Here is a 288,358-nt window from a genome sequence, read left to right on the forward strand (position 1 = left end):
GATGAGATCACTGATGACATCATCCAGTGACTGTGTGTTTCTGTAAAGTTTAAATATGTTTTACATATTGAAGAATGAGTAGATGTATAAGTGTCTGGACGAAGGATTTAGTAGGTGCATGACTGAATGTATGAGTGAGTGATTAAATGTGTCTCACTGAGTGCATGGGTTAGTGACTAAACTGTCTTAATTTGTGCATCATTATGTCTGTTGTTCTGTAAACTGCTGCATGTGTTGATCAGTAGCTATATGATTAACTATATGGGTTATTGATTGATTGTCCAAGTATTTGTATAGGAGACTGAGTGTGTGTGTGGCTGGCTGGGAGGTGTGTGACTCTGTGCAGATCAATGTGTACTTGTATCAATGATTGTATAAGAAAGAAAGTATGTGTTAGTATATGTTTGAAAATGTAAGGTGCTCTATGTTTAACTGTATAGACAAGAAAATGGAAGTGTGATTGATTCTTTACAGGACTGACTAGGTGTGTGAGTAACTCCATGGATGAGTGGCAGAGTGTAAGTGTCTGTATAGGTGTATGAGTGCATATGATAGTGTTGTAAAGATGAGTGATTGTATGTATGAATGATTGTATGGGTGAATGAGTGAATGTGTGTGTAGACGTAGGAATCAGTGAGTACGTATGTAGTAACTAGTATTGGTGTGTCAATGGTTTAAAAAATTATACTCTGTATTTAACACTGGGTGAAACAGAGGTTATATTAAAACGTGAGGAGATGCATTGTATTGTCACATGAATGATATCATCAGTGATGTGGTCATTGATGTCAAATGAGATGTCATCAGTGATGTCATCAGTGATGTCACTGACCATGTCATGAATGATGTAATATGTGACATGATCAGCAGTGGATTGCGGGTGCGCGATATATAGTTAGTGCAACTAACTATATATGGAATTTCAATGGTTTTGTGTGAGTAAAATAAGGTTTTTTAAATGCTAATTCCTAACTATATATGGTGTATAACCTATGGTTTTTTCAGTGAATATATATATATATATATATATATATATATATATATATATGTATATTCCTTAGTTCCTTATCTCTCAATCTACTGATTGGCCTTAAAAAAATCGTTTTCTGAAAATGTGCAAAATCACGACCTATGAGTCCATGGGATAGTCAATGCTCAAGAACAACATACAACTGTCTTGAGTGCTCAGCAGAATAGGCAGTTCAGGCAGAAGATAACTCTTTAAGTTGGGGTAGGAATAGTGCAGTTGTCAAGGAAACCTATATATATATTTTTTTTATTTATTTATTTATTTATTATATATAGTTTGGTCTGCCCATGTCAACCACTGGCTTTTTAGACCATTCCATTTTAGCCATTGGCTTGAGGCTTTGTCAATCGAACCTTGCCTTAGCCCAGTGAGTTATTTCTCTCACCGACACCTCTGACTATTCTGTATTCTGCGAATTAATGTGCCTCCCTCATGCTTTCATTATAAAGAACTCTTCTACGAGGGAGCTATCAACATAGATGTTGGAATCTTACATTTGCAAAACCTAATCTGTCAATGAAGTATCTGCATATGTTAGCATGTTAAACTTGCAACTACGGACTTTCAATATACTGGTTTACTGGAACAAACCTACCATGTACGAGACTGGACTACACCCCCACAGCTCTCACAACAATATCGCCACTATTACCCCTTTGTTCACTTCACATCACTCACCATAGACTTAAGACATCACTTCCTACTGGGCACGGCCATCTCAGCTCGCGACTAGTTTAGAATTATCGCAACGTGCCATGACTAGACTGCGCAACCACATACTGGTGTGCTGAGGCTGCACATTATGCTTTACTGAACTATCACAACATACATAATGAAATCCTGGACCATGTTCAACTGAAGGGAGGGCAACGATTGTTACAATTACTCTCCCTGGGAGACCTCTCACATATGTTTATATGTGCTTCTCCTGTAGCGACTGGTGTGGGGTGGCTGGTGTAATGGTACAGTCCGAGTCGCCAAAGTACAAGCAACCACTTATTAGCCCCGACTTCCAATAGACATATTAGCCCTGTCTTCTGAGGAAACTGTAGTTTAGGCAAAGTGTTTTTGCATTTACAGGTCTCTTTATGAACCAGGTCTCTATGTGATACGAACATGACCATTTGAAAAGAGCACAGATGTAATCGAAAGAATAAATGTATCTAGTAAGGGGGGGGTAAACCGGTAATCCCCTCATCATCCATCCATCCATCCACCCCCTCATAATCCATCCATCTATCCTTCCCCTCATCATCCATCCATCCTTCCCCTCACTTCCATCCATCCTCCCCCTCATCATCCATCCATCCTTCCCCTCATCATCCATCCATCCTTTCACCCACCCATCCACCCATCCTTCCCCTCCATCCATCCATCCATCCTTCCCCTCATCCATCCATCCTTCCCCTCATCCATCTTTCCCCTCATCCATCATCCAGCTACCCTTCCACCCATACATCCAGCTATTTACATTTTCTCTCATCCATCCTTCCCCTCACTCATCAATCCATCCATCCCCTCTCATTATCCATGTATTCACTCTTTCATTCATCCATTTACCTTTCACTAATTCATCCAGACATCCACCCATCCCTTCACTTACTTACTCGCCCACCTTTCCATATTAATTTTGAGCTGAGCCCTTTTGAGAAGAGGCCCATCAAGAACTACACCCTCGCTGCAGGAGCCATTCCGGGACTGGGACAGACGCCACCCAGGGCAGAGACATGAGCCACCACAGGAGGGGGGGTGGCAGGAGCCACCACAGGGGGGGGGGGGCAGGAGCCATCGCAGGCGGGGGGAGGGGGGACAGGAGCCATCACAGGAGGGGGGAACAGGATCCAAAAGGGTGGGCACAGGGGTGGGTATGCAGTATTCTAGTATCATCTTGGGCTCCTCGCCCCCTCCTGCACAAGACAACGAAGACAGGCTCTCTGTCCAAAATGCCATCTCCCACTGTGATGTACAGTACTTACAGGAGATACTCTAAGAGAACTGATTGAACTGATTGTCCTCCATACTTTGTTAATCAGTGTAGGTGCGATTGTGCTTTTTCTTTATTTTATTACATTATAGACTGCATGTTTGAAGAACCAATGTTTGCTTACAATTTAGTGACAGTAATTAAGCTCTGTGAAGAGAACCACGTGCTGCCTCCTTGTAATCTGGCGGAGTTTAGGATGTTTGGGGCCCTGGGCTGAGGGGAATGTGTGAGGCCCCCTCTAAATTGCAGAGACGTGAGTCATTCAGGGCTGTTTGCATCTGAATGGATGCCCCTGCTCCTGAACCTGCAGCCCCTCCTTCCAGTCACCTTCGAGCACCTCTTAACAGCTCATCAAGGGCTGGAGGTGTGAGGGGTGCCATCCCGCTGTGCCTTTCCAATGCTTCGGGGTACTTGAGCTTTGATGCAGCATCGGAGTCAAGAAGGGAGGTGGGGGCAAGCTGTGCTGGCTTTAGGGTGGGGCGACAAGGGCCCGGCTAAAATGACGGACAAATGGCGTCCGTTAAAGAATCCTTCACAGACAACGGACAGACGGCCAAAATTACGGACTGTCCGTGAAATTTACGGACGGTTGGTCACCCTATCCTAGCTGCAACTGGTACAGAAGTTATTATGTATCATCATATCTTGCCCTAAGCCCCTCCTCTAGCCCCTAGCCCCGCCCACTTGCCACACCTCTAGCTCATATTAATGAGTACCTGCACTTATTTTTTCCCATTTAGAGCACTGCATAGCAGGCCCATCGGATAATAACGAATTAAACGCAGCTTTAGTGTTTCAAATAAAGCAAATTCGGTGCGTTAAAAAAAAGACTATCGGTCACTTAGCACAAAATTTATGGCTGTCATATTTTTTTCATTCATTCCAGCAAAGGCTATTTTACTCATTTTAAGCATCTTTGTTTACTTTTTTGGCTTAGATATATAGCTCTCGCCTTGTTCTGCCAATGAAAGATGGCCGCCCAATTATCTGCATTGACTTCATTGCCGTTCCAAGGCGGCTGACTAGTTTGGCTGTTTAAGTTGACGGTCTTGTCCTTCTTTCATTTCGATGATTGGTGAGGCTGCCAGACTAGCCTTGTTCTCACTTCCTGTTCGTTCCTTCCAGTCTATCAGCATACTTTACGGCGGCCGGCCGTAAGACGAAAACGATACTATCACAGCAGTTGCTAGTGGAGTGTCCAGGGCAGAGCCCAAGGATTGTTTACCATTTCGTTCTCCGGGTCTGGTGCTTTCGTTGAGCAAAGGTGGGGGTCTCTGACTATAATTGATGCCTCTTATAAGGCTGGATGATGTCTGTATGCTTTGAGGAGGAAGAGTCGCCGAGAAATATGTGGTGTATAGGAAGAAGGGAGGGATAATGGGAATGGGCAAGGCTGTTGATGAGGTATGTGAAGAAGGAGGGATAAATGAGACAACAAAAGGAAATATGGGCAGAGAAAAGAAGGTAATGTGAAGAATTAATAGCGATTAGTGTAATGTTTTCTCTGGGCATGTCACTTTGTGGAGGGGCAGTCCTGTACAAACAGGTTTCGCTTTTAAACTACACTCAGTAGTCTATATAGAGTCTTGTAATTTCACGTCCTTGTATTGTAACTGCATTTATAATGCGATTGTTATCCTCCGACGAAGCATTCAAGTTCCTTACAGCGAGTATCATGCTTCTCCGTACGCCAAGATTAGTGGACTGATTACGTCTTTATTGGTATTAATTGTGTGCTGTAAAGGAAAGCAATCCCCTTACTTACTCCACGATTATTTATGATCAGTTAACTGCCATTAGGTGTACTCAATAGTGAGTCGATACAAATAATTTGGTGCGATGTGTTTTTCCTCTTCTATCATTACGCTATCCTTCTGACTGACTAACCTATCCACCACTCAAATTACTTTAATATTTTACTATACTAATTCAAAACTAATCCCGAAAAAGCTCTTGGACTCCTCGTCAGTGGTAGTAAGCGCTATATAAATGCGATTACAGTACATTACGTTACAAGAGATTAGGTCATTGTTGGGTTGCAGTGATATGGTTTAATAATTTGAGAGGTTGTGGTCAATTGCAGAAATACAATAATAGATCACAAGACAGACTGGCATGTAGCTTAGCATGGGCCTCACGCGGAAATGTTAAGGTCTGCAGAGAATGAGATGTAAAGGGTAAAAAGAAAGGAGAAGGAACAATAGCCTAAAGTCCAGGCCAATTTTTCATTCAGGATATTAAGAATAGAACATTAATTGGAGTAAGCTTTTTGCGATAGCATGCAGTTTAAGGATCTAAAATTGTAGAAAGAAACATTGTTTGGATTTGAGATAGCATGTTTTACTGTATCGTCAGTAAAGCGCCCCCCCAATGTGGGGCACCAATTTAAGCGGATAGTAGAGATTGAATCGGACTGCTCCCTATACAGTTGTGTCCCCTGCCTTGAGTGCCCACCTCTGAGTATTTGGTATACTGATTTTCGCTTTTGACCCAGCCCTCGGCTAATCTAGTGTGTGGGTGTGTGTGAAGACCTAAGCCTGCCTTTGACACGAGTGCATCCTGGACATGAATGTGTTGCCCAAAGCATCCTCCCATTAGGTGAACCATGGCCTACAGGCCATGCGTTTATCATGCATCAAGGTGTTTTGTAAATCAGTAGCTGCAATGAGTTTTAAAAAAAATCTGTGTTACTGGAGTGGAAACCTACTTGCCCACTCATGTAAAGTTCTGCGTCAATGCCCTAGCCCGATCCATGTGTGAACATCCTAATTGAATGTTGTATTTGTTCTTTTATGGGGCCTGTGTGGTACATGGCATGCATGTGAATGAGCTAGAGTGATGGAGGCCCTTGGGTTCAATTTTGGAAGTCCCTGACTTGTTCATGCACGCAAAATGGAAGTGAGATTGTTTTTCCAGACAGTAGAAGTGTATTGCTGACATTGGAGGGAGGAGGCTTAGGCACTGAAGTGGGGAAAGAGTTTCAAGAGCTGCTGATTTGGTTTCCTGAACATAACCATTTAGTAGATAGTGGGGGTAAAGAGTGTAACTGCTGCTTCTGTTTTTCAGAGTGTGAAGGGCCCTTTATTTAAAGCCACCCTTTTGTCTCTCTTCCTAATCTCTAAGTGTGGCTGTTAATGGCCAGGTTTAGAAAGCTCACTCCTCTTCATGCCTCTTGTGTGAGTACTTTAGTCTGGAAACAATCCTGTGAGGTTAGGAGCCTATTAAAGCTATATTTACACCTTTATTTAAAACATGTCTTTGAAGCTTTTGTTAGCCACCATAAAAAAAGTTGTTTTTCATATACCGGTAACTTAATCTTCAATTTCATGTGGATTTTTTTTTTTTAATGTTGGTGCCTTCTTGCAAAACCCCATGTTTACTGCTGTAACTTGAGTACGTGACAAAACAAAGTATGACGCCAATGACCTTGTTGGAACTGCTATCAGGTCTATGGTATGAATTCCATACACACATCCCCCCCCCCAAAAAATGGAATGGTGTCAACTGCATATAACTGGCAACATACTGGAAAATGGAACTGGGCCAGAGGTGTGATACATGGGTACTTTGTAGCAATGGATCGGAAAGAGGGGATCCACAGCAGCAGCAGAGTAAGAGGACTAAAGACGAAGATGGGTTGACGAAGCAGAGCAATAACAGCAGACATGAGCAGAACATCAGAGTGACATGAATGAGAGAAATTAGACCTGGGCAGGAGATAGATACCCTGTTTAACCGCATGCGCGCTAGTGGTTTTCCCCGCTGCGTTTTTGAAAAAGCTGCGTTACATGACGAGCTGAGCTCGTCATGAGCGTGCGAGTGGCGCAACTCATGATGAGCTCAGCTCGTCGTGAGCGCGGAAGGGGTTAAGTATCATATTGCAGTATTTATAAAGTACTTGAGAAGTATTTTCATGTCCTGCTTGATCACTGAGGTGCAGAGATCATGTCACAGGTGTGATATAGGGAAGGGTGATGGGGAGGTAGGTTCTAGAGGAAATGGGGGCTGGAAAGTTCTAGGAAATAGGGTATAAGAAGAGGAAAAAGTGATAAGTAGATGTCAAGGATGTTGGAAAGAGGGGGAATAAGGTGAATTTGCTAGGAAAGCACTTTGTTCTGCTGCTCTTACTGCTGATAAGGTGGATGTGTGTGGTCAGGAGCGAGAGACTACGTGATGACACTTGTGAATGTAAAGAACAGTCATTTAACACAAATACTACTTTGGCTGGTTCAGTGGTAGTGTGTGGTAGGTATAAAGACAGAATGAAGCAGTGAACCAAAGCACCAAAAACTGCACCTCCCTCCTTCTCCTAATTTTTTTTAACATATATTATTGCGTGCCCAACCACTGCACCTCCTGCTCCAAAGGTGCAACCCAAAGGTCAGGACAATCCAAGAATCACACATGGAGTGCACTGCAATATCAAAAGTCCAATATATTTATATCCGTCAAATCAATTATGAGTTCCACAAATCTTTATTTTTCTTTTAAGGTAACACAGAGCGCGCTTCATTTACAACGTGAACTTCGTCAGGGGTGTAAGAATATTAAATAAACATATGACACATATATAATACAATATGTAAAAGAACACTTTTTAATATATGAACATTAAACTAATGTTTAGGCCAAATTTTAAGTAGACAGAAACTAAAGGGAAGATTAGTAAAGAAAGAAAAAAGTAAGCACAAAACCACATGCAGTTGACAAAAACATAACAAATATTTGAAATGGATTAAAAACCTATAAAAACTATTTGAAACATTTGATCGAACAGAACTTGCCACAGTGACTTGGCCTACGCCATTTTCTCACATTAACTTGTGTTCAAAACATATACGTGATATGGTGAAGGGAGAGGATGTAGCCTTAAGGCTAAAGCAGTTGACCGTGTAGCTGGGGAACCAGGCTCGAGTCTCGGCAATTACACTCCACAGCCTGTGATTCTGGGCAAATCACTTAGGGCCAGATGTAGCAAGCGAAATAGCGATCGCAAACTCTGAAATTCGCAGAATATCAGTGTTTGCGATCGCAATTTGGCTGTGTGCTATTTAGGTAGGCAAATACCTACTTGCCAAATAAGGAATCACAAAATTTGCGATTCCTCATTTTGCGGTAGCATTTAAAGAATCACAATTTGCGATTCCCTAAGCTTTGCAAATTGCGATAATTCCTTAAGGAATCGCAAATTACTACCAACTTCAAGTTGGTGGTAAGTTGCGATTTCCTTTAACCCGTTTACCGCGGCGGCAATTTCGCCACGGTGCAGGTGTTCTAGTCCCTGGGTGGGGTCGCGTCGGCCAACGGATAGAGTCCTGATGAAAGCCGGCGTGACCCTACACTGGGGCATAGACTTACGGCCGAAACATGTTGACCACCTGGCAGTAACGGAGGGGGTGTTATAAGCACATAGTATCTCCCAATCACCTTCATCCTTCACGTTTTTAACCCTGGCCAGAAAGTCCAGGAATAAAGTCTTAGGCACAGCGACACTTCCGAGCTAGTTTTAACCCACTTTACACTGCACTTTCACTACCGTCGTTCCAAGCCACTGAAAATATTTGTTTCTCTTTGTGTTGTACCCCGTGCGTGGCTATGTCGGGGTGTTTTGTAAGCAGCCCAAGGATGAAGCATGTCACACAAGTAGGGCAGTATTAGCACACACAGCATATGCTATCACGCAACATAAACATGTTTTATTACTCCCTACTCCTCCTGGTGTACGAAATATGTATGCATTCCACTGAAGAGATAGCTGACCCAAACAGATGTATAGTGCAGTTTGTTCTCTATGCGGGAAAGAATGAGAACAAACGTTTTATGATAGACCAGGCTAATGAAACTATTTAATACAGTATTGTCAACAAGACCAAATGTTGTGGTTCTAAATCTAAATCTAAAATTTTAAGAATCGCCCAACTGCAGTCAAAGAATATTTTGAGTGTAATACAGTTCATACTTGATAGGTACCCTACTGTGACTGGTTGGATGAGCAGGAAGATGGGAGCAGAAGAAGCAAGGGGGCAGTGGCAACCGTGTCTGTGGGGGAATATATGAATCCAGGCGTGTGGAAGATTAGAAGCCTATGTACAGCATGAGAGCAAAGAGAAGAAGTTACAAACATTGTCACAAAAAAATAGCAAAGATTATTGTTTGTAAAGTAATACATTTCCCTTTCTACAAAAATGTTGATACTTTTTTTGGTTTGTAAGTGAGATATATTGTGTGTATGCTTTACATTTACAATTAGTGCTTGAGGCAATATGTTCTTTTATTTTGGAAGCTCACTGGTAAGTGCAATAGAAGATCCAGTCTGCCCGCTACCTCTGATTGTCTGGGTATGTTTTGCTAATTATCATCAGTATAGTTTATTTCAGATTTCATAGAGTCCATTCTAATGCACAAAACCACAGCTGACATTAAATACAGTATATTAAAACCTTTTGAATTCTGTAAATTACATATTCAGTTCCCTGTCCTGCACTTATGCTAATACAATTTAATTCACGGATACAATGCAATGTATGTACAGTAGTCAAATGGCTAATAAATGCAGGGAGTGAACCAATATAAAGCCGACCAATTTCAACTATGTTATTAAAGTCTTGGCACAAGTGGCAACAGAAAAAGAACAGCAAGAGCAAATGGTAGAAACAGAATTTGACTGCATCAATGCGTCTGACTTAAGTACAGTCAGGAGTTTATTGCTGTTCAATATATGGGTAACTATTACAAATATGTAATTGTTTTTAAGGTGCTATCCTTCTGCAAGCACCAGACACGGTTATATGAGGAATCCTTTTCCTCATCAGCGCGCCATGTGGGGAGCGCCCAAACTAAATCTTTAAATGAAGAGCACATACCAAAATCGTACATTATGCCCAGTTATGGCTTGCAGCTCCAGATGATATACTCAAGTAATAAATAGGCTTTCTCAAAGTTGTTCCTTTAGATCCTGCTAGTCTTATTTTATGTAATCTTTTTTTTTTTGTTTACTTACAATCTGTGTCTTGCAAATCATTCCATTTAGTATGGCCACTCGTTGTGTTAGGGTGGTGGAGAGGGGTCTAGCAGGCGAGACCGTTTGGAGCTGTAGTGAAATAATGATGTTTATTTCAAAGGAAGCAATTGAGACCATAACCGAAATACCCCAACTATTGTGTGCTTTTAACACTGCAATACACACAAAATGTGAGCAAAACATTCCATCATTTTACTTCGCCTGCACTGATTGGACTTTAGCAGCTTGCTTTGTTGTTTCTTTTCCTTCTCCACTCACTTTTTGGTGCATTACAAGTAGGGGCTGCAACAGGGGACCAAAGAAGACTCCAATGCCCAGAAGGTACTTGTCATACCTGGCCAACACCTTCTGCCTCCAAGTCCAGGTAGGAGCAGGGCTTGGATCTTTAAAAGCGTAGCTGCATGCACAGGTGTGCTAACCCTGTCTGACCTCAAAGACCGTTGCCAGATAGCTCTTCTGCTTCCTCCCTGTCGTCTATAACGGCATGTTGGGGGTAAAACAATGGCTGTTAGTGCTCACAGATTGGTATGCTGTCATTGAACCAAACTCCTTCCCTAGTAATGCATGAGGCAACCCATATGCAAAATGCTTCTAGCCCTAGAAGCCTCTGGCACCACAAGGTATTTACAGTCTGGTTGGTGAAGCAGTAGTCCACTATTTCGCTGATGTTCTTTACCCTTTCTGGAGCAGGGAAGGATTTCACTAGCTGGAATTTACAACTGAAGGTAACGAGAAGGATTCTTGGTAGTTTCCTAAAAAAACTAAGATTGTTTATGGTGATGGGTGTCTGGGCTAATCCAGATTCCACTCTCTACCTTGGGTGAGAGAATCTTCCAAGTACGTGTAGCAGTGGACTTTATGTCACAGAAAGGTTGCCTCTGAGTCAAACATCTTAGTAAATACATGTGGTTTGTCATTGAGATCAAATAGTATTGTCCTATAGGGGTAGTTCTGATTTCCCATTGTAAAAGAGGTACTTCTGCCTCCATCTGTGGCAGCTGCATGGTTACAGATGCCCTGTAGGCCCAGAGAACATAGCCAGTCATTGTTTTGACCAGCTGCTACACCTTGAGCTAAAGTCAGCTTCTAAGAGACTAAGACTGAGGTTTAGATCGTTGAGATCTACCATTGGGTGGAGCCTTCCTCCCTTTTCCTTGCATGGCAATACTGGAAATAATATTTCAGTCCCACTCTATTCCATTTGTAGTATTGCCTTAGTAGCTCCTAGAAGGAGAAGTCTCGTAATCTACTATAAAAGGTCTTGGGATACTGATTGGAACAGAGATGACCTGGATGGGTTGACAGTGTAAGCTGGGAAGAATAGCTGTTGATGATGCACCCCCACTAAAGCAGAATTGATCTCCTGATATGATACATAGAAGAGAAAGTAGAGCATAAGAGCTGACTTGTTTCTTTCTCCTCATGCACATCTCTGACTGATTGGTTCCTCAGGATCAAGAGGCTTCAGTGAGGTTTTTGAGTTGAATAATCCCCTAGCCTTGAAATACCGGAAATACTTTGCCAGCTGAATGAGGGGAGATAGCTTTGTTCGTGAAATGCTTTTGGGTTATGACCATGCCTATCCTGTATTGCCGGATGTCTTTATCCATCCGGGGATCAAACACATTCCTTTCATTATGAAGAGGCTGATGAGGTTTACCTGAGTCTCAGCCTTAAGTTCTGAGAACTTGAGAAATAATTGTCATCACACAGGCAGCCTGGAGTACATGGTTCTTTTGAGTACAAGTGAGGTCCTAGGACACTCAGTTTTTGCTCTGCATCACCAAGGTTAAGCAATAACATGTACCTTTTTTCTGGCTGGTCACAGAGTGAGAGACGCTCAGAATGTAGTTTTTTTTGTTGTCATATGCCTCCAATACTTGGTCTCATTGTTCAAGAGCAAAGACGTTGTCTCATCCTTCAGGGAAGCAGGCATCACCACGGCCGACTTATCAGCGTGGATCCCAGAGACAAACACTGGACTGTGGTTAGGAGCTCAGTACGTATCGTCTAAGCTTCTTCAAATTTCAAGCTGAGGCAAAATCTTCCATAACATCTCTCTAATGCGGCTTGATCACTGGTGGCTTTAAGGCCTAGTCAAGCTACAGTTTGGGCCTCAGTACTCTGGATCATCGCAATCCTTTAAGCATTATATTGCCTGGTTGGGAGTCTGTTATCTTGGTTGAAAGTACTGGCCTCTGGGTTACTGTTCCGCAGTTGGCATATCTCTTCCTGAAATCAGCTCCTTACGTAGGCGTGGGTGATGAATCCATGGGTCTTCACCTATCCCTGGAGGCTAAGCTAGAGCTGTCGGCATTGGTACTGCCAGCTGACCTAGAACTGGCCGTCCTGAGTGGGATGGGATACTGGTGCCTATGGCTTGTCTCCATCTTCGGAAGTTGTAATGTGGTTAGTAGGATATGCCACAGGGTTGACAACAGCTGCAATGCCACTAGAGGGATTGAAGCATACCGTTTGGTCCTTAATTTAAAATGTATGCATCCAATAATTAGCCTTTGAGTGAGTTCAGCATAAGGGAACAACTGCACTCTGATAAAAGGGGAGCTGGCAGAATTTTGATAACTCCTGGATGATGGATCAGTAAGTCAGATGTGTATTCCATGGTGTTCACTGCCCTGGTGGTAGAAGGAAGCAGGTAGGAGTGATAGTCGTCGTTTAGTCCAAGGAAATTGAGTCCTATTGAGACAATTGATTATATTGCAAGAGTCCCATACGACTACTGCAGCTTGTCCCAATGAGACTATTGCTAGCCAGCTCCTGCCTCTCGAAGATCTAGACCAGCATGGAGAGTGGCAGATCATGCAATCCTTGGTGTGGGGTGCCTCTGGTGTAGGGACAGCCTCCCAATTAGACCTCTACTGTTGAATGTTCATAGAGACCAGTTTGGGGGTGGTAAGAGGCCTGCCTGGTTAGACTGGCATTGCAACGGATCTACCACAAATGAAGCTGAGCTCGACACACTGGTGCACCTCCACTGTCACTGGAGTGAGCTGATAGTGGGTCTGTTGCTCTGCTTCCTGGGAGTCTTCCTACAGATATCAAGCACTGCACCAAGAAGAGTGGATTAGTCCCCTGTGATGCATTGGTTGTTTGGGACATCTGCTCTCAGACAACGAGCTGATTTTGATTCGAGACAGTCCATGGAAAAGGAGAGGTTTTAAAGTGCCCTCTTCCCCGGGGCACTTCAAGCTCTTTCCCTGAACTGTGACACCTAGATCTTGCTGAAACAAGTTGTCTGGTACAGTGGTAAAAACGGTCTAACAGCTAGGTATTTTCACCTTCCTTGAGGCCACTCTTATAACTTGTGTAGGCCTCCATAGCCATACATTGAGTTCCATGTGTGAGGGTCCCTACTGGGATGCTTCTATTTCACTGGCAGAAGAGCACTCTTGTATTCGCCCTGTAACTCTTATTTCTTATACCTAGTTCTAATAATATTACACACAGCTTAGACCTTTCCCTAAGCAGGAGCATCAGTGGTTATTTGGGCCAGCTGCAGTAGAATGTCAGTGACTCAATGTACATGACTTAAATCCAAAGCATTGATATATCTGGCACCCGAGCAGAAGGAAATAGATGGAGGGAAAATGAAGTACGCTTAAAAACAAGGTGTTGGGGATCGGTCCCTGTGTTTGGAATTAACTGAGAGAGATAAAAGTTCTAATCCATGCCATCAGATGGGAGAAAAGGCAAGTGATGAGTGTGCATACATGTATGGCGCAAGCATGCATGGTACATGTGCTCAAAGCCCTAAGTTGACTGTTGTCGAGGCACTTCTGGGTGCAACTTCTGGTGGCAGGGTTCCCAACTAGTTACGAAAGGGAAAACAGGGACGTAAGAGTAAGATACCTTTTTTAACTGAATTCGAAAGACAACAAAGTTTAGCTTACATCTGATGTAGGTGGACCCTGATAAAGATATTGTAATTTCATTTCTATAGTGCTTACTACCCCTGATGAGGTGTCGAAGGGCCTTTTTGCCAAGTAGCACGCTGCTCCAAAACCCAAAGATGATTAGTGGTGAATCAGTATAATGAGATATAAAATTGAGCAGTGGACATGTGAGTTCATATGGATTGTGTTGACCATTTATTTTTTATTTCTGCTCCATTTTTGTTCTTTTTCCTTTTTTTTTTTTTTTTTAAGACCTGAAGGCTGGTCGCGATGAGGCAGCAGGCAGCTGTGGCTGGCAAAGTCTTTATCCAGAGGGATTACACGAATGGTACACTATGCCAGTTCCAGACGAAATTCCCTCCTGAGCTGGAGAACAGGGTAAGCAATAGCATCTTTTCAGATCTATTATTGCAATGAGTTCAGAGTAATGTTTGAAACTGAATGTTTTAATTCACTCAAGTGCTGATCTCTTCCAAAGATGTCCATTAATCTCAGATGCATTTCACTTCTTGCACTTCAGCAGTCTGACACAGTTCATATGCTTTGAAATTCCAAGCTAAGAAAGTTCACTAAGATATCAGCTCACATGATTAAGCTAGGGTCCAACCACACTTTCATCATTCTGAGGTTAATAATTTGAATACCAGTGAGTTGGGTAAAAGGAAATGTTATTTTTATCACTGGAAAGCACAAAACTGGTGTAAGATGCCCTTTGGTTATCTAATATATTTTTGCGTTCTTGGTCAAGCTGAAGAGATGACTAGTACAATACAACTTCAGTGATATGAATAATAAAAGATGAGAAACACAGCTCAACTTACCCTTCTGCCCCTTTAAAAAAAATTGTGTTACCTTTGTGTTTGAGTGTTGCAAAAAAAATGCATGATATATCTAGTCTTACCTAGCTGGTTGCTCTTTCCAGGGAAAGCACGTTAACTATACCTATAGGTTCTCCAAACATCTAATTAAAGGACACTTCTGAATACTGTGAATGGCCTTTGGTGTTTGTTAGACCAATCTTCAAACCTTGCAGATCGTCCCTGTCGATTATTTAGTGTTCTAAAAATGGGTGGAAAACAGCCAACAAGAAGCGTTTGTGTTTTTATCATTTTCTTCATCCTATCTTTGACGTAGTTAAGAATTATGAAAACATTTGTGATTGAGAAACATTCCTAATTGTTAAGATCATTTCACCCATCCCGCCTCGCAAAAGTTAGAAGAGTGAAAGACTCTTTCTGTAAAGAATTCCAGACACGCAAGCTTCATTACAACTGTTTTGGAATCTTCATTGAGGTTTGAGTGTATGTGTTTCATGGGTGTGGAGTTTAATAAAATATCTACTTGTCAATGGGGCAGGTTGCTTCATAAATCTACTTGTCCTGTAACAAAATCAACTTATCCCTTTGGTGCCATGTAGTGCAGCGACAAATGATGGCATCAATCTCATTATAAAAGAGCTCTGATATAGCCTCTCTGATTATGCCAGGGCTCAAACCCTAGTAGTGTTTGAATACTTGCAATCCCCTTATGTTGCCATGTTTCCATAGATCTACATACTGGGGCTGAAGGTAGTGGTAAGCAATAGTTCTAGAGCTAGAATGCCATTGTGAGTCTGTGCAAACCTACTAACTTGCATGTTGTAAGGGTTTTCAACAACTCTTCTCTAATCTTTTCTCATACTGAGAAATGTTGGAAATTTACTCCAGACCATGGCCGACGTAAACCTTCTTCTAAAGTTGGGGAAAAAATGGTTGGATGGAAAGTGAACTTGCAAACACTCAGATCTACACATGCATATTTGCTCGTGCTAAAATGCAGTTCACAAATAATTTCTACGAGTTCTATTTCTTATCCTACTTCTGTAAATTCTTAGAAATTCACAAAAGCTGTATAGCTTCACTTAATGCAAGGACATTTACCATGGGTGCACTTTTGAGACTTTCTGTAATAATTAGGCCCCTAATTTGGTCTGGCATTGGCCATGACCTTTTGCATTTATTAAAATTCTGCCTCTCTCTCTGTATCGGCTGGCTTCACCGTGAGTGACAGCATTCTGATCTTTCACAAGGAGCATATCGGCACACAAAGAAGTTTTGTTAGTGCCAGTAACTACTATGGCAGTGTGTGCTTTTTGAGACTAACACAATTTTTGCTTTTGCCTATGTTTGTTATAATGGTGAGGGCTCAGCAGCTCCACACCAATAAGATTTTACAATAACCATGCCAAAACAACTCACACATTGACAAAACTAAAAAGCTGACCACCAATTTCAGACCTATTGGCTTTGTCAATGCTTGTCTATTTTTGTTTCACATAATCTTATTGAAACTGGTTACACTGATTTTCTATTCTGAATATTTTTGAGAAATACAGCACGCATCAACACATGTTACTAAATGATGCTGCAAAGAAATGGTACCTGAAATTTTACAGTATTTTAGCGAAATGTTTTTTTCCTGCTTTCAATTCTTTATGAACAATTTATTTTGAAAGCAAAGAATATTCAATCTTTCTTTCGAGCTTCTGGGAGCATTATACATAGCCTCATATTGCTAAACTTTGAAAACGTATGTACACATTTTTATACTGGAGCCACTGTAAGTAGTGCAGTCAGAGCTTACAACATTTACTTAGAGCACTCATCCTAATAATAAAGGCTTTCAATGAATGAACCATAAATACAAGTGTGAACAGTATTAACATATGGACACAAATATTACCTTAACTGCAGACAGTGCCCGTCCCTGATCCTTAATGTGGTACTGCAAACTGGCAGCCAAAGGGTTTGTGCTGCAGGGAGTTGGGTCTACTTGTCCCAAGACAAAATATACATGAAAACGTGTTGCCCTTGTCCCCAAACAATATGTCCTTGGCTTTCGGCTATATGAATTCCACATTACTGCGTTTGCTCCTTTAGCTCTTGCTTGGTTGATGCTGTTGACAACAAATACTTATTTTTTGTACTGCCGCACTGTTTATCAATATGTGATACAGTGTTCCTCTTTGTACCTTTTGTATATACTGCAAAAGTAATCATTAAACCTGAGGCACTGGGATACCCCTGTGGCCTTGCTTTCACACGTTCAAAACTTTCCAAATAAATAAAATCTGCCATGGCTCTAAATCGGACAGAAGAGAGGTATATGGCAGTTATTTGATCTGAAGACTGTAGTCTCTATACCGGGGTCTGGGTGTATTGTTTGCTGAGAAAAAGGGGTAGGAAACAACATTGTTGACTAGTTTGCTGATCGTCTCTCCTGGTGGTAGTCTCCTATTATCAAACCTTATACCTGCACCTGGGTGTGCTCTGTGCTGAGACAGTTGTAGGGAAAATACACATCCTACACTACACTAATGGCCTACTCTCCTTGTAATCTGATAATGTCAAGTTCGGAACTCTTTCTTCTGACCTTAATTTGTAGAGATGTTTTCCAGTTCTGGGTCTTGTAGGTTCTGGTCTGTCCGATGTAGGAGCGGCCCTTTCCAGTACCCATGGTGCTGCTGACAATGTAACGTCAGGGCTGATAGTGCCTTCCCGAAGGAGTCCTTGTGAGGAAAAACCCTGAAGGAAAAAAACTTCGGTAGAGGTGGAGACTCCAGTATTCATGGCAACAGGACAAGGCAAGGAGAATACTTAGCAAGGAGACCTCAGACTAGGGAAATAAAGAGGAGTCCTGCAGAAGAAGGAAACCCACAGGAAAAAAGGAATACCAACAGGAGCGAAAAATTTTGCAACGCAAGGAAAATGAGAGATTCAGCTTCTTATATACCCAAGGTCAGGAAGTGACACGACAGGCAATGATAACCACCATCCTGAATTGAGAAGATTAGATTAGAGTATTTATAGAGCGCATGGCTGCCTTGGCAAAAAGGCGTTCCAGTGCTGGAGCAGAGCAAAGCGGAGAACTTAGGCAGGGAATTAGATCTGAGAGAAAAGCCAGGTTTTCACATGCTGTCTACAGGTCTTATGGTCCGGCGCGGCGCGGATGAAGAGAGGGAGGGATTTCCAGAGTGTGGGAGCCAGTCATCTAAAAGAGCGGCTGCCAGATCTATCTTTACCTATACGAGGAGTGCGTGCAAGGCACTGGTTTGCTGAGCGCAATGCGCGTGCTGGAGTGTACAGGGTGCACAGCTCATTGAGAATGTCTGGGGCTATTCCTGTCAGTATCTTGTGCGTGGTACCGAGCGTCTTGAAGCTGACCCATTGCTCAATGGGCAGCCAATGGAGACGATAGAGGAGGTTAGAGGCATGGCTGAATTTCGGCAGGGCAAAGATGGCCCGCTGCAATCTCCTAATCACAGATTTATTCGATCCGAGAAGAAGTACATTGCAGTACTCCAGGCGAGCCAGGATAGAAGCTTGAACAATCAACTGGCGTGTCTGGGCTTCAAAAAGTCCCAAAATCGGTCTCCGGCCACAGAGTATCCCAAAGCATGTCCCGGCCACTGTTTTAGCATGTATTTCAAAGTTCAATTCTTTATCCAATATAAAGCCCAAGTTTTTTACCATGGGTTTGGGGTCAGGAGGGTTACCCAGTGCCGAAGGCCACCATTCATTTGTCCAGAGATGGGAATCTTTGCCCACCTGGAGGATTTCTGATTTGGTGGAATTCAGCTGCAAACAGTTGTTTGTCATCCATTCCGCTATGGCGGAGATATCCTCTTTACATTTTTGTTTGTCTTGAGTGGGATTATTGGATAGGGTGATCACCAGTTGGGTGTCATCAGCGTATGACACCAGAGACATTCCTCTTGCCTTGGCCGTCCTGGCCAGGGGGCTCATATAAATGTTAAAGAGCGTAGGGATCGGAGCAGAGCCCTGAAGAACCCCACAGCAAAGCGGGTGGACCTGAGAGGCAAAAGGGGGAGCAGTCACTTGGAAAGTCCGCTCAGACAGGAAGGAAGAGAACCAGGCTAGAGCAGTATTTCCAATTCCTATCTCCTCCAGCCGGTGGAGCAAGATTTCATGTGAGACTGTGTCAAATGCCGCGCTTAGATCCAGCAGCACCAAAATTGACGTGCTGCCGGCATCTAGCGTGGATTTGAGATGTTCAACCACCGCTAACAGGGCCGACTCGGAACTGTACCGAAGACGGAAACCATTCTGTGAACTGTCAAGAATGTTATTGATTTCTAAGAATTGCTTAAGCGTGTTATTCACGTGGGCTTCCACAATTTTAGACAGAAACGGAAGCAGTGAGATTGGGCGGTAGTTTTCTGATTTGGAGCAGTCAAGAGTAGGTTTTATAAGCAAGGGTACTACTTTTGCATGCTTCCATGGCATAGGCACGATCGCAGTGGAGAGAGATAGATTAAGCAATTCTAAACATGCGGGCATGAGATCGGATTGGATTTTCCTGAAAACATCTGGTTTTAGGGGATCGGCAGGGGATCCAGATTTTATTTTGGCTACTGATTTCTCTAGTTCCTTAAAGGTCATGGAAGGGAGTGATGCAAGAAGGGTGGATTTGGGACCGAGGTACATGTCCCTACTCCAGGCATTGGGAGAAATGTTGTGCCCCAGTTTTAAATAGATGTCTTCGACCTTCTTCACGAAGACGAGGTGAAAGGATAAGGAAAACCACCATCGTGGAATGGTGCAAGAAAAACCTTCCCCAAAACATTCTAGAAACCAGACGGAAGAATTATGGGAAGAAGATACAAGGAAAAAGTGGCCCCAAGACAAGAGAAATTGCAGCAGGCAAACTCACTGTAATGTCCCTCCATGCATCAGGTAAGCAGAGTGGGAGCTCAGGCAGTGTTGTGGGAAACTGTGCTTCCAAGAATGGAGCCACTTTTCTTTAAGCATTATTTGGCCCCCGAAACGGACCACCACTTAAGCTCACGGCTTGCCGCAAAAGAGGAGAGCGGTGCCATGTGACGCACCTTGGCGCCCAGGAAGGAAACAGCGGGCTGCGGCACTGAGTCGCGAAGCGCCCGAGATACAAAAGCAGGTGTCGTGGATCAAGTTGCGGCCCGCTGCGGTGAAGCATGAAGTGTCGCAGGCCATGACTTGGTCCGTGGCGTAACAGATAAGCCTGTACTACCGACATTTTTAGGTTCCTCTGTTGTGAGGCATACTGTTATTTTACAGTAGGTTTACAGCCCGCCCATTTCTTACCTTTGGCTAGCTTCATTGTCACTCTCATTACTTGCTTCTTATTCGTTAGCTGTGCGGGCTTTCCTTTTCCTTCTTGTTTGACCCAGACCTGGAGCATGTACGCATTCCTATGTCTTTCCACTGTACACCTTTTCAGGTACTGCTTTTTAGGTTTTGCCTCGCCAAAAAGATGCGCTCTGCGCATCTTTTTCGCGCAGGCGAAAACCTGATGAGAATTGTAGTGTGCTTTGGGTCGGCCCTCCTCATTCATTGGCTGGCTCCGTAAATGGAGCCTTGCCATTGGACGAGGGGCCTGTCCGTCAATGCCGGACCAGACACGGGGGCGTTCCCGACATTCTTTGGCTTTTGCCGACGTCACGCGACGCCGGGAACGCCCCCGATTCTGTTCCGGCATTGCCGGCACCTCCCTTGCTCTACTGTCATCACCACAACACTGCGCCCATTTTATCCCAAGCTAAACACTCGGAGAGGCGCAGTGACCGGGTCTTTGAAGGCCGCTCTCCCAATGAAAACAAGTTTTCTCTCCGTGTCAGCACGAGCAGGAAGACGAGCAGCGCGCCTCCCAGCTGGCCTCTCGCATCAGCATCCAGAGCTGCCCTGCGCGGTGTGTAGCTTCAGTGGAGCTTCAGAGTGCAGAGTGGAGCTTCAGAGTGGAGCTTCAGAGTGGAGCTTCAGAGTGGAGCTTCAGAGTGGAGCTTCAGAGTGGAGCTTCAGAGTGGAGCTTCAGAGTGGAGCTTCAGAGTGGAGCTTCAGAGTGGAGCTTCAGAGTGGAGCTTCAGAGTGGAGCTTCAGAGTGGAGCTTCAGAGTGCAGAGTGGAGCTTCAGAGTGGAGCTTCAGAGTGCAGAGTGGAGCTTCAGAGTGGAGCTTCAGAGTGGAGCTTCAGAGTGGAGCTTCAGAGTGGAGCTTCAGAGTGGAGCTTCAGAGTGGAGCTTCAGAGTGGAGCTTCAGAGTGCAGATTCAGAGTGGAGCTTCAGAGTGCAGAGTGGAGCTTCAGAGTGCAGAGTGGAGCTTCAGAGTGCAGATTCAGAGTGGAGCTTCAGAGTGCAGAGTGGAGCTTCAGAGTGCAGAGTGGAGCTTCAGAGTGCAGCTTCAGAGTGGAGCTTCAGAGTGCAGATTCAGAGTGGAGCTTCAGAGTGCAGCTTCAGAGTGGAGCTTCAGAGTGGAGCTTCAGAGTGGAGCTTCAGAGTGGAGCTTCAGAGTGGAGCTTCAGAGTGGAGCTTCAGAGTGGAGCTTCAGAGTGGAGCTTCAGAGTGGAGCTTCAGAGTGGAGCTTCAGAGTGGAGCTTCAGAGTGGAGCTTCAGAGTGCAGATTCAGAGTGCAGATTCAGAGTGGAGCTTCAGAGTGCAGATTCAGAGTGGAGCTTCAGAGTGGAGCTTCAGAGTGCAGATTCAGAGTGGAGCTTCAGAGTGGAGCTTCAGAGTGCAGATTCAGAGTGGAGCTTCAGAGTGCAGATTCAGAGTGGAGCTGCAGATTCAGAGTGGAGCTGCAGATTCGGAGTGGAGCTGCAGAGTGCAGATTCAGAGTGCAGAGTGGAGCTTCAGAGTGCAGAGTGGAGCTTCAGAGTGGAGCTTCAGAGTGCAGAGTGGAGCTTCAGAGTGGAGCTTCAGAGTGCAGAGTGGAGCTTCAGAGTGCAGAGTGGAGCTTCAGAGTGCAGATTCAGAGTGGAGCTTCAGAGTGCAGAGTGGAGCTTCAGAGTGGAGCTTCAGAGTGCAGAGTGGAGCTTCAGAGTGCAGAGTGGAGCTTCAGAGTGGAGCTTCAGAGTGCAGAGTGGAGCTTCAGAGTGGAGCTTCAGAGTGCAGAGTGGAGCTTCAGAGTGCAGAGTGGAAGTGCAGAGTGGAGCTTCAGAGTGCAGAGTGGAGCTTCAGAGTGGAGCTTCAGAGTGCAGAGTGGAGCTTCAGAGTGGAGCTTCAGAGTGGAGCTTCAGAGTGGAGCTTCAGAGTGGAGCTTCAGAGTGGAGCTTCAGAGTGGAGCTTCAGAGTGGAGCTTCAGAGTGGAGCTTCAGAGTGGAGCTTCAGAGTGCAGATTCAGAGTGGAGCTTCAGAGTGCAGAGTGGAGCTTCAGAGTGCAGAGTGGAGCTTCAGAGTGCAGAGTGGAGCTTCAGAGTGCAGAGTGGAGCTTCAGAGTGCAGATTCAGAGTGGAGCTTCAGAGTGCAGAGTGGAGCTTCAGAGTGCAGAGTGGAGCTTCAGAGTGGAGCTTCAGAGTGCAGCTTCAGAGTGCAGCTTCAGAGTGGAGCTTCAGAGTGGAGCTTCAGAGTGGAGCTTCAGAGTGGAGCTTCAGAGTGGAGCTTCAGAGTGGAGCTTCAGAGTGGAGCTTCAGAGTGGAGCTTCAGAGTGGAGCTTCAGAGTGGAGCTTCAGAGTGGAGCTTCAGAGTGGAGCTTCAGAGTGCAGATTCAGAGTGCAGATTCAGAGTGGAGCTGCAGAGTGCAGATTCAGAGTGCAGAGTGGAGCTTCAGAGTGCAGATTCAGAGTGGAGCATCAGAGTGCAGATTCAGAGTGGAGCTTCAGAGTGCAGAGTGGAGCTTCAGAGTGCAGATTCAGAGTGGAGCTTCAGAGTGCAGAGTGGAGCTTCAGAGTGCAGATTCAGAGTGGAGCTTCAGAGTGCAGAGTGGAGCTTCAGAGTGCAGATTCAGAGTGGAGCTTCAGAGTGGAGATTCAGAGTGCAGAGTGGAGCTTCAGAGTGCAGAGTGGAGCTTCAGAGTGGAGCTTCAGAGTGGAGCTTCAGAGTGGAGCTTCAGAGTGGAGCTTCAGAGTGGAGCTTCAGAGTGGAGCATCAGAGTGGAGCATCAGAGTGGAGCATCAGAGTGGAGCATCAGAGTGGAGCATCAGAGTGGAGCATCAGAGTGGAGCATCAGAGTGGAGCATCAGAGTGGAGCATCAGAGTGGAGCATCAGAGTGGAGCATCAGAGTGGAGCATCAGAGTGGAGCTTCAGAGTGGAGCATCAGAGTGGAGCTTCAGAGTGGAGCTTCAGAGTGGAGCTTCAGAGTGGAGCTTCAGAGTGGAGCATCAGAGTGGAGCATCAGAGTGGAGCTTCAGAGTGGAGCTTCAGAGTGCAGAGTGGAGCTTCAGAGTGCAGAGTGGAGCTTCAGAGTGCAGATTCAGAGTGGAGCTTCAGAGTGCAGAGTGGAGCTTCAGAGTGCAGAGTGGAGCTTCAGAGTGCAGATTCAGAGTGGAGCTTCAGAGTGCAGAGTGGAGCTTCAGAGTGCAGAGTGGAGCTTCAGAGTGCAGATTCAGAGTGCAGAGTGGAGCTTCAGAGTGGAGCTTCAGAGTGGAGCTTCAGAGTGGAGCTTCAGAGTGGAGCTTCAGAGTGGAGCTTCAGAGTGGAGCATCAGAGTGGAGCATCAGAGTGGAGCATCAGAGTGGAGCATCAGAGTGGAGCATCAGAGTGGAGCATCAGAGTGGAGCATCAGAGTGGAGCTTCAGAGTGGAGCATCAGAGTGGAGCATCAGAGTGGAGCATCAGAGTGGAGCTTCAGAGTGGAGCTTCAGAGTGGAGCTTCAGAGTGGAGCTTCAGAGTGGAGCTTCAGAGTGGAGCTTCAGAGTGGAGCTTCAGAGTGGAGCTGCAGAGTGCAGAGTGGAGCTGCAGAGTGCAGAGTGGAGCTTCAGAGTGCAGATTCAGAGTGGAGCTTCAGAGTGCAGAGTGGAGCTTCAGAGTGCAGAGTGGAGCTTCAGAGTGGAGCTTCAGAGTGCAGAGTGGAGCTTCAGAGTGGAGCTTCAGAGTGCAGAGTGGAGCTTCAGAGTGCAGAGTGGAGCTTCAGAGTGGAGCTTCAGAGTGGAGCTTCAGAGTGGAGCTTCAGAGTGGAGCTTCAGAGTGGAGCTTCAGAGTGGAGCTTCAGAGTGGAGCTTCAGAGTGGAGCTTCAGAGTGGAGCTTCAGAGTGGAGCTTCAGAGTGCAGAGTGGAGCTTCAGAGTGCAGAGTGGAGCTTCAGAGTGGAGCTTCAGAGTGCAGAGTGGAGCTTCAGAGTGGAGCTTCAGAGTGCAGAGTGGAGCTTCAGAGTGGAGCTTCAGAGTGGAGCTTCAGAGTGGAGCTTCAGAGTGGAGCTTCAGAGTGGAGCTTCAGAGTGGAGCTTCAGAGTGGAGCTTCAGAGTGCAGAGTGGAGCTTCAGAGTGCAGCTTCAGAGTGCAGAGTGGAGCTTCAGAGTGCAGCTTCAGAGTGCAGAGTGGAGCTTCAGAGTGCAGCTTCAGAGTGCAGAGTGGAGCTTCAGAGTGCAGCTTCAGAGTGCAGAGTGGAGCTTCAGAGTGCAGCTTCAGAGTGCAGAGTGGAGCTTCAGAGTGCAGAGTGGAGCTTCAGAGTGCAGAGTGGAGCTTCAGAGTGCAGAGTGGAGCTTCAGAGTGCAGAGTGGAGCTTCAGAGTGCAGAGTGGAGCTTCAGAGTGCAGAGTGGAGCTTCAGAGTGCAGAGTGGAGCTTCAGAGTGCAGAGTGGAGCTTCAGAGTGGAGCTTCAGAGTGTCAAGAGCAATGCCAATAGCTCTAACTTTAACAAAGGCAAAACCATTGCATTGTAAATGCTTGTTTCATTTTATTTAAGAATACAGAGTGCCTGTGTTTTCCCATTGTCTCTCTTGTGCTTCTGTCCCTTCCTTTGCTGTGTTTCATACTCTTTTCTTTCGCCTGTGTACTTTTTCTCCACTCCCCCGCATGACCTTCTCTCCCATGTCTTCCTTCTAGCCCCATGTTTCTGTCTTCTCCTTGTTTGATTCCCACCACAGATGCCCCCTGTTGTTTCCGCCCCTTGTCCCCTGTGTTGCTTCCTCCTCTTGTCCCCTGTGTTGCTTCCTCCTCACATTCGTGCACTTGCGTTGCTTCCACCCCATGTTGCTTTTCCCACCGGGTTTGAAAACCTTCATCCCCATCATGCCCCTGTCCCTTGTATCCTGTGTTACTTCCCCCCACCTGGGCCCCTATATTGCTTCCCCCTCCTGCACCCCATGCTGCTTCCGTCTTGCTCTCTCTGAGTTGCTCACCCCACATGCTTTAAAAACAAACAAACACCTTTGCATATTGTTTTCTTTTTGGTTACCAATCCAACACGGCTGTGTCACTTTGTAGGTGCAGGCCGCGTGGTTACAAAATAGGGAAGCCAGCCGCACTAAAAGCCTTTTTATTTTGTATTTTAGTTTATACTTTAGCCATGCAACACAGCATCAGAAATGCTATACCGCTTGGCTAAAAAAACATTGGCAAAGTCAATAGGTCCCACAGAAGAGATCTATTTGCTTTGCCAATGCTTGTTGTTTCAGTACCGGTTAGTGATCTGACTTTAACGTCAGGGCATAGATACCTGCACTTCATAGGTGTGAGTTAGAAGGGGGCATAGATGGAGGCAGTGGTAGCCTTACAAGGATATTTCTTTCTGTACACCCTTTAATAAAAAACAACTACAGCTTGCAAGTTGCAACCTCTGAAATGGAAGAAAGGTGACTTCATTTACGATCCTCTCTCCTGGTCTGATTCACTAACACTAGTTACCACACTCCATTTCCTTCACTTACATGTCTGGTGATAATCCTCTCCTGATCCATTGGGTGATCAGATAATCTGTTCGTATTTGTCCAAGACATGTATGTAATCGAAGTAGGAAAACCAACATTCATGCAGACAGTAACCTGACATTGGGAGAGTGTACCTTTCCTGGCTATGTTAAAACATTCAATGAATGTATAGAGACCTTTTGACAACTCTCTGTAATTTATATGGATAAAGGTTCCCCAAAAAATCAGTAAAACAGAAAGAAGTGGCCTGGTCAAAAATTACTGTAAGTGTGCCATGTTGAGTCTGGAACCATGAGTCCATTAATAACACTGAAGTGATAGCACAGGGCTAGAAAAAATTCCCATCAGCCCACCCATCTGGTGGAGTATCGTCATGTGGGAGATGTATCATAAATCCAAATCTTGATCAACGCACCTGGTAATGATGCAAAGATGGATTTCGTAGATATAGTCTTAGACCACAGTGCTTCACTGGTGATGCTAATGGAGTGCAGTGCAAGTGAAAAGTGAAGGTGAAAATAAAATTGACTCAAAGGACCAAAAATAAATTTATTGGGTATGGTACTGAGGTCAAGCTTAAAAAACAACGCCCAATAGTTTTAAATAATAACTATATCAAGGCGTGGTGTAATGAGGTCGACATGTTTCAGCTAGATGGACAACTGGTCCTAGCTTTCTTCAGGACCTGGTGAATTTATGCGACTGCAACCTACAGTAGGTAAATTACAATAATGGTGAGTTTGTAAACTTATAATGGATAAATCCTACCAGTTACTCTGAGCCCAGATGTATACTGGTGGTAATCCAGTGATACGGTTTTTCCTAAAACAAAAGAGAAAGTGTACAACTCAGTGAATGTGTATAATGGTTTCACGGATACAACAGACAAAAAACAGGCACTCAAACAATACGGAAGAGAAAGTCTCCCCGTTACTCAGTAGTCATAGATTTCTACTGGATTGATGTGTATAAATCACAATGTTTATTTAGTTTTGCCTGTATCTTTGACTACCCTGCATAGTTTATGCCATATGTTCATTTGAGGTTGAATCTCCTTTCTTACAACTAGTTTTTGTTAGTAGAGTACTGGAAATATGTGACTATATGCATTGAAGCACCTCTGATATTTTTTTCTCTGAGGTACTAATTTTATTTCCACTCTAACAGAGCGGGGCCTCCTTATTCCCGAGTGGGTGCCGGGTGAGGTGAGGCATTTTCCCACAGAACGCTGGGTGAGTTTAGCGATTTTGACTGATTGTGATTTATACACATCAATCCAGTAGAAATCTATGACTACTGAGTAACGGGGAGACTTTCTCTTCCGTATTGTTTGAGTGCCTGTTTTTTGTCTGTTGTATCCGTGAAACCATTATACACATTCACTGAGTTGTACACTTTCTCTTTTGTTTTAGGAAAAACCGTATCACTGGATTACCACCAGTATACATCTGGGCTCAGAGTAACTGGTAGGATTTATCCATTATAAGTTTACAAACTCACCATTATTGTAATTTACCTACTGTAGGTTGCAGTCGCATAAATTCACCAGGTCCTGAAGAAAGCTAGGACCAGTTGTCCATCTAGCTGAAACATGTCGACCTCATTACACCACGCCTTGATATAGTTAATATTTAAAACTATTGGGCGTTGTTTTTTAAGCTTGACCTCAGTACCATACCCAATAAATTTATTTTTGGTTCTTTGAGTCAATTTTATTTTCACCTTCACTTTTCACTTGCACTGCACTCCATTAGCATCACCAGTGAAGCACTGTGGTCTAAGACTATATCTACGAAATCCATCTTTGCATCATTACCAGGTGCGTTGATCAAGATTTGGATTTATGATACATCTCCCACATGACGATACTCCACCAGATGGGTGGGCTGATGGGAATTTTTTCTAGCCCTGTGCTATCACTTCAGTGTTATTAATGGACTCATGGTTCCAGACTCAACATGGCACACTTACAGTAATTTTTGACCAGGCCACTTCTTTCTGTTTTACTAGTTGTTGTAGGGGCCTAAGTTGCCTTGGTCGTTAATTGATGCCCTTCTGACCCTCCCCCATCTCATTTTTTCAATCCCCAAAAAATCAGCCAATAACCACTAGAGAGGGCACGAAATGGGTAATGAATGACCATCAACACTCATTCATATTTAAATTGTGATGACATACCTTCTACAAATATATAAAACTTTATTATTATTAATCCATAAATTGACACCCACACTTCCATACTTCATATCGACAATCATACTTTTCACACCCAAAGTGACAGCACAAATTGTAATTATTCATTGGTTGATGTACAATGGATAAAATTTCTATCAAAATCTGGAACTGCTAAATCCTATATACAGAAATCCAATCGCAATGTGGCTTGTAAATGATCTTCAAACCACAGTGTGTCTTAATAAGGATACTCATCAATCACCTACCGTGTTTCGGCACAGAAGCACCTTCTTCAGGAGAGCAACAAATCAATCTGTGAGCAGTACCTGTAATTACAATGTAAAAAATTATATGTGCCCTAACAGTCAAATCACAAATATCATAAGTGGAAATATCTCATGATCCATCTCCAAGAAGTGCCAAGTACCTTAACTATGCGTTTATGATACCTTAGTGCTTAAAGCAAACTGAAATAAAACTCAGAAAATCCCTCGGGGATGCAAAAAGTAGTGCTCCAAATTCAAAACATGATACCCACAGTGTAGAACCAAATGTGTAAAGTTATATATCGCTCGATATTGCTGCTGCCTTCGAAAACGATATACATATCTTACAGGGTTTGGTGGAACAACATTAGAGTCCTTAAAAGCCAATGGGATAGATGGCCTAAAATGGGATGAAAAATCAATTGTCAGTAAAGCCCCTGCAATGATGGAAACAAGCAAAAAGGCAAATGTGTATTAATACTTAAGTGCATGTTTACTTGCGTAAGTCTAGTATGAAATCACCTGGGCAAATTGCCAAAATATTAACTTAAACAGATTGCAAGGCTGTACATAACATATGAATCAGGATGATTTCACGCAAATGGAACTATGAAGCCTGACAATAAACGTTCTAACCAGGCGGTTCCAGAAGTTGCTGTTAAATAAGGGAGTATGATCACTATATAACTCCTACACAATGCCCCTATGGGAGACTACTGTTCAGGCAAAAACTACTGTTCAGGCAAAAACTATCATAATTACCCAGAAATCGGAACTGATATGAATTGGAAAAATCCTGTATCATATTGAAACGGATTGAGACGCTAGGTATACCTGTCAACAAAAACATAAATCTCAGGGAGTGAACATGAAAATCGCCCACACGTCACATGGAATAAGTTGCAATAGAATATAGACTCACCCAAGCAACAATAATTTTAACTGAGCGCCTGCCTGTCTTTCGAATTCAAGGGTCAGTGAAAATTCCCCGAGCATTGGAGTGATAAAACAGCCAAATAAAACTATGTATAACTTACCCTGTGCCAATGTAAACTTAGTATGCCAGTTGATGGGAGAGGTGTGGCACAGTGGCCAGAGCAGCTGCCTTCAGAGCGCGCGGCTCACAGTTCTATCGCTCTGCTCAATACCATGTGACTCAATGCAATAGCTCACTTAATCTCCCTGACGGCCCCCAGTGCCTTGAAACCTTAAGGAGTGATATGTCAGCGCTTTGCAAATATGGATTATTATGTATTATTATTATTAATATAGTTAATAAAACCACTACTCACCTGTCAAAAAGACCATTCATCGATATGTTCAGGATAGGGGTCGACTAATAAACACACAGGCAAGCATAGCCTCCGGCACGTCATATAGCACAAAAGTAAGTGCCAAGTGCCCCGGCGTTTCCACTTTAATCTGTGTGTGTACCGTGATGAATTTAAATAATAAGCCAGGTGAAGCTGAAAACCTTCAGCGGCCATGTTGGTATGTAGACAAACACCTGAAAGATACTTAAAATAGAATGCTGAAAATATATGACAAAGTGTAGCCACAGGAATAACGAAAAACGTAGAGGAATCCATCTTACTTTGAAAATAAGAATGTAAATAACAAACTATAGAAAACATTCAACAGCCCTCAAAGTCTAGGTTAACTTTTTGATATCCTAGTCATTTTAATATCCACTTAATGTATTAGTGAGTAGATCTGCAAAAGAAAACTTAGAGAAGAAGTTGTCATGGGATGTTTGAAATGGGGGGCGTGGCTTGGATGCCGAGGGGACTGGCAGCGTGAGCCCGGAGCTCCGCGCCTGATCCCCCGATATTATCCTGAAAACGGCACGAATTCCGACGTGCACAGGGCTATCCTGGCAGCACGGGGCATCGGAACAGCAGCGGAACCCCAGGAACTAAACGCAACGCCACTCCGGCGATAAAACACCCTGTTCGCACAGACAAAGAAACACCGGGGTGATCTGGCCCAAAATGGCGGACGGCACTCAGAGCCGGCGCAGCTAGGAACCGATGGTGCACGGCGGCCTCCTCGGACGAATAGGGTAGTGAGGCGGCGCCACTCGGGTCTGCCCGAGCATCGTCCGCAACGGAGGCCGTGACTTTGGATTCTGGAGGCGGACTCGGCCGCTGGCCGACTATAAAGAAGGCTGGTAAGATGGCGGCCGCCCTGCGGACCGACGGCTGAGTGGACCGCAGTGAGCAGAGGCAGAGCGGAAGAACCGGGCACATGGCATATCGCGGAAACCCTACCCTGAACCCAACTGCGGAATAGAAGGTACACCCGCCCAACGGGAGGAGGGTTTTCCGACGACCGGAGGTTGGAGCACGGCGGGGCTGGCAAGGCTACGGACTGAGGGGAAGCTGCCGGCAATAGTCGGGAGAGAGACAACTCCTACGGGTGCACTGGGATTGAGGGCGCACGAGCCCTGGGCCACACTGGGTCTGCCTGAGCTTCGGGGGATCTTGGAGTCGAGTGCGCTGACCGGCCTGAAGAAGTGGGGAGCCCCGCGTAGGGGCTTGAGCCGGAGCTGACTGGGGGCCTTGCCGCCGACAGCACTGATGGTATCCGTGCTGCCTGAGGGGGGGTTGGCTGGCAGAGCGCTCCCTACGAGGACCCACCCTGAGCAAACGAACCCGGAGGCAGCGTCGACTACTGGGGGACCTTGGGGCTGCACCAGGATGGCCTAGTGTTGATTGCCACTGAGATCCAGATCGCGATAGCGCCTGAGCGCCCAGGAGGCAACGGGTTTAAGAACGGATCGGCGGCGAGAGATGGAGCGCGGTGGTAGCCTGAAGCCACGTGTGAAGTGAGCGGAGCAGAGAGTACGAGTTGTTGGGGGAACCTCCGGTCCCTAGTGGAGTGCCTACCTGGGGAAAGGTTGGAGAACTGACTGTTGCGCCGGGGCTGGCCGGTCCCAGTAGTGGAAAGTTGCGTGTGCCTGGCACGAGAGATACCCCTCAGAGCTAGAGGCTGATACGATAATGCGCTGAGCAGCTGCTGGGGCATTGGTACTAACCGGCACCTAGGAACTAACGCCTGAAGTACGGAGGAGACGGCTCGGGATCCCCGCCTAACAAATCTGTTGGCCCAGGACGCGTGCCTGCTGAGACTACACTGTCTGGAGGGGGAGGGAAGAGAACCCCCCCCCCCATTGGATTTGAGAAGAGGGTGCTGTTGGCTGGCGAAAAGGACAAGATGTGGAAACCCAAGGGGAGAGTGGAGGGAGCTATCGGCTCTGAGGTGCCGAATTGCTCGGCGCAGAGCCCTGCGGACTTACAGCAACTGCAAGATCGTATCCTGGAGGCCATTACAGCCACGAAAGATGCTCTGCAGCAGGATATAGCTCAGGTGGCGACGGGGTTGGGGCTTCTACGAGCGGAGCATGACAAACTGAAAGACAGGATCAAAAGCACGTAAGACACACTGCAAGAGATGGTACCGGAACATAAGTCCATGAAAGGGAGGTTGGTGGATGCGCTCGATCGTATACAAGCACTGGAAAGGCGAGCAGAGGACGCTGAAAATCGCAGCAGGCGCAATAATGTACGCTTGGTGGGTCTGCTGGAGAAAAAGGAAGACGATAACATGGTGGGATACCTTGACAACTGGTTGCGAACAGAAGTGGCGCCGGAGGGCCTCTCACCTTTCTTCACGTTAGAACGAGCGCACCGTGTCCCAGCTAGGCCTCCAAGGCCGGGCCAGCCACCATGTCCAGTGGTGATAAAACTGTTGCACTATAAAGACAGAGATTGGCTGTTGCAAAGGGCCAGAGACGTGGGCCCGTTCCAAGTGGACAACAGTAACGTAACACTGTTCCCTGATTACACGTTTGAAACTCAGAAACTGAGGGCCTCCTTTTTGTCGCTCAAACGGGAACTGCGAGCAGAGGGCATAAAATACTCGCTACTGCTCCCAGCCAAGCTCAGAGTAGTGGTGGATAGCAAAACGCTCTTCTTTCCTACATCAGCGGACGCCTGGGCGTGGTGGGACACTTACAAGGCCGGGACTGATGGGGCGAAAATCAGAGCTGAAGAGGAGCAGAGTCGAAATCCGGTGCGGAAATCGCAGAGGCTCCGGAGGCACCGGCAGAGACCTAAGAAACCCACGGAAGAGGAGAGAAGGGCAGCGCTGCAAGCAATGGTGGAGGTATCGGGGACTATGCGAACCCGTTCACGCAGGGGCTCGGAATCAGAGGACCCGGCTACGGGCTCGGAAACGGACCTATCGGAACTTGGTGGCGCCAAGGGCCCAGTAGTAACGCCGCAGACATCGGAGAACATAATCGAAGCTTGAAGGAGAAGATGAACATTGCTAACTGTATATGAAGCCTGGGGGGGGGGCTGTGCCTACCGATGCTGAAGCATACGACAAAGCAGATGGGATGTTCGTGAGTGTTTCTGGGGGATTGCGGGGCGGGGGGGATGGGACTGTGGTAACCACCTTCGGATCCGAGTTACGCCCTATTGGCCCATAAGGTCACCGTAGTGTAGACTGCAGAGTAGGGGGATAGTTGAGGGGGGTTATTTTGCCCTTTCTAAAGTTTGGATGGGAGCTGCTTTTGCGAAGTTGGGTCCTGTTCTGGGGGGGAGGAAGCCTAGAGTAGTTGGGGGAGCTCGAGGCGGGGGACATGGAGGGGAGGGATTGTTGCTTTGGGGTTGGGTTGGGAGGGTGTCACCACGTGCGCCTGGATGCGAACTTCTGCTACCTCATGTCGGTTAGTATGGGACTATGGCTAATTCTGGAACAGTGAAATGTGTAACCTGGAATGTGAGGGGGCTACATACTATGGCACGGAGGCATAAAGTTTATGCTTATTTAGTTCGTAGAGGGGTTCAGATTGCGCTATTGCAGGAAACGCATCTGACAAAGCAGGAAGGTGTTGCGCTGCAGCGGAGGTGGAGAGGGCAACTGAACAACACCACATACTCTGCATTTGCAAGGGGCTCGTTGATCTAGATACAGGCGGGGACTCCTTTTCAAGTGGTTAGGCATACAATAGACCCAGAGGGAAGGTTTGTGGCCTTAGAGGGGAAACTTGAGGGCCGAGATATAGTGCTTTGTAGCGTGTATGCACCAAATGTTGACCAATCGTCTTTCTTAACGAGGCTTTCTGGCGCGCTGGCGAGCTACTTAGCGGGCCCCGTCGTGGTGGGCGGAGACTTTAAATCAGTGGCAGGCGTTACACTGGGTAGGTCCCATCCACCTCTGGGAACTTTCCTGGTGCAACGACTGGCAAAGTGTAGGCTTGAGTGGCAAGAGCGACGGGAGTTGGAGGATGCTTGGCGAGCGCAACACCCAACAGTGAGGGACTACTCATATTATTCTATCTTGCATGATCTCCATGTCCGCCTTGACGCTTTTCTGTGTTCCCCCCCACTTGATCTCTGATGTGGCGAGTACTGAGTACTTAACTCGCACGCTGTCCGATCATAACCCATAGCTGCTAACGCTAAATTGGATGACTGAGACCTCGAGAGTCCCAACGTGGCAGCTGAGGCCTGACACACTGGACGACCTACTGTTTAGGGAGGCGTTGGGTGAGAGGATTACACATTATTTTGAGGAAAACGACGGCACCACGGCATCCAGAGCGATGGAGTGGAACGCCTTCAAGGTTGTTGTCAGAGGCCATTGCATAGGGAAATATGCAGGAGTGCGCAAGGCTTTAATAGATGATTTGGATAAGGCAGAGAGGGCGCTGCGAGAGGCCAAGATGGCACGATCTAATCATCCTGAGCTGCAGGATGCTGTCTGTGAGGCCAAGGAAGCAGTGGCAGTCGAAATGGAACGGCTTTGTAGCTTCGACCACAAGACCTATCTGACAAGAGCACACGCGGAGGGGGATAAGGCTGGGAGGTTGCTCGCTTGGTTGGCTAACCCTACTAGACATAGCCACCCGATCTTGACCATAGAGGGGGAAGGAGGCCGTTTATACAACACCCAAACGGGGATACTGGACAGTTTCCAATCGTACTATAGAACGCTATAGGAGTGTGTGCTAGAAGGACAGGAAAGTGAAATTGACACCTTCCTGGAGGGGCTGCAATTACCGCAGCTAGACCAAGAGCAGGCAGAGACCCTGGGCAGGGATATTGAACTCAGGGAGATCGGGAGCGCAGTGAAGTGGATGGCTCGTAATAAAACCCCGGGCTTGAATGGTTTACCCATAGAATTTTACAGTAAATATCTAGAGCAACTAGCTCCGCGACTCCAAACGGTGTATAATGAAGCCAAGGTTAGAGGCCTGTTACCTCAGTCCATGTGTGAAGCTCTGATGATCCCGTTACTAAAGCCAGGGAGGGAGAGCTGCAGACCAGCATCCTATCGGCCGTTGTCCATGCTAACAACGGACTACAAAATCCTGAGTACCATATTGGCGACCAGACTGTTGCGACACATGTCTGGGCTGATTCATAGTGACCAATCCGGATTTATTCCCACGCGAAACACTACTATCAATATACGACGACTAATACGACTGCTGGGAGACCCAATGCCGAGAGCGCGAGCGCCTTTAGTACTATCAATCGATATTGAGAAGGCATTTGATAGCTTAGAGTGGGAATATTTATACAGGGTCATGAAGCGCTTTGGCCTTGGAGATAGTTACATAGTCTGGACGAGAGTGTTGTATGCCTCAGCGATGGCACGGGTGCGAGTGGGCTCTCTCATATTGCACCAATATCGGGTGCGCCGAGGCACTAGGCAGGGGTGCTCGCTCCCCCCCCTGCTGTTTGCGTTAGCAATCGAGCCCTTCGCGGCGGAAGCCAGAACGGGAAATTATTACAAGGGCCTAGTCTACAGGGGGAGCCCACAGATTATCTCGCTGTACGCGGACGACCTCCTGTTATTTCTAGAGGATGCATGCGAAGCGTTGGAGGGTGCAGAGAGGCTTCTTGCGCTCTTTGGTAAGCTGTCTGGTCTTAAAGTAAACTGGTCTAAATCCTGTTTATTTCCACTGCGACAGGGGGAGATGCGACCTACCACCCGCCCGTTGCTCAATTGGGAGCCTAATTGCCTGAAATATTTGGGAGTGCATGTGTACCACAAGGCGACGGATATGCTGGAGGGCAATGTGGGCCGCTGTATTCGAGTACTGAAGGGCAGCATGTCCTTTTGGGCCACCCTCCCGCTCTCGGTAACGGGACGCATTTCATTAGTGAAAATGATAGCTTTGCCACGCCTTCTTTACTACTTTCGCACACTGCCAGTGTGGATACCCAGATCTGTCTTTCACCAGCTGAGAACGTTACTGAGATCGTTTCTTTGGGGCACGGGCAGGCGTAGGATAGCTTTAGCCACGCTGCTCCGGCCGAAGGATGAGGGAGGACTGGCGGTCCCGGATTTTGAGCTCTAATACCTGGCGGCTCAGTTGCAGATTTTCACGCAGGAAGTGGCGAGGGTGTATCGGGGGCTGGAGCACGAGAGGGACGGGGGCACGCCCTGCCATGTTTTGGCGTACATCACCTTGCAGCAGAGGCTCGCCCTCAGAGATTTATCTCTAGAGGAACAGACGTTTAGGCTCTGCTGGAACAGATCGCAGCGACGAGCGGGAATGCGGCGCATGTACGCACCTGAGATACCCCTGGGCATGGTGACGGCGCTCCCCCACGGCGGAGATTGGTCACGCCTACTGAGGTGGGAGGACGCTGGGCTCCAAATGCTAGGGGACCTATACGAAGATGGAGCGTTAATCCCATACCAAACCTTGCAAGATCGATTTGACCTCCCGAGGGGGGACTTTCTGATGCACGCTGCTGTGACCAGAGCTATGCAAGCGCACTGGGGGGAGGGGCTCCTGGGGCCCGCTACGTCCATGGCTTGCCAATATACTATGATGGCAGCTGGTACTTATAAAGCAGTGACGTGCCTTTATTCTAGAATGCTGCGTGAAACTTTGCAACCTTTAACAGCACTCAAAGCCAAGTGGGAGTTGGATCTCCAGATGGAGATCCCTGACACCACTTGGGCGCAATTGGTAAGGAGAGCAAGGAAGAGCACGAGAAACGCACGTTTCCAACTGATACATTTTTATATCCTCCACAGAGCCTACCTCCCACCAGGGAAAATCGGGAAGTATTTTGGAACGGAGAACGCGGCATGCCCTAGATGTAATACGGCAGGGGTGGACCTGGGCCATATGTTATGGGACTGCTTGCACCTGCGGGACTATTGGCGGGAGATCGGCGAGACACTAAATGCAGTAACGGACAGGGAATTACAGTATAATAAGGCTGTTGGCGTGTTGCATTGGTTTCCGCACACACCCAAGAATAGGATCACGAGTAACTTTCTAGATCTGGTTCTGATCCTGGCCAAGAGAGAAATAACAAGAAATTGGAAATCGAAGAAGGGTCCTACGCACAGGCGATGGGTTAATGAGTTTCTCAAATGGGCGGTGAGTGAAAGTACACTCATGTATCAGCTAGCTCGCTGCAAGTCCGACGACAAGGCACTGGAAGCGGTAACGGCGTGGGAGACATTGGTGCAGGCCTTGCGAGACAGCACGTTGGAGGAGGAGGAGGAGGGACTCTCCGACTTAGGAGCTGAAGCCCCCACAAGCACACCAGGTGCACTTTCACCATAATTGATCAGGTACTCCTGATAGTACTCATACACACACATTGACAGCGAGTTCAGGCGTAGGTGGGGGCACTTATGGGTGGGAGGGAGAGGGACTTAGGGAGTTAAGAAGTTGGGAGGGAGATGGGGTTTGGGGTGGGGGATTAAAAAAAGTAAAAGCGGACTGAAGAAATCCTTGCATGAAGATTACTAATGTTTAAAGGTTGCTGAGAATGGTGATCCATCGTTTGACGCCGCCCGACCTCCGGGTTGTGGGCTTACAGGCCGTGTACCAAGACCATTTGGATAAGGAAAACGCACTAGCGTTGGCAGTGCAGGATCTTTATAAAAGTATGCTGTATATCTTGGTTCTGCAATAAAAACGGTTTAAAAAAAAAAAATCGGATGTTTGAAATGGGGCCACTACTGAGAGAGACCGTTGTATGCAGACAATAGTGATGGTAGTTGTGCCCAACTGGACCCGCATCCTCATGTTTAAAATACACAGTTACATACGTTAGGCTAAGATACATGTTTGCAGTTGTATCACCCCAGACATGATCCATAGTTTGAGAAGGAAGCAAAATTAATACCTATTTCTCAAGTAGCCGTATGTGAGACATGGAGATCTGGCAGGGTCTCTGTTTCTCATTTACAACTTTGCAAACTGTAAAAAATCAATCATAAATAGCTCAACCTTACCTTTGGGTCTATGACTTCTTTGACATCAGTTTTGCTATTGTAAATTAGGCTTGGCAGTAATTTTAATTCTGCTTGAGTAACCAGATTAATTTTGGTAATTCCGCGTTACTTTTTGATGCAGAGTTCCCAAAAATTACTCTAGGAAGGCCACTTGTGTATTTAGTAGAAATTTGAGGGGACATTAGAAGAGAAGCAATGGATTTAGCTGCTGTTTGTGTTGTTTTGTATTTAGCTCTATTTTCCTAGAACAAAATACATCACTTTATACTTTTTAGAAGAGAGGATGCATTTTGTGTAGCGCTAAATACTAGGAGTATGTTGGGGAAGATCCTACCCCAGGACCACATTTAGCGAGTGTGAGTGGATGGTCGCTCTGCTATTCATGTTTTGTTGCATTTAGCGCTATTTCTTAGCTCAAAATGCATCATTGCGACCATAAAGACATGAGCAGGCATGTTTGCGCTAAACAAATAGGGATAAATTTAGACTTATTCTGCAGAATTTTTGGGTTAATTTGCGTGATTATGCTACACGGGATTACTCAAGTTACGCCCAACCCCACCGTAAATCACTGCTAAGAAAATACAAAAAAAAATGCCTCTACGAGCACCATCTTTCTCCCCGTGTCCTTCATTTCTAGTAAAACATATTTTTACCTAACTTCTCTGAAAACTATTTTTATTTTACCTTTCGCTGGCTCTAGCCAGTTTTCTTGTTTTGGGACAATTATTTCTGCATGCCTATTGCTGAGTAAAACTAGTAGCCTGTGTCACTTTTATAATATTTTCCCATGCTCTTTCTCACTGTTGATAGCTGGCTTGGTCCTTGCCATTGATGTGCTTGGTAGCCAAAATCCATGCAGTTAGAGTCCCAGAATGGTGCAGGATTTCAGAGGGGCCCAGAACTGCTCCATCTTTTTTCTCTACCTAATGTTGAGAAAACATACTAGTTACCCTTCAGCTGGGCATTGCCTTATAAACATCTTCTATCCCGCTTAACTTTGTGCTTCCCCATCTTCAGCCCTAGAACTTGACAGAAAGGACCTTTGAAATAGAAGAAGAGGGGACAAAGGAAAAGATCACCTGTTTCTTTTAGGAGAATGACAGTATCATTGTGGCCCAGCAGATGGTTGAAACTTTTTTTTGTCTATTTCACATGTTTATACCTTACCCAGTATGGCATCAGCGGACAACAACCACTCATTGGTGTCTGTAGTGGCATCGGTGAAAATAGTTAGTGATGCGCATAGGATTGAAAAAAGTGCAGCCAATCCATAACTAAATGGAAGGCTGTGAACATCCACAATAATATACTTTATCCCAGGCAGATGAAATTTAATTCACAAAAGCAGTTTGTTTGATTGGTCTACGTAATAAGAAGAAACTTACTTCCCATTTAGGAGGAAAGTTGCTTAAATATGATATCAAAGCAAAAACGGTTTTAAAATTCAGAATTTTAACCGGGTGTTATCACCGTGGATTCGTTGGAGAGTGGCTAATTATAATGACGTTAAACAGATGTGGGCTTTGAGCTTTTAAAGAAGCCACTAAGTCTGTTAATTCTATACAGTTGCAAAAGGGTCTTCTTGACGAACTCCTGTAATTTGGTCGCATGAACTCTGAGCAGCTGCTGCCTTGGAAGAATTTATCAGATATGGCATGCAATTGAGGAACCATATGGTTCATAAAAGTGAATTGACATATTCTCTGTACTCTGAAATACATGTCGAGATTAGTTATAGACCACACTTACTTTACTCAATTGAATTGCACCCTCCCATTTACAGATTTGTTAAGCTGTTCTGTACAAAAAAGGTTTAAATAAAATAACATAAACCAACTTTTTGTTGTTGCAGTGTCCAAGTGTTAAAATTGTCAAAGTATAATTTTAGGTGGCACCAAACATTCCATTTACTTGTACTATTGATAGTCGCCTGATTCGGTTACAGGTTGACTGCACAGCTACTTTGCAATTTAAAGCTTTACATTCTCAACAGTATCATATATATAGCTCCCTCTGTTTTTGTTAGATGACTTGATGGCAATAATGATCAACATCATCTCATCAAGTAAAAGTTCTAGGATTTGACCTGTTCAAAGAACTGATGGTTGTGCTAATTACTACTACTCTTCTCTTTATTTTTTTATTCGGTTTGTACATTTAAACCATAAAAGTACATGATAAAAACAATGCAGTGTGCAGTGCAATAAATAGAAGTGAATATTCATCATAGATATGAATCAACAGCTAAAAATGCAACAATTAAAAATCTCTAAAGACATGCTAACATTCTAAAACAGACCTAGATTTCCGAGATCGCACTGCGAATTTCAGAAAAAGCCCGACACAGTTAAAGATATCCTCATTATTCAGTTGAAATAGTGCATTATATGCTTCTCTAAAGTCGCTGATATGTAGCTTCTTAATTAAGGGTAGCAGGATACTTTTGGTGTATATAGAGTAAAAATCACAGAAGAATTAAAAGTGTAGCATGGATTGACCAGACTTCCCATTACATGGGTAAGGGCAGGAATCTAGAATAGATTGAAAGCCTAATGGGAAGTTTAACAGACATGTTATTGAACCTTCCCTGACGCAGAACAGCAGGCTGCATTCCCAATCATTTACAGGGCTGGTCAAATATCTTTGGGGTAGAATATTCCATTCCTGGTTTCTACTCTGGTAAACTGTAACTCTGGATTTTTCAGATTCCCTCCTCAATCGCTCTGCCTGCGCAACCTTGAACCAGCATGCCTGCAATTATTTTTTATTTAGTGGTAAAAGGGCCCACTGGATTTTCAAATAACTGGACATAACCTATCTTGTGCAAGCAGGATTCAATATACTTTAACCAGGGGATTTTTCTACCTTAATCGCATGCAAACAGTCATTTATAATATTTGTCATGAGAGCTCCCTCTGTGTTTTCTAGATTGCGTACCAGAAAAGCAATGGGTGGACACTAATATAGTCCTCAACATATGGGATGCCTAATACTCTATGGAAAATAAAGCTGGAGCTAGAGATCGGTGCTCCCAGGATCTTCCTGCAGAATCTGTTCTTCAACTTGCATTTGGTGACAGTTAGCCAGTCCCCAAACGTCAGCCCTGTAGGTAGCAGTCGGAAGGCACTGTGATCTATAGATCTGAATTAAGGGGACGAAAGCACTCTCTTTACTAGGGCGAGGTAAGCTAATTACCAAGCCTATTGCTCTGGAGAGCTTGTTCCCACTATTTGTTATGTGGACTAAGAACTCCTAGCACTGAAGGTCATTCCTAAATAGGAGAAAGTGCTTGTGCTGAGTAGGCTATAATCATCTACTTTCAAGGAAGATGTGTAATATTTTATGGGACCGCAGGACATAGTAAAAGACTTGTTAAAATTTGTTTGGAGATCTAGTGATGCCATGAATTTAATAAAGCCACTCACAAGAAGAGAAAGGGCTTTTGGGGTATGGGCCATTAGCACAGCGTCATCAGTGTACGGTTAAGGGAGAACTCCGAATTCTGGGGAAATCTGGGGACATCATAGGTGGTGGTAGTTAAAAAAAAAAGTGTGAAGGTCATTAATATATAGAATGAATAAAAGGGGGGGATAAACCCAACCTTGTCTCACACCTCTCCTAATGATTATATCTTCTGAGACATCGCCATTGGTTTTGGTTTTTATTCTTGCTTTCATACCTCTATGTAGGTAAGCTAAAAAGTGCACAAGCGCTTCTTCCACACCGAGGGAGATTAAAATGGACCACAGCTTTGAGCGATTAACACTATCAAATGCTGCGGATGGATCCATATAGTCAGGTCTTTTTTCCCTATAGTGTATTTCCCTATAATTAGTTTGAGATTAAGACACTGTTCCATAGTGCCCACTTTAGGTCTGAAGCCATACTGACTAGGGTGAAGTATTGACTTCTCTTTAGCCCATTCATTTTTGCAGGTGTTTCGGACCCTACCCAAAACATTTATAGTGGTGTCAATTAATCGGATAGGTCTGTAACAGCTGGGCTGGAAACTGTCCCCCTTTTTACAAATAGGCGCAATGATGGATTTCAACGATGATGCAGGGATAGGGGCAATGGCAAGACTATTAAAAACATTCAGCTTTGATGGCGCCCAAAAGTTTGGGTTGTGCTTCAAAATGTCGATAGGTACCCCATAGGGGCAAGGTGCCTTACCCCCAACACTCTGCTGCGGTGCCTCCTCTCCCTCTTCCAAGGTCACTTGCAATGCACTAAAATTGGGGTAGCAGTAATGGGAGTGGCCTGGGCATAGATGTTTTAGAAAAATCGGTCTCCCAGTCATGACTGGACATATTACTGTTAATCTTTGGCTTTGTTCAAATGGGTTGCTTCAACTTTTTAGATGTAGCCCAGAAGAGTTTGCTGTTCTTACTGTTTGCAGCTAGGGTGTTGGGTTAGTAGTTCTGCTTTCCTGAGATTTATATTTCGCTTATATTACCTGCAGGCTTCAATCACTGCTTGAGGGACAGCCTTTGTTGTATAGCTTTTTAGGACCCTAGTGTAATTTTCCAGATTCATGGCCTTATATATGTACAAATCACCTTGCCCTTATATAGGCATAGAAATCATAACCATCTTGAGACATAACCCATCCAGTCCAAATACAGGCATGGCTACTTCCACTAGTTCCAAAAAGCCACAACGATTTCTTGGAAAAACTCTGCTTCAACAGTCAGGGACATCCCCTTTCTTGAATATTGATTTGTCCTAGAAATCATGGCGTTTTCAAAGAACTACATTCTTTGGTGACGTTATTATGTCCGACTTTACGTCAAACTAGGCACCTTCAAGATATAAATATGCCTACACTTGCCCTAGCAAACACACGGTGGTTTGGAGCAGTTCGACTATCTACTTGCCCGACGCAGCTTGCTACAGCAAGTGCCGAAGGAAGCCGACCCTCCAGCTGATGCGCTGACAGAGAAGCTGCCTTTCTCTCGCGGAGAATCCAGCTCCAGTGTTTCCAAGCTCCCCTTGCAGGGTGTTGGGAAATCGAGTCCCGAGACAGAGATAACAGACCTCCTTCATTCTAAAAACCAAGGTACGGAGCTGATTAGACCCTGAGAGAAATCTTGGTTAGATTCTTGGCAAAGAAACTAAACCTATGCTACACCTCACTTATTTCTTCCCTCATACAAGACTTAGGTAGGCCTATTTTAGAAGCCCCAGTTGAGTACTTTTAGTCTTTGTTATTTATGTATGTATTTTATGGCTTAGAAACCATACCATGCTTTTACAGTATTATTTTATAATACTCTTCTTAATGTACGCATTATACTTTGCAACTAGTATTACGATTGTAGCAGTTCATTTCTTCTGCATGAGAAAGTGCCCGTCTCTCTATTTCTCTCCGCCTCTGGTGAAACGAAGCATGCACGATTGACTGAGTGAAATACTTATCTATTGTTTCCACGACTCTGAAGATCAGTTTTATTCTTGGGGAAACAAAGTTGTCATGTTTATGCGGTTGTCAGAAACTAATCCCTTCTTGTTCATTCGAGAAAGTTTCTAGTGCCCTCTGAGGTAGCTGGCACTCACAATTAAGTCTAATATATTCGATAGAGACCTAGTCGACTTAAGTCCTACATCAAATCTATAGGATATATTATTCCAATGCGCAGAGCCTATTGGGAATATAGGAACTACACTACACCTTCAGGGTACGTTGTAAATGACCGTTAGCGAGAGAGCAATCCCTATTGAACCATCGTGGACTACTGGGGGGTTCATGGGCTGGCACCATGAGGTCTTTTTTTATTTTTACACATAGGTGACAGCTGCAGGATCAGTAGTATCATCCTAAGTAAACAGGCCTGTACCGGGTAAAGGTTTTCTGTGATAACTTTCTGAAATAGGCGCTCGGGTGCTACAGATGTCCATTTCATCCTTTATCCGTCTGAAGAGGGGTCAAGATAAAATGCCCCAAGCTCCTTGTTAGACTTTGGCTATGGGGCTATAATAATTTTTTTTCCAATAGGATTGTGATTTGTAGAACTAGAGAGGAGCACATTGTCGTAAAGCAGAGAATCTATAAGGTCGGGATATGAATATATAGTCGATAGTAGAGTTCTGGCCTCACCCTTTAAAAGTAAGGGGGGTATCAGTTCCATTATATGCAGTGTCCATGACATTAACTAAATCATGAGCGGCCAGCAAGGAGGCCAGCTCACGTTCCCTTGCATTAAGGTTGTTGACGGCAATGATGCCCTCCATAGTATTAAAGTGAGGGTTTCTTATATGGTTGTCTTGGGAAGGTGCCGGGCAGAGCCTTATATTAAAATCTCCCTTTAAACATAATCCCGCCGGTTGGCCACTATCTACAATAGCATTCTGGAGGGAAGAAATATGCTCAAAAAAGGAAATAAAGTTAGTATTAGGCATGCTTGTGCATTCATTGTTGTAACAATTAGTTAGTTATATTGTCCAGCCTCTTTTATATCTGATGATTAGAAAAATAGAATTATCAACCTTTAAGGCCTTTACGCTGCCTCCTGCCTTGATGTTTGCCCAGGTCGACAAACCTCCTATCGCACGACCGGACCTTGAAGGAGTTGCTGGATTGTGGAAGGAAGCAAAGCCATTAATATGCACTTCATTTACTGGCCAGGTCTCCTGAAACATCAGGATATCGTACTGAGTGATAAAAGAGAGCCACTCAGGGCATGTAGATTTGGAGTGTATTCCTGCATTGTTCCAACTCCATATCTTTAAAATATTGTCTTCAGGGCTTTCATTTGCACAAGGGCCTGTCGTGTTCCGAAGTGTGGATTCTGGGACTAGCACAGTGATGACCAGCTCAAACTAGGGGTAGGTTACAGTCAATCCAAACCATCTAGTGCAGCAAAACTATTTTCCAGTGGAAGACGAGAAAAGGATATGGGGGCTCGTCATCATAGGCTTGTAAAATAAACCAAGTGGAAGGCAACAGATGTTAATAGCAGGAACCTGGCTGACTTTCTGATGTCTTAATAGCTTACAAGCTGTTACTGGTCTGCTTAGGCTAATCATTATACAGTCCCCCTCAATGTTTTTCTCAGGTTACCCTACCCAGCCCACCCTCTGAGCCATTAATAGGTTGTTGATATCAGTAGACCCAAGGCCTTGGTGCACTGAGCCTTTCGCATATAGTATTGCAAAAGGAAGGATCCATTTGGGAGGGGTGGGGGGCTAAGATAGAATTATTACTGGGCGGCGGCTGTAAATCTGATTGCTGATTGCAAAGGAGTGTGTGTAGGTTGTGAAATTACCCATCTGGACAGGTTGGGCCCATGTAAGTAGTTGGTTGCTGCTAGACTCTGTTCTGAGTGGCTGCTTCCTCTTGTTTTCTGCCTGTTTGTTGGTAGCCCTCTTCCTCTTAACTGCTTTTTCTTCATAGTATTTTCCGGTAACAGAGCATCTGGACGTTCTTTTTAGGTCGAGCGACCTATCTCAATGCGCATGCGCATTGAGCGGGAGCGAGATATATAGGGCTTTAAACAGACTTTAACTAACTGGCGATTTGGTGCTGTGCCCGTCCGCTTTTAGGTCAATGCGCAAGCGCATTGACCTAAAATGCGCGCGCACAGCATCAAATCGCCAGCCATCTGTTGCCCAGCTTGGTGCCGCTCCACCCCCTGCGGCATCAAAGGCTTTCACGGCCGGGCGGCCGTGCTTTCAGTTTCAGGAGCCTGCATTGTTTTCACGGCCGGCCTCCGGCCGTGACTCGCATTTCTCCTTCCTTCCAGCGCTGCCTTGTTTTTATCATGTCCCTTTACTTGTAAGGTAATCCTTGATGGCAGACTATCATTGCAGCGTTTCTCTGTCCACGTTATTTCATCCGTGAGTCTCGCATTAAACATTTAAACCTGTTTTCATTAGAGAAAACAGTATTTTATCGAGATACCGTCACTTTTCAACTATATCTTCAGTATGTAATGCTGCGTTATCATATATAAATTCTCAAGATACTGTATGAATGTTACATCCTCTGCCCGCAAGGCCATTCCATTATTTTTCTTGCTTCTTGCACCACTAGATGAAGGCTCCAATGAGAACTTCTGGTCTTCTTTACATAGATGTTTGATCCAAGCATTAAGTTCTTGTTTCACTAATGGATCCACAGGACGTCCTAATCTTTCCTGCAGGCAGTCTCTGCACTCTCCCAAAGTCTGCATCATCTCTTACAATCTGGGGAACTGGGTTCGAGTCTTGGCAACAACGCTGAACATCCTGTGATTCTGGGCAAATCACTTAATTTCCCAGTGCCTAACAATAAATAAATGTGTCCTCGTGTAATGCAACTGGTGCTATGTAAAGCGCTCTGATACCCGATTCGGGTCAAGTTCACGCTAATTAAAACTCCGTAAAATACATATACGTGTTAGCAGGGAGCTTGTGTATGCATTCTCTGCCAATGGCACACAGCAAACCACCAAATACATCAGTGCCTTCTAAGCTTAACCATAACTGACACTCATTTTCACTTCCTCACATACTGACACGGTGAAGCGCAGGCACTTAGCACAGCACGAGAACAACTCTTCTCATTGAGCATTGAGCAATGTACTGAAACAAACTCCCCATTGGATTTCCTATCAAACAACGCAATTCCACAAAGTGACATGCAACAGGTCGCTTTGGCGCCTTTTCTGGGTATAAAGCACTATATGAATGTAAACCCATAACAATACCCGAGATGGTTGCCATTAAGGGCCAATGAACATTGAATTAAAAGATATCAGAGTTTGCACGTGTGGGAGGGTAGCATGTTACTGTGTAGCACAATGCATTCTTTTTTTCTCTATAAATCAAAACACAGCACAATTAGCTGTGTGGCGAGCTGTAATTGGATATTTCATTACATTTGCAAAATAGTTTTGTATTTTTTGGCCTATACGATGTGATACTTCGCTTTATAACGAATATGCATCACACACGATGCATTGGAACACCGGAAGCTAATACCGCCTGGAGACCTCCGGTAGCCCTGCTGTGTGGTATTACCTCCTTTACGATCTCCGTGGGTCAGAATCGGAATAACTTGGTAATTGCTCATATTCAACCCAGTATCACGCTGCAAAACGTAGAATACTGTGTGTTTTTCCCTTACATTTTAAATCTGGAAAAACTGTGGTAAATGTGTGTGGAGAAAAACAAGGCTATTTTATGTGGTTGGGTAAGCTACCAGCCAGCCAACTGAAAGCTTCATGGCACCTTCTTCCAAACAAGCATTGAAAATGCAATAGGTCTCGCCTTTGATTAAGTTGAAGCCATTTGCTTTGCTAATGGTATTGTATAGCAAAGTAATTGGCTTTAATTTAATCAAAGGCGAGACCTATTGCATTTTTAATGCTTGTTTTGACTGGGTGACGCAGGCATTCTACTGGGGCTTATGGTGGTATTAGTGTTAATACGAGATAGAGTAGATGAGATGTTAGGCATTAACAAACCACCCGTAATTGGGGCAACAGTAGTTAGGTTTGTTATGGCTCCCCCTCCCCCCCTCCTCGGGGCACCTTCAGAGGGCAACAGCAGAGGAGATACCCCGTAATCAAGAGACAGTCGTCGATCTGTGAGTTCAATTTGATTTGAGGCAATGCCCACTACTCTCTCCAGCATAGAGTCAAGCGATACCGAAGGGCGTTCTCGAATCCCCCTAACCCCCGCTCGGATCTCTACCTTATCATTGCAAAAATAGAAAGTGGTTCTGACCTGCTTTCAGACAATGTGTTCTTCAGATGACAAACCAAGGAGGGCTCGGCCGGCCTTGTACGGCCACAGACGGCGCAGACAGGCCCTCTCTTGGCCCGGGCGTGTCCCACGCTGCTGGAGCCCTGCCAGATTAAGTGCTATGCCTCCAGGTGCGGGACTAACATGGGCGGCTTCCTGTCGTGGTCTCTTCTGGATCTCGTAGTCTGCCCCCTCCTCTTGCTGTAACGGCTCCGGCGCTGAAGGAGCCCTGCGCATTAAGTGCTGGTCCTCCTGGTGCGGGAGCAACACTGGCGGCTTCCTGCCACTGCCTCTGCTGGGGCTCGTAGTCCGCCCCTTCTCCCCCTTCCGTAAAGCAGAACAGGGTGCATTTTTTAAATACAAATATAAAAAATGTAACTACCATTTTTTAAGACTAGGTCCTTGAGTCCACTGCCTACTCTTAAAACATGTTTTTCTCATCATTGACAAAGGGGACGGGGTCCTTTGGGTTCCCCTTTCTGTTTGCGTATGCTTTACCTCTATCAGTTGCCAGTAAAGCATGTATGTTTTTGACCGGATTTCAGTCGCAAAGCATCAGTACAATACATGCCATTCTAATTTACCCCTTCCAAATACTGCTTTGGTTTGTAGTTACAACCCCAACTTGCGATTCGGTAACACATTACTGAATTGCAATTTGGGGTTTTGCTTATCAAAAGCCCTTTGAGGATGTAAAAAGCCTTTAGTTCTTGTTTCCTTAATCATACCCAATTTCTTCATTCATCTATGAGCTGCACTATCTTGACTAAAGAGTTCCTCCGGAATCAGCTTTACCTCCATGCTTGTTACGCATGTATGTTGGGTACCACATGGTTATCCTCCTTGATGTCGAGGGGTTGTCAGCCACATTTTTCCAGGGTGACTGCATAAAATGAATATGGGAACAAATATGATTCTTATTGTTGACAATTCTTGTGCCCCTTAGTTAGAACACATCCAGCCACACAAAATGACCCATGCTCTTCCAGAGCGTCCTCAGTGTGCACATTAGATTTGGTGCTTCCCAGGATATTTCTCATCACAAGCCCTTGTTAGATCTTGGCTTGATAATTATAGCAATTTCTGGCATTATAGTATCCTGTTTGGACCGGGTAAGTTATCTATGTCTAGGGCTACATCAGTATCAAATTAAGACTCCTGTGCAACCAAGCTGCCTAAATGATCACTAATATCCCACAGTTTTCTCATGCCTCACCTTTGCCATTTAGTCCACATTGCCTAGCTATGAATAATCGGATTACGTTTGAGGTTATTTGGGTGCTCTTTAGTCAGCTTCCAGCTCTCATTGTAAAGCACTTGCTCCCTTTTTAGGTCTCACCTACGCAGTGCGCATGCGCTTCATAGGAAATAGACCTAAAGCATTCGATTCCCTTTTTGAGGCAAACTCGTGCACGCGTTTCGTTACCTTCAATGGCAACGCGTGCACACGGGGCGATTCCCTTGCGGGAGCGAACGGCGATAATAATACCATATGGTGCTGCGTGCGGCAGCGCCATATGGTATTAATTATCGCCGCTGGTTCCCGCAAGGGAATCGGTAGGCCCCCTCCCGCCGCGCGAGGTGCTTGCGCGCTTGTTTTATATATGACACCATTCCACCCACCTTTTTACCAACGGACGGCATCTCACCTCCCCCCTCTCGCCAGCGCATCTTCACACATGTTTCTCGACTTTCACTGCGTGTCGAACATGCCACATTCCTTCCCTGATATTGGCACCGGCACTGTCATATTTCGACCTTGCAGGCTTTTTTTCTTTAACCACACACACGTTCCTGCTGGTAATGCAACAAGTGGTGGCGCTGCCACATCTCTAGCATGCAGGCTATTTACTTTTACTCCACACACGTTCCTGCCGGCTTTTTCCTCTCACCACATCTCACCACCGATGTAGACATGTGCTGACACTGACACAGGTCAGACATGTCGGTGGAGTAATGGATACATCGCCAAATCCGTTAGCAACCGGAGGCCCCTGCAAGTCTTTCCACCATGTCCTTTTACCTGCAGGCTTCCCGCTCTTCCAGCGTATGTATTATAGAGACTCCTACCTTGGCCAGGCTCAGACTTGATCGAGACACACCCAGGTGTACTGGCCTCACAGGTATTTACATATTATCCTGTCCTCTCCTCCTGCACCGTGACCACTGCCCGGTTCCCTTGCCATCTTAACGCTGCCCCCTGATGGCATTTTTCATTTACGCTGCTTACTCCCCCACCCTCCTGTGCCTACTTACAGGGCCCTCACTATCCCGAGGAATCTATCTGCTTCTGTTTCACACGGGATCTGCTTCTATCTTTGCCCAACGGACCACCATACATGGGGTAACCGGTCCTCAACACATCTCACTAGCCCGTGCTCCAGCACACACTTTCAACGCTATTATTTATTTTTTGCCCCTTCTTTCCAGTTCACAGTCAAGGTAACCAGTGTTATTGTTTAAACTGGACAAGTCGGTTTCTACTAGGTCTGCCCCAGTGCTTAATTTGTTAAACAATAAGGGCTGGTGCCCTAAGCTCTGAGAAGCGGCGGCCGGGGCTGTTAAATGTCAGCTCACCAATACTAGGACTGTGTGGTTATAATTCCACCTCATGCCTCCTTATTCCACTAACAGGCCCTGCTTTTGTCTCTACCTCTCTCTACCCCTCTCTCTCTCTCTCTCTCTCTCTCTCTCGCTCCCTCCCTACCTCTCTCTCTGTCCCTACCTCTCTCTCTCTCCCTACCCCTCTCTCTCTCTCTCTCACCCTTTAAAAGTAAGGGGGGTATCAGTTCCATTATATGCAGTGTCCATGACATTAACTAAATCATGAGCGGCCAGCAAGGAGGCCAGCTCACGTTCCCTTGCATTAAGGTTGTTGACGGCAATGATGCCCTCCATAGTATTAAAGTGAGGGTTTCTTATATGGTTGTCTTGGGAAGGTGCCGTGCAGAGCCTTATATTAAAATCTCCCTTTAAACATAATCCCGCCGGTTGGCCACTATCTACAATAGCATTCTGGAGGGAAGAAATATGCTCAAAAAAGGAAATAAAGTTAGTATTAGGCATGCTTGTGCATTCATTGTTGTAACAATTAGTTAGTTATATTGTCCAGCCTCTTTTATATCTGATGATTAGAAAAATAGAATTATCAACCTTTAAGGCCTTTACGCTGCCTCCTGCCTTGATGTTTGCCCAGGTCGACAAACCTCCTATCGCACGACCGGACCTTGAAGGAGTTGCTGGATTGTGGAAGGAAGCAAAGCCATTAATATGCACTTCATTTACTGGCCAGGTCTCCTGAAACATCAGGATATCGTACTGAGTGATAAAAGAGAGCCACTCAGGGCATTTAGATTTGGAGTGTATTCCTGCATTGTTCCAACTCCATATCTTTAAAATATTGTCTTCAGGGCTTTCATTTGCACAAGGGCCTGTCGTGTTCCGAAGTGTGGATTCTGGGACTAGCACAGTGATGACCAGCTCAAACTAGGGGTAGGTTACAGTCAATCCAAACCATCTAGTGCAGCAAAACTATTTTCCAGTGGAAGACGAGAAAAGGATATGGGGGCTCGTCATCATAGGCTTGTAAAATAAACCAAGTGGAAGGCAACAGATGTTAATAGCAGGAACCTGGCTGACTTTCTGATGTCTTAATAGCTTACAAGCTGTTACTGGTCTGCTTAGGCTAATCATTATACAGTCCCCCTCAATGTTTTTCTCAGGTTACCCTACCCAGCCCACCCTCTGAGCCATTAATAGGTCGTTGATATCAGTAGACCCAAGGCCTTGGTGCACTGAGCCTTTCGCATATAGTATTGCAAAAGGAAGGATCCATTTGGGAGGGGTGGGGGGCTAAGATAGAATTATTACTGGGCGGCGGCTGTAAATCTGATTGCTGATTGCAAAGGAGTGTGTGTAGGTTGTGAAATTACCCATCTGGACAGGTTGGGCCCATGTAAGTAGTTGGTTGCTGCTAGACTCTGTTCTGAGTGGCTGCTTCCTCTTGTTTTCTGCCTGTTTGTTGGTAGCCCTCTTCCTCTTAACTGCTTTTTCTTCATAGTATTTTCCGGTAACAGAGCATCTGGACGTTCTTTTTAGGTCGAGCGACCTATCTCAATGCGCATGCGCATTGAGCGGGAGCGAGATATATAGGGCTTTAAACAGACTTTAACTAACTGGCGATTTGGTGCTGTGCCCGTCCGCTTTTAGGTCAATGCGCAAGCGCATTGACCTAAAATGCGCGCGCACAGCATCAAATCGCCAGCCATCTGTTGCCCAGCTTGGTGCCGCTCCACCCCCTGCGGCATCAAAGGCTTTCACGGCCGGGCGGCCGTGCTTTCAGTTTCAGGAGCCTGCATTGTTTTCACGGCCGGCCTCCGGCCGTGACTCGCATTTCTCCTTCCTTCCAGCGCTGCCTTGTTTTTATCATGTCCCTTTACTTGTAAGGTAATCCTTGATGGCAGACTATCATTGCAGCGTTTCTCTGTCCACGTTATTTCATCCGTGAGTCTCGCATTAAACATTTAAACCTGTTTTCATTAGAGAAAACAGTATTTTATCGAGATACCGTCACTTTTCAACTATATCTTCAGTATGTAATGCTGCGTTATCATATATAAATTCTCAAGATACTGTATGAATGTTACATCCTCTGCCCGCAAGGCCATTCCATTATTTTTCTTGCTTCTTGCACCACTAGATGAAGGCTCCAATGAGAACTTCTGGTCTTCTTTACATAGATGTTTGATCCAAGCATTAAGTTCTTGTTTCACTAATGGATCCACAGGACGTCCTAATCTTTCCTGCAGGCAGTCTCTGCACTCTCCCAAAGTCTGCATCATCTCTTACAATCTGGGGAACTGGGTTCGAGTCTTGGCAACAACGCTGAACATCCTGTGATTCTGGGCAAATCACTTAATTTCCCAGTGCCTAACAATAAATAAATGTGTCCTCGTGTAATGCAACTGGTGCTATGTAAAGCGCTCTGATACCCGATTCGGGTCAAGTTCACGCTAATTAAAACTCCGTAAAATACATATACGTGTTAGCAGGGAGCTTGTGTATGCATTCTCTGCCAATGGCACACAGCAAACCACCAAATACATCAGTGCCTTCTAAGCTTAACCATAACTGACACTCATTTTCACTTCCTCACATACTGACACGGTGAAGCGCAGGCACTTAGCACAGCACGAGAACAACTCTTCTCATTGAGCATTGAGCAATGTACTGAAACAAACTCCCCATTGGATTTCCTATCAAATAACGCAATTCCACAAAGTGACATGCAACAGGTCGCTTTGGCGCCTTTTCTGGGTATAAAGCACTATATGAATGTAAACCCATAACAATACCCGAGATGGTTGCCATTAAGGGCCAATGAACATTGAATTAAAAGATATCAGAGTTTGCACGTGTGGGAGGGTAGCATGTTACTGTGTAGCACAATGCATTCTTTTTTTCTCTATAAATCAAAACACAGCACAATTAGCTGTGTGGCGAGCTGTAATTGGATATTTCATTACATTTGCAAAATAGTTTTGTATTTTTTGGCCTATACGATGTGATACTTCGCTTTATAACGAATATGCATCACACACGATGCATTGGAACACCGGAAGCTAATACCGCCTGGAGACCTCCGGTAGCCCTGCTGTGTGGTATTACCTCCTTTACGATCTCCGTGGGTCAGAATCGGAATAACTTGGTAATTGCTCATATTCAACCCAGTATCACGCTGCAAAACGTAGAATACTGTGTGTTTTTCCCTTACATTTTAAATCTGGAAAAACTGTGGTAAATGTGTGTGGAGAAAAACAAGGCTATTTTATGTGGTTGGGTAAGCTACCAGCCAGCCAACTGAAAGCTTCATGGCACCTTCTTCCAAACAAGCATTGAAAATGCAATAGGTCTCGCCTTTGATTAAGTTGAAGCCATTTGCTTTGCTAATGGTATTGTATAGCAAAGTAATTGGCTTTAATTTAATCAAAGGCGAGACCTATTGCATTTTTAATGCTTGTTTTGACTGGGTGACGCAGGCATTCTACTGGGGCTTATGGTGGTATTAGTGTTAATACGAGATAGAGTAGATGAGATGTTAGGCATTAACAAACCACCCGTAATTGGGGCAACAGTAGTTAGGTTGGTTATGGCTCCCCCTCCCCCCCTCCTCGGGGCACCTTCAGAGGGCAACAGCAGAGGAGATACCCCGTAATCAAGAGACAGTCGTCGATCTGTGAGTTCAATTTGATTTGAGGCAATGCCCACTACTCTCTCCAGCATAGAGTCAAGCGATACCGAAGGGCGTTCTCGAATCCCCCTAACCCCCGCTCGGATCTCTACCTTATCATTGCAAAAATAGAAAGTGGTTCTGACCTGCTTTCAGACAATGTGTTCTTCAGATGACAAACCAAGGAGGGCTCGGCCGGCCTTGTACGGCCACAGACGGCGCAGACAGGCCCTCTCTTGGCCCGGGCGTGTCCCACGCTGCTGGAGCCCTGCCAGATTAAGTGCTATGCCTCCAGGTGCGGGACTAACATGGGCGGCTTCCTGTCGTGGTCTCTTCTGGATCTCGTAGTCTGCCCCCTCCTCTTGCTGTAACGGCTCCGGCGCTGAAGGAGCCCTGCGCATTAAGTGCTGGTCCTCCTGGTGCGGGAGCAACACTGGCGGCTTCCTGCCACTGCCTCTGCTGGGGCTCGTAGTCCGCCCCTTCTCCCCCTTCCGTAAAGCAGAACAGGGTGCATTTTTTAAATACAAATATAAAAAATGTAACTACCATTTTTTAAGACTAGGTCCTTGAGTCCACTGCCTACTCTTAAAACATGTTTTTCTCATCATTGACAAAGGGGACGGGGTCCTTTGGGTTCCCCTTTCTGTTTGCGTATGCTTTACCTCTATCAGTTGCCAGTAAAGCATGTATGTTTTTGACCGGATTTCAGTCGCAAAGCATCAGTACAATACATGCCATTCTAATTTACCCCTTCCAAATACTGCTTTGGTTTGTAGTTACAACCCCAACTTGCGATTCGGTAACACATTACTGAATTGCAATTTGGGGTTTTGCTTATCAAAAGCCCTTTGAGGATGTAAAAAGCCGTTAGTTCTTGTTTCCTTAATCATACCCAATTTCTTCATTCATCTATGAGCTGCACTATCTTGACTAAAGAGTTCCTCCGGAATCAGCTTTACCTCCATGCTTGTTACGCATGTATGTTGGGTACCACATGGTTATCCTCCTTGATGTCGAGGGGTTGTCAGCCACATTTTTCCAGGGTGACTGCATAAAATGAATATGGGAACAAATATGATTCTTATTGTTGACAATTCTTGTGCCCCTTAGTTAGAACACATCCAGCCACACAAAATGACCCATGCTCTTCCAGAGCGTCCTCAGTGTGCACATTAGATTTGGTGCTTCCCAGGATATTTCTCATCACAAGCCCTTGTTAGATCTTGGCTTGATAATTATAGCAATTTCTGGCATTATAGTATCCTGTTTGGACCGGGTAAGTTATCTATGTCTAGGGCTACATCAGTATCAAATTAAGACTCCTGTGCAACCAAGCTGCCTAAATGATCACTAATATCCCACAGTTTTCTCATGCCTCACCTTTGCCATTTAGTCCACATTGCCTAGCTATGAATAATCGGATTACGTTTGAGGTTATTTGGGTGCTCTTTAGTCAGCTTCCAGCTCTCATTGTAAAGCACTTGCTCCCTTTTTAGGTCTCACCTACGCAGTGCGCATGCGCTTCATAGGAAATAGACCTAAAGCATTCGATTCCCTTTTTGAGGCAAACTCGTGCACGCGTTTCGTTACCTTCAATGGCAACGCGTGCACACGGGGCGATTCCCTTGCGGGAGCGAACGGCGATAATAATACCATATGGTGCTGCGTGCGGCAGCGCCATATGGTATTAATTATCGCCGCTGGTTCCCGCAAGGGAATCGGTAGGCCCCCTCCCGCCGCGCGAGGTGCTTGCGCGCTTGTTTTATATATGACACCATTCCACCCACCTTTTTACCAACGGACGGCATCTCACCTCCCCCCTCTCGCCAGCGCATCTTCACACATGTTTCTCGACTTTCACTGCGTGTCGAACATGCCACATTCCTTCCCTGATATTGGCACGGGCACTGTCATATTTCGACCTTGCAGGCTTTTTTTCTTTAACCACACACACGTTCCTGCTGGTAATGCAACAAGTGGTGGCGCTGCCACATCTCTAGCATGCAGGCTATTTACTTTTACTCCACACACGTTCCTGCCGGCTTTTTCCTCTCACCACATCTCACCACCGATGTAGACATGTGCTGACACTGACACAGGTCAGACATGTCGGTGGAGTAATGGATACATCGCCAAATCCGTTAGCAACCGGAGGCCCCTGCAAGTCTTTCCACCATGTCCTTTTACCTGCAGGCTTCCCGCTCTTCCAGCGTATGTATTATAGAGACTCCTACCTTGGCCAGGCTCAGACTTGATCGAGACACACCCAGGTGTACTGGCCTCACAGGTATTTACATATTATCCTGTCCTCTCCTCCTGCACCGTGACCACTGCCCGGTTCCCTTGCCATCTTAACGCTGCCCCCTGATGGCATTTTTCATTTACGCTGCTTACTCCCCCACCCTCCTGTGCCTACTTACAGGGCCCTCACTATCCCGAGGAATCTATCTGCTTCTGTTTCACACGGGATCTGCTTCTATCTTTGCCCAACGGACCACCATACATGGGGTAACCGGTCCTCAACACATCTCACTAGCCCGTGCTCCAGCACACACTTTCAACGCTATTATTTATTTTTTGCCCCTTCTTTCCAGTTCACAGTCAAGGTAACCAGTGTTATTGTTTAAACTGGACAAGTCGGTTTCTACTAGGTCTGCCCCAGTGCTTAATTTGTTAAACAATAAGGGCTGGTGCCCTAAGCTCTGAGAAGCGGCGGCCGGGGCTGTTAAATGTCAGCTCACCAATACTAGGACTGTGTGGTTATAATTCCACCTCATGCCTCCTTATTCCACTAACAGGCCCTGCTTTTGTCTCTACCTCTCTCTACCCCTCTCTCTCTCTCTCTCTCTCTCTCTCTCTCTCTCTCGCTCCCTCCCTACCTCTCTCTCTGTCCCTACCTCTCTCTCTCTCCCTACCCCTCTCTCTCTCTCTCTCTCCCTACCTACCTCTCTACTTCTCTCTACACCTCTTTCTCTCTACCTCTCTCTCTACCTCTCTGTCTAACTCTCTGTCTAACTCTCTACCTCTCTCTCTACGTCTCAACATCTCTCTACCTTTCTATCTCTACCTCTCTAACTCTCTCTCTCTCTACCTCTCTCTCTACCTCTCTCTCTACCTCTCTATCACTACCTCTCTCTACCGACTGTGGGACCTTATAAGTGTTTAGCCATGCAACAGTTGATGTTGTTGCACCAAGGATATTCTGCTGCATAACTAAATACTTATAAGGTCCCAAAGGCGAGACCTATTGGCTATGCCAGTGCTTGTTATTTATGTTGGATGCTTAGGTTTTTGTCTACACTCGTGCACAAGCTTCTCAGATTTACAAAAGTGGCATTATGGATGGATAAAGTTTTGCAGTCTTGATCTCTACTTTGGTTGACGTTCTTCCCCTGAATCCAAAGGCAACTTCCTCACTTCATGCAATCATTGAACTCTCATGACTACTCTGCCTCCTTTCTGGTGCTCTTTTGATCCCTAGTGCCAAGTAACGTTCTGGAGTTCGAACGCTCCGCAAATGTTGCATAAAATGTAAAGATTTTAATGTTTTAAAAAAAACTTTTTTTCCCTGGCCTCGGTTTTTAAATTACTTTAGTTGCAGCATTACTGTGTATTCAGCAAAGCTTATATGTTATTCTGCTTAGTGTTCATGAAGGAGAAGAAAAAGGTGGCTACCTGAAATCCTACATCTCCATCATGTGTGCCCTGAAAACGTAGATTATTAATATAATAATTGACCAGAAATTAAGAATCTCTCTCCCACAGTGCTCAGTCTTGGTATTGAGACGTGTTTGATATTTATTGGGGCATTTGTATCCCTACTTTTGAGATAGTTACTTCAAGAATGGGATGGGAAGTGTGTTTTGAGAAGAGAAACAAGATCACTAAAACAGTAATATGAAAATAATATAGTATTACATTTAGGCTCACATTATTTATAAGTACACAAGTAGACAAGTCGTAACTTTGGGAGTACTACTAGATAGTAAACTACAACTGGACTCCCAAGTGAATAAAACAGTGAGCACCTGTCTATCTCTGCTCCGAGCTCTTTGAAAAATTCTCTCTTTTTTACCAGCCTCAGCTAGACCCAAAGTGGTAAGGAGTATCATTATGAGCACACTAGACTATTGCAATGCGCTACCATTGGGAGCTCCTGGTTCCGTGTTAAAAAAGTTGCAAAGGATTAAAGTAATCGCAGCTAAGCTTGCATTAAATAGACAACGCAGAGCCTCTGCCTCGCTTGCTTTAAAGGATCTCCACTGGTTACCTATGGCACAGAGAGTTCAGTTTAAGGCACTCTGTATTGTCTACAGGGCAGCTCATAAAATGGGGTCTAAGCCTTTACAGAGGAAATTCCTCTGGTATTCCCCAGCTAGAAACCTTCGTTCTTCCTCAGCTAATTTGCTATGTAATCCACATTTCAATAAAGCTCGATTAGGAGGTAGATCAGTCTTGTAGCGTCCAGACTCTGGAACTCATTGCCTATTGAGATCAGACAAATTCATACTCTGCTGAGATTTAGGAAGGAACTGAAAACCAGACTCTTACCGAGTACCTAATTCTTTAGTCCCTCTGACCAAACTTCAGTTACGCACAGTGTCCCTAAGTGGTAATCCCAGCGCCAGGATACCCGTTGGGTGGCAGCCGCGCTATAGAAATGTTACTTACAATATCTTGTGTTGGTATGTGACAGGGACATGCTTTACTCTATTTTTCTTTTCTTGATACATAGGTATAGCTAAAACATTTTCTTACTTTCGTTAAGATTGGAGGTCACTCTGCTCTGGAACGGAAAGACAGTTAAGGGCTTAGGACGATTGTGGTGGAAGGATCTGGATTCTGAGGAGGCACAAGGATGTTTTGATACTGCCAGTAAATGAAGAATTGTCAACATTTTTTTAAATCTAAAACACATATTATGCTGGTGTCCAACAAATCTTGAGCTGCAGAGCTCTTTGGCTTTCTTAAAGGAAAATACAGTTTTGTCTGTCCTTACCTGCCTGTCTGCCCTGTTCTGTTCATCATTTTATTTTTCCTTTTTTCATGTCAATTAATGTAAGGTGGGTTTAATAGTGTGTAATTTAATTTCACGTGGGTATCATCTGTTAAAAAGAGGGAATAGAATGTGTAGTTGATCACAATAATGTAATAGAAAGAGAGTGTGTCTCTCATTCGAATTGTTTCGGGATCCTGCCCATCCGAGAACATGTATAGCATATGCAAAGAGCAGACCCAAGATGGTGAAGTGTAATGACAGGTAAGTAACCTTTCCTAAAACACATTCCCAATTGAATATGGTTATTTGAATGTGGGAAAATACCAGAGAAATTGGCTTAATTTTTTCTTTTTCTTTTCCTTATCCTATAAATGAACTTGCTGCTTATTTCCAACCTTACAAGTAAAATATTTACTTAACCTGTCACCAGGAACTTTAGAGAAAACTTATTGGATGTCAGGCTCCTGTCATGAACCTTTGCCATTGCTTCCATTTTGAGAGTATGGAGTGTGAAGACCAAACTATTAAAGCCATCCCATATGCTGGCTGATAAAGGAAATTGTGTTTTGAAGGACATTTATTTTTTCTACAGATCCTGAAAATTAAGAATTTCAAGTGACATTATGAAATATCATTCTTAATCGGACCAGAAATAAGAGAATTCTGAAAAGGCCTTCTACTTTTATATATTATATTTAAAGGGTAGTAATATGCACACTGCATGTTCATATGTTTACTGCTGTAATAATCTGCAAGCTTTTCTTGATAGATAACTCTGTCGTTCGTTTTAAATCAATTTTTAAATGTATTAAAACATTTCAAAAATGTTTTTTAAAAAAAAGGAAGTAAGATGTAAGAAACATGGATTCTGCTGATTGCAGTTGGCATTTGCAGTGCTCCTTTGTCATACTGGCTGACCTTTACAAACATCATTTGCCCCAGCTTGATTTTTCCCATGCACTGGTTCTTGGCCAATGATCCAGAGCATGTTTTTCACCCATTCCAAGGGTTATCTAGACTGCGCAAACTTTTAATGAGTTAGGAACTGTAGCGTCGGCTCTGAACATTTCTGTCCACTTTGATTTCTTTTACAGATTGACAGGCAGCAGTTTGAAGAGACCATTAGAACCCTGAATAACCTCTATGCAGAAGCTGAGAAAATAGGGGGACAATCGTATCTTGAAGGCTGTTTGGCTTGTTTGACAGCCTACACAGTCTTCTTGTGCATGGAAACGCATTATGAGAAAGTGAGTAGCTTTTGTTGTTTACTTGATGTACTCCTCATCAGAATAAAAAAAAGTTTCTAATTCTTTCAACTCAATTTTTAAAACGATTTTCTTTTTACGTGGGGTTTTATTTTCTCTCAACGGAAAGAAAATGTATGATCTGAAAGTCACTGAGTAACATTATTTTTTTCTGATTAGTATTTTGCCCCAATCAAACTTAACTTTCTGTTTCCTGAACTGAAAAGAATCGGCAACATGGCTCTTATGAAATAATTATTATTACAGAATATTTTTGAGTGTAATTACAGTCTCAATGTTGTAAACTTTTAAAGTGCATTTGCGTTACTGTGAGATGGAATACAACTGTAATATGGGCTATGCATTTTCAGCTGATAATGCATACAACTCGTCTTTATCTTACTCATTAGCAGTGGTGAAGGACCTATAGCAGCATTGTTTGTGAAGCTTGGGCTTGAATTGTACAATTAGTAGTTATCACTTTTATGGTAAAGTTGAAATTCTGTGTTACTTGTGGTGATGATTGCTATTTTAAGTGTGATCGTAATTTACTGTACAACACTGAATCCTTAATTTGTTACTTGAATGTGCTACATTTTCCTAAATTTGGGTTGATTAACTATAGTCCTTGTCTTATTAACTTTGCTTCACTTAGGTTAAATAGGATAATTGTTTTTCAGATACATTGTCTTCAATATCTGTCTACAGTAAACTGATTTTTAGGGTAGCCCGCAAACATGCATGTACTTTAGATTTCCGGTTTTCAACCAACATTAATTTGTTTTTTTTTGGATGTTGGTTATTTTTGTCTGACTTTGAATGTAATCGCTACCAGATTTTAAGCTTCACTACTATTTTGTTTAACCAGATATGGAATTACAGGTGACATTAATAATTTTATCACTGTATATTTGATTTGAATATGGATGCTAACACTACTTAATTGAGACAAAGTAGGACACAGCTCCATATTACCCTTTTAGATCATCATTTTAAAAATAGAGTAAAATGTAATATACAAAATGGCACCAAAATGACAAAAAATCCAAAAAGGAGAACCAGAGGTATGATTTTTTAAAGTTTTAAGTAGAATTTGCGCCAAGAAACACCAGTTCCCGGTAGAACAGCACCTAGGTGCAATTTGTGACGATGACCGCTGTGGAGTGCAGGTTGGGTACACTAACCAGGTTCGTCTGGCCAAAGATTTTACCTTCTGGATTTGTCCTTTAAGTCACAATCCACTACAGGCGTACACTTCTAAAGCCCTCCTGGACCTCAAGGAAGGCCCTTCGAGACACACAGGGGTAGCAGGCTGAACGGCCAGTTCTCAGTTCCTGAGTGTGTCCTGACCGTGGGCGCTCGCTGCAGCGGAGTTCAGGTAGGGCAGCCATATGCTGCTGCCCCGGCAGCAGCATTCAGCATGTGCAGACTCTCTCGCTAGCAGTTGGACTCCTGAAGCGACTGGAGGCTTTCTTCTTCTCCTCCTGCGTGAGAAGGCTTCAAATAGGGGGTGGCCAGGGCGATCCTTTTTGGGGTCTCTCTACTGGGTGATGGTGCAGAGGTGCTCCCACGGCGCTATCACTTCTCCTGCCGGGGCAGAACAAGCCACAGTCCTTGGTGCTCCCAGTGTACTGGCAATCCCCATATCTTAAAGTCCACGGGCTCCAGCCTGATCAGCATTGTGATATTTTACCAGCAGCTCTTCCTGGTATACAGAGTTGCCGCCACACTACTGTATAAGGCTACAGCACTTGCCTCACTGCGACCCCTCCTGGCATATGAGGTCACAGGCTCATTACTTTGCACATATTCCATCTGTTCCGCGCAGCACAATACATACCTTAATTCACAGCCAGAATTGTCCTGGCATACAGAGGTTGTCGATTCTATCCTGCACTTGGTCAATGCAACATCTATTTTCTGACATGTAGCACAGGCAGTCCACTCAACAAGACTCCCAACTGGACCTCACTTTCTCTATCACTCTCCTCTTCCACACAGGGCACACTGATCTTGGCAAGAAGCCAGGAACTGGTGCTCCAGTCTCCAGGACATGTGGTCTTGGATTCCCTGGATGATGTCCCCTTACCCAACAGGGAGACCAGCATGCCTTGGCCCTCAGTCCTAGTCACAAGCAGAAGTCTTGCAGAACTTCCCCTCCTCACAACTGTTGGGGAAGGCAATAGTCTTCCACCCCTGTGAGGGCAGCACAATCTGTGAGACAGGTCAATGTCATGACGCGCACGCCTGATCCATGTTTGCTATAACAACAAAAATCAGGATTAGGGATCCAGACATCAGTACTTGTTGGACACTCACATTGGCTACCATACAGAGGACTTTTCTATCCCAGCACCTATTATCTTCCCATATCTAACAATAAAATCCAGTTTTAGGCAGTCCCGCTTCCCTTAACATGCCCTTACAGTGACTATCACCTCAGTTTTATCTCTGTTTAAGAAACAACTACCAGTTTGTTTTATGGACTTTTTGAAATATTTTTACAAGCCATATTCACTGGTAAATATGTAATAAATATTTTAGACAAATGACTTGAAAAAAGTAACTTTTGCCCTGCCTAAAGTCCGTAGCAGCTAAGTCTAGATTTTGCTCTCTCCCTTCTGCTAGGTAAAAATTTGCATTTTGAGGAGTTGATGAGAAGATTATATGGGAGCGTGCTCAAGCGCTCCTTCACAAAGGTTATACAGGAGTCAAGCTCTTTAGTGAACTGTAGAAAGTTGGCACTGTGACGTGCAGTACAATTAGCAAGCGCCACAAAAGATTTCTTCAAGCTCTCGTTTGTAAGAAGCTCCGAAACCGTCAGGGAAGTGCAGTGAACTGCTAACTATCAAATCAAATACATGTGCTAACTACACTTCACAATGAGTACACTTCTCCAGTGACAGTTTGGGGTCAGTTGGCAGAAGTCTTAAACTATACTATATATACTTGATTACAAGAAGTACATGAGTGAAGTAGATAAGAATGACCGGTACTTTAGCCATATAGAACGAGTTGTAAAACTGGAACATAATATAAGAAGTTACCTGGTCATCTGAGTCAGTTGGCAACATACAGTCCGTATGTTGTCTTTCAGCAGACCACCAAAAGAATACCGACATCTGTCATTGGCTTTCAGTTGGCTCTTGTTTTTTTTTTATATGTATTTTTTTTCAGCAGTGAAAAGATAATCAACTGTTTTAATTTAACAAAGAACAACATTTCATTCATCACAATCATTAGCAGATTGAATATAAAAATACAAAACAGTGCTAAAAGTGCAAAGGTAAAGAACATTATAACAATAGTATATAGTCAAAATATGACGCCTTAAAAAGTACAATTACAACAATAAAATGAGTCACCATAACAATCAACCGTACATAATAAAACTACATAGAAAAAGACCGACTTGCTTTCTAAAATCCCTTAGTGCAGTTGCCCTACAAGCAAATCAAAAACTTTCCAAATTGTATAACATTTAGTTAAACTTATTTCTCAAAGCTTATAAATATTGACACAATCTTATCTGAAATATTTTAGTATACCTGTGCACCACAGTGGGTAGATCTTTTAACTTCCAATGCTGTAAAAACAAAAGAATAATCAATAGACGTTCCAATAGAAAAAAAATATTAGACACATTTTGGAAGAATATTCTTGAATACCCAAACATTACCAGTGATACTTAAAGTTGAATATTTACAAACAATACCAGTGAAACTTAAAGTAGAATATGTACCCCAATCATGCTATTGAAACGCTGAAAAATATTGTACCAAAATAGCACAATACTGGACAAGTAAAAAAACATTTGTAACCAATCCCCCAAAGCATTAGTTTAGTACCTACAATATTTTCTGAAACTGCAGGATATATCTTGTGTAGAGCCAGAGTGTCTAATAGGCCAGCTATCATGAAATGAAAGGAATGACCTTCTTTTGAAATTAGCTGCCTGCAAAGTTGATGTCGCATAAATGAAATAATCGGCCATTCCAGTGGTGTTATTCTACAATAGATGAATTCTATCTGAAAAAAAAATTGGAACCATCAAAATGTTTTACTTTTTAGCAGTAAACTCTGTACCAGTTCTCAACCCCCAATAATTCATACTTTCAATTCATAATATGTACCACACCAAAGTGAAGTTCTGGGTAACTGACTGGCGGAGCACACAGATTAACAATTAATATCTGCCTCAAATGGCAGTTTGTGATATATACCATCCATGACACATTGCATGCGTCTCTGTGTAGCTTTTTGAATTCTTCCATGTATTTTGGCAAGAAGGTCTCATATCCAAGATTTTTTTTTCCTAAATTAGATTCAAACCACCATGTCTTTTGTGACTCCTGTAAAGAGGCACACATTGGTCTTGCTTTTGGCTGTGTACCATCTTCATCATCTTTGAAAAGTTGGAGTCTGTTCTGTCCACCGTATTACAAGTGTATTGCTGTCAATGCATTGCACATAATGCTGGACATAATATGTGCCATGTTTTGGTTGAGTACCCTGTCTGCCAAACCCCAAGGCCCTTATAGTCTTTCTAGAAGAGCTCTTTATGGAACTTAAGATGGATGGGCAACCTGCATTATTTATTTATTGTAGAGTTCTTCCTTGTATTTACGCTCAGGCTGTACACATAGCCAGTAGAACTTTGGCAGAGTGTGTACAGCTTGATCCCATATCAATCTCTTTTGCATGGTATGTAGTGCCTGAACAGCGTCACCCTTTACAAAGAATCAAGAACTCCTCAACCTTATATATTTTTACCAGGAGTATAAATGTCTGGAACCTTGACAGACAAATGTTCCATGAAAGGCCGAATTGTGAACAAGCTGTCATGGTCTGGGTGGTCCCGGGGAAATGCACAAGAATTATCATGACTGGTGCAAAGCTGGGTGTTGCCTAATCTGTACAAGGACCAATAGGACTGTATGATTGTTTGTGCACTATTCCCATGTTCAACGTTAGGCCTCAAAATAGTTTCCGGTGAAGTAGAAGTCCGCAGGTGTGCCCCAAAGTCAGATGTTAGAGTGCCTGCTTGCTCCCTCGGGTCATGTTAGATGCACAAACTTGTTTGATACACCACTTTCACAAGGAAGTCCACATCCAGCAAAAGATAGAAGTAGTCAGTAGGCAAATAAATTGGACTATTGACTATACATTCATCATTTACATTGAATGGGAACATTTGTGACTGAAGTAAATTAGGACTCGTCCAAGTGAGCCCTGAGCTTGGCACTGTATCTTCCTGCATTCTGGAGTAGTCTACTCTGCCACTGGCTCTCCTATGTACAACTAGTGCATGCAAAGGAACGTTTCAGCTGCCATGGGCATACACGTCAGAATCACTGAAAGACTAGTTGTCATCGGAAGTAACTTTAACAGAAAAATTACTTCAGGATTTTACTTTTATTCCTCTGCCTGCCCGTGTCCCCGCTCGCACCGCCCCCCTCCCGCCGCCTCCCCCTGCGTCCCCGCCACCTTCCCTTCGCCTTCCTGCCGCTGCGCCCCCTGCGGCACCGCCCCCGTGCCCTTTGGCTGTTTCCCACCCTCCTCCCAGCTCATCCCCCCCTCACCTTTTTACTTATGGAGGCCACAGCGCGGCTGTGAGTGCGACCCTTGACCTTGGTTGAGGCCGGTCACCATCCACACCGCGCAGCTCCACCTGACTGCGCCCGTCCCCGCTGCTGCTGAGAGCATCAGTGCTCCAGTGTTCGAGGCCCCCCTGGGCTGCTACTTGTCGCTCTTGGTATTGTTGTCGCTCCTGGTAATTTTGTACTGTACTGCTGTGTAACTTCTGTATCACATCTATATTATTTCCACTGTGCCTGTTCTTTTGTTTCTTTTATTTCTCTGCCTGCACGTGTCCCCCTCCCGCCTGCGTCCCAGCCCCTTCTCCTCCTTCCCTTCACCTTCCCGCCACTGCGTCCCCGCCCCCGCGCCCATTGGCTGTTTCCCACTCTCCTCCCAGCTGATCCCCCCTCCCACCTCCCTACTTATGCGTAGAGGCAAGCCCCTCTGCACCCGTCCTGGGCCCGGCGCCAGAACCCCTGGACCCCCCCAAATACCACTACACCAGACTCCACTACGTCGCCAGCAGCCTCCACGCACTCAACGCCGGCCAAAATCACACCTGCTTCCAGGCCACCCCGAAACGGACTTACGAACCCTCCTCCTGCGCACCTGCAACTTTACCTGCGACAGAACCACCAAGCCCCCAAGGACCGGACCCAACCACCTCCGCTGTATACTCCTCAACACCCGCTCCGCACGCAAACACGCCGTCGAGCTCTGGGATCTGCTAGACACCTCTGCCCCAGACGTGGCCTTCCTGACCGAGACCTAGTGGAATGACTCCTCGGCGCCCGACATCGCCATAGCCATTGCGGACGGCTACAAGATCACCCGCAGGGATCGCACCAACGGAACCGGAGGAGGAATAGCCATCGTCCACAAGTCCACCCTCAAGGTCGCCACCCACGCAGACGACACCCTCAACACTGCCGAACACCTGCACTTCCAGATCCACACCGACCCCAACACCACCCTCCGAGGAACACTCATCTACAGACCCCCCCCGGACCCTGGGCTCAGTTCAGCGATTCCATCACCGACCTCGCCAGCACCCACGCACTCGCCTCCACGGACTGCATCCTCCTCGGGGACCTGAACTCTTACCTCGAGAACAACAACGACGCCAACTCCGCCACCCTGATCGACAACCTCGCCAACCCCATCTTCTCCACAGGCACCAACGTCGCCTTCGACCACACCACCGAACTCCACTGGACCGACCACCGCTGCATCCATTTCTCCTTCAAGAAACCAACCACGCACCACCACACCCAACAGCTGCCTCGCCGCTGGTGGAGAAAAGTCACCGAAGACCAACTGACCACCACCCTCGCCCAGAATCCACCCACCGACCCCACCAACCCAGACGCCGCAGCACACAACCTCAGACAGTGGATCGACGACTGCGCCAACATCCTCGCTCCGCTCAGGAAACCCTCCAACAACCACGCCAGCAAGAGAGCCACCTGGTTCACCGACGAGGTCCAGACCTCCAAACGCGCATGCCGGAAACTGGAGAAAATATGGCTCCATGAACGCACACCAGACAACCACGCAGCCCACAAGGACGCCACCCGCAAACATCACCACCTCATCAGATTAGCCAAGAGATCCTCCTTCAAAAACTGCTTGGATAACAACGCACACGACAGCAAAGAGCTCTTCAGCATCATAAAGGAACTCTCCAACCCCAGCGGCAACGACATCCCGCCCTCACAAGAACTGTGCGACTCACTAGCCATCTTCTTCCACCGCAAGATCGCTGACATCCACGACAGCTTCAACACCACGACCGCCCCGATTTCGCCAGACTCCACCTCCCCTGCGAACACCACCAGCGCCATCCACCTGACCTCCTGGTCCATTTGTCAACAACGACGAGACACGCAAGGTCATGAACTCCATCCACTCAGGATCCCCGTCAGACCTGTGCCCACACCACGTATTCTTTATAAACAACAACGGTCCATAGGTAAGGTAATTCAAAACAGCAAAAATGAAATATAGACACAATCGTAGCTATATTTGGTTTGTTGACCTACCCAGCCGGGCAGTGGTCAGATATTTACTATTAATCAATTTCACAAAAAAGTTTCAACAGATGTACAATGCAGGGCACAAGCCTGTTTCCCACAAATCACACATTGACATGTACACAGGGGAAAACAAGAAAGAAGGGGGCTTTTTAGGCAAAAAACTTGAGGTTAGCAACACTTCCAATTAAATAGTGGCAAAGTGTAGCATAGCAATAAACCATTACACCTTTACATTTCAAATGCAAATGCTGAACAGTATAAGGTGTAGGAAGGGTGTCGACTGCGTTTCTATTCGCTTTAAAGAATCATGCGAATCATCATCAGGACATTTGTAATGCCTAAAGATAGCCTTAGTAGCCTAGGGGAAGGAGAGAAAAACAAGCATTAACAGAGGCCCTATATTGAGGCGTACTGTAGGAGAAAGGGGGAAGAATTGACAACATAAAATAAAGACAACAAAACGCTTGCTATATCATGTGGCAGATTGATTGCCAGGGTGAAAGGGCAAAAGTATCTAATCCGCAAGTGTGCAAGAATGACATTATAAATAGAAACAACAAAACGCTTTTTATATCATGTGGCAGATGGTTTGTTAGGGTGAAAGGCCACAAATTTCTGATTTGCAAGCGCGAGTAGCGCTATTGGCTCGTGGTGAAACAGGATTCCCTTTGCCACATTTCTAACAACGGTAATTTTACAATAGGAGACACTTTAACCGCATTCATTCCAGGCAGGTGACTTGTAGGCTCAAGGAAGAAGCCGAGTGTTCATGTGGTTGCGGCAGAGAGAGTGCTGCATTCGTTAAGCCGGTGTTGGGCATAAACGGACTACAAGGAGTGGTCGTTCTATACTGCTGTGAGTATCGTTATAATCGGATCGGTGTAATAGTGGTATAGGGTACGCTTACCCATTGCGGCTAGTGCGGCGGTGACTCCCGTTAAAATCAGCGTGGCCGTGGCTGAATCGAATGCCTGGAGAAATGTGGAAACAACAACGTTTAAATTAAGGTTGCCAGGATAGTGAGGGCGGGGGTGGATTAATAACGGTAACGGACTTACCAGAATCGGCAGTACAACTGGATTGTCCAGTGATCCAGTGTTTTCGTCCGGAGGTAATTTATCCTGCAAGGACAGAGTGTGTGCAGTGGGCGTTAGCTAGGGAATAACCAGGTCTAGGCTGGTGCCGGTGTTGTGAACCTATAGCGTACTTACCGATGTGAGGGATCGAAGGGTGGTGCAATGTCTGTCGTGCCTGATCGCAGAGTGGAAGTTCTTGAAGCGAGAGTGCTCCGGTTAAAAGACTTCCGCTATTGGGCGTGACGGTGATTTGCTCGCGTTGGTTGCACTAACAGTGAAGACGGACTAAAGTGCTTATTTGGCGGCCATTTTGAGATGACAAGGAGTGACATAGATTTGCAGTAGTTTATTACAATAGTCACTTGTATTTACATAATGCCCCAATATTATTCGGTCACAAGGCACCATAGTGGTAAATAGGTCCAAGATATATATCATACAAGGTTTATATTAAGGAGTTCCGATCCTCAAGGAGGTTCAAGCCTGTGGTTAGACTGTTCGTTTTTAAGATCCATTTCAGTTCTTCTTTGAACAGGATTTTGGTAATGTCCCCACCCCGTGCGGGTGCCTTAATTGCAGTGATTATTGTCCAATGGATATCATTCTCAGAATGTCCCGTTTGCAGGAAATGTTCCACTAGCGGCGCATTTGCAGTTTTGCATCTTATCCTGCTTCTGTGCTGTGAGATCCGTAGGCAAATTTTTGGGGTAGTCTGGCCCACATAGATCTTCCCACATGGACATAAAATAGCATAGACCACGTTACAGGAATTACAATTAGTGTACGTTTTTAGGTCATTCCTTATGTCATTAAAAACAAATTCTTTACAGTCAACAGAACTCGCACACCACGCAGTTCCCACACCTATCGTGACCTTGTAAAGGCTGTAGTGACCATAGGTTATTAAGTGTCTTATTAGTACTTTTCGTTGTAGGAAGGGCAGCTTGAACTATATGGTCCCTGATATTCTTACTTTTCTTAAATGCAAAGAGTGGCATTTCTAGGTTGAGTGTGCCTGCGTTGAGGATGGGCCAGTTTTTCTTTATGGTTTTCCTGATGGTGTTGGATACAGAAGTAAACGTAGTAACACATGCAAGTCGCTCTGTTGTGCTCTTCGCTTTTGGTTCCAAGAGGGTCTCATGTGGGCAATACCATGCGCGCTTCATGGCATTTCTCACTAGACGCCTAGGGTAACCCCTGAACATGAGTTTCGTACAGAGTGTCTTGGATTCCGAAAAGTAGTCTTTTTTGAGTGTGCAATTTCTTCTTATCCTTAGAAACTGGGAGTAAGGGAGGCTGTCCCTGAGCGCACGTGGGTGGTTGCTGTGATAACTTAACAGAGTGTTGCGCTCTGTGGACTTGCGGAAAAGGCAAGTAATCAGTGTTCCTTCACAGTGTCTGATGCGTAGGTCTAAGAATGGGATGGATTCTTTGTCATGAGTAAGGGTGAAGCTTAGGCCACCGCAGTTGTTGTTTAACCAATGGCGGAAGGCCTCCAATGTTTCAGAATCTACTTTCCATATAAGAAAGATATCCTGTATGTATCTTTTCCATTCAATTATGGAAGACCTGAAGGGATTGGACTGAGCTAGGATGTTGTTTTGTTCAAGGTGGTCTACAAACAATATGGCCAGCGTGGGAGCAAAAATTGCGCCCATAGAGGTGCCACGCACCTGTTGGTAAAATTGCCCATCGAAGACAAAGAAATTCCTTGTTAGACATACCTCCAGGAGGTGCATAATAAGAGGTAGGTACATTGTGGGCTCGAGGTCTGTGGTTCAGTATGGTTTGCATTACCAACAGTGAGTCTTTCTGAGGAATATTGGTATACAGAGACTCTACATCCAAAGTGCATAGAGTCTCTGTAACTGGATCGAAGGGATAATTCTCAAAGAGATTTATAAAAGCCATGCTGTCTCTAATGAAGCAGCTCGTGATTGGCACGAAGTCCTTTAGGAAGTAATTGACGTATTGGCCCAGAGGTTCCAATACGGATCCGCAACCGGAAACAATAGGTCTACCTGGTGGATTGGGAAGTCTTTTGTGGACTTTAGGGAGCGTGTAAATAACAGGAGTACGGGGTGATTTGACATTGAGATAGGTGTGCTCATGCTTACTTAGGAAGCCGGTCTCAAGGCCCTCATCAGTGATTAGTCTGATAAGTGTCTGTAGTTCCTTTGTTGGATTAGTGGGAAGCTTGCAAAAGTGGTCTGTGTTGGAGAGTTGTGAAAGAATTTCTGTTTTGTATGAGGAGCCTTCTTGTAGGACAATCCCGCCCCCTTTGTCCGCCGGTTTGATTACCAGATTTGTATTCTCACGTAGTTGTGAGGTAGCAGCTTTTTCTTGAAGAGAGATATTGTAGGGAATGTAAATGTGAGAGTTAGCCATGCGAGTAACTTCTTTGAGAATCATCTTCTCAAATGTGATTATCTCACTCGAAACCATGTTGGCAGAAGGTAAAAAGGTCGAGGGTGGTCTGAATGGTGTGTTTGGGAACTTAGGGCTGCTGGGGTTTTGTAGAAAAAATGCATGTAGTCTGATAGTTCTAAAGAACCTGAGCAACTCTGTTTAGAGCTCTAGAAAATCTGGATATCTAGTAGGAACAAATGAAAGTCCCTTACTAAGGATGGATATCTCCTGACTAGAGAGAGTGTGCGAGGATAAGTTAAAAATTGGAATGGTCATTTGGTCATTGGTCATAGTTGTAGTGGTTGTGTGGTCTACCATTGATAGAACTTGTGTCGTGTCTGTCTCTCCCCTGGGGGATTGTACCAGCGTGGTTGTTGTTTGACTCTGCCTCTTTTTTGTGGTTCTGGGTTGCCCCTGCCTAAAAAATGAGGGCCTGGGTTCCTTGCCAAGGTACTAGGGCCTTCTCCTGCATCTAAGCTGTCCGATGAGCCAGTGGATGTGTCTGAAAAACCAACCAAATTATTTCGTCTATTGAAGCGGCCCCAGGGTCTAGAGTTCTGTGGGTTAGTGTTGTAATTTCTATTTGTGTAGAAGTCCTTGCTAAGATAGGGGTAGGCACGTTCTTGGCTAAAGGATTGATTTGTTTGTGTTTTTAACATAGGCTCGTATGAGTTGTTTTTAACAGTCAATTGTATTTGTACGAATATTTTTATAACAATAAATAATGAATCATATTACTGTTGTATAAGCGTATTAGATAAGTGAAGGGATCTAGTGGGCCTAAACCGGGTTGACCGAGACAACCACTTTGGGTTGTTTCAAGTAGTAACGGTTCACCAAGGGAAATACTACTTTTACTGTTCAAGTACCCTATTCCCCTGGTAGTAAGGGGGTCTCTCTATTTTTGAACACATTATACTTTCACCCAACACAGCATACGTGTCAGTGATTAGTTATTATGTCATTCACATGTTAAATCTTTATAGCCTGAAATACATCAATATTCTCCCTTTCACATTTTGCTTCGGCCCACTACTGCAGAGGACCATGTGTAAGCTCGCTTCAGCCATTGATCAGTTGTTCTGCTATTCACATTTAATTTCCACCCTTTGCAACATACTTTATGTGGAAATGGGCAAGCCCAACTCAACCACTAATAAGTTATTGTGCCATTCCCATTTTACTTCCATCCGCCACCAACTGTACCTTGAGGGTCATGGGCTCCTCCTTTTTTAGATCGAGCCTAGAGGCAGCACGCATGTGCTGCTCTGCGAGGCATGCTGTAATGTCTCTGGGAAGTTAGAAGACACCCACCACATGCCCACCACTTGTGATTGGCTACTTAGTCTGCCTTTCTAAATGCCATAGTTTTGACTCCTGGATGGATAGAATAAGTTTGTCCCGCCTTGTGGAGTTTTTTTTTCTGCCCTGGCGTTTGCCCCTAGTGCATGGATCCTTTCGATACGGGCCATATGTTTTGGTACCCGCAGTACTTTTTCTTTTGTCTCTGCTTATTTTTTAATTTCCTGTTGTGTATTACTTTGAGTCAGCCCCCCCGTTGTCCGTCTTCCGTTTGCTCCCACCCCCTCCCGTTGTCCCTGTTCAACATGCTCCTGCCCCCTCCCGTGGTCCGCATTCCCTTTGCTCCCACCCCCTCTCATTGTCCGTGTTCAACATGCTCCCCCCTCCCTTTGTCCGCATTCCCTTTGTTCCCGCCCCCTCCCGTTGTCCGTGTTCAACATGCTACTGCCCCCTCCCGTTGACCGCCGCCTTCCCTTTGTTCGCACCCCCCTCCCATTGTCCTTGTTCACCATGCTCCTGCTCCTAGCGCTAACCGCGCCACCTCCCCTCACTGCCCGGGGCTCAGTGTACCCAATTACACCCTTTCATTTTCCTCGAGTCGTACATTTGCACTCATACTGCTAACCGCGTCACATCCCCTCACTACCCGGGACTCAGTGTACCCAATTACACCCTTTAATTTCCCTCGGGCCGTACATTAGCTACTCCGCTGACACTAATTGTTACAGAGGACAAATGCAGGTCAGCGACGCAAGAGCTCACATTTCGGGCATGAAAGGTAGCAGATGTGAAGGACCTTAAGACACCTGTACCAACACGACAACTAACACTTAATATGACAACTAACACTTAACAATGAAAAAAAGTGTGTGAGGGGGGTCACTTGTTGCGCCTCAGGAGACTGGAGGAGAATGAAGACTGCTGGGATGTGGAATTCCCATAGCCCGACACCCAGGACATTGTTTGAGGTCAAGGGCAACAAGTTTTCATGTGTATTTTGTCCTTCAGACAAGTAGGCCCAACCCTCTGCAGCACAAACCCTTTGTCTGCCAGTTTAAGGTACCACATTATGGGTCAGGAAAGGACAATGTCTGCAGTTAAAGTAATATTTGTGTCTGTGTGTTAATGTAAATAATATAAATTCCTGTACATTTGTATTCATGGTACATTAATGCAAAGCCTTTATTATTAGGGTGAGCGCTCTTAAGTAAATGTTTTCAACTGAAACTGCACATCTGACAGTGGTACCAGTATAAAAATGTGTACACAACTTTTCAAAGTTACGCAATATGAGGCTATGTATAATGCTCTCTGATTACATGCAAATATTTGCAGAACCTTGAATGCAAGATTGGTGATTTTTTACTTTCAAAATAAAATGTTCTTAAAAAAAATGCAAGTTAGATAACAAAACGATTTAGCTTACCTACTGTAAAATTTAAGGTACCATTTCATTGCAGCATAATTTAGCAAAATGTGTTTATGTATGCTAGTATTTCCCAAAAATATTTATAATGGAATACTAGTGTAACCGGTTTCAATAAGATTATGGAAAACATAACTATAAACAAGCATTGGCAAAGCCAATATGTCTGAAATTGGTTGCCAGCCTTTTTGTTTTGTCACTGCAGGACTTGTTTTGGAATGGATTTTGCATAACTTTGTAGGTGTGGGAACTGCTGGGCCCTCGCCATTTTAACAAACATTGGCAAAAGCAAAAATAGTTTTTGGTCTCAAAAAGCACACATTGCCACAGTAGTTCCTGGCACCGAACAAAACTACTTGGTGTGCCGATATGCTCCTTGTGAAAGAGCAGAATGCTGTCACTCGCAGTCAAGCCAGCCATAGACGGAAAGAGACAGAATTTTAATAAACACAAAAGGTCTTGGTTAACACCAGACCAAATTAATGTCCTTGCATTAAGTGCAGATATACAGCTTTCGTGAATTCACAATAATTTACAGGAGTAGGCCAAGAAATATTACTCCTAGAATATATTTGTGAACTACATTTTAGCATGAGCAAAAATGCATGTGTAGATTTGTTCATGCGAAAATCTGAGTGTTTGAAAGTACACTTTACCTCCAACCACTTTTTTCCCAATTCTGGAAGAAGTTTTACGTCTGCCATTGTCGGGGGTAAATTTCCTACATTTCTTAGTATGGGAAACGATTAGAGAGGAGTTGGGGAAACCTCTTAAAACATGCAAGCTAGTTGGTTTGTACAAACTCAAAAGAGCATTCCAACCCTGAAACTATTGCTTACCACTACAGGGCTCGAAAAATCCACTCTCAATAGCGAGCCAGATTTAATCAGGACGAGCTATTTTTAGGGTCTACTCCCCCTGTTCTGGTGAACTGCAAACAGGTGTTCTGCTTGCTTACAATGTGAATGAGCAATAAAGATGCCTTTAAATCTATCTAGTCACATTTCTCTGCTTAGGAGACAAAGGTCAGTTTGCCTTTCTACATTTACTTTTCTTTCTGTGATTAAAGTTTGAGGATTTTGTCAAGTGAACTGTATGACCATTGGGATAAGACCAGTTCACGGGTCAAATACATTACAGTTAGGTCGAGTAGTGTATTCAAGTTACTAGACCTGCAAATCCAGTAACGTTTTTATGATTTTTCGAGTCCTGCACTACTTCCAGCCCCAGTATAGATCTACAGAAACATAGCAACATAAGGGAATTGCTAGTGTTCAAACCCTACTATGGTATGAGCCATGGCATAATCAGAGAGACGATATCAGAGCTCCTATACAATGAGATTGCTGCCATAATTTGTCGCTGCATTACATGGCACAAAAGGAATAAGTGGATTTTGTTACAGGACAAGTAGCTTTATGAAGCAACCTGCCCCATGTGTAAGCAGATATTTTATTAAATTCCATACCCCTGGAAGAGCATCATGGCTGAGCTTCAGGCTTTTACCGCGGGAAATAGGCTAATTATAAAGGGCTGCGCTCTTATCATGGCTGAGGCCCTTTACCCAATAAACATTGCAGAATTCTAGGAAGCATTTGCCTGTGCCTCGAGGTGTAAATATGTAAAACGTTAACTATACATTGTACTAATTCACTTACCCAATCCCCATAAATCACATCGTACTGTGCTCTACATTCTGCTACAGACAAAAGTCCTTTGGTGCAATGCTATTGCTGCCATACGTGTTATGTACCTCTGGCTATAGAGCAGACCAAGCTCCAAAGAACAGAGTCACTGAAATTATGCGGCAGGGCCAAATTATACGTCATCCATATGAGTCACAAAATTGCTTCTGCTTTGTTTGCCAGAGGCCAAAAGTATCCTTGCATGCAAACAAGACCTAAAATTCTCACTTACGGCATTTTCTTTCCTGACCTTTCTTACATCAGCTTTGTCGTAGGTATTAGTTTGCCCACCCTCCTCCATTGTCCGCATTACCTTTGTTCCCACGCCCTCACCACTTGCGACGGACTGTGAGTGCTCCCCCCCCCCCCACCCTCCCCGCGGCACACCACTGATTGTGTGGAAATGCTGAAAAGAGTTAGCGAAAAGCACTGCAAAAGCCAAAAGCCAAGACCTGTTGGCTTTGCCAATGCTTGTTATTTTATTTTTTAGAAGTGTGTAAACAAAATAATAGATCGCTGCCGTGCAATCTGCACCACCAGGACAAGGAAATCAATTTATATTATTTTGTCCCCAAGCAGTGTGTCTACCCATGCAAAAGGGTTAGGAGAAGAGTAATATCCATACTATAATCTGTCACACTCAAGTATTCATCCCAACCTTCTCTAATCTTCATTTAATCCAGTTAATTCTTTTTCTCCCAATCTTTGTGTCTTTTCCACACACGGTTGATGGCTCGTGCGTTTTCAATCATTGCCACAAATATCTCTTAATGTTTGAACCTTTTCTTGCACTAAATTTGTTTTGCTTTCAAAAATTCGAATGTCCTGGGCTTTAGGAACTTGACTCTTCCACCAACTATTCTCTCCTGCACACCTCCCATTTTAGAGAGTAATTTTTGAATCTGTATATTATACAAATTATGCCTTCAATCGCATGTTTGGTATAATGTGTAGATTAAGACTCCTGATTGTTGGTGTTGTCATTATTTTGTGTCTGCACTGTCGAATGTACATATATATATATATATATATATATATATATATATATATATATATATATATATATTCACATATATATATTCACGCTCCAAGGTTGTCCACCTTATGAGTAGCACGCGAGCAGCAGCTTTATTTATGTGTAGGTGAGGACGGGGATCCGCTCGTAGACGCCGCTCCGTAATGGATCTGCCTGACGCGTTTCGAAGCTCCATCTGCTTCTCTTCAGGGGCTTTAACGGAAGCGGTGTGCGCACCCGTTACACTTCTCCAATTTCATATAACTCACCCGCCAATGGGAGGCTCCAATGAGACTTCTGGGAAGTGTAGTGCGGAAAGCACACAATCAAGTCCTGTATGGACTCCACGAGTGGGCCCGTCCTCGATCCCATGTACGGCTGCTACTTCACTGCCGTGACCCCCACGTTAACGGGGTGGTGCATACTCTGCGGCTGGACTGCCGCATATAGATTCACGCTCCAAGGTTGTCCACCTTATGAGTAGCACGCGAGCAGCAGCTTTATTTATGTGTAGGTGAGGACGGGGATCCGCTCGTAGACGCCGCTCCGTAATGGATCTGCCCGGCGCGTTTCGAAGCTCCATCTGCTTCTCTTCAGGGGCTTTAACGGAAGCGGTGTGCGCACCCGTTACACTTCTCCAATTTCATATAACTCACCCGCCAATGGGAGGCTCCAATGAGACTTCTGGGAAGTGTAGTGCGGAAAGCACACAATCAAGTCCTGTATGGACTCCACGAGTGGGCCCGTCCTCGATCCCATGTACGGCTGCTACTTCACTGCCGTGACCCCCACGTTAACGGGGTGGTGCATACTCTGCGGCTGGACTGCCGCATATAGATTCACGCTCCAAGGTTGTCCACCTTATGAGTAGCACGCGAGCAGCAGCTTTATTTATGTGTAGGTGAGGACGGGGATCCGCTCGTAGACGCCGCTCCGTAATGGATCTGCCCGACGCGTTTCGAAGCTCCATCTGCTTCTCTTCAGGGGCTTTAGTGTAACGGGTGCGCACACCGCTTCCGTTAAAGCCCCTGAAGAGAAGCAGATGGAGCTTCGAAACGCGTCGGGCAGATCCATTACGGAGCGGCGTCTACGAGCGGATCCCCGTCCTCACCTACACATAAATAAAGCTGCTGCTCGCGTGCTACTCATAAGGTGGACAACCTTGGAGCGTGAATCTATATGCGGCAGTCCAGCCGCAGAGTATGCACCACCCCGTTAACGTGGGGGTCACGGCAGTGAAGTAGCAGCCGTACATGGGATCGAGGACGGGCCCACTCGTGGAGTCCATACAGGACTTGATTGTGTGCTTTCCGCACTACACTTCCCAGAAGTCTCATTGGAGCCTCCCATTGGCGGGTGAGTTATTTGAAATTGGAGAAGTGTAACGGATCCCCGTCCTCACCTACACATAAATAAAGCTGCTGCTCGCGTGCTACTCATAAGGTGGACAACCTTGGAGCGTGAATCTATATGCGGCAGTCCAGCCGCAGAGTATGCACCACCCCGTTAACGTGGGGGTCACGGCAGTGAAGTAGCAGCCGTACATGGGATCGAGGACGGGCCCACTCGTGGAGTCCATACAGGACTTGATTGTGTGCTTTCCGCACTACACTTCCCAGAAGTCTCATTGGAGCCTCCCATTGGCGGGTGAGTTATATGAAATTGGAGAAGTGTAACGGGTGCGCACACCGCTTCCGTTAAAGCCCCTGAAGAGAAGCAGATGGAGCTTCGAAACGCGTCGGGCAGATCCATTACGGAGTGGCGTCTACGAGCGGATCCCCGTCCTCACCTACACATAAATAAAGCTGCTGCTCGCGTGCTACTCATAAGGTGGACAACCTTGGAGCGTGAATCTATATGCGGCTGTCCAGCCGCAGAGTATGCACCACCCCGTTAACATGGGGGTCACGGCAGTGAAGTAGCAGCCGTACATGGGATCGAGGACGGGCCCACTCGTGGAGTCCATACAGGACTTGATTGTGTGCTTTCCGCACTACACTTCCCAGAAGTCTCATTGGAGCCTCCCATTGGCGGGTGAGTTATATGAAATTGGAGAAGTGTAACGGGTGCGCACACCGCTTCCGTTAAAGCCCCTGAAGAGAAGCAGATGGAGCTTCGAAACGCGTCGGGCAGATCCATTACGGAGTGGCGTCTACGAGCGGATCCCCGTCCTCACCTACACATAAATAAAGCTGCTGCTCGCGTGCTACTCATAAGGTGGACAACCTTGGAGCGTGAATCTATATGCGGCAGTCCAGCCGCAGAGTATGCACCACCCCGTTAACGTGGGAGTCACGGCAGTGAAGTAGCAGCCGTACATGGGATTGAGGACGGGACCACTCGTGGAGTCCATACAGGACTTGATTGTGTGCTTTCCGCACTACACTTCCCAGAAGTCTCATTGGAGCCTCCCATTGGCGGGTGAGTTATATGAAATTGGAGAAGTGTAACGGGTGCGCACACCGCTTCCGTTAAAGCCCCTGAAGAGAAGCAGATGGAGCTTCGAAACGCGTCGGGCAGATCCATTACGGAGTGGCGTCTACGAGCGGATCCCCGTCCTCACCTACACATAAATAAAGCTGCTGCTCGCGTGCTACTCATAAGGTGGACAACCTTGGAGCGTGAATCTATATGCGGCAGTCCAGCCGCAGAGTATGCACCACCCCGTTAACGTGGGGGTCACGGCAGTGAAGTAGCAGCCGTACATGGGATCGAGGACGGGCCCACTCGTGGAGTCCATACAGGACTTGATTGTGTGCTTTCCGCACTACACTTCCCAGAAGTCTCATTGGAGCCTCCCATTGGCGGGTGAGTTATATGAAATTGGAGAAGTGTAACGGGTGCGCACACCGCTTCCGTTAAAGCCCCTGAAGAGAAGCAGATGGAGCTTCGAAACGCGTCGGGCAGATCCATTACGAGTGGCGTCTACGAGCGGATCCCCGTCCTCACCTACACATAAATAAAGCTGCTGCTCGCGTGCTACTCATAAGGTGGACAACCTTGGAGCGTGAATATATATATATATATATATCTCTCCATCCATCCATCCATTCCAGTGGCTGTGATCCATTACGTAGATACAGTTAAGACCATGTTTCCATATGAAATTTCTTTTTTGTGTTGCTAATACCATTAGCGCCATTTGACAAACATCTATCAGATTTATCAAGCGGGGGCTGCTAAAAAAAGGGGCGTTCCTAAATGCGTGTTCCCCATAAGTTTTTCCATTGAGACTTTAGACCCAGTTACAGCGCAAAACGCTAAACAGATTTATACCAGATTTGGCAGACGACTAAATCATGGTCCAGAGAGAGTGCTGTTGGTGTAATTCCTTTCAGTATACTTTTTATCACGTTGGATCTTTAGAGTGGACAGATCTCCTGCTGAGATCTGATTGGCTTCCACCACATTAACCAGGAAGTGGTGGCAGCCACCTCAGAACTCAACCCCGAGTCCTGAAAAAAAATTCAAAAAAAAGGCATAGAGTGCAGGGTGGGGATTCCCTGACCCCCTAGGCCTGCTGGTGTGGTCAAGCGGGGGCATAAAACGTTTTTTTGGATTACATTTTCCTGCAAATTTGTGCAGGATCCACATAAAAAAAAAAATATATATATATATATATATATATATAGAAATTATGCCAACTCCAACTTCCATGCAGGCGATGAAGAAAGGCTCGAACTCCACTTCAGGTTTGGCAAGCTGTTTATTTTTCACATAGAGTAGCCATAACGCGTTTCAACTGTCTTAGCAGTCTTGCTCACATAATGCAATGCGTTCTTCCTGTGTTTTTCAATACCACTCATAGTGTCATGTGATACCCTATAAACATAGAGGAAATACTATGCTTTTAACCTTCTATTGTGCAAAATGGTGCTAATATCGTTAAAACTGTATTTGATATTACACTACTTGCACCGGCCGGTACTAAAGTAAAGCTTTTTAAAACATATGTTTTAAAAAAAGCAATATTAAAAACGATATCAATACAAAAATGGAACAGGGAGTATAAGGGACACAGTAAGTATTAAGATTTATGAAACAACACCGTCCCCACATCGTAATCATAGAATGTACTATCTGCATTAATGCACCTCAGTCCTTATTATTCAATCTTATTTTGGTAGCATGACATAAATAGTATGAGGAACAAAATAATAACATCTTATGATACTGGTCACGAAAAAACCTTCTAAGAGGTCATATTTCATATCTGCTTAAATGCTAATGCAGCATATGTCAGAGCAACCTAACTATATGCCTATCGTGACTGTAGTTCCCATGCTACGTATTTAACTATCTATACTTCCTATTATTATTGAGATACAAACTGAGCATCATAAATCAGGGTCATAACATGTTTCATCTGTGTTTCATAGATAACTCAGTTAAAATATATCTTAAATAGAGTGTCCCTACTTTTGTCACCTTAGCCATCATTGTGTGCAAACTGTGCAAACTAAAGTGCAATGTGCTTAAGTATTAAAGTGCAAATGGTGTTTAAGGTTCAGTACTCACATACTGGCCTATAAAATACACATCTAATAAACTCCTTCTAATAAACTTGTTTATGGGATTTTTTATTTTTATTTTTATAAATAATATGTTCTCTAAAAACAATCATAGTGATCATTGGATGGTATATGTATTAAAATACAACTCATGTGACTGAAGCAAGTTACTAGTCAAAACCTAACATAGAATTCATACTGTGTAAAACCCAATAATTACAACGTTTCATCATATACAGTTTTCTCTAAGAAACACATTTTTTACTGGTCATACAAATAGTAATGCATGTCTTCAGAGGTGTCCAGACCATTAGGGACTTTGCTGTCAAATTCCATTATCATATGTGTTTCAAGTTTTCTAAGCATTAGTTCCCTAATGCCTCCACGAGAGAGTGTAGGAATATTAGCCACCACATAATTCTTCAGACAGCTAAGGTTTTTGTTATGAAAAACCTTAAAATGACGTGCTACCGGATAATTGCTGTTGTTATTAACAATAGCACGAAGGTGCTGAAGTATGCGTGCATGGACAGGAACCGTTACCCTTGCTTCTCCTTTTCTTGGCCCCTTGTGTGGGCCAGATCCCGGGGGAGGATTATAAAAGTTTGTTTGGGGCTGATTTTGGTCCCGTGGGGCTGCCACCCCCGTGGCACGGGCGCTACATTGATAGGTGGAGAGGGCCGCGTGGCGTTCCTCCCTGGGCCGATTTCAGACCCAGGAACAACCGGGCCCAGCCATACCTATAAGTTGGACAGGGCACGTGCCCATCTCCCTCCCAAGTCAAAATCCCCTAGGGTCCAGCCATGCTTAAACAAGCATTTACAATGCAATCGGTCTCGTATTTGGGGCCTTCTATATATTTAGCTATGCAGCACATTAGCCTGGGTGCTGAAACATCTACTGTTCTTTAACATGGAGGCAAAGTAAGCACCAAACTGCTCGTGGAAGACCATTTCTATGGACTGGAATCTAAAGAAAGTTAACGTGCTTCTGGTATTTTATTGACCTCTGCTGGTCGTTTTCTATCAAGAAAGTTAAATAGAGGCAGTTGCCTGAAAAATAAAAAAAGTAAAGTCCCTCAGCAGAAAGCAGTTATGGTATTTTACTGACCTCTGCTGGTCGTTTTCTATCAAGACCGTTAAATAGAGGCAGTTGAACAGAAAAAAGTCCCTAAGCGGAAGCAGACAAGTCCTAGGGCTGATCTCCAGATCCCACAATGTACATACACATATAAGTATATAATAAGTACTCAAGTATATGCTAGAGGTCTCAAATGCTCTCCCCAGGCCTATTTCAACGGGGACCCCATCCCCTTGAGCCCGGCAGCAAATTCAAAGGGGAGGGGGCACATGCTAAACCCCTCTCGGAGCCGTTAATGGCCCTGGAGACCCTATCCCCAGGGCTGGCTCTAGCTACGTTCTGACATGCCCACCCCGGGACATAGCATTTTCCCTGCCTGCACTGCAGTGGGCATGGAAATCTATGTTTTTTCTCGCTTTGTGGGAGCAGTTTCAAAGCTCCCACCAAGTGAAAGTAAACACAAAGTCCTCTCTCAGCAGGTGGAAACTTTAAAAATACGGAGTTCAGATCTGTTTCAGGCAGAGAAACCGATCTTAATATTGCTCCCACCCTTAGGGAGCAGCATTGTTAGCTGGTCCCTGCCGGCGGAAGCAATGCCGTCTCCTGCTGGATGTAGGGAGCCTTCATCTCACTTAGTGTCCCTTGTTTAGATGGTAAATTTTCAAGATGGCTATGGACCAGTTTATCTCTCAATGATCTAGCCTTTCTGAATGTTACTAGGGGAACTGGAGGAATATCGGTTCCTATGATCATATCCGGTTTGAGGATATGCCAGTTTCTTCTGAGAATGTTTGTTTAACAAATCTGTATCCTCCGTATAAGTGGGGAACATCCAGAATTTTCCTCCATCTTTGTTCTTGGTATCCACTGTGATGTCCTTCTCAATCACTAGCCTATCTCTAGGGGTACTCTCAATTTTTCTGTGGGTGGTCTCCATAAGGTCAATATTGTAGTTCCTAGCCACAAATCTAGAGATACTTTCCCTCGCTGCTGATTTGAAGTCACAATTTCTCAAACCGTTTTATTTGAGTTGGTTTTGCTGTGGGTGAAAACGCCGATTCACGGAAGAATATGAAAAACACTGTTAGATTTGGGGGTCTCTAGTTGGCACAGGTAGGTGCTTGTGACAAATAGTCAGGACAAAGGGGATATACTCCTAAAATAACCCCTGCTCACCCCCTTGGTAGCTTGGCACAAGCAGACAGGCCTATCTCAGAGGCAGTGTGTAAAGCATTTGTGACCACATACAGTAACCCAGTTACAACACAGCAGATGGACACCACACAAGGTTTTATATAAAAAATAAGTATACTTTATATAGAGTTACCACAAGACCATAAACAACAAAAATACACAATACTGTTACTTTAGGATGGTAGATTTAGCTTAGTTTAATTCAGTTCTTAAGATGCAACACTTTGCGTAAATGTACCTTATGATGGTTTGTGCTTCCACGACCAGCAATGTCGCAGCTATGGAAATCCGGCAAAGTTCTGGTGCAAAGAAATAAAGATGACACTCTCTCCTTGATGCAAAATGCTTCCCGGTGATGCGGCGGCGTCGATCCTCTTCTCTGTTGATGCAAGATACTTTACAAGATGCGAGCCGCGACTGGCCCTGCAACAAGCTTCCCAGCGATGTGGCGGCGGCGTCTGATACGACGTTGATCCTTCTCTCCTGCGACACGCTTCCTGGGGATGCATCGGCGTCAGTGGTGACGTCGATTCTCTTCTTCGGTGATGTGGGGCGCTTCATGTTGTGAAGTAGCAGCGGCGGTTCTGCGACATGCCTCTCGATCCTGAGTCGCGCTTCCAGGTCCTTGCGACACGCAAATCGCCCACAAAGTCCAGCATAGCTGCAGGCACTTCAGGAACACTTATGGGGAGCTGGTGGGTGAAGTCTGTTGTCCCTGAGACTTCAGCAGGAGGCAAGCTCTGTTCCAAGCCCTTGGAGATCCTTCACAAGTTGAAAGTAAAGCACACAGTTCTTTCTCCTTTCTTTGGCAGTCAGGCAACCACTGCAGGCCAATCCCCCAAGCAGCACTTCAGCTTAGGGATAGTCTCCCCTCAGTTTCTTCAGGTTCCTCTCCTCAGCAAAGGTTTCTTCTTGTTGTTCAAAAGTGGTCAAAAGTGATCTAATTTCATGGGATCAGGGTCCCAATATTTATACCCCAAATCCTTTGTTCTCTGAGGGGAGAGGGGCCTTTGCTTAGTCCAAAACAGTTCCTGAGCACTTTGTTTACAGGACTCCTTCCTTCTATTCACTGTGCAGAGCAGATACATCGACGCCCCACAGGAGGTGGAGCCAGCACAGGGGAGGGAAGGCACAGCCCTGGAGCACTCTGTTGACAGGATTCCTTCTCTTCTTTCAGTGTGCAGGGCAGAGACATCAGACACACTACAGGAGGTGGAGCCAGCATTGTAGAGGGAAGGCCCAGCCTTATTCAGGTCCCAGGTGGAACTCCTCCCTCCCATCTAGATGCAGAGCTCTCTGTTCACCACTGGGCTGCCCCAACCTGTCTCCTGGAATCCCCCAGCCCTGTCACTTACAAACTCCAGACAAAGGAATACACAACCTAGCAGAGGCAGGCTTAAAAGGTTAGGTAAGAAAATCTTTCTTTCTAAAAGTGGTATTTTCAAACACAGAATATTAAAACCAACTTTACTAAAATATGTATTTTATTATTCTGAGTTCAGGCATACTAAACTTGAATTTCTACCATGTTCTCTGAGTCAGTTAGGATTATAAAATGTAACCATTCTAACAGCCATTCTGGCCTATGGAGAACAGGTAGCCTTGCAATTGTGAAAAACGAAAATGGCTGTAATTCACTATTAGGACATGCCACACACACCAGGGCATGTCCTAACTTATACTTACAATGCACCCTGCCCTTGGGCCTACCATAGTGGTGACTGATATGAAGAAAAGGGAAGATTTAGGGACTGGCAAGTGGGTGCACTTGCCCAGTCAGCATGACAGTACCAGACTGCACACAGGCTCTGCAATGGCAGACCTTAGACACATTTTACAAGGCTGCTTTTGTGGGTGGCACAACCCGTGCTGCAGGCCCACTAGCAGCATTTGGATTACAAGCCTTGGGCACCCCTGGTGCACTGTACTAGGGTCTGACAGTAAACCAAACAGTCAATCATGGAATCGCCAATAAATACATTCGTTTATAATAGGGAGCACTTGCACTGTGGCACTGGACAGCAGTGGCACAGTGCTCAAAGCATCTAACACCAGCAAAAACACATGAGGCAACAGCAAAAATGGAAGGGAGACACACGCCAATTGTGCCAGGTCTAACAAACACCAATGAATAGTCCGAAAGTACTATTTGAGTATATGGTATTTCAATTTGTGCCCGCCGTCTACAATCATTTTTAAATGCTTACATTTTATTGGGCGCATGAATGAAAGTAATAATGTTTATGCTTTTTTCTGATAAATGGTAACTGTAGTGGTGAATGCCGATACACGGGGGAATAATGACAAAACATGACAACATGTTGCACTTTTGCATTTGAGGAAATAACTGTTTCAATATGGTGCTCAATAATGGTAGTAAGTGTATGGTCCTCTTTCTATGCCGTTGTGTCTAATGTATTAAGATTTAAAAATGGCTGCTCTCAGTGTGATGAGCAAACACTGAAGAAGGAGTCTCCCGAAACGCATTTGTTGCGGCGCCGATATAAAAACATTGGCTAACTTTCCCCGCAAGTGCTTTTCTCTTTCTTGTTACACAGGAAAAAAGTTTGAGCGATAGTATGTAAGTGTGTGTGTGTGTGTGTGTGTGTGTGTATATATATATATATATATATATATATATATATATATATATATATATATATATATACTTCATTGTAAGGTACCTAAAAGAACCTGCAAGGTAATGATTACATACCTGCACAGTCATTTTGGCACAATGTATGCATGTATTCCTATTGCCTGTGTATGCAGTTTACATGCTGAGACTCCTAAAATCGTCTTCGTTGTGAAAAACTCAAATATGTTTTTACCGCCACAGACTGGATATTTTTTATAATTCAATACTCGTGAAGTCTACCAATTTGTGTGTCTGCCACTTCTTCCAGTTATTATTAATTGTACACTGTGGACCTTAAGCTGCAAAAACACGTTTTCAGTTCGAAGGACACTGAGGGCATTTACAGATTCTTAATGGCCATATGTAAAGTGCTATTCAAACTTCCATAATTTCTTCATGACTGCCTCAAAACACGGACCTTACAAAATGTATTTGTCATGACTACTCCTGGATGTTTTGGCACTTTCAAAAAATACATGAATAGGTCTCTTTCACGATTGCGTCTGAAGCCGGTGATAAATTATGCCAACTCTAACTAAGCAATGTCTTATTATTTATTCAGCTATCATTGGGTTCACTTCTGTAATGAGAAAGTGAGTGTGTTCAGACTTTAACCCTCAGGGGTGTTAAATACTGGTCAATAGCAGTTCGGTGTCCAATTTAAATTGCAAAAAAATGAATCGTTCAGTGAATATTTAGTGGTGTTGATCGCAACATGATTGCCAAATTTTGAAGACTAGAAACTATTTTGTTAAACAGTTTGTGGATGGGTGTTCTACTTACTGCTATGAAAATGTGCTGAAAAACGTGTATTTATGGTATTTTTTCTTCACTGACAAAGATTGACACTTCTCCTAGCCAGGAAATGTCTTAATCATAACTTGTGAGTATATTATTGTAGTATTGTTCTTGAAAGACTTCTGTGCACTGAGATGATGTTCCAGCCAGTTTGTGTGTTTCACTTTCGCAGGGCTGATTCTAATATTGCGGATCCCCCTTATTGGTAAAATCTCAAATTGAAATAAAGAAGTTGACCATCCATGGCTTCGTTTTTTGCCCAGTTGAAGTCTGTTGGGGTTCTTTTTCTGTTACTTGGAAGTTGAGGTCCATAGAGATGCATTGTTTTGACCTATTGTCACATGCATGCATGTGACATGCATGGTGTTCCAAAAATATTTTTCAATTAAATGGGGACACCTGTCAGACCCTTTGTGTTCTTCACTTTTCAAGTAAAGCGGATTGGGTTTTGTCATTTACTTATTTACTCCATCTTGAACCATTCATTAAACAGTGGTAGCTGCTACAATGAAGCAAGTGCACTAGAACCCCACCGAAGGAAAAAAGTAAATCTACCGACAAGGCTAAAAGTTGAAGTTCATCTGAGAAACAAGGACTTTCTATGCATGAGAATGTAGGGTGCCTTCAATTTCCCCAAGGTAGTGTACACGTGCATGGATATTTGACACACAAGTCGGTATGATGTATGTCTGCAGTGTGCTATCTTAAGGCACTGTAGACCCACAGCTAAAATGTTTAGCTTTACCAGTATTTAGGGTGAATTAACATCTCATTCTGAGCACTGGAAAAATCTCTACTCAGCCGTCAAGTACAGGCAGGAGGCTCAGGAAAGCAGGCATCAGAATACTATATGTAGCCCAACGCGCTTCATGTACGCAGTAGCTTAGCACACTTCAGTTTATTGCCTACAGGAGATCAGAACATTTGTCAGCCTGACAGAAAAAGCAGTGGGGCAAAAAATTGTACTATTCAGCCCTTAAGATTAGCAAGGTGTTTGAGGGCTGAACAGCCTCTTTCACAGAGATGATCCTTAGTCGCCTAGGTCCAAGAGTGTGGATTGCTTGTGCGAGAGGTTTTCTCATCCTGGGTCCTTGGTCAAGAACATACTGCTGGTAAATTGCGTGGAGAGAGGACTGTTCCTCCTGAAGGTTTCCAGTTCCCTGACTTTGGGCCACACCGTGGAGATGGCAGGATTTATGCATGGAACCTCAACTATTGGGTTTACACCCCAGCCTTTGACAAGGTCTAGGAACTTATGTGGAATGAAAATGAAGTGCTTGTCAAATACTTTCCACTCACCAAGTCTTGGATCAGGCAAGGGGTGCTTGTGTGTAACCTCTCTAAACCTAAGCAGCGTTGGGATTGGGATTTTACCATCCAAAGCTGTAATAATGGTAAAAGGCTTTTGTTATTTTTCAGGTCACCGTGGATGGCACTAATCCAATGCTTAAAGACTTCCCTGTAAAATATGCTTTGCCACTTTTCTAGCTTGCCGTGGATGTCACTGTGCTAATCTTATCTAGTAGGCATAAAAACTCTGCTTAGAAAAGACAATCTGGGTTAATCCCTTTTAAGAGTATCAGTAGTACTATAGAGTGTGATAGATGAAGGAGCTGCTTTCCCACCGAAAACTTGAGAACTACCCCAGGTACTTTGCTTCTTTTCTTTGCATAGTTCATGCAACACTAGGCTTGAAATGGCATTATTTTGAGATGTATGTTCTGTTTAATTTTTTGGAGGGCCTAGCAGCTGTTATCTGCTGAGGGGCGCTCTGCATTCCAAATTGCAGGTTTGTGCATCTCTGCTACTCCCACGTACCCCCATGTTCCACCCCGTTGCTTTTCCCTCATGCTCCTCTGTTGCTCTCCTCCTCATGGTGCATTTTTCAGTTGAAGCCTACCAGATAGCACAGCTGTCTGGGTTGCTAACAGCATCTTGGGAACATTCAGAAAGCTTCTCTGTGAATGCATTCTGCCCATTCTTACCTTTTGACTTTGTGGTTTGCAACTCACATTCGCCTCCTTTCTATTTGCTGGCTTTGTTTGCTTTTAGGATGTACAGCTTGTTTGTCCTTTCCCTTGCCCAAAGCCTATTTACTGTATTCATCCACCAGTACTGATGTTCTGTAAAGAGGCCTTTAAATCGTTTTCTTATCTTGTCACCTTTGCTGTGCTTTAAAAGACACGTCAGATGACAGGCTCGGTCTACCAGGAAGCTTGATGTTTACTTTCTTTCTCTGGCTTCAAAGTGAGAGGATTTATGTGGTAATAATGCTGGCTACTCTGAGTGTGCTGTACGATGTAAAATAAAAATTCTAGCACGGGGCAAAATTTAAATGTCTGTAAATATATTTCAGAATATGGATAGCACAAATGAAGCTCATGTTCGGTAATTCTGAAGTGTGGTGGAAACAAAAAGTTTAATATGACCACACAGATCAACGCAGTAGGTGATGACATTTCCAAACATTATCATTTGAGCACTGTAGACTTTTAGCATTAAAAGTCTGTGCAAATGTAATGGCCATTTCAATTGAAGTGTTGTCTGTAATGGCAGTGCGCTACCACATCATCCATTCCCCACTTTACACCGCTTTACACCACTGCAGTCTACTCTGCACTACTCCATACTACCCCACTTCATGCCACTTCACACTGCATCATTGCACGCTACTGCTCACCACTCCACTCAAAGCCACTTCACTTGACGCCTCTCTAGTCTACACAAATCTACTCTGCCAATGCACCACTGGACTCATCGCCTCTGCACCACTCTATACTATGCCAGTGCACTCCATGCCACTGCACTCTGACACTGCACTCTATGACCTTCTACTTTGCAAGACTGCACACTCCGTCACTGAACTCTATGCCAAGGCACTCTATGCCACTTCACTGAACATACCTCACTCTCTGCCACTCTAATCTTTTCTGCATCACTGCACTCAACACCACTCTACTTTACACCTCTTCATTTTCCCCTGCTCCGCTCTACGCCACTTCACTCTACAGCAATCTACGCCATTGCACTCTACTCCACTCTACTCCACTCTGCGTCACTCTACGCCACTGCAATCTACTCTGCACCATTCTACTCTACACCAATGGACTCTACTCCACTTTACTCTCAACCAATGCCATCTACGCAAATCTACTCTGCAGGATTATATTTTGCCCCACTTCACTCTAGTCCACTCTACTCCACTCAGTGAGTCTCTACTCATTAAACTGCACTTGGACACTCTACTCTGCAGCAGTCTTCAGTGCTACTCCACTCCACGCCGCTTTACTCTATTCTACGACACACAGCCCCAGTGCCCCACTCCATGCCACTCCACTCTGACACTGTTTGCCACTCTACTCTTCGCCATTCAACTACAACACTCTAATCCACTCTGCCATTCTACTCTCCTACACAACTCCACTCTGCCACTCCACAACAGTCTACTCCACTCTTCGCCATTCTACTCTACAACACTCTACTACACTTTACGCAACACCCTCTACGCCACTCCACTCTGTTATGCACCACTCCACAACACTATTCCACTCCACTCTATTCCATTCCCTTCCACTCTAAGATACACTACTCCCTCCATGACACTCCACAACATTCTACACCACTCCACTCTATCCCACTCTATGCCACTCCTCTTTATGACACTCCGCTCTCCTTTTCCCCACTAACTTTTAGCCAAGCTGAAAAGCAGCCATGCTGGTGTACAACATGGCTAAAATGTATTGGCAAGTCCAATAGCTCATGCATGGCCGAGACCTATTGGCTTTGCCAATCCTTGTGTTTTTTTAAAAAGGAGGTCTGACAGTTGCTGTTGGCAGCTAGACTGCTTCACACTCTAGAAGGCGCTGTTGCACTGATAAATTATTTTTTTCCGTTTATTATTCACTGATTCAATGTTAGCTGCCATCTTGGATGGGTAAATAAACAAGCATTTACAATGCAACGGTTTCGCCTTTGGAAAAGTTTGAGCTATCGGCATTGTGAATTACAAACTTTTTATTTATGTGTTGGTTTTGAAAACAGATAAATAAATGGCATTGTCATTTACAATGGCAATAGCTTAATCTCTCGCAAATGCGATTTGTATTGCATTTTCAATGCAATAGGTCACATATTTAAGCAAGTTTATGCTATTGACATTGCAAATAATTCGTTTTATTTATGTTTCAAAAACCAAAACATAAATAAAAGGTCTCACACTGCTGTCTCTCTCACACTGCTGACTCTGCCTTGAACACACCCACTGCTGTCTCTCTCACACACACTGCTGTCTTTCTTACAGACACTGCTGTCTCTCATACACAATGTCTCTCACACTGAAGGTGTGGGTTGTTTCCAGCTCATCCCGGCTCCCCAGGTTTTAAAAAAAAAATCTGATACGATATAAAGGGCTTTAATGCTTTTGGGTCAAGTTCCCGATATAAAAAAAAATCAACAAAAAAAAAAGTTGCATTACCACCTAAACAGAAAACTCGCTACTACTAATATATGAGGAGGACACTACCAATTCTAGTAAACAAAAAAAACACCAACGCTCCAATTTAAACAGAAAATACACCCCCCCCTTGCATGCAAATAGAAAACATACACGCTAATCCAGCACACTTCCACTTATACGTAAACAGAGCACACACTACAGCTTGTATGTAACCAGAACACACACCACTTGATTGTGAACAGAAAAATTTAAATCTTTTTGATGATCTGTGTCTTTTCTTTTATCAAGAGCTCACTAAATTCTCTTGCAATTAAGCTGTTCATTGAATATTCATGTGGAATGTTAACAACGATATGTACTCAAATGTATGTGCATTATAGATACTGAAGTTATAGAGGTGGAGCCACTGTCTCTATATGCATTACTTTTCCGTGGAAGGCATCTAACCATGAGAAATGACTAAATCTCATCAGGGATGAAAACTTCCAGGTTTCCTTCTTGGCAATCTTCTTCTGATTATGTGATATAAAATCACAACCCACTCAAAAGAGAGAACATAATACTTCACTTCTAAAAATAGACAAGCAACACAAAACCAACAGAATTACAAAAAGAACATGTCTAAGTATAGATACACAAGACCTAGCCATGCCTTAACTCTCCTGGATCCGGTGGCTAGCTAGCCAGTCCTACGGGTCAAGCTCATAGCCATGTTGAGTTCCCTGACTCTACCAAAGCAGAAGCCAAAGCCTTGGGTTATCTTCCAGGTTGAGAAAACACTGTCACCATACATCAACATTGTCACAAAAGACACATACAATTACCTAAGGTGGTGAAGAGTCATTCTATCCTTTCTATGTCACAAGGCAGCCCAAACCCTCACCATAGCATTGTCCCGCCTCCAACATTATAATACAAGATGCACAAATTTCCATGCATAATCATTGCACAAACTTGAACAGGCCCAGACCAAGGCTACGCAGTCCTCATGATAAATTGCTCAGACCACATTGTACGCTTTTTGGTGGCTTCCTGAATGAGTACGAACACAGTTGAAGGCAAGCTGAACTGTCCGAAGGTGACACATGGCTGCAGGTCTAGCTGCCCCTCAAAGACACTGAATTCCATCGCAGGACCTCCCTTGAATGGTGGCCTACAATCTGGTCACCATTCTTCCCAGCGAAGTGCAAGGGTTTGGGAGTAGAACCTGAAACACACAAGGCTCTGCTTTCTGGAATCTCCGCTCCATCCATGTCTCATTAAAAGAACACTTGCCAGGCAACCAAATGGGCACCAAATACATCTACTGTCATCTGCCCAGAACCCTGACTCTGCATAAGAGAATATAGCTGGACCTGTAGACTAAGGGATGCCCAGCGTCTTGTACTTTAATTTTCTTCCACCCATGGAAGTTCCGTGAAGTGGTCTGAATGTCACACAACCACCTCAAAATTAAATAAATTAAAAAATAGAACTATGACTACATATTCACTAAATCAGAATTTACGTCTTGTCTGGTTTAATCTAATTAGCAACATCAATACGTCCATTGTTAGCTCATTTGGCAGCCTGGCAGACATGTTCAAGAAGGAGAAACAGACATTTTATTGATAATAATACAGGCTTCCACGCAGCTTCAAGGGATGTGACTCCCGATATGGCAGTCAACATATCATCTGACATAAATACTGTGCCATAAATATGGTTTACAAAAATAGAGTTAATGATAGAAAATCAACACCCGAGCATGAATATTCAAAGCATGCTCATTAAAACGAAGGAGTCGCAAAAGCCTGTCTGCCACTCACCGGGTTCTTTTACATGCTCCCTCGGCTGCTCTAAGGGAGTAGCGCGTCTCCTCTGTTCGCCGGCGGCCGGGGCTCTCCCTCTTGAGAGTCTTGCTGGCCGATGCAGCCGGTTCCTTCCTTGTGTCCGCGGGCACTTCCGGGTCGCGCTTGGGGAAGCCCTCGAGGTTGGGCCAATCCCTGCGCGGCCTCAAGATGACGCGTCGGGAGTCCCTGCAGCCGGGGACCAATCACCAAGCGGCAATCACTTCTCCGGGGCCGCCAATGGCAGCGCGGCCCTGGGGGGATGGAGGCGGGACAGCGCCTCAGAGCAGATCCACGGGCCGGCGGCGGTGAACACTTGGGCATAACTGAGGGGTGGCACCCTCGAAGTGAAAACTAAACGTAGAGGTGAGGTGGGCACTCGCTAGGGCAGCCATAAGCAGGGTGGCACCTGCAAAGCAAAATAAAGGAAAGAAAGGACTTTCAAGCGCTTGGGAGTGGGGGCGTGTTTACAGGGGCGGGAACGGCGCACAGACAACGGGAGGGGGCGGGAAAGGGTAATCAAAAGGCAGAGCACTCACCTGGGAACGCCCAGGGAAAAAATCTCGGGAACGCCCCCGAATCTGGTCCGGCCTTGACGGACAGATCTCTGTTCCAATGGCTAGCCTCCATTTATGGAGCTAGCCAATGGGACAGGGGGGCGTATTCCAGAGTCCTTACTGAAATCAAGAAATTTCTCTGGAGGCGGAGCTAAGAGCTCCGCCCTCCAGCGAAACCTAAAAATGGTGCTTGTGTGGTCTCCAGCAGGGCCTTTTCTCTTCTTTTTCCCACCAAACCAATAGGGCAAGAAAGCGAGACCTATTGACATTGTCAGTGCTTGTTGCTATTGGTGCCAGTATGCTACTGACTTTAACAAAGGAATTGCTATGTTGCCTTTTTAAGGTTAATGTGCCTTTTCCACATGTTTTAAAATAGTATGTTTTGGTGGCCCAAGGCCTACATCAAGAATAGGGGAGTAAAAGGATAAAGCAATACAAGCAAGTCTGGAACTGATCGACAGCTACTCCTTCATTAGCATTTATTGGGAGACATCTCATGTTTCCATTCTTGATGTCATAGTGTTTTTCTCAAATGTGTGAAAATGGATCAAGCATTGGCAAAGCCAATATGTTTGAGTTTTATAAGTTAACACGTAGTATCAGCACTTTAGAGCGAGACGCACAGGAGTGTGCCAGCAATAGGGGGCACAGAGTGCCATATTATTAGAGCACTTTTCAAATATATTCCTCATAGTAGATATGTAGGATGCTTGCCGTCTTCTAATAAACAACTTTCATACGTCACCTTCTATCGAACACTTTAGTGTTGCATTTGAAGGAGGCAATGTTGCTTAGGAAATCCTTCTTGTTGGCTGTCGATCCTATTGTAATCACTTATTATATCCCATAAACTTAGCAAAGTTGAAACCTGGTCCAGGTGAATTTTGCATAATTTCCTGTGCGGAAATTATTTAAAATATCCCAAACATTATGTGAAATTACGCAAACTGTTGGTCTAGCATTTGGCACCATTTTGTAGTGCGAAATGGTGCGAGGAAGTATTTAAAAAAAAAAAGCTCAATCATTTGCGACATGAACAGCAGCTGCTCACCTTCTCTTCATTTTTATTGTTCGCTGACTCCTGGAATAAGATTTTTACCCAAACGAAGTCTCAATTATGCGACGAGGTGTAATCTAAGACATTTTGCATTAGAAACATACCACGAAATACCAGAAATTACGTGAGAATATATCGGCAACATAATTTTTCTTAGGCCTAGTTAACATCATTTTTGTATGGTGAATTGAGAGAAGAATAGTAAAAAAACAAACTCACTTAGTCTTAATCTTTAAAATACGTTTTGGTTTGCACCTATCGGAAACGAATTTAATGTACTACCCTCTAATTTCTCCTTCACAAAAGTAATGTTTACGTTTAAAACGAATCTAGTTCTAAATACCGAAATAACCCACTACCAAGTTCGACTTAATTCAAATAAAGGGCAGTGTTGCTTAGCTGGCATTAATCCATCTGGAAGAAGACTGTCAGCTGAAAGCAGTCCTTCTTTGGAATCAGTCATGCAGTCATTTAGAAATAATGAATTCAGAAGAGGGTTTCACATTATCCAGTTTCCTTTCCACCAGGCCTAAGAGTAGCATTGTAAAGGGCGAACGTTCTGGCTCTGTTTCTTCCTCTCGTTATGTGTCTGTAGTTGATTGGCACTCACCATTTCAATGATACCAGACATAACGCATTCTCTGGTGAAGACCAGCTGACATTCAACTTTACAGAGGGCAAAGGGATTAAACAAGGATCAGTGCTTAAATCGGTAATAAAAATGTAATTGAACTAAAAAAAGAAATAAATTGAGACCATCGTCACTTAATATATTGATACTGATCTATTTAGTATATTAGTGACAGCAGAAACTTTTTAGTTGATGTCTAATTCTGGATAAAACTGAAATGAACAGAGAAAAAATATTTTTTCAGTTCACAAAATGAAGGCACAGACTCTTACATAATAATAATATTTCGATCAACTATTTTGGAGGGAAACCTTTATAAAGGTGTACTAGTCCTGTGCTTGTTAATTTACGTTGGGAGAGGATCTAGCCTTACGGCTAGAGCTGTCGACCTCGAAGCTGGGGAACCGGGTTCTGGTCCGTGATTCTGGGCGCATCACTTAATCTCGCTGTGACCTCGAAGCTGGGGAACCGGGTTCGGGTCCGTGATTCTGGGCGCATCACTTAATCTCGCTGTGCCTAACAAAAATTAATGCGTCCTCATGTAAGGAAACTGGTGCTCGTGGAATACGCTCGGATACCGGATATACCCCCCCCCCCCCCCCCCCCCCAATGTGTTTCTTGACACCCAGCTTCCCTTACTTCGTTTCAATATATTTTAAAATTAAGGTTGGGTCGGCGTCTGCCGCCCAGTTTCAACTAAGTTGTTGGTTATTCTGGGCTAGTATCAGATCACTAGATTGTTGCAGTACCTGGTCGAAAGGCAGGAAAGGACACACAAGCCTATAATGCCTGAATGTACTTAGTTCTAACTCCTGTCCAGGTTACTGGGCAGAAAAATGATTTTCCTTCATCGTGCTGTACTTCAAGGTGCTTTCTTCGTTCCACTCTTGCCCAAGCTGGATTTTGGCTTTCATTATTGGAGGTGAAAATTCCAATGCCAATTATTTCGCCATCTTTTCTATGTGCTTTATTTTTCATTATTTAACAGATATATTTATTCCCAGTACTTTTTTCTTAACCATATCTCTGCGTTCATAATAATAACACTTCTCCCATTTACTCATTATAGGCAAATTAATGACCTCTGAAAGATTTGGTGATCGGCCCTTAAAATTTCCCATACTCATAGATACGTTTCAATTCTAAATTGGTCCTAAGTAATCTATTTTATGGGCTAACACATGGTAGCATCTGAACAAAACACAGGCTTAATATATGTAGAAATACCGTAGTATATGTATGTAGAAATGCACTTGTGCAAGTCTCAACATCCTTATTTCCTGCCGAGCTGCTTCTTGTGACATGGAAAACAACGTGTGAGTTAACTCGGACCAAAAAGTGTAAAACATCCACTTGATAATATCCATAATATGCTCCTATGTTGCGTATAGCTACCTGCTGCCCCCTGAGCTGTCTTTATGGACAAGCAAAGTAAGAGAAGGAGTGAAGGGTCATGTGCCAGCATTAAATGTTCCATCCAATTCCGTAGAAAACGATGTTCTTTTTACCCAGTGTTGCATATTTCACAAGCACCAGAGTGTTTGTCTGTCCGCATGGGTTTTTAGACCTATTGTGTGTGGCTGTCTAGGACAAATACACCAACTCAACTGTTGACTACATACCGCCATATGGCCAGAGACAGGCTACAAGCACTAAATAGCTAAAGCAAGAGAATGCCAACTTCTAAAAGTAACATTTTCAGAATTGCAGTATAAAATCAGACTTCACCATGAATTGGAATTTTAAATTCAATTTTAAATTGTGGTGCCAGAGACACCAAATATGAACTGGTTATCCAGTTATTTCATTATTTGGAACTTACTACTTATACAATCTAATAAAGCAATTCTAATGTTACCCTATCGGAGAGATAGGCCTTGCAGTAGTGAAAAACGAATTCAAGAGTTTTTCTCTACCAGGACATGTTAAACATAAAAGTATATGTCCCTACTTTTTAAATACATTGAACCCTGCCCTCTGTGCTGTCCAGGGCCTTCCCTAAAGGTGACGTACATGTACTAAAAAGAAAGGTTTGGCCCTGGTAAACGGTAAATTTTTCCAGATCGAAAGTTACGTTGAAAACTGCACACGCAGGCTCTGCAATGACTGGCCTTAGACCTGTTTAAAGAGCTACTTAAGTGGGTGGCACAATCAGTGCTTCTGTTTCACTAGTAGCATTTCATTTACAGGCCATGGGCATATTTAGTGCCACTTTACTAGGGACTTATGAGTAAATTAAATATGCCAATTGGGGATAAGACAATATTACATGTTTTAGGAAGAGAGGATGAGCACCTTAGCAGTGGTAAAGTGCAAAGAGTCCTAAGGCCAACAACTACAAATTCAGCACAAAAGAAATAGGAAGAGGTAGGCAAAACGTTTGAGGGTGACCCTGCAGAGGGGACCAAGTCCAACAACAAGTTGCAGTATAAACCCAGAGATACAAGTGCTAGTGGCAACCTTGGATTCCACGAAGGTGCTCACCTCTGTTAAATGGCCTTTTCTGTTTGTGCAGTCAGTCCAAACATATGTTTATTTAGAGCGTAGTCTTTTAAACAGTTTCTGAAGACACAATATGGCAATGAAATCAAACATAAACATTTAATATAACACAAAATATAAAATGCAATAAATCACAGTTCATCCAATGAATAAAATCTATATCTTCTAAAACATCATAGCGGATTAAAAGAAGAACTCCACTCAGGTTAATTAATTTATCTCCGTTTGACTGTAATAATGTATCGACAGACCATACAAATCGCCCCATGGCACATGTCACATGCCAAAAACTCTTATCAGATTGGTACCATCTGCAATTTTATTTTTTTTAAAATTATTTTTGTATTAATCTGATTACAAACAACAACATAAAGTGCAGTACAATACAGGCGGATGACCATCTGCAATTTTTAATTCCCTGTAACAAGTTAGGATCCTCCCCCTTACTCCAAGGGCCCAGGTTAGCTCGTTTTGAAATATCTTCTTTTTTACATAGCATTGAGAGTTTCCACACTATCTATTCGTATCCAAAATGTTATTACCTTTGCATGTGCTAAGTGCATCCACCCCGGCAGGCCTGTTTCTACTCTAACGGCCTGCACCATAGACGAGGATGAGAGAGTGGGAGTAGGCTTTTTAGGCACCTTCCTTCTTCAAGGTCTCAACTCTTTATGCCCCCTTTGCCGACCACCCGACACCATACTAAAACTGTGTCCTTATCGTAGCCTCATTATAACAGAGCTCGAACAAATCATAAACATGCTACTAGTACTTCAGGTCTAGTAATTTGAATAATCTTCTTGACCTAACTGTAATGTACTTGACCCATGAACTGGTCTCAAATTGTGTGATGCTAGGCAAATATTTCGTCTTATGGAGCCGACTTTTTCTTTATTATCACATAAGCGTGCGCCTTCAAATATGAAAGTTCACTATTTCTGCTGTACAAAAAAACTTTTTATTTATTAGACTAAATGTTTGCTCCATGTATAACAAGAGTCAAGCCCATATATAGGCTACACATTATTCCTGGCTTTGGGCCAGATGTGCAACTGATTTTTGCGGTCACAAACGGAAAATCAGATCGTTTGCGACCACAATAAAGGTTGGTGTTTGTACAAACCTATTTTGCGAGTAGGTAACTTTCAAAATAGTGTTTTCGAGTTGCTATTAGGAAGGGGCGTGCCAAGGGCGTCCCTTCATAATAGAGTCAGAATAGGATGTACCATTGTTTTGCGACCGCATTTACGGTCGCAAAACACTCGAAGTTTACAGCCTAATTCAAGTAGGTGGTAAGCCACTCGCAAATAGGAAGGGGCCCCCAGGGGACCCCTTCCCCTTTGTGAATGGGCGCGAACATATTTTTAAGAGCAGGCAGTGGTTGCAGGGACCACTATTTGCTTTTAAAAAAGATTTTTTTTTTTTTTTAACGCATCCTGTTTTCCTTTAACCGCTTAACCACGGTGCGAATTCCTCCGCGGTGCGGCGGTTTTAATCAGTGGGCAGGGCTGTGTCGGCAATCGGACGTGCGCAGCTCTACGGAGGTAGTGCTCGTGACGGCCATTGGCCTACAGGAGCACTTAAGGGGTGAAGGAAAACGGGCTGCATTTGATAAATAAGTTGCTTTATTGAAAAATCACAAACAAAAATTAGGGCTATTGTTCCTAAAGAGAAAGAGGAGATAAGGACAGGTTATGCAGGACTTCGGCATATGCACGGTGGCAATCAGCAGGACTGTTTCATGTTGCCCTCACACATCCCACATCCACTGACTAGAGTTGACCCTAAAGAGGAAACTCACATCAAACTACCAGAGTACTTTATGAACCCATTGGTAGCATTTACCTATAAAGTTTTTTAATCTGACATGGCGGTCCAGTTATTAAAAGTAGTTGGTGGCCTCTCTGACCAGTTTTAACCCACATCATCACACATGAGATACCACACCACCTAGACATCCCTTGCAGTCATAATACGGCATACCAATAAATGATCTCTGCCAAAATGACCTTTCAGGGGACCCGTTGGTCATTGCAGCGCCGGCCAAACGATACAGATAGCATCTTTTCCACTTAAATAGCCACAAAACTTTTCTACTAACATGTAGTTTCACTGATAATAGTGCATAAACAATGTTTGGAAATTGGGTTTCAGCAAACATTTAAAATTTGCACATCACCATGTAAAGTGTTCTAATATGTTTTGAACCTATAAAAATATTTGTTTCACCACAGAATTACAAAAATATCTCTTCATAACTAAGGAAATATATTTAAATCTGTTTGAATAGTTCACTTAGCTATTTCAGTTTTGTATTACAAAAAAGCCTGACATCTTACAGCCTTTCATTTCACATGCTTTGTACAGTTCAATTGTAACACAGTTCACTTTTCAAAATCCTCTAACTTCAGTCACAGAAAGAAAAATAAATGTAGAAAGACAAACTGACTTTTGACCTCTGTCTCTGAAGGCCAGCAAAAGTGAGAAAATAACATTTATGTCATGTGGGGTGCCTCAGGGGTCCTCCCTTAGCCTGACCCTTTTTAATCTTTGTCTCCCTGCTGGCTAAGTTGATATGGTCCTTAGGACTGCAAGCCCTATCTTATGATGATGGCACACAAATTATTGTGTCTATCACCAAGAATATGGAGACCACAGCTCCCAACTTTAAGAAATGTATGCAGGCAGAAGCAACTTGGATGGGTAACAACTATCTCAGACTGAACAGGGACAAGACTGAAGTCATGATTTTTGGCAACCAGCCCGCCATCTGGAACAATTCCTGGTGGCCAGAAACATTAGGGGTATTGTCAACCCCGGCAGACTCCACCAAGCATCTTGAAGTACTAATGGATACCAAGTTATTGTTTGAACTTCAGGTTAAACCATCCACTTGTTTCTTGATTATCATGACCCAGAGGAAGGTGTTTCCTCTTTCTCCCTTGTATACCGCAAGCAGGTAGTTCTGACCTTGATCTCCTCTAGGCTAGACTACTGAATTGCACTCTATTTTGAGATCAATAAATCAGCAACTGCACTTAGTGCAAAATGCGGCTGCGAAACTGATACTTTAAATTCCTAAACACTAATCTGTCTCAGAATGGATCTCCAAATTGCATTGGTTAATTGTTAACAAGCTTGTTACCTTTAAAGCCTTATGCTCACAGGGCGGTGCAAAATATCAGTCCCAAAAGACTGACGAAGATGTTTCAGAGATGCACCCCTACTAGACATCTTTGCTCGGCTAGCTACAACTTTATAGTTGCCCCTAAAGTTAGGAAGACCAGGTGTGGTGGCGGGGCTTTTTCCATGACCGCAATATAACTTTGAAATTCTCTTCCATGCGATATCAGTGGCCTTCAGGAACACAACAATTTTGGAAAGCAGTGAAGACCTGTTTTTTCACGCTTTGATTACTGGCCATTGATTTTCCAAGGGATAGTAGTTCTTTCCTTGGGCTTTCTCTCTGGAGTTCTCTCCTTTTAAGTACCTTGACACCCGTTGGTATTGGTGTTCTGAATAAATCTACATCATTTCATTTAATTTCAGATGGTCATGGTTTTAGAGATATCGAGCCTCATGGAACTATAATGGGATAATTGATCCTCTTGACATTGTTACCCCAATTAAATACATGCAAACATTGGCTAGATTACCACTTGATAATGCTTTATATTTTATTTATTTATGTGTTTATATATTTATTCTTTACACCGGACATGCTTGACAAAGCTACTTTAACTGTTGACAGTGAGGGGGCAGTTGAAAAATCATGGTGCATTTGACCATATTGCAATTGGATTATTGCCTTAGCCTAGAGGGTTTTATGGGGTGGTAATTTTTTTTTGTACAGTCCAGGGTTTGTTCTGGGTATACGCTGTTGTCATTTGATAGCGGTGGTGGTTGGTGATGTCTTGAAGTTATGTAGTTTGGGCTCACACTGAATATCCAACGGCAGTAGAGTGTAATGGGTAAGCATGCACATATAAGAACAACTGGCTTATATTCTTAAAGACCTGGAGATAGCTAAAAAAAAACACTTTACATTCTTCGCCTAATGTATGGTATAATAATTTGTTCTATGTTATATGGGTATTTGATTTTATTGCTGTTACCTGTATTGTACATAGGCAGATATTCCACACTCCGTTGAAACTGTGGTTTTATGGATACCATGAATGTGAATATGGTTAATGCCACACTGAAAGTCAATGACCTGAATTAAGTGTGCTAATAAAGATTGTAATGGGGTTATAATGGCCCACTAGCTCAATTTGTTAATTTTCTTATCTTGATGTTATGTAGGTTCTGAAGAAGATCATCAAATATATACAAGAACAAAATGAAAAGATCTACGCCCCTCAAGGCCTGCTTATAACAGACCCAATTGAAAGAGGGTTAAGAGTTGTATCCTTTTTGTGAAGCCTGATTTGAAAGCTCACAATCTTCTAAAGAAACCTGCACTCAAGTAAGCTTGTCCTTTGTTGATCGAGTATGGGTCCACTGTCTCAATATCATTACAACTGTGAAACATTCACCCCTGAGCACATGGCCAACTGGGGAAGAGTTCTTAGAGTATGGGCATTAATAGTTGATATTTTTCTCAACTCTGAACATATAGGCAACTGTGAAATAGTGTGAGCCAACAATAACTGGTTTACCAACGTCTGCCTTTTCCCTATGTTTCAATTTCGTTCTTTTTAATAAAACATTTTCACTCCCATCTTGTTTTGCAAATGAATAATTAATTGAGTCACTTCAGAGTTAGTCCCTTACACTCATTATTCAACACTTTCTCCAATAATATGTTTTCCACAGCATAATATCAGATCTCCCATCTTGTAGTCAGGACACACATATACGCCTTTAAGGAGTTTACAGTTCAGACAAAGTTCGATGTTGTTTCCTTAATGTTTGATCATAAGCACCCACGGATTCCTTTTTCCTTCTAAGTATACCTTTTCTTATGCATTCCAGCTTGACATGTCTGTTATTGTTTTTTCCAACACCATCCCACTCTTTGTATACCATCTCTTTTGGAACGCCATCTCATATTGATTGTACAGCGATTCAAATTGTTGCTCTTTCTAACAGAACATGGCCGCCTCACCTCTGCCGGTTTCTTTCTTCTCCCTGTGTTTTTTTCCTGATTCTTTTGGGCAATTCATTGCTCCTCACTGCGAAGGGAGAATAGCACTTTAATGTTTTTTTTGTAGTTATGACAACACAGGTTTTGTTTGCCCTCATAGATTATTAGTTGATGCATAATCTGATAAAAGATCCTTCCTTCCTTTTCTGAAATCTTGGGTAGATTAGTGTGGGTAGGTTATTGATGAAGAAGCCCTCCATAAAGGATAATGGTTGGGTCACCTAGTGTAAAAAGCCTACAAAATTATTTCTTAACTGATAAGGCGTGTACTGCCATCCTCCTTTCCATATTTCCACACGATTGTACATGTCTTGTTGTTGTTTCCTTTTTAATTCCACATTGCATGCAGTGTTTTCCCTAACAACTGTGCCATGTAGATTGAAATCACCATTTATGAAGACAGAGGTATGAGCGGTGGAAGATAGATCATCTGCAGTGACCAAGGTAAATATTAACTTTCTTTTCAAACACGCCACTTCACACCGTGCTCCTGTAGGTTGGTGATTTCTTTCTCTGCCGTGGTACGCTGGCCTGTTTATCCAACGACTGCGTGAAATCATAGGGCTTTTTAAATGATTGTATAGCAGGGGAAGATTGAAAAATCGCAGAGGATTTTGCTAAACTCCTCTGAGAATCAGCAGCTGTGGGGTAATGCATAGCAGATGAAACTGTTTTCTTACATTGATTGAGTCCAAGTTTTTAAGTGATATGTATATACAGTACTCTGACTGAACACAGCCCTCCTTTTGATAAGTAAGTGCATGTTAAAAGCGTATGCTGAGGAATGTTGATCAACAGCAGTTGAGACTGCTCCAACTTACACACAGAAACTCATTACACCGGATAAAAGGACAAAAACAACTGCTTGAAACAGTAATACAACAAGCATTTGCAATGTAATAGGTCTCGCATTAGGAAAGTTTGAGCTATTGGTATTGTACCACCACCACACCACCACCACCTCACTCTGGAACACCACCACCTCACTCTGGAACACCACCACCTCACTCTGGAACACCACCACCTCACTCTGGAACACCACCACCTCACTCTGGAACACCACCACCTCACTCTGGAACACCACCACCTCACTCTGGAACACCACCACCTCACTCTGGAACACCACCACCTCACTCTGGAACACCACCACCTCACTCGGGGGCACCACCACCTCACTCGGGGGCACCACCACCTCACTCGGGGGCACCACCACCTCACTCGGGGGCACCACCACATCACTCGGGGGCACCACCACATCACTCGGGGGCACCACCACATCACTCGGGGGCACCACCACATCACTCGGGGGCACCACCATATCACTCAGGGGCACCACCACACAACAACTGCTTGAAACAGTAATACAACAAGCATTTGCAATGTAATAGGTCTCGCATTAGGAAAGTTTGAGCTATTGGTATTGTACCACCACCACACCACCACCACCTCACTCTGGAACACCACCACCTCACTCTGGAACACCACCACCTCACTCTGGAACACCACCACCTCACTCTGGAACACCACCACCTCACTCTGGAACACCACCACCTCACTCTGGAACACCACCACCTCACTCTGGAACACCACCACCTCACTCTGGAACACCACCGCCTCACTCTGGAACACCACCACCTCACTCTGGAACACCACCACCTCACTCTGGAACACCACCACCTCACTCTGGAACACCACCACCTCACTCTGGGAAACCACCACATCACTCTAGGAACACCACCACCTCACTCTTGGAACACCATCACCTCACTCTGGAACACCACCACCTCACTCTGGAACACCACCACCTCACTCTGGAACACCACCACCTCACTCTGGAACACCACCACCTCACTCTGGAACACCACCACCTCACTCAGGGGCACCACCACCTCACTCAGGGGCACCACCACATCACTCAGGGGCACCACCACATCACTCGGGGGCGCCACCACATCACTCAGGGGCACCACCACATCACTCAGGGGCACCACCACATCACTCAGGGGGGGTATACAACGGTAACCACGCATTTTTTACAACGCGGTACCGTTACCACGCTACTTTTACCACGCAAGTCGTTACCACGACTTGCGCTGGGGGGCGCTCCAGGATAGTAAATAGTTTAATTTACTATCCAATTCCTTTCCCTAGAGTCCACGGGGACTGGAGTTGGAATAGTAAATAAAAAAATTTACTATCCAGCGCCCCTCCACGCAAGTCGTTGTAACGACTTGCGTGGTAAAAGTAGCGTTGTAACGGTACGCGTTGTAAAAGTACGCGTGGTACCGTCATATATCCCTCAGGGGCACCACCACATCACTCAGGGGCACCACCACATCACTCGGGGGCACCACCACATCACTCGGGGGCACCACCACATCACTCGGGGGCACCACCACATCACTCAGGGGCACCACCACATCACTCAGGGGCACCACCACATCACTCAGGGGCACCACCACATCACTCAGGGGCACCACCACATCACTCAGGGGCACCACCACATCACTCAGGGGCACCACCACATCACTCAGGGGCACCACCACATCACTCAGGGGCACCACCACATCACTCAGGGGCACCACCACATCACTCAGGGGCACCACCACATCACTCCGGGGCACCACCACATCACTCCGGGGCACCACCACATCACTCCGGGGCACCACCACATCATCACTCAGCACCACAACAGCACTGTCCTTGCTTGCTACCAACAAGCATTGCCATAGCCAATAGGACTCGCATTAGGAAAGTGTAAGCTATTGGCTTTGTGAATAACAATGCTATTAATTTATATGTTTTCAAAGCCAACACATATTTAAAAAATGTGTCATTTACAATACCAATAGCTCCCACTTTACTAATGTGAGACCTATTGCATTGCAAATGCTTGTTTCACTGTTCAGCCCTAACCCTTGTATCCTGAGGGTTCTCCAGAAAATCAGAGTCGGTAGTGCAGTGATACTGCTGGCTATGGAGTGGCCTCTCTAGGTTTACTGCTGGGATCTATACCACCTTCTTCAGAGAGACACTATATGTGCCTTTCCCAGATGAAAGACCTTTCTGTCATTGGAGGGCTAGATAGTGCTGTGCCGCTCCATACTATCGTTCAGGTGGAACCCTTGGTTCCTGAAAGGTTTACATGTAAACATCTGTGGCTTTCAGTAGCAAACATGGAGGTTTTAGTGACTGCCAGGAAATACTGCAAAAATCCAATATTAAAGTAAGTGATAGTGGTTCTGTCACTTGGCATTAGCAAACAACACCAGTGTGCTTACTTACAGAGTAGATAAATAAATCACTTTTCCATGGCAAGTTAGGAGGTGAATGCTTTGGCTTGTGGCTGTAGGGACCTACAGAAACAGTTCAGGGAGTCCAGGCTGTCAGATTAGGCTTCTAAGAAATCTAGATTAGCTTTTTTTGGTATAGAATTCATCCCCCTACTGGGAACATTAATTTGATTCTTGCTAGGCAGATGCACATCCCTTTTGAGCCTTTGGCATCCTGCCACCTAAAATTTAATTTGTGCATAGCTGCTGCCTTATTGGTCTTTCCTTCAATCAGACAAATAAGTGAACTTCAGGTCCTCTACTCATCAGAGGCCTTCGTGTTTACACGCAAAGGTCGTTTTTGGACTTGCTAAATGGTCACAATAGATCATGGATGGGCACCATTTATCAAGAGCCACCGTTATACAATGACTCCCCAATTTACATCAATCACACACAATATGCTAGGAGGGTGCTTATTCCAGGGATGGACAGAATTTTGTAAATAACAGTAACTATCGTACTTGGTATATCAGAATCTAGTTGAGGATGTTTGCAACATGTCAGGTTTTGAGTATTTGCAATTATTATGTCAGGAATAGTCCGATGTTTACGAAGGATGCTGACAACATGTGAAGTGTGCTCTTCTGTTATACCGGGGTAACCGTAAGGTTGGAAGGAATTCCCATTATGTCTACTGCACCTCACTATTGTGCCAAGGATGTACAAAACATCACAAATACCCCGACTACATCAAGGATAGTGCACTCTCAACTATCGACCAAAAAACAAAATGAGCCAACAGTAGGTTCAATTAACTCCTCGTACCACCAGGACTGTTGAGGCAGACAACCCCAGACTGCCCCATGTAGTAGCAGGCCCTTCCTTCTGGTATTCCATGAATTCTTTCCCCATCTGTACTTATATCGTCTCAGTACTAAACGTTTTGAAGACTTTGAAGAAGTTTTGTGTGAAATTATAGCCATTATCCCTTTAAGAAACAGCGGGGATCCTCCTAATAAAAGTAACTGCGCAATGATCTGAAGCGGTTTTGTTAAGAAAGTGACGCAACATTACAGTTCAGCCACAGTTCATTGGATGTTTGCTATAATGGCATTCCATGATGGAATATGCACCCTTACTGTGAACATCATTTGAAGCAAAGATCCGTAAGTCAGACGGTTGTCCCATGATATTATGTGGATCCCAATTCCTCCCATTCCTTATGCTGGCCCGATTTCTATCTGCAGCTCACAATGTTAGATTTCATATGGACGAAATGGTGACTTGCTGATGAAACTCATTGATATCTTATAGCGAATCGGAATGTCATTTGAGAAAATGTGCTATAATAAACTTGATGCCTGTGGTATTCTGGATATCTCTTACCCGCTTTTTTTCTTTTGGGTACATTATGTGCAGCTGCAACTACTTGGTGCAATAGAGTTGTCATGACTCATTCCAGAGCTATTATTCCTAAAAAGCATGTTTCCTTGGTGGTGGAGTTTTTAAGCATTCAACCAGCAAGGCCTAATCTGTCAAACTGTTCAAACAGATGTGTGAAGTTTCAGAAAAATTAAAAAGATTTACATTATGAACTTCTGGATAGCTTCATCTTTTGCAAATATTTCCAGTAAGCATAATTATGATTTAGGAGCTGTCTGCTCCTCAGTCACACACAGAGGTTGGTATGCAAACCATGGAGGGCTGTAATTTCCATGTAGCTATCTGCAAGCTGTACAGAAATAATGCTTGACATTCTCAACACTACATATTGGCGGTATTCTGTGAACATCTCACAGCCCGTGTTTTTCACTGGATCTTTTACTTGACCATTGCCTAGCGGAGAAAACAGACCATTGGTATCCTGTACTTTGTTGTTTACTATTGAGACTTGTACTGTAAGAGGAACCACTGAGTATATAGTTGTAATGATAGCATTGACACTACAAGAGATGAGCTGGAAGTTAAAACCAGCTCCACGTTTTCTGCCATCTTGCTGTTTGTACTTAAATTGGTGTGCATTATGGGACTGCACACATTGCTGTGTCTACAGCAGAATTATTTTCTTCTATGTGAATGGATGCTAAACAAAAATAAAACAGTGTAAATTTATTCCTGTAAAATACCAAACAGTATAAGATCCTATTCCATGTTGGTTTAAGAAATTATGTGTTCCTGCATCTGAGTTGAATGGCGCTGCTGAGAATGTGTAAGTAGAACCCTGTTCCCCAATATTTAGGACACCCTAAAATATACCTCAGGCGGTTCTACTCAAAGTTGATATTTGTAATAAGGCATCCTCCCCAATATCAACTTAGCAGAGTAGCAAAATAAATCTTAGGGAACCACTCAATAATTGAGTTCTAGATCAGACGAAAGTGAAAGTTTTTTTTTTACTAAGTTCCCAAAATCAAGCGAACAGAATAAATGCCATAAAGGTTGAAATGCAGATTTATACATAGAAGTCAAAATCAAAAATAATTGTAAGTCCCAAGTGAGCATCTCTAGTAGTAAGGGAAAGTCAAAAATAATGTGGCTAGTCCCCATAACTAAGGGTTGGTATACACAACTCTCATATAACAAATTAGTAAAACTGCAAACTCATCATGACACAATTGAAAGTAACGAATCTCTCTGCAAATCAGAATAGTGTTCATAAGCACTATCCCACTTTTGAGTAAGCATCCAGTGTTTTCCATGTTATTGCTATATGGAGATCTTCAAACTAAAATGAAACCTTCAGACAACGAGCCTTTAATAAAACAAGACTTAGCAACGGCTATACAGTGGAAGTGCCTTGGGAAAATGGTACAGTTATGAACAATGGAAAGTTAATTCAGAGCACAATGTGAAAATTACATCAACTTGTCTTCATACGGGCAGAGCTGTGTGGAGAGAAGATGCGCAGGAGGAGCTGATAGTATGCGATGAATACAGAAGCGAAAGCTGCTTCAGAACAGCATCCATTTTTCCCAAGATGGAGTTTCATGTAAAAACATGGTACAACTAAATCATGTTAATAGACACACTTCTATACGTTGTATCAAACTTCTTTCAGCGTGTTTATATAAATTCAGCATTGCTTATTGGATCTCACATAAAAAGAATTATTAGCCATTATTACTCTTCTACGAAAATATAAACCCAGAAAAACACTACTACGAGAATACAGGGATCCCATTGATTTTACCAGCTATTGCCTAGCACAGGGAGCTCGTCTGTATTGCAGCAGCTAAAATGTCCTTCCTTTTTTAGGTCGGAGAACTTTTGCTTCTTGCTTGGATGCGAGAGAGTCTGTTTAAAAGGCAACAATGAGCATTAAGAAGGAGCTTCTTTCTAGGGCTTTTATACCTCAATGTGTCTCTGATCGAGACTAGATAAAATATAAAGCTTTACCTAGTTTAACCTAGGTGAAGGCCGCCCATGATTGTGTTGGTGATGCATGTCTCAGGCAAGGTGGCAGGAGCCCCAAGATAACCATCAGTGAAATATTCCTCAGCCTATCCCTAGTTGAGTGTACTTTCTCTGTTTAAACAGTCCATCTGATGTTCTTCCTTTTACAGGTTAATGGAAATGTTGACTGGTTCTGTGCAAGTAACACATGAGTAGGCAGGAGTCCTAAGGACATTCTTCCCTCCTCGCCTTCCCTTTTCATACATAATTAATTCAGGGTGCAGTTGCTTAATTAACAAAGTAACCTCTGCTGGACTGGGATATACTTGATTACTTTTAATATTTACTCTGTTATTGTTGTTTGACTCAAGACTGTGTTGTTGCGTTTTGCTTTGCTTTCGTGGAGCTCTTATACCTAAAGCTGAAAGTACTTCAACACCACACAAAGCCCATTAGTTCAATCAGCCCTAATTCAGAGTACATTTACTATTTATTGGCTCAGTTACAAGGCATCTTGGTTCAGTGTTTGTTGGAAACTTTTATTATAGAGAAGCATAGTATCTTCAGTAATAGTACATGTAATATTCACTACCATGAAGAGTCCACAAGAATTCACGTCTCTGAAGCTGAAGACGCAGAAGAAACACCACCTTTATATTTGTAGATCAATGTGAAAGGATAGTGTGTGTGTTATTAAGACCTTGAGTGTTAACTGCAGATCACCTTACAGTGGCCTCAGAACACTTTGAGAAGGGTATAGTTGGGAGGGGAAAGTAAAAACTACATAATAGTAGATGGAAAATCAATCAGCTAATAGTGCAATGGTGTGTGTTGTTATGGTCTCTCATCTAGTATTGTATGGTATATCTGAAAGAGACTATTAGTTATGTATTCCTTACCTTAGAATTACCTCCAGGCATCAGACTGGATCTGGAGAATTTTTCTTCAGCAGTACCCTTGCGCGTCGGTAGGTGGCGTCGGTCGACTCCGTGTTCGTCGTTGGTGTTTTGATCGCCGGAATGACGTTGCAGTATCTACTTAGATGCCGCCCGGCGCGCTGACATCAGTTCTTTCTTTTTCCGCGCCAGCCAGCTCAGATACGGAGAGAGCGGTACCCTTAGACTTTTTGTGACTAGGGCTTATTTGACTTTTAGTCGACTTCCATTTTCGAGTCGTTTGACTCCTGGTGCAAGAGATGTCACATTGATGGACCAGCTTCAAACCTTGTCACTCCTGTCACAAGTTGATGTCTGTCACGGACCCACATCTCGTGTGCCTCTGGTGTTTGGCGCTCAACCACAACCCAAAGTAGTGCTCGGACTGCTGGGCCATGAACCTGAAGTCTTTGCAGGAGCTTTCCTGAAAGCTTCTCGAGGCCTACAGTCAGCTCCGCGCCGCTCGAGGTCCTGGTCGAGAGGGAGGTCGCGGGACTGGTCGCGGAGTCACCACCATCACTCCTCTTCGAAGCCTTCGTGTAAGTTGAAGCACAAAATGAATGCGAAGAAGCACCGTCGCTCTTCGCCTTCTCCCCATCTGCGGGTTGCGGAAGGTGGTCATCCTGCTCCGCCTGCGGAGCCTGTTGGGTCGGCTCTGAGCCTCCCTTCCCAGGTGCCGGGGCGACCCCTGCCCAACTTCGTAACTTTTACAAAGCCCTCCACTCCAAACTTCTGGGCAGCCCAATTTTGCCGGCACGCCACGGCCCCGCAGTCTCGGCCAGGGGTTCTAGGCCTTTGATGCCAGTGGCTTTGGCACCGCAGGGCCCCCAGGGATTCAAGCCTGGATCCAGATCGGCGCCGGTCGACCTTATGACACCTCCGGCGCCAAATCCATTGGCGACACCTCCGCCCCTTCCGATGACGGTTGTGTCCCCCAGCCGGCATCGACCTCGACATGGACACGTGGCCGGCCGGCGTCGACCTACTCCGATACCAGCGGCAACCATTACTTTTGTTCCTCTGTTCTATTCTGGCGTTCCTAATTGCCCTGAGTGGCAGCCAGAGAAGGGTGAAGAGGACTGGGAGGGGCTTTTGACCCTCAAGCAGACCAGCTGGAAGAGCCGAACTGGAGAGAGGAACTGGGTGAGGCCAGTGGTCTGGATACATACCCAGACCGTGGCATGCTTCCTCCCCCTACCATCGCTACGGAGGAGGGAGCCTCCTACGCTGTGGTGTTGCAAAGGGTGGCTGAGGCCTTGGGCCCTGAGCTGCGACTGAGCTGCTTCAACCAGCAGCAGCCTCTTCGGAGCCCCTGCTGCTGTTCAATGAGGCCCTCACAGACATCCTTCTGGGCACCTGGTCCAAGCCCAGCACAGGGGCTCCTGTGGATAAGATGATTGCCCAATGCCACTGCCCGGCCCTGGGCGACCCCACTTTCCTCTCCCAACACTCTACCTCTGAGAGCTTGGTGGTCCAAGCCTCAGCGTCAAAAGGCGCGTTCCCTACTGCTCCCCCAGATAGGGAATCCAAGAAGCTGGATCATTTTGGGAAGAAGACGTTTCTTCCGCCAGCTTAGGACTCTTTTGCCGTTAAACTCACTCTGTGTGGGACACGGTCGCGCAGGTGCTGCCACAGTTCCTGGAGAATCAAAAGGGGGTGGTGATGGACAGAGTATCTGAATTAAGCAGAACACTCCTACCCAGTCAAAAGATCAGGGCTTGATCCATCACCGTTTTTTAGCTCACTGCACCATCCCAGTTCAGAACCTGGCTACATGCAAATTAGTCTGACCCTGGCCCAGTGCATCATGGGAACAGGGCAGACCAAACTACCAAGCCAATTCCTTACTGGAAAGGAAACAAGCTTCCGGGGACCGGTTTCTGGCATTACAGCCGTCTTCGGCCCGGCTTGCTTGAATCCTGATGGTGCAGTGAGCAAGGGACTCACATCTGAGCATACCCTTCCACACTGGTCACTGGTGGTGGTGGGAGGAGCCCGGCAGAGCCAAGCCCGGCCGGGAAGCAGGCGGAGCAAGGCCCGGCCCTTTGCTGCTGGGGCTGCGGGGTTGCGGCGGAGCGAAGCCCGGCCGTGCAGAAACAGGTAACAATCACCCCCACAGGAACTCGGCCCTGGCGCTGCCTTTATGCGCCTCCTGGCGCTGTTGGTACGTCACTAGTGGTGGTGGGAGGAGCCCGGCGGAGCCAAGCCCGGCCGGGAAGCAGGCGGAGCAAGGCCCGGCCCTTTGCTGCTGGGGTTGCGGCGGAGCGAAGCCCGGCCGTGCAGAAACAGGTAACAATCACCCCCACAGGAACTCGGCCCTGGCGTTGCCTTTATGCGCCTTCTGGCGCTGTTGGTACGTCACTGGTGGTGGTGGGAGGAGCCCGGCGGAGCCAAGCCCGGCCGGGAAGCAGGCGGAGCAAGGCCCGGCCCTTTGCTGCTGGGGCTGCGGGGCTGCGGCGTTGCGGCGGAGCGAAGCCCGGCCGTGCAGAAACAGGTAACAATCACCCAGTCAAAAGATCAGGGCTTGATCCATCACCGTTTTTGAGCTCACTGCACCATCCCAGTTCAGAACCTGGCTACATGCAAATTAGTCTGTCCCTGGCCCAGTGCATCATGGGAACAGGGCAGACCAAACTACCAAGCCAATTCTTTACTGGAAAGGAACCAAGCTTCCGGGGACCGGTTTCTGGCATTACAGCCGTCTTCGGCCCGGCTTGCTTGAATCCTGATGGTGCAGTGAAGAATTGGCTTGGTAGTTTGGTCTGCCCTGTTCCCATGATGCACTGGGCCAGGGACAGACTAATTTGCATGTAGCCAGGTTCTGAACTGGGATGGTGCAGTGAGCTAAAAAACGGTGATGGATCAAGCCCTGATCTTTTGACTAGGTAGGAGTGTTCTGCTTAATTCAGATGCTCTGTCCATCACCACCCCCTTTTCTGAATCGTTTTGGCCACTATAGGAGTGGAAGGGTATGCTCAGACATGAGTCCCTTGCTCACTGCACCATCAGGATTCAAGCAAGCCGGGCCGAAGACGGCTGTAATGCCAGAAACCGGTCCCCGGAAGCTTGTTTCCTTTCCAGTAAAGAATTGGCTTGGTAGTTTGGTCTGCCCTGTTCCCATGATGCACTGGGCCAGGGTCAGACTAATTTGCATGTAGCCAGGTTCTGAACTGGGATGGTGCAGTGAGCTAAAAAACGGTGATGGATCAAGCCCTGATCTTTTGACTGGGTAGGAGTGTTCTGCTTAATTCAGATACTCTGTCCATCACCACCCCCTTTTGAATCGTTTTGGCCACCACAAGTGTGGAAGGGTATGCTCAGATGTGAGTCCCTTGCTCACTGCACCATCAGGATTCAAGCAAGCCGGGCCGAAGACGGCTGTAATGCCAGAAACCGGTCCCCGGAAGCTTGTTTCCTTTCCAGTAAAGAATTGGCTTGGTAGTTTGGTCTGCCCTGTTCCCATGATGCACTGGGCCAGGGTCAGACTAATTTGTATGTAGCCAGGTTCTGAACTGGGATGGTGCAGTGAGCTAAAAAACGGTGATGGATCAAGCCCTGATCTTTTGACTGGGTAGGAGTGTTCTGCTTAATTCAGATTCTCTGTCCATCACCACCCCCTTTTGAATCGTTTTGGCCACCACAAGTGTGGAAGGGTATGCTCAGATGTGAGTCCCTTGCTCACTGCACCATCAGGATTCAAGCAAGCCGGGCCGAAGACGGCTGTAATGCCAGAAACCGGTCCCCGGAAGCTTGTTTCCTTTCCAGTAAAGAATTGGCTTGGTAGTTTGGTCTGCCCTGTTCCCATGATGCACTGGGCCAGGGACAGACTAATTTGCATGTAGCCAGGTTCTGAACTGGGATGGTGCAGTGAGCTAAAAAAAACGGTGATGGATCAAGCCCTGATCTTTTGACTGGGTAGGAGTGTTCTGCTTAATTCAGATGCTCTGTCCATCACCACCCCCTTTTCTGAATCGTTTTGGCCACTATAGGAGTGGAAGGGTATGCTCAGACATGAGTCCCTTGCTCACTGCACCATCAGGATTCAAGCAAGCCGGGCCGAAGACGGCTGTAATGCCAGAAACCGGTCCCCGGAAGCTTGTTTCCTTTCCAGTAAAGAATTGGCTTGATAGTTTGGTCTGCCCTGTTCCCATGATGCACTGGGCCAGGGACAGACTAATTTGCATGTAGCCAGGTTCTGAACTGGAATGGTGCAGTGAGCTAAAAAACGGTGATGGATCAAGCCCTGATCTTTTGACTTGGTAGGAGTGTTCTGCTTAATTCAGATGCTCTGTCCATCACCACCCCCTTTTCTGAATCGTTTTGGCCACTATAGGAGTGGAAGGGTATGCTCAGACATGAGTCCCTTGCTCACTGCACCATCAGGATTCAAGCAAGCCGGGCCGAAGACGGCTGTAATGCCAGAAACCGGTACCCGGAAGCTTGTTTCCTTTCCAGTAAAGAATTGGCTTGGTAGTTTGGTCTGCCCTGTTCCCATGATGCACTGGGCCAGGGACAGACTAATTTGCATGTAGCCAGGTTCTGAACTGGGATGGTGCAGTGAGCTAAAAAACGGTGATGGATCAAGCCCTGATCTTTTGACTGGGTAGGAGTGTTCTGCTTAATTCAGATGCTCTGTCCATCACCACCCCCTTTTCTGAATCGTTTTGGCCACTATAGGAGTGGAAGGGTATGCTCAGACATGAGTCCCTTGCTCACTGCACCATCAGGATTCAAGCAAGCCTGGCCGAAGACAGCTGTAATGCCAGAAACCGGTCCCCGGAAGCTTGTTTCCTTTCCAGTAAAGAAATGGCTTGGTAGTTTGGTCTGCCCTGTTCCCATGATGCACTGGGCCACGGACAGACTAATTTGCATGTAGCCAGGTTCTGAACTGGGATGGTGCAGTGAGCTAAAAAACGGTGATGGATCAAGCCCTGATCTTTTGACTGGGTAGGAGTGTTCTGCTTAATTCAGATGCTCTGTCCATCACCACCCCCTTTTCTGAACAGTTCCTGGAGAGGCCCAGGCCGTGCTCTCTCGTGCAGTTGCTGATGGTAGAGATGCAGCGACGTTCACCATACGTTGTGGGCTGGACAGCGCCGACTCGCTAGACAGGACAATATCAACGTCGGTAGCCCTGGGACGCTACGCCTGGCTCAGATCCACTGACTTTTCGGGTGGTATCCTATCGACTCTTTTGGACATGCCGTTTGATGGGCGTCGATTGCTTGGCAACAAAACGGACAACGAGCTCAAGCGCTTTAAGGATTCTAGGACTACAGCCAGATCCTTAGGCCTCGCTACCACCTCGCCCGAGCAATACGCTTTTCGCCCTTTTTGTGGCTATGAAAGGGGTGCCCCTCCACCAAGAGCCACAGGCTTGCGCGAGCTGTCCAGCCTCTGCGCAGCCGGGGATTTGGGACCCAGCATTGTGGGTCTGGGGCAGTGGGCGCCGCGGGCCAGTCCACCAGTGCCCCCCCCCCCTCCCCCTGTAGCAACCTCCAAACCTTCCTAGTCCGGCTTTTCGGGGCCACCAGTTGCTGGTGGACGGCAGGATTCGCCATCACCTCCCCCACTTGCACAACATCACGTCGGAGAGGTAAGTTTTGCAGATAGTCTAAAGGGCTACTCCCTCCCCATCGAAACTACCCCTCCCTCCATGCCACCAACACTCCATCGCATGTTGTAAGATCACTTGGCCCTTCTCCGTCAGGAAGTTGCGTCTCTCGTGGCCAAAGGAGCCATCGAGCGAGTCCCTGTGCCAGAAGTAGGTTGTGGTTGTTATTCCCTCTACTTCCTGGTACCCAAGAAGGACAAAGGCCTGCGTCCTATCTTGGATCTCAGGGACGTGAACCGCTTCCTCTGGAAGGAGAAGTTCAAAATGTTGACATTGGCTCAGGTCCTGCCTGTCCTTGGACTTGGAGACTGGATGGTAGCGTAGGACTTGCAGGACCCCTATTTTCACATCCCCATCCTGCCTGCCCACCGGCCTTACCTACGATTCACAGTAGGCCATCAGCATTTTCAGTTCACTGTGCTCCCCTTTGGCCTTACCAGCGCCCCTCGGGTGTTCACGAAAGTGATAGCGGTGGTCGCAGCTCATCAGCGCATACCAGGGGTTCCAGTCTTCCCCTATCTCGATGACTGGCAGTAGTAGGTGAGTTAGCCCCAGGCTGTCGTCTCCCATCTCCAGACTACGGCGGATCTCCTGCATTCGCTGGGGTTCACTATCAACATGCCGAAGTCACACCTGATTCCCTCTCAGAAGCTCCTTTTCATCGGGCGGTTCTGGACACAGCACAGCTTCGAGCTTATCCTCCCGAACAGCAAATCCGGGATATTCGGGCTATGATTCCGATCTTTCAGCCTCTATCCCGTGTTTCAGTCAGAATGACCCTAAGGCTGCTGGGTTTCATGGCCTCCTGCATCTTGCTGGTGGATCATGCCAGATGGCATATGTGGGCTCTGCAGTGGGACCTGAAGTTCCAGTGGGCACAGCATCAGGGGAATCTTTCCGACTACGTCCAGATCTCGGAGGGAACCGCGCAACAACTGCAGTTGTGTTTAACAAACTAAGCTTGGGTCAGAGGCAGATCCCTCTCCCTTCCCCAATCAGACCTCACAGTGGTGACAGATGCATCACTCCTGGGATGGGGCGGCCGTCTGGTAGAGGCGGTGATAAGAGGCTTCTGGTCTCCGCAAGAGTCCGGGCTCCATATCAAACTGCTGGAGCTCTGGACGATTCGCCTGGCACTGAAAGCATTCCTTCCCTCTCTCAAGGGGAAGGTGGCGCAGGTGTTCCTGGACAACACCTCCGCCATGTGGTACTGCAACAAATTGGGTGGGGTGGGGTCGTGGACCCTATGTCAAGAGGCTCTTGGTCTCTGGACATGGCTGAAACATCAGAGCATGACCTTGGTGGTTCAACACCTGGCAGGTTCTCTGAATGCCAAGGCAGACAAACTCAGATGCCGGTGCCTGGTAGATTGCAAATGGCATTTTCACTCGAGGTGGTGCAAGGTCTCTTTCAGCGGTGGGGAGAGCTTTGGTTAGATCTGTCCCCACCGAAGAGAACACTCAATGTAACAAATTCTCCTCGTTGGAGTTCCCATGGGTGCACTGGCTCGGCGACGCTTTTCAGTGAACTGTGGCCTCTTGTACCACTTCTGCCCAAAGTGCTGAAGAAGGTCAAGCGCGACCGGGCCCAAGTTATTCTTGTGGCTCCGGACTTGAAACAAAGAGTCTGGTACACAGAGCTCCTGAGCATCGCTATCGATCCTCCACTCAGGCTGCCTTTTCGGGAGGATCTTCTGTCGCAGCAGTAGGAGACGGTTCTTCACCCAAACCTGTCCAGCCTCCACCTCCTTGCATCGAGATTGAGCGGCCACAGTTGACGGCTTTTGACCTTCCACCCAAAGTCTTGCCAGCCAGGCGTCCCTCCACTAATACGGTATATGCCTGTCGATGGAATAAGTTAGTGGCATGGTGCACAGCAAAGGCGATGGATTCCCTTTCTGCCCCTCTTTCAGAGATCCTTTTGTACATACATTCTTTGGCCCAGCAGGGCTCTGTCCTGGACACTCTTAATGGCTATCTTGCGGCCGTCTCTGCTTTCCTTCGGCTACCAGATCAGCCATTTTTTTTCTAGTCCCTTACTGTAAATAGATTCTTTAAGGGCATTACTCACCTCTTTCCTCCATCTCCTTTCATAATGCCCCAGTGGGACTTGAACCTTGTCTTAACTTATCTTAAGTTCGCTCCCTTCGAGCCTCTTCACAACTGTTCTCTCAGGCTCCTCACATTGAAGACTGCCTTCCTAGTTGCCATCACCTCGGCTCGCAGGGTGAGTGAGCTTCAAGCTGTTTCTTCCGAGCCCCTTTTCTTCTAAGCCCCCTTTCTTCTCTGTTCATCGGACAAAGTGGTGCTTCGAACGAGACCCTCGTTCCTTCCAAAAGTGGTGACACCTTTTCACATTGGACAAACCATTACTTTGCCCACCTTTTTCCCTCCTCTGCACCCTTCCAAGTAGGAGAGACTCCACCGTCTGGACCCTAAATGTGCACTGTCCTTCTACCTTGACCGCACAAACGTTTTCCGGGTCGATGATCAATTCTTCATTGACAATGGAGTTGCCAAGAAAGAATGGGCTGTTCAAAAGCGTACCATCTCTAGATGAGTTGTCCTTTGTATTAAATTCTGTTATGCTTTGGCAAAAAAGAAACCTCCAGCAGGACTCCGAGGTCAGTCCACTAGAGCTACGGCAGCCACCACTGCTCTTGCTCTTGGAGTTCCACTCATTTGACATCTGTCAGGCATCCACATGGGCATCCTTGCACACGTTCACCACTGCCTAGACTGTGAAGTCCGGAGGGATGGCTTTTTTGCCCGTTCTGTCCTTCAAGACATTCTGGTGTGAACGTAGTTCGCAGGCTCTCTATTCTAAGGTAAGGAATCTATAACTAACTGTCTCTTTCAGATGAACAAGGAACTTACCTTTGGTAACGATGCATCTATGAGCGACAAAGGTTAGTTATAGATTCCTTACCACCCCACCAATCCTCCCTGCTCTGCGAACTGACTTCTAGGGACAGGATCTCCCTTGCAGGGCCCTAGTTTTAGCGCACCAGTTGTCGGTGTCCTGCAGGGTTCTGCGCTTCCAGCGTGGAAAGTCGTGTCAGAACAGGCATCAGCACACATAGGCGTCGTCTAAGTAGGCCCTGTGACGACAGTCCAGCGAACACAACGTCGACTACGGATGCGGAGTTGACCAACTACACCTACCGACACGCAGGAGTACTGCTTAGAAAAAATTCTCCGGTTCCAGTCTGACGCCTACGGTTGGTAAGTTTGAGGAAGATGTTTATTGACACTTTATGTTATTTCCTTTATGAGGATACTTTTAGGTAGTTGTCTGACGCCATAACAACCAAAGGTATGAAACAAAACAAAAAATGTCACAAATGCCCACAGTCTCTCCAAGTCCTTCTATTCAGGCTCTTGGGCAACGGAACTTCTGTTCGCACTTGACCTCTTCCACTTGAAGCATGGTCCAGGTTTGTCAGTCAGCATAAAAAAAAGAAGAAGCAAAACCAAGAGGTTACCGTTTTCGCCACTGTCCTTTTCTCTCTTTTCTGTGTGCCACCGACACCCAACAAGCAAAGGAAAAACGGGTAGTGAGGGAAGGATGTGAAGGGAGGGGAGAAACTGCCGTGTTGTAAGCTCACACAAAAAAAATACAGTGATAGCACACACACGTGATTCAATTAACCGTCCATCCCCACCAGAAGGATCCCCCTAGCGATACTCGCCTTGAGCCACGGTCTGAGTCCAGGACCCTGGTAAAGGGACCCGGGGTGCCTTCTCTCCTTGTTGAACCGCCAGGCTAGGTCGTGACATAAGCGACTCTCTCCTGGGTCTTCTCTTTCCCTCCGGTGTTCTCCTCTCCGTCTTCTGGGTCAGCTCTCTCTCTCTCTCGATTCCTTGCTCGCCTCCTCTGGGTCAGCTCTCTCTCGATTCCTCACTCGCCTCCTCTGGGTCAGCTCTCGACGACCCCGACTCCATCGCAGCGTCTTTTCTTCTGTCCTCGGGTGATGACGTCAGGCGGCCTTCCGGGGTTTTCCCTGCCGATGCTAGACCGCGTACTTCATTCGGCCTACGCAGCGAGCTGGCACCTTCCGCAATGCAGTCCCGGTGTATCTCCTCCTCCTCGCATACCTTCCCCCTTAAGAATGGGCATTGGGGCCATTCAGATAGAGGGTGTCGTGACGGGTAGTCAGCGATAATCTGTTTCGCTCCTGGCATATGTATGGTCTGGAATGAGAAAGGTTGGAGGGCTAAGAACCAGTGGAGGACACGGGGATTGGTATCTTTGTTGTTCACTAACCAGGTGAGAGGGGCGTGATCAGTGAGAACAAGTAAAGTGCGTCCTAGTAAGCAATACTGTAAGGCTTCTATGGCCCATTTTATGGCCAGGCACTCTTTTTCGATGGTAGAGTAGCTGGATTCTTATGTAAAAAGTGTTATACTGATGAACAGGAGAGGTTTGAGATCATTGTTCGCATCTGGTTGAGATAAGACAGCACCCAAAGCCACCCCTGAAGTGTCAGTCTGTAGGACGAACGTTTTGCGGAAGTCTGGACAGTGTAACACAGGAGCAGTGCTGATGGCATTTTTTTAAGGCACAGAAACTCCTTTCATGATCAGGGGTCCAGTTGGGTATGCAGGAGGGGTATTTCTTTGAGAGGGCTCGCCATGGAGGAGAAATTTGGGAGAAATCTCTGGTAGTACCCGATGAAACCCAGAAAGGAACGGACCTCCCGTTTGGTTTTGGGGACAGGGATCGCCTTGATTGACTCAACTTTATCCATTCAGGGTTTTATAAGGCCCTCTTGTATGGTGTACCCTAGACTATGGATGGTGTTTGTGCCTAGTAGGGATTTATTTGGATTTATAGTGAGACCTGCGGATTGAATGGTGGTGAAAACAGAGTTAAGATGTTGCACATGATCTTCCCAGGTAAGACTAAAGACGACAATGTCGTCAAGATATGCATCCGCGTATTCACTGTGGGGTTTCAGGATTTTCTCCATTAGACGTTGAAAGGTGGCGGGAGCCCCATGCAAACCAAAAGGAAGCACCTTAAAATGGTAGAGACCGGATGGAGTCGAGAAGGTGTTTTTTTCTCTGGCTTGGGGTTTTAGGGGTATCTGCCAATAACCCTTGGTTAAGTCAAGAGTTAATATATATCGGGCCTTCCCTAGCCGTTCGATTAGTTCATATACGTGGGGCAGGGGGTAGGTGTTGAATTTTGTTATGGTGTTAACCTGTCTAAAATCTATACAAAAACATATACTGCCATCAGGTTTTGGCACGATGACCACCGGGGAACACCAGTTGCTTTGGGATGGTTCAATAATGTGTGCCTGTAGCATGGCTATCACTTCATTCTGTACTGCTTCTCTTCGGGCTGCTGGGATTCGGTAGGGTTTTTGTCTTATCACTTTCCTATCAAGTGACACTGTCATGTTGCACTAGTGTGGTCAAACTGGGAATGGAGGAAAAAAGACCTGGGAAGGAAGTTAATAATTCCTGCAGTGTGACTTTTTGTGTGGGGGACAGGATTTCTCCCATGGGTATTGTTTCTGTTATGATTTCTTGAGTGGTCAGGGGTGGAATGTCTATGGGTTTGTTGACACTCACTAGGGGTACGGGTGTTCCTGTTACATCTGTCTTATGGGGTTCCTCCCACTTTTCCAAGAGATTGACATGGTATGTCAGTCTGCCCCCAGCCCGCAGGGGTAATAGGACTCTATATGTAACTGAGGTGATTTTCTTTTCGGTGACTAAATGTCCCTGCCACTGAGTCAGCAACCTATTCTTGGTGGAGGGCAATAAAAGCAATACCTTATCCCCAGGACTGACCTCCCTTAAATTGCTATTTCTATCGTAGGATGTATTTTGTTTTTGTTGTGCTTCCTCCATGTGTGTATGTACCAGTCCCTATTTGCACTAATGCAATCCAGAAAGCCAGGTAGTGTTATGTGTCTAACAACTCAGAACAAACAAATCCTATCAACATATTGAAAACATTTTTAGTGCCCAAGAACAATAAGTGGATAATTGAAAATATTACCTAAAACAAGATTGATAAAAAAACATAATTTATTTAATGCCAAACATTGTTATATAGACAAATTTCATAAAAACAAATAAAATACACAATAAAAATTCCTGAAAGCAGGAAAACAATGTAATACAATGATTTAGAGAAACAAAGTTTGTCGACGCAGCGTTTCGGTTTTTTGTCTTTACATCACCTTCATCAGGACAGAATTTTTTAAACAGTAAAAAACATACAATTAATTACAACATAATGATCAGCAATCTATTACACATTTCTAACTCACTAAATGTTTTAAACAGTACATTTGCATGGGACTTATTGTTTTATAACAGTTCTGAGTATGCATAGTCTTTTGAGCACATAACAGCTGCCTATAGGTACAGTAACATTCTAACATGCGATCTATCACATGTGAATTAAAAACACTAGTTACATACCTCTAAGTCACAAAAAGATGTGACCCAAGCATGGAAAATACACTTAGATCTCCTGGTCTATCTCTTGTATAGCCAGTACCCTTCTTATCATCGAGGGAAACACCTTAAAAATATAATGAAACAAAGGTGTTTATAGGAATACCTATTCCAATGTTCTAGTTCTACCTGTGGATACCCAAGCCTGATAAGAGGCTCGACTTAGACAGCAGTACCCAGAACTTTATTTCACACATCTGCCCCCATCTGCTCGCTAGCCACTCTTTCAAACCTTTTATTGTCTGGTTATTTATTCAGTAACTACCTCTGAGCTTGTGAAAGTAAAGACTGTTAATCTGATTAATTATCAAGGCTGCCAACACTGTCAGGGACGGCATCAAAGTGTGCGGTTTAGGTTTAATGTAATAAAGATGAATGCTCTCCCTAAAATAATATACATCTTAGAAAATGTGGCTCTCCCGTGTAAAACCCCTTTGTATATGTGTTAAAAACATAATGAGTTCAAGTATATGGCTTCCTGAGAAGACACTGTGATCGGCATTGACAGTTTCAAAATCCTATTTTCAAAAACGATTTGGTCCTCCACCAGAAGAAAACTAGTTGGATCTTTCATCTCAGAAAGATTTGTAGTCTGTACTTCTAGAACAGAAAGCTATTTTTCTGTCACAGCGCATCAATCACTGCGAAATTCCCTTAGTCGCCTCAGAATGATTTCCTTTCATTGACAACATACACCAGAGTTTGCTCACCGATTTGTCCCTTCAAAGACCGCTGGAACTCGTCACCAAAGGCACTTTGGAGATCTTAGATTCCTAGTACATTTCACCCATTTCGGCACATTATGATTTAATAGAAGACATTGCGGTTGCTGACCACTTTGTCACGGTCTATTCACACAAGCAATTCCAAATTAGTAAAAATAGATGTTCATTTGTTTCCTCATATGTCCAACCTCTTGGTAGATGCACCCATCTTCCCTTCCATCTTCAGATGTGCATCACTACTGACTTTTACAGCATTGTGCATGACATTTAAATTCCTACTGATCGACTGTACAACTTGAACATGTTGATACTGAGGATCATCTTGTTGGTGCTCTGCCTCACGAGGCAAATCGTTTGGATTTTCTCAGAAGTACCAGTGCAGAATGGCCTGCATTCATATCGGTTTTTTTCTAGTGGAAAGGCATACCTTCAAATTCTAGCACTTCTTAGCAGATTATTTGTACTATGTAATTCAGTGCTCAAGTGACTCAGTTCAGCAGACTTTCATATACCCAGTACAAGTTTTGGTTCGTTTATTCCAACTTTTCGGAGATGGGGCCTGCCCACAAGGGACAACTGCTTCAGCGATGGCCTTCTAGTCCTGAAGAAAGACGAATATAATATTTCCTGCGATAGCCGCCAAAAGCTGCGTTTATTAGAAATGCATATTGTTCTTTGGCCTTGTAATTGGAAATCAATTGAATTATTATTAATTTTTTTTCTTAATAAATGTAACTTTTCTTCATCTCTGATGTTACAGTAAAGCTTTTTTTAAATCACTTATCCATTTCCATATACAATGATACCTACTACTATTGCTGATATCCTTCGGGATCTTGTTCGCGCTATATAAAACTTTATAAATAAATAAATAAATTGTCTGATCTACATGCATGGCTTGAAGCCTTTAGTCCTATAAATGTTTCCGGCAGTATCCATGCTCAGTCTGCAAACCGTGGAATCTTCCACTGCAAGGAATATGGAAAAGGAGAAACTTGGAGGCCTTTATTTATGCTAATTCCCGGGAGACTTTCCTAGGTGTTAGTTGCACAGTGCATTTCAATGCCAAGAGTGGAGTTTTCCATTGGCCAATTGCAGTTTATGAAGTTCCTTATAAAAAAAAGTACATATGCTCAGTTTCGTTTTTTTACACTATTCCTCCTGAATACAACTCGCTATTACGTTTTGAGGTTCAAAGCAGTTCACCACTATTTTTTCGAGTCTTGCTTGCCTTTCCTTGTGATAATGAGGTGAACTGGTTTTTTTAAGTGAAGAAATTGACTGAAGTTGAACCATTTTTGAGTGTTTTTCATTAATTTGGAAGTCAAAAAATATGAATTTGTTTATTTTTCTAAAATTAAAACTGCCCCTTTTTAGAATAATCTCCATTTAGCAGTAGACCCCACTAGCCACTATTTTCATTCTGCAAAAAGCTGAAAATGTATTTCTTTGTTTCATAAGTTCATATTTTCTCTCTGCATCTTAGTACCCATGCACTTTACAAAAAATACTGATCAATCAATTGTATTGGTATTATTTTTGGAATGCATTCTTATAAAAGGTCAGTCCATTCTAACCATTTCTCCTTAAACAGTTGCAATATTAAATGTATTATATGAAAATATGCTAACTACAGTGAAATTTGGGTATCGTGCATTTAAGGAGAAGTTGTCTCGGTGGGAGAGAATTTATTTGAAAATCCCTACTTCCTTTAATCTCATTTTATGGGTTCAATTTGAGTGCTTTGTGAATCCTGCTCCTGAAGGGTCATCACAGGATTATTCTTAATACTTAGTTGTCTGGTTGCTATTACTAGCTGGTGATTGCGACAGATACAAATGATGCAGAATCCCCCACCTTTAGATTAACTTCAGGCGTCAGACTGGCTTTTCAAAGCTTCGACTCAAGACCACAATGCCAGTTTCAGATTCTGCATTCTACCATTAGGTTTAAAAGCATGCACAAGATTAAAAAACAGCAACCAAATTGTTAGAGGGTCGCCGAGAGGAAACCCAGGGGCAATACACTAGATATCAGAGTTATAGAGAAGCTGAAAAGCACAACACCACAACTTTTTATTTTAGGGTAACTGATACAGATTTCTACCACCAGGCGAATCGGACTATATGTAGTGACCCTAGAAATATAAAACAAATTCTGGAAGTTTGCATCTCCGTTGACAGACGTGTGTGGACAGGGTGTGCTATTATTTTGCCCAGCACATTACCATTGTCACAGAAGGGTCTGTGGTATTTTTAAACAAAAAAATGTGAAAAGAAAATCATTGGCCTGGTTGTGCCATGGCGTCTGCGGTAGGGGCAAAGGTTTTCAAAATGACCTCCCAGTGTTTGGATTTTTTTCACAGTTAAGGATAGCTGGGCTGTAGAGTTTACAGAACTGGTACAGGGACGATAGTAGTAGAAAAGGGGGAAGATCATTTCCAACACTTGTTTAAAATCTTCTCTAGAAAACAGTCTCATTTGATAGCCAAACACGTTTTGTCATTAGGCAACATGCAAATCTAAGGTTTTCTGTACTCTCACCAGAAGATGTGTCACATAATCAACATACCTTTTGATGGCGAGCATCACTTGGCTCAAATAAAAGGATGACACACTGGAAAGAATAACAAGCATGGGCAAAGCCAATATTTATTTATTTATTTTATTTAGGAATTTTATAAAGCGCTAGTTACGCTCACCGGCGTGTCCCTGCGCTGAATTGCTTAAAGGTGAGGAAGAGTGAGGAAGTGGAACTAGGGCAGTGCTAGGCGAAACAGGTGGGTTTTAAGGGCTCTGCGGAACTTAGACTCGGAGGGTTCGAGACGTAGTTCAATCGGCAGTGAGTTCCAATTCTTGGCTGCAAGAAAGCGGAACGATCTACCACCCATACGGGCTCTACGGATTTTGGGAACCGTGACCAGGCCAGTGCCGGAGGATCTAAGCGTTCGCTCTGGTCTGTAGGGGGTAATAAGATCGTTCAAAGGGATGGGTGCCCTGCCTCCTAAGATCCGATGGCACACACAGAGGGCTTTATATTTGATCCTTTGACAGACTGGTAGCCAATGGAGAGATTTTAAGGCTGCTTTGGACGAGGTGCGTCTCGGGAGCCTTAGCACCAGCCTGGCCGCTGCATTCTGCAGCACCTGGAGACGATTGATGTTGCTGACCGTACTACCCAGGTACAGCAGATTTGCATAATCTAGTCTCGAGGTCACCAAGGCATGTACGAGGGTCTGTCTGTCTCCAACAGGGAGCATATCAAGGACCCTACGTAGGGTTTTGAGTACTCCAAAACATATACCCACAACCCGGTTGATCTGTGGCGTGAATGATAGCTCAGAATCAAATAAAACTCCTAAATTTTTGGCCTGTTGTGCTGGCCTAGGTGTAGGGCCCAAGCAGTTTGGCCACCATGCTGAGGACCACACAGACGGGCCGCTCCCCACCACGAGCACCTCAGTCTTGGAGCCGTTCAACTTCAGGCAGTTGTTAGATATCCAGGAGGCTAGCTCCTGCATGCAGGCACTGAAGTTGGCGGCTGCGGTGTTGGGCGCCCGTGATAGGGAGATAGCCAGCTGCGTATCGTCAGCATAGGATACGAGTTGGATATTGTATTTCTCTACAATCGTGGCTACAGGAGATGCATACAGGTTAAACAAGGTGGGGCTAAGAGCAGAGCCCTGAGGAACTCCTTGATCGAGATGGAATCGTTTGGAGTAGCATTCACCTTGTCTAACCTGGAAGCCTCTTTCCATCATAAAAGATTGTAGCCATCTAAGTGCCTTCCCTTTGATTCCTCCCTTGTTGAGACACTGTAGCAAGATGGAATGTGCTACAGTGTCAAAGGCGGCACTGAGGTCAAGCAAAATGAGTGCCATAGTTTGACCCTCGTCAACTCCTTGTCTGACAGTCTCGGTGGCCATAAGCAGCGCAGACTCCGTGGAGTGGCGAGGACGGAATCCGAACTGCGTATGGTGGAGAAGATTGGATTCGTCCACAAAGGTCATAATTTGAGAGTTGACCACCTTTTCTGCCACCGTGGCCATATAGGGAAGAAGGGATATGGGTCTCAGGTTGTCCAGCCTGTCCCAGCTAAGGTTGGGTTTTTTTTGGAGCGGTAGTACTATTGCTTGCTTCCATTTTTTTGGTACCGTGCAAGTTTTGAACGAGATGTCAAGAACATCTCTAATGAAAGGTTCTAGAGTTTCGATGCTTTGGCCGAGAAGTTTCGGTGATGCTGGGTCATAAGGAGACCCGGATTTAATTGAGTGACAAATCCGCTGCAGCTCATTAGAGGAGGGAATAGGTCTGGGTTTGGCCACCAGCCTTCTGGCAATTCATATATTGATTTGTCATGGTTTTTGCAACATTTTTTTGTTTGGGAATATCCAGTCAGTCTGGCTTTGGTTTCAAGCTGAGAAAGAAAGAAGGCCGGCGGGCAGGGAAAAAGGAAAGAGAAAAAAGGGACAGTGAAAGAAAGAGGGCAAGAGAGAAAGAATGAAGGAAAGAGGGAATGAAAAAGAAAGCAAGAAGGAAGGAATAAAAAAGGAAAGAGAAAAAGGGAAGAAGGCAAGAATAAAAAAGGGTGGAAAGAAAGAATGAAAAAGAAAGAGGACAGTAAAGAACGAAATATGAATGAAAGAAGAATTAGAAGTAAAAAAGAGAGGAGAGAAAGAAAGACAAAGGTAAAAAGCGGATAACTCAATACAGAATTATTAAAATGGACTCAATCTATTATGCAGAAGTAGTCAGAAAAGCAAAACACCCCAAACGTAATTTACAACAAGCAGGAGATGGGATCTGATAAAGATGGAATGTTTATCAGAAGTGACATGCAATCACATCCGGTTCGAAACACAAAAGCAACACTAAAATAATCATAAATAAACAACAAAAACATTAGCAATGAATGGAACTAGGATATCTACTGCCCCATGCTGTAGTGGGTGGAAGCAAAGTGTGAATGGCCCAACAAAAGATCAATGAATGAAGAGAGGTGGCTGGCTGTACGTATTTTGCGCATATTTTAGTGAAATTGAAAGGTCTTGGCTAACGCCAAAGCTAAAAATAGATCAAGGAGCTCCTATCTGTATATGATCTTTGCATCAGAGGGGGTCTTTTGAAGATCTACTTCCACAAGCCAAAGACCTCAAGGGTTGACCATAACAACATCTACGGAGTTATAAATAACATAAATCCCATTATTGACATCAATCAAGTAAATCTTTGCTACAACACTGTCTTGTTGTGGCAGGGGAAGAGAATGAGGCTAACATCCAAGAGGCTGTCACTACTGCCAAGTGCCAGAGGATTCAGTCCTTTTAACCTTAGTGCACCAATTTGGCAATGATTGAAGTGACTTGCACAACAATGGCATAACATCACCAGAGACCGATGATCCTTAACATAACAGAGCAGGATTATTACATAAAATTTCACCCCCAACAAATCACTAAATAACATTCCCTTCGATAAGTGTGTGAAACAGCAACACAAATGGGTGACCAGATTCAAGCTAGCCTGGCTGAGAAGGGAGTGATACCCCGAAACCGGTCCCAGGATGCATGTTTTCCAGTCCATGGAGGACCTGGCCTGGCAGTTGGAGCTGGACTGTTCCCATGGGAAGCAGGGTCAAGATTGGATTGCATGAAGCTGGGTCAAAACTGGAATTTCGTGTCGAGCTATAAAAACAATGGATTTAGGCTGAGATCTGTGACTGGGGATAAATGTTTGACAACGTTCGGAATTCCCTCCATCATCTTTTGGTTTTGCAAACAGGGCCCCCTACCGTAATTAGTAGAGGAGGTTCAGTTGCTTCTTCAAAAGGGAGGCATAAGGAAAGGAAATCAAGAGGCAGAATGACAGAACCCTCTATACTGGACTTAAAACCACTGAGCATGTATATGTAAAGACTATATAATTAGAAAATACATTACAGGACATTATTCGTATGTTGGAGGGCAGAAATCTCATAAGGACTGTGGACTTCAAAATATGCTAATTTTCACATCCCAATTAATAAGCAGCATTAGAAGCATATCGTGTGGCAACTGATGGGAGGAATGCTTACAAAAAATCTAACCACTGGCAGTCGCTCAGGGCAGCATGAAATGCTTAGTGTTTTCAAGGCTTCCTCCCATCAATTTTTGTGTGAGTGTTGCAATAAAAAATGATGTATGGAATGCTCCCTGGAGCAATTGCCACCAGTTAGACTGTTTGCAAGCATTCCTCCCATCCTTTTTTGTGTGTTTGATACTCATTCTAACTGCAGATTTCTCACTGCGTCCCACCTCCTCATTCTGTGGAGTGGACACCTGACCGTTACAGTCCGCGTCTACGTTAGTACTTTTACTCACTGTTGCTTGCAGTTTGTTTGAGTGCTCTACGTCTGAGGGCGTGGAAAGAGGAAGTTTATTAAATGAACGTCAGCGCACAGGGGTGCCACTTATGAGCGGCTCTGCTCTGTCACTTCCGTGGCAGTAGAGAGTCACAGAGGTGCGCAGCAGCATTGCTGAAAAATTCTATGGGTCCAGTCTAGTGCTGGAGTAAAAGTGAGGAATCTGCAGTTAAAGTATCTACCAGAAGAGCTTATCCACCAGAAAGTGTGTTACCAAAGGTAAGTAACTTGTTCTTTACTACTACAAAATGAAGGGTTGTAATCCAGATACACAGAGCTCAAATCCAGTGTGTATGCCCTTTGGATGGACACTGACTGTACCTGTGTACTGAAGAAGCTGAAACAACACAAAAATAAGGATTCCGATTGCTTGGTACATATCAAAACATTGCTCATATACATATTTTTTCTCCTGTCCTACTCACCATTCCATGCAGGATGGGTCGCTTATTTCTAGTGTCAGACAAGATGACATTTGTCAGGCATTATTATTAAATTAAATCGAATGTCGCTTCAACTGAAGTTTTTAGCAGTATTTTTTAACAAACTTTTTGTCTTCTAAGTACACAAACATAACTTCATTAACAGAGTTTTTACAGTGAATGCTTGGGACAATCAACGAATGTTAAATTTTGGAGGAAAAGCGTACAAACTGCCCAAATCTATTTTTCCAATTTGGGTCGCTCATTTAGGGCACACCAAATCAGAACAGGGTTGTTTAATACGTTGAACGGAATATGTTTTTGAAATAAAATGTACAGAATAAATGTTTTCTCATAACAAATGTTGGTTTCATAGAGGAATTGGTAACATAACGAAACATTTTGTATGGTTAATAAATGTATTCGTGGTCACTGATCAAAGTTGAGTTTTCAAATTTAAATATCAGTAAATGTAGTATCTGCTTACCACTGCTGAGATCACTTACTAATACTAAACACAAAGGACAAGGTTGGCTAGTGGAATATACAAAATGAGGCTTCAGTTAAGTCCATGGATGTTCATGTAGTTGAGCAGTGTTTTTATTACCCACATTCTCTTGTTTCTCTTCGCAGATTGCAAGATGCCTCTGGTACACACCTGCTTACTTTTGTAACAAAATTTAATTTGTTTATTTTTTGCAGAATCAAGACCTATAAGTGGCAGATCCAAAAACAATGAATGGTTGGCAGTTAACCACAAGAAGGTCGCCTACCTATATAGCATCATTCCTTTATGTCTGCTGCGGAAATTCATGGTGCCATGTACTACACAATCCACTTTTCTAAATCTGTACTCCAGCCAGGGGAGTAAATCTACGTTGCCAGCATCCATTTTATTTATTTTTCTTATCAAAGATCGTGAAACCGTAGCTAATCATGTAGTTGGTATAGTACGTTATGTGATCTTTGTGATTTAAAGACTCGTGGTGCATTTCAGAATGTCTAAAATAAGCATAAAATCCAGTCCAGAGGCAAGTACTTTCTGGGCTGCCCAGGCGCATGTTTCTTTCCATTGCCATGGGTGTTTTTCAAATCATACATGCCACAAACAGCAGAAAGTCTAGAATTTGGCATTAAACGCTTTCAGGCGCTTTATTTTTCTAAGAATCAAACAATGCCTTTGAACTATGAGAGTCTTATTTGTGTCTGCCGGGCTTCTGTTGGTCTGTAGTTGAAGCAGAATTTTGACCTGGCAGGACGACTATAAATTATGGCACATTGCATTTTCTTGTGATGTATCTTTTTACCAGAAATGTGTTAATGAAAATTAAGTTTTCCGTTTTTTTGTCTGCACATTATAACTGTATCTATTGAACAATATTTCCAGTCCGCATGCCTTTTTTGAAATCATTTACTGTTTTGAAACTTTTATATTTCGAAATTATAATTTGCAGAATTTCCAGGATGTTACTTTTCCAATTAAGCACTAAAAGCACATCGAAATGGATGCTGAGCTGTTAGATTTTAATACCCCAGTCTATCCTACCCCTGTATGTAAGATATGTGACTGTAATGCGCTGTTCGCTTTTCTTTTTGGTTTTATTATAAATAAATATAATTTATAGGAAACTGAAATATGATTTTAGTGCTGTCTTTTTAAACTTAATTCCTGGATCTGTAGATTTATTGCTTTAAACTTTATTTTGTTACAATTTTCTGGTGGCTCCAAACATAACGCTGTATCATAGCACTCACGTAGCAATTTTTGCTGCGGGGAAAGGTACTTCTTGTTGCAAGCCCAGATTGAGTTATAGGAAATGATAGTTTACAGATGAACCTGAAGCATATTTGGGATTACTGGGTACTTCCGAACAAACCTGCATTTTTGCATATGCTTTATATTGATTTTACCTGTCACTAAATAATGGTTTCACATTTTAACAGAACTAAGAATTGCTTTTGTCTGTAAAGGTGTTGCAGTAGATCATTAAAATATGCAAGGGAACAATAATTGCAGAAACTGAAATAAAACAAATGCGAAGTAAATGTTATTAAAATAACATTTATTTTGGTATCCAAAGGTCCCACTGGTGGAGAGCAATAAAGCAAAACCTCCCGCTACTGCTTCAGCTCTGTTACACCTCTGCTTCAATATAATTGGCATTCCACATTCTAATTCCGCCACAGAATGTCTTGACACATGTACGATAAATTAGCAGGATGTTCTCTACTATACAACATGCCCCCCCTTTAAAAATTGTTTAAAATAAAGCTACCGTGGAAATAAATAAAAAATGAATGAGACTCAATAATAACCTTAAAGTATTAATTGTCTATGCAAACAAAAAAAACCATTAAATACCGATTCAAAACTTCAGTTGCTCGCTACTTTAAAACATAGGGGGTGATTACAATGCCATTGTTGCGGGAAGTGGGACCTCCCGCCTACAAGGCGGCGGTCCCACAAGGCTGAATACAATGCGGCTGCCACCATATCCCCAAATTGTTTTCTCTTAAAGAAACTATGATGTTCAATCATCACATCTGGTTCCTCTGTAAATTGCTATTCAAGACTGCATATTGCCCCATTTAATACGTCCTTTTGAGCAGTCAGTGCCACTGGTGTTGGAACTGCAGATTTTCAGAACTTTCAATGGCAGCATTCCCTTTAGAAACTAAATAAAAGCGCCAAGTTTTTTTCTGCTACGGATGCTTTACCATCTATAGCAACCAAATCGTTTTCAAATGTTTTAAACCATTTTTTCTAAATCAAAGTAGGTTTACTGGGTACTTGCAAAAGTATAGAAGGTTTAAAATTCTTGTGTATGCTTGGCAAAAGTATGTCTTCAAGTGTGCATACCACTGATGAAGCAGCACATCGATGTAAGAACGAAAGAAAAGAGGTGAGAAAAGTGTGTGCATCACTGATAAAACATAAACATGAAAGAAATGAAGAATTTCCTATATGTGTCAAGCTTGTGATAAAACATAAACATGAAAGAAATGAAGAATTTACTATATGTGTCAAGCTTCCCAGTAAACCTTTACCAAAACGGCTGCCACAACGTACTGTTTGTCAATTTTAGTCAGGAATTAGACCTGAAAATGCGGATGTCAAATGTGTTGTATGTAAATTTTTATCAGCGATTAGACCATTGATATCCTTGGAATTCTCATTCTTGCATCTTTTCACTCGTACGGCTGGTCTTCATATGGAACGAAGAGTCTAACACTATCTTAAAGGTAATATTTGAAATTTACAGTACCTTTAAAAGAATGTATACTCCATAACTTCGGATGTTAGACCGTAGCCTCAATAATGCATCGCCGGGTAGGAACACCGCTTGAAGCTCCGCAGTTGACGGACATCTCAGGAATCGCTCGTTGCTAATTGTAGAATCCGAAATAAACAAATGCAAAGTAAATGTTCTTAGAATAACATTTATATTGGTATCCAAATGGCACACTGGTGGAGAGCAATAATGCGCAACCTCCTGCTACCGCTTCAGTGCAATTGAACCTCCACTTCAATACAACACGCCTTCCACATTCTAATTTCGACCCAAAATGTCATGGTGTGTGTGCACATAAATTAACAGTATGTTCTGCACTATGTAACAATGTTAAGAAGTAAATGGCAGAGGAGGCCACCAACAAGTTGTGGCATATTTTCAGGTAAAGAAAACGCATTTCAGACAAGCATGTTGCTTTTGATTTATGTTAAAAAGAGGATTGGCTCACACACCACTTACCCTGTGATAGACTAGTAGTCTATTTTATAGCTTTTTAAGATATATACAAGAAATGAATATGACAAAACAGCAACCTGCCATACCCACAAAATAATATTTCGTCATTACAAGTTACAGTATAGTATGTGCATTTGTAGCAAAGTTTTATTAGATAGGCTAATGTTGTTCTCCTTGTATCACTCCTTATCAAGATAATGCATTTTCCTGTATATACAAGAGTTGGATTTGCGTGTCACTAGTGGCTAAGAGCTTTGTGATAGGGCACGGGCGACTTTCCCACATCTTCCAAATAAGTACTTCCACTTTGTTGTTGGGTGTAAGCTAAGGCTTCAAGGGAAACTGTATGTGACTAGAAAAAATATATTGTAAACTGGATTCCATTCACCAACGTTTTGCCTCAAAATGAAGAACCAATTCTCTTCTGTAATTCGTTCACCAGCTGATTATTTTTTAATTTTGTAAAACGCCAAAGATAGCTAATTCAGTGTGCATATTCCTCATTGTTGAATCTTCCTTATGTGTGAGACTGAATCCTGAAAATTATTTGATAGCAACGATTCTCTGTGGGCGTAAGCTTTTACAGGCGCAGCTCCAGCTTCCAAAAGGGTTATGTCTACCTGATTTGATGTTTGCAGCTCCTTAAAAGACCCACCTAGTGGTTAGTTTGTGTTGGTGGTTGCAGGTAGTGAGCATCAGTACTTATATTTTGAGATCAGGACTTATTTTTGCATCACCAGTCATCGACTACAATTGAGAGAAAAAAATTAAATTGTGATAAAGAGGAGCAAAGAGAAATATAGGAAAACAGTGATGAAGGGAGAATGGAGATGAAGTATTGATGAAAATGAAGCACCAACAATGAGAAACAAAGGCAGGAAGTGTAGGATGGTGGATGGAAGAGGCATAAGGTTGTATCAAGACATAGGCTGATATTTGGCAGACCTACTTTGGGCTTATTCTGCATCTTTTGTTTGATGTTGCTTTTTAACGACCTAAGTACTAGCTCTACATGCACTGGTATCTGACATCCTTTCCTTTATACTTTATGATACAGATGCAAGGATGTTACTTGAGTTTTTCATGGATGTTCTAAGTATTTTCCTTTTTATATCCAAACTCTGCTTGGTGGACGTCAAAAATATCCCGGCTTTAACCTTGCTCAAATTGTAAGAGGCAGATGTCCATGTTGATCTTTATTCAGCATGCGTATGATGTTGGAACGCGACACTGTATCATGTATGAAATGTGCCTTAACACACAAATATGTGGCAGTACTGATGTCAAACAATTTATTGGTCCAGTCGTGAGGAAGCAAGTATCATCAAGTGAACAATGGACATGAAACATCTAACTTTATCCTGACAAAAGGTCTTGTAAGGCAGAGCACAATGCTTTGTCTGGGAACGCTGAAATCATAATTGTGTATATCTGAGTGTGTCTTACAAGATATTTGGGGGAGAGTTCAGGCTTTACTCTTGGATATACCATTCGGTGGAGCGAGGCAAGCAGACTCTGTTTAAAATGTAAGTAGAGTAGGAAAACCGCATGTACATTTGTGGTCTTTAACTGGCCAGACCATTCTATCATCAATATCGGACATTTCAGGTCTACTCCATGCTACAGTTCTCTTGTGCTAAACAGCCACTGGCCCATCCAGTAAGGGGGAAGCTTTAGAGGAAGAAGACAACAGTAAGAACTCTCCTCACTGCTAGGGGTAACGTATGAGGGAGCGAAAGAACATCACTCCGTGCAACCAAAATGGAGATCAGATGAGTGAGTGGGAGAATGTTAGGATGCTGGTAAGGATTGAGGATTATAAAAAAGAATGGAGGAGAACATAATTGCAGAGAGCATCAGTGCTGTGGGCAGGGAGATTTTAATAGTTTTGTGTTTACACTTGCCATCAGACACCGTATGTGCAAGGATGTTGTTCCCCTGACCTGCCACTTTTGTGATATTCCATATTTGACTAATATTATATTGAAAATTACATTCCTGTTGCTGACTACACAAAAATGCTTTCAATGAGGTAAGTAAAGATGGCCTTGATTTTTAATATTCCTTTTGTTTCCGCTCTGATAAGCAAATATTTTACTCCTTGAATACACTAATTTGGCCCAGCACCCATCATTATGTCATAAGCATTATTTCATTTTCAATTGAGTCCAGCAAAACACAAATTCAAATGGTATAACATGAATCCATTGTTACCATTATCCATGACACCAATCCAACAGGTCTGTTTTATGATCCTTTATTCAGGACTTTTCATCTTCACAATTGGTTAAAAACGTAGCCAACGCGTTCCATCCTCTCGGACTTCTTAAGGGCATTCAATATGATTTCTTCTATCTTGACTACACGATGTGTATAGCAATTCCTGACATTATGATGCGTGCTGGGCCAAATTAGTGGATTCATATGTTGAATGGTTTCTTAACTCGGGAGTTTTAGGGGTATTGAACTTACGGTCCTGTGCACCAAAGATTAGCTCACATATCCTAACAATTAGAAAAGTGCTGTCACTGTTGCCTTAATCCCCGAGAATTGAAAGTATTTTAAACATTTTACCACTATCTGATTTTGGCTTTGCCCACACTCCGTCCATTGCACTTCATTTGTACTATTTTACTATCCAAAGGTTATGTAGGTGCTTCATTTATCTACTTTCCTATAATATTTGTCTGAAGAAGAAATAGATATTAGCCCAGCTGTCATAGAAATACTACTTAGTGCACATTGTTGAAATTAATATGTTGGGGGGACCAGAGCTAGCTTTGCGGCCTAAGATTACAGCATTTTTTTGGGCTCTAACACATGCCTCACTTGCCTGGCCTGTCCTGAGCACCATTATGAGCACACAGGCCCCAAGTGAAAATGTTATGGCAGCATCATTCCCTGCATTAGTCGTGTGCCTGAAGAGCCTTTTCTGGCAGCCTCTTCTTGTGACGCCTCAATTAGGGGAGATATGGAGGAGCATGGACGGTACTGAGGCCGAGTGGAAAGAGAGGAAATACTTAACCTGTGGGGAACCAGCAACCACAAAAGAAAGTTGCCACTGACTGGGCACTGTCTTGGTCAGTAGAGTGCTTGGCGGGTAATGCTGTTTCACAACCGCAGACATGCATGGCACCCCGAGGCAGAGGTCGGCTATTATGCCCTCTCCTATGGATTCATTGTCAGTTGACTATAGTTTTGAAGAGGTTCCCTTACATTTTAGTACCATCCAGAGCCAGTGCCCTGTGCCTGGTAACCCTGCAGCCAAATATTCAAACACTCCTCTTTTGGGGCAGTAAAATGGCTGAAAAGAGAGTGAAAGGAACAAGGAGGCATTTCCTAAACCAATGGGGTCCTCATCTTGAAAGGTCCACAAGTGCCAGCACCAAGGATAAGTAGCTATCGCACATGGTGCTGGATATTGTAAAATCTGTTAATGAACTTCATGCTGAATGACAGATAAAGTGAAGGCTTTATAACAATGGCTGGGGACTATTACTGAAAAGATAGTGGGTTTTGTGCAAGCACTAGAAATATTTGAGAAGCACATTGGTGCCCTGGACAGGTGCATTTCCAGAACCCGTCCCTGACACAATTTGGGTATTCAGGAAGTGTGTGGAGGATATTGCCATGGACGCCACAGTGGAATTCCTGGTTAGTACACAATATAGAGCCCAACTGAGAATGATGAAGGGCTCCAGGAGGGGACCGTACAACTGTTTTCTTTTTTTGGGGGGGGGGTTGGATCCTGTTTAAAGGGAGTGAGGGCCAAAATGTCCTGATTCTTAGTAGCTACAGTATCCCTACAAGAAGTCCTAGAAGCAGACTAACCCAATGTGGGACTGTGAAGGGCAACTTGTGATCACTTAAGCTGAGAGACAAGATTCTGAGTGGAGCATTTCATAAGAAACCTTGGCAAAACCAATATGTCTCGCCTATGCAAGCTATTGGCTTGTTAATGTTTTTAGCCATGTTGCACAGCAGCACGGCTAAAAGTTTAAAATAAACTGACGCAGCTAGCAGTCAGGAAGTCAAGCAACAATACAAGATGAGAGGGGGCAAGCAACGGGAAGGACCAGGACAGGAGGGGGGGGGGACAACAACACAGGGATGGGAGTAGGCAAGCAACAACAGTAAGGGGACAGGAGGGTGGCTGAGGGCAACAAAAATATGGAAAGTGACAGGAGGATGGGAGGGTAAATATCCTTTACAACAAATTTTTCTTAATGAATACCTTTACCCCGCATACCATTTAAACGCATGGTCTTTAACAACGCAGTCTTTTACCCCGCATACCATTACAACGAATATACTATTACTACGTTTCATGTACAACGCATATTAGTTGTAATGATATGAGGTAGAGCAGGCTCACGGCAAGCCCTGTGTCCCCAAAATACACGAGAATGGCAATCATGCCTGCAGCAAAGTCCGGAACTGGCTCTGGACCCCCACTCACTGTAATGCAGTAACGGAATGCAGAGGCAGTGTTCACCGGCATGTGATGCAGTAACGGTATGCAGAGGCAGTGTTCGCCGGCATCATTTCCTTTTTAAAAGTACATGCCTTGGTTGGGTGTTGTAGTGTGCGCACTGCAGGGAAGCACTGAGGGTGCAGTGGTGGTTGGCCCTGGGTGTACGGTGTATGATGGCATTGAGTACATCGAGGTGTGTGGCACCAAGTGTGCGGAGGCATGTGCTGATTGGTGGAGGATGTTCCTTCATTTTACCTTTGAAAAAGGACCCATGCAGATGCCGTTTCCTCCTCTTCATCATGTCTCGGGCAGAAGGATCGTATGGAGGACTCTTCAATGCTACTCTGCACCCACACTCACTCATGAAAAATGTCATGTAGGAAATGCATAAAGGTATGCGGAGAAAGTTCTCAGGGGAACTAAGTCCATTTTTTATGTTTATGCCTGAAATTAACGAAAGCACTAACACGTAAAATACATTCATTACAGAGCGTCTCAGTCATGAACGGCTGCAAGAGAGATCTGCTCAAAGGTAAGAAAAGATTAATTTTGATAGTAAGAGAGTAAAAGAATAACGCGAAGATGAAAGTAAATGAAGTGTATTGATTTAGCATCCCGTGCCAGTATGTAACTGACTAATTTATATTTGCACATTTATTTTTCGAGGTACTAGCATGCGTTGTTTAAATGCGCGTGGTAAATGTACTTTTAGTTGTTTGGATTGAAAATGCGTTGTATATGCTTCGTTAGAATAACCTGCGGGGTTAATGTATTTGCGTTGAGAAAAATTTGTGGTGACGGTATGCGGAGTGTTTGTTTGCGGGATAACATTGTATATTCGGATGGGAGAGGGAAGCAACAAAACAGGGGGAGAGGGCAAGCAATATCACAGACAAGAAGAGCAACAACCGAGACGGAAATGAAGGGAGAGTGGGAGGAAGGTAGGTGCACATGAGGGAGTAGCCGGCAAACACATGCACTCCTATAGAGTTCTTCAGCGAAAAGAAATAAGTAGATCCGAACACGCTAGCAGTGGAAGGACAGTAGTACCATGTTACAGGGGAGGGACAAATGTACAAAGAGGAAGTGTAGCTGGTTTGCGCTGACCAAAGAAGAGCAGGAAACAAGAGTGATGATAAAGCCACCCTATGGTAAGAAATGGATGGACTCTAAGCCCACTGTAACCTAGCAAAATGTCTCTCAAACAACAGCATGCGATGTCTCAGGTGGGACCTAAAGCATGTTTTTTTCATTGACTCCGATATTCTTCTGTTCCCGTTATTCTTCTTTTGCCAGATTAAGTCCAGGTACACTAGAAAGCAAGGAAGATGTGTTATGTACAAAAAATCTGAATGATTCTTTGGGATTGCAGTCCCCAATTCACTCTTAAGACTCAAACTTATGGAGGTTTTCAAGCACTCCAAGGTCAAGAAGGAAGTCCCAGCTGGTTCTGTTTTGAATGATTTGATGGGTGAGGGCCTGCTTTATGAAGGGTTCCACTTTCTTTTACATCTGAAGTTCCTACGTCTCTTACTGTGCAGACGATTGCCCTCTTAGCAGCAGGGGGCCATCTGCAGAGGTGGAGACTTTGAGAGATTCTCTGAAAGAGGTGTTTTGACTTCCTCTGTAGGTGACCCCTTTCCCCAGAGGTTTTCATAATTTTTGATTACTGGAAAGTAAGTTATCGAAAATGCATTGTTAGTAGTCATTTGTTTTACTGTGAGTGCTTTGTGAAGGAAGTATGCAACTGTTATTATGCTTTGTTTTCTCCTTCATTTTCAACTCCATACTCTGTATTGCACTTTGTCAATTTTCCTTTTACAAATAAAAAGAGATTCAAACCATTTAAAAAAAAAAAATAAGATAGTTTCATGTTACAGCTGTGAAATGGACTACAATTATAACCCTATATAATCATAAAATAAATGTAATTCAGTTAAAACACATCTGGGCCAGAACTTTTTTTCAAACATCAATATTAAGTCCCTTAAATATATGCACCTCTTTGGTGTCTTTTTGCACCCAAGAAAACTAAATATATATATTTTTTAGCACATACAGGACTCTGAATGGGTGCAAACGCCTCATCAATACATTCTTTCAGACAGAATGAAAAATACTGAAATAGTTAGATTTTATTAACAGATTTATGCAATATATTTTTGCTGTCATCAAATGAGCAAACATTAAATCTGTAAACCTAACTAATGTAATGTCTGGGGTTCTGGGTGGGTTTTCCAATCGAATGTCATTTGCAAAATTAATTACGTAATATTAACATAGATCATGAAATTGTGACAATCACTGCTTATGATGTTCTGTTCATTTAAGGACCGATATCAAAGACAGGGTTATATGGAAAGTTTGAAATTGCTTGATGAGCCTAGGTGAAACAGTGTCTGGTATTTGTTTTATATACTGTCACACTCACTAGAGCACTGCCTCGTATCATGAACTTTGTATATAACAGTACAATGAGGATTATAGAGAATTTGGAGAATACATAATATCAATGAAACCCTTGTCCGACCTTTTCTGTTGGAATTAAAAAACGTTCTCTATACTGATTTAGTCATTAAATTGAATGCAGGGCTCACTGATTCCTGATGTGATTCCCATCTACTATATGATGCCCACAGCACTGGACTCCATATCAACATGCTGAAGCTCTGTGCGATCTTACTTTCATTGAAAACCTTTCTACCCTCCATCACGGGACGGCTTGTGCAGGTGTTCACAGATAACACCACCGCCATGTGGTACTGCAACACACAGGGCGGAGTGGGGTCGTGGACCCTTTGTCCAGAGGCCCTACTTTTCTGGACATGGCTTGAATAGCAGAGTGTATCCTTGATGGTTCAACACCTGGCAGGTTCCCTGAATGCCAGGGCAGACTTACTCAGCCGTCGATGACGAATGGGATCTCCATCTGGAGGTGGAACAAGGTCTCTTTCAGCAATGGGGAGAGCCTTGGTTAGATCTGTCCGCCTCCACCAAGAATCCACAATAGCAGCATTTTTCCACGCAGGAATATCCAAGGCGGCTCTCGCTCGTAGACGCTTTTTGTCAAATGGAGCTCAAAGCTCCTTTAAGCCTTTCCACCCATAACACTCCTGACCAGAGTTCTCAAGAAGATCAGAAGTGACCGGACCAAGTCATTCTTGTGGCTCTGGACTAGGTATGAATAGTCTTGTGTCAAAGCTTTTACCTAGATTTCCACAGGAACAACATGCATGATGAATAAATCCCACCATCCCCCACTCACCAATGAGGCCCAACTACGTCAAAGCCCAAAGGTAAGTAGGGGAAGGGAAGAGAGAGAGAAACAATTTCCCACGAAGACCCCTGGTTGGATATCCGGGGAAAATACCCATATGAGGCGACAAGAAAGAAAATGAATTTTGGGTCTTACCTTCTAAGGGATTGTGCAAAAGATGTAATATAGGTTCCTGAACGTATTCCCCTCTTCCGTCTTTAAAAACTAGCCTAGGTACTATGTGAAGGTGCTTATCTGTTAAAGAAACATTATTATTGACTTAAAATGCCTAACGAATAATTCTTATGACAATGAAAAGAAAAGGACATAAATCACTCACATAATCTAGGAACATCCATTCAAAAACAAAATCAGACTGTTAATGTCGCCTTGGGTTGGCCTTCTGGTTTCTTTCTTCAGGACAACTAACATAAAAGGTGTGATTTTTATTTCTAGGAGCTTCAACCAAAAAGAACAAGGCAGATCCCCAAAGATGGAGGAGCATGGAAAGATAGGTATATTTTCTATATGGCCTCATATCATGGCCAATGTCATACAGATAAATTACTAACTGTATGGTTTCTTTTCTTTTTATGTTTTTAGGTAAACTGGTCCCATGGGCCAATAAGCCTTCCCCGCAATCCAAGCTCCTTTTAAACGGAGAGGGGCGAGACCGAGGACGCTTCCGCAAATGGAGGACAGCAGGAGAATGCTTGTCACGCAGGAGGAGCTGAGGAAAACAAGCCGTGGCTGGAGACGAGGACGGGACGCCGCAATGCCGTGGAAACCTGATATCCCTGGAGAAGAGAGGCCAAGGACGCCGAAGCAGAGCAAGAGAAGCATACGTTGTTGCTTCAACCGGAAGCAGAGGTGAGTAGCCGGAAGTGCAGGAATCTGGCCGAAACACTAAAACACGAAGCATTCTAATGCGGGTCGAGGGAGTTGTATACTCCCTGCTGCAGCTGATTACGGGCTGCGGCAGGCACGACATTTGGTATTCCAAGCTTCTGAACATGAGCATCAATCCTCTAATCAGGCTGCCCCTTTGGGAGGATCTTCTATCACAGCAGCAGGGTAGAGTCCTCCTCCCGAACCTGTCAACTCTTCGCCTTCTTGTGTGGAGATTGAGCAGCAGCAGTTGATAGCTTTTGACCTTCCTCCTGAAGTCAGTAATGGTATTCTGTCAGCCAGGCATCCCTCCACCATAACGGTATGTGCCTACCAATATATATAACAGTTTGTATTATATTGTATAGAAAAGTCTATTGATCCTCTTCTGCCTCTCTTTCTGATATTTTGCTTTTCATTTGGACCATTTTCCAGCAAGGCTCTGCTCTGAACACTCTAAAAGGGTATCTTTATGCCCTGTCTCCCTTCTTTCGGATCTCTGACTAACCCTCCTTATTTAAATCTTCCATTGTAAAATAGATTTCTAAAAGGCCTTGTATATATATTCCCACCTTCCCCTTTCATTATGCCTCAGTGGGACCTTCATTTGGTTCTCACATTAATGATGTGTGCTCCCTTCGAGCCTTTACACAATTGTCCCCTCAGGCTGCTCATCATCAAAACAGCATTTCTTGTAGCAATTAAATCTGCCAGGAGGGTGAGTGAGGTGCAAGATGTTTCATCCAAGCCTCCCTTCCAAACAGTTTTGACTTACAAACTGGTGCTTTGCACTACAGCCTCTTTCCTGCCAAAAGTGGTAACACCATTTCATGTGGGCCAGCCTGTCACTTTGCCCACTTTCTACGGTGCTCCATATCCCTCTAAAGAGGCACGACTCTTCTGTCTGGACCTAAAAAGAATGTTGTCATTTTACCATGACCACATAAGAGAGTTTCAGGTAGATGACCAACTCTTTGTGATGTATGTTGGTGCGAAGAAACTTCAGACTCTGTGGGTGGTTCTCTGCATCATGATCTGCAACTCACTGGTAAAGTAGCAGGCTCCTGAAGGTTTAAGAGCTCCTTCCACCAAAGTTAAAGCTGCAACCACTTTGTTAGCCTGTGGAGTTGCAATCCTGGATGTCAGTCTGGCAGCAACGTGGGCACCCATGCACATGTCTACCAAGCATTACTGTCTGGACAGTTAATTCCACTGGGACAGGCACTTCACCCATTCAGTCTTGCAGGACTGCTTAGCCTAAATTTGCTTGCAGACCCAGCTCAAGGGATGATATTGCTTGAGTATCTATTCAAAGGTGGGGAATCTGCGACTAGCTGTGTCTATCAGATGAAGAAGTTATTCACCTTCTATAACGCCTTATCTGGTAGAGACAATATCTAGCCGCAGATTCCTTATTGACCCTCCTATCCTCACCGCACTGAGGACAGATTTCTAGAGTCAGAGCTGTTACCTTTCAGGCCCCTGATTTGGACACACCAGTTTCACTGCAATTCACAGCTCTGCGCTTCTGGCATGGAAAGTCCTGAACAGTAACTGACATCAGCATGCAGAGGATGCGCCTATATAGGTGATACCGAAATCACTTCAGGTGCAGACATTTCTACGCGAAGACGACCGACGTCACCTGCCGAAGCACCAGGTATACTGCTCACGGAAAATGCTTCTGGATCCAGTCTGACGCCTGATAAAATTGAAAGGTAAGGAATCTGTGGCTAAATATTGTCTCTACCAGATAAGGCACATCCAAAGGTAAGTAACTTGTTCTCCTCAACCTACTCAAGACACAAATTAGGCTTCTTAATGTATTTTAAATAAAAGGTTATTATGAAGTGTAAAACCTAAATTCCTAGCAGATGTAGGTGGTGTAGGGGAAGCCCCAATTCTTCTGGCTACCAATTTATACTCCAGTAAGATTTGTTTCAGAAGAGGATCCCCCATATTTTGTCAGTATTAATTAGCAAAGGGATTCTTACTCCGCCAGAGCACAATATCTGACTACTACATTCATATTTACTAACCAATTTAATTGTACTGTTAGTTTTGTGTTATCTGCATATGAATTGAAATTAATTTCAAATAAGTGATTTAAAGGTTCTACATAGACGTTGATTAAGTTCGAACTCAGTGCTAAACCATATGGGACGCCACAGACAATCTTTTAAAAATCTGAATTGAAGTATGTTTGTGACACTGCATGATATCATTCGGGTAGAAACCGAATGAACTATTTTAGGGTGTGATCCTACTCGGAAGTCCTTGAGTCGCTCTATGAGCACAGAATGGGAGACGGTGTCAAAACCTGGAGACTATTTTAATACTACTGGTGCAGCAGTTCCATTTTTATATAGGGTCCATTTAATGTCATTAGCCACTGTAACTAATACTATTTCAGTGCTGTGTGAGTCCTGAAAGTCTGATTGATCTGGATCCAAGACATTGTTTAATTCAATAAATGCATCCTCTGAGAGTTGATTTTTTTTCCCTCCAGAATTTAGGTGTGAAACGGTAGCAGAGATGTAGGTCAATAGATAATAAGTCTGGGTCAGCATTTTTTAAACCATGCCCATTTTCAGTGACAGGCCGAAAAGAGCAGTCCGATTAGGACTTAGAATAACTGAAAGTAATCAGAAACCATTAACAGGCATGGTTTGAAGGGAGAGCCAGAGGAGATACTTTGAATTTTTCAAAATATTTGCTTAGATTATACTCTTTAATGGGACCCCCATCTAATATCCTATCCCCATAGCCTTTCCTACCTTTTACATGAAGTAGCTACCAACTCTGTTTCCTGTAGTCTGTAATCATCATTCAATTCAACAGCAGGAAGTTGGTGGATGGAATGCTTTAATTAGTGTCAGCCACAGGCAATCACTCTGGCCACATTTCAGTCCAGTTTTTTCGCCCACCATGCCACTGTTAGCAAAGTGCCCACTTACACAAATCATTACCAACCCTGATCGTCATGGACCACAAGCATCCTCAGACCAGTTTCGCCCCACTTGAGACTCATCAGTAGGGTGTAGCCTGAGTTCTGTAGCACGGTAACCATAGGTCGCACGTTTGGTCATACCTATCAGAGTTGGGGCATCAACTGCAAAAGCAACAGCATGCTGAATGGAAAGCTCAAATTAATCTCTGCCACTGGCAATCACTTGGGCCACATTTCAGTCCATCGTATAGTGTTCCCTTCTGGAGGTGACCTTGCCTTGTAGTTCAGTTGGATTGTTCACATGAGGAGCATGGTCACTTCTGATTTTCATAAGCCTAACGTTAGTGTAGATTGGCACAATGGCTAAGAAATGATTGGTTGAAATGCTTCCCGAGCGATTGCCAGTGCTTAGACTATTTATAAGCATATCTCCTATCCCCATTTGTTTCATTGATGTAACGTCATATGTGGTCAGTTTCTATGTCTGAGAAAAAGACCGACCCCCCCTAAGGCAGCTTGGACAAGGTATGCACTACTGAAATAATATACCTTGGATGTTTAACAACCTTTGATCACGTTCATGAAGTATTTCATACAAAACATATTTATTCCTTGTTAATGATTAATCAACAAATGACGCTAATACAAAACAATCATTCCTATCTCACTAAAGGTCAGTGCAATAATTTAAACAAAAATACTTTAGAACAAAAACTTTCTTGAGATATTTGATTGATCTACAATTGTGTATTCTGCCCAATGCATTTCGGGACATGACGTCCCTTCGTCAGGGGCCAATTTGTAAAAGAAAAACACAATTCTTCAGGGATGCCAGGCAAATAATAAACATACTGTTTCTGAACAAAAACACTTATATTACGAAATCAAACATTATACCAGATACTCTAGTCCGGTATTGTGTTTGAAACACAGTTCCCAAGAATTCTAGATTACCCCTAGCTCTGCATTGAATGTGCTCAGTCTCAATACTGTGTGGAGAATTCCTCCGGTGCGTTTTAAGCATGTTAATGGTGAAAAGTGTGCCAACGTGACTCCCAAGCCTGCAACCAATCTCGCAACAAACATACAGGCGAGGTTACCACTATTGTCAATCGATGTAAAAGAAAAACTAAACTAAAGAAAACGAATGGCCCAATCTGCAAAATTCTAAAAGAAATGAACTAAACATCAGTTCAGAGCTATGAAAACGTGTGACAAAGCAATTACATGTCTGAGCTAATGTGCATACCTCCAAATGCTAACACTGGCCACAGCATGCCTATCACACCAGACTTCTGTTACAACAGTCTCCAACCTTTTGCTTGATGCAGCAATCCCGCTGCAAATATAACTGTAATGCAGGCACAATATCAGCATCCACTCGAAGATACATCAGGAAATTCCAATTACAGTTTGTAGCTCTTACCTGTCAGTCAATAAACCAACTTAACAACACGTCCTGTGTGCAGTCATCAGCCTAGCTCCGGTCCTGCTTGTCCAGTCTTTACTGTGCAGAAAGCAGAAGTGACCCTGACTAAATGAGTCAGACGACCAATATATCTGTCTGTGGTGGTCTCTGACCTACCAGACGCACCATATTTGAATAGACCGAAATTCTTAATTAATGCTCCGTGCGCTAGACAGCACGCAAACCATGCATCCTGCTATATCATTACATCCTGCAGGGAGCTTGCTAAATCACCTATCTGATTTCTAAGCCATGAGTGATTTGGCTCCTCAAACTGCGCCAAAGCACGCCGTATCTGTGGTCTCATGATAAAACAAGCGTACTCTGTAAGAAGCAGTTACAAGGTAACCTGCGTGCCCCTAGTGGTTTAACATAAAAGTACAAGATGACCCTTGAAGATTTCCCGGTGACTCATGGGATCTTAAATACATGTGCTTGTTGAAAGAATCCCATGATGTGGCGTGCTTGTAATGATACAGAAAATCATAACACATGCTTCATACCCTATAACCTATGGCTATGTCCTGTAGTATAGCTATGGTGAGTAAAAAAAATGTGTGAGGCTAAATCCTATCCCCTATTGAAGTTGTGATGAGATCATCACAAATGTTATCACAGAAAGCATCCCATGTCCATTTTGTTGTTAAGCTCTCTTGGGTTCATTGTGTCCAGCTTCATTATCCAGTGCACTTCTCTTTGTAACAAGATCTTAGAATTCTTTCGCCCAGTTTTTTTGAGCACTTCGATGATCTGAAACCAAAGTTGGGCTACTGAATGCTTGTGCTCTGTTCAGTGTTCAGCTAAATTGGAATTCATGTTGTTAATGCAAATTTTGCTCTTGTGCTCCGTAATTGCGATTTTGTTCTTCCTCTCTGTCTAGACATACTTCTGTTGCTCTTTGTGTTATAAGATCACAGATATACCTCTCTGTCTTGGCCTAACATGGCTAAAACCGGTCTGGGCTTGCTTGTGTTCCCTTCTCAAGGGCGCCTCTTCTGGCAGTTTCAGCAGGGTCATTACAGATTTGCATAAGGTGGGCCTTTGTCTAGAGTGGCACAGTGTGTGGAAAGCTATGGATTGGAGTGCCTCCTGGGTGACTGCCAGTGCTTAGACTAACTGCAAGCATTCCTCTCATCACCTTTTGTGTGATTGATGTAACGCCCTAAGTGGACAAGTTTATGTCCAGAGGTGGGTCCAACACTCACTGTGCCATATGATCCTAGCTATGCTTTATATATAAGGCCTAACAAGGCTGAAACCAGCGAGGAGTTGCTTGTGTTCCCTTCTGGAGCAGGCCTCATCTGGCAGTTCAAAATGGACTGTACCCATGAGGAGCCAGGTCAGTACTTCTTTGCATAAGGTGGTGGGCCTATGTTTAAAGTGGCATAGTCAGTGAAAAACAATGGGTTCAAATACTACACTTTGCAGTTGCCGTTGGTTAGACTATTTGCAAGTATGCTTCCCATTGTGTTTTGTGTGATTGATGCTACATTTTATTCAGGCACTGATTGGTGATGACGAACAGGGATAAAACAATTTATGACCCAGCAAGCCAAAATATAAAAAAATGGTGAAGTTAAAGAACCTGTATTTTGAATGTGCCTCAAGAGTTTTCTGTACAGCAATAATTAGGATACACTCTCTCATATGCAGGAATCCAGTACTACACTTGTTTGTTCTTTAAATGATTTTAATGTAGAAGAGGGCAAGTGTATTTAAACTGGGGGATTTCATAGACACCGTAAAGTGATCTAATTTTAACTCTCCTTATAGGAAATCAATCGTTTTGAGATAATGGTATTTTTACAATATTTGACTACAATCATTGTCAGAGACTTGCCCAAGTATAACAATGGTTTTACTAGTTAAACTGGTTTCTTCTAAAATATTTTCCACTTTTCCTTAAAATGTGGCTTTATTATAAAATGGAAGTATTTAGGATATCCGTAATTTGAATTCTAAATTGCCAATGAATATGGGTTGAAACAGTGTGGCGTTAAAATGTATCACTTGTGTGGACAATTATCTGTGTCAAATTCAGGCACGTTAATTTGCCTTTTTACTATATCGGTCTCTTGTGAAAGAGAGGGGATTTTTGAAGTGTAGATTTCATGATGAAGGTGCTGCATGTCAGGATTTAATTATTTCAATAAGTGATGTGAAAGAAAGAACAATGATTAGTAGAGAGTGTTTGTTAAGTTGAGTAACAGAATTGCATCTGCCTATTTTTCTCAAATTGAAATATATCATCTTGACTCTGCTAAAAAAAAATTCTGTCCAGCAAAATAAGGCAAATGTATGTATGTGTGTGTGTATATATATATATATATATCTGCAATACCTCGCAGCGCTCCACCATTACAGTGAATTACAAGGCATGGACCAACTTTTGCAGCATACAGTTTATTCACCCAACAAACAGCTAGTCATGACGTGTTTCGGCCGTCCCTGCGGCTTTGGTCACATATATAAATATATATATATAAATTCAAATAGCCCAGCAGCCGCCAAGCACCGCTCTCCTCAAGCCTCAGAGGGAAGGCGGTTCGTGTGTAGGTAGCGAACCTACATATCAAATCAACAACTTGGCTTTCCGTTTCTTTGCCAAATAACACACAAACTCAAATTGCTGAAGAAAAAGCCTTTAATGCAGTTTAAAGGCTACCAGAATACTCTACGCGTTTCGGGAGCTTACCGAGTTGTTGATTTGATATATATATATATATATAAAGCTACTGGCGGTCGCCAGTAGGTCGTTATAGTTATGGACCTAACTACCATAGGATATCCGCAACATTCTATTGGGAATAACTTTGGTGCCGGTTGAGGAATTTGCGTGTAATTTTCCAAAATTTTGGCCAGCTCCACTCCGCTCCTTCCCTGCAAGTTTTGGGGGGATTCGTGAAGTGGGGGCCGAGAAAAAAGGGGGGTCCCAAAACGTGTTTTCTCCATGTTCATTTCCATAGGACGTTCTGACAAGGCTACAGCCCGAACCGCTGAACGGGATTACGCCAAACTTTCCAAAATTGTAGGGACTGGTACGCAGAAGTGCCTTTGCTATATTTGGTGAAACTTGCTCCAGTGGTTTTTTCGAAAATTAACTTAAAAAACATATATATCTATAGGCGTGCTCCGAGCGCTCACCGGTGCGCGTACCGGGGAGCGCACCCGGCGTGCTATGGGAGTGCGCGAGCGGAAAGCTGATTGGCTCTCGGGTGTCTGTCAACATTCTAAACAGTCCGGAGAGTCCGCCATCTTGAGTCTCGGTAGAATCGAGACACAAGAGGTGAAAATAAAAAGGGGCAAATGATTAAAAGGGGACCCCAAGGTTTTCGGAGGGGGGCCTAGAAGGACCCCGAAAGGCAAAAAAAACTTTGGTTTTATTTTAAATTTTCGCGGGGTAAGCACTGGGTGCGTTTCCGTGTACGCTCTCCGGTACGCGCACCCTGAGCGCACCACTGGGAAAAACAGCGTAAAAAATTAGAGTAAAGAAATTATTTAGAGTGCTTAGACGTACGGTAGCTCTGAAAAGAGCTGTTGTGTTATGTGGGTGTTTTTTGTACCTACAAGTAGGTACCGATGCAGAGTCTCAAATTCAAGAGGAAGACTCTATTCCCCTCATCTGTAAAATGTACATCATCTCTCCTATAGATGCCTTGCATGTTGTAACGCAAGTTGTTGTGGTATATGGAACCCATACCATAGTCTCTGAGGAAAGCAGAAACAGTTTTATTTACATGTTTCCTTGCTTTTTCAATCTGTGGACAAAATTGGTTGGACCAGTTCCATTTTTGCCATTGGCATATATTAGAAAATACCAAGGCAGTTTTGGGAAAAAGTGACATCAATTGCCCAAAGATGTCCTTTAAAAGCATTTCCAGACCAACCCCAGTGAAAGTGCCCAAGTCATTGCCACCACAGTGCACAATTATGAGGTCAGGGTGTGGTAGACGCATAAAGGATTTTATCTATGGTATCAATTGGTGACTTCTTAATCCTCTCTGTCCAATCCACACAATGTCCACATTTGGTAAATCAAGGTTGTAAATACCTCCGTTACTTGCACATTTTTCACTCCAGTAGACAAAGCTATGACCCACAAACCAGACTTTTGGCATCTTGAATGTAAATGTGCTTCTATTCAGATGAGTTGTGGAAATGAAATGGCAGTTTGAAAGTAGGAATTATGAAAAAAGGTGGTTGAGATTCAGTGCACTTGAAAAACAAGAAATGATTGGTGCTTTCTTAAAATTCACCACTGAAAATTAGGGTGTATGCTTTTTTTTTTTTAAAGAATTCATTTTAATGGTTGAGAAAAGGTCATTTAAAGAAACATTGCACATGATTAGCTAGTACATTGAGAGGTCAAACACCCTTGCTGGATTCTTTTGCAACATACTATGATGAACTTTTGAACTGTGTGCTGGGTTAGGTGGGAGTTACCATGGTAACAGGCTGAATGAGCACTGGGGATGGGTGAATATTATGTGAGTTTCAAAGTGTTGAAATGTACAACCAATTAAAATGTGCAGTTTGGTTTTGAATTTGTGTGGGAAGAATTTTGATTGGTTATGTACAAGAATATGGGTCTGAAATAAGAGGGAATCTGTGCCATTATTGAAAGGCTCCAGTGACAGAAGCATTATTCAGAGATTCTGCTTAAGAAAATCTGGTGTGTGTGACTGACACTGTTCTACATCTTCCAAAGCATTTTTAAAGGTGAGTAATGATTCTTTTAATAAAGATAGACTGCTGTATGTACTATGGGGAAGATTAAGAAGCATATTGTGCTTCTTAATTCTAGCATTGTGTGTCATGTTTTTTTGTAATTCTGTTTAAAAATTGAATGGTGTATATTGGAAATGGATTTTGGAAATGAGTTAGGTTTCTGCTTTGTTATTGTAGTGGTCATTTAAATGGGCTGTGCTTTGTGTAAAAAAACGATTTACTATGGAAAATGTTTTCTGGTAAAATGTCTGGCTTTTAAATTTTGGTCAAGGTTCACACTGAGTGTCTGTTTGAAATAAGGAATTACATTTACGCATTTTTCAATAATGTCACCTGTGCCATCTAACAGTTTGCCTCTCTTAGCTTAAAGGGTACTCTGTGTCTGTGTCTCATGTCACTTTGCACGTGCATAATCTCTCTTTTTCTGTGTGTCATTTCTCTCTTTGTGTGTGTGCCATGACATGTGTCTCATGTGCCTCAGATCACACTGTGAGTCAAGCTTGATTTTAAATGGATCTGGGTGAATAATATGCTTAGTTGATGTCTTTAAAAATATGGAAGTACATGTTTTTTCAAAGTCAGTTGGGCTTTAGTATATGTTCTAGTAGGGAATCTTAGGCAGCGTGTGTGTTAGGCCTCTTCAGAAATAGACTCTAAGCTGTGCAATCAAGATCCAGGGCGTGCCTTTGAAATGGAAAAGAATGTTATGTCTTGCTTATATATATGTGGACTGTTTTTTGCCAGTAGAGACCGTGAAAAAGTATGACCAGACACACACATATTGCATGCAGAGAGAGACATGGTAGATTACATGTAACATCCTGGTCATGTGCCTAGGATCACACTGTGAGTCAAGCTTGATTTTAAATGGATCTGGGTGAATAATATGCTTAGTTGATGTCTTTAAAAATATGGAATTACATGTTTTTTTAAAGTCAGTTGGGCTTTAGTATATGTTCTAGTAGGGAATCTTAGGCAGCGTGAGTGTTAGGCCTCTTCAGAAATAGGCTCTAAGCTGTGCAATCAAGATCCAGGGTGTGCCTTTGAAATGATAAAGGAATGTTATGTCTTGCTTATATATATGTGGTCTGTTTTTTGCCAGTAAACACAGTGAAATAGTATGAGCAGACACACACATATTGCATGCAGAGACAGACATGGTAGATTACATGTAACATCCTGGTCATGTGCCTAAGATCACACTGTGAGTCACGCTTGATTTTAAATGGATCTGGGTGAATAATATGCTTAGTTGATGTCTTTAAAAATATGGAAGTACATGTTTTTTTTAAAGTCAGTTGGGCTTTAGTATATGTTCTAGTAGGGAATCTTAAGCAATGTGTGTGTTAGGCCTCTTACTTCAGAAATAGGTTCTAAGCTGTGCAATCAAGATGTAGGGTGTGCCTTTGAAATGAAAAAGGAATGTTATGTCTTGCTTGTATATATGTGGTCTGTTTACAGACATCAACTAAGCATATTATTCACCCAGATCCATTTAAAATCAAGCTTGACTCACAGTGTGATCTTAGGCACATGAGACACATGTCATGACACACAGAGAGAGAGAAATGACACACAGAAAAAGAGAGATTATGCACGTGCAAAGTGACATGAGACACAGACACAGAGTACCCTTTAAGCTAAGAGAGGCAAACTGTTAGAAGGCACAGGTGACGTTATTGAAAAATGTGAAAATGTAATTCCTTATTTCAAACAGACACTCAGTGAGAACCTTGACCAAAATTTATAAGCCAGACATTTTACCAGAAAACATTTTCCATAGTAAATCGTTTTTTACACAAAGCACAGCACATGTAATGTAAATCAGGCTTATGTTGTAAACTAGTGTTTATATCGTTTATTTATTGTAATTGCTATATAATAGGTTTGTAGTGGTCTATAATATGTAATTTTTTCTTTACCACAGATTATAATCATCTATAGAAAGAAAAAAGAATATGCCATCAAAGGAAAGACGTCAAAAAAATTACAAAAAAGAATTAAGGTCCAAGAAAAAAGAAATACAAGACTCATCCAAAACAAAATCTTCAGTGACAAAAAAATAATGCTCCTGGTAAGCAAACAAAGAATTTTCTCAGGAAGTTATTGAAATGTCAAACAAAAAATGTTGTTTCAAAGAAGAATAAAACACCTCAAATTAGAAAGAAGAAATTGTGTCCCTCAAAAAATGATAGACCTGTAGAAGGAGATGATATTGTCTATAGCAATAGAAGGAGAAATCAATTTATTGAAATTAGTAGACGAATGTTTTATAACAGAATAGTATACAATATATTAAAAAATTTAAAGAGGTTAAAAAAAAGACCGCTTTTTACAAGAAAAAAAAGCATAGTTAAGATTGTGGATGAAGCATTTAAAGTGAAAAATAAGTTATGGATTAGTAATTAATAGAATTCGTACACTAGATAAGGTAATCAATGTGTTCAAATCAAAATGTAAGTGGAGAAGAGTAATTAATCTGACTAATTTTTGTGATGTTTTTTCTGGAGAATGGACGCATAGTTCAAGTTGTGAGCCATTTTTAATGAAGAAAGTTACTTTCAGGATAATGATTTGGTGCATGCAGTTGACACCAGTGGTCGAGCATATGAGGTGAAGGACGGTTGTCCGGTTGAAAAAGAAAAGATTGTGCCTAGAAATACAGAAGAGGTGTTTGCTGGTGAAGTTTTAGGGAGATGTCCTAAGGCTCCAGTGTATTCTTGAAATTGCAGTAGTATATGTAGTGCGTGACAGGATTCAATTGATTTGTTTCGCAGTTTCTTACGGACATATACTAAGAAAAGTCTAAAACAAAAATTGAAAATTTTGCAAGAGTTGGATCCTTGTAGAGTGAGAGAAAAACAGGTTTGCAAGGGCATTCACTGGCTTGTCTTTCAAGAAAAGTATGTCAGAGTGTTTTTCACCATTTTAGGATGTTAGCAGTGCATCATAATAAAGTGAGGAAATTAGTGAGAAGGCTGTATTATGCAAAAAGTCCAGCACTTAAACTAAAACAGTTAAACAGTGCTCTTTTGCATGGAACTGAATTAGATGTGAAAAACATTTGTGAAGAAATTGAGTTTGTTACTTTGGTGAAAAAGGGGACAGTGCAGAAATTGATACAGTAATAGAAGGTAATATAGAAGAGAATGTACAGATTTCAAGTACAGAAAAATTTGAACATGAAATTACCAAGTTTAAGGTCAATTCAAGTGAAAGGCCTAATTTTACTTGTGTGTGTTGTCGACGAACTCATTATAAGCATCAGACTAGATTAGTTGATTTATATGTAAAAAGCGAAAAGGTAAATAATAATGAGTGGAAGGATTTTGCAACTTATTTGTTGGTAGAAATTTTTTTGATTTGGGTTCTGATCAACGTATTTGTAAATATTGTTATAATAAATTAAATGAAAATAGAATGCCTGCTAGAGCTGTTCATAATAATCTGGAGTTGGTAGACATTCCTTCTGAATTGATGGATTTAAATACCTATGAGTCTATTCTGATTCAATGTGTGCATCCTATCCTGTTCAGGCTATTGTTCGCATGGAGCCTAAAACAGGGAAATTGCCTCCTTCAGATTTACAGAGAGGATTAAAGGGAAGAGTTGTTTATTTGCCTCTAGATTTTAAGAAAAATATTGATACAATTGGTGTAGAAAAAGTAGAGGAGGAACCTCTGGTTATTCTAGTTAATGGTGTTCCAACAAAGAGTAAGAAAATCTGGCAAGAATAAGTGGATGTTAGCAAAGTCAAAAAGGCAACGTTGTATCTGGTAAAAAATAATCAGTACTATAAAAATGTGTATGTGGGAGAAGAGGAAACTAACTGCAGAAGAGGACAGTGATTTCTCCGCTGGGCAAATAGAAAAAGTTGATGTCTCTAGAAGTGAAGAAATATATGAACATTATAGTGTTCATCCATTGCATTCCAAAGAAGTAATGGGGAATGCTATTGACTTGTTTCAAATGAAAGAAGCAAAAGGAAGTCCCATTAGTGTATGGGAAGAAAGTTTGGAAGCTCGCTGTTTTCCACAGTTATTTCCAACAGGTGAAGGTGGACGATATGACGACCGACCTGTTCAAATTCCTGCATCTGAATATCGGACTTCACGATTATATGCAGAAGATCCAAGGTTTCGTCAATGCATTCCATATTTGTTCCATTTACTGTTTGAGAGTGACTTGTCTGGACTTTCTTATGCAGTGAACCATATACTGAAAAGAGGAGCACATCTACAAAATGTTTCGGCAAAGGACTTTATGGATAAAGTGAAACTGTAAGACAGTGTTTTGGAATCTCAGCTAATTAATCTCATGGCATATCAGCGTGGTACTAACGAGTATTGGTACCGTTGTCATGGGGAATTGAAATGTATGCTAAGAAACTTAGGAACTCCTACATGGTTCCTCACTCTTAGCTGTGCTGAGTATGCTTGGGAAGACTTACTTGAATTTCTACGAGAGGCAAATAAAAACATTGAAAATATTGAATACAAGACACCTGCAGAACTGTGCTCTTTTTATCCAGTTAATGTATGGAGGTATTTTAATCATAGGTTTGAAGCTATGATGTCTTTTATTACAAACAAAAAAAATCCTCTGCTTGGAGAGGTGTTGGATTTCTTTTGGAGAAAGGAGTATCAAGCAAGAGGTGCTCCACACATACATATGCTGCTATGGATTAAAGATGCACCAAAATTTGGAACAGATTCAGATGAGAAAGTGATGAGTTTCATTGAGCAGTATTCTACATGTGCTGTTCCGAAAAGTACAGAAGAAAACAATTTAAGACATCAAGTTTTACACTTTCAAACCCATCGTTGTGGAAAATACTGTAGTCGAAAATACAAATCCAAGGACAAGTTCTACACGAAATGTCGTTTTGCATTTCCACATCCAGTAACATCGAAAGGAAGAGTGAACAATTTTATGTCTTCTCTGCGACATACTGTGACAAGAAAATCACCTAAAAATACATACAACCTAAGAAGAAATTAGGAGTCCAAATACATAAATGACTACAACCCAGTCATTTTGTCCATGTGGAATGCTAATATGGATATTCAATATGTGGCTGACAACTCTATTGCTGTGGCTCGATATGTGACGTCTTACATCACAAAATCTGAACCAGACAGTACAGATATTTTGAAGACAAACATGTTGGATACATACTATCCAAATAGAAGCACTCATCTTGAGAACGTTTGTCTCTATGAAGTTCTGCAAACCTATACTTTTAAGAGGAACGTCACAGAAGATATCAATAAAGGTGTATATGCTGTAATTGGATGTGAAGGCTGTCTGGTGAAACAAAGAAAAGGCCATTTAATTAATCATCGAAAATTGAGTTGTGAATCTCCAGACAAAAGGGATTTTTATTACTTAGCTCTTTTGCAACTCTTTAAGCCTTGGCGTACAGAAGAGGAATTACTTGGAGATTTTCTTACTTATGAAGATTCGTTCAATGCAACCAAGGATACCATAGAATGTCCTGTTTTTTCAAATTATCTGCAAATGTTGAACGAGGAAATACAGCAAGAAGCTACAATTACAGCAGAGATTGCTAGAGACAGTTCTCAAGATAGTCAGAGTTCTGCTTCATTGAGTCAGGATCCACTAGGAGGACCAATTATACAAAATGAAGCTGCCACTGCCATGGATGAAGTTGAAAGAGCCATGGAACAAGCTCAGGAGGATGTAGTTAACTTAGAAGATTTGGAAAAAGAACTAAACGTTGAGCAGAGACAAATATATGACGAAGTCACAGAACACATTGAGCATGGTTTATCTCATGAGAAAAAAGAGTGCTCATGTACATCATGTATACCTGTCCGACTGTATGTGAGTGGAGAAGCAGGAACTGGAAAAAGTTTCCTGATTAAAGCAATTGCAACATATCTGCAGAAAAGAACGGAGTCATCGCTGTCTTGTGTTGTTACCGCTCCAACTGGGTTGGCAGCACACAACATTAAAGGGATTACTTTACATCGCTTATTGGTGCTGCCAGTAGAGCATGATAATAAATTACAATACCACAAGCTATCTGGAGAAGCTTGTTGTGAAGTTTCAAGAGTCCTAAAGAAAATGAAACTTCTTATCATTGATGAAGTAAGTATGGTATCAAATGTAATGCTTGCTTTTGTGCATTTAAGAATGCAAGAAATTCTTAAAACAGAGTATGATGTGTTATTTGGAGCCAAACACATCATTGTTTTTGGAGATCTACTGCAACTAACTCCAGTGAAAGGACTGCCAGTGTTTAAAATGCTTACGCATGAAGATACCAGGAAGTGCTTAGGAAGCATTGGAAATGTTAACATATCAAATATGCAGAACAGAACTGCTTCAAAATATGCGACAGGCAAAGGATGAAGATTATAAAATAATCTACAAGATGTAAGAATTGGAAAACTAACTGAGCATGGCAAAGAAGCTTTACATGGACGATTAATTTCACATTTGTTTCCAAATGAAAATATTCTCCCTGAGAACATTTTTATGAAAATTTCTGAAAACAAATCTGTCATATGCTTGATGCCAACTCTGCAAGAATGTTCAATCTTCAACAACAAAATGTTACAGTTGGAAAATCAAGAGATTGTGAAACTGGAAGCTATTGATAAAATAGAACTTGAAGGAGCAACTATTATTTTGTCAGAAAAGTTGAAATCAAAAGTGGATTCTTTAGAGAAGACAATATCTAAAACTGCTGGTTTGGAAAAGACTCTGTATGCATCTTTAAATTGTCGTATAATTTTACGACGTAATTTACATGTGGAAAGAGGTTTAGTAAATGGAGCAATGGGTCATGTTGTTGATTTTGTGAATTACCGAAATAGAGATGGAATTGAATTTCTAAAAATTAAATTTGATGGTATTGAAGAAGTACAACAAATCAGTCGTTGTTCTGCCCGATTTTTGCTTGTGAAAGATTTATATGTCCGCAGAAAACAGTCTCCTGTTTCTTTGGCATATGCAGTGACTATTCATAAATCTCAAGGTTTAAGTGTAGATAGTGCTTTGGTGAATATTGGAAGTTCTGTGTTCAAGGAGGGTATGGCATATGTTGCTTTATCTCGAGTCAGAACTTTATCTGGATTGTACTTGATTGATTTTGATGACACAAAGATTAGTGCAGATCTAAATTGTGTAAAAGAATATAATAGGTTAAGAAGAGAGTATGCTCCAAATTTACCTCAATATCTTCTATTTGAAAAGCGTGTGGTAGGCCGAAAAAGAAGAAATTAGAAAAATTGTAGTGAAGTTGTAGCAAAAAGAAAAAAAGTAGATGAACCAGTAATTGTAAGCAGAAAGGAAAAGGATTCTGTTAAAGATGTTGTTGGATTTCAGTTTGAAAACAGTTCTGGTGTCAACTGCTATGCTAATGTAGTGGTTAATGTTGCTTTATTTCTCCAAACTGTACAAGAACAGATTGCTGAAAATCGAGATCAAAGATTTTGTTGTTTGTTGAATTCTGTGTTTGAGAAATGTAGCAGTGATAGAACAAAAATACAAAGTGTTTCTGAAATTCGAAATGTTTTAGACATATGTTCTGGTCTAAATCAATTTTCACAGAATATTCAGCAAGATTGTCAGGAATTTCTAATGTAAATGCTTGTTGTATTGCAAGATGAAGGTGTAGATGTAGAAAATCTTTTTGGCCTTTCTTATAAATGGCAACATGACTGCGACAATTGCTCCTTTTCAAGTAGTACTACAATAGACACTGAAAGATTTATATATTTGACTTTACCAGACTGCAAATCAGTGTCTTTTAATAATCTAGTTAGAGAAGCAAATCAAAACATGGTCTGTACTCAATGCAAATCTGCAATGCTATCAACATTATTTATACAAAGATATGGACAGTATGTAATTTTAATGTTCCAACGATGTAGACCCGATGGAACTAAATCGACAACTTTAATTAAAATTTTTGTGGCTTCTCAATTATCAATTTCAGGAAGAACCTTTGCAACTGCAGCAATTATTTACCATGATGGTCCTTCAACAACATCAGGACATTACACAGCTTATTTAAAATTTCAAAAAGGCTGGAGTAACTGTAATGATACTCAATTGACTTTCAAACAACGTTTGCCTTCTGACTTATAAAATTCTTACCTAGTGTTCTTACAACCGAAATTTTAGGCAAGGTAATTGGCCTATGAAGATTGGAGCAGTTAATAAAATTTAGTTTGTTGTTCAAAATTACTTTCGAAGTGAGAGTGATGAAGATAATAAACAAGCATTTACAATGCAACGGTTTCGCCTTTGCAAAAGTTAGAGCTATTGGCATTGTAAATGACAACATTTTTATTTATGTGTTGCTTTTGAAAAAAGATAAATAAATGGCATTGTCATTTACATTGCCAATAGCTTAATCTCTCGCAAATGTGAGACCTATTGCATTTGCACACACACACACACATACACAAACATGCACAAGCAGTACACTGTAAAACACGTCATCTACACCCAGTACTGTACGCCTATAGCATGCATATATAAAATTCAAGCAGACTATACTGTTTAAAAACAGCCTACAGACACGTGCTAAACACATAAGCCATGCACACGCAATATACCCTAAACACGCAGCAGGCAGACGCGGAATGCATACAATCTGTGCCTTGCATAGGCGGCGTGCACCCACGTCCTTTTGTAAATCAACAGAATGCACACACAATGAGCACAGCCTACTGTCCACCAAGTGGCATTATTCACAATATTGTGTGCATGGAAGGCATACATACTCACGCAATGCGATGTACACTATAAACTGTGATCTGTATTACATGTCTATGGTGCACATGTTGAGGGGCGCAAACCCGATGGAATGCTCACACATCTTGTAAACACTATATGGTGTGCACAAAATGTAAGCACATTATTCTGCACAATTACCATGCACGCAAGAGACGACGAAAAAACAACTTGTTTACATGGATATACGTGTACTTGAAAAGTATGCACGTACTTTACTTATACACAGCTCACACAAACTATACTGTACACAAAGAGTGCGCATGCGCGCCCGCGTACTGTAAACATATGCGTACACTATTCGGAACACAACTAGAACTGCCTTAATATCTACCCTGGAAAACATCCTTTAAAAGCTAACCCTGCATATGATGTGTTTGAGGAGCAGGGCACGCAAACACACAGCATGGCCACACAACATGCAGCAAACACTCGGTGCGCTTGGACAACCATATATAAAGAAGGCATGCGCGCCCACTGTACAGCGCCTAGACTCAGCAAGCAGACCTAGATAAAAACTAGAGCCTTGTATTTTAACGCGCACACACAACTTGCGCCAACAGACTGATATGCAGGTTTGCCCAGGCAGAATGCTATCACAGCACCCAAGAGGGCGAAGGCAGGGGACTGGCTAGGCATAGCCTGCTGTATAGCGTCTGAAGGTACCCGCAGGAGAAACACTCAGTGCTAACAACTTACAAGAACAGAACAGTGCAAACAGGAAAAGAACAATACGTATATTGAACACTTTCTAGTATTACAAACTATCTAAATCACCGGTCTGTGAGGACACAGGCTCAGAATTCTCCAAAACACGCCTCAATTACCATACTAACTCCACTGGGTATTCTTCATTCTCAGCAAATCGGCCGTGTATTGAATGGGCATGGAGACCTGCACTCCTCATTAGACTAAACATGATTAAACACATAGTGCCTGCACTTCTCATCAGAGTCAAACAGTTTCGTACAGTCAGTACCTGCACTTCTCATTAGACTGCAGGAACTCCCAATCGGAAAGTACCAGAACACACACACTTTCAGAGAGCACATGGTTAGAGTTCTCATTGGTCTATAAACATTATAACATTCTGGACCTGCACTTCTCGTTATTGCAGGCACTTTTAGAGGGCTAGGACGTCTTCTCATCCTGGTGATACCACTTTCAGACAACGAGCACGTGCACATCACACTGCACTTCACTCTACAATCACGACATACCATTGGGTACCTGCACTTCACATCAGACTGCATGCAATTTTTGACAGTCGGCACCAGCACTTCTCGTTCGAGTACAGGCACTCCCTGGTGTCGGTTATCTGTTCATTTCATCAGACAGCGAGTGCATGAAGTACAGTGACTGGCTGACAGTCGCAGGCCCTTCTCACGAGCCCACAGGGGCTGTTAGTGGTGACTACGGGAGCTGTCACTGGTGAGCACACTGCTGTCACTCTCAGAGCCTGAGTGCCTGCAGGGTTCTCCAGCCTGCATGAACTTTGCCTCAGTTGGATTCTGCAGTTCTAGGCGCTGGCAGATAGCACCTATAACAAGCCTACAGGTGCTGTCAGGCTGTATATTAGCACTTTTATACACGAATGCTGGCACTAACAGATAGCGAGTACCTGCACTTCTCAACAAACCACATGCCACAGTTCTCACCAGAAAACAGGCACTGTGAGACAGAGAGACTTGCATTGGTCACCAGACCACCTGCGTTTCAGTTTACATCAATCTAATTCTACAGTTCACTCTGGATTACAGGCAATTTCAGGCACTGTGTACCCGCACTTCTCAAAAAACTATATGTGGTATCAGGCAGTAAGTCCCTTGCACTTCTCACCATACTACAGACCCTGCCAGATTGAGCACCTGTTCTCACCAAAGAACATGCACCATCAGCCAGTGAGTCCCTGCACTATTCACCAGACCACACGCACTGTCAGTAGGCACCAGTACTTCCCCTCAGATTATGTGTAGTGTCAGGTAGTGTCCCTGCACTTCTCACCATGCTACTGATCCTGATTGAGCACCTGCTCTCACCAGAGAAAACGCACCATCAGGTAGTGAGTCCCTGCACTTTTCACCAGACCACACGCACTGTCAGTGTGTACCAGCACTTCTCTTCAGACAAAGTGGCTTCACGTCAGACCACAGGCACTGTTACTAGGCACCAGCACTTACCCTCTGATTATATGTGGTGTCAGGCCCTTCTCACAGTCTTTGCACTTCTCACCAGGCTACAGATAGATAGAACAGCGGTTCTCACCAGAGAACGAGCGCTCTCAAAGTCTGCATTCTCACCGGAGCACTGACACCGCCAGATAGTGAGTGCCTGCACTGTTCACCAGACCACAAGCACTCTCGATGCGTTCTCGCACTTCTCACCGGACTGCAGATGCGATAGACGGGAAGCACCGCTTACAGCGGATATATCGCATCGCTCTGGCAGTGCATCGCTGCTGTTACATCGTGCACGACATCACATCGCATGTCATCAGGACGCATGCAAGTGCATCGCATTTGCATGTACATCGTTAACCATTACATCGGAATACGGGCATTTGTTTATTTAACAGATATGAAAAATACCGGCTTGTTTATTTAAGAAGAGACTTTTCCCATTACATCGGAATCCGGGGATTTGTTTATTTAACAGATATGAAAAATACCGGCTTGTTTATTTAAGAAGAGACTTTTCCCATTACATCGGAATCCGGGGATTTGCGAGCCATTTCCTTACCGGGCATATTTGTTTATTTAAGAGACTTTTGCAAGCGCAATCGCTTTTTGTTTATTGAAACATTAACAGATATGCAAAATTTACATTACAAGCCATTTTTTTAACGGGCATATTTGTTTATTTAAGAGACTTTTGCGAGCGCAATCGCTTTTTGTTTATTGAAACATTAACAGATATGCAAAATTTACATTAAGTGGCTTGTTTATTTAGGACACTTTTGCGAGCACACAATTTACAGCGCAAACAGATATGAAAATGCCGTAATTTAAAACAGTAGGAGCCACATATGATATTGCAATGTGTAACTGCAACACCATGTGGCAATTACAGCGTCAATAAATACAACAACATGTGGTCTGACGGATAGGTTGCCAGACTTTGGTGCTGTCAGACAAGGTTCGAGCCTCCACTCATAGCAAAATGATATACGAGCACAATTGGGTTCAGAAAATGATATACGAGCCGATTTGTGTTTAGAAAAAGGCAATTACGTTGATATACAAGCACAATTGGGTTCAGAAAATGATATACGAGCCAATTTGTGTTCAGAAAAAGGCAATTACGTTTTATTTTAAACATTGAACATACATTGCATTATTAATGCGAGCGGAAGTGTGCGCATATGCGGAATTGTGTTCATAAAATGGAAATTGTCAATTGAAGGTCAATAGCGGGTAACTCATGGTGTCACCCCCTCACAACTTACCGGATGGACCATCTCACCCTCTGCCTGCACCATGTCGCCTCTGCCTGCACCATCTCCCCTCCGCCTGCACCATCCCTCCCTCTGCCTGCACATCTCCCCTCCGCCTGCACCATCTCCCCTTCGCCTGCACCATCTCCCCTTCGCCTGCACCATCCCTCCCTCTGCCTGCACCATCTCCCTTCCGCCTGCACCATCCCTCCCTCTGCCTACATGCAGTTTTTGTAGACCGCTTTGATCATAGACACAGAGTGCATCTTCTCTGCGCATTCACTCACACCCCATACACCCATGCATCAATCCATCCATCCGCCATGCATTCACCCACCCATCCATGCACCCATCCATGCACCCATCCATACACCCATCCATGCATCCATCCATCCACCCACCATGCATCCATCCACCCACTGCATCCCCATCCGCCATCCAGTCACCCACCCATCCATGCATCCATCCATACACCCATCCATGCACCCATCTATCCATGCATCATGCATACATCCATCCATCATGCATCCATCCACCCACTGCATCCCCCTCCGACCACCTTTTCTGTATATATAGATAACTGTAAGCACTAGTATATGCAGTAGACCTTTGTACTCTACCAATCCTATGTGACTCTGGAATGCCCTCCCCCTCTCACTCCGGTCCAACCCAAACCTGCTTTTATTCCGGAAAAACCTGAAGACACTACTGTTTGCTAAATCCTTTGTGCTCTAAATTCCTCCTCCCCGTCATTTCCGCCTCAACTCAGCGCTTGGACGCCCACGGGCAGCAATCGCGCTCAATAAATATATTTTCATTTCATTGCAGTATATCCATTCATATCCCTTCCCTATGTATATCGAAATATAACGATAATCTACAGTCTCTTCTTTGTGTGACTACATCTAGTACATTTGCAATGTTTTCATATTTGTATCTTTTATCTAACGCATGTAATCCTAAGTCCTTAGGTTTTGCAACATGTTCTTATGTAAAGCGCTCTGACACCTTCGGACAAAGTTTGCGCTATATTAGATCGCATTCAATAAAACTTTACAAAATAAATCCACCCATCCATTTGGGCATAGGCTTCCGTTGTAGGGCTCTAGCAGACAAAGCAGGGACCGTTTACAAAGTCGAGGCAGGGTCGGGGTAGTTTAGGGATGTAGGGGATAGTTACTAGGGTGCAGGGCCGGGGACATTTTTAGGCCCCCAGGGAGGGTAGGGAGCAGAGTGAGTAGTTCACGGGGGTAGGGAACAGTTTCTTAGGGTTATGGGCAGGGAGGCTGGGGGACTTTTTGGAGCATGGACTTATTTTAAAGGGCTCAGGGCAGGGGAGGAGGGATAGTTTGCTGACCAGAGGGCATAACGATTGAAACTGAGGGCAAAAGGCCACAAAAAACGAGGGAGACAGAGGACACCAAAAACGAAGGGAACAGAGAGCAGAAGGACACGAAAAAGAGGGGGAAGAGAGGACAGAAGGGCACGAGAAACGAGTCAAAGGCACAAAAAATATAGGGGGTAACGATTTAAACAGAGGGCAGAAGACCACCCAAAACGAGGGAAACAGAGGGTGCAACGATTTAAACTGAGGGCAAAAGGCCACAAAAAACGAGGGAGACAGATGACACCAAAAACGAGGGGAACAGAGAGCAGAAGGACACGAAAAAGAGGGGGGAGAGAGGACAGAAGGGCACGAGAAACGAGTCAAAGGCACAAAAAATAAAGGGAGTAACGATTTAAACAGAGGGCAGAAGACCACCCAAAACGAGGGAAACAGAGGGTGCAACATTTTAAACTGAGGGCAAAAGGCCACAAAAAACGAGGCAGACAGAGGACACCAAAAACGAGGGGAACAGAGAGCAGAAGGACACGAAAAAGAGGGGGAAGAGAGGACAGAAGAGCACGAGAAACGAGTCTAAGGCACAAAAAATAAAGGGGGTAACGATTTAAACAGAGGGCAGAAGACTTACTTATTCCAAAGTATGTCGACAGGGTCACAGGCACAAATGGCTTCAGACGCGGTGGGCAATACTATATATACCCCCACCCCCCCACAAACCCATTGGCCGAATTTTCTTTTTAACTATAGGGTAACACATCGCGTTGTCATGTCGCGCAATGTTAAATCGCCGATGTGACACGCGATCCAATGAAATTGCCGCATTTGCGGCGCAAATGCTTGCGACGAAATAATGGCCGGTGTAACGGCCGATGCGATGTCGTGGCCGCGATGTAAAGTGCCGCAATGTGATTGCGCGCGATGGTTCGTCATACAACCGCGATAGACGCGGAGCTCCTGCACTTGTCACCAAGGACCGTGCATCTTCAGAGTGAGCGCATGTTCAAGATGGCAGACAGTAGCGTAGCTTGGATGTCATGAACTCCGGTGCAAGGAAGAAGGCCTCTTTCACTGCCGTTGGGGTAGTAAAACACAGCAATTAGCAGTATTCAAGGGGGTTCTGGGCCCCGGTGCCACTGCTCCTGCTGCACCAATGTTTGTTACGCCCCTGATTGCAGACATCTTGGTGCCTTCAGGGCAGATTGTTATACAAAAGGTGCATGGGTGGCATTGGTTCAAGGTGGGGAAGACGCAGTTTGAGTGGCGCGCGAACAAAGAGTGAGAAACCATAGGTGAAGGGAACTGACGGAAGGAAAGGGAGCGGGAAAGAGAAAACAGCACATTTTTTCTATGTATTTTTTATGAGCTGTTTCCATTGCCCTGATGACTTCCGGTTGCTATAAACAATGTCTCCCCACAGGACAAAGAGGCGTGAGACCGTTTGCCAGCTGTCAATGGGCGCGGTTTCTCAGACTCTAAAAAAGCAGGATTAAAAAAAACATAAATTACTGATTTTCTGCCCAGGAAGGAAGGCAGGAAACTCGCAAAGTTCGGCGTGCCGCTGCCATGAAAACCAAGGCAACTTACTTTTTCAGGTCTGGTAAAAAGCACTTTGCGGCGAGATAAATTCCCTTCCAGCGAGAGGCACTTCACACCCACTTAGAGCCCAGGTGGGCTACTTGTTCACTGGGGATTAAAAGGGATGTCTCCTTCTCGTTAACAATAGGCGAGCCCGAAGTCCTATCAATACATGTTTTTTACGTGTCAAGTATTTTGTCAAACAGAAATCCAGATGTCGACGGTGCGTTCCGTTCCCTTCGCTCTGTCAAACATTTATTTATTTTTTATAAAGGGCATTTTTTATACAGCGCGGACATTACCCAAAGGAACATTATACAAGCATTTGGAGACACAGACGCGGGAGGGGGAGGTGGGAACGGCACACGGACAGCGGGAGGGGGGGGGCGGGAACGGGACAGAAGCCTGAGCAGGCTGGGAGAGCCCAGAGGACTAAGCAGGCAGAGAGCCCACACGGATGAGCAGGGTGGCTGAAGCAGGCAGCAGAGAGCACGGATGACTGAGCAGGCAGAGGGGCCAGAGGGCTGAGTAGGCAGAGAGCCCACACGGAAGAAAGTAGGGTGGATATAGCAGGCAGCATAGAGGCCAGAAGCCTGAGCAGGCAGAGGGGGTCAGAGGGCTAAACAGACAGAGTATGTGTAAGGATGGATGAAGCAGGCAGCAGAGAGGACAGAAGCATGAGCAGGCAGAGAGGCTAGAGGGCTGAGCAGGTAGATCAGGGTGGATGAAGCAGACAGCGGAGAGCACAGACACCTGAGCAGGCAGAGGGCTGAGCAGGTAGAGTACATGTAAGGGTGAATGGAGCAGGCAGCAGAGAGGACAGAAACCTGAGCAGGCAGAGGGCATGAGCATGGAGCAGCAGTGTGGGCAGGCAGAGAGCAAGGGACCACACTCACTGTTGCATGAATTCATTCTCTGCATCCAGGGGTAGACGGGCGTGGGGCACTTGTCCTCCTCCGGCTCCCCGAAGAGGCTCTTGCCCTGAGCGCAGTCTTGAAGAGCTGCGGGGGCTCGTCCAGGCTGGGCAGCGGGGCTCCTTGTCCCGGTAGAAGCCGGCCGCCCCGTACTCGCAGGCTGTCTGTAGGCTGCGCTGGCCGTCTGGTGGTAGTAGGCAGGGGCCGTGAAGCCCTTCTCCTGCACTCCGGCAGCCCCGTAGGTGGCCGGGAAGTGCCTGTGGGGATCCCCATAGCCCGAGGAGGAGTAGACAGGGATCTGCCCCAGGAATGCCTCTTGCCCTGCAGGAGCAGGCAGAGACACCGAGAAGGCAGAGTTCACGAAGAAAGCGCTCATCTGGAGGACGGAGCGGTACCTTGGAGGCCAGCTAGTTTATTTCCCTCTCCGCCTCCCAGAGTTGTACTTGTTTGCAGCGGAGGCGTGCGCCCGTCGTGAGTACCCACCAGTGTTACCGTGCGAGTACCCGCAGCTCGGGGACGGTCTGTGAGCCTATCCGGAATCCAAGGAATGCGGGGTGGCCCTCGAGAAACAAAGAACTGGCAGAAAACCCTTGTAGGAAACACATTCCCCCCGTGCCCGCTTCAATCGGGAATAGATTTCTCCGGACTTGGTGACTGCAGCCTCGGCACCCTTCGTAAAACAAAGAGGGAAACGACATAAGACAGGATAAACGTACCGCTTGAAGCATTCCATGGACAGAAAACAAAGACAACAGCAACGAGACACACGCAAAGAAGTAAAACAAACAGAAACACGACATGAGACAAACGAGACATGCAAAGCGCAGCCGACTCCGACAATAACAGCTCGAAAAAGACGAAAACATTACGACCGAAAAAAGAAAAACAAGCATCCCATCCATCACTTTTTGTATACCATTGTTTGGGAGTGCCATTGCTTTGTTCAGTGTAGCATGTCCTAGGCTAATAGGCAAACATATAAAGCAACAGAAGAACATTAACATCATTGTACACTTCTATACTTTATGTAGTTGAGCTCTCCTACAAAAACCTTGGTTAAGCCAGTACTATAGAGTCAAGCTAAACGTGCCCTTTTATCACCGGATTGTCCTGTACTGTAAATGCATTTATATACCGTGGAGCTAAAAGTGGACAGGCAGCATGCTACATCCTTAGGGCGCTCTTATTTGAAAGGTTCTTGAAACATAGTTTGGCGTATGTGAGAATCGCTTTTGTCTTGCCGTTACTGACCAGAGTGCGCACTTATCCGGACATCTGTTACTATACCCAAGTTTGTAAAAATGTTTAGAGGAATGAGGCATAGTGCGCTGCATTTTACATTCATATTTGTTCGTGTCTTATTAAATATTTTAATATCATGCATAAGGAGCAGTGGAACGCATTCCTTCTGTTGCTCCAATTTCGTAGTTGCCCATACACATGTACTGGAGCAGACTTGGGTTTCAGCAGCAGCGAAGTAACTCACAAGAACAGACCAATTGGAGACGGGCAGGGCAGCTGGTCTTAAGAGTACATCACAAGGTGGGGCGTGGCTAGCCGCGAGAGTGCTCGCCGAATGAACTGCTAGCTCTGCACTCCATCCACTACTATCAGGTGCCCAACTCGCTCATCCTGACAGCGCTTCCACCGCACAGCACTACAGAGGACAAAAAGCTCATTTTCCAGACTGGCAGTGAGTTAATCTTTCTCCCCTGGGCCATCGGCAACGTCCCAAGACAGCGGTCGCCATCTCAGTGAGATCCACTCTCGCCTCATCCCAGCGTCCTGCCTCACCAACTACCTGGTTTTCCAACACGGACACTCTCTTTAAATCTGCAGCAACTCCCTCCATCAACAACGCCTGTTTCTGAGACCACGACAACGACAGCCTCTTACGTGCTACACGTCACCTTCACACGGTGTAAACGTCTCCCTGCAACATACTCTTACACGGTCACTCAAAGCATAAATACTACACTCACATCCCTCAACAATACTGCTCCATGTAGTGGACTTGTGTTCCGGCCTGTAAGCCGAATATGATGTGCACGACATCCGTGGGCCAGGCGTGGCCCGCAGGGTTAAAAATAAAAAGGGAGGAACCACACGAAGTTCATCTCCCGACCACTAGTGCATGTGTCTGCCTCGTTATTTTCCCACCTTCATTACCAGTTACTGTCATTAGGCCCTGGCGTCCTCTGACCAGTCCAAAGGTGCAGGCTGGAACATGACACTGGCGACGAGGGGAGGCATGATCTATGCTCCTCGAAGCAGCCCTTGGTTCTGCCTAGTGGCCGGTGTTTCCTCTGTCGCCTCGAGTGACGTCGGCTGCCCTGCGGTGACACACACTGAGAAGAAGGGCGCTGCAGGAAGAATGGATGCAAGCAGGAAGTGCAGCTGCCTCACCCGCCTCAGAGCGCACCTCGTCACGACCTCACGGAGACGCCCACCACGCCCTACAGCCTCTCCCACATCGAGGATTAAGGAAGGAAGGCCAGGCATGTGCGCATAGCGGCGCTGTAATGTAGACAGCCTACAAGTGGCAGAGAGTGGCCCGGCTGTGAAGCAAAATCCTGAGGAGGCTGCCTAGGGCAATACCGGCAAACCATTTAAAGAAGGGAGAGAGAAGAACAAAAACAACGGAAGAAACTCGGTAGACGCTGCTCGGAAAGCACAGCGTCCTGTAGGGATTCGGGGGCGTGCTCTCCCCTTCCCATTGGCTGGAAGGTAAAATTCCAGCCAATGGGAAGAGGAGAGGGCGGGACTTAAAAAAAGACCCAGAAACGCCCCCGAATCGCGTCAAGGCGGGCCCTGAACTGAGTGACGCTCCTCTCCTCCAATGGCTGGCCAGCATTTACGAGGCCAGCCAATGGAGAAGAGGGGCGTGTTCAGGCCCCCATACTACACACATAAGATTTCGGCTCCGCCCACTGCTACGCAGTGCGACGGTAGCCGAAACCTAAAAACATGTAGTTGTCATAGAGGTAGTATAAGTGTATCACGTAGTGTGTGATGTGAGTATTGTAGGAAATATTAATGAAAAGTAAGCAAGGAGTTGGAAATAAAACTATTGTTTCATAATGTAAAAGATGTTGGAGCTTTTCTTTCAGAAACTCGGGTAAATGGGAGATTAAGAATACTCTTGAGTAATTTCCAAAGAAAAGGACTTTCCATATACTATTTGGCCTCGTGGAAAAGTACGTGGATCAAAAGTGACTTAAGATAAGTTTTTTCTAAATTTTACATTATTTATTGAAACGTTGTATGGGTTTTTTAAACACAATCATTTTGATTGTGGTTTTTTTTGCCCGCTGTCATATGATGAGTAGTATTGAAGTCACTGTTTTAAGTGAAATTCAATATATTCTGAGAACAGCAAAAATTAAACATATAACATCTTGTACAAATTATTTTGTATTTTGTATTATCAAATATATATTATTCTCCCCTTGTCTTATGCTCTCACCTTTTTCCACCCTCTATCACTCCTCTTAACTCACCCTCACTGGCCTTCTCTCACTCTCCCTCACCTCCCTTTCCTTATTCCACTTCCCTCACTTACCCTCATTCTCCATTTCTTCACTGCCCTTTCCCTCTCTCCCATCCACCACTTTCCAGCTCTCAGTCACTCTACTTCACTCCCCCTCCCCTTCTTTCCTTTCTTTGCTCCCTGAATAATTCCTGGTGTCTAACTAACCTTACTCCACTTCACTCATTCCTTCTTTCACTCCCTCTGTCCTCACACATCCTCACTCCCCTTCCCTCACTCCCTCTCTCTTAGCCTCACTCTCTCGGTCACCTCACTCTCTCACTCTTCTTCCATGATGCTCACTCCCTATAACTCACCCACACTCCCTCACTTACCTTTCTTTGCTCCCTTACTCAGTTATTTTCTCTCACTCTTTCCTTCACTACCTCTATGTCCTCACTCCCTCAGTCCCCTTGTCTTATAATCACTCGCCTTTATCCACCCTCTATCACGCCTCTTTCCTCAACCTCACTGCCCTTCTTTCAGTCTACTTCACCCCCATTCCCTTACTCCACTTCCCTCAGTTATTTTCATTCCTCATGTTTACTGCCCTTTCCCTAACTCCTCTCCCACACTCAACTTCTTTCAGTCTCCCTTCTTTACTTCCCTTCCCCTCTCTTTCTTTCCTTTGCTCCCTCACTCATTCTTCTTCCTTTACTCACCTTACTCAAATTGTCTCACTCCTTAAGCCACTCCCTCAGTCCTCTCACTTCCTCAGTCCCCTTCCCCCAGTCCCTCTCTTTTAGCCTTACTTTCTCCGTCCCTTGAGTCTCTCACTTCTCTTTTGTCTCGCTCACTCCCTATAATTCACCCACACTCTATCACTTACCTTTCTTTGCTCTCTCACTCAGTCTCTTTCTGTCTCTTTCTTTCACTACCTCTATGTCCTCACTCCTTCACTCCCCTTGTCTCATGCTCACTTGCCTTTATCCTCCCTCTATCTTCCCTCTTTCCTCAACCTCACTGCTCTTCACTCACCCTCCCTCACCCTTGTTCCCTTACTCCGGTTCCTTCAGTTATCCTCATTCATCATCCTTAACTCCCCTTCCTCTTTCTCTCCTCAAGCACTCCGCTTTTCCCAGTCCCTTTGCTTCACTTCTCTTCTCCTTCTTTCCTTCCTTTGCTCCCTCAGTCATTCCCCTTCCCTCACTCACCTAACTCCCCTTTATTCACTCTTTTTCTCACTCCCTCTATTCTCTCATATTCTCCCTTGACTTCCCTCACTCCCTCTCTGTTACCTTCATTCCCATTGTCCCCTTACTGTCTTACGACCCTACATTCACCCTCACTCATGTTCCATCCCTCAATGTCATGAATCCACCATCAATCACTCCTGCTTCCCTGTCACTCACTCCCCTTTCTTTACTCTCCTTTCTTTCTTTAGTTTTCCTAATGCACATTCCTTTAGTATCTTACTCACTTTCACTTCATTTCTCTCTCTTTCTCTTGTTCTCTTTGCTTCGCTTCACTTCTCTTCCCCTTCTTTCCTTCCTTTGCTCCCTTTATTTCTCTCTCCTCTTGTTCTCTGTCATTGAATGTATCCATGTCATTATCCTCTTAGTAATTTGATCTCCCTCTATTTCTTTTTCACTCTCTCTGACCTTCACCATTCCTTTGTTTTCCTTTCTGAGTTCTTCTCTCCTACTTTATCTCTTACTACCATTTTATGACTTTTAATCTCCTGCTTTCTCTCTTGTATTGTGAAATATATATTATAAATATTATAACTTACTTTTTTTCTCTTTCACAGATATTAAATTTACTGAACATATGTAAGTAAGTTTACATTACTTATAAGGTAAGTTTGACGTACAAAATTTAGTTTCTCAACACTCTTTTCCTTAACTTCACTACTCTTCTCTCACCCACCCACACCCCTGTTCCCTTACTGCACTTCCCTCACTTATTCTCAATCCCCATGTTTACTCCCCTTTACCTCACTCCCCTCCCACACTCACCTTCTTTCAGACCTTTTCCTTCATTTCTCTTCCTTTCTCTTCCCTTCCTTCGCTCCTTCACTCTTTTCCCTTCCCTTACTCTCCTTACTCCACTTCACTAACTCCTGCTTTTACTCCCTTTGTCTTCTTACTTCTACACTCCCCTTCCCTAATTCTCTCTCTGTTAGCATCATTCTCTCCGTCCTCTTAGTCTCTCACTCCTCTTCTGTCACGCTCACTCCCTAAAACTCAGCCACACTCCCACACTTTCTTTCAGCTCTCCTGTTTTACTTCCCTTCCTGTCTCTTCCCTTCCTTCGCTCCTTCACTCTTTTCCCCTCTGTTGCTCTCCTTACTCCACTTCAAAAACTCCTTCTCTCAATCCCTCTGTCCTCTTACTTACTCACTCCCCTTCCGTCACTCTCTCTCTCTGTTACCCCCATTCTCTCCGTCCTCTTAGTCTCTCACTCCTCTTCTGTTGCGCTCACTCCCTATAACTCAGCCACACTCCCTCACATATCTTTCTTTGCTCCCTCACTCAGTCCTCGTCTCTCACTCTTTCTTTCACTTCCTGTCTCCTCACTTCCTCACTCCCCTTGTCTCACGCTCACTTGCCTTTATCTACTCTCTATCACCCCTCTTTCCTCAACCTCACTGCTCTTCTCTTACCCTTCCTCACCCGTTCCCTTACTCTGTTTTCTTCACTTATCCTCATTCCCCATGTTCACTCCCCTTCCCCTCACTCACCTCCCACACTCACCTTCTTTCAATCCCCCCTACTTCACTTCCCTTCCCTTCCCCTCTCATCCCTTTCTTTGCTCCCTCACTCATTTTCCTTTCCTGTCTCACTGCACTCCACTTCACCCAGTCCTTTTGAATTTGTAAAGAATACAGCTCTTTTTGGAGAATTGGAGGTAGTTCTAAAAAGAACTGTTTTTTTCTTCTTTTTTAGGTTTTGTTTTTTTTTTACTTTTTCTGAACGTTTAAAAAAATAGTTTTTTTTCTGAACAAAAACAAAAATAGGGAATGCCAAACTGCTCAACAGGAGCAAATAAAAGGGGAAAAATTAGGGCTGGGGAGGGCAGCGATGTTCTTCTCTTGTGCGTACAATTAGCATGATACTCTACTCTCCGTAGCAAAGCAGTTCGTCACACTGCTTACATTTAATGGTGATGTCAGAAAATACAGGTTGAATGTTGGGTATCCGCTCCACTGCTCTTCCTCTCCCCGATGATGTTGCTCCTCCAGTGGAAGTTGAGGCGCCATCTCTCGGGGGATTACGTGCCAGATCCCTGACACTCTGCCGGGCATAGTTCTGGGGGTGCCTCCTTTGAACATGCCTGATCATTGTTGAGTTGCCAAAACTATATTTTTTGCTGCGGTCACCACGAGAAAGAACAGTGTGGCAAATCTTACACTCCACCTTAGCAGCATTTACCTTCTTTTCCCCTGGTGGAATTGTAAAAAATTTCCATATGAAGTGCTCCTTCACCTTTGGCTGAGGAGGGTCCTCTTGGAGAAACTCATCAGAGTCCTCACTGCTGCTTGGTGGTCTGGCAGCCATTCTTTCCACTGAATTGAAGAGCAGAAGGGAATAGGTCTTGCTGTCTCCAAAGTGAAAGAGGTAGTGAAGGAAATGGGTGGGGTTTTCATTAGCTGTAAAAAAAACTGTTAACAACCAATGAAAAGTGTTATTTTAAGGTCACATGACTTGACGCACTTACGCTGCGCGCACCGGAGTGCTTCCGGGGTCGCTTACGCGGCACGAACGTAGGCGCTTACGCGGCGCGCCTAAATGATGTTTTGCTAGCTTTTCGGAAATACGTTTAAAGTTAAAATATGGGTATTTAAAATCAAATATACTTTTTTTATTATTATGCCACTAAATGTCTTGCATTATTTTTTACTTTATCTACAAACTTTTTTTTTCCACACGCAGGATTAGCGCTCTCGCTGCGCTTTCGGGTGAGCTTACCGGTGTGCGCACCCTGAGCGCTCCGAGACAAAATGATAAAAAAAATACATGAAAAATATATTGAAAAATTAATTATTGAAAAAAAAATAATAATAATTCATAGTTATAAAAAAAAGTAGCTGCTAAAAAAATTAATAATTCACTTTAAAAATCGGAGGTTACAAACTTGATATAGTTAGGAATTAGCTTTTAAAAAACCTTTGAAATTCACTAAAAAAACATAGGTTTCACAATCGTTATAGTTAGGAATTAGCATTTAAAAAACCTTTAAAATTCACTAAAAAAGACAGGTTTCACAATCGTTATAGTTAGGAATTAGAATTTAAAAAACCTTTGAAATTCACTGAAAAAACCATAGGTTTCACACCAGTTATAGTTAGCTGAACATTTTACTCATACAAAACCATTGAAATTCCCACGTTATAGTTAGTTGGAATCACTATAACTCGCGCGCCCGCAATCCACTGCTGATGATGTCACATATTATATCATTCATGACATGGTCAGTAACATCACTGATGACATCTCAAATGACATCACTGATGACATCACTGATGACATCTCAAATGACATCACTGATGATATCACTGATGACATCATCCATGCGATAATACGATGCACCTCCTCACACTCTAATCTAACCTTTGATACACCTAGTGTTAAATACAAACTATCATTCCTGAAACCATTGACACATCAATACCAGTTACTACATACACACTCACTGATTCCTAGGCACACACATCCACTCATTCACCCATACAATCACTCATACATACAGACACTCATCAATACAATACTATAATATGCACACATACACCTATACAGACACTCACACCCTGCCACTCATCCATGAAGTTACTCACATATCTAGTCAGTCATCCAAAGAATCAATCACACTCCCATTTCCTCATCTATACAGTTATACACACAACACCTCAATTATACAAACATATACTAACACATACTTACTCTCTTATACAATCACTGATATAAGTACACATTGATCCATACAGTCACTCACACATTTATTGGGTCTCATGTATAGTCATTTATATATGCCAACTCTCAGATGCACTGTGTTTTATATATGTACTTACTTGGACATGTAGCACTGAGATATCCATTCACTCACAAACACAGCCATTCACACTGTCAACCGCCCATACAGCGGTTTCCTCATGCACTCTTGAACCCATACACTTAGTGAATCAACTGCTCACACATCTATGCACAGAGTCACACACCTCCTACCACCCATACACACACTCAGCCTCACATACAAATACTTGGGCAACCAATCAATAACCCATATAGCCACTCATATAGCTATTGATCAACACATGCAGCAGCTTACACAACAACAGACATACTGATGCACACATTCAGACAGTTTAGTCACTAACCCATGCATTCAGTAAGACACATTTAATCACTCACTCATACAGTCAGTCACGCACCAACTAAATCCTTCATCCAGACACTTATACACCCACTCATTCTTGAATATGTAAAACATATTTAAACTTTACAGAAACACACAGTCACTGGATGATGTCATCAGTGATGTCATTTGAGATGCCATCAGTGATGTCATCAGTGATGTCACTGGCCATGTCATGAATGATGTAATATGTGACATCATCAGCAGTGGATTGCGGGAGCGCGAGTTATAGTGATTCCAACTAACTATAACGTGGGAATTTCAATGGTTTTGTATGAGTAAAATGTTCAGCTAACTATAACTGGTGTGAAACCTATGGTTTCTTCAGTGAATTTCAAAGGTTTTTTAAATGCTAATTCCTAACTATAACGATTGTGGAACCTATGTTTTTTTTAGTGTGTATATATATATATATATATATATATATTATTCACCAAACTTCCAGCCAGATTCAGGACGCACACGCAGCTGATTCATCCAACGGATTTATTTCAGGGCATACCAACAATTCTTTCCGGATACAATTCGATTGCCGTCGCGTTTCGAGGCAGCAAGCCTCTTCATCTGGGCAGCTGGAAAGGATGATCAAAGAGTTGTTTGCATGCCGTTATTTAGTCTCCGCCTCGTTTCATCACAGAACACGGCATGCTGGGATTGGTAGTCCATTCCCTACAGCAACATCTTCGGTAACAAAAGAGGCTGCGAGGCGGAAACTGTAGTCATGTAGTGGGTATTGTTTTTTGCAAACGTGCAAGCACGACAAGAAGTGCACTTAAAAAATCCTGTTTTGTGAAACCAAGGTTTTTTCGGAAAGACCTCGGGTGATGGTTTATCCAATGCGTCACGCATTGAAGGAACTCTCCTGAAAGTTATGTCAGGGGTAACAGGTAAAATGGGACATAGAATGATGTCGGTCAATATGATTGGCCCTTCCTCGCAGATGATACGCCGTATCTTACGTTCCTGTGCACAGAAAGTTGTAATTAGTCTTACTGAACATTCTGAAGTAATGTCAGAATTCTTCGGTGCAAGTAGGGACTTACGATCAAGCGACCTAGCCTTAATTAACGCCTGATCCAAAGTATGTTCAGAGTAACCCCTATTTAGAAAACGTCATTTGGAGTCATTTAAACAATCATCAAGTGATACGGCGTCAATGCAAATTCTACAGATACAAATAAATTCCCCATAAGGGATACTTTTGATGGTATGTCGGGGATGGGCGCTTCGAGCATGTAAAATCGAATTGTCCGCTGTAGATTTGCGGTGTAATCGAGTCTCAAGTTTAGAATCTTTTATAAGCATCTGCACATCAAGGAATTCTGCTGTATCTGAGGTTATAGAGGCCGTGAATCTAAGATTTAATGTGCTGGTATTTAGATCAGACACAAAAGATGACGCCTCATCTAATGTCCCTATATATTCACTGAAAAAAGAATAAGTTTTAGACATGTTATAGTTAGCCCGCGCTTCGTTTTTTTTTCCATCGTCAAGATCCGCGCATTTTGCCGATTAAAAAAAAAAATATATATATATATATATATATATGTGTGTGTGTGTTTTTTTGGCCCTGGGGGACCTTGTGGGACCGACCCCCTGAGCAGGCCTAGGGTAGAGTTCTAGGGCACAAAGCCATTTCGGGGGTGCGCACGCGCCACCCTGAGATTTCATATTTCATTTTTTCACAACTAATGGGGCACGACATGCCCATATGTTTGTGATTTTTAAAGAAATCTAATTTCCAGTCTCCGAGAGCTGAAATGCTTCAGCTGCAGTGGGAGGCAGAGTCTCCTCTACTATGAAACCGAAAGCGAACAAACAGAATGTCTGTTTGTTCGCGTTCTGTTTCATAGCAGAGGAGAATCTGCCTCCCTCTGTGAGAAGTTGGCCTGATATATGATGCTCACTAGTTCTAGTGATCACCTTGTATCAGTCCAAACAACCCTTATGGTGATTGGTTGTAAGTCAACCTTATAGACCAGCTATCCTAATGGTAGCATGGACAAAGCAGTCTTAGGCTAAACTCTTTTGGCATGTAAAGCCAGCTGTTTTACCACAATATAACTCCTTGAATACCGGATGAAAGCACACCACACAGGTTGTTATGAAAATAAACAGTATATTTATTAATAACAAACACCTCTGAACTCTTTATGAGATCAGAGGGCTAAGCACATGACAATCTCTTAGGAAAAATACGATAAGTTGCACAAAATTACAATGGTGCCCTAGGGGCACGGCAAACCATATACTAAGTAAATGGTATAAGGAAATCGATTGAATGAATGGAGCTGTCCAGAGGCTGTAGGATCGATGGGACCACGCTACCCTAACTTTAGGTAAGTAATAGGAGGCCCACGGGATGCGTGTGCAGAGTGTGAACTCACACCCGAGATGCGTAACAACGTCTATGGACAGTACAGTTTAAGAAAAAGGTGAGTACGGACAATCCTGACTAGGTAGGACTAAAACGACTGTGAATCTGGACACTAGGAGAGTCAAGCTACCCTTGAGCACTGAAATGCTCTTGTTACCTCACCCACGGGCTGAGGGTGCATAGGTGCGAAGTCGTGTCGGGTTTCTGCGTTGAAGTCTATGGAGCCTAGAAGAAAAGATGCTGCAGGCGACCAGGAGGAAGATGTCCGGTGTGATCCAAGGGTGGATCAGTGATGCTGAAGACCTGAAAGCAGAGGGGACAATGTTCAAAGTCACTAGCCAGTGACTGGAGTGGAACCAGGAAGGAACCAGATGTCGTCGTCGCGATCAGGTGAAGGGTGGACGCTTGACTCTGCAGCCACGTGGACCAGGAGGTGTCTTGGACGACCAGGATGGAGGCACGAGCTGTCCCACACAGGCTCTCGCTGTCGGCGGTGTTGGTTCCGGATTCGGCGTCAACAGGCGTTGGCAAAGGCAACCCACGCGGTGAGTGGAAAAGGCGTCTGGTGCGGACTAGGAGAGTCCGGGGTGCTCCTCTTTTGGAAGGGAGCAAGGGCCAGTCTGGAGCAACCAGACCAGCAGTGAAGATTTCAAGGTTCGTCATCTAGGAGGGCACTAGCCAACCGGCAAGTGACCAGACAACGCGTTGAGCAGCAAACAAGCAGAAGGGCCCCACGCAGATCTCGTGGAAGCTGGAGGGCTGATCTTCGGTGCAGGAGCTGCTCGGGGCTGGGGCTTCTCAATCCCCAAAGCACTTGGTCGAGTTTACCTCAGGAGTCGTGCTGGAAGCAAAGTGCAGTTTCTTTCAAGATGGCCGGTCCCACGTGTCTCGTCGCACCCACGGGTCTCAGCTGTGCTGCAGATGTGAGTTGAGGTTGGAGAGGTCTGGGAATCCGGGTCTCGTCGGGCTCTGATGTCTGGATCCTCGAGGGAAGACGACAAAGTGAAGCTGCTGGACGCTTGATGGTGCCTGCAGTTGCAGGGTGGACACTCCTTGCCCACAAGGGAGATTTCTTCAGTCTTCTGTGGAGCAGAACGTCGAAGTCCAGAGTTTCTTCTTGTAGAGTAGTTCAGGATTAATCTAATTTGGAATGGGACCAGCTCCTACCTTTATCCTGCTAATGGGGGCTGTACTGGTGACTAGGTCCCTCCCCTGGGTGGGGACCAGGAAGGGGGGTGGTTACACCCCCTATCCTTTGTCTGGTTTCGCGCCAGAGCTGGGGCAGGGATGCCCCAGCAACTGGTTTGAACCGGTGTATGCACAGGACACCTTGTGTGCCCCAGGCATGTCTCATTCCTTTCAGGCCTATCCTACCCAATACACAAAATCCTGTCTGGGGTGGTGCTAGCACCTCCCAAGGCAGGAAACCCTTTGTCCAAGCCTCCCTCGCTGGAAGGACTCCCAGCAGCAGGAGGTCAGACTTGTGTCTGTGGTGGCAGCATCCATTTTGTGATGCCACGGCTCAAATTAACTTTAACCGGGGTTCACAGTTACATACATGTCGTGTCCCTCTAGAAGGGTGGAATGCTACCCCCGTCGCCGAGGGGGTAGTATTCCAATTCGTATGACACCTTACTCGACATGTTTTGATAATGCTATACCAAAGTTAGCATTTAACCGCGAGGATTATAATGCACTTAAGAGTATATGGTATAGCGTTATCATGGAACAGCTATAAGGACTTGGTTCCGCAAGCTGCAGATAGGCTCAGCTCATGCCAGAGCACCATCTCACATAATTCCAAGCACTCTGCCTTCAGGATTGATAAGGCCTGCCATAGGAGTGACTGATAGGAATATATGTGTCCATTTTAGGGTTAGATATAGGTATACTACATCTACAGCAAAGGGTGATTACACCACCTTGCCCCAGCTGTCGTGCAGCCAGTTGTGTCTGTTTAGATGGCCTGCCAGGGGTGGCATAATACATGCTGCAGCCCTGGTAGGCCCTGGGTACACCTATGCCCTGGGTACCTAAGGTACACTGTACAGGGACTGATAAGGTGGCCCAGTACCAATTGGTAAATGCACCTAAAGTACATGAATGTCAATTTAGAGAGAGAACAGCTAGGCTGTGGGCCTGATTAGCAGGCCCACAGCCAGGGAAAGTCGTAAACCAGTGAAGCAAAAAGCAAAAATCTGGGGTGACCATAGGATTGCAGACCCCACTCTCCTACACCCTCTCAGAATGGTTAGCTTTTCACATAAAGAAGGCAAGGTTTCTCTTTAAATTACACATAGCTGCCAAGGTTTCAGAGTGCTATATGTGACATTACCATAATTTTAGTGTAATTATGAGTCATGTTTCAAGGACTATGAATGAGTGACATTTTCTTGTAAGTAAAATCAAGCAATGAAGATGAGAGAAACAATTAAATAGCCATAAAGTATACCCATTTGAGCATCGAGAAACAGTGTCATTTTAGAGTAACTGTTGTAATGTGACACAGACTGCACGACCAGCAACCACTGACTGCAGGCAGTGGCCTGATTGTGTGTTGCCAATGAATTTAATTTGAACACACACTCGGCCGCGGGTGTCTTAGTGTACTTTATACTGTCTCACTGCTTGCTTCACCTTTTGAAACAGCCATCTATCTCTATGCCTTGTGGTGTCTGGCTGCACTATTTTCTGTAAGGCTCAGAGTGATATACTAGCGGCCATCATTGTCTAATGAAAGTGTTGAAGTTACTGCAAGAGTGAGGTGGCCGGCATCATCCCCTCTCATAGCACAGCAACTGCTCCAGACTCTGAGTGGCTTGATGGCAAGCGGAGCCATGATTGTTGCAGAGAGCTTCCCCCTCCCTGTCAGTCGGCCAGATCACTGGTAAAGGAGAGAGACCTGCAGCTCTGAAGAAGCAAGGAGTTCTGATGAGGGGGGCTCCTTTACCAGGAAATAAACAGACGAGAGCACAGACCAACACCCACTCTCCGGAGGCTTCACTGAGAAGAGAGACACCCGAGGCATCAGAACAGCTGCACATGGGGGCTCATCACCTCAACTATGCGCACATACATTTCTCTCTCCCATGGGCCACAAGGTGATAGAAATACAAATCTCACTCACCTGACTTGGAACACGGACGGTGACGGACAGCAACTCCCCACTGGTCGCAAGCAGCGACTGTGCCTAGTACTGTCATTGACTGTCTCCCCTAGCAATCTTAGACTGCCCTGATGGCACCGGTAGTGTTGGGTCCCGATAGCAGCTGCTGGATACAAGCTCTCCCAAAGGAAAGCAATAATGGTGTGCCCCAGCCAACGTGGAGTCTGGCCCAACGTAGCATGCATGCAAGCTGCACTGCCTGCCATAAATAAATCCATGATTGCCAGCAGTCAACTTTAAACTGCGAGGCGGCCTACCAGCCCCTGCCACAGGAATTAGGAGCCATACCCGCCTAAACACAAATGTCATTCAACTAACTCACACAGACACTCGGTAGCAATTCGGCTCTCACCCGTCCAGGCTCCTCTGATGTCAGTGATATCGCAGCGCTGTCTGGTGTCCTTGTAACTTGTTCAGCTGGGAAGCGCTACAGCTGACCCAGAGAGCCCCCAAGCTTGCCGGAAGCAGCGTGCAGTGTGCAGTGTAACAGCACTCCCAGCTTGAAAGATGAGGAGGTGCTATAATGCGTGACTTTGCATTTTAGTGCAGTGATGCGGATCACCGCACTGAAAAGCTTTAGTATAACGCCTGATGTGTGGTACTTGGCAGGGCTGATTAAATAAGTATGGGCATGCCGTACACTCACGGTTTTCTTTCAAAATTCCAAAAGTGTACATTTAATGTAGCCATTTTTCATGCTTGATTAATACATCGTTCTCATAGAGAACACTTTTCAGACAGACCTTTCTGTATAATAGTCTGAAAACAAATGGCTTAGGGAACAAATGAAGGGCAGTTGGTGTCGCGGTTTTGCAGCTGAAGTTCCCTCACCGGAGAGGATAATCAATTAAGCAACTATTTTATTTTTACTAAGTGAATTGAATCAAGTGGAATGGTGCTGGGAGCCTCAGGAGGCAAATTTTAAAAAATGAGCTATGAAGAACGCTGTTGTCATCAGTGACAAGGTTGACATCTCTTGAGCATGTGTCCCTGGACCAAGATTTTGTTTTTCAGCATCCAATTTTGAGCAAGAGAGAGCAAAGCAAAATGTGGGGAAAGAAAAAGGACAAGAAAGCTGTGAAAACAAAAACAAAGGGATAAAGCGGAGATGAAAAACCACCTGCAAGGATGAGATAGAGGAGGGAAAAACAGGGTGGAGGAAGAAGGAGGCGTGTGTTGGTTCATTCAAGACCTGGCAGTCATGGTAAACAGCTGCAGAAGAAACGTAATAAAAGCTTGGGCCCCTGTGCTTTTTCAAATTTATTGAGCACTGCCCTGTGGCATCCACCATAAACCCTTTTAGCCTCTAACATTCTTTGGTACTCTCTGCCTAGACCCACTCCCTGAAGGCTCTCACATCAGTCGCGGCTGGTGAAGGTAAGCGTGGTGTGAGCAGGGCAGGGGGACAGAATAGGTTTTATTTATTCATTTAGTTTGATCTATTCTGTTGTCTGTCAACTTCCTCACCCCGCCGCTTCCCCACCGTGCTTACCTGCATCGGCCGCTGCTGCATTTACATGCACTGCAATGCTGCCAGTTCACAATGCAGCTGGGCCCAGATCCATTTGATCACCACAAAGTCTGTCAGACAACCTTGCTCTGAAGTAAACTAGGCAACACCATTCAGTTTTTATTAGTTCTTTTTTTTTTAACATAAGCCTGACGTGTCCTAAATCCCCGCTAAGAGCACAAGTCCTAAAAAACAAGTGGGGGTGGACTAATTAGCATAAGAAATGTGCACTGGTGTCACATGACATCACAAGAAAAGATGTCACCACACTGTGAGATCCTTTGTTTTAAAATAAATGTGCTAGGCTTTCCTTCCTTCCTTGCTTGCTATGGCCACCTCCTTTGATAGCTACCCACGTTTTATCAAGACAAATCCTTCAGTTGTATTGGTAACGCTCAACAATTTGAGAAGGTGCAACAAGTCTGGGAGTGATGGGCTCACTTCCATTCAAAATGTTTATGAAGAGGTTGGTAGGTATTCACCTGACTTGAGGGTAATTACTTAGGAGGTGAATGGGCTGCTCCAGATAACACTGTCCCGTTATGACTCAACTGCATAAGTAAAATCCTAGTAAAAACAATTTGCACACATTTTATCTGGACATTTTTTGATTTGAACTATATAATAAGCCTCTCTCATTAAACGAAACCCACTCACAAACCTGCAGTTTACTAAACACTCCTACTGTGTTTAACATTATTTTCCAGATATGGCCTGGAATATGCGAATGGCGGTCGAATATGTAGTGTACCAGATTCCAGAGATTTCTGTCAGATGGTGGGGGGCCGACATTTAAAAAAAATTCAGCTGGGGGGCTAACACTCAAAAAGTTTGAAGACCTCTGGCCTAGGGGGTCAGGGTGTTTCTACCCTGCCCCCTTTTTGCGTTTTTTGCATCTTTTATTAAGGTTTCTTGTGCCTCAGTTCTACCGAGGCACAAGATGGCTGCCAACACTTCCTGATTTGGGGTGTTGACAGTCAATTAGCATGCAGCTCGTGATCGGGATGGTGCGCGGATCCTGCGCGGCCATAGATTTATATGTACATTTAATTGTGATTATCTCAGGAACTACTTAACAGATTTACACCATTTAAGTAAAAGGCACGGGGTTTGAACCAAGGACGACCTCTTTGCCAATTTTGGTGTAATTCCGTTCAGCAGTTCAGGCTGTTGCCTCGATGAATGGTTCCTATGGAAAATTGTATGGGGAAAACACGTTTTGGGACACCCTTTGTTTCTCATCCCCCGCTTCACAAATCACCCCGAGACTTTCAGGATAGGAGCGACTGGAGCGCCCCACCAGTTTTGACAATTTCGCGAAGATTCGTCAACCGTCGCCAAAGTTATTCCAAATAGAATGTTGTGGATTTCCTACGGATAATACGTCCTAACTATAACTACCTACTGGCGACCGACATTAGGTAATATATACTGCACCCCACCAAGTTCCAAGGAACCCAGCCGTCAACAAGTTGATGAAATACAGAGGGAGCAGCAATGCCACAGTGGCCAATCCCAAACCAGAGGTCCTGCAGGGAGCGACAACCGCAGAGGCAAGTGAACCTAAGTCGCCGAGGGATGGCAGGAAGACCCATCATGGTGCACAGTGCAGAAAGAGAGCACAGCACCAGAAGGGCAGTGTGGAATGAGAAAGCCCAAAACCCTACGAAAAGAAGGGCCCAGAGAGAGGACAAAACGGCATACCCGAGTCCCAACAGACCTGGTGAGTACCCTGAACAGAGGAAGATGCACTGTGGAAGTGTGCCAATGAGGACACCTGGAACAGCAGCGGAAGGGGCTGACCACGGACAGAAAGACCCAAGCTCATGAAAGAGCATACTTGAGACTGCACAATTATCCATTTTCAAAGATATTGGAAAGTGCGGACATAAAAGCTCAAAATCAGGACTACAAAAAGCAGATGCGGACGGCACAAGTACCCAGGATAGACCATGTACACAGCCAGAGCCACACAAAGAAAAGGAAAGTCACAAGGAAGTGCAGCGAGAAGAGTCCAGATGCGAGAGATGCTTTACCAGGTACGGAACCTGTGAAAGGGACCTGTGAAGCGAACACACACAGAAGGAAGGATTGCGCCTATGAGAAGTCCATGGCAGACCCACAGACACTGCAGTAAGAACCTAGTGTGTGCGACCTCTGCTTGTGTGTAGATATCAAACAGTAGCATATCAACCAGAAGGATGAATGGCATACAAGAAATAAGAGTGCACCATAGGTAGCCACAGCCATGTACAGCAGAACCAGACTGAAAAAGTCCAGATCCAGAAGTGATACCAGTCACTCAGTATGGAGGAGCCGCAGTGGCACACGAGCCAACAGGAAGGGTGACCAGTGCAGGAATCCCAGTACAAAGCGCATATAGCGGAATATGATTCGAACAGAGATCTACACACAAGAATAAAGAGAACAATGAACATCCTATGGAGAGCACTGCTACAGAGAGCAGCAGCAGCAGCCTGAAGTAGAAGAAATCCAAAGACCTCACTCGAAGGGCCCATAGCCGGGGACGTACCTCAGAAAGCGAGGCATAAAGCAATGTACATGATCAGCGCAAGTGAGGAAGACGCCACCACGCAAGAACAAAGCTCAGTAAGCACTACCCACCACATAGGAGAAGGGGAGAATCAGGCATCGGGAAACGGCAGCTGCCTGTAGGAGTGAATACAGTGTGGAGCAACCACCTGACGCGGATACAACATCGAAGAAGTGCACAGTGGCAATCTGTCGCACCTTAAGGCAGCAACAGTGCACTGACCAAGGCCATTGACTGGTAGGGCAGCGACAGGGCACTGACCAAGGCCATTCACTGGTAAGACATCTGCAGAGCCATGCAGAAGTGAAACAGACAAGGAAGGGAGATTGAAAAGGACCTTTCTGGAGAAACAAACAATGCAGAAACCCAGAGAAAGGGAGCATCTACACTTGCAAAGGAGTGCCACGGACGAACTGCAGACTCCAAAGGATAGGTTGGAGAGCGATGTCAAAGGCAGACTGCATGAATTTGAAAAAAGAACATAGTCAGAACTGCCAGGCAACGCCCTTAGAAAAAGACTTCAGAGGAGCCCACCAAGCCTTGTGTAAGGGAGGCAGCTACATAGCAAATACCCCACATAGGGTAAACCTGAACCCCAGCCAGGAACATCTCTTGAGCCGAGGCTCATAGTCAGAGGATCACAGAACAGAAGCAGCTTCAAGTTTCCGATGAGCCGCAATAAGGAAAACAAAAGCGGCGACAAATCGACTAAACCACTTGGGTATTAGAGCATGAACCCAGGGCTTAGAACTACACTGCACATGGAAGGAACTGACCGTAGAAGGATGTCAAAAACATAATATTATGGCAGATTAGACAGGAGGTGGTTGACTGCTGAGTCCGCATGACTGTCAAAAAGGGATACTCCATCAAACGGCAAATCCCGTAAACTCTCCCGGATATTTTCACGGAAACAACCATCGCACAGCCAATCATGGTGATGCAATGCGACAGACCTGGCCATTGCCCGACTCACAGTGTCGATAGAATTAATAGCCGATCAGGAGACGGGCTAGGTCAGCACAAGGACCCTCTGGAAGAGAGGGAAGAAGACCTTCCACCGAGTCCCAAAGGTCAAACGTAGCCCATCCGAACACACTAGTTCAAGGCACGGATGCCCGAACTAGTGGACGCAAAAATATGATGTCCACAGGTCTCCAACCAATGAGACTCCCTGGTAGGAGGCAGTAACGGGAGAGAAGAGGAAGGCTGCGTGGCGAAAGCCACCTGGGCGACCCGGCCCTGAGCCCTAAGATGAAGGGACAAGCATACCGGATCATCCGGAGCTGGCTGATGTGCAATGGCCCGATCTACAGGGTCACCCGAGCAGGGCTGTGCCCATGTACCAAGAAGGGCATCGAATAATAACCCACCGAAAGGCAGTAAGGGCTCCCCTCTATCTATCCTGGTGGAGGATATGCAACAATGGGTCGGTAGATAAAGAGACTGAGGGAGGCTGTAAGTTTAAAAGAGAAGCAGCCTCGCGAACAGCATTTGCAAATGCAGCACTACCCTCTGTAGCCATTCTAGGTGGCGATAACAGATCATCTGTAGGGGATGGTTGAAGGCTAACTCTTCCAATCGAAAATTAAGACGCTGCAGGTGAAGGAACTGGGGGCCACTGACCAGGGGGCAATGGAGCCAAAGGGCAAGGAGACACCCCTGGGTGTACTGGAGCTTTGTCCTCCTCAAACAGAGGTACAATAGGGTCCAACACCCGCACCGGCGTCGAAGCGGTGTCGTGTCGACAAGAAGCAGAGGCAACTCTGCCCTGTCTACGACCAGCATTGACTCACCCTCTACCGAGACATGTGGAGAGGAAGGATGTCGACAAGGAGTCGAAACCCATGATTTGGCCATTGCTGACATCGACGCAGGAAGCCGCAAAGGGCTATGCAAAGATATGGCAGATGGGCTCAACGTCTGACTGAGATGCCCGTCCGGGCGTGTTCCGATGTCGACGACTCCGGAACTGGAGTCAAGGGACTCGGCCGAGGGCGAACCCGCCGGTGAAGACTCGACCCGAGTCCCTACCTCCATTCTGGGGCCCGAAGGCACACCAGGGAGAGGAGGTGACCAAAAAATGGAGTGCTGAGCACTGAAATAAGCTTCCATTTGGGCCCGAGTCGCCCCATCACCTGGAAAGAGTGGTTATAAGCGGTTCGACTCCGGTGGACCGGCGTCCAGCAAGGACCGTGAGCCCCATTGTCACGATGAAGGGAGGCCGACGACCACCGTGACTTGTGCTTCCGCTTACCTACGTGAGGTGAATGACGGCCACTAGAACGACTTCGTGACCGGACTCGAACAGAAGCCCCAGCCCGAGATGGAGAACGGCGCAGAGGTGCTGAGCGGGACATCCGAGCAGCCAACAGCCTCATCCGGCGCTCCCGCAGGGATTTCGGCTGCATCTGCTGGCATACGTCGCACTCCTCGGAGTCGTGGTGCGCTCCTAAGCACCACATGCAGATCGCGTGCGGGGTCGGTCGCTGACATCTGCTGGGTGCACATATCACACGCCTTAAAGCCCGAAGGCATCACACTGTTCCCAAAATCCTGAAGGCATCCAAAAGACCTGGACAACAGACAAGCCAAACGAACTGCTTACTCCTCGCTCCGGACGCAGAAAAGAAGGAATCTGACAAAAGCGCGCCGGGAGGGACTTCTATGGCTTCGCCAACGTCATGTCCACGGACGATGTCTGGGCGGAGCCATGCTGCGCCGCCCCCCGGAGGGCAGAGGTGCTGTTGCAAAAGATTTCCAGATCCAGTCTGACGCCTTGGGATATTCTAAGTTAAGGAATCTGCGGCTAGATGTCTCTATCGGATATTCTGTTAATCAGAAGATAATGGACTGAGCATTAACCAAGAAAAAACAAAGGTCATGTGCATGAACACACACTGAGCAAAGTCATTCCATCACTGGCACCTGGCAATATATGAGCTGGAAACTGCACAAGAGTATAAATACCTGGGAGTCATTATTGACAGCAAAGGGAATTTTGCAGCCCAACGGGAGGCCATGAAAAAGAGGGGGAATAGCGACAGCCTCCATGGGGCTGTGCGACACAGTCCCATGGAGAAAATGCTAAGTGAATAACACTCCTCCCTCTGCTCTGGCATCACAGAGCCCAGCTCCGCCCAACTCTGAGTGCCGCATAGAAAAATAAAATGATAATAACACCCTGTTATTATCATTTTCTATTTCTTTTATGCACTGCTGAAATAGCAGTGGGGCGACACTCCTCTGCCTTAGCGTAGAATCCACCACTGCTCAGATCTGCTGCATGAAACAAGAACAAGAAGAAGGGTTAATGCTGGAAGTTTAATTTGCACCAACCAGGCCCTGGACTCTGACTGACTGCGCCTGCTGAACAATCTGAAACTACAGCCCTGTGGACCAAACCAGCTTCAGAAAGACTAAAGAATGGACTCCCAGCAATCTACAGGTTAACAGCGCTCACCTGGATCATCACCGCCAAGAATCCCCAGCCTGGAGTGCTTTCAGTGGATTTTTAAGGGTTTTGTCCAAGTGGCTTTTTGAAACTGAAGTCCCTCACTTTCAAGGACTATCTTGCAGCTTCCAGACACTTGGAGTAAGTTTTGGACACTGTGGGACCTTCAAAGTAACTTCAGGAAGAAGTTTGAAGGAGGTGGAGCAGGTTTGTCCCGTTGGAAAGCTTCTGAGTGGACTCCCCGAATTTACTGATAGCTGGTCGAAAGCCAAGCGGGCGAACCCTCACCAAATCCGGCCTGGTGAAGAGCATTGAGGGACGTCAGGAGAAAAAGCTATGTAAATGTTTCTAAGTCTGAAGGTAAAAGACTTGACCAGCTTCAACTGCGAGAGTCAAGCCGCTCACCTTCAACTGCAATCTGACCTGGTTCTTCTTGCTGGAAAGCCCCAGAGGTCTGAATTCCCGAGTCTGACTGGGAGCTCGTCAAAAAGCAAGCTGGGGAACCCTCACTAAATCTGGAGCATGGAGAGTTTTGAGGGGCCCCAGGTAAAAAAAAGCTCCAGAAAAGTTTCTAAGTCAGAAGGTAAAAAGTTTGACCGAGGCCTACCGCGTGGGGTAGCCATACAGGGCTCCATCGCAGTCAGCTGGAAACATTGACATGTCCCTGTCTAGAGCAGCCAGACATCCCAATAAGCGCTATAGGTTTTTATGTGCTACATAGTGCTAAATCTTTAAAAAATCATAGCTCCAGTTCCCTACATTGGATGTTTTTTGTTCTGGTGTCATGTTAAAGAAAATAATTATTACCATTTTTATAAATTGATTGTGGGTTTTAATTGCGTGTTGTGTCAACGTTTCAACCCATGTTGTGCTCCATTCGGTAGTCACTTAGTCTTCATCAGGACAGAGTGGGGGAGGGGTAGTGCCAACCTAGTGCAAACCAGATGGAGTCCTGGCTGTGTGTGCCTCTTAATTGCACCTGGTGGTGAAATCAAGATGGACCCGGGTGTACGATTTACTTTGGTAGTCACGAAGAGATCTGTAAAGCGGCGAAGGACAAGCAGGCATCAGTCCTGCATTGTTTCTGCGAGTGAATCCGATCGGATTCACTCGCAGAGACAACGCAGGACTGATGCCTGTTTGTCCTTCGCCGCTTTACAGATCTCTTCGTGACTACCAAAGTAAATCGTACGCCCGGGTTGAAACGTCGACGACAATATAAGGCTCAGATTGATCAAGGAGCTACAGACCAAAAGGAACATCATTAGCTAACAGGGCCATCGGTTCTATGGCTGGCCACCTGTTCTTTCCCTTTTCCAAAAGTCCTGAGCACTCTGTATATACTGCACAATTATCTATCCCTAAGCACATATGTTACATGATCCCTTTGTATATGTAAATAGTTCACCCATTGTAGACAGCCTTGATCTACTGCAGATGTGAATATACATGAAGGATTTAATTTTGATAAACATGAACAGTAGATATGTACGTGCTGATTTATGGTCTTTATTTTGAACTAGCTTCCGTGCTCCGGCGTGTGTGATATTCATGTCAAAGAAATTTTGTGTGTATTCCGTATGTGACACTTAGTGCGCCGATAAGTAACCTATGAGAACCCGACAGAACCATTTTTAATTTATGATTGTAAACCCAGGTTCTGAGGGACACAGGGTCATCCCATTTTTGTTATTCTAGATATAGTTCACATTGTTTTGCCATTGGTGCCAGTCCAGGTGGGCAGAATCACAAGACCACAAGCACTGTAGCTGCATCGGCAACTACAATGACCAGCATGCACCTCTCACTGCACACTGGGTGAATGTCTCGTATTGGCTCCACTTAATCTCTTCATGAGTCCTGTATTAATCAAACCTGGGGAAGCTTGATGACGACAATCTTGTTGGTGGAATGAACTTCTCCCCTGCGTCCCGCCATACACCCAAACCACATGAATCCATTCTCAAGCTGCCCTGGAACCACGGATTAAGTACTCTTAGCTCCTCCATGAAATCACGAACTGTCTGCAGCGGTGCCTTGCTGTGCCTGGATGCAGTGGGCCAGAGTACTCCCAACACCTTGGATACTTGGTTTGTGCCGAAGCTGCCCTTTGTGACTCTGGCATCTTGAAGGGCGGGTCTCCTCCAACGCACTTGGGGCTTGCGTGTAAAATATGCCAAAATGATTCTTATCGTGCAAAGAACCGGAGGGACACAGCGGGAGTGACAGGTAAGAAATTTATTCCAGCATGGCATGATGCGTTTCGGACGTAAATGCCTTTCTCAAATGCCTGATGCAACAAAAGTCATTTCAGCCAATCCGCTTAGATATAGTTCACATCGTTTGCCATTGGTGGCAATCCAGGTGGGCAGAATCACCAGACCACATGCACTGTAGCTGCATCGGCAACTACAATGACCAGCATGCACCTCTCACTGCACACCGGGTGAATGTCTCGCATTGGCTCCACTTAATCTCTTCATGAGTCTTGGATTAATTAAACGTGGGGAAGCTTGATGGCGACAATCTTGCTGGTGGAATGAACTTCTCCCCTGGGTCCCGCCATACACCCAAACCACATGAATCCATTCTCAACCTGCCCTGGAACCACGGATGAAGTAATCCTAGCTCCTCCATGAAATCCCGTGTGACTGGCATCTTGAAGGGCGGTTCTCCTCCAACGCGTTCGGGGCTTGCGCGTAATAAATGCTAAAAGGATTCTTATTGTGCAAAGAACCGGAGGGGCACAGCGGAAGTGACTGGTAAGACATTTATTCCAGCATTGTGTGTGTGTGTGTGTGTGTGTGTGTGTGTGTGTGTGTGTGTGTGTGTGTGTACACACACACGTGTACGGGCCCACTTGCGGGGTCCATACAGGACTTGATTATGTGCTTTCCGCACCACACTTCCCATAATACACAGTCTCATTTGAGCCTCCCATTGGTGGGTGTGTCATATGGAGAAGTGGGTTAGCGGTTGCGCACACCGCTTCCGTTAAAGCCCCTGAAGAGAAGCATATGGAGCTTCAAAACGCGTCGGGCAGATCCATTCCCCGTCCTCACCTACACATAAATCAAGCTGCTGCTCGTGTGCTACTCAAAGGTGGACAATCTTGGAGCGACCATAGCTATATATATATATATTGTAAAAAGATGTGATTTTAACACTTTTAATATTGTTGCTGTTTCTATACCATTTTTTGTGTTAATGCAATGGAAATTGACTTAGATAATTTTGTACTTAATTGCTAAATCGCTCGCTGACACTACATATTTTGTATATTTTATATGATTCATATAATCTGCATATCATGTAGACAGCAAGGCTTATTGTTTTTACTAAGTTAATGCCATTGTCTGTAAAGGGTTGCACTGTCACTTTTTTGTACCCTTGTTCAAACTTTATTAACGTATGCACTGTCACTTTATGCAAATATGCAAAAAAATAGCGGTGTTAGAAATGGGATAGCATGGTGCAGAGCGGGCGGGCCAAACTCCAGAGGACATGTGCAAAGCATCAATGCAGTACACACAGGCAACACACAAGGCACACCACAAAAAGAGGCCAGACCAGATTAGGTGAAAAGAATAACTTTTGTATTGTGTCAACACAGGATAATAATCACAGTACTTTACACTGCGCCAACTGGCGCTAAGGCAGTATGTACAGGGGGGGGGGATTATTTACAGGGCAGGGCCAATCGGGCCACTGCCAGAACCATTGTGACAGGACGCAGGGTAAAAGAAGAAAAAGGTAAGTTCAACAGTCTCAATCCTGTAATGAAGATAGGCGGGCGTGAAATCGGTCGCTAGGCATAAAATGAAAAACATGACCTCAGCATGAGACATTATCATGAAGCATCAGAGCAGGCCTAACAAGATGCATGAGCGACATGAACAACCCCTGAGGCGGGAAAGCTGTAAGGGGAAAACATTAGATCCGGCATAGAAATGCAGTAGGCATAAACATTAGGCCGACTCCAATAACAGTGGGCATAACATTAGCATGGAAGTATCATCCTAGGATATAATGATCCTGTCCTGAGACCTCTACGTGGGCCTTAGACCGCCTCCTGCGGCAGAGAACACCCCCTGCATAACGTTGGGCATAAACACATGCATTGGGCATGAACTGGGAACATCCTAACATGACCTTAGGCAGACTCCTCATTAGCATAAACCCATGGGATAAACCACATTAGCATGGGGCCCAAACATAGTAGCATTTGGCATACCTTTTAGCGAGTCCAACAGTCGAGGGCATAACCTGTAGGCCTCAAATTGGCATGGGTCACCCCGAGCATGAAGTAGGGGACAGCAACATGAGCCAAAAACAACATTAACAGGACCCTTTATGCAACACTGCATGAGGCATAAATGTAGGACATCATCCCCTGACATCCAGCGTAATCCTCAGCCTCACATCGGCACCAAACCCAGTAGACCTGGAAACATGAATACATCAGGCTGTAAATCAGCAGGGTAGACACCATAGCACTTGGAACATCGCACCTGATCATTGGGCACAATCATGGGCATCAGTCACCTCCTGCATTTGCATGAAGAACACAACAGCATCAACATGTGAGCATAGGGGCCTATTATGCACAACAACCTTCACTGTGAGGGCATCTACCTATTTGCATAAATCCTGGGGCATAAAACACAATTGGCCAGTGTCAGACTACATACCCCAACTCCTTGTGATTCTGCTTACCTGGATTGCCACCAATGGTAAAACGATGTGAACTATATCTAAGGGGATTGGCTGAAATGACTTTAGTTGCATCAGGCATTTGAGACTCCCGCTGTGTCCCTCCGGTTCTTTGCACGATCAGAATCATTTTGGCATATTTTACGCGCAAGCCCCAAGTGCGTTGGAGGAGGCCCGCCCTTCAAGATGCCAGAGTCACAGAGCTTGATGACGACAAAAAAAGCCAGAAAGCAGCACAGGCTGGGCAGCCTCACAACATGGTGCTGCAGTCCCTGGCTCCCACCTCGTCTCTCGGGAGAGGGGCTGCAATACAGCGCTCCAACTACAGCGCCCGCGAGGTGCTAGGGCCCAGAGGCACACAGTCCCACAGAGTACGGCAGCGCCCACGCTCCTCACCTCCTTCTTCGCGGGGGAGTAAGTTACAGCGCTCACCATGCGCTGGAAGGCACAGTCCATGTGGGTATAGCGCTTTCTCCACCCAGCGCTGCAGAGGACAGACTTCTCCTGGCACTTTAGATGTAGCACTCACGAGGCGCAAGGTCCCACCAGCAGCCTCGGAGACCAAAGATAGCACTCCTTCCTTCTTCAGGGGCCAGGTAGCAGAGCAGCAGGCCCTACTGGGCAAGGTCAGCAGTCAGTGGGCACTCATCACGATAGTGCGGTAGATCTTAGTCCTCCTCCTGTCACAGCAGCCTTTACTCCTGCAGTCGGGCTTCCACTAGCCCTGAGGACTGCAGAGGGGTTTCAGTTGGGTACAGGGTCCAGCACACAGGCCTATTTGGCGGTACCCCCTGGCAGCAGGTCCCCTCACGTTCATGTCCCTGCTCTGTCTGAGCACATGGTGGCACAGTCCCCCTACTCATACGCCCCTCACCCCACCTACCAGACAGTGCCAGAAGCTTCTAGAAGCATCTGGGGAAACTGGTTCTAATTGGCTCAGGGGGAGGAGTAGAGCACCCTGGGTGGCAGGCTTTCCCTCCAAAAGCTGGGATGGCTGGGAACTGAACAACTAGACTGCTAACCCACCACAGTCAGGTGGCACCACACACAGCCATGGCATCCATTTTAAACGCAGCATGTTACTAGGGTACATTCTTATGATGAGGGAATTATAGGTGCGCACACCATGGCATTACATTTAACATGACATCTCGCACCACACTTGGCCTATACAACTCTCTACCATGGGGGAGACATCCTCAAATAAGGGGGTCAAAAAGCGAAACATTTTGGGGAAAAGGGCCAACTCCAACAAGCGGCGAAACATGTTTAACAAAGACTGCTTGTGCAGTTGAAATGCGTTACCTGGATCCCCCGTGGCTCGAAAATAAATCCTTTTCAGCTATTCCGAGCGTGCTGGAGTCTGTCTCTTATGTGGGAACAGTCGTCTTTATCATATTGAGTTTGCCTGCCGTTGCCGAATTCCAAAACGCCCCCTCGTTCAAGAGCACCATGAGGAATGGAGGTGACGTGAAACGCTGTACAGGATACACAGCGCAGAGCCCCCTGTTGTCGACGTACTATCACAGAGCACTTGCTGGAGGCCAACTGAGAGCCGCATTCGCAAGACTGTGTCCGGAGTAAGCGGTAAGATGTTGGCCGTGTATAGCAAGTTGACACTGGGGAGAGAGGATAGCAACATTTGTTTGCATAGCGGGACGCTTGATTAATAGGAATTTGTGGGAGAGCCGCGTAGCAAGATTATGGAGTGACTTAAAGAAAAAGTGCAGCTGGTCAATTATTCAGCAACACTATGTTAACTGAAGAGAGCACACAAAAAAAGAAAGGAGGAAGAGCCCATCGATATTAATGACTCCAAGGAATTGTTAAAAGCACTAGAGAAATTAATAAAACGGGAAACCTCTAAGTGGTGGGAAAGCAAGTCCCTGACACGTTATGTAGAAGTGGGACAGGTCCCGACAGGTTTGCGCATTTTAATCGCACCCACGTATGAGCACCCAAATCCAGAAATGCTCAAGGAGTGGGCCCAAAACAATGCGGAGTTGTGGAACCGCATGTTATCAATTCTGAATAAGTATGCGTATTTAGATAGGGAAGCCCTTCTGAAAGAAATTGACACACTGTCTGAACAGTGGATTAAGCTGCCAGATCAGGAAGCCATATAAAAATGCAACAAGAAATGCAAGACCGAATACAGAAATATTAGCAAATGATCAAAGACCGCAAGGCAACGGAGTTCCAAAGGGAAAAATTAGATTATCAAAGGGGCAAAATATTTACGTTCGCCAAACAATTTGTGAACATTAGGCAGCAGAAGATGTCTACTGGTCTTGCGAGTAATACAGCAAAACGTAATGAGGAATCAGAGTCTGAAGTGAGTTCGAAGGCAGACACCCATAACGACAAATTGAGACAAATCAGCAACATTCCCTCTGTAGAGGATGTGTTGCACGTTTTATGATGGGACAGAAACAGCAGCCTAAGGACTTTATGGGGGCAAGGAAGACCTGTTAGAAAGAGGAGTGGGGGAAGAAGAAGAGCCGCAGGTCGAGAAAAACAAGTAGAATTTACGAACAAGAAACCGGGCAACAAGAAGAAATGAACAAAGACAATAATATAAGCATTATTAATTTGTCAGACCTGGTATTAAATACAGATGAGATACATATATTATCAAGTGGCCTCTCTTACCGTACCCCCCCAGGACATGGACTATGTGTAGACCAGAATTGATTGTTTTAAGTTTACACACAAATATAGGCTTGCCAAATATTTTTCAATCAGTAAACCAACTAGGGCAATTGAATATGCAGAGGGCACCACAGCATTACAAGTTTCTGATCTGGGAGTCTTGACCCCTTCGCTGCGGGGGTAATTCCCCCACGGCGCGTGGGGAGGGGGGTCCGTGGCACCACTGTGCTCGTGACGACCCCAGCTCGTCATGACTCACAGTGGAGCTGTGCTCATGATGAGCTGGGCTCGTCACAACCCCGCCCACTGATTAATTCTCCCGCACAGGCTGGGAATTAACCACGAGTGGGCGGGCTGCACTGTGACTCATTACGAGCTGAGCTCGTCATGAGCACCGAAGAGTTAAGGGACCTGCATAGTCTAGAAATGGGTGGTACACAGGAGGTATCTGATGACACATTTTTTTAAGGAACAAGGTCTCCGAGCATATGACAAACCCAACACACCCTTTAAAGCACTGTCAACATTTTCGCCCATGGTACCCAAGGGTTCGATAGATTCCTTCAATGAGTTAGTTGAATTTGAAGGAACTATATACAAAACAACTTAGCAAGAGTTCTATACAAGCAAGGGACATATGGTATGGTAAATTGGTGGAAAAGTTGCAAGCAGGGTCTGATATAGTTGTTAGACAGGCGGACAAGGGCTGAAACATTGTCCTGTGGCCACTTTACATGTATCAAGAAGAAGCAAAATCACAACTTAGGGACAGGCCATGCTATCGGAGGGTAGATGAGGGTATTTTGCAAAAAGTAATTACCAGCTATTCCATGCAGTTAGAGCAGTGGAGATCTGTAGGCCTTATTTCACAAACGGATTATAAATTCCTTAAGACTGATTCTCCTGTGATGTCTGTTCTGTACCTTATACCTAAGGGTCATAAGAGCATGACAAAACCACATGGTCGTCCAATAATATCGGTGATTGGAAGCTTATTTGAAAATACTTCCAGGTTTTTAGATTTCTTTTTACAGGATTTTGTGAAAAATGTGTCCTCTTTTACTAAACATACTATTGATTTTTTAAGAAAGGTGTATGATATCAAGTGGGAGGAGGGCTTTCTTATGATAACTCTAGACGTCTCTTCCCTCTACACCAGTATTTCACATGAAGATGGAATAAGGACAGTGAAATACTTTCTAAGTTCCGGACCCCTAACATTGTACAGGCACACTGAAATGCTGGGCTGGTGTCTAAAAAACCAAATGTTTCTGTTTGAATAAGATCTATATGATCAGATGCAAGGGACGGCAATGGGCACCTGCTTTGCCCCCAGCTCTGCTAATTTGCATATGGTTGGTGGGAGGAGCAGGTGCTTGCCACACAATATGCCTGAGCAATGTCAGATAACGTGGTCCTTTGGACCCATTATATTGATCTTTTTATAATCTGGCGAGGTGATTCACATTCACATGAGACTTTTATTGAGAGCATTGGAAAAAAAGACTTGAATCTGAGTTTCACATCAAATCTCAGCAAGGAGGAAGGTCAGTTTCTGGACCTATCAGTATATATTGAGGAAGGTAAATGTAATACTAAAACCTTCCACAAGGAGACTGCAGGTAACACAATATTGCATGCCCACAGCTTCCATCCTCCAAAATTGGTGAACAGTATTCCTTACGCTGAAAATCTAAGGATGCGGAGGAACTGTAGCCGCCCTGCTCAATTGTATCAAGCTAAACAACAACTTAATGACAGGTTTGAACAAAGGGGATACAGCAAGACAGTATTCAGAGCAGCAAGAGACAATGCTAATATTAAACCCAGGGAGCAGTTGCTATTTGCCAATAACCCTACAGGTAAAGAACCACAAGCACAGAAATAGCAATTTTGTTTCATCACAGGGTATAGCAAACAGCATAAAGAGTTGAGATCTATTATGCAAAAGCATTGGCACGTGCTACGTGGAGATGGTTTCCTGAAACACAAGTTAGGAGGAGGTCCGTTAATTACATACTGGAAGGCAAGATCCCTATGGGAGGCGCTGGTAACAAGCAGTCCTGGAATCCCAACAACGATTTGGATCAGTGAAAGCAAGGGCTTCAGGAAATGCCACAAATGTAAGGCGTGCAAGTATGGAGAGAACACTACTGAAGTACCGTTAACATTTTCAGTTAAAAAGTGGCTCATCACAAAGCCTTTGATGTGTAAATGTCAATTTGTGGTATATGCATTAAGATGTACCTGTTTTAAATTGTACATAGGGAGCACGTGAGAGCAGTTAAAAACAAGGAACTGGCATACCCGATGGCAAGATATTTCCAACAGTCCCATGATAATAATCTAGAAGATCTGAGATACTTTGTATTAGAACAAGTGCCACAAAGACTCAGAGGAGGTAACAGAGAGAGATGCCTGAGGCAGCTCGAATCGAGACACATTGTACGTTTTAACTGTAAGATTCCTAATGGACACAGTACTGAGGTAGAGCTCTATGTACACTTGTGAACAAAATAATAGGATTGATGTGGTAGACTTTTCCAATTGATGACAGACAGAATTAGTAATGTGATTTCTTAGCTCTTTTGTGCACATACATTGAAATAAGATTACAAGTTTTAATACACTCCTTTTTAACAATATGAAATTTTCACACATTATTCACACACACAGCACTTTACACACATAGCACTTTAAATTCCCTATTTATTTAATGTATTTATTTATAAAGTTTAATACTGCGCGAACAAGATCCTGAGGGATAACCGAGCGCTTTACAATATGATGGGAGGAAGGACAAAAGCAGTATCTATAACCATATCCATAAGAAGAAGGGAGAGAAAGAAAATACAGTGCAAAAGACAAGTAGGAGGGTAAAACAATAAACAGGTGTAGGCGGTCAGCAAGGGTGAGACAGTGTACAATAAGGGGGAGCTGTATCATATGAAAGAACAAAGGCAGCAGGAGCAATGTCAACGGGCCAGTGAGTCTAACCCTATGAGGGTGCAAATTTGTTCATTAGGAATCTTTTAGCTTCCACTTTGAACGCCGTCGATGAGGAGATTCTGCGAACTTCGGTGGAAGAGAGCTCCAAATCTTAGCGCAGCTCTGGAGAAGGCTCGGTGACAACGTCTCTTTTTATTAAGGATGAGTGGTTTCAGGAGGAGGGTAGAGGCGCTTCTTGAAGCTCTTACGCCACAGGATAGTTTAAGTTTTTGCGTAGGAGTGTTAAGGTGAAGGGCTTTGTGTGTAAGACCAGCAATCTTTAATTCAATTTGTGCTTCGAAGGGCAACTAATTGAGGGATTTTAGGACTGGGGATATATGATCTTTTCGCTTGGTATCTTTAACCAGTCTAGCAGCCGTGTTAAGTGAAACCCTAAGTGGAGCCACGGCGTATTTGGAAAGGCCACAGAGAGTAACACTGCCGTAGTCTAACCTCGGCAAGCCTAGCGCTTGGACCACTTGCTTGAAATCATTTTGAGGAAGGAAAGGTTTGATATTTCTGAATGATCTCATCAAGTGGTAAGCTCCTTTGCATACATTGCTGATATTAATTTTTATGTTCAAGTGCTTGTCCATGGTGATACCGAGAGACTTGGCTGCATCTACAAAGAGAGAAGTACAGTTGAAAGCAGTGAGGCTACTCAGCCAGAGGTCTAGCTTGGGGATGAGGTTCAGAGGGGAGATAAGCAGGAATTCCGTTTTAGAAGTGTTGAGCAGGAGATGATTCTCCGTTAACCAGTTTTGAGTAAACACTAGGTTAGTATTGAGTGAGATGATGTTTTCCGAGGATGAGATTTTCAGATATAGTTGCGTGTCGTCCGCATACATGTGGAAGAGAATGTCCATGGAATTTAGAGAGTGTGCAAGAGGTTCCAAGAAAAGGTTGAAGAGGATAGGAGATAAAGCGGATCCTTGGGGGACCACCATGAGTACGGGAGAGGGCTGGGAGAGAGTGGTTTGCCTTGACTCTTTGAGTTCTGTGATGAAGGAAGGATGAGAACCATTGTCACACCTGATCAGAAAAACCCATTCTATTTTGCAGGATGAATAGGAGGTTGTCATGATTAACCATGTCAAATGTGGAGGAAAGGTCAAGGAGGATCAGGAGGCAGGATTCATTTTGGTCGAGCATTATTAAAATGTCATAAAAAACGGGAGTGAGAGCCGATTCGGAGCTGTGCCCCTTTCTAAAGCCCGATTGATGCTGGTCTAGGATTTGGTAATTTTCTATGTGAGCACAGAGTTGGGATTGCACACATTTTTCTAGTATTTTCCCTAAAGTGGGGATTTTTGAAATGGGGCGGAAGTTATTGAGATCAGATGTATCAGTTTTAGTTTTTTTTAATATGGGTGTTACCTGAACTGCTTTTAGGCATTCTGGGATCATGCCTTGTGATAGGGAAGCATTTACAATCCTAGTCCATGTAGGGATCAGTGCATTATTGATTTCTTAGAAGATAGAAGGGGGCAGCGGGTCGCTGAAGTGGTGGAAGTGTTGATATTCTGAAGAATCTTGAAAATATCATATTCACTAAATGTGGTAAAGGTGCCCCATGATGCATTGTTTTTGGAGTTCGTGGAGATCGATTTACACCTCACAGCCTCAATGGGTGAGGCAGCAATGGAAGAAGGTAGCAAAGCCTTCTCAGAGGCGAGGAAAAAAGGAGATGATTCTTGATTTCTCCGTGAAGAAGGTGGCAAGATCTTCGGAAGAGGGCGGGTTGCCACCAGAATTAGATGGGTTAGACCCAACGACTGATTGTTGTTTGACCAATTCGAAGAGTTTCTTTGGGCGGTTTGCTGCTTTATCCAGTTGGTGTCTGAAGTAGGTTGCCTTTGCACTCTTGATTTGTTTGTTGTAGCGGCTCCTGGCATCTCAGAGGAGTTTTAGTTGGTCCGAGGAGGGATTGACTCGCCAGGACCGCTCAAATGCCCTGAAGTTGCGGGGTTCTGAGTTTAAGTTTTCGTCATACCAAGGTTTGGATATTTTTGTTGAAGCATTTTTTTGTTGGAGTGGAGCAATATTCTCCATGATGTTGGAGATGGTGGAATAGTAGGCGTCGGTGAGTGATTGAACCTCAACCATGTCAGCTTGGAAGGAGAGGGCAGATTTACAATGGGCAGCTAGTTAGTCAGAGTTTATTGCTCTTGGGTTCCTTTTCCAAATCTTACATTTTAGTGGTTGAGTCTGCATCATCAATACCTCCCTGTTGATATAAAAGAGGATGCAGTGGTGGTCAGACCAGTCACAAGGGTAATGGAATCTATGGAGATAGACTGCTCATTAGAAATAATGAGGTCTAACCTTTCTCCTTTGAAATGAGTTGGTTGGTCACAGTGCTGAGTGAGTTCTTGATCGATTAAGAAAGATTTAATGGAAGATACAGCGGGGTTGTTGGGGTTAGACCAATGAAGGTTGAAATCACCAAGGAAGATTTGAGGCACCGCTGAGTCGACATTGCTAGAGATGATTTCCATTAGCTGCTCCGTGAAAGGGAGATTGTCTCTCGGGGGTGGTAAAAGGTGTGAAGTTTTCAAACCGGTAGGTTCAAACTTGATACAGTGAGACAGAGGTATTCACAGGAGGTGGGCGTCGAGGAATCTGAGTGAGAAACCGAGAGTGTGTTTCTGTGAATACATGCTAGTCTATAAGGAGAGGGTTAGGGCACTGGCCGTACATGTTATGAGTGGAACACACAATTGAATATAAGGTTGATATTGTTCAATGTGGTCTGATAGGAGTGAGATCCCTCCCCTAACTCTGGGGAATAAATATAGTCGCTATTTGAGTAGAATAGTGACGTCATTTGAGCACAATGCACAGATCACTTTATTTGCTTTAGAGACATTGTACAGTAGCAACTGCAATAGTAGTTACTTTTAGAGAACTTTGAGTGGTTGAAATACGGGGTTTGTCAATTACTGAATCAATATTTAGTAAAAGCACTTGCTTGTAAATGCCATGCATGACAATAATAAGGTGTGCAGAGAATTTTGGTATCATTAGCCTAAACTTCATAGGGAATATTTTATTCCAAATTTCCTACGCTCGTAAGTAACTGTCATGGGCCACATGGTCTGATGAAGTTGCACAGTCAATGTCATTTGAACAGGAATGAAGCACTGATACTTGGGTGGCATTGTACTTAAGTATTGAGCATATTATTTGGTGTTTGTGCGTTATGAATGGTCAAGGAAGTTTTGGTCAGATGGTGCAATCATGTTGCCAGTTGGGCACTGGCCTGTGATGTAAAAAGATGTGATTTTAACGCTTTTAATATTGTTGGAGTTTCTACACAATTTCTTGCAGTAATGCAATGGAAATTGACTTAGATCATTTTGTACATAATTGCTAAGTCGCTCGGTGACACACTTTACATATTTTATTTGATTAATATAATTTGCATATCATGTAGACAACAAGGATTATTGTTTTTACTCAGTAAATGGCATTGTCTGTAAAGGGTTGCACTGTCACATTTGTGTACCCTTGTTCAAACTTTATTCAAGTATGCACTGTCACATTAACATTTGAATCTGCTATAAATATGCAACAAATGGCAGCAAAACAGGTTTGACAAAGACTGCTTGTGCAGTTGAAACATGTTACCTGGATCAACGTGGCTCGAAAATAAAACCTTTTCAGCTATCCTAAGCATGCTGGAGTCTAAGTTAACTATAACTCACGCCCCCACAGTGTACTGCATACGACCTCACATGTTACATCACTCATGATATGATCAGTGACATTTTTTATTTATTTTTGCAGAGTTTTATATAGCGCGAACTAGACCCGAACCGAATCAGGTATCAGAGCGCTTTACATATTTTCCAGTTACGTTACATGAGGACACACACTTCATTTTTTAGGCACGGGGAGATTAAGTGATTTGCCCAGAATCACAGGAGGTTTTGGCGTCGTTACCGAGACTCAAACCCAGATCACCAGGTCCGAGGTCGAGCGCCCTAGCCGTTAGGCCAACTCCTCTCCCCTCACTGATGACATCGTCCACAGCTTCTGATGTATCCTCTCACTCCCATATAGAATCTTTTATACACCCACTGCCAATCCCACACAAACATTCACAAACCCATTCACTGAGCCATAGCAGTACTTACACACCCATTTGCTGATTCATAGATACCCACTCACTCACACATACAGCCATTGACATATCTACTCGTACACCCATACAATAGTCACACACTGAGTGAGTCACCCATAGAATTAATCACACACCTAGACACTCACCCATACAGTCCATCACACATCCACTTATTCACCCGAACAGTTACACACACACACACACACACACTTGCTCATACAAATAGTAGCACGTAGTTGCCCACCTATGGTCACTGACAGAAATATCACTCATCCATATAGCCACTCTCACATTCACTCAATCATGCATACAGTCACTCATATACCCAGTCACTCACCTATACTGTCTTTCACATACCCAGTTACTCACCCATACTGACACAAGGACGCAATCACTGACACAGCCATACAGACACTTACCCATAAAGCTTCTCACACATGCATTCACTATCCCATACATTCACTGACTGACTCACCCACCCACTCACTCATCCATCCAGGCAGTGACACACCTGCTAACCCATACTCTCAGACACCCAGACAACCAATCAGTCACCCATATAGCCATTCACGTACCCACCATCACACTCATGCACTCACTTAGACATTGACTGACAGACAGATTCACACATTCACACAACCAGTCACTCACCCATACATTCACTGAGACACCTAATCACTCACTTATACAATCATTCACATACCCACTAAGTCATATATACAGTCACTCATACACCCACTGATTCACAAATACACCTTGGTATATATATTTAACACTAATAAACTTTTTTAAAACACACTCACTGGATTAGTCATTTGAGACATCAGTGATGTCATGAATGATGTCACTGACCATGTCATGAGTGATGTAATATGTAAGGTCATAAGCAGTGCATTGTGGGGGCGTGAGTTAAACCTGTATTGGCCGAACTTCTCTGGTTTTAAATGAGTAAAATCTGACCCTAACTATACCGTCCCTGTAACCTTTGTTTTTTATTGTGAATTTCTAAGTTTAAAAAAAATCTATTTGCTAACTATAACGTCCCTGTAACCTTTTGTTATTTTTAGTGAATTTCTAAGGTTTTTTGACTAGCAGTTACATTTGCAGAGTGATGAAGAAAGGGGGCTGGGCCTCTGACCAGCTCTCAGGAATTCCACTGCGTAGGACTTACAAGAGGTACCAAGAGGGCTTCTTGGCCCCCAAGGTCCTCTGGAGACAAGGGGACTTTATCCCGCAACTAGTAGTGCGACAGAAGGCATCTTTGCAGAGTTGGCTATTGAGGGTCCTTGTTGGGCAACAAGATCTCATGTTACCTCCAGTAAGGCCCACACAGCTGGATTGCGTGGCCTCTGACCATCTCTCAGCAATCCCACCTTGTGTGGCTTACTGGAGGTAACAGGAGGTCTTGTGGGCCACTAAGGACTCTCAGCAGCCAAGTGGACTTCATCTCCCAACCGTCAGCTTGCCAGGAGGCATGTTTGCTGAGAGGTGGAGAAAGGGGGTGGGGCCTCTGGCAAGTTGCCATTTAAAAAAAAAATAGGAAGGGATGTCCCTCTTCCCTGGACCATTTTTTGGCCCCAGGTACCCCATCCCCTGAGGCCTGACACTTAAAAAAAGGAAATTTATTTAAATAAAGGGAGTTGATATGCAAGACCTCTGCGTTCTTGGTCAGGGAAATTGTTCTCCCCTCACAGAGCTCCATCATTGCACCACTGCCCCCAGGACCTCTCAGGTTCCTGGTAGGTGTTCAAGGCCCTCCCCCACCCGTAGGCTTCTGCCTGCACCTCATCCCTGGCAGTCCAGTAGGAGATCTTTGCTCTTCTGCTTGTCCGCTCTGCCAGTCTTCTGTAGATTTTTGCCTTTGTCTGTCTGTTCCTCGTTTGTTCCTTTCTAGTGCTTTTTCATCTTTGTGCCTTTTTTCTTCCCCTCTTTATCTTTGTGCCTCTTTGTCCCTTTGTGCCTTTTTGTCTCTTTTGTGCCTCTTTTCCACTGTTTTGCCTGTTTACCATTTCACTCCTTTCCCCATTGCTTCTGCCCCATGGCCTCTCCCACCTGTGTGTTCCTGCTCCTGCCTCCCAGCTGCTCACCGTCCCCCGAACCCTACTTAATGGGTGTCAATGGCACGCTGAAGTCAAGCCAAAGGCAAGCCCATTTGTGCCCAACCAGTGCCAGGGTCCCTGGTCCTTCGACCTTCCACCGTTATGACTCAGCAACCCTCCACGCACTCAACCCCAGAAGAAACAACAACTGCCAACGCCAAACACCACGCAAGGCCATTTCTCTTGCCGGTGCTGCCGCTGCACTTTCACCCACCTCTGGGCCCCTACAGCCAACCCTCCGGATGTCAACATGCCCAAACCCCTGAGCTGCATCCTCTTCACCGTTGCTCCCTACACAGACACGCAGTAGAAATCTCCTCCACACCCTCTCGCCCGACATCGCCTTCCTCACAGAGACCTGGAGCAATGCCAGCTCTGGACCCAACATCACAACTGCCTTCCGCAGCAGGTACAAGATCCAGACGAAAGACTGCCCCAACCAACCTGGAGGTGGCCTCACCATCGTACACAAAAACTCCCTCTGACTCGCAACTGCCATCTCAAACGTTTCCTCGCCCCCCATGGACCACCTCCACTTCCAGATCTAGATCAACCCTACGCGGAACTCTCTCCTACAGACTCCTGGACCCTGAGCCCCGTTCACTTGCCCCGCCATAGCACTGGAACTACGACGTACAATCAACTGCACCCTCGAAACAGGCACATTCCCTGATGACTGGAAATGGGCAGGAGTCACAATCCTCCTCCAGAAGCCCTCCACAGACCAGATGGACCTCAAGAACTACAGACCCAGCTCTCTCCCCTTCGCTGCCAAAGTCACAGAGAAGATCATCAACATCCAGCTCACAAACTTCATAGAATCCAGCTCAATCCTAGACACTTCGCAATCCGGATTCCTCAGCAACCACAGCACCTCCTAGCCACCGTGGACGACATCCGCATTCTCATCGACCAAGGCCACATGGCAGCGCTCATTCTACTAGACCTCTCAGCAGCATTCAACAGCGTTTCACACCGTACTCTAGCCGCCAGACTCCACAACGCCGGCATACGGTGAACTGCCCTAGACTGGATCTGCTCCTTCCTCGCTAGCCAAACTCAAAGAATCAGACTCCTGCCTTTCCTCTCCAAACCCACAGTGATCAGATGCGGAGTACCCCAAGGATCCTCCCACAGTCCCAAGCTCTTCAGCATCTTCATGGCCCGACTCGCAACCATCGTCAGAAAACAAAGACTCAGCATAGTATCCTACGCCAACGACACTCAGTTCATTCTCTCCCTCACCAAGGAACCTGACATCACCAGACACAGTTTCCAAGAAGGAATGAAGAACGTCACACTCTAGATAAGCAGCAGCTACCTGAAGCTCAGCTAGGAGAAAACGGAAGTCCTTGTCCTCAGATCCACCCCCTCCGTGTGGGATGACACCTGGTGGCCCCCTGTCCTTGGCAACCCTCCTACCCCCACAGACCACACCCTCAAACTCAGCATCATATATGACACCTCCCTCACCATGAATGACAGATCAACCCTGTATGGTCCACATGTTTCAACACCCAATGCATACTCTGCAAAACCTTCAAATAGATCCCTCCAAGTCCAGAAAGACCATCGCCCATGCACCCATAATCAGCAGACTTGAATACGGTAACGCCCTCTATGCCAGAACCAACAAATTTCTACTCCACAAACTCCAGTCCATCCAGAACACCGCAGCCAGACTTGTCCTCAGCATCCCACGACAAGAAGACCACATCATCCAGCACCTATGAGACCTCCACTGACGCCCCTTCGAAAAGAAAGTTACTTTCAAGCTGCTCACACATGCCTATAAAGCCCTCCACAACCCCGGACCCCAATACCTCAGCAAAATAATCTCCTTCTATGCCCCCGAAAGAAACCTATGCTACGCCAACCTTTCCCTGGCCGTAATTCCACGCATCCACAGAGCCAGAATGGGAGGAAGATCCTTCTCCTACATCATGGCCAAGACCTGGAATGAACTCCCCCTCAGCATCAGACGAACCCCCACACTGCAAGCATTCAGGAAGAACCTCAAGACTTGCCTCTTCGGATGAGCCGGAGCTACCCAAAATCTGCCTCCCCAGTGCCTTGAGACCGTCACGGGTGAGTAGTGTACTTCACAAATCCCTGGTTGATTGATTGATTGGTTGATCCCCTCGAGTCAGGCCTTAATATATTTTTTTTAAAGAGGGGGACCTGTGCAGCCTTCCTTCCCAGGCCGATATCAGCCTCAGGGACCCCATCCCTGGGGCCTGGTCACTTAGTTGGGGACTGCAGGGGGAGCCTGGAGGCCCCCGCAGTCTCCGCTGCTTCCCATCTCTTGCAGAAGCCAGCATTACTTTGAGACCCAGGGAGCTGCTAACATGCCCTCAAAGCAATGTGTTTCCCTACCCACTTGACAGTGGGCAGGGAAACAGACATGCTCTGCAAGAGCATTTTCTACTCCCGTTTGCTGAAAGAGGAGTTTGCTATTGCTTCTCCAACCAAGCCATATCAAACTACAATGTCCCGGGGTGGGCACCCTGCGACATTGCTGGAGCTGGCCCTGGGGGGAGGTAGCAGTCCCCAGGGTCATGTATGTCTCCAGGAGGGGGGCCATGTGTCCACCCTTCCCCTCCTTCCTAGATTAGGGGCCTGCGCTTGGGAGGTGGCAGTCCCCGGGCTGAGAACTGTCCAAGAGGAGGGGCCATGTGTTCGACTTTAGCCCCTGGGAGGTGGTGGTCCCCAGTGCCAGGGGGGTTCCTAATGCCCCCCACCTAAATATATAAAGCCCCGGGAGGTGGTGGTCTGGGGCAGGGGCCACAACGAGGCCCCCCATATTCTAATTTGCCCCGGGGAGGTGTTAGTCCCTAGGTCTTTGATAATACCTAGGAGGGATGCCCCATGCACCTCCCTCCAATATTTATCAAATGTCCGAGGACCTAGCCTACCAGGGGGTTATTCTAAAGCAAGGGCGGGAGCCCGCACTTGCTATGTCTGAAATATTGCTGCAAATTTGTGGATCCACCCATGAGTCCATGACAAAATAAAAAAATGTAAATGCTTTTTAACCCTGGAGGGGTCTAGCTGGGGGGTCAGTGTATTCCTACCCTGCCCCCTTTTCCTTATTTTTTTACCTTTTTTCTGTTGGCTGCCAATCAAATTTTAGTAGGATCCACTGCAAAGACTTGCATCCCCAGATATCTATATTTTTTGATGTTAGATATCTCAAAAACTACTGAACAGATTTACACTGAATCACAAAAAGCATGCTTTCTGGACCAACATCTAGCTTTCTGCCAAATTTGGTGGAATTCCTTTCAGCAGTTAGGGCTGTAGTCATGAAATGAAAAATCCCCATAGACTTAACATGGGAAAAATGCTTTAGGGGACCCCCCTTTTTTCTCAGCCCCTTCTTGACGGATCACCCCAAACTTTCAACAGAGCAGCTGAACCAAAAAGGGGACGTTTTGTGAACATTTTGTGATGATTCGTCAAGCGGCTCCAAAGTTATTGGCAAAACAAAAATCTTTTCCTATGGAAACTTTGGTCCTAATTATAACTACTGGCAACTGCCACTAGGTAATGTGATATATATATATATATATATATATATATATATATATATATATAGATATATATATATATAGATATATATATATATAATCATGGCTCGGACTTCATTTACTTTATCATCAAACAAAGTTCAGCACTCCAGGGATACAGGCAAGAGTTTCTTTATTTCGCCATTAGCTGTAGACAAACGCGTTTCGGACACAAGTCCTTCATCAGTTTTTACTCGAAACTCCGCAAGGCGGCTACTTAAATACGTCATTTTGACATGCAAGTCACCATTAGAAGACGGTGTCGAAATCGCGTATGCGCCCATATGAATGTGGCGGCCATCTTTGAAAGCATAATATAATGCAATTTTACTATGCAGTAAATTGTTACTGCAAATAATCTAGCTGTGTATCGGCATATCTACCGCTTCAGCTGGTGTAACGTTACTATAAAGCCGTGGATCGGCATTTCACCAGCTACATTCAATTGTGCATTGCGATTTAAACACCCGTAATTCAAGATTACGTCTGTTGTACATTCATTTTATAGGCATGTCTCAAATAACATAATTAATATTAATCATATTCTCAATACAGCTTATCAATTCATATAAAGTGGAGGGACAAACAATTCAATTCAGTATCTCAGTGTTAAGCAGCACAATGTCCCAAAGAAAATCAAAATTGCAAAGGAGAAAGCAAAAGATCATTAAAATCGATTTAACAGAGGTTTAGGATGATATGTCCATGATTCATTCATTTTCCTAGATGTACCATAAGTTCTTCTCCGCTATTCGTCCCATGTGGATGTTTAGTTTGCATGTCGATAATATAGCAAGATTCCAGTCTACGTAACCTCAACAATCTGTCCCCTCCCCTAGGATTAATCGGAACATGGTCTATACCGAAGTATTGTAATAGATCCCTATTACTTTGGTGTTCCTTGGCAAAATGCCGTGCCACCGGGTAGTTGACATCTTTATTACTAATGGCACGTTGATGTTCAAGAATTCGCATTTTTACATTATTAATTGTGCTGCCAATATATTTAAGTCCACATGGACATATCAAGCAGTACACAACATAGGGGGTTTGGCATGTGATGAACTTGGCTATTCTCCTAGGTGTTTGTAGACCAGGAATGTTATATGTTAAGACCCGTTTGCTATTCTCACAGGCTTTACATTTGGCACAAGGAAAGAATCCTTTCATGTCTTTTAAAGTGTTACTTCTCTTGGGGGGCATAAGATGACTCTGTACCAGCTTGTCTTTTAAAGAACTCAGTTTACGGAAGGTAATTAAAGGACGTGTGGGGACATCTCGCCCTATGGTAGGGTCTAGTTGCAATATGTGCTAATTTTTAGTCAATATCTTTCTCAGATGGTTAGCATCATTCGAGAAAGTTGTTATCATCCTGAATTTGTTGGTAATCTCTAATTGCTCTGTTTTTACTTTTTCATTTAATAGACTCCTTCTTGGTATTTTCCGAACTCTCTCAAAGGTTTTCTCAAGGAGAGTAGAGTCATACCCTCTTGTTTTAAATCTAACCATAGATTCCTTGGCTGCACTAATAAAATCCGAGTCTCTTGAGCAATTACGCCGGAGTCTGAGTAACTCGCCGTAGGGTATACTGCGAATCAGATTCCCAGGATGACTGCTTTTGGCATGTAATATGCTATTGCCCGAAGTGGGCTTCCTGTACAATGATGTTTCAAGTTTCCCCTCATTTACAAAGACCTTCAAATCTAAGTAGTGCACCTCCTTCCTACTTAAATCACTAGTGAATTTCAAATTCAAGTTGTTTCTGTACAAATCCCCAATGAAATCCTCTGCCTGTCTGAAGGAGCCCCTCCATACTAAGAAAAGGTCGTCTATATAACGACGCCACACAACTATATATTCTGCCCATTGGGCGTTGTCACCTCCTAGGGCCACCTGCTCCTCCCACCAGCCCACGAATAAATTTGCGTAGCTGGGGGCGAAGCAGGTGCCCATCGCTTCCCTGAGATCTGTTTAAACAGTTCATTTTGGAATAGGAATATGTTGTGTGTCAGACAAAATTCCAGTAGTTCAATCAACATCACCCCATGTTCAGTAAACTTCATTGCTCTTTTCTCCAAGAAATATCTTACTGCCTCGACTCCCTGATCGTGCCGGATACATGTGTATAGGCTTGTAATGTCGAGGGTTATGAGTATATATGTATTGTCCCATTGGATGTTCTCAACCTGTTCAATGAATTCTTTAGTATCTCTCACATAAGATCTTAATTTTACAACCGATTGTGCAAGAAATGAGTCACTGTAGATTGAAAGATTTTCAGTAAGGCCTCCTTTAGACGAGACAATCGGTCTCCCGGGTGGCGAATGGAGGTCCTTATGCACTTTCGGCAGTTGGTAAAAGGTCGGTGTTACCGGTTCATGATTTCTCAAAAATAAGTATTCATTCGTGTCCAACATTGATCTGTTACGCCATTTATTCAATAAGTCATGATAAGTTTGTATGCTTTGAGCATATTCCTCTTTGTTAGTTCTGACATAGCATTGCACATCCTCCAATTGACAGAGGGACTCTTGACAGTATTGTTCTCTTGAGAGCAGGACAATATTTCCTCCCTTATCCGAAGGTTTCACAATAATTTCATCGTTATTGCTGATGTTAGGTCATGGGTTATTCAAACTCATGGACATCAAGACATATGCTTAATCCAGCAACGGATTGAAGGCACTACGGCTGTCATCTGGATGTGCCCATTGGGGGGGAAAATATCAATCAAGAATATTTGGCTTCGTACAATATTAGATGACACAGCAGGGCCGAACCGGCATGATGAAATATCGTAGGAATCTGCCCAGCCTTCCCATTGGCCAGACTGAGGCCAATCAGAAGGATGTATATTGCTTTAAAACCTATCAGGAAATGTGAAGGTGACATGAACAATCCCAGCATTGAGGAAGGCATAAACGCCGAAACGCGTCCGTAAGGGATGTGTTTATTAAATATCTGCAAAATAACACAGAGTGCTCCATATTTCTTGGAAGATTTGCAGCACAACAACGTGGCCCCACCCTTGTTAATGGAAACAGCACCCACCCTGAGTTCGGCTCCTTGGTGGGAACGTGAAACTGATTTATTTGGGTAGCCTGGACCGCCGCCAACGGATGTAACTGTTGACCAAGCAGGTCATGGGTTATTCAAACTCGGGGACGTCGAGCCATATGCTTAATGCCCATGGATTCATCATGGTTTGTCATCCAGCGACTGTGGCGAGGGGTAGAAAAGGCAAATTCACCTGATATCTGTTCAGAATATTCTAGACCACGAGGACTGTGTAATTCAGCAACAGATTGAAGGCACTGTGGCTGTCATCTGGATGTGCCCATTAGGGGGAATAAAATATCAAATGAGCCTTTTTGGCTTCGTACAATATTAGAGGACACAGCAGGGCCAAACCGGCATGACGAAATAAGGGGGAATTATTTGTTTTCTCTGCAGGACCACATGTCCCAGCATGCACCACAGATGTAAGCGCCCTCAGCCCAGCCCATTTGGGGCCATCAGCGAATCAAAGCATGCCCAAAAATGGATTCAAAGAGAGCCGTCACTGCGCCACATTTGAAAGAAGCCAAGCCTTTGAGGAAGAGGTGTCATGCCTTGCAACGTGTCAGGCTATTGAATTCTTACCGGAAGGTCGAGGCGATCTGATTTGAAACACTGGATGGTGGGCAAGCTGTTGAGTGACTCCTCCGAGCTCACGGGCATTTGTTTGAAAAAATATAGACATGGCGGCCCTGCCGTGGAGGAGTACACCATCTCTAAATCAAGAGACGGTGTGGTTGAAACTGTATCCAAGCCGTTATGCAGCACAGTGAGCCGTAAATGAGGAGTGTGTTGCCCTGACAGTCTGGTTCCTACTAAGGACATTTAAATTGCTTTTGATAAAATGATGGCGCATTGAACCCACTAAAGGGAATTTTTTATGTTTTCTCTACAGGACCACATGTCCCGGCGTGCACCACAGATGTAAGCGCACTCAGTGCACCCATTGGGAGACAACAGTGAATCAAAGCACGCCCAAACATTGAATCAAAGAGAACCGTCATTGCGCCACATGTGAAAGAAGCCACGCCTTTGAGGAAGAGGCGTCATTCCTCGAAACGCGTCAGGCTATTGAATTCTTACCGGAAGGTTGAGGCAATCTGATTGGGAACACTGGATGGTGGGCAAGCTGTCGAGTGCCTCCTCAGAGCGCACAGACATTAGTTTAAAAAAAATATATATATATATATCGTTGCAAATTCTGTTGCTTTCGGCGATTTCCACACAGATTTAATAGCGTGCATAAAATGGTATTCCAGGCATGACGCGTTTCGGTTATCCAGTAACCTTGATCACATAGCGACACTGCAGTTTGTCATGGTTTTAAATACTCATTTTTTCAAACATTTCAATCATGTGATTATAAACAGTGAAAAAATACTTCTGTCAATGCTATGTCTTCATACATCAATAATGTTCAGTTAAAAACATTGGATAGGTTCTTCTTGATAATATTAAGTACAAATTTTCTGCATAAATGCATTCTCTCAAGATTTTGTCCTTGCCGCCGAGAGTGCACCACCCCTGAAGTCGGGGGCCACCGGGGATGACATCCAGTATCTCCGTGATTTGGAATGACTGGCAAAGGATTAGGATTCGCTTCCTGACTGGGGCTCATCTACGAGTTTTAAATATACAGCAGAACATTACCTGTACATTACCGGAACTGCAACTCCCAGCATTAAATGCGCAGTCTTATGCAAAGCATCCCATAGAGGGCGCGCAATAAAGTGATATGTCGAGCAGCAGCGTGGTGGTGTGCATGGTTTCTCTGCACTAGAAGCCTTTGAAAAAGAAATTATTTCGAAACGCGTCAGGCTGAATTATGGAGCTGTGAAAGGTTCAGAAAGGCAACGCTTCCATACCGGTGAGGTGGGCTGTGCTTGGGGCCCATGCCAGCATTCGAGTTACTCTCGCAAAGGGAATCCAGGCAGGAGCTTGATGTATTGGCGGTGTCCTTGCCGCCGAGAGTGCACCACCCCTGAAGTCGGGGGCCACCGGGGATAACATCCAGTATCTCCGTGATTTGGAATGACTGGCAAAGGATTAGGATTCGCTTCCTGACTAGGGCTCGTCTATGAGTTTTAAATTTACAGCAGAACATTACCTGTACATTACCGGAACTGCAACTCCCAGCATTAAATGCGCAGTCTTATGCAAAGCAGCACATAGAGGGCGCGCAATAAAATGAAACGTCGAGCAGCAGCGTAGTGGTGTGCGTGGTTTCTCTGCACTAGAAGCCTTTGAAAAATACATTATTTCGAAACGCGTAAGGCTGAATTGTGGAGCTGTGAAAGGTTCAGAAAGGCAACGCTTCCATACCAGTGAGGTGGGCTGTGCTTGGGGCCCATGCCAGCATTCGAATGACTCTCGCAAAGGGAATCCAGGCAGGAGCTTGATATATATATATATATTTATATATATATATATATATATATATATATATATTACCTACTGGCGGTCGCCAGTAGGTATATATAGTTAGGATTTTTTCTCTATGGGTTTTTTGAAAATTCTATGTCTAATAACTTTGGCGTTTGTGGACGGAATTGGCTGAAATTTTCAGGAAAATGGCACATTTTGTTTCTGAGCAGCCCTTGAAAATTTGGGGGGGGTTCGTCCAGTGGGGGCCGAGAAAAAAGGGGGGTCCCAAAACGTGTTTTTAACATTGAGTTTTCCATAGGGCGGTTGGCCTCACTTTTAGCCCGAACGGCTGAATGGATTTGCACGAAACTTGGCAAAATTGTAGGGACTGGTAGCCCGATGTGCCTTTTGTAGGTCTCAATATATGTGCTCCAGTGGATTTTGAGAAATTAACGTTTAAAAAAAGATATATATCTGTAACAGCGGACCGGGCAGCGCTCTGGTTCGCGGACTTTTCGCGCAACGGAGCTTTGTGAAGCGAAGCTGATTGGTTCTCCGGCGTCTGTCAACATTCCAAACAGTCCGTAGCGGCCGCCATCTTGTCTCTCGGTAGGATCGAGAGACAAGAGGAGGCCGAAGCGAAGGGGCAAATGACCATAAGGGGGCATAGTACATTGTCGCTCACCCCCTAGGTTTGATGTGGAGGTTTTAAAAGGGCCCCGCGGGGCAAAAAAAAATTAAAATAATAATAATCGAACAGCTGAATGGATTTGCACGAAACTTGGCAAAATTGTAGGGACTGGTAGCCCGATGTGCCTTTGCTAGATCTCAATATATGTGCTCCAGTGGATTTTGAGAAATTAACGTTCAAAAAAAGGTATATATCTGTAACAGCGCACCGCTTCGCGTACTTTTCGCGTTACGGAGCTTTGCGAAGCGAAGCTGATTGGCTCTCCGGTGTCTGTAAACATTCCAAACAGTCCGTAGCGGCCGCCATCTTGTCTCTCGGTAGGATCGAACAGCTGAATGGATTTGCACGAAACTTGGCAAAATTGTAGGGACTGGTAGCCCGATGTGCCTTTGCTAGGTCTCAATATATGTGCTTCAGTGCATTTTGAGAAATTAACGTTCAGAAACAAGATATATATCTGTAACAGCGCTCCGCTTCGCGGAGATAAAATTATATGTGTATTACCTAGCTGTTGCTAACACCAGTTAGCGACGGCTAGTAGAAGATAGCGACCATCTTGGGCCCCACTTTGCATGTGAGTGATATTTATCACTAATGACATGCAAAGTGGGCATGCCAAGATGTTAGCGACTGGAAACAGTCGCTAACATCGCTATCTCCTATTATCAACTTTTGGAAATATTCGAGATAAGGGCGAATATCTCTAAAAGCTACCACCTGCCCTGAGCAGTTCTTAGCCATGTTATCCAATGGGAGGTGGATAACATGGCTAAGAGCATTAGCTCGGTAATGCATGAATATCGCTGAGTTTTCAGCGATATTAATGCATTGCGGTCGTTTTTTATCGTATTTCCGATAAACCTTGATAATAGCAAGGTTTATCTGCGATAATTTCTGACGGTAAAAAAATCGTTGCTAAGCATCGTTAGGGATAAATATCGCTTAACTTTGGTAATATGCCCCAACGTCTGTTAACGTTCGATTCGAAGGAAATCAGGAAGTGTTGAAAAACATTGTCTGCGCCATCTTGTCTTTTTTCAAATGCCACACTTTTGTCGTGCACGGCAGCCATTTTAGATGCCTTGACCAGACCCACTCTGTGCACGCTGTCGATCCTTAGCATGGCTCCCCACCCTCGCAAACATCTCCCCCAGGCAGTGGTCACCCCCGCTCTCTGTCTTATGCATGGGTAATAAACCTCCCCCATCTGCGCTGCTGTTCCCTGAGAATCACACCCTGTGCCCGCCCGACACCTCCCTTTCGCCCTATTCACTACCGCACCCTCTGACACTCCTTTTCCTCTGTGTCCGATTGTCCAGGCTGGTCCTAGGGTATCAGCTAGCCCTGCAGATGTAGTTTATGGCCACAGCTGTAAAGAATCACCCCTCTTCAAAGGAGTTATAGTAGATCAAGGCCCACACTCGATGAGATTCGTCACAGCAGAAGCGTTGCTATTATCTGAAAACCATCCTGTATTGTGATTGGGGAGGGGACCGAGCCTGAAGCGGAAGATTCCAGGGATGACTGTTTGTACATCAAAGTTTTTACAATTATGTGTCACATTAAAAATATATAGCACTCCGACAAAGTAGTAAGATTATAAAACTTTAATAATTTATAAATATATACAAGAAAACAAAAATAGTAATAACATATAAACATTTTTAGGGAAAAACAACGAAGTAGCGGTCGGCTGTGCGAATAGTCCCAACGCAGCACAACGTCCAGATTTCCGGCGTGGGGCGTCGCGGGGGGTGGGTCATCAGTAGCAAACTGTTGTGCGAATAGTTCCAAGGCAGCAGAACGCGTTGAAATCTAGATGACACGAAAGTGATGTCTAGTAAGTTGCCACCCAGCAAATAACGGCATGGGGCGTCGCGGGGGGTGGGTCATCAGTAGCAAACTGTTGCGCGAATAGTTCCAAGGCAGCAGAACGATGGCACCAAGGTGATGTCCAGTAAGTTGCCGCACTGGTTTTGGTATCCTACAATGCTGCTCCGAATAACGGCGTGGAGCGCCCCGGGGGAGGCGGCGTGAACGGGCCTCTCCAGGTGGAGTGTCATCTGTTGTAGTGGGGCGCCCCTTTACCGTTTCAGTTGCCATTCCGTCCGTTTTTGGTCCACTGTGTCAAAAGCCGCAATTCAGCTGAGTTGCGCCCACTCTTGCGGTGCAGCGATAGGCGGCTGTCACAGGACTCTCAAAATGGCGGCAGGCTGTTTCCTTTTTGGGCCTGGTCCACTGAAATGGCCCTGGGACACCTTGGAAATCGGACGCTTGTCTGCTAGGTCTTGGACCTCATTCTCGAAAGCGTCCCCTCCGCCTTGAGAATTCATCAAAAGTTTTGGGGGCTCCGACTCCTGCAGGCTTCTGGTGGGGAGCGGCTGCCATGATTGCTCGCGGAATGACCACGACTGAGCTACGAGATGGTGGTGCTTTCATGCTGACGCCAGCTTCAGTCTGAAACATCCAGAAACAAGGTGGGGCTTTCATCGTTTGGGGAAAAAAAAAAGTTTCCATCCTATGAAAAGTGTTGTTTTTAGGTCACATGATCAAGCCTTCCATCATTAGGAAACCAAAAGTAAAATGAACCAATGAAAAGTTTTATAAACAAGTCACATGACCTGTTATGCGGCATAGGGTGTAAAATTAGGAGAAAATACGTTGGCACGTGAGGCGGCGTCAGTAGCGGACCGATGTGCGAATAGGCCGAAGGCAACACAACGCGCCAAGATCTGGATGGCACCGAGGTGGTGTCCAGCAAGTTGCAGCACTGGTGTGGCCATCCTACAATGCTGAAAGTCGGCGTGGGGCGCCCCGTTGGCCTGTGAGTTTGCGTCAGTAGCGGACCGATGTGCGAATAGGCCGAAGGCAGCACAACGCGCCAAGATCCGGATGGCACCGAGGTGGTGTCTAGTAAGTTGTCGCACTGGTGTGGCCATCCAACAATGCTGAAAGTCGGCGTGGGGCGCCCCGTTGGCCTGTGAGTTTGCGTCAGTAGCGGACCGATGTGCGAATAGGCCGAAGGCAGCACAACGCGCCAAGATCCGGATGGCACCGAGGTGGTGTCTAGTAAGTTGCCGCACTGGTGTGGCCATCCTACAATGCTGAAAGTCGGCGTGGGGCGCCCCGTTGGCCTGTGAGTTTGCGTCAGTAGCGGACCGATGTGCGAATAGGTCGAAGGCAGCACAACGCGCCAAGATCCGGATGGCACCGAGGTGGTGTCTAGTAAGTTGTCGCACTTCTGTGGCCATCCTACAATGTTGAAAGTCGGCGTGGGGCGCCCCGTTGGCCTGTGAGATGGCGTCAGTAGCGGACCGATGTGCGAATGGGGCCAAAGGCAGCGCAACAATATTTTCTGATTTGAAGACACCACAAGGCGCTGAGATGCCAAGATCCGGATGGCACCGAGGTGGTGTCTAGCAAGTTGTGGCACTGGTGTGGCCATCGTACAATGGTAAAAGTCGGCGTGGGGCGGCCTGTTGGCCTGTGAGATGGTGTCAGTAGCGGACTGATGTGTGAATGGGGCCAAAGGCAGCGCAACAATATTTTCTACTATATTTTCGGAGTAGAAGACACCACAAGGCGCTGAGATGCCAAGATCCGGATGGCACCGAGGTGATGTGTAAGTTGCGGACGGATGTGCGAATGGGGCCAAAGGCAGCTCAACAATATTTTCTGAAGAGAATACACCACAAGGCGCTGAGATGCCAAGATCCGGATGGCACCGAGGTGATGTCTAAGTTGCGGACCGATGTGCGAATGGGGCCAAAGGTAGCGTAACAAGATTTTCTGTATGGAAGATACCACTAGGCGTTGAGATGCCAAGATTCGGATGGCACCGAGGTGATGTCTAGGAAGTTGTGCCACTGGTGTGGCCATCGTACAATGGTAAAAGTCGGCGTGGGGCGCCCTATTGGCCTGTGAGATGGTGTCAGTAGCGGACTGATGTGCGAATGGGGCCAAAGGCAGCGCAACAATATTTTCTGACTGACACCACAAGGCGCTGAGATGCCAAGATCCGGATGGCATCGAGGTGATGTCTAAGTTGCGGACTGATGTGCGAATGGGGCCAAAGGCAGCGTAACAATATTTTCTGTATGGAAGATACCACTAGGCGTTGAGATGCCAAGATTCGGATGGCACCGAGGTGATGTCTAGCAAGTTGGTGTGGTCATCCTACAATGCTGAAACTCGGCGTGGGTCACCCCATTAGCCTGTGAGATGGCATCAGTAGCGGACCGATGTGCGAATAGGCCGAAGGCAGCACAACGCGCCAAGATCCGGATGTCACCGTGGTGGTTTCATAGTTGAGAGGCACTTCATCTGCAGTGGGGCGCCGAGATCCGGATGGCACCGAGGTGATGTCTAGCAAGTTGCTGTACTTGTGTGGTCATCCTACAATGCTGAAACTCGGCGTGGGTCGCCCCATTAGCCTGTGAGATAGCTGTTCTTTGGATTTGGGCCTGGTCCACTAAAATGGCCCTGGGACACCTAAGAACTCGAACGCTCGATTTTTTTTTCCTTTCCTGTACATGCAAAAAAAGGTAAATGCCCGGTATGTTACACGCTTCATCTGCCACGATGAACTCTCCAGAGGAACCGAAAAAATATATAGTTGTGGTAACTATACCATGCATCGTCATATGGAGAGGTGGCACCAATTAATTATAGTGCTGCATAAAAGAGAGATTTGGAGGAGAACCCCTGACCTGCTAGTACATTCATCAAAGAAGTGGCACTGAGAGCTTCAGAGGCAAGGGAAACGGTCCCAAATATTTAGAAGAACTTTGGAAAGATTAAAATGACATGTTTAGATTGTGGTAAATTAATTTCATGTGGGCAGATGAGTGTTACTCTAATAAATACAGCATATGAACATCATCATAGTCGATGGTTGGTAGAGACATTTTGACTATATCCTGGACCTGCCCGTCCTCGCCCAAAATGGCGCCGGAATAAATGGGACTCGTAACTCCTTGTTGTGTACTGGTTGCAGAACCTTGAAATCACGAGATACGTATGCAGTTTTGAAGCACATGGCGGGCGGGGACGAGAATTGATTGAATATTTCGACATCCCTATTGATATTAAGTTCTGATGTGTTATTGATTACTGTACTGTTGAAAATTCGAATTAACGTCACCCATGGTACTTGCCCGCAAATGTATATCTAGATAATTTTATTGTAACTGGCCCTGTCGTATTTTAATTATAAAATGTACGTCCACCGATTCCGTAACTGTTAGACACCTTAGTTTTTGCAACCTAATGGCCCGCCCGTTACGTTCCTCTACAGTGTAAATGTCTATTCATCATATACGATTACAGTTTGCTCCGTGGCAGGCCCACGTGGTTATAGGCTCGTATTTGTATAATGAAATTTTCACAATAAAGGTTTTTAAAAGAAAACATGGTAGTAGTGTATACATTGGTAAAGTTTTTAATAATAGTCACTGTTTTAGAATCATTAAAAGGCAAGTGAAATAAAGCAGACCAATTACATGAAGGGTAAAAGGTATAATACGAAGGAACGCAGTAAAGATAAATGGTCAAGGGCTGTTGTGTTTTCTATTCCTGCAACATAAAGTGATCGATAAGAATCTCATATTCAGGCGTATCGGCGACTAAGACAGCAGGTCGACCCTCTTTTGCTCAACGGCTCCGTCATGGGACGAAGAAACGCTCTTTTTCTCGAAAAAATAATATATTTTACTTGCAGGACAGTTGTAAAATTTCCGGGAAAGTACATTAGCCTGGAACATTATAACATATATTTAAGAGAAAATAATGTTCGGAAGTAATTAAAAGCGTAATTTTTAGGTGATATGACCAAGGCTTTCATCATTAGAATAAGAAAAGTAAAATGAACCAATGAAAAGTTTTATTAACAAGTCACATGACTTGTTATGCTTACGTTACGCGCTGCGCGCCCCGGATGACTTCCGGATGCGCTAACGCGGCGCGTCATATGACGCATTACGCGACAACGCAGGTCCAGAATATAGTCAAAATGTCTCCACCAACCAGCGGTCGAAACACAACCCCTTTCAGCAGGCTAAATAGTTCTGTTAAATGACAACAGAAAGGACAGGCAACAAGAACCATCAGTCAAAGAGGGGAGGGCTAGTTCTTCTCTACCGGGTTACATTGGGGCGCTACCGGAACTGATCGAATTGGTAGTCTACAGTGTTTCTGGATGTTTCAGACCGAAGCTGGGGTTAGCATGAGAGCAGCACCATTTCGTAGCTCCGTTGTGGCCATTCCGCAACCAATCATGGCAGCCGCTCTTTATCGTTATTTTGGGCGGGGTGGGTGGCGGAGCCGAGCTGTTTTGCAGCCATCATTGTGTGGAGTTCAGTTCATCTCACTAGTTTTGTATTTGTCATGAGGGGTTGTTCCTAATGTTTCTATTTTAGCGAGGTCAAAAAGAGATCCCAATAGTGGCCTACTGATTTTGCTCGATTCCTTTTCTTTTTTTTTACACGATTTTTCGTTATCTGCAAAGACTAAACAGAGTATTGCGACTCTGTGTTTGTTTGTAAATAGAGAATGAACCAAAGAGAACTAATTCTAAAACAGTAAATACTTGGATAACAATCAATCAAATGGAGAGAGAAGCAGGCACGACGGATTACAACGGGGGCAAAGGCCTGCGTTAACTACCTTTCACTATCTGCAAAGAGAGAGTACTCCTAATAGAAATGGGGGGGGGGGGGGCACCATTCAAAGCAGATCAGTGTGCATAAACACGAAAATGTTTTCACTTACCACGTACTTGACATTCGACAGCTTATGATATTTGCTATTAAAAAACCATTGAAATTCACTGAAAAAACCATAGGTTATAGACCATATATAGTTAGGAATTAGCATTTACAAAACCTTGAAAATTCACTGAAAAAACCATAGGTTATACACCATATATAGTTAGGAATTAGCATTTAAAAAACCTTATTTTACTCACACAAAACCATTGAAATTCCATATATAGTTAGTTGCACTAACTATATATCGCGCACCCGCAATCCACTGCTGATCATGTCACATATTACATCATTCATGACATGGTCAGTGACATCACTGATGACATCACTGATGACATCTCAAATGACATCACTGATGAGATCACTGATGACATCTCATTTGACATCAATGACCACATCACTGATGATATCATTCATGTGACAATACAATGCATCTCCTCACGTTTTAATATAACCTCTGTTTCACCCAGTGTTAAATACAGAGTATAATTTTTGAAACCATTGACACACCAATACTAGTTACTACATACGTACTCACTGATTCCTACGTCTACACACACATTCACTCATTCACCCATACAATCATTCATACATACAATCACTCATCTTTACAACACTATCATATGCACTCATACACCTATACAGACACTTACACTCTGCCACTCATCCATGGAGTTACTCACACACCTAGTCAGTCCTGTAAAGAATCAATCACACTTCCATTTTCTTGTCTATACAGTTAAACATAGAGCACCTTACATTTTCAAACATATACTAACACATACTTACTTTCTTATACAATCATTGATACAAGTACACATTGATCTGCACAGAGTCACACACCTCCCAGCCAGCCACACACACACTCAGTCTCCTATACAAATACTTGGACAATCAATCAATAACCCATATAGTTAATCATATAGCTACTGATCAACACATGCAGCAGTTTACAGAACAACAGACATAATGATGCACAAATTAAGACAGTTTACTCACTAACCCATGCACTCAGTGAGACACATTTAATCACTCACTCATACATTCAGTCATGCACCTACTAAATCCTTCGTCCAGACACTTATACATCTACTCATTCTTCAATATGTAAAACATATTTAAACTTTACAGAAACACACAGTCACTGGATGATGTCATCAGTGATCTCATCAGTGATGTCATTTGAGATGTCATCAGTGATGTCATCAGTGATGTCATTTGAGATGTCATCAGTGATGTCATTTGAGATGTCATCAGTGATGTCATCAGTGATGTCACTGACCATGTCATGAATGATGTAATATGTGACATGATCAGCAGTGGATTGCGGGTGCGCGATATATAGTTAGTGCAACTAACTATATATGGAATTTCAATGGTTTTGTGTGAGTAAAATAAGGTTTTTTAAATGCTAATTCCTAACTATATATGGTGTATAACCTATGGTTTTTTCAGTGAATATATATATATATAGATATAGATATATAATATATATATATATATATATATATATATATATAGATATAGATATAGATATAGATATAGATATATATTCACTGAAAAAACCATAGGTTTCACACCAGTTATAATTAGCTGGAAATTTTACTGGCATAAAATCAATGAAATTCCCACGTTATAGTTCGTTGGACTCACTATAACTTGCGCATGCAATGCACTGCTGATGACGTCACATATTACATCACTCATGACATGGTCAGTGACATCACTCATGACATCACTGATGACACCATCCTTGTGACAGAGTGACAGACCTCTTTTCACTGTAATGTAACCCTTGAAACACATATTCAAAAATAGAAACTAACATTTTCAAAAAAATGGAGATACCCATACCAGTTACAACAACCAATTCAATAATTCCACCATCTATATACACATCCACTCATTCACCAACAGTTCTATATAGTCACTCATACATATACTCACTCATCATATGTAGTGATACACCTATACATCCTGTTACACACCGACAGTCATCCAAAAGATACTCTCACACATACTCACACATGCAAATAAACTATTAAACATCCATTTATTTGCATATACAGCTATACACACACTACCACTTTACTTTTAAGGAAACTTACACATACTTACTCTCTTAAACAATCACTTATAGAAACACATACTAATTTAAACAGGAACTCTTACAATCCCTCACTCTCACATATACTCACTTATATACATCAATATTCACATATACTAGATGAAAACATATGTAGTTACTGATAAAGACACTAGTGAGACAGCCATTCACTCACTAACACACACATATACACACTCATCCACCCATACAGTCCTGCACATATGCTGTCTTCAAAACACATACAGAGAGTCAGTCATTCATGCATCTATGTGCTAAGTAATACCCCCACCAAACCATACAAACACTCATACTGATACTAAGAAAAACATCTAATAACCCATATACATACACATGTACCTACTCACCAACCCATGCAGCCACTTATACACAAAGTGAAACACTAATACATATATTTAAATATTTAAACATTACTTACTAATATTTATTTTTCAGAAAGACACACATTCACTGGATGGTGTCATCAGTGATGTCATGAGTGATGTCACTGACCATGTCATGAGTGATGTAATATGTGACGTCATCAGCAGTGCATTGCACGCGCAACTTATAGTGAGTCCAACTAACTATAACGTGGGAATTTCATTGGTTTTATGCCAGTAAAATTTCCAGCTAACTATAACTGGTGTGAAACCTATGGTTTTTTCAGTGAATTTAATAGGTTTTTTTAAATGCTAATTCCTAACTATAACTGGTGTGAAACCTATAGTTTTGTCAGTGAATTTCAATGTTTTTTTAATAGCAAATCTCTATAGGTATGAAAAGTAATATTTTTTATAACGAATCTTATATTGTATAATTATGTAAAAAAAATATTTATTTTTTTAAAAATATTTTTTGCCCGGAGCGCTCCCGGGGCACGTAATGGTGAACGCATGGGTAAGCGCAATGTTACGGCGTGCCCCAGGGCGCGTACCGGGGAGCGTCCCGTTAGCGCCATTCCCGCGAACAAAAACAACATCGTGATGTTTCACGTAGCCGTGTGATGCGCCATATGACGCACTGTGTAAGCGCACCCGGAAGCACGCGAGCACATATGATCGCGCAACGTCCTGACGCGCTTACGCTGCGCGCTCCGGGGCGCGTAGCGTAAGCGCGTCGGGTCATGTGATCTGAAAATAACACTTTTCATTGGTGCAGATCAGTTTTGGTTTCCAAATGATGAAAGCCCGGATCATGTGACTTGAAAATAACACTTTTCATTGGTTCCTAACTTTTTTTTTTTTTACAAAGACTGAAATCCCCACCCATTTCCTTCGCTTCTTGTTTCACTTTTGTGAGTGCAAGACCTGCTTTTGGCACCTGTGTCATATTTACTTCTATTATCATGGCTGCAAGAGCATCCAGCAGCAGTGATGAGACTGAGGATTTAATTGATGAGGAGGTTCCTGAACGAACTGTGAAGGAACATTTCATTTGGAAATTTTTCAAAATTCCAGAGGGGGAGAAGAAGGTAAATGCTCCAAAGGTGGAGTGTAAAATATGCCACACCATCTTATCGAGAGGAAATCCCAGAAAAAAATACAGCTTCGGGAACTGGATGATGATACGCCACGTGTCAAGAAAACATCCCCAGAACTATGCACGTGAGAGTGTCAGGGCTCTGGCACGAGAGGCTCCCAGGGATGGTGGCTCTACTTCTACCGGTGGAGCAACACCTTCTGTGCGTCGCCGTGAGCAGGAGATGATACCAAATATTCAGCCTGCTTTTAATAAGGCTATATTAAAATGCCGAAAATGGGACCATCTTCTTTGCTATGGGGAGCAAAGTGTCACACTCATGGTTCGAGCTCTCGAGAACCACCGCTGCCATCCCCAGGCCTAATTTTTTTTTTTGGGGCTCCTGTTGAGCTGTTTCCAGTTCCCTGTTTTTGTTAAAAAAAAAGAAGAAAACAAAAGTTCTTTTCAGAGCTACCTCCAATTCTCATCAAAGAGCTGTGTTCTTAAAAAAATTCACTCCAATGTATTAAAAAATGCTACATTTGTAAAGAAGTCTGTCATTGTTTTTTCTCCAGGGTACGCTCCCTGGTACGCGCACCGGGCCGCGTACCGGGCATTCCCCTCGTGAAAATCGAATTTTAAAAAAAAATTAATAAATTTATGCCGCGTGCCCTTTTATGACCCCCACATCAAACCTAGGGGGTCAGGGGGGGTCTACCCTGCCCCATTCTGGATATTTCCCCCTTTGTTTATGCCACCTCTTGTGTCTCGATCCTACTGAGACACAAGATGGCGGCCGCTCAGGACTGTTTGGAATGTACACCCGAGAGCCAATCAGCTTTCCGCGCGCGAACTCGCGTAGCGCGCCCGGTGCGCTCCCAGGTGCGCGTACCGGGGCGCGGCTATAGATATATAAAAATGTTTGAACCTATATTACTCAAAATCCTCTGGAGCACATATCTTGAGACATAGCAAAGGCACATCGGGCTACCAGTCTCTACAATTTTGCCAAGTTTGGTGAAAATCCATTCAGCCGTTCGAGCTGAAAGTGAGTTCGACCGCCCTATGGAAATTAACATGGGGAAAACAGGTTTTGGGACCCCCCTTTTATCCCGGCCCCCGCTTGACAAATGGGAAGGAGCGGAGCGCCGCGAGGCAAAGTTGAGGAAAATTTCAGGCAGATTCCTCCACCGGCGCCAAAGTTATTCCCAATAGAATGTTACGATTTCCCTATGGAAATCAATCCTAACTATAACTACCTACTGGCGACCGCCAGTAGGTAATATATATATATATATATATATATATATATATATATATATTTGTATGTATGTATTTTTTTTCATTCTGCTTAAGTCAGACTTTCCATTGAAAGGTAAACTTTTTGTTTTCTTAATAACTTTGGCCCTATTTAATGACACTTTCCTTGCATACTGTTAGAAATGGGTTTCCTGGTTGGCTGAGGTATTCGCCCAGGCCAAGCAGGAACCACCTCTCTAGTCAGTGTAAGCTAAATACAGACTAATTTAACATATGCTCACCCTCTGGTAGCAACAGAGCAAGCAGTATTATCTACAAAGGCAATCTGTAAAGTATTTGCACAACACACACCCAGAGCAACACAATGAATGCACAACAAAAAGACTCCACACATGATTAAACATATAGAATATATTTGTATGAATAAAACAAGACCAAAACAACAAACATCCAATAAGTAGAACCAGAGTTATACGTAAGAATAAACCAAAAAACAGTGCTTAGAAGTAAATAGTTCTACTTTAGGTCATGCAAGACCGGGGTAAACCATGATGGAGCACGGGTCAGATGCAGTTCGAAACAGGTCTCACTGATGTTTTACCTTCTCAAGCTGGGCAAAGTGCCCCATTCAGCTAGCGCTAGCGATGATCCTGCGGGTGCGAAGCGTAAGTACGTCGTTGCAGATGGAGCCCTGCAGGTGGCAGAATGCAGCACACATTGAAAAAGGAAAACCAAGGTGAAATAAAGGTATTTCTTCTCGTTGCACCTCCCATACATATATATTTTAGTTGCTGCCTCAGAGTTACGATTCCTCAAACATCTGGGCCAGTGTCAAAAAGCCTTTTTTTTATGTGTGTGTTTAGAACACCTTTTTTTATATAAAGTCTCAAATTAACACAGCCTCTCGCCTACAACCCTGTGGGCCGGCAGCTCAGTAATTCCCATCAGTGAACACAGCTATTCAGCCAACAACTCAAGGGGCAGGCAGCGGTCAGCAGCCACAGGCAATAGGAGTTCTGTTGCAATAATAAAAGCTCTTGTTGCACGTATCCCACCATTCAAGAATAACAAATGTTATATACCTTGGGCTTCCCCGAGCAGATAAATACCCATATCGCCCCAAGGCCATTACCCTCCGTGTTTCCTGCAGTTGAGTCCCTGCATCAGTTTAGTAAGTCCTAACCCTTCCGCCCCCACCACAGACGCTATCCAACCCGTCCGCCGCAGACCTGTACCAGCTTTAATGTGTCCAGGGGGGTGTCATTTGTTATGTCGCATATGTAGGGTCTTATTCTCAAGGGTCATGTGTGTTCATGTTAGGGGCAGCGGGGGCAATCTCGTCTGGAGTAGCCCCTTTAGTGAGCAGGTATGTAGTATATAGTCTCCAGAAGTTCTTGGGCCTGCTCCTGGGAGGTAGTAGTTCACTAAAGGTCTCAGTCTGGGTGCTGCAATAAAGCATATCGCATGACCACTGCGCCATTATCGGTACAGGGCCCTTCAACCAGTACATTGCCACACGTCGTTTTGCCACCAGTAGGTCCATGTCAACCATCCTGCGGACCGCCTTAGGCAGTCGCTTAGAATACACCAAGAGTGCCAAGGACGGGTCTGGAGAAAGCTCCACTCCCACCACCTTTCCCAGTTCCTGGAAGATCTGCTCCCAGAATCCATACATTTCAGGGCAGTGCCATGCTAGGTGGACAAAGTCTGCAGTTAGCGCTTGGCATCTGTCACAAGCCGAGTCCTCCCACAGCCCATATCTGCATAGTATCTCTGGAGTATAATACGCTCTGTTTAAATAGTTAAAGTGGAGAAGCCTATGTCTGCCATGCGGTGGAATGCGTTGGGTGCTTGTACAACAGTAGGACCACAAAGTGTCGTCTATTTCCATTTGCAAGTCCCGTTGCCAGGCTAGTCTAGCTTTTGTGTATTGATTCGCCCTGTGAGACATTGCCAATTTGTAAACGTTGGAAACCAATTTGGGTGGCTATTTAGCTTTATTAATGTATGTCAGTTCCTGCACCTCTGGAGGTTCCTGCAGATCGCCCCCAGCACCTCCTACAAGGCTCTCCTTATCCTATGAAACTGAAAACTCTGGAGCAGAGTACTGGCAGCGGCTGAGCCCCTCACATCTTCCCATGTCCTCACAACCCTGTCGCAGAACAAGTCTTCCACCATCTGAACGTTCAACGCCTGCAAGGCCACTCCTTATACCGACATGGAGCAAGCCAAAGGGCCCATTCAACAGGCATAACCTGAGAGTACAACAGCGCCCCCGCTTGCAAATTCAATAAAGTGTGCCAAGCGTGACAGGCCTATTTAAGCGAATCTACCCTGTCCTGCAGTCAGAGGGTGCGCATATCGTGGCAGGCAAACGGAGCGGGTCGGCAAAAAGTGGTTCCATGCGGAGAAACAGGATATCTGGTGAGCCGTGCATCCATGCATCCAGTGATAGGACTGAGCAGCCTGCGCCGCTCTGTAATATAGATTCAAATCCAGAGCGCCCAGCCCCCCCCCATATGATACAGGAGTGTGAGTACCTGCCAACGCACCCATGCTTGTTTGCCCGCCCCGGCTAACCTTACCAACAGCGCTTGGACCCATTGGAAAAAAAGAGACAGGGAGGACAATGGGAATATTCGTAAATAACAACAGGAACGAGGGCAAAATCACCATCTTCATGATAGACACTCAGCCTAGTAATGAAAGCGGTAACTTAATCCAGCTCATCCTCCAATTTACTGACCGCCGTACCATAATTTTCCCGAAACAGGATCTCCGAGTCCGTACTGAGCCGTATGCACAGATATCGAATCGCCTCCACAGACCAACATAGTGGATAATCTGGTTCAAACTTCGTCATGGCTGGGCTAAGTGGGACCATTATGGATTTAGATCAGTTGACACATAGTCCCGACAACGCTCCAAAATGCACTACTTCTCTAAGGCAAGTCTGAGCCCTCCTCTCACACCTGCCCAGGCCCCTTAAGGCCTTGCTGGGTGCACCCCAAATCATTCTCCTCCATCTTGTGAGTTGCAGCCTACATGTGGCCCAGAATGCAGTGAGCAGAGTCCAGGAAGTGGTAAGGAGACAGACTAGTGCTGTCTCTTCCCAAGACAAAAAGTTGTTTAAAAAACGATTTTCACTTTCTGTGTTTACTGTCTATGCCTGTGGTTGTTACAGTTAGAAATTGTAGTTTTAGCCGGCCTGTAATTGCATATTTTATCACCTGTGTTGTGTTTTAAATGTGTGGTTTTCCCTGCCCATGATTGCCTTCATTTAGTGTGTTGAATTGTGGGATTTGCAGTCCAACCTCTGTAGTTTGTCCCTCTCATTCCTTGGTGACAAATCTGTTTTCCCTCCAAATTTCTCCTTTGCTCTGTGCTTAGGCCTGTGTGCTCAAACAGTGCACCCCCAGCCTCCATTTTGTGTTCACAAGCCAGTGAGGCCAGCCCCCCTGCCCCCCCCCCAGCAACAGGGAATTTCTACATCAGAGCTGTTTAAACTGTATTTACTGGGGCCTATGCACTTCATTTTTTGGCCGGCAGGGGGAGTAAAGCTTTATTCAAACAGTATTTTTAGATTTCGAGTTAGTGAAGCCTTTACCTGCTAAAGTCCAAAGTTGTGGATTGAGCCTGTCTGTCTCCGAACAGGAGCAAGCAGCTTCCAACTCCCTGGCCAGCAAACCTTGTCTGAGGTTGCTGGGACCTTATATGGTGTGCAAGTGGTTGGCACATGTGTACACTGATTGGTGGTTGTATCTGGTGTTTCTATTGGGTTAGGGTTAATGTCCTCATTGGTTGGGTATTTGAGGGTTCTGATTGGTTTCTCGGTCAGTGAATCAATCATTGCAGGGTTGGGACTAGGGCTAGGGCAAGGATTTCTATTGGAAATAGGGACTAGGGCTTCCTATGTTATTGGTTGTTGGGAGTAGGGTGGGACTAGGCCTAGGGTTAGACCTTTAATTGGAAGTAGTGAATAGGGCATCTGGTGTGATTGGTTGTTGGACCAGTTGTGGGACTAAGAGTAGGGTTAGGCTTTCTATTGGAAGTAGGGACTAGGGCTACCTGTACCATTGGCTGCTTTGACTTGGGTTGGGAATTAGTGGTAGGGCTAAGTCCTTTATTGGACGTAGAGATCAGGGTTTTGAACTGATTGGGTGCTTGGACTAGGGTTAAGATTGGCTGCAAGGCACTGGTCTCCTATTGGTTCTAGATGTTAGGGCTAGTGTTGTGATTGGATAGTGTGAGGGCTAGGGTTCCCATTGGCTGAAGGGGTCACCTGATTACTAGGGCTACAAAAAAGGCCAGGCTTAGGGCGTCTCAGCCCAGGCATCGAGGCTAAGGGTGTAGAGGACAAGGGTAGTTGCCTGTTTGGGCCTGTTCGAGACTGGTCGGGACTAGGGCCAGAAACGCTGCATTTTTTTCTCATTTAACAATACCCAGCCACTTCCTACTGCTAAGACTAAAAAAAAAAAATCCTTCACTCTTTTATCCCTCCACTATCCTTTTTCAATCAAAATTAACAGACTAACATGTTTCACTTCTCAAATTCCATATTCCATATTCAACTATACTAATATACTGCCCAAATAACTAAATAACATATCTACTACTCAAATTACTTCATATTTATACTATACTAATTTTCAACACTAATCCTTTATGGGTTCCGGAGTGGCGTGCTACTCGCCAGAAAAGCGCTTCAACGCCCATCACGGGTAACAAGTGCTATATGAATGCAAATCTTTCTTCCCCGTTTATCCATCCGCTATCCTTCTCACTCCAAGTAACAGACTAATATCCACCACTGAAATTACCTCATATTTCACCATATTAATTCACCACTAATCCTCTATAGGCTCCCTGAATAGCATGCGTCAACAAGCGAGTGATAAATAAATACAAACCTTTGTCCTCCTGTATCCTTCTGCTATCATTCCAAATCCAAATAACTGATTAACCTATCCACCACTTAAATTGTACTTGCATGTTTCACTATACTAATTCAACACTAATCCTCTGTGGGTCTCGGAGTAGCGTGCTACCCGCCGAAAAAGCGCTTTGACGCCTCGTCAGGGGTAGTAAGCGCTATATAAATGCAATTACAATACAATACAATACAAGGATAGAGGAAAGGTTCTTCTCCGGGTCTCGGACATACAACAGTGTATCGTCTGCATAGGTGGAGACCACTATCTTATATCTCGGAAAACTGATACCTTGATGTCCGTGATACTCTCTGAGTGCGCACACCAACTGCCTTGCAGCCAGGGCGTATAAAACAGGGGATAACAGGCAGCCTTGTCTCATTCCCCTTGTAATAGCGATAGGGTCAGTCACCAAATTACCTATTTTTATTTGTGCCCTGGGTGAGGCGTACAGGACATCAATCAACTGTATAAAGACGGGGCCTAGTCCCATCCTAGTGAGAACGTGCTTCAGAAAAGGCCACTCGACTGAATCAAAGGCGTTTTCATGTCAAGAAAGACCGTGACGGCTCTGGTATCCTGCCTAACATGTTGGATGGCGCCAAACACTGTGCATAGATTATAGGTGAGATTCCTATCCGGGACAAACCCTGCTTGCTCTGGAGCCACTAGTGTTGGCGCCAGGGGGTAGAGACGGTTGGCAAGAATCTTTTAAAACATGTTGGTATCCACATTGAGCAAGGAGAGTGGACGGTAAGATCCGCACTCATCGAGCACCTTATCTGGCCTAGGTATGGCGACAATTACCTCCTCCCTCATCGATGATGGCATTGTACCAGACACACACATATCGTCGAAAAGTGCAGCTAGGTGCGGGAGTAATAAATCCAAGAATGTCCTATAAAACCCAACCGTTAGACCATCCACCCCAAGGGCACTATTTGCTCGCATTCCAGACAGTGCAAGCAATATTTCATCTTTCACAATGGGTCTCATAGAACTTGCGGTGCGTGTTCGTAAGGAATGGCAGTTTTATATGTTCTAAGTATTCCATGATTTCTTCCTCCGTTCCAGTAGACTGAGGAGTGTATAGGTCCCCGTAATATCTCTTAAACCTGTCTGCTATATCCGCTTCGTATGTAAGCAGGTCTCCCTCCTCCGACCGAATCTCGGTGATCAGCATTCTGCTGCACCTAGCTTTGATGAGCTGCGCCAGGACCGACCCTGGTCTATCCCCCTCCCCGTAAGTGCGCGCCGTTGCATATTTACCCATGTGTTTCAGTTCGCTATCTGCAGCTTCCTGATATTCCCCTAATCGGTCCGTAATGGCTTGCGTGATTGTCTCTTCAGGGCTTGCTTTCAGAGATCGTTCTTACTCCCCAAGTTCTTTTTCCAGAGTAGAGTGTCTTCTGCGGATCGAGCGAAGAACCCCCGAGTGCTTGGCCATAGCCACACCATGGATATATACTTTAAACGTTTCCCACACTACTTGGAAACTATCCACCGATCCCACATTTATGGGGAAAAAGGTTTCTATAGCCTCAGCCAGTTCAGCTTTAAAAATAGGGTCCAGCACTGAGTAAGGGGGGAAGCGCCAGGTAAATGGCGGAATAGTCTTCCTCGGCATGTCTAGAACCAACAGTAGCGGAGAATGGTCCGTCAGAGTGCACGGGAATGTCAAGCACTCCCGGACGTGTTCTATAAGGGAGGCAGAGAGTAACCAATAATCTATGCGGGTGTGTAGGTCATGATACGTAGAATAATGTGTGTAACCCCCCTTATTTGGGTGCCTCGTGCGCCAGGCATCACAGAGGTCCAGTCTCGTCATAGCAGATTCAAGTGCACGTGCCTCAGCCATGATCCTCCTCACCAGACCCCCTGATCTATCCAAATTTGGATCTCTTACCAAATTGAAGTCCCCACCCCAGAGGTAACGCGCCTCAGTGTGTCTAGCCACCACGTCCGACAGCTCGAAAAAAAACTCCGGACAGTCATAATTGGGGCCGTAAACATTTACTATAATTAAGTCAATTCCCCTACCTTGACATTTTGAAATAACATAGCGATCATTCTTGTCTGATTCCAATTGAACCAAAGTGTAGGGGGATTTAGCGTTGACCCATGTCAGGACCCCTCTGGCATGCGTGGTGAATCCTGAGACGTTAACATGGCTCGCTAGCCCTCTGCTGTGTAGAATAGGGCTAGACAATGGGAGGTGGGTCTCCTGTACTAGGGCCACATCAGTATTATGCCTCTGCAGGTAGTGTATCACCTTACGTAGTTTGCGATGGTCATTGAGCCCCCCGATGTTCCACGTAAGTGCGCGAAGGGAGTCTAACAGCTTGGGCACTGGGGTCTCACTGTGTCTCGCCACCTACCCTAACCCTGAATGTGGTGCAACTTGGACCGTTCAACCTGTGACAAGAGTGCCTACCCTTTAGAGGCCTATGTGAGACTTGAAACAACAAAAACAATAAAACGCTCCCCTGCTCCCTTGTTCCCCCCACCCACAACAGACCACCCCCAACTTGGTCGTGAAACGTTTACAATAGTATCCAAACCAACACCCACCAACCCCCCCAATCAAACAGTACTCCCACCGTGTGTTGCACTCGTGGACAGATGGTGCTCAACATCACAAGGAGAAACAATGTAAACAGAAAACGGCCCGCTCCCTGCACATCGACCCCAATATAGTCCACAGCATCGCTGTCACTATATACCTAAATCGCAACAGCCACCCAGTGCACCAATTTAGCAATTACATCTCTCAGCCAAATGTCCAATAGCTCCAGTGACCCAGCCTGTATACCCCAAAGAATCGATCTCTGATTCCAAGTGGACCTCACCTGTGTCCATCATGCAACGTCTCTCCCGATCTCAAAAAGTTTGGGTGTCAGGTGGCTGCTCCGTAAAAGTACTAAGGCATGTAGTGAACCCAATTAAGTGGTGGCCCAGGTCTGTCTAAAGTGGTCACTCCACCACCATGCCCCTGCTACACATCCCTGGAAACCCAGCATCCCCCTCCCCCCTACTTATGTCCGTGGTCATACTTATCAGTGCATCACGGTTCACAACCATTAGTTCTGTTCATCCAGTTCTCCCCCTGCCGCCTCACCGAGCTGCCACCGTTCCGGACTGCATCGCTGCTCTTTAGTTCAACCATTTAATGCCTTGAGGAGTGCCGTCGGGTCCGTGAAGATAAGTGAACGCCCCTGCGTGTTAACACGGAGCTTTGCAGGGTACAGCATGGCATAATCTATTCCCAGTTCACGTAGTTGCGTCTTCATGGGGATGAACTGCCTGTGAGTCTCCTGTACTTGGATCGTAAAGTCCGGAAAGAGGGAAATCTCTGAACCCTCATAGGACGGTGAATGCTTGTCTCTCGCTAGGCACAGGGCGGTGTCTCTGTCTCGATAATTTAGCAATTTAGTGATGATCGGACACAGAGGCGTCCCAGGGAGCGGTGTGCTCTTTCCACCACGAGCATTGGGGAAAATACCCCTTCTCCCAACAGTATGACGAGCAGCTTCTCGGTGAATTGCTCCATGTTACCAGTTGGAGTGGACTCCGTTGACCAACAATTCTAAGGTTGCACCTACGAGAGCGCGCTTCCAAGTCTTCGGTCTTTTCTTGTAGAACACGCATAACTCTGCCCAGCTGCTTGTGTTCAGTGTCTAGCGCAGTGTTCGCTTCTTCAACCTCCGTGAGTCGGCGCTCAGACATGTCCAGTCGTTCGGCATACTTGTCTAAGAGCTCGGCCATTCTGTCCATTCTTTAGGAGAGAGCATCCATTTTCGTGCCCAGAGAGGTGATACCGCCCTGTAGATTCTTCTCCATGTTCAGAAGCATACTCCGGATGTCAGATCCGTGGTCTGATGGCACCGGGGTCTGCATACGGTACTCATCCTCTGTTGTAGCGTCTTGCGATTTTGACCGCTTCTGTCCAAAAGAGAGTTTGGGTTGTGCCCTATCCACTTTGCCCATAATCAATACTATTTGAGTGCCTTCCACGACACTCCGTCACCACTGTCGTGTTTCTGCAAGCCACTCCGCTGGACTGACTGTGAGAGCCTCCAAGCCACTACGAGTCTGCAGCGCTTCCCAACTGCACACAGGGCCGTGCCCGTTCCTGCAGTCACCTCCGTCCCGCCTACCTATGGCGGTACACAACGCCCAATGGCACGCCAGATCGCTCCCCAGCTGGTTCCAAGCAAAGTCCAATTGGAGCGCTCTATACATGGGGCGACCACCCAGTGGTCATTTCAGTGTGGTAGCACTGGATTATTCCCTCGAGGAATCACGCACAGGCTCAAATCTATATTGCAATTGGGGACTTCTGCCAATCGAGCCGCCAGGCGCAACGTGTGGCAGCGCGCCCTGAGCACTTCGTTCCAAATGGCGGAAGCTCGAGTCCGCAATCTTTCTCTGCGCTTAGGGCCTCAATTTTCCCTGTGTGGTGTCACCTGTCAGGCCCGAATTGCACCTTTCAATGCTCCACGTTATTCACCAACAGGTTGCACGCAGAGTGGGGACTTCCCTTGTAGTGGCAGAGCAACTCTCTGTTGTCCACCTGTACTGCCCCGTTCCGCCAGTCCCTGCCCTGCGGCAGTCACACCAGGGGGCTCAACTCACTCGATTGCCCCAGCCGCGCCACGGACCACAAGTGGCAGGCAGACCCAGGATTGCTTCACTGCAAAGTACAGAGTGCAGCCAAACGCACCTCTCCTGGCCCGCTTCAGGCTCATTAATTCACGCTGCGCTTTGGGAGGGAGGGCGAGGGGTGGGAGAAAAGTAGACCAAAATGTTCTGAGTGTGAAAAAGGCCGCTTTATTAGGAAACAGGTGCACATTACAAATACAAAACCCTGGCAGCGCCTTACAAAACTAACCTCACTAAATAAATAATTAACTACAAACCCTGCCCCCCACCCCCTCCCTTAAAATTATTTGGCCCCTCCCCCACCCAACAATACAGCATTAAAACATTACAATAACATTATAAACAATAACATCATCAATAAAACATTACGTCATTAATCAAGTCATTACGTCATCATATAATCCATTAGTCAACAAACCCCAATCACATATTGAAAGCCAGGCCCTCTATAACCAGAAACCCTGCCTGACCCTTCACTCCTGCCAATACCCCCCAAAACCTGAACGGTCAAACAATGACCAACTTCCCCTGTACCTGTCGATCAATGGATCAACCCAATACTCATCAACAATCTACAATAAACCGCACCGAGACAACCAAAAACCCCCGCCACCCAGAAAGGTAGAGGAGGGGTAGAGAAAAACTACACCACCTCCCTTTCTGCCCCCCAACCAGGAAATTATAAGCAGAAATGAACGAATATCAACGTTGCATAGCTAACGAACGTGCCAAAACTTCACGTAACTCTAACAGATATAGGTCCATCCCCACCCTGGACAGGTGAACACCATCATCTCTGAAAAATTCCACAGTCTCATATTTAATCTCTCTATGGGAAATCCTGCTGAAACCAAGACCACGGCAACAACGAGAAACCTCAGAGTTTACTTTCTTCCTGGCTCTGTCAACAGCCCTGGGGTTGACCGCTCCTCTCCAGATCCTACGCGGAATCAACTCAGTCCAGAAGACATGGCACCCGGCCCAAAACTCCTTTATAAGGCTCAAATCCTTCTTAATAGCTCGCAGCAATACCACACCTTTAGTAGCACAAAGATCGTTCTCCCCCAGATGAATGACCAGAATATCAGGACATAGCCCGCCCACCATATTGTTGTTAAGACATGGGATTAACTCTTTCCATAGCATACCACCTTTACCCTTCCAAACCACATTGAACATGCGAGCGTTAAAACCCAGAAGTTCTCCAAAGTAACTCTGCCCCGCCTGGACTCGGGCCCATTTCACGAAGGAATGCCCAACTATCCAGACTGTCACCACAGGAGAACGAGGCCCAGCAACAGATCCTATAAAAGAAAACAGAGTTAGAGCTCATGGGAAGGAAGATGACGCATGCGCCTCCTCCGCTTGACTCCTCACGTAGCGCTGAAAGCAGTTTGAAGACCAACGCCCCAGCCTCATGATATCCCTTTGAGTCCAACCTCTGTTAAAAGCTTCAGTTGCAGCCCCAATCCGGAATGAATGTGTCCCATATAGCCTCCCATCCAGACCCAAGTGTTCCAAAGCTTTACGCAAAACCATGCGGAATTGGTATGCTGTAACCAGGGTGCCATCAATATGCTGAAAAACGAGTGCATCATCACCACCCCCGCACAAAGAACGCCAGCGCTGCGCTAGCAGTAAAGGGCAAGTAAGCCTTGGGGCACGCACTTGCAACCACACACCCTTCCCCTTCTTAGTCTGATCAGTTTTGGAGCTGGCTAACCATATATGCACCCCTTCATCAGAACAGAAAACATCCCGCCAAAATAGGCCACACTTGCATTTCGAGCCCAACAACTCCGAAACCCTAAAAGCGCCAAAAAACATGAATGCCATTAACATGGAAAATAAGCATGACTCAAAGTCATCTGAACAAACCTCAGACAGAACAGTTATCAACCGAGCCAGAATCTGCCAAGATAAAGGAGCCCTGAGTCTACTGGTGTGCCCTTGCTCTCTGGCCCAACCCTCAAGCATCCTCCTGCCAATCTCCCCTGCTGACGGAGGATAACCCCATAACAACTTGCCCATAAATGCTATCCCTGCTAATTTACCTGCGATGGTCACCTTAGTCAGCCCTTTGTCCATGAGATCTAAAATGAAGTTCACGACATCCTCAGAACGACGCCAAACCTCCTCACGCCTACAAGCGCCAGACTCCAGAAATTCCCTCCAGGCCAGAGAATAAGCAGAACGCGTAGACACAGACAAAGAACCTACCACCAGTTGTAAGACCCGACGTTGCCTACGTGCCACAGATGAATCGGCATCGGGGTCGGTGCTCGGTCTGCCTCCCTCGCCAGTCCACGGAATCTCCCCCACTGTGAACGAGACAGAGCATCCGCAATGTCATTGTCCACCCCAGGAATGTGCACAGCACGAAAGTGAATGTCGTGTTTCAAACAGCCCAGCACAAAAACTCTCATGAGCTTCAAGACCTGTTCATCCCTGGCAGACTGTCGATTAACAATTTCCACCACAGCCATGTTGTCCACACGAAAAAGCACTTTCTTATGTGCCAAGACCTCCCCCCACAGGGTCAAAGCCACCAGCAAAGGAAAAAGCTCCAAAAAGGTAATGCTGCGACCACCATTCAACCACTCATCCGGCCAACGTTCCGCACACCATCTTCCATTCCAATACAGACCAAAACCATCACTGCCAGCTGCATCCGAAAACATTTGCACATCCCACTGAAAGTCAACGTCCCTAAACAAAGGAACACCATTAAAAGAAGAGAGAAAAAATGTCCACATTCTCAAATCCTCCTTGACGCCAGCAGACAACCGGACACGATGGTGAGGCAAATGTTGACCTGCAAGAGCCCTGCCTAATCTGTGACAAAAAGTCCTTCCTGCTCTCACGACCCTACAAGCAAAATTGAGATGGCCTAGTAACACCTGAACATCTTTCACCAACACTTTCCGTTTTGCTAACATGGTTTCCAGCAACTCCAGCTTCTTCACTTTCTTATCCTCAGGCAAGCGAGCCCGCATTGCCACAGAATCAAGTTCAATTCCCAAAAAGGACAAGACTGTGTCAGGACCCATAGTTTTCTCGGGAGCCAAAGGAACTCCCAGATCCTCCATGAGCCCTTGGAAAGTGTCCAGAGCAGACTGGCACTCCGTGGAGCCCGGGGACCCGACAAAGAAAAAGTCATCTAGGTAGTGCGTTACCAGTGAGTGACCAGACTGATGAGTAAAGTACCATTGTAGAAAAGTACTAAAACACTCAAAAAGAGCACATGAAATGGAGCAACCCATCGGCAAAGCCTTGTCCACATACCATTTTCCTAAAAAATGGATACCCAGAAGACACCAGTCATCCGGATGGACAGGCAGCAGCCGGAAAGCAGACTTTATATCACACTTGGCCATCTCAGCAGCTGCGCCCGTGGTCACAACAAGTGACATGGCCACGTCAACTGAGGAATAAGAGACTGAAACAGCATCTGGATCAATAAAATCATTGACAGACGACCCTTCCGGCCATGATAAGTGTTGGATAAGCCTGAATTGTCCCGGATCTTTCTTCGGGACCACTCCAATAGGTGATCATATTAAATTAAGGATCGGCCAATCGTGAAAAGGGCCCGCCATCCTCCCTTCATGCACTTCTTTATTCAACTTGTCTTGTACTACTGTGCCATGCTCAGATGCAGATTTTAAATTAGCAGACCATCTTCTTTGTCTAGGACCTGTGTAACCTAACTTGAAACCAAATTCAAAACCATCCAACAATGTTTGTTTCCCAGCTACATTATCATAGTCATGAAGTGCAAGGCGCAGATTCTCCAACTTAACCGGTGTATGAGCCTTTGGGCCCAACACCCTGAGTACCTCTGGATCCCCTACCCCCTGAAAAATGTTGGGATGTCCCTGAACCACCTGCCCCTGACTGTTTCCCCTGTGGACCTCCTGCTGTCTTGTTATCCCAGCATCTAGAGAATGGGTGCCGCCTACCACAACCAGAGCATTCGTGTTTAAACTTACAGTATTCTCTGCCACAGAACCCTTTATTAAACTCCCAGCATGCGCCAGTTCCGGACTGTGTATTTGAGTTACTCCCCACCCCTCCCCGGGTGGGCTTGTCCTGAAAGGGCCGGTAGATTAAAGGAAGGCCGCTGGCTGTAAAAATAGTCTTCCCACCCGTTGCAGATCCCATAGTATGCTGCCACAGGTCAGTGTCTAGTTCCCCCCACTTGGCCTCTGGATCCCATGCCATCCTGGCCCTGAACTCCTCATCATATTGTGACCAAGCAAACCCCCCCCCCCAGTAAGCTGTGCCTTGCGTATAACATCCATGTACTTGAAAAGTGACACGCTGCGCTCTGGAAACTTTTCACAATATACACTTGCATAAATAAGGAATGCAGCTGTCCAATTTTCAATGGTTAATGGAACTCTAGGACGTTTGGCCAGCTCAAATTCCTCTTCTTTTGACCCTTCCTTTGACCGGACTTCCCGGTGTAGTAGCTTAAGAATTTCGACATACTCTCCCTTCCAAATACGTTCTTTCGTGGCCAGCATCAAATGGGCACCCAAAGGCTTCGTGACGCCCATATAAGGCAACTTTTTAATCTTCAACTCCTTGCTGGCCAATGGCTCCTTTACCACAGTAAGAGCATCAGTGCTAGTACCACTTTCCACTTTACCTGTGACTTCAACAACGTCGTCAGTGCCCACAGCAGTGTCTTTAACATAACGTCCTTTCAACAACCTCCCTTCGCCTAAGACAATCGGTACTTCCCCCCCTGTGCCCACAGACACCATATTAGGTTTGGCCTGTGTAGCTAATTGCTCACCTGGTAATAAAGAGACCATTCTCGTAGGCTCCGCCCGTGGTGCTGGGACCAATGTATGCTGTCCGCGAGGCGCCCTGACTGACGGGCCGTGCTCTCTTCTCACTTGCACTTGACTTCGCACCGCTGGAGCCTGAAAAACACTACCAGAAGCATGAGCGGGTTCCCCCCCTCCACGTCCCGTAATTCTCCTTCCTCGGGACTATCTTCATCATAATCCAGTATCACTGAATCAAAACCAACCGGCAACACATCACTACGGGTCTTACCTAACCCGGTATCAACAATAGTACATCTTAATGCTTGTGAAGCACCTCCAGGGGGGGGAGCAGACTGTACCCGCCTGTAACTCCCCTTGCGTTGACTCTGCGGCTCCATAGCCGCCGGCAAGGTAGGACACCTATACCTGCTACTCGTTGGGGCCAGCGGGGTCACGCCGGACCCTCGGGTGCTGACCGCGGCGGGTTCCCTCGGTGGAACAGAGAGGGCCGCGCTAGGCATTCTCCTCGCTTCACCTTGGCGAAATTGGACTGAACCGCGCCCTGCCAAGTCTGGACCGCCGCACCTATTCCTATCCTGAAAAGAAAAAGTTTGGACTGGTGTGCTAGGGTCCCTGAATACAACATCTGAAACAGACCCTGTCCTCTGCAAATTAGAACCAATAACCATCCCTTGACACCTATCCAAAGAACGCCCTCTAACACAGCCCCTCAAAGGCAGCTCCCTGACCGGAGAATCGCCTATCACCTCCTCATCATCACTCTCATCCAAATTCTCCCCCCCACCGCTGAATAAGAAGCCAAAAGAGGGGCCCGTGCACCCCAAACTTGACCCCCACCCTCCTTCTGTAAACCACGCTGCGCCACACCTGCCGCACCAAAATGTTCCCACCCAGGAGAACCACACATAAAATATGGGCCTCTTGTATCCTCAACCCAACGTGGGACCACATCCCTAGGCCCTTGCACAGGCCCACCCTCACTTGTCTAAAACCTCTTTCATGCCCCAACATCGTACCCTGGAAACACACACCTTCGACACTCCTTACACCAGGTGGGCAAACCCCTCCCATATTGCCCACCACTGCCTTTCCAAGCACCGTCAACCCAGCACCAGGTGCATGTCCAGCCACATCGATACCATAAGGAAAGGCTCCATGGCCCACCTGTGACACCCTCCTGCTTTCATTCTGAAAACTGTCATCCACACCCCGAAAAACAGCAGACTCAAAACCCCTAGCACGTGAAGCCTCTTGCCCCAAAGCAGCACCAGAAAAAGAACCCCCCTCACCCATCTGGGCCCACTCTCCCTCTCCCCTGGAACCTCCTCCCACAGACAAAGCAGCACCCACTGAAGAACCAGGCGTGGAAAACAATAAAGGGCTGCCCACATTACCCTCCACATCTACCATACCAGTATCAGCATCCTGAAAAGAAAATACCCGACCATCATGAGGCTCCAAGCCCCCAGAACCCTCCATCACACCTGAAACCAAGCTGCCAGAAACCCTGCTCTCTACAGCACGCTGTTCAGGCACTAGAAGCTTAGAAGGAGTTAACAACAAACTGGGGCATGTCTCAGGAACAAACTGAGGGTCCGCTACTACCTGCTGAGGCCGAGTCATAATGTGGTCAACTTGCTCCTGTAAATTGAATTGTACAGAGCCCCTGCGCGAACCACGCGCAGAGACTACATCCAGAGGCTGTGACCTGCGCTCGAGCAGCGGGTCTGATGGGGAGCGCTTCTTGCTCCCTCCCCTACCCCCTCTCCCCCGCCGCCCTGCTGTAACAGAACCTGAATGTAACGCTTCCGTAAGCGCCAAACTGCCCGCCCGCCCAGCCGGGATACCAAGCAGCGCGCCTTCTGACTCGCGCGCCTGCCCCTCCGAAGCGCCGCACAATACTGGAGCTCCCCCCGCCCCCCCGCAGCTCTCACTTTGGACGCCGGCGCCGCCAGAGTCCCACTCGCGCTCACACCAAAAGCGCTCGCCACTAAAGGAGCCTCCCCCTCCCCGCCCGCCGGGCTCGCATGCACAGGGGGAGCCGGTTTCCTCGTACGGGACCGGCCCCTGTCGCTTACCTGGCTCGGGCGGCGCTTCTTCGGCGACGAGCACGCCAACACCGCAGCGGAAACGCCTGCGGAGGCCTGGCGCTGAGGGCGCGCCGGCCCTCCACCCACCAGCAAGTCCATGCGACCTGCTTCCGACAGCAGCCTGATGGCCTCTAAAACGCGATAGTCCTCCATAACAGCAAATAAAAGCCACAGGAAAAACTAATGAAAATACCTAAAAGCACCTAAGTAAACCCTTCACACAAAAAACGCTAACTGCCCTCCTAGCCACCAGGTCACCAAACCTAAAATGGTGGCTAGGAGGGGGGAGCAAAGGGATTTATAATTGGGCTGGCCAGTCCTACTAGGCCAGCCCAAATCCAGAACCTTCCAGAAACTGCTAGCAGGGACCCCTCGCAGCCCTCCCAAACTGCCCGGGGGAGGAGACCTCCCTACGGTCAGCTCCCTCCCTCAAGCCCCCCGTCTCTCAAAGGCCAAGCTCCTCTTCGCGGCGGCGCGTGAACCCAGGCAGCAGGGACGTGCGGGAGGTCGCAGTGCCTGCGCTCAATGCTGCGGCGCCCCGTCGAGCATAGCACAGCTCCGGAAACAATGTGGCCGCTACCCCGCTCAGCCTGACGGCTTCCCTCTTCTCCGGTCGCAGCCGCCGGTTCTCCAGATCTCTGCTCCCGTTCGCGCCAAACCAACAGCCGGGATCTCAATGCTTCTGATCGCTGCGGGCCCCCAATGCCACGAACAGACCTCGGGAACCCCGCAGCAAGCACCAGCCGAGACCCGCTGCAGGCGACCCGGCTTCTCAGTCACAATGGCGCACATCACTCACTGGATCGTCTCGCGCACGTGCGCGACTCTAGCCCGGGCATCAAAGGCTTTCGGGTGTGCGGTATCTTCTCACTGTATCTCCGGCACCAGTGGGTCAAAAACGCTCACAGTCGCCGGGCCCCTCGTGATTCCCTGATTTTGGACCACTTCAGTGCATTTGGTTTCACATCGTGATGCTGCTGGATAACTGCCGGATATCTGGATGATGTAGCGGAGCTAAAAGCTCAAGCGGCAATCTCGGTCGTTAGCAAGCTCCGTCCCCCCAGTTTCTAAAAGCCTTGGGTGTTGCTGGGACCACCCCCAGCAACACCCAAGGCATGCCCCTTTAACACAGAAAACTGCTTTCAAGGGAACTATATTTACAAGGCCACATTAAGCAATGTAAATTGGCTTAGTGCTGCCTGGTAAATATGGAGCAGGCTCCTGCACCAACGGAGCATCGCAGACAGTGACACGACGGTGGCACAGCCTCATTGTAAATGAGGCCCAAAATATCTAGGGCCTCATTTACGAGGCACTACCTGCACTATTGCACTACCAGAACATCACTTTTTTTACACTCCGGTGACCCAATGTGCTACTGGCATATTTATAAGGAAATGTAAAGCACCATTGCATGGCTTTTCATGGCTTTATAAATATGTGCCCCTTTCACGCAGAAAACTGCATCAAAGGGGCATTCCATGAGAGTTGCTGGGGGCATTCCCAGCAACATCCATGGCTTTTTGACACTGCCCCAGATTTACGAGAAATCCTATGTCTGAAACAATGCCATAATGCCAGGGGATGCGTAAGGGAGGCCCAACGAGGAGGAATATCTTTATTTCTCCTTGGATTTCGTCTTTCTATGTGGGCTGCATTTCCTTCCTGCACAAAAATAATCATCCACGCAACGCAGGCACCCTTGCACCATGGTGCAAAGATGCCTGCATTGGCGCATGGCAGCCCATTGGGCGCCAGCACAGGGGAAAGGGACAGGAATGTGCTGTATCTAATAGATACGTGCATCCCTGCCCTTTTCTTTTTATGTAGAGCAGCACTGCAGCAAGGCCTGCTGCGCTGCCCTAGGACAAAAAAAACCATAAATGAGGCCTCTAGATTTTACAAAAAAAGTGGGCAGGAAGATGTATTGCTACGATGCGAGGCAAGTAAAATCCTGAAAAGAATGCAGACATAGCACCGAGACAGATACTTTTTAGATTCCTCTGACAGCACCCGCTTAGTTTTAGGAATAGTGTCCAGTGGTTTTTAATAAATATTAGGATTATGCACATAAACATTACCAAGATGGGTCACAGTGATGCTAACGTGTTATGGCACGAGTCCACCAAACTCTGGCATATTTTAAGACCCAGCAGTCCTTTTTAAGTACAATGCAGTTTTTACGCTCTTATAAATACCTTTGAAAATAATGTAAGTTTATAGTTAGATGTTAAAATCAGATAAAAACTAAAGTTTCGAAAGAAATAAAATACAGAAATTCACAAACTATAGTTTACTGACCTACGGAAACTTGCACCAACATCATTCGTTGGCCTCCAGCCTGTCCCTGCAGCCATTCCTGCGCAAACTTCCAACAAACATTCTGGCCCCTTGTCCTTTTTTATTTAACTTTACCATTTCATGAGTGAGGTAAAATGTGAGGCCATACGCCATGGAAGCACAAGTTCTAGTTAGCTCAGTTAAACTATAACGTGAATTTCAGTATCTGCATATTTTTTTCCTGTTTTTTTCTATATGAAAGTTAAGAACGAATTACTGTACCTAACTAAAATGTAGCAAAATCAAAGGGGATGACGGACGTGTCGAATAATGCAAGCACTCGCCCCCAGTCAACTGATCTGGGTTTAATCCATCATCATTCTTCAGCTCACTCCGCCACCCTAGTTCAGACATGGCCATATGCAAATCAGTATGACCCTGTGCCTCATGGGAATAGTCCAGTCCGTCCTGCCAAACCATGTCTTCCCTGGACTGGAAACAAGCATCCTGGGACCGGTTTCTGGCTAATCAGCCGTCATCAGCCAGGCTAGCTTGAATCCAGTGGCAAAGTGAGCAAGGGACCCACGTCTGGGCATACCCTGCCACCTTAAGGTGAACAAAGCAAAACCAAAGGGGATGAGGGACGGAGTGTTGAACAATGCAAGTACTCACCTCCAGTCAACTGATCTGGGTTTAATCCATCATAATTCTTTATCTCACTCCACCAACCCAGTCAGACATGGCCATATGCAAATTAGTCTGACAGTGTGCCTCATGGGAATAGTCCAGCCCGAACTGCCAAGCCATGTCTTCCCTGGACCGGAAACAAGCATCCTGGGACCAGTTTCTGGCTAATAAGCCGTCATCAGCCAGGCTAGCTTGAATCCAGTGGCAAAGTGAGCAAGGGACCCACGTCTGGGCATACCCTGCCAACTTAGCGCAAACAAAGCAAAACCAAAGGGGATGATGGACGGAGTGTTGAACAATGCAAGCACTCACCCCCATTCAACTGATCTGGGTTTAATCCATCATAATTCTTTAGCTCACCCCACCACCCCAGTTCAGACTTGGCCATATGCAAATCAGTCTGACCCTGTGCCTCATGTGCAAAGCCATGTCTTCCCTGGACCGGAACAAGCATCCTGGGACCAGTTTGGGGATTAAGTCCCCTTGAATCCTGAGGGTCCCTGGGGGCCAACTAGCCCACCAGGTACCTCCAGTAAGTGCCACAGAGCTGTGCTGCAGAGAGGTGTAAAAAGGGGTGTGGCCTCAAACCACCTCTCTGCAATGCAGCTCTTCCTTGAGGTACTTGGTGGGCTAGTTGGCCCCCAGGGACCCTCAGGATTGAAGGGGACTTAATCCCCCAATTTACAATGAGCCAGGAGGCCCATTTGCAAACTTGTTATGTCAGGCTCTGCTTCCTCCCTGCACCACTGTGCAAACGCACCCCCTGGCGCATTATAAGTTGGGGGTTAAGTCATCTTGAATCCTGAGGGTCACTGGGGGCCAACTAGCCCACCAGGTACCTCCAGTAAAAAAATAAAAAAATTCAAAAAGAGCTTTATTCGGTATTCAATGTTGAATTCATAAAAGCATACATTTTAAAAGTGCCTAACACAGCAATTCTCTATTAAATAAGAATAGCATTTCATCATAAAAAAAGAATCTTATGTTCCAATTCAAACAAAGTCAATTTAAAATCATGATTATTTCATGGACTTTCTAAACTTGATCACTAATTTTAAAAAACTAGACACAGCATGCGTGACACCATCAAAAGCTGTTCTACATGTGCGATGCCCCCACGACCTCAAGATGGGTTTCAGGTAAGCCCCCCTGGGTACAGAACAAAATTTGCAAAATAAAACACAGTGGATGTTCGATTGAGAAGAAGTGTCATCGCGTGGGCAAATGAGCTTCTCCCTAGACCAATTATTACAGTCTGGAAAGGTTATTAACCGAAAAAAGGTACCAAACTTAAAGCGGGTCAATAACATGTGTGTAAAACAACTTGCTTGACTTAGGAGATACCTTTGAGTTCCTTCGTTGATGGTAATTTGCTGGTAGACCACGACTGAGGGTTTAATTTTTTCCAGTTCCCATCTCTTATTGGCCAGATGATCAAAGGCCATTTTTTTCAGCATCTTTCTGGGAACTACTCCAATACTGGATGGCCTTGAGAAATACTCGGGGTGGCCCATCTCAGTCAGCATGTTTTTTACATAAGCTAACCATTTGATGTTACTGAGACCGTCAAGAGTGAGACAGTCAGAGATTAGATCTCTGTTGAGCGATGTCTCCGGGGTAACCCACACCTTGTGCCATAACAGTAAGGGCGCAGTTTTTATCGCATCCACAATATACGGTAGACCTAGTTCAATATGTGAAATAAATGTGGCAGTTGATTTAGGGGCACCCAGCAAATATCGGAGGTACTGGTTCTCACTCTGTTGGATCGGTTGAGCATTTTCGATTCCCCAGAGTCCAGATCCGTATGTAGCTGTTGAAGTACATTTGGCCTTAGAAATAAGAGTCAGTTCTTTCACTGGTCTGCCCCCTAAGTTAGCTGTGAAATTATTAAGGGCGCCTATTTCCCGAAAGAAGGCTAGGTTTCTGGCCCTCACTGCTGTGTGCCAGTAACCTCTCCTGTCGAAGTTTATTCTGAGGTAGGAGAACTGATCGGTGGTCGCAATCCTCCTCCCTTCGAGGAAAATTGGACAGGGTGCCCTCTTCATCCCAGACCCACAGGCCATCGCGTACGTTTTTGTAATGTTGACCTTTAGGCCCCTATTGCTCATAAAGTCGGTGAATTTCAGGACCGCCCTCTGTAGGCCGATCCTTGTTCGGAACATAATGGCCGCATCATCGGCGTATAAAAATATTGGCGCCAGTGATCCCAGTATAGTCGGATAATCGAACTGTGACTCCCCAAGATGCTTGCCAATAGAATTTATATAAAGTGTGAAGAGAAGGGGGGCTAATATGCACCCCTGTCTCACACCCCTCCTGATGGGGAATCTCCCTGAACACTCTCCCATCCTGCCATAGCGAACTCTGGCACCCGCACCTCTGTATAACTCCCTAATAAATATTAGAATTTGGTCATCCATTCCCATTTCCGAAAGTGTGGACCACAATTTGTTATGGTCCACACAATTGAAAGCGGAACTCAGGTCCTCAAAAGTAACAAATAGATGACCTCTTTTGGCCTGGGTATACTTGGAGATGATTAAAGCTAGGGTTAGACCCTGCTCAACTGTCCCCTTTCCCGATCTAAAACCGTACTGTGAATTTGAAGTAATGTCGCCCTCTTCTGCCCATGTCTGAATCCTATTTAAAATTATACGGCCTGCTACCTTCATTAGCGCATCGAGAAGTGAGTTGGGCCGTAGCAGGTAGGGTCGTTCCTATCTCCTTTTTTGAAGATTGGAACAACAGTGGCTTCTGTCCAGGATGGTATGAACCCATGGTCAATAGTATTATTCAAAACATTAGTTAACAAAGGAGCCCACAAATTGATCTCTGTTTTATAAACGTCAATGGGGACTCCGTCCGGTCCGGGGGCTTTGCCCGAAGAGCTTTCTTTGATTGCATTGAAAACCTCCTCATAAGTAAAGATAATACCAATCGGAAAAACCCCCAAGGGATTGTTTCTATATTCTGGTGTTGCTTTTTCATTTTTGGGACTTTCGAGGTCCACAGGATTTGCCGTGTCATAGAGCAGTTTGAAATGATATGCCCAGGTTTCCCCATTGATGGCCATATCTATCACATCTGTGTCTTTTTTCTGTGAGTAAGAGGCACAAACCGCTTTCCAGAAAGCGCTACTGACCCTACTCTTAGAGGCCGCAATCAGAGCCGACCAGGCCTCTTGCTTTAGTAATTTTTTCCTTGTTTTAATTGCTGAATAATACAGCTTTCTGGCTTTTCGGATCGCCGTTGGTGATCTTGGTGTTTCGTGCAGGGCCTTTTTTAAAGCTTTAAGAGCTTTGGTACAGTTTTTATCAAACCAGCCTGTAGGTCGGTTTGCATCCGGTCGGTATTCTCTGGTCAGTAACCTTTTTAATTCCGCTTGAATTCTTAGAAAGGAACCCAGGATTTTCGATGGCTCCTCTACTTGTGACAAACAGATGTGGATATCTTCACCGGTTAATGTTACTAACTTTTTTAAAAGTCCCTCAGGTTCCACCTTATCCCATTTGATGAAATAGCCATTTCTAGTAGCCAGGTTGATCGCCGGCTGGTATAAAACTCTATCCCTTAAGGTCTGTTGGGACCCATCAATTATTACTTTGAAAGAAATCGGATAGTGATCACTGAAAATAACATCAAGTATTTCCCATGTCGTGACTAATTGTGAATGGGTTGCAGTTAGAAAAGTTAAATCTATCGTTGAGTTGCACCCCCTCCCATGGAAAGTTGGCTGAAACGGAATAGGAGGTAAGCGAAGCTCATTGATGTAAGACAAATTATAATGAAAAATCATGCTATTCAGCGTATTTCCCACACTGGAAGGTATAAAATGGGTAGGATTGTCGTCTTCATGCTCGCCTAGGCCACAAATGCCCGTCGATCTGTTAGGACAGACGGTACAATTAAAATCACCTACCCAGGACACAATCGTCTCCCCTAATAGCTGCTCTTTAAGAGTAGTGATAGTGTATATTAAATTGTTTATTACTTGTTCCAAAGTGTTTGGGGGCACATTATTGTAAAAATTTATTAAAATCATGTTCTTTGCTCTACCCCGACTAATTGTTAAAATCCGATAGAACTCAGTGGTCTGGTACTTTAATACTCTAGTCCCCACCGTAGTGGAGACATAAGTACATAGACCCCCTTTATTTCTCCCCTGGGGGCTTACAATTGCAGGAGTATGGAAAGTCTGAAACCCGGATAAATGGACTTCATCAATTGTCCATGTTTCCTGGAGACACAGGATGTTATAATCAATAACTATCTCTAACCACGGTAGGTGGGATACTTTATTTGTCAGGCCCGCTACATTCCAGGAGAAAATTTTGAGACAGGGTTTAATCACATTCAGGGAAGTATTATTAATAATACCACTATCGGCCCTGTCCCTATATGGGTGGAAAGCTTTCCTGTGGCATTCGCTTTGTGGCCTGCCATCATTAGATGTAGGAATAGCTTCCTCCTGGCCATTGAGTATTCCTGCCACTTGATCCTTATCAGTGATTATGCTCTTTGCGCTGTCTGAAAGTACATTGTTCTGAGTACTACTTAGTTCTACCACCCGACCCCTATCCGTAATTGTGCTCTTTATACTATCTAAAAGTGCTTTATTTAGAGTACTGCTTAGTCCTACCCGGGGTGAGGAAACAGTTTCCTCTTGTTCCCCCACATGGGGAGCCATCTCCGGTCAGTCCAATTCGTCTAGGCCTGCCAACATCTCAAATAGATTCCTTAACGAAATTGACCATTGTGGGTTAAAAGGTAGATATTGTTGACTACCTAGGTGATAAGGATGAAGGGTAGAGGGCCTGTCAGTGCAAAAATGTGCCGAATATGGGGGCGCCCTTCGAATGGTTGATCTGGGGTATTGCGCATATGGGTTGCGTCCAAAATTCCTAGGTCTTTCCCAGATCGATCTAGGTTCGTAAGGGGCCACTGATGTTCGGGGATAAAAATAACTCAGATCGTGGGGAGAAATTCCTCGGCCTCCTCTTTCCGAGTACTAGTCCATTATGTGGACGACTGCTCTACGGTCCCTAAAATTAACAATTAGGAAGTCTCCCTCAATGTCTTTGGGTCTGTAACCCACCCAAGAAAGTCTCCTCACAAGCACAATTTCCCCATTTATATCCGGGGGGAGAGGTCTGTTGTTTTTGAACCAATAGATCGTTTTATTTTTTAATTCTCTATAACCTTCCCTCCTCCCTTCTGCCAACTCTGGAACCCCGGTAAGGATTATAACATATGGGGCTGCCTCAGGAGGTAGATCAATGTGCTGCCCAATTTGGTTTCTATAACTATCGGAGAACGTTCTTTCCTGGCAGTTGTAGTTAAGTTATCCGGCCTGTTAGTAGTTCCTACTGTTCCCCCCTCCCGATTATCCCCGGAGCGCTGCCCTCGTTTATCACCTCTGGTGTGGTCTCATGTGGTGGTAAAGGTGTCTCTTTTATGGTGTTTAAATGGACAGTTTTCTTTCCGCTAGTTGGATGTGGTAGGTTATGGGCCATCAAATTCATTACAGCCTTAGTGTTGGATGTTGATGCTTCCAGTAATGTGTTCATTTGGTCACCCAACCTTCTGACTCTTTCTATCAGAGGTAGTAAAAGAGATTTCACTAGTTGCTCAATACTCTCTAATAGCCCATTGGTTAGAGTTGGGGTGGGGGTGCAGTTTCAACCATGGCCTTTGGAGCTAAGGGACATTGTCCCTTGATAGGGCTTGTGTGAGTTTACTTAGTTTCGCACGTCTCCCCCTGTGGAATTCCCACCTCGCTTCCTTCTAGTTGCAACTACTTGCCCGGGATGCTTGTAGTGCACACAATCTTTCTTGTTTTTTGAGTTGGAATTGGTCACCCTAGAGGGTAAGAGTTATTCTAAAGTAGGGAGCGAGGGATCTAAGTTAACAATATCCGTATTTTCCCCCTTAGAGAGTTGCGATATATCCGAATAGTCCTGTAATATTAAAGGGATCCCGGGATCAATATTAGAATTAACTTGTGTGAAAGGTGGGGAGATTACTGTTTGGAGGGAGCCCAGGGATGAACATTTATTAGTACATATTTCCAAGGACATGCGATGTTCCGCAGCTGCTATCTCAAGATCTAATTTAGTTGCAGCCTTAGTCAAAAAATTATCTATCATTCCCCTGATGGTCCCTCCCGCCAATGAGTTTCTACTTTACTTGGGCGTGTGGTCATATCTATGTAGGATTTTTAACACGGCAAAGTATAATCGGGTCTAAGATATAGGTGCAGTACAGCCTTGAGCACTATATTAATAATAGCAAGTCCCAAGCCTATAATCGGAGTCTCTTACTCTGTGTCCCGTCTGATATGGCCAAGAGATGTGGCCCGGCCGTCCCTGTCTGGCCCCGGATGGCCACAGATGGTCCCGCCCTTGTCCCGGGCTTCTCCCACGCGCTTCCGCGACGCGGGAAATGGCGTGCAAATGTATGCGCCTCCTGGCACGATTAGGCTGCGAGTGGCGTTCGGCCGCGGGTGCTGCTGGAGATGGTAGTCTCCCGGGCTCTCCCCCACACGGCGGCCGCAGTGATGTTTCCGGGCTTGTGGCGGCGGGGGGTCAGAGCAGGCAGCAGAACTGTGGCAGTGGATCCTTGAACGGAGTGCAGGCACAAAGTGTGAGGCCTCTAGGGAAGCAGGTCAGTGCGAGGCACAAGAGTATTCACCAGGTTTGCAAAGTTGTCCCCGCTCCACCGGAAATGGCGTGCAAATTTATGCGCCTCCTGGTGCGATTAGGCTGCTTGCGGCGATCGGCCGCGGGTGCTGCTGGAGATGGTAGTCTCCCGGGCACTCCCCCACAAGGTGACCGCAGTGATGTTTCCGGGCTTGCGACGGCGGGGGGTGAGCATGGGCAGCAGAACTGTGGCAGTGGATCCGTGAACGGAGTGCAGGCACAAAGTACGAGGCCCCCAGGGAAGCAGGTCAGTGCGAGGCACAAGAGTATTCACCAGGTTTGCAAAGTTCTCCACCCTACCTCCAGTAAGCGCCACAGAGCTGCGTTGTAGAGAGATGTTAAAAGGGGCGTGGCCACAGAACACCTCTCAAAAAAATTTGGGTGTTAAAGATACCAAGGTGTATTGGTAAATCAGTGGGTTTAGGAGTGCCTGTAGGGATGATTCATTGGGTGCGTGACTGACTGTATAAGTGAGTGATTAGGTATCTCCGTGAATGTATGGGTGAGTGACTGGCTGTGTGATTGTTTGTATCTGGTAGTTGATGTCTAACTGGCTGTATAGGTGTGGGAGTGGAGCACCAGCTGTTACCGTCTGTGACGCCTAAGAGGATCTATGTGCCATAGTGATTATCGTCCACGACTGTGAAGAACGCTGCCTAGACATTTGATATTGAGTGGTCTGGATACTCGTGACTTAGATGGGGAACGGCAAATAGGCAGATGTTCTGATTTCTCGTTTGACTCTTCTGCTTTGCTGTGATTGACCATTTAATGTTATCTTTGCCCTGAAGAAGTCCTCTTGTAGGACAAAACGCGTCAGCTGTTTCACTGTGAAAACTGATGTATCTGACCAAGTTTTTAAAGCTATAAAAAATTGGAATAAAGGGAACATTTTGAATAATATCTACATTGTATACAGATTATACATGTGTTCTCTCAATTTTGGTGATTTATGTGCTTATGTTTTAAATACTTTTCTATATGTTTCATACTCACTTTGAACAACCTAACATACACTGTTATCTTGTCAATCATTTTTAATGCAATTCACATACCTGAAAATTGTATTTGTTGGTGAAATCGTTTTTGGGGGGATTTTATGAGATAGATATAATACCCTCATGAAATGTGAAAACTAAGCATGGAAATGGCACACCACTCTCATACAAAGCAACCATTAATAGAAACCTATGCACCTGCAGATGGCAGCAAATAGAAACATGCCTTTCATATTTTAGTGCACTTCTGAATGGTTAGTATGTGTTAACCATGTCATGCATGTGGGAGGACATACCACACCACCCATCATGTCAACATGGTGTCATAGTGTACCACATGCATGCACATGCACAATCCTAACAAGCGACAGGACAAAATAGGAGGACAAAACACCAAGGTGCAGTCAAAACAACCTCAGGAACAAAAATCCTTCCAACTGCATGTGTCAGGCACACAAGTAACACACACTACACTTGCAAAACACATCTGAATGTATCACAATGCACAAACAACTCACACACAATGACATGCAAATAGGACATCACACACAGAGCATCTGTCAGCTGAAAGAGCCAACGCAGGCCAAACACTGCACACATCAAACACACAACAGATGCACAAACCAATCCCTCACATTGCAAACACAGCTGGACATCAGAGGATGAACACCAGGAAAGTACAAGGCAACATATTCTCACAGCACTGCATGCACAACAAGCAGTATGTGCACAACAACCAAACCAGTAGCACACATATCTCAGTGCCACACTATGAACCCCCACAACACAAATCACCACAGCACAGAGACAACATCACACTCAGGAAGGGAAAGAGTACCTCAACAAACACACATCCAGATAACAAAACACCCACAGATGCACAACTCAGGGACACCCAGGTGCAAACAACATGACCAGGGGACTGTGCAGTACAAACAGTTGCACTGTACATGAGCAACACTGACTGCAAACAAGTACAAGAAAATCACACATAACTAATTGGGAAACAGTCCTTAGTGGCACGTTGGTCCTGTGCACAAATCAGTACCGCAAAGCATAGTGTAACAAGTTGTTAGATCTGGGGGTCTCTAGTTGGCAGAGGTAGGTACCACTGTCCAAATAGGGACCCTTGCTTCTAGTCAGGGCAATAAGATAACCCTCTGAGATAACCCCTGCTCACCCTCTAGGTAGCTTGGCACGAGCAGTCTAGGCTAACCAGAGGCAATGCGTAAAGTATTTGTACCAACACTCACAGTAACACAGTGAAAGCACCACAAACTGGCTCCACAACAGTTTAGAAAAATAAAGGTATTTTAATCTAAACTACACAAGACCAAAATGACAAAAATCCAACATACACAGTTCAAGAATATGGTTTCAAAAAGAGTTCTTAAGGTTGCGTTAAAATTCTTTAGGTTGCGATAGAATTCTCTACGTTGTGATAGAATTCTCTACTGAGGCGTGAAACGTTCACAGTTGCGTCACGTTTACTCACAGTACCTTTTAGTTGCAACAAAGTTCCAAAAGCAGAAGCTGGTGCGGTGGAAAACAAGTGATGCGTTGCTCCTGAGACCCTGGGGAGGCGATGCAACAGTCCCGCTGCAGCAGCGGGCGTGATGCGACGAATCCGGTCTGTAAGGGGAGGAAGGCCACTTGTATGGATTTCGGTGCGTAGGTTCCGTAGGAAGTCTGTTCTCGCAAAGGCACGATGCGACGATCTGGTAGGGGCTGCGACGATCTCCGGGGCGACGATGCGCGGTCCAGCGGTGATCCTCTCTCTCGCAGCTCCTCGATGCGATGGTTCTGCGATGATGCTCGCAGCGACGTGATGCGGTCCGCAAGCAAGCGGTGCGGCGTTCACACCCAGCGACGACAGGCTCTGCGACGACACTCGCAGCGATGTTCGATTCTCCCGCACCGGTCTGGTGCATCCCGCAAACGAAGGATGCGACGTCTCTGGCAGCGGCGTCAGGCGCTGCGACGATCTCAACCTCCGTAGCGGCGGGAAACTTCTCGCACTGTCGGGGATGCGCCCCGCAAGCGAGCGATGCGACACTTTTCAAGTTCAAAAGTCACTCAAGCTTAGTTTCAAGCTTCCCAGCTCAGGTACAACTTCCAGAGGCCCCACAACTGGATCAAGCACTCTAGGAAGGACAGAACTCTCTCAGCAGAGTTCAGGGAAGCTGGGGGTGAAGTCCTTTTGTTCCTGTGACTTCAAAACAGGGAGCCAGCTCTACTGAGGCCCTTGGAGATTCCTTCAAGACAGGGGACACAGCTCAGCAGCAAAGTCCTTCCCCTCTCCTTGGCAGCAAAGCAACAGGTCAGTCCAGCAGAGTAACAGCAGGACAGTCTTCTTCTTCAGTTTCAGCTTTCTCCTTGGCAGAGGTTCCTTCTTGATTTCCAGGATGGTCTAATTTTCTGTTGTCAGGGGTCCTGTACTTATACCCCTAAAGTCTTTGTTCTCTGGGTGCATGTGGGCCCTGAGCCCGGTCTGAACCAGTTCTGGGTGGTTCCTGAGTACTTTGTTTTGCTGGCTGCATCTTTCCTTTCAGAGTGAGGGGCAGGGTCCTCAGCCGCCCAGCAGGGGGGTGGAGCCAGCATTGTGGAAGGCAGGCACAGCCCTATTCAGCCCAGGTGCTAACTCCTCCCACCACTCCAGTTGCAAATGCAGTCATTCAGCCTAGTGCTGACTCATCCAGCCTCCTGGGGAATCCCCCAGCCCCTGTCACTCTCAAACCAGACAGTCAATACACAAACAGGCCCAGGCACACAGAATGGTCAGAGAAGAGAACAGCAACTTTCTAAAAGTGCTGTTCTCAAACACAGGATTTAAAAACAACCTTTCCTAAAAGATGTGTTATTAAATTCTGAGTTCAGGGATACTAGATACTTATGTCCTATCTTGTTCCTATGGGAAGAAATGCTGTTAACCACTGTAGCCAGCATCCCCCATGTTAACCTATGGAGCAAGATAGCCTTACAGTAGTGAAAAACGAAAATGGCTGCCATTCACTACCAGAGCATGTCACCTGCACTAGTACATGCTCTACCTTTTACATACACTGCACCCTGCCCAGGGGGGTACCTTGGGACTTCCATAGGGGTGACTGATGTGCACAAAATGGGAAGGGTTAGGCCTGGTCAGTGGGGACACTGACCAGGAGGACATGGCAGTTCTAAACTGCACACAGGCACTGCAGTGTCAGGCCTGAGACATCATTTTAGGGCTACTCCTGTGGGTGGCACAATCAGTGCTGCAGGCCCACTAGTAGCATTTGTCATCACCCGCCCTGGCACACCCAGTGCACTTTACTAGGGACTTCATGGTGATACAAATATGCCAAATATGTATATTCAATCAGAATAACAATTTACACAGGGAGCACTTACACTCTGGCACTGTTCAGCACTGGCAGAGTGTCCAAAGCATCTAAACAAGCAAAAGCAAAATCCAGCACTGCATCAAAAATACAGGAGGTAGAGGCAAAAAGATAGGGGAAACCACGCTAAAGATGCCGGGTATAACACGTGTCCCCTCCAGCTGAAAGTGGGGAGAACTGCCCACCCTCTTGGGAGTTCTCTTCACTAAGGCGGAAAAACCTGGACACACCATCAGCATTGGCGTGTTCTGTGCCAGGGCGGTGTTCCACCCTGAAGTCCATTCCCTGTAGGGAGATGGACCACCTCAACAGTTTTGGGTTCTCACCCCTCATTTGCATTAACCATCTGAGGGGCCTGTGGTCGGTCTGTACTATGAACTCACTGGAAAAGTCAGGTGCCTTGAGCACCGGTGCTGTGCACATGGCAGTTTTCAGGGTTTCAAAAGCAGTTTGGCAGGCGTCAGTCCAGTCAACTCTTTTGGGCAACTTCTTGGAAGTGAGTTCTGTCAAGGGGGCGACAATGGTGCCATATCCCTTGACAAACCGTCTGTAATACCCGGTGAGTCCTAAAAAGGCTCTCACCTCTGTCTGGGTCTTGGGGGGCTCCCAAGCCAGAATGGTATCAATCTTTGCCTGTAGGGGCGCCACCTGGCCGCTCCCCACTTGGTGTCCCATATACACCACAGATCCCTGCCCTATCTGGCACTTGCTGGCCTTGATAGTGAGGCCTGCCCTTTGCAGAGCCTTCAACACTTCGCAGAGGTGTTGCAAATGTTCCTCCCACGTGGAGCTGAACACAGCAATGTCATCCAGGTATGCGGCGCTGAATTCCTCTAGCCCGGTCAGTACCTGGTTAACCAGTCTCTGGAATGTGGCAGGGGCATTTTTCAACCCAAAGGGCATGACTCGGAACTGGAAGTGCCCCTCTGGTGTTGAAAATGCTGACCTCTCTTTGGCCCCATCAGTTAAGGCAATCTGCCAGTACCCGGAAGTCAAATCAAATGTACTGAGGTACTGGGCAGCTCCCAACCGATCCACGAGCTCATCAGCTCTGGGGATGGGGTGTGCGTCAGTCTTCGTGACCGCATTAAGCCCGCGGTAGTCCACGCAAAACCGGAGTTCTGGAGGGCCACCGGGCGTAGCAGCTTTCTTGGGTACCAAGACCACTGGGCTAGCCCTGGGGCTGCTGGAGGGCTCAATCACCCCTAGCGCCAACATCTTGGAAACCTCTTTCTTGATGCTGGCCCTGACCTTGTCAGCTACCCTGTAAAATTTTTGTTTCACAGGCAGACTGTCTCCAGTGTCCACGTCATGGACGCACTCAGAGTGGTGGTGATCCCAAACAAGATGGGGAACACACAGTGTTGTATAAATGCCCCTCACACACCAACAGGCCCCTTGGTGTCATGCTTCATCATCGGGGCCTTCGCACCCCTCTACGGGATGCGGCGTGCTACGACTCGCGACTGCGCAGGAGCACTTGTAAGTGAACTATGTGAGGGGGTGTGTGTCTACAAAAGTGTGAGTGAGGTGAGGTGAAAAATAGTTAAAAAATACCTGGCGCGTGGGTAAAACAAAATTTATTAAATCCCCGGCTGGTATTATTAAAAAGTGCGAGGCGTGGTTGGTACAATACTAATTAAGGTATTAGAACCACTGTGAAAAGTGTCAACATGTTTCGGAACTCAGAGGTTCCTTCTTCAGGACAAGGATAGCACTAACCCTCCCCTTACTCACATGTAAATGTAAAAGTGTAAAATAATTACAGCAATGTGTAATGTACCTAGCCGTGTTAAATATATAGGTAGGTGTCGTTGCGCCCAATAGGCGATGAAAAACCTGTAAAGAGAAAGCATACATAAACACATTGGTCTTAAGATGCACAGTTGCTCAGAGAAGAGATTCCCAAAATATAACCTCTCAAAGTACAGCAGGGTCACTCCAAAAAATGATGGAGCCCTGAGAAAAATGTAAAAAGAAAAAATGAAAAATAAACTCACAAGGACATGGCACACTATATACATATAAAGACACAGAATATGAACTTAGTCTCTACTCAGATGGAAATAGAGCACAAGAACAGATAGTTTCACAGCTTACTTTAGGTATTCAAAATAAAGACCTCATGAGCCTGTGCGTGTTATTGGGGGGTCCGTCTTTTCTGTTCAGAAAATGACCTATAGAAACATTAGTATATGGGATTAAATTTGGAGTAGGTATCAAATACACCAAAGTGCCATACTCAAGCTCCTCTTTCTAACCCAAAACTCACGGTTACTGCAATGGCTAGTTGCCTGCCTTCCCTCAACGCGGCTCCGATGAAGTGAGCGTAAATCGCGTCAAGGACCCTCCTTTATATTCTGCCTAAGGCTCATTAGCATCGATTAATTGAATGATGAGACCCGGTAGATGCCCAAGTATGGACTATGTGAACCGAGGGAGTCCGGTGTTGCGCGCTCTGTTCTCGCTATACAATTGCGCATGCGCCTTCCAAACAGTTAGGGTGTCACCCGCGCATGCGCAGACAAATATAGTCACCGCGCATGCGCAAGGGATAAACACCCTCGGAATGGAGACTTCGAGGTGTTTCAAGCATGCGCACTCACCTACAAGTGTGGCAGGGAGGCTTGGCGATGTAGCGCGCACGCGTGCTTCCTTTCCCAAAGTAACAGGGAACGAAACACACTGCATGGTGATTAACACGGCGATGATTCGCCATACATTCTAAAAGGGGTATTGGTATTCTATGTTGGAACAATAGATATACAGAGAGAGGGGTGTGGTTTATTAAACCCTGGTTGAGTTATAAATGGCCCCATTAGCTATCTGGTGTTCATAGTTCAGATGGGAGAAAAGGAGTTTATGGATTATCCCATTGGTGAATGTCTCATTCAATACCCACACATACAGGTTCGTGGAGGACCTTTAGATTACAGTTTATCTCAAGAGATTCCAAGGAATGGAATCATTAAGCCCTGTGACATCAGTGCCAAGACGGAACACCCATCTCTGTTCTTTTTCCAGAAGGCCCACATCAGAGGGTAGTTGTTCTATTATCGTCCACCGTAACTCGTTGACACAGTGTTGATGTTCAATAAAGTGGGCAGACATTTTCGTTGTGAGTTTTTTGCACCTGATATTACTTTTGTGCTCATTGAGTCTTGTTTTCACTTGTCTCGTAGTCATACCCACATACTCTTTCCCGCAGGGACACGTGATCAAGTACACAACATTTTTACTGTTACAATTCGTAAAAACACGTTGGTCCCACTTTGTCCCGTTCGAAAAAGTCAAGGAAAGGCTTTTTATGGTGAGGTGACAATTGTTACAGTTTCCACATGGGTGGTGGCCGTGAATGCCCTGCAGTCTTGGCTGGTCACTTTTTTTGGGCAATGGTCTCGTGTGGACAAGCATGTCCCTTAAGTTCTTACCCCTTCTGTGTGCAAACAGAGGTTTTTCCAAAGACAGACTTCCGCTTGTCAGTGTGCGCCAATGTCTATTGACCAGTTTTGTCACCTGGTTTGTAACTGGACTATATGTTGTGACACATACTGTTCTTTCCCCTTTGTTGTCATTCCTTGGATTCTCCTCCAGGAGGGACTCACGGTTATTATTTCTAGCCCTTTTCATAGCCTTTTGAATCACAGTTTCAGGATACTGTCTCTGTCTTAGTTTTGTACTGAGATCTTTTGCCTGAGACTTGTACTTGTTGATGTCACTGCAGTTCCGACGTAGACGTAGGAACTGTCCGTACGGTAAGTTCTCCCTCAGATGACGCGGATGGAAGCTGTCGAATCTGAGGAGACAGTTCCTAGCCGTCGGTTTGAAGTGGGTCTCTGTTTTAAGGACGCCCGCTTGATGATAGATGTTTAAGTCCAGGAACACCATGCTCTCATTTGACACCTGATGTGTGAATTTGAGGAATGCATTCTGTGTGTTCAACCAGTGGATGAATTCAGAGACTGTGGTTTCATCTCCTTCCCAGATGACCAAAATGTCATCTATATATCTCCGCCAGGTATGAATCCTAGCCCTGTGCGGATTGTCTGGATGTAGAATCTTAGTGGATTCAAGATGGTGGACATACAAACCCGCCAGGCTTGGGGCAAAGGTGCTACCCATACTCGTACCATGTTTCTGCCAGTAGAGGGTGCCCTCATACTCGAAGAAATTTTTTGTAAGTGCTAGTGAGATGCATTCCAACACTACATTCCTGGGAGTGTGGTATTCCCAGTTGGTCGAGTGCAGTACCTCCTCCATAATTTGTAAGGTCTCATCATGTGGGAGGCTGGTATACAGGCTCTCCACGTCCAGACTGAGAAGCATTTGAGAGGCGGTATCAAAAGTTTGGTTTTGTAACAGTTGGAGTACCGCTTTGGTGTCTCTCAGGTACGTGTCAGTGGCCTGTACGATGGGTCTCAAGAAGGCATCGGCAAACTTGGATAGAGGTTCCAAGATTGATGATATGCCAGACACAATGGGCCGTCCAGGAGGCCGTCCAGGAGGATTGTCTAAGTTTTTATGCACCTTAGGAATGGTGTAAAACAAAAATCTCACTATCAAACCCGCTGACAAGGGTGGGGCAGTGGTTATCCAAACCACCCAGGCCTATGACACAGAATGCAGGAGACTGCTCTCTGACAAGAGGAACTACCAGGTCTTAAGTGAAGACCCCACTGAATCACTACGAGTGCAGATAGGGGGTATGGTCGAAGAGGCTCTTGCACATGACTGGATAACCAAAAAAGAGTCTGAATTTTTAATTCAGAACAATCCACGTACTCCTTATTTTTACACCATTCCTAAGGTGCATAAAAACTTAGACAATCCTCCTGGACGGCCCATTGTGTCTGGCATATCATCAATCTTGGAACCTCTATCCAAGTTTGCCGATGCCTTCTTGAGACCCATCGTACAGGCCACTGACACGTACCTGAGAGACACCAAAGCGGTACTCCAACTGTTACAAAACCAAACTTTTGATACCGCCTCTCAAATGCTTCTCAGTCTGGACGTGGAGAGCCTGTATACCAGCCTCCCACATGATGAGACCTTACAAATTATGGAGGAGGTACTGCACTCGACCAACTGGGAATACCACACTCCCAGGAATGTAGTGTTGGAATGCATCTCACTAGCACTTACAAAAAATTTCTTCGAGTATGAGGGCACCCTCTACTGGCAGAAACATGGTACGAGTATGGGTAGCACCTTTGCCCCAAGCCTGGCGGGTTTGTATGTCCACCATCTTGAATCCACTAAGATTCTACATCCAGACAATCCGCACAGGGCTAGGATTCATACCTGGCGGAGATATATAGATGACATTTTGGTCATCTGGGAAGGAGATGAAACCACAGTCTCTGAATTCATCCACTGGTTGAACACACAGAATGCATTCCTCAAATTCACACATCAGGTGTCAAATGAGAGCATGGTGTTCCTGGACTTAAACATCTATCATCAAGCGGGCGTCCTTAAAACAGAGACCCACTTCAAACCGACGGCTAGGAACTGTCTCCTCAGATTCGACAGCTTCCATCCGCGTCATCTGAGGGAGAACTTACCGTACGGACAGTTCCTACGTCTACGTCGGAACTGCAGTGACATCAACAAGTACAAGTCTCAGGCAAAAGATCTCAGTACAAAACTAAGACAGAGACAGTATCCTGAAACTGTGATTCAAAAGGCTATGAAAAGGGCTAGAAATAATAACCGTGAGTCCCTCCTGGAGGAGAATCCAAGGAATGACAACAAAGGGGAAAGAACAGTATGTGTCACAACATATAGTCCAGTTACAAACCAGGTGACAAAACTGGTCAATAGACATTGGCGCACACTGACAAGCGGAAGTCTGTCTTTGGAAAAACCTCTGTTTGCACACAGAAGGGGTAAGAACTTAAGGGACATGCTTGTCCACACGAGACCATTGCCCAAAAAAAGTGACCAGCCAAGACTGCAGGGCATTCACGGCCACCACCCATGTGGAAACTGTAACAATTGTCACCTCACCATAAAAAGCCTTTCCTTGACTTTTTCGAACGGGACAAAGTGGGACCAACGTGTTTTTACGAATTGTAACAGTAAAAATGTTGTGTACTTGATCACGTGTCCCTGCGGGAAAGAGTATGTGGGTATGACTACGAGACAAGTGAAAACAAGACTCAATGAGCACAAAAGTAATATCAGGTGCAAAAAACTCACAACGAAAATGTCTGCCCACTTTATTGAACATCAACACTGTGTCAACGAGTTACGGTGGACGATAATAGAACAACTACCCTCTGATGTGGGCCTTCTGGAAAAAGAACAGAGATGGGTGTTCCGTCTTGGCACTGATGTCACAGGGCTTAATGATTCCATTCCTTGGAATCTCTTGAGATAAACTGTAATCTAAAGGTCCTCCACGAACCTGTATGTGTGGGTATTGAATGAGACATTCACCAATGGGATAATCCATAAACTCCTTTTCTCCCATCTGAACTATGAACACCAGATAGCTAATGGGGCCATTTATAACTCAACCAGGGTTTAATAAACCACACCCCTCTCTCTGTATATCTATTGTTCCAACATAGAATACCAATACCCCTTTTAGAATGTATGGCGAATCATCGCCGTGTTAATCACCATGCAGTGTGTTTCGTTCCCTGTTACTTTGGGAAAGGAAGCACGCGTGCGCGCTACATCGCCAAGCCTCCCTGCCACACTTGTAGGTGAGTGCGCATGCTTGAAACACCTCGAAGTCTCCATTCCGAGGGTGTTTATCCCTTGCGCATGCGCGGTGACTATATTTGTCTGCGCATGCGCGGGTGACACCCTAACTGTTTGGAAGGCGCATGCGCAATTGTATAGCGAGAACAGAGCGCGCAACACCGGACTCCCTCGGTTCACATAGTCCATACTTGGGCATCTACCGGGTCTCATCATTCAATTAATCGATGCTAATGAGCCTTAGGCAGAATATAAAGGAGGGTCCTTGACGCGATTTACGCTCACTTCATCGGAGCCGCGTTGAGGGAAGGCAGGCAACTAGCCATTGCAGTAACCGTGAGTTTTGGGTTAGAAAGAGGAGCTTGAGTATGGCACTTTGGTGTATTTGATACCTACTCCAAATTTAATCCCATATACTAATGTTTCTATAGGTCATTTTCTGAACAGAAAAGACGGACCCCCCAATAACACGCACAGGCTCATGAGGTCTTTATTTTGAATACCTAAAGTAAGCTGTGAAACTATCTGTTCTTGTGCTCTATTTCCATCTGAGTAGAGACTAAGTTCATATTCTGTGTCTTTATATGTATATAGTGTGCCATGTCCTTGTGAGTTTATTTTTCATTTTTTCTTTTTACATTTTTCTCAGGGCTCCATCATTTTTTGGAGTGACCCTGCTGTACTTTGAGAGGTTATATTTTGGGAATCTCTTCTCTGAGCAACTGTGCATCTTAAGACCAATGTGTTTATGTATGCTTTCTCTTTACAGGTTTTTCATCGCCTATTGGGCGCAACGACACCTACCTATATATTTAACACGGCTAGGTACATTACACATTGCTGTAATTATTTTACACTTTTACATTTACATGTGAGTAAGGGGAGGGTTAGTGCTATCCTTGTCCTGAAGAAGGAACCTCTGAGTTCCGAAACATGTTGACACTTTTCACAGTGGTTCTAATACCTTAATTAGTATTGTACCAACCACGCCTCGCACTTTTTAATAATACCAGCCGGGGATTTAATAAATTTTGTTTTACCCACGCGCCAGGTATTTTTTAACTATTTTTCACCTCACCTCACTCACACTTTTGTAGACACACACCCCCTCACATAGTTCACTTACAAGTGCTCCTGCGCAGTCGCGAGTCGTAGCACGCCGCATCCCGTAGAGGGGTGCGAAGGCCCCGATGATGAAGCATGACACCAAGGGGCCTGTTGGTGTGTGAGGGGCATTTATACAACACTGTGTGTTCCCCATCTTGTTTGGGATCACCACCACTCTGAGTGGATTCTACTTTGTTTATGTATACAACCAGGGAGGCTGAATCCACTGACTCTCTCTCTCCCCCCTCTTGTTAAATTCACGTCATGGACGCACCAGTTGGTGACACCTGGGGTCAGGGAGAACAGGGAGGAGAACTGGCCCAACACTTGGCGACAGTCACTCTGCTGCTCTGGGGTCAGGGTGGGCAAGAGGACCACACCATCCACTGACCCAACTTGCTCCTTAACTGCCAGGAGGTCAGGGAGAGGATCACTATCCTCTTCCATTCCTGCATCTGTAGCCATGAGCATAGTCACCTCAGACCTCTCAAAGTGTGGTTTGAGGCGGTTCACATGCAGGACTCTCAGGGGCTGCCTGGGAGTCCTCAGGTTAACCAGGTAGGTTACTTCACTCTTCCTTTCCACCACCTCATATGGCCCAGTCCACTTGTCTTGGAGCGCACAAGGCTCCACTGGCGCCATCACCCACACTTTCTGGACAGGTTGAAATTCGACCAGAGTGGTATTCTGGTCGTACCATCTTTTCATTTCTTCCTGGCTTGCTTCCAGGTTCGCCTGAGCGAGCTTCCTGAAGCGTTGTGTCTGGTTGCGAATGGCCAGCACATAGCTGAACACATCCTGGGGGGTTTTCCCACGGGACTTCTCCCAACCCTCCTTCACCAGTGAGAGAGGTCCTCTAACAGGGTGGCCATACAGGAGTTCAAAGGGACTGAACCCTAAGGACTTCTGAGGTACCTCCCTGTAGGCAAACAACAGGCATGGTAACAAGACGTCCCACTTCCGTCTCATGGGCTCCGCTACGCCCATAATCATACCTTTCAGGGTCCGGTTGAACCTTTCAACCAACCCATTTCCTTGCGGGTGGTAAGGAGTGGTGAACTTATAAGTTACCCCACACTCCTCCCACAGAGACTTCATGTATTTAGAGATGAAGTTGGTACCCCGGTCGGAGACCACCTCTCTGGGGAACCCCACACGGGAAAAGATCCCCATCAATGCACGGCCCACCACGGGTGCTGTGATTGTCCTGAGAGGGACTGCTTCCGGGTACCGGGTGGCATGGTCCACCAAGACCAGGATGAACCTGTTGCCTAAGGCTGTCTTGGGGTCCAGGGGCCCTACAATATCTATGCCAACCCGCTCGAAAGGGGTGCTCACTACTGGGAAGGGTTGAAGGGGGGCCTTCAACTTCATTCCAGTCTTGCCACTGGCTTGACAGGTTTGGCAAGATCTGCAAAAGGAATCAACGTGCTTTCTCATCTGGAGCCAGTGAAAGTGGGTGACAAGCCGGTTCAGGGTCTTGTCTTGCCCCAGATGTCCTGCAAGAGGCACGTCATGAGCCAGACCCATTAGGAAGTTTCTGAAGCGCTCAGGTACCACCAGCACACGGGCTGCACCGGGCTCAGCAAACTTAGGCTCGCTATAGAGTAGGTCATCTTCCCAGTAGATAAAGTGATCTCTGGCTGCTCCACCTGCTGCCTGATCTACAGCCTGTTGCCGCAGACCATCGAGGGAAGGGCATTCCTTCTGCGCCTGGCAGAACTCCTCCCTGGAGGGACCACCTTCCTGCTGCCAATGGGTCAGCTCAGGTAGGTCTCCCAGTTTGGCCACCTGTTCCCCTGTAGGTTCCAGGGCATCCCCCTCAGGTTCTGCTTCCTCCTGGACCGTGGGAACGGCTGGGGCTGGTTTCCCACGCCCTCTGCCTCTTCCTCCCCTGGCAGGTCTCTGGGCCACTGTTTCAGGCTCTAGTTCTGCTGAATCACCCTTACTGGCTGCCATAGCATGCGTGGTCACGCAGATCCACGCAGGCAGACCCAACATTTCCAAATGAGTTCTGTGCTCCACATCCTTCCATGGAGAACTCTCCAGGTCGTTACCTAACAGACAGTCTACAGGCAAGGCATCACTGACAACTACATCCAAGAGACCAGAGACTCCCCCCCCATGCAAAGGGAACACGCGCCAGCTTGCAGAGGCGCATTGAGCTGTCAGCGGCCACTACAGGGCGGAGCGCACCAGGGATGATTTGCTCTTCAGACACCCACTGACACCTCACGGATGTCACGCTGGCTCCTGTGTCTCTCAGAGCTTCAATCTCCCTCCCATTGATGGTCACCTTCTGCCCATATTTCTTAGTGTTAGAGGGCAGTAAGGTTTCCTGGACCACCTCTTGGTCTCCTAGCGAGACAAGGGTCATAACCGCTAGCTCCCCCCAGTCACTAGAAACCAAATCCCCTCCCAAAGCTACACTAGCTAACGCTGGGGCGGGAGCACCAGTGGGTGCTTGCTTCTTCTTGGGACATTTTGGAGCAATGTGGCCCACCTCATTGCAGTGATAGCAGGTAGGGGGGCCTTGGTTATCCCTTCTATCTCTATTGTCCCGCCTGCCCTTAGAGGGCCATGGCTGTTTAGGTTTGGGGGGTTGGGATTCCTTTCCCTGGGAATTATTTTGGGGCCCTTGTGAGAACTCCTTTTGATTACCCTTGTCCCCCCCACTCTTCTGCTGGGGACCCTGCCCACCTTTGGCTGTGGTACCCACAATTCCTCTGTGGACCCTGGTACTGGTCCAGCGGTCCGCCTCCTTAGCAAGTTCAATGGGGTCTGTCAGCTTGCTGTCTAAAAGATGCTGGCGCAGCTCTGGAACACAAAAACTACTCAAGTGCTCCCAACTGATTAAATGCAACAACCCCTTAAAATCAGTTACTTTACTGCCCTTCATCCAACCTTCCAGTGCACGCGAGTACAAATTTACACACTCCATCCAAGTCTTAGACTCTCTCTTCTTGGAGTTCCTAAACTGCAGTCTGTACTGCTCTGGGGTAAGGTCATACCTGAGACATAAGGCCTCCTTCATATTGGGGTAGGTCATGGCACCTGCTAATTCTAAGGGCTCTAGAGCACTCCTCCCAGAAGCCTCAAAATGCTTCCACAGGCCCGCCCCCCAATGCTGCTCAGGCACACCATTCATCTTCAATGCAATTTCATACGAAGTGAACCAGGCATGAATATCCTCACTTCTATGGTAATTCTGTACCAGGTCTTTGGGAATATATACTTTACCCCCATGCACTGGCTGCGCGCTGCCACCATTAGAACTGGCATCCACCTCCTTGGCTTTAAGATCCAGTTCTCTCATGCTCAACTCATGAGCCAAAAGCAATTTATTTTCCTCCAAGGCGCGGGCACATTTGCTCTCCTCCGCCGCCTTTTCTCTCTCTTTATCCATTTCCAATTGCTTCATTTTCATTTTCAGAACTTCCAACTCATATTCTCTTACTCTCTGATGTTCTTGTAACTTTTCTGGGGAGAGGCCCCTGCTGGAATGGTTGCTGCCAACTCCTGCACCTACTTTGCCCACTGGCAAATCTGTGACTTGAAAACTGTTTTCTACATCCACATCATCATCTCCCTCTTGTGCCTCCCAATGGGCCTTCAAGATTCTTTGCAGCTCAGGCTTCCTGTAGTTGCTCTTTATGGGGCACTCAAACTGGTTGCAGAATTCCTGAAGCTGTGCAACTGGGTAAGAATACAGATCCTCAATGCGAAATTCTAATGCTTCCTTACTGGGTGCCTTCCCATTCAAAGACATGATGTATAGAAGAGTTACTCAAAAATAGAATCAAAAATCAAAAACCAGTAGTATGCGGTGGCGTAGTGGTCTGCACTCACTAGTGATGTACACCAATTACTGTGGGTCAAGTACAAATACAAGTTCAAATCCCACGGCTGCCACCAATGTTAGATCTGGGGGTCTCTAGTTGGCAGAGGTAGGTACCATTGTCCAAATAGGGACCCTTGCTTCTAGTCAGGGCAACAAGATAACCCTCTGAGATAACCCCTGCTCACCCTCTAGGTAGCTTGGCACGAGCAGTCTAGGCTAACCAGAGGCAATGCGTAAAGTATTTGTACCAACACTCACAGTAACACAGTGAAAACACCACAAACTGACTCCACAACAGTTTAGAAAAATAAAGGTATTTTAATCTAAACTACACAAGACCAAAACAACAAAAATCCAACATACACTGTTCAAGAATATGGTTTCAAAAAGAGTTCTTAAGGTTGCGTTAAAATTCTTTAGGTTGCGATAGAATTCTCTACGTTGCGATAGAATTCTCTACTGATGCGTGAAAAGTTCACAGTTGCGTCACGTTTACTCACAGTACCTTTTAGTTGCAAAAAAGTTCCAAAAGCAGAAGCTGGTGCGGTGGAAAACAAGCGATGCGTTGCTCCTGAGACCCTGGGGAGGCGATGCGACAGTCCCGCTGCAGCAGCGGGCGTGATGCGACGAATCCGGTCTGTAAGGGGAGGAAGGCCACTTGTATGGATTTCGGTGCGTAGGTTCCGTAGGAAGTCTGTTCTCGCAAAGGCACAATGCGACGATCTCGTAGGGGCTGCGGCGATCTCCGGGGCGACGATGCGCGGTCCAGCGGTGATCCTCTCTCTCGCAGCTCCTCGATGCGATGGTTCTGCGATGATGCTCGCAGCGACGTGACGCGGTCCGCAAGCAAGCGGTGCGGCGTTCTCACCCAGCGACGACAGGCTCTGCGACGACACTCGCAGCGATGTTCGATTCTCCCGCACCGGTCTGGTGCGTCCCGCAAACGGAGGATGCGACGTCTCTGGCAGCGGCGTCAGGCGCTGCGACGATCTCGACCTCCGTAGCGGCGGGAAACTTCTCGCACTGTCGGGGATGCGCCCCGCAAGTAAGCGATGCGACACTTTTCAAGTTCAAAAGTCACTCAAGCTTAGTTTCAAGCTTCCCAGCTCAGGTACAACTTCCAGAGGCCCCACAACTGGATCAAGCACTCTAGGAAGGACAGAACTCTCTCAGCAGAGTTCAGGGAAGCTGGGGGTGAAGTCCTTTTGTTCCTGGGACTTCAAAACAGGGAGCCAGCTCTACTCAGGCCCTTGGAGATTCCTTCAAGACAGGGGACACAGCTCAGCAGCAAAGTCCTTCCCCTCTCCTTGGCAGCAAAGCAACAGGTCAGTCCAGCAGAGCAACAGCAGGACAGTCTTCCTTCTTCAGTTTCAGCTTTCTCCTTGGCAGAGGTTCCTTCTTGATTTCCAGGATGATCTAATTTTCTGTTGTCAGGGGTCCTGTACTTATACCCCTAAAGTCTTTGTTCTCTGGGTGCATGTGGGCCCTGAGCCCGGTCTGAACCAGTTCTGGGTGGTTCCTGAGTACTTTGTTTTGCTGGCTGCATCTTTCCTTTCAGAGTGAGGGGCAGGGTCCTCAGCCGCCCAGCAGGGGGGTGGAGCCAGCATTGTGGAAGGCAGGCACAGCCCTATTCAGACCAGGTGCTAACTCCTCCCACCACTCCAGTTGCAAATGCAGTCATTCAGCCTAGTGCTGACTCGTCCAGCCTCCTGGGGAATCCCCCAGCCCCTGTCACTCTCAAACCAGACAGTCAATACACAAACAGGCCCAGGCACACACAAGGGTCAGACAAGAGAACAGCAACTTTCTAAAAGTGCTGTTCTCAAACACAGGATTTAAAAACAACCTTTCCTAAAAGATGTGTTATTAAATTCTGAGTTCAGGGATACTAGATACTTATGTCCTATCTTGTTCCTATGGGAAGAAATGCTGTTAACCACTGTAGCCAGCACCCCCCATGTTAACCTATGGAGCAAGATAGCCTTACAGTAGTGAAAAACGAAAATGGCTGCCATTCACTACCAGAGCATGTCACCTGCACTAGTACATGCTCTACCTTTTACATACACTGCACCCTGCCCAGGGGGGTACCTTGGGCCTTCCATAGGGGTGACTGATGTGCACAAAAAGGGAAGGGTTAGGCCTGGTCAGTGGGGACACTGACCAGGAGGACATGGCAGTTCTAAACTGCACACAGGCACTGCAGTATCAGGCCTGAGACATAATTTTAAGGCTACTCCTGTGGGTGGCACAATCAGTGCTGCAGGCCCACTAGTAGCATTTGTCATCACCCGCCCTGGCACACCCAGTGCACTTTACTAGGGACTTCATGGTGATACAAATATGCCAAACATGTATATTCAATCAGAATAACAATTTACACAGGGAGCACTTACACTCTGGCACTGTTCAGCAGTGGCAGAGTGTCCAAAGCATCTAAACCAGCAAAAACGAAATCCAGCACAGCATCAAAAATACAGGAGGTAGAGGCAAAAAGATAGGGGAAACCACGCCAAAGATGCCAGGTCTAACACAAGTGAAGTGGTGGGGAGGCACACACACTGGCAAGACAAGGGGATAGATGACATGATAGTGAAGTGGTGTGTACATCAGTAGTGGACAGGTCAGGAGTGTAATATACACAAATACATGGAGGGGTCACTCATAATGGGTAGGCATCAGAAGCACTGTTAGGGGATGGTATAACTCCACATCCCACATACCATACTGGAGTCAAAGATGGCTCAGGTGATAGCAATGTATTAGAAAACACACCCACATAGTCAGTACGGCTGAGCAGGTATGCACAGTGAGCACAAACAGTGGCAAGACACATGGCTGAACAGCAAAACACAACACAGACTTGCCAGTCACACACTCTGCATACTCACAACTGGCAGCAACAAGTAGGTGTCCCCCAGGAGTGCAAGGTAACACCAACACACTGCACAGTGCACAACCTATAACTACCACATGTGCACACAATCACAAGCACAGGGCTGACAAATCTACCTAACAGGCACTCAGCAACTGGGTGACACGTGTGCAGTAGCCATTGCAGGGGCACACACACACATCAACACTACCGGCAAAGTCACCCCCTTCACACTGTACACTTCATGATCACCCAAGTGTACACATTCAAATGTACCCATGCGACTAGGATGACAGGCCATCACAAGATGACCATACACCAACACTACTGTCCCCACATCAAGAAAGATCACACAGACCCTGGCCAGCCAGCCTGCAATCCTGTGGATAGAATATCCCTCTGTGCTGGCAGTGCATCCAGACATAACATGTGTACAACCTTGCAAACCTGACCATAGAATGATCAGGATAACAGTAGGTCATCACAAACCGCCATGCACCCCAAGCCTCAAAGTAAAGACAAACTGAAGTGCCTGCACCTCTGCAGAACCCTGAAAAAGTGAAACAAGCCATTGTCAATGTTAAAGTGGCATACAGAGTATGTGTCACATCAAACCATACCCACACAGATAACCTTTTATTTAGCAAGGACACTGACAAAGCAGACAACAAGAGTAATTGTCTTTATTACATATTACACAGATAGGCATCAAAAGTAGACAAGAGCAAGAGCAGTGGCCAGTCCACAGTTCAAAATTGAAAACAAAACTTTTTCCCAGAGATTAATGCCAGTTACATGCTCTAGCCCAGTTACATGCAGTGTTTTTGTTAATCTCAGCGCCAGGATACCCGTTGGGTGGCAGCCAGCGCTATATAAGAATTGCCTTACATTACATTACATTACAAAGTAGGCACATGTGTGCATGAGAACCTGCACAGGGAACGGGCAAACAGCAATAAACAACAAGGCCAGTGACCAGTACAAAGTGCAAAGTAGGTACATGAGATCTGCACAGGCAATGGGCAAACACAGCAATAAACAGCAAGCCCAGTGGCCATTACAAAGTGCAAAGTAGGCACATGTGTGATTGTGAAACTGCACAGGGAATGGGTATCCTAACTGATAAACAGCAAGGCCATTGGCCGGTACAAAATCGAACAAAGTACGTGTGTGCATGAGAAACTGCACAGGGAATGGACATCCTAGGTGATAAACAGCAAGGTCAGTGGGCAGTACAAAGTAGAACAAAGTACATGTGTGCATGAGAAAGTGCACAGGGAGTGGGCATCAACAGTGATGAACAGCAAGGCCAGTGGCCAGTCACAGTTCCAAGTAGGCACATGTGTGCATGAGAGGCTGCACAGGGGGGGTGGGGGGGTGAGACTGTATACTGCCATGATCAGCAACACAGCTAGGGGGATAACAATGGGCAGTCCAGGCACTGCTGTGGGAGAGACAGGTGTGTGAGGGGGACTTTGACTCAGACTTGGCTGTCAGTCGGACTGGGATGTGGCTGAGTGTTGGGCTAAATGGAGGACTGGACCTAGGAGAGAGAGGACTAGCTGAGGTAGAGGCATCAGTGGCTTTGGGAGCCGGAGGGCTGCTTGGACTGGCTGGTGTGGTGGCACGTTGAGGTGGAGTCATTCTGTCATGAAACACAGTGTGGGAGGGAGAATTTGAAGGGTGCCTTTCCACTTCTTGAGGGCTCGATAGCCAAGAACTGTCTTGGGAGGAGTGGTAAGTGGGGTTGGCACAACAGGTGCACTCCATCAAAGCTGCATCAGGTGCAGCCGGTGGGCCTCCCTCTGGGGACCTGCTGGTTCCGGCGGTACGCTTGGCCTGGCCTTGCTTTTTGCCCTCCCTCACCTGTTGAACAGGTGAACACCCTACAGTGCCCTCCTTTTCCTGATTCACCAGGGTCTGGTTGGGAGTTGAGGTTGTGGGGGAATCTGCCTTAGAGGGCTTTTTCTGTGGACTTCTAGCACACACCAAAATCATAGCAGGCACGGGAACAGACTACTTTTCTTTGCAAGACACTTTTGGGACAGGCGTGTCCTTGCCTGGGGATGCCTTTGAGGCATGCAAGTCTGAGGCCTGCTTCTTGGCTTGATGCGCCTGAGTGTCACCTGAAGGGCTTTTGCCTTTGCTCTCTGGGGTGGCTTTGGTATTTTTGGGTGATGGTGTCTTTGCCTTGGCTCGCTTGGGCTGCTGCTGTTGTGTGCTGTGTGTGGTGTATCTTGAGCCTGAGGTCTGTGGTGTGTGGTCACTCTCGTCAGATGTAGCCACTGGCAGGGGGTGGCCAAGGGACTGGAGCTGGACTCTGAGCCTGTGACAGCGGAATGGCTGCCATCACTGTGGAGGACAAAGACTGGACAGTCCTATGTAGGCCACCTACATCCGAATGAATGCCCTCAATGAATGCAACTACCTGTGCCAACTTCTTGTCATGGTCTAGGAAGGCATTGAGGAGAGTTGTCTTACCCACACACATCTGGCGCAAAATGTCCACAGCCTCAATGCTGAGGGAAGAAGGGGAGACAGGAGCAGGGGCAGGGCTGCCTGTGGGATGGACACTCTTCCCTTCTTACTGTTGCTAGCACATGTAGCACTAGTGGATGGGGAGGGAGAGTTCCCGCTCCCTGTGCCCGAAAACCTACAGGAGTCACTGCTGGCGTCAGATGCCTTTGAGGTTGGTGTCTGTAGATGTGATTCCTCAAGCAGACTCCTGAACCCCTCCGAGGCGTTGGTCAGTGTGCTCGCATGTAGCAGTTGTTACTGATGCCTCACCACTGGTGTCTGTCCCCTGTCCTTCTGTGCCCTTGGTAGATGCTGCAAGAGACAGAGAAGTAGGTTCGGTTTTGTGCCATTCACACAAATATCATATGCAAGCAAAGCAAAAAACAAGATGATGATACCCCCATTTTGCACACCATCCTGTGCAGTAACATTGTGCAACCTTAATTCAAAAGTCAAAAATTGCATGTTATCATGAAAACTTGGCATTAGTGACCCATGTGATGCCCACACAGCCAAATAGCATGCCCGTGCCTCTGTATAACCAGACATACAGATCCCTCTGAGCATACCTAGGGCCCTGAGGGGGGAAAAGATGTTCCTCCCAACAAGTTGTCATAGTCACATATGGAGTCACCATAAGGAGACAACACAGATACAGACTCCAAAACATCAGTTTGCAATGGCCATGAGCTCATGACATCTGCCATGTCGCACTTTGGCGGTACAAAAGGGGATGGTGATGGACGGAGCATCTGAACCAATCAAACACTCACACCCAGTCAAAAGATCTGGGTTTGATCCATCACCGTTCTTTAGCCCACTCTGCCACCCCAGTTAAGACATGGCTATATGCAAATCAGTCTGACCCTGTGCCTCATGGGAACAGTCCAGCCCGAACTGCCAAGCCATGCCTTCCCTGGACTGGAAACAAGCTTCCGAGGACCGGTTTCTGGCATTCCAGCCGTCTTCAGCCCGGCTTGCTTGAATCCAGTAGCAAAGTGAGCAAGGGACTCACGTCTGAGCATACCCTGCCACACTTATGGCGACCAAAGCGGTACAAAAGGGGGTGGTGATGGACGGAGCATCCGAACCAATCAAACACTCACACCCAGTCAAAAGATCTGGGTTTGATCCATCACCATTCTTTAGCCCACTCTGCCACCCCAGTTCAGACATGGCTATATGCAAATCAGTCTGACCCTGTGCCTCATGGGAACAGTCCCGCCCGAACTGCCAAGCCATGCCTTCCCTGGACCAGAAACAAGCTTCCGAGGACCGGTTTCTGGCATTCCAGCCGTTTTCAGCCCAGCTTGCTTGAATCCAGTGGCAAATTGAGCAAGGGACTCACGTCTGAGCATACCCTGCCACATTTATGGCGGCTAAAGCGGTACAAAAGGGGGTGGTGATGGACGGAGCATCTGAACCAATCAAACACTCACACCCAGTCAAAAGATCTGGGTTTGATCCATCACCGTTCTTTAGCCCACTCTGCCACCCCAGTTCAGACATGGCTATATGCAAATCAGTCTGACCCTGTGCCTCATGGGAACAGTCCAGCCCGAACTGCCAAGCCATGCCTTCCCTTGACCGGAAACAAGCTTCCGAGGACCGGTTTCTGGCATTCCAGCCGTCTTCAGCCCGGCTTGCTTGAATCCAGTGGCAAAGTGAGCAAGGGACTCACGTCTGAGCATACCCTGCCACACTTATGGCGGCCAAAGCGGTACAAAAGGGGTTGGTGATGGCCGGAGCATCTGAACCAATCAAACACTCACACCCAGTCAAAAGATCTGGGTTTGATCCATCACTGTTCTTTAGCCCACTCTGCCACCCCAGTTCAGACATGGCTATATACAAATCAGTCTGACCCTGTGCTTCATGGGAACAGTCCAGCCCGAACTGCCAAGCCATGCCTTCCCTGGACTGGAAACAAGCTTCCGAGGACCGGTTTCTGGCATTCCAGCCGTCTTCAGCCCAGCTTGCTTGAATCCAAATGTCGTACTTTGGGGCTCAACTACAGTTGCACATTGGTGTCATATGTGTAGTCCTCACTGCACACATTGATGAAAGCACACTCAGATGAGGCACACTGCCCTTAACTGCCAAGGGATGTCCCTGACTCCCCCAATGCAGCCGATGGCATAAGGCCACAACTCAGAATGCAACGTCAAGGCCCATTACATCAATGACAATTGAAAGTACAGGTAGCAAATATGCATTACATTTTCACCCAACACAGAGGCCACTTACAAGATATTGCATCACACTAGCAACATCACAGAGCTCAGCACTGGCTCAGGCTTGGAATACATGCAGTCACCCACTGGGTCATGTATAACCCTGGGCGTAGTTTGCGAAGTAGCACTACACATAGCTACGCGAAGTGCACTTCGCACTACGCGAGCTACTCGTAGCTTCGCAAACTGCATAGTGCACTGTGCAAGATGCTGTTCGCACTGATTGCACAGTGCCGGATGCTAGTCCGCACTGTGCAATCAGTGCAAACTGCATCTTGCACAGTACAAGCGGTCGTTTTCTGTCTCTCGAGTACATTTCTACTCGAGCGGCAGCTTTCTCAATGCGGACTGGTAGCTTCTCATCGTGAGCGGTTGTGAGCATGCGCGACCACTCGCAATGAGAAACCTGACCTCCCCGCATTGAGAAGCTCGCCGGAAGGTTTATTTTCCACGCTCGTGATCGGCAACTTGATGTTGCTGATCGCGAACGAGGAAAAAGTCTTGCCATGATGTCATTTTGCTTGCTCGTGGTCGCCAACTTGACGTTGAGGACTGCGAGCAAGCAAAAAATTACAGCTGCACTACGCTACGCGTGTTTGCACTGTGCTACTTGCAATACAGGAGCATGCACCAACTCAGCACAAGTCCACAGACATGTGTAGCTGAGACAATTTAGCATGACATGTAGCGCATAGGCCTGTGATAATCATAACCAAAATGCATGCAGGTATGAGGATGGACACATTACCTGGCCATCTCATACACATGCAGAATGCCAGCACATAAAGCAATGTGAAGGAGGCCCCATCTGCTATCCAGTTTGTGAATGAGCAAGACATACATTGAATTGGAAATATTCTGGCGGGGCAGACTCACTGTGTCCAAGACTGCAGACCCCTCAATTTCCTTGCCCTGTGAATGGCTCACTGTGTCATGGAGGCCACATTTAGGGACATGAACTCACAATCTCACACCCTAGTAACTAGGTCTGTCATGTGCAATACACTGGCCTGAGATAGCCCTTTGATGGATAGGGTAGCAGACAAAGCATGTGTCTTACTCTGTCCATTCAGTGATGGTTCCTTGTCAAATTGGGCAGTGACTGTGCAGGCCAGGGTGTCTCACACTGAGGTTTAACGTGGGGCATCAGAAATGTCACATGCATGGACAATATGAGAGGGCAAACAGTGCCTACAGATGCGAGTCACTATGAATAATGAAGAAAATGGAATGGGGATGTTTCAACAGTACAGCAATCTGCTGTGTCATAGGTGATTTCCCACCAAGGGTGTCACCCTCTGGCATTTCACTCTTGTGCCTAATGCTGAGACATCCATGCTGGCAATATTAAGTCAGACACACTTCCATCAGTACCCTCTGGATGGAAACTCTGGGTAATGTCACAGATGAGCCTGTGAATAACCTCATGGACCCACACATCCATTAGCACAGGCTATTTCTGTCCTGACTCCATTTTACCAAACTAGCTTGTCACTGTATGGCAGCAAAAACAATGCCTGTCCCTCCAAACCTGATATGCAGCCAGGAAGGTATGTGAAATAGGTTACAAACCCCTTTCCCCTGGAGTAAGCACGGTAGGCAGTGTATCACACAAAACCACACTCTCAGGCACATACTGCAGCAGATCCTCTTCATTTGGGCACTCCCTGCACTCCCCTATTTTCACTCTGAAACACCTACTATGACATCAGGAGCACCATACAGCCTCCCATACTGTGTGAGCACCTCGTCTCAGTCATCAACATCACTGGGTCCAGGAGACAGGAGCAGCAGCAGTTGGTGGTGAGGAGTGTCAGGCAGCAGTATCTGGAGCCAGGAGACATGGTGAGGAGTGTCAGGGAGCAGTATCTGGAGACAGGAACAGCAGCAGTTGATGGTGAGGAGTATCTGGAAGCAGAAGAAATGTGAGGCTCTCCCACATGTATATAGCCATGTTGGTAGTCACCAAGAGATGTTGTTGCTGTAGTGTGCAGAGTAGATCTTTTGTTGCTGGTCGTCACTTGTGGGCGCTGTAGCACAGAGTCAAGTTCACTGGAGCTTTGCGTTCATGTTCGTTAAGGGAGGCAAGATCTCGGTGCAAACAGGCCTGTTCGCACTCGTGAAGAGCCCAAAGCTCCAGGATTTCTTCCTTTCTTCACAGAAAGAGCTGGACTGATTCCAGCCAACTATCCAAAACATGCGGCTGAACCTCTTGGGGTTCAAAACTCACTACAGCACAAGTCAGCCGTGCTCAGGCAGGTCCAGTTGCTGGTCCCGGCAAGTCCAGTGCAGCAGGTCAGATGGACTGTTGCATTGAGGCCTCTCTGGCTTGTTTTGTCCCTGTAGCTCAGAATAGGAGGTGAGTCACCTGAACCTTGGAGTCACTTTTGTAGCCTTGGGGTCAAGCAGCCAGGAATACCACAAGCTGCAGGGCAACCTTCTGAGGGTACAAGGCAAGCTTTAGACAGCAGAGCAATCCTTTGGTAACAGCAGGGCAGTCCTCTGAACTACACGAAAGTCCTTCTTAGGGTCATCTGCAGGTCTAAGAGTGAATTGAGAGTAGGTTTGAGGGCCCCTTTTTCATAACTTATGCCAGCTTTGAAGTAGAAGAAACGTTTAGAGTTTCCCACCACAGATGGTTCTGGAATTTTCTTCCTCCCTGTCCAAGTTCCAAGCAGTCTGGAGTGACAAAAGACTAGTGTGAAGTTCTTTTAGAGCTTTTGAAATGTAAGTGGGGCAGGGCACAGCTCTGTCCCTCCCATCCTGGTAGGATGGCCAATTTTGCCAACACCTAGTCCCCCTTTGTGCCACTATCTAAGAGTATTAGACAAAGGATAACTGCTACTCTAATCGCAGTCATGAGATCCAGGACGTAGGCTGCAGGCACCAAATGGCTAGGGCAAGACAAAATGCCAACGTTCTAAAAGTAAGTCCAAAGGGGCACGCACGTGCGTGCCCTTCTGTCGCACTGCGAAATCAGGATTCTATCCTCATCAGCAACTTATTATTCCTTTTAACTTGTACTCCTCTTACTCAAAGTAAACCCATCCATAATCTTGAAACCATTGTCCAATATTCATCCATGCACACAACCATCACGATAAAAGCAGCGTGATTCCAACATAATTCTTTTTATATCTTCATATGCCTCCTGCATGCCCTCCGGGCCTTCGACAGCGACACGTTGAAAAGGAATCAATAAAGGAAGGTGTTGATTCAAAGGCCACACCGATTGTTTTTCTTCTACTAGGTGGCTGCCCACGCTATTTGTATTCAGTGTGATTATTTGCATTGTAGGAAATTGCATCGTGAGCCATCCACATCATTGCTTATTTGATTCTACCCATGAGAAACCCTGCTTACTGCCCCTGTGAGCCCAGTGAAAGGTAAATAGAATCCTCTCTCTATTAAACTTTTTTGTAACCACCTCGATTGCACTACTGTCATGAAGGCTCTATAAGAACATGTAGGACCAATGTACATCGTATCATTCGTTTTTCCTAGGCTTCCTTTGGGTGAACCTTTCTCTATCATTGGCCGAGTTAGAGCGCCGCCTTGAAGCATTTGACCCCCGATAATTGTTATCTGAACCCCAACATTGAAGTCTTACGTCTATGTTTGGAAGAGTGCCTCTATCCAAGGTGTATTTGTTACACAATATTTATCCTTGCTGGCAGTGTAAAGGGTTTCTCATTTTGAAACAGACGAACATACCATTTATTCCCTTTATCTCTACAGGAACCTTTTGAGTGTTTTTATCCTTGTCCCCACGAAACAGGAGTTCCGGCTGGAGCCACCTGACAACACTCATTCTATTAGTGAGCACGAATGTAGGAGTCATAAAGATTGTGACCAAAGAAGGTACAGACCCCTCTTTTTTGATTATGAAATGCACAAAGAGGCTTCCAGTGTTAGAACCTGAACTACACATGTGTTGAATTTATTGCCTTTCCCTATTTGGAAAGAAACCGTTGACAGTAGACACCCTAACCGCCTCCTGACTGCCGATATATAGATTTTTTCCATTAATCTATATCAGATGTGGAAGCTCACTCCGAGCGCTGTTTACATATATCCGTGACTGGTGATACAGAGAAATTATCACCTCAGTTGGAATCTCTTTCCTGAGAAACCCCTTTCACGCTTTGAATAAATGTATGAGTGTATTTAGTTGGATGAATGAATTTATATAGATGGATGAATGTTTAATGAAATGTTTAAACACTGGACTACACATCCTCTCTCCTTTTGGTCTATCATATATGACCCTCGGTTCTTTCCCATTGAGGAAAGACCGCTATAACTTAGAGTGACTACGCAATACCAGAGCCCTGACCCACAATGATATCAAGCAAATGTGTTATATATGATGTTGCTAATTATCCAATGTATGGTTTTGTGACGTGCCTGATTTTATGATCTGTATGTTTTTAACGAAAATATTTTTTATCTACAGCTTGAGAGTCCCCAACCCCCTGGTACATCTTTGCCCTGAAGAAGGTGTGGCCAAAATAGGCCCTACACCGAAACGCGCATTGGCGTGATAATTGTGGATGGCAGAAACTTAGTCATTGTTAATAATCTTTTCCAACATACTTTGTGTCCACAATTCTGAATTGTGTCTACGCAGTTACATCTTATCTTCACTGCAGACTCGGTTGTACCAGTATGAATGTTATGCACAGTTGTATGTGGCAGTGATTGGTTTTATTAAGTGTGAAAGTAAGTGTGATTTGAGTATGGTTACTTGGGAGTGTGTGGGACCTGTATGCACTGCATAAAATTTGACATCTATATCTTGAGAGATTTTTTACTCTTTGTTATCAAACATATCATGGCGATCTGTTTATGATTTATTCTATCTGAACTAAAAGAATTAATAAATTAAAGAAATTTAAATGAAAATTGTGTGAGGTGTATTGGGCTCTGATATTCATTTGTCACCTTGTATTCCAAGTGAAGGATCCCTTATGGGACTATGATATATGCCCTGGCAGGGTTTTTTGTTGATTCTATTGTACTGTCATAACCCATTTTGTGACCTGCCAGCATCCTAAATCCCCACAGGGAACCCCCTTCTATTTTGTTATTGGTAATCTGCATTTGTACTTGTTTTCGTGATGTGGGAGGGTTGATACTTTTTTGATGATGTTTTTAAAAATTGGGTTCGGTTAGGGGTGAAGGTATACGCAAATGCATAGGTAGCAGAAGGGGATTGCACGAGTTTATTTTTTCACGGTTAAACTCAGAGACCTGTGTCTTTAAGAATTCGAATTTCCTGCAGATTGGATCACGAGGTACAACCACACCTGTTTCCTATAGTGCATGAGTTTAAAACTACGGTTGGCAGGGTTCGAGACAAACTGAATGCTGGCAGTGCCAAAATGGAGTTGCATGTTTAAATGAATTTGCCGCTTGCGGTTTTTGAGGTGATGTATGGGTTTACATTTCACAGTGCACTGATAGATGATGATGGGTGGACTTAACTGAGATGTGTCATCGAGGATTGTTATGTGGCTAGAGGGAATGGAGCATGGGGAGTGAGTGAGGGTGTTAATGATTATTTTTTATAACATATAGGTTCAACTTTGTTTATATAGGTTTGAAATCGTCCCAGGGAGAGATTAGGACTGTGAGCTCTTAGGTTGAAATTGTAAGTAGTATTTAAATTCAGAGCATTATTTGATTTATGTATTTACTTTTTGGCAGAATAAGTGTTTTGCACAATGTTTGAAACGTTCTTTTATTATCCATTTCAATGACCCCTGACGAAGGGCCCCTGTGGCCTGAAATGCATTGGGTAAAAGTAATAAACACCTTTTGAGTCAACACTTGCCTTTATTGATTCTTTTTCAACGTGTCGCCGTCGAAGGCCCGGAGGGCATGCAGGAGGCATATGAAGATATAAAAAGAATTATGTTGGAATCACGCTGCTTTTATCGTGATGATTGTGAGCATGGAGGAATATTGGACAATTGTTTGAAGATTATGGATGGGTTTACTTTGAATAAGATGAGTACAAGTTAAAAGGAAAAATAAGTTCCTGATGATGAGGATAGATTCCTGATTTCTCAGTGCGACAGAAGGGCGCGCACGTGCGTGCCCCTTTGGACTTTCTTTCATATGAATTGCGATTGTTGGGACAGGTCGAAGTCTGAGCGCACGGATCCACAATTAATAGTTTTTTTTCCACCGAGTTCGAAAAAAACACCACTGACAAGGGAAGGAGTGCATTCTTTCTATTTTTCAATTTGCAACTTTCTAAAAGTGGCATTTCAGGATTATGGCTAAAAATCTGACTTTAACTTTAAAAATGATTTAAAATTACAATTCCTTGGAGACCAAACATGATATTTCTTCCTGTTCCCCAATAAAAGTTATCACATATTAAATGTAATAAGGTAACACAATGTTATCCTGTGGTAGAGGAAGGCTTGACAGTAGTGAAAGACCCTCCACATACATTGATGGTTTTAACTTCCTGCACACATTGGCTGCCCCTGATATTTGTATCGCAGTAGCCAATTATATCAGTTTCTAAGGCTATTAGAAAACGCTATGAGTAAGAGCTCCTGCACAACAAATGGTTTTATTTCATGTTGTCTTAAACCGTTCACTGTAGATTTAGAATCTCATGCCTTTGGGATGTTATGAACTGTGTAATACCATGCTGTTCCAATTCAATTACTGTATCTAAAGAATTTCATGTTTCCAAAATTTGATAAATTATATTTTTTAACCCACTGATTGTGATTGTTTTATATACTGTGATAATTTTACTACAAACTGGTTATTCAAACCAAAATAAAGTTATTCTTGACTTGGCTTGATTTTAAATTACAATTCGTGGAGATTAAACATGACATTTCTTCCTGTTCCCCAATGAAAGGTATCACATATTAAACGCAATAAGGTAACACAATGTTATTCTGTGGTAGAGGTAGGATTGATAGCAGTGAAAAACAAATTCAAGAGTTTTTTACTACCAGGACATTGAATACTCTGGGTTGTTTAGTGCCTACCTTATGGGTGACATATTTAAAAAATTTAGATTTTTCACAGCCTGCTGGGCAGAAAATCTGGATTTTATTAAGGACACGGAGGCTAATATTATGCAAATTCTCCTTTATTACCACAGCTCAGCAGCAATAATAGAATAGAACTTTGTGAACATTCTGAAGAGATGACTACTCCATCTCAGACCAAGTATCTTCCTTCTTGTCAGGCTGCGAAGAAAGATGTTCAACAGGAAAGGAACAGCATTCCAACGAATACATTTCCAACTTGTAATCCAGAGAGAAGTAGATTCTTATTCTGAAAGAAGAAGAAGAATACATTTCCAAATAACATTGATCAAATAAAGGGTGGGTTATACATGAGAATAGAGGCGGGATAATATTAGCCTCCGTGTCCTTAATAAAATCCAGATTTTCTGCCCAAATCTAAATTTTATGGCATGACACGGAGGCCATATTATGCAAGTTCAAAGTGCATTAAGAACATTATCAATCACATTAGAGATTGGTCTAAAATAACAAGATCTAAACATACTATCGTTAGACCAGTCTGCCGCCTTCAGAATTTCTTGTAAACCACCACCAAGGAAATAGGCTTTGGAAGCAGAAGCGCCCCTAAGGGAATGAGCTCCAAAAATTGAGGTATTGATGCCACTTTCATACATAACTTATTTCACCCACCTAGCTAGAGTTGGTGAGGAAACTCCTTTATGGGGGGATCTAAAGGAAATTAATAATTGAGTTTCATTACATCTAAGATTAGCAGTCCTCCTTTCATACTCTTTCAGGCATTTAAGTCTTTCATTCTGAGGAAAGAAGGGATAGAAGATAGAGGAGGATAAGGTTTTAGTTCTTCTTTTAAGATAAAAGCAAACACCCTCTGGTTGAAATGATCTGCTAGAAATATCTAGGGCTTTGACGTCTGAGGTTCTTCTGAAGGATACCAGACATAATAAAACAGTAAGTTTGAGAGAGATTCGTTTCAGAGAAAGGGAAGAGTTTTCTCCCCAAGAAGATAAGGTTCTGAGTACCAGAGTAACGTCCCAAAGGGCGGTATATTTAGCAGTTGGAGGATTGATGACTCTCATGCTCCTCATAATTTTCCTAGTGAGTAAGTTCTGTCCGACGGATAAACCATCAATAAGGGAGTGGCCTGCAGAAATTGCTGATCTATAGACATTAACGGTTCTATAAGAAAGTCCTGAAGTAAATAGTTCCGATAGGTAGTTAATGACATGAACTAGATCAATTGAAACGGGATCGTAATTTCGTTGAAGACACCAGCGAACCCATTTGTTCCAAGCCAGTCTATATGCCTTCCTTGTTCCTTGAGCCCATGACTCAGAGATGAGTCTGAAAGCATTAGGCGAAAGCCCAGGGATTTGCCATTGTCTCCTGAAATCCTCCATGCTGTCAAGGTTAGAAGACCCTGATCCACAAGGGGGTGGATGTCTCCCTCTGGGCCCAAGAGGATTTCTCTGAACGTGGGTAAGAGAATTGGAAAGTCTATGCTCATTTCCAGGATGACTGGAAACCAGGCTTGGGACCTCCAGAGAGGAGTTATTACGGTTATAACCTCGGTGTAGCGTCGAGCATGAAGAAGAAGTCGAGGAAGCAAGGCAAACGGTGGGAAGGCGTAAGGTTTCAGACCTCTCCAGTCTTGTAAAAAGACATCTACTTTCCGAGCTTGAGGGTCCGGCCTCCAACTGAAGAATTCCTTCAGTTGTGTGTTCAGGCGATCTGCAAAAAGGTCTGTCCTGAAAGGACCCCACATTGAGTGAATAGTCAGAAAAATGTGTCTGTCTAATCTCCAGTTGCTTGAGTCCCTGAAATTCCTGGAGTACCAATCTGCTACACCATTGCTCAAACCCGGAATATGTTCCGCTACTACCGAAATGTCTTTGTTCAAGCAATATTCCCAAAAACTCTTCGCAAGGTCCGTCAGGAGTGTGGACCTCCTAATTTGTTGACGTAGCGGACTGCTGAAACATTGTCCATTCGTAGTGTCACATAGCATTTCGCTGTTTTGGGTGTAAAGCAACGAATTGCAAATGAACCTGCTAGTAATTCTAAGCAGTTGATATGCAATCTCTTCTCCTGAGTGGTCCAACGACCACCTGTTGAGTACTTCCCACATCTTGCTCCCCAACCTTGTAAACTCGCATCTGATTCTATTATCAGATCCGGTTGTTCCCCGAAAATGGCTCTGCCATTCCACGCTTCCGCATTCCTCAACCACCAGAGGAGTTCTGTCTTCGACTCTTGATCTAGAGAGATCATATGGGAGTACGAGTGGTTTGATCTTAGAGCACTCGCTTTTAGTCTTTGAAGTGCTCGATAGTGGAGTGGTCCTGGGAAAATAGCTTGGATCGTTGAAGACAAGAGTCCCACTATTCTTGCTAGTACTCTCAGAGGAAAGGTTTTCTTCAAAAGAGCTTTCCTCAATTCTTTCCTTACCTTCCTGACTTTTTCGTATGGTAATTTTAGTTCCGCTTTGATAGTATCTACCGTAAAGCCTAGGAATTGGGTTTCTTGACTGGGTATTGTACAGGATTTTTTTAAATTTATGATGAAACCCAGATGTTCCAAGATTCGGATTGCAAGGTTTGTGTGAAGAGAGGCAGTCTCTTTCGATTGGGCCATTATTAAGATGTCGTCTAGGTATATGATCAGTCTTACCCCTCTTTCCCTGAGCCAAGCGGTCACAGGTCGTAGAACCTTGGTAAAGCACCAAGGGGCAGACGATAGTCCGAAGGGGAGACTGCAAAATTGGTAGAGTTTTCCTAACCAAGTGAACTGGAGGAATTTCTGATAGGGTTCCCAAATGGGAATTGTGAGGTAAGCGTCCTTTAAGTCCAACCTGGTGAGCCAGTCCCCTTTCCTTAAGATGTCTCTTAGGAGGTGAATCCCCTCCATTTTGAAATGTTGGTAAACTACCCAACGATTTAAATCTTTTAAGTTTATTACAGGTGTCTGTTCTTTGTTTTTCTTCTCTACTAGAAAAACATTGCTGATAAATCCTTTTATTTTGGTCTCGATTATAGCCCCTTTCTCTAAAAGTGCGTGTACTTCCTTGGAGACCAGATCTCTGTCTTTGGGAGAGAAAGTGATCTCGTGAGGGCAACGTGTTTGGAAGGGGATCCCCAGAAAATCTATTTTGTAACCCTTTACTGTTTGTAAGACCCTGTTGTCTTGAGTTATTAAGTTCCAGTTCCCAGCAAACTGGCGTAATCTCCCTCCCACCTTTGGAGGGGTATCTAAACGGTCTTTGAAGGTTCCTACCTGAAGAAAAGGAACGTTGTCTTCTCTCGCCTCTGAAGGTGCGACCTCGATTTCTTTGCCTTTGTGGGAAGAATTGGGAGTTGTAGTTGCTATGAAATCTTCCTCCGCGGGTGTTGAAGGGTCTTGTAGGTTGAGCTCCGCGGCCGGGAAAACGACCCCGTGTTCTCCCGGCCCTGGTAAAAACTCTATCGTTGAATACCTTTTTTATTTCCTTTTGCGATTTCTGAATGGAGCTAAAAGCGCTGACATATTTCGCCATTTCTTTGATGAAGTCTTCTCCAAACAGGAGACCTTGAGAATCAGCACCTCCGTCTTTTTTAGCCAGTTCAATGAGTTTAGGGTCTATTTTAAGCAAGACTCCCTTTCTCCTCTCCGTGGAGATGGCGGTATTAGCGTAGCCTACAAGGCATATAGCTCTTTGCACCCATTCTCTGAGCTCCTTGATGTCAATTTGATTATTGCCTACGTAGGCAGATTCCGTCATTTCAAATATTTTAGACAAAGGACCTATAACGTCAAGTAGACAGTCCTGGCATGACTTCAGTCCTTTATCAATGCCCTTCCTTGGGTCCCTGTTGTTCTTGGCTATAAATGCCACCACTTTGGGGTCCAGCTCGGGTGTCATAGCAATTTTATTTGGCAGGGACGGGCGTGGGCACTCGGATCTTAGTCTGGATCTTACTTCTTGGGGAATCTCCCTTCTAAGCCAGTAAGACAGGTAATCGACTATGTGCTGTGAGGGGGTCCACTCTGGGGAAAGAGGATGCTTTATAAGAAGGGGATCGAACATTTCTTCCCCAAAGGGATCAAGGAGCATACTGTTGGGTGCTGAGGCCTTAGACGCCTCTTCACGGCTTCCAGTTCCCCTGGTGTGGTCGTCTTCCACATCAGTATTGAATCCTGATGAACAGGATAGTTCTATTTCCTCCTCGCAGCTTTCATCGCTGCTATTAATATCGATTGGAAGCTCTGGGCCTCTATTTTGCCCATCTGGGGTGCCCGAGGCACCAGTCTTGCCAGCGCCCCTAGGGCCTGAAGTAATAGAGCTTCTGGGCTTCTTCGCCCCTTTATTAGGTTTAGGCACAGGAATAGCTCTTTTTCCTACCTTTTTTGGACCCCCATTGACCTTACTAGTAGAGGGAGTGGAGGAAAGGCTAGTAATTAAATCTAATTTTTTGTTAATGGCATCGTCAATTGATCCTAAGGCTTTCTCTACAGCCTTATTGACGAGCTCC

The 288,358-nt window shown here is 45.1% G+C and overlaps 2 protein-coding genes and 2 long non-coding RNA genes across 4 annotated transcripts; 2 read left to right on the top strand and 2 right to left on the bottom strand.

Annotated features, from left to right (window-relative positions):
* Positions 1-4,117: 4,117 nt before the first annotated feature.
* On the top strand, positions 4,118-131,296 carry GOLGA7 (golgin A7). The gene is made up of 6 exons (XM_078666552.1): positions 4,118-4,278; positions 14,202-14,327; positions 59,339-59,491; positions 101,576-101,677; positions 102,797-102,863; positions 130,364-131,296. Exons 2-5 carry the CDS (start codon positions 14,220-14,222, stop codon positions 102,842-102,844), a joined length of 411 nt encoding a protein of 136 aa, XP_078522678.1. The 5' UTR covers positions 4,118-4,278; positions 14,202-14,219; the 3' UTR covers positions 102,845-102,863; positions 130,364-131,296.
* Positions 131,297-166,080: 34,784 nt separating this feature from the next.
* On the bottom strand, positions 166,081-167,589 carry LOC144790873 (homeobox protein Hox-B6-like). The gene is made up of 2 exons (XM_078665529.1): positions 167,196-167,589; positions 166,081-166,196 (listed from the first exon to the last, which is right to left on the bottom strand). Exons 1-2 carry the CDS (start codon positions 167,587-167,589, stop codon positions 166,081-166,083), a joined length of 510 nt encoding a protein of 169 aa, XP_078521655.1.
* Positions 167,590-259,263: 91,674 nt separating this feature from the next.
* LOC144791309 (uncharacterized) lies at positions 259,264-259,860 on the bottom strand. The gene is made up of 3 exons (XR_013602357.1): positions 259,810-259,860; positions 259,638-259,714; positions 259,264-259,376 (listed from the first exon to the last, which is right to left on the bottom strand). It is a non-coding gene; the product is annotated as an uncharacterized LOC144791309 (long non-coding RNA).
* Positions 259,861-264,536: 4,676 nt separating this feature from the next.
* Positions 264,537-265,133, top strand: LOC144791356 (uncharacterized). The gene is made up of 3 exons (XR_013602367.1): positions 264,537-264,587; positions 264,683-264,759; positions 265,021-265,133. It is a non-coding gene; the product is annotated as an uncharacterized LOC144791356 (long non-coding RNA).
* Positions 265,134-288,358: the final 23,225 nt, after the last annotated feature.

This window comes from Lissotriton helveticus, chromosome 11 (assembly GCF_964261635.1).
Source record: "Lissotriton helveticus chromosome 11, aLisHel1.1, whole genome shotgun sequence".
Taxonomy (NCBI): domain Eukaryota; kingdom Metazoa; phylum Chordata; class Amphibia; order Caudata; family Salamandridae; genus Lissotriton; species Lissotriton helveticus.

What these genes read in the sequence shown, in the direction of transcription:
- GOLGA7 (XM_078666552.1), top strand. Translation starts at nt 14,220, where the DNA reads ATGAGGCAGCAGGCAGCTGTGGCTGGCAAAGTCTTTATCCAGAGGGAT. An exon ending in TGGAAACGCATTATGAGAAA is followed by an intron (nt 59,492 to 101,575) that starts GTGAGTAGCTTT and finishes GATGTTATGTAG; the next exon opens with GTTCTGAAGAAGATCATCAA. An exon ending in TTGAAAGAGGGTTAAGAGTT is followed by an intron (nt 101,678 to 102,796) that starts GTATCCTTTTTG and finishes TGTGCCATGTAG; the next exon opens with ATTGAAATCACCATTTATGA.
- LOC144790873 (XM_078665529.1), bottom strand. Translation starts at nt 167,589, where the DNA reads ATGAGCGCTTTCTTCGTGAACTCTGCCTTCTCGGTGTCTCTGCCTGCT. An exon ending in GAGAATGAATTCATGCAACA is followed by an intron (nt 166,197 to 167,195) that starts GTGAGTGTGGTC and finishes CTGCTTTTTTAG; the next exon opens with AGTCTGAGAAACCGCGCCCA.